Consider the following 288,358-nt stretch of genomic DNA (forward strand, 5'->3'; position numbering starts at 1 on the left):
TCTAATGGCATTTTTTTCTGCCATGACCTGGTTTAATCTTGTTTGGTTCTCCCATATGCAGTTCCCAACTGTGGCCAGACATTTTAAGAATACCAAGACTTCCAGACCATAACAACGGTAAGGGAAGGGCCATAGCTCAGTGGTAACACATCTGGCTTGCATGTAGAAGGTCTTAGGTTCAATCCTCAAAGCAGAGATTGGAAAAACTCCTGGACAGCCGCTGCCAGTTAGTGTACACAGTTCTGAGCTAGATGATTCAATGGTATACGACAGCTTCCTATGTTATGCCAAATTCAGATGACAAAAGAGAAATGGGTACCATCAACAGAGTGCTACATATCTACACAATTTTCCCCAGTGGTTTCATATATTGATTGATAGTTGGTTGAAGAACCACGGCTCAACAGTGGAGTGCATACTCAACTTACAGAAAGTTCCAAGTTCAATCCCCAGCATCTCTTGTTTTAAAGGACTAGGGAGCAGGTGATTTGAAAAACCTCTGCCTGAGGGCATGGAGAGAAGTTGTCAATCAGAACAGACAACACTCAGCCAGGAAAGCTTTAAGGAAGCTTCCTATGTTCCTGTGTAATGGAGCGGGGCTGACCTTCTTAGAAACACTAGTAGCCCAAGATCATTTGTTACTTGAGCCCAAGCCAAAATTATTATTAATTGCACTTATTAGGTGCTTTTCCTTTCCTTTCCTTTCCTTTCCTTTCCTTTCCTTTCCTTTCCTTTCCTTTCCTTTCCTTTCCTTTCCTTTCCCTTTCCTTTTCCTTTTCCTTTTCCTTTTTCCTTTCCTTTTTCCCTCCCTCCCTCCCTCCCTCCCTTTCTTTCTTTCTTTCTTTCTTTCTTTCTTTGCATGATTTTTGCATGATGGTGGAAAAAAGAAAGAAAAGAAGAAAAGAGGGCTTCCAATTCTCCATCTGTCAGTTACATAAAAAGAATTATTCAAAACTTTTGCTCCACGACAACATCCTACTATTCCACTTTCCACAAATCAGTATTTTTTCCAATCTTCAAACCCAAATATCATATGTTCATCTTCCTTTTTACACAGAAAGTCCAATTAATAATATTGTTAAATGTCAGCAATAGCTGACATTCTCCAATTAATTGTACCAGGGTTGCCTCCAGCCATTTCAGCAATCATGTCTCCATATTAAATAATGGCAAATCTTCCCCTTTCTGCATATATAGACAACTCCACATTTGTGCGCGTTCGGCATGTGCGCAACCACCGATGCACATGTCGTTTTTGGCCTTGTAAGGGGGTAGGGCAAAATGGGGTGGGGTTCCGCATGCTTCGCCAATGCATGTAGTGCTTCAGAACAGAACTCCCGCGCAAACAGGGAGTTGCCTGTATAAGAGTCTTTTTCTTTTCTTTACAAAAAAAAATAAACTCAAATTGACTTACAATATAATACAAATTTTAAAACCAATATAAAACTAAAATGAAATAAAAACTAAATAAGATTTGCATACATCAAAGGCAGCTGAACACATCCCATGGACCAAAGAAGGCCTCAATATCCAAAACAGTCAAAATTGAAGGCCAAAGGTATGGGTGGGAGAAAAATACACTTTTGCCTGGTGCCTAAAAGTATTATTATTACATTTCTATATCGCCCTTCATCTGAGGATCACAGGGCAGTTTACAATATAAAAACTTGAAAATACATAACATACTAAGAAACAAAAATAATCTCCACCCCCACACTCCATTTCAAAGGCCACGTTGTTGTTGTTTAGTCATTTAGTTGTGTCAGACTCTTCGTGACCCCATGGACCAGAGCACGCCAGGCACTCCTGTCTTCCACTGCCTCCCACAGTTTGGTCAAACTCATGCTGGTAGCTTCGAGAACACTATCCAACCATCTCGTCCTCTGTCGTCCCCTTCTCCTTGTGCCCTCCATCTTTCTTAACATCAGGGTCTTTTCCAGGGAGTCTTCTCATCTCATGAGGTGGCCAAAGTATTGGAGCCTCAGCTTCAGGATCTGTCCTTCCAGTGAGCACTCAGGGCTGATTTCCTTAAGAATGGATAGGTTTGATCTTCTTGCAGTCCATGGGACTCTCAAGAGTCTCCTCCAGCACCATAATTCAAAAGCATCAATTCTTCGGCGATCAGCCTTCTTTATGGTCCAGCTCTCACTTCCATACAAGGCCTGGTTGAAGAGGAATGTTTTTGCCTGTTGCCTAAAGATGTGTAATGAATGATCCTCCCTGGGGAGAGCATTCCATAAAATGTGGAGCCACTGCAGGAAAGGCTTGTTCTTGTGTTGCCATGAGAGATGTTGCCTCTCAACATCTCATGGAGGGGGCACATGAAGACAGTGATGATTCTCCCCCCACCCCAGCAACTGCTCCCATTCTACATACAGAAACTAACCAGTATAGATGGGGCAGAAATTCAATTCAGTAGACATTTAAAGTCACATCAAAAAAACCAATACAGACTTTCAGCAAAGTAAGCGGCTCACATCTATGCCAAACAACAAAGCTTTAATAATAAAGGAAATTGTAGCACAATATCATACTATCGGAGAGAAACTAAAACAACATGAGGCAAGAAGCAAGAATGACAGTTGGTCTTTTTAACTGAACTGAACTAAACGCCTGAAGGGAAGGGCCGATTCTGGAGCACAACACAAAAGCCCCACCAGATGCCAGACATTCTACTGTTCGAATTAGGCTCCAGTGTTTTTCTAACAAAACAAACTGGCGGCCAATGTAGGAAGGGCTGGGAAAGACTCCTTGGTCTGAAACCCTGGAGTGCTGCTGCCAGCATGTATAGACAATACTACACAAGATAGACCAAGAGTGAGTCCGCATAAGGCAGCTTCCCATGTGAAGTGTAGTTGGGTTTGAATATATGGCACTATGTACCAGGGTTGCCAGGTCAGAAGCATTCCAGACCCTAAGATTTCAGGGGCCAAACTTGAGACCTTATTTGCATATGTGGACCTGAGTGAAAACTATCTACAGTATCCCCCTGCTGGCCCAGGGTGAGAACTTCAGTACATAACACTGAGTGTTTGTGGAAAGTAACACTTTGCCTCAAAGATAAAGTCAGGGCCAGATGTAAGATACAGAATGCAGAATATACCTGAAAACATCTGTGCTGTTTGTTCAGAAGGGCTCAAACTCTAGAGCAAAGCCTTGAGAGTGAATCATATTCAACAGACAGCTTCAGAAAAGAATATCCAATATAGACAAAACATTTAGACAAGCTAAAGTGAAATTGCTGAGTCCCTGGAGTCAGTACACAGACAAGAGTAAATAAAAAGGCACACAGATAGAGTGAATAAAAAGTGCCGGTACTTACCATGAAGTTGTTACAGTAAGTGCCACACTCTTAACCAGGGCTTTTCTTTTATGAAAAAAGAAGTGCCAGTACTGTGTACCCCTAAGTACTCCCCAGAAAAGAAAAGAAAAAGCACTGCAGGCAAGCAATAAGCATTAGTATCATTTGAGGACACACTCCAGGCAGGCAAAATTTAGGGAGGGTGACAGCAGGGCTGGTGAGGGGGTGTGACCTGGGGAGCATCTTGAGGGCCAGATACAGAGACGTGAAGGATTGCATTTGGTCCCCAGACCTGAGCTTCCCATCCCTGTCTTACAGAATAGTGATATAAGTGACACCTGCCACAAAATGTTGCAAGGCATTCCCGGTGCCTAAGGGCTCTACCATTATAGACCAAGAAGAGCAGGAGGCAGAAGTCATCTTATTCCAAATTAAAGCCTTGGTCCATACAGTATTGTTTACTGTCTATTTCTATCCTGGACCTGTTGTTGTTCAATGTCTTTATAAATGACTTGAACAAAGGAGGGGACACTCATCAAATTTGCAGATGATACCAAACTGAGAGGGGTAGCTAATGCTGTAGAAGACAGAATCAGAATTCAAAATGACCTTAACAGATTGGAGAACAAGGCCCAAACTAATGAATTTCAATATAGACAAATGTAAAGTTCCTGCACTTGGGCAGGAAGAACCAGATGCACAAATATAGGATGGGGGAAACGTGGCTTACTAGCAGTACATGTGAAAACGATCTAGGAGTATGTAAAGGTAAAGGGACCCCTGACCATTAGGTCCAGTCGCAGACGACTCTGGGGTTGCAGCACTCATCTCACTTTATTGGCCAAGGGAGCCGGCGTACAGCTTCCGGGTCATGTGGCCAGCATGACTAAGCCGCTTCTGGTGAACCAGAGCAGCACACGGAAAAGCTGTTTACCTTCCCGCCAAAGCGGTACCTATTTATCTACTTACACTTTGATGTCCTTTTGAACTGCTAGGTTGGCAGGAGCAGGGACTGAGCAACGGGAGCTCACCCCATCATGGGGATTTGAACCACCGACCTTCTGATTGGCAAGTCCTAGGCTCTGTGGTTTAGCCCACAGTATCACCCGTGTCCTGCCCGCAAGGTTAGGGTTACCATATTTCAAGAAGTAAAAATCCAGACATTTTGCTGATTTTTGAAAATTCCCCCCAATGGTAATTTCCTGGTCCATCAGCTCTGCAAGCTGCCCTGACCCTCCTGCTTGTGGAAGGGACAGGGCAGTGGCATGAACAGGCAGAGCAGATGTGCAGGGAAGAAGATTCTTTGCGCATCAGCTCTCCAGAAGCCCTGTCTCTCCTGCTTGCATGCTCAGGGAAGCAGTTTCCCTGACCATCAGCTCTGCTAGCTGTCCTGTCTTTCCTGCTTAAGTGTGTTGAGCTGCATGCACCCGAGCCAAAGCCAGAGCTGTCTGAGCCCAAGCCAGTGTGGTGTAATGGTTAAGAGCGGTGGACTCATAATCTGGTGAACTGGGTTCGCTTCCCCGCTCCTCCACATGCAGCTGCTGGGTGACCTTGGGCTAGTCACATTTCTCTGAAGTCTCTCAGCACCACTCACCTCACAGAGTGTTTGTTGTGGGGGAGGAAGGGAAAGGAGATTGTGAGCCGCTTTGAGACTCCTTCGGGTAGTGATAAAGCGGGATATCAAATCCAAAATCCAAATCCAAGCCTGGACCCGAACCATCAGCACACAAACACAAAAAATCCCCATAACCCCAAAACCCTGACATTCACTTCTAAATTTTAAAATTCCCCAGTAGGCCCTCCCAAAAGAGGGCACGTCCGGGATTTCCCAGACATATGGCAACCCTAAAAAAAATAGCAGAGGTTTAGGAGAATAGTTTTCCTTCTCCTAGATGGGCCACCTTCCCAGGTTGACGAGCCCCATCTGCCCCTCACTTCCCTCTACAGCACGTGCAGAAGCTGCTTTCTTGAGCGTTGTACCCACTATTGATCTTGTTTGCTCAATCAGCCAGAGCCTGTCTCCACATGCCATAGGAGCCAACTCTTAGGGGCCATGGGGGCTTTGGTCCCCACAATAAAATATTTGTGGTGGCTGGGCCCCACAAAGTTGGTGGGCATTCCCATTCAAATGGTGTGCATATGTACTGCATCATGTGATTGATTTTGCAGGGCGGGGCTTACCTGGGCCTCCACAATATTTTATTCAAGTTGGCACTCCTGCCACATGCAGGGGAAGTCCCTAACTCACCAAGGGATTGAGACCCACCAGCTACCCTCATCTGGCTTAGCACAACATGTCCCCCATCAGAGGTACTACCCATTCCCTAACACCCCATGCACCCCAAATCCTTCAATTATCAGGTTGTTTTTCAAAAAAGTCATAAGATCCACAGCTTTGTCACTCTGGCTGAGGCCAATCCTTCAGAAAAACAAATCAATATTCCAATTATCACTGAGGTTAATCTGCACTCTGCAGGAAATTGGACTTACCGGTTGGTGACTAAGGATGGCTATAATGGCTCCAAGTACGCAAGACACTTCTGTGGCATCGTGGTTATGCATAATCTCAAAGCATCAGAAAACCTGAAACAACAGAAATGGAACTGAAGTCTCTGTTGATTAAGATACGCACAGAGGCAGTGGGGGCTGCTGCATTTGGGACAACGGTTCTCAACCTGTGGGTCCCCAGATGTTGTTGGACTACAACTCCCATCATCCCTGAGCTCTGGCCTTGCTAGCTAGAGGTGATGGGAGTTGTAGTTCAACAACATCTGGGGACCTACAGGTTGAGAAAGGCTGGTTTGGGAGAACCGGGCACTGCCCCACCAACCTCATCTTAGCCCCCACTACAAAAAAAGGGATACTCTTAACCTTATTTGCACAGTGGGTGGTATTTTTGGCAGTATTCTACTCCTTAGTCTCCTTAGTCTTAGTTTCCCTTTGTAAAGAGGAGAATAGGAGCAAACCAATAATTAGCTAGATCTGCCTATCATTGGCTGTGGCACTACCTACCGTTGGCCTCCATGCCTTCTTCCCTACCAGTCCCAGTGTGCACTAGATCTGGAGTTAGATCTAAGCTGCTGCGCTCGGGGCTTTAGCTATAGGGACCTGTGAAAATCACAGCCCCTTTAAGTATAACCCAGTTTCCCCCTTTCCTCTTAATGTTCAGCTTTAATTGTTGGGGGGGGGCCCACATTACTAGGACATTTGAATGCTCTAAATAATAAATGGATGTTGTTGGGACTTCAGCTTCCATGAATCCCAGTCAACATGGCCAGTGGTGAGGGATGATGAGAGTCGGGTTGCAGCAAATCCTTGGAAGGTCACAGGTTTCCCTGTCCTTGTGCTAAAACATAAATTAAATGCTAAGTAAAATAATAACAGCACCAGGCAACGTTTTGAAAGGCTATCACATGACCCAAGTTCATCTAATGGTCTACAAGCATTAAAGTTAGTAAACAGAAAAAAAACCCTGGTCAGACAGCCTCCATCAAGTTGATCAGGTATAATCCAACAGAAAATGCATTGCAGAACAGTAGTAAACATGACGTACATTGTCTATTTCCAGACACATTTATGAGATTTTGTTTTAAAGGTGAGATTGCTTTGCTGCCCTTTGGGTACACAATGAGCTACCCAGAGCTGCTCTATTCAACCAGTTGCGTGGGCTGAAACCAAGGAGACAGGGAATGCTCCATTACTACTGCTGATGACATAGTCAAGTGCAACAGAAAACAGCTAGGGGGAAATATGGATAATTAATAAAATCAGCAACGCCTACGAGCACTTAGGCCAAACTTTTCCAGAGTCAAGCAGCTAGACAGTATAGCTGTGGACCTCAGAAGCATCCACCCTCCATAGGCAGGGAGAACTGGCTGTGGCTCTACCCACCAGGAAGCCAAAAAACAAACTTCACATACTATTCTATAGGGGCAGCAAAACATATTGAGAAACCAGGGCCAGGATTAGGGATGGGGGAGAAGTTTTGTAAAGTTTGCATTTAAAATGTGAGCCTACCTAATTTGTTCTTTCTGACACAATAAGTGAATCAAAACACAGCCATCTTTAGGAATTCACAGACTCTCACCTAAGAGATCTACAGCAAACCTTTTTAGAACTAAAATACCCAGCAGATGAAGTTAGACAACAGATCAACAGAGCCAGACAGATACCCAGAGAGAACTTGCTGCAAGACAGACCCAAAAAAGAAAATAACAGAACACCTCTAGTCATCACATACAGCTCCCAAGTTAAAACAGTACAACGCATCATCAGAGATCTACAACCTCTCCTGGACAATGATAGTTCTCTTTCTCAAGCTCTGGGAGGAAGACCTTTCATTGCCTACAGACAGCCACCCAATCTTAAACAACTCCTAACCCACAATAATACTACAACCAGACGTAACACGGACACTGGCACCAGAGCCTGCAATAAACCCAGATGCCAACTTTGCTGCCACATACACCCGGACAACACCATTACTGGCCCCAACAACATCACACATACCATCTCGGGACTATTTAATTGCTCATCGTCTAACATTGTATATGCCATCAAATGCCAACAGTATCCTTCAGCTCTCTATATTGGACAAACAGGCCAAACCTTACGCCAAAGAATAAACGGACATAAATCGGACATCAAGAATCACAAGACAGAGAAACCAGTAGGAGAACACTTCAATCTCCCAGGACATTCTATACAAGATCTCAAAGTAGCTGTTTTACTACAAAGGAATTTCAGAAATAGACTGGAAAGAGAAGCTGCTGAATTGCAACTCATTACCAAACTTAAAACCATGGAGAGACCTGGTCTGAACAAAGACATTGGATTCTTATCTCATTATACATGACAAAGCCATTTTTCACCTTCTCACCCCTTGCTTTTTCCTGCAAGACCTATTGCAGTCGTTAAGAGTCGTCAACAGGATCATCACAGCTATCTGCCAATCACCCATTCCCACCACCCTTCTGAGTAATACCCCTCCCCACCTTCTCACTATATAGAAGGATCTGGCAACTTCTGTTTCAGTGTATCTGAAGAAGTGTGCATGCACACGAAAGCTCATACCAAGAACTAACTTAGTTGGTCTTTAAGGTGCTACTGGAAGGAAAAAAAATTTTTTGTTTTGACTAGGAATTCACAGTTCTCTGATTTTTGCAATGCAGTTGTCCAGCCAAGTAGTGTGCATAATGCATATACTAGGGTAAAAGTGTGCATAAAAGTGCAACAATTCATTTTCTTAGGCCACAAGATCCCCATCAGTACTCAGTTGATTACCATATTTTTTGCTCTAAAAGACTCACTTTTTCCCTCCTAAAAAGTAAGGGGAAATGTGTGTGCGTCTTATGGAGCGAATGCAGGCTGCACAGCGATCCCAGAAGCCAGAACAACAAGAGGGATTGCTGCTTTCGCTGCGCAGCGATCCCTCTTGCTGTTCTGGCTTCTGGGATTCAGAGTATTTTTTTTCTTGTTTTCTTCCACCAAAAACTAGCTGCGTCTTATGGTCTGGTGCGTCGTATAAAGCGAAAAATACGGTATATTACTGCTAACAGTAATGAAACCTAACATTTTTAATAGTTTGTGCCCGGAGGCTGCTTTGAAGTGTCCCTAGTTGTCATAAACATCTGTGCTGTAACAAGCATTTTTGTGGATGGGGGCTTTGCTCTGAGGCTCCTCACCCCCGATTGTGGATGCCTTTGCGTTTCATGCTTATGGCAACAAATGAAATTAAACAGTAATTTCATTGCTATTGCTATAGTTATTGCTGCTTCGATCAAAACAACCATCTGAAGGCAATTTGCACCGGAAATAATTCAAAAGCGGCTAAAAGCAGACACATCCAAAACAAGAATAAAACCATACAAAGTAGGCATTCATAGTAAAGGGCCCACTTATTCAGCTGACAAAGTCTTTCAGAGCAAACATGTCTTCAATTGTTCCCGAAAAGTGCAAATAGTAGGTCCTGTCATAGCCATCTCCTTTCTACCCCACCTTCAAGATCAAAAGCTCTTTTTAAGAAACGCTTCCTGTAACATGATGAGTTGAAAGCTATTTTGATCCAAGATTACTGCTTGGTGAGTATTTTGATGGAGAAAGATGGATAAGCCTTAGCTTGTTTTAAAAAAGGAGCCCTGGGAAATCGGCAAGTAAGCCTTACATAAGGTTGGTTTGTCTGCCCCCTCCAAAGCATCTTTGTCTACCACTTTTTCCACACAGGTCATTCAACAGGCAAGTGTCTTAAGCAGAGATAGTAGAAGGGCCAAAGGCATTGAAATTCTTTTGAGAATAGAGGGAGCACAAGAGGCTACTCTTCGGTCTGGGATGCAGTTAATGCATAATGCTGTGGCTAGACGGATGATTAGAACAGATTGACACCAACACATGACAGTGGTTTTAAAACACCTGTGCCCAGCGCAAAGTTGTTGGGGGATGCAAAATTACAATACCTGGTGCTGCCTCAATACAGCTGCACACTTCCATCGCTGGGCTCCATTGTAAACAGCTTCTCCATGCAGCATGCCCAACCTATGTCTCCATCCTGAAACACCTGCACAAGATGAGTCAAATCCAGTTTCTCAATTTCTATGCAGTGGCAGCCAATTAAACACCGCCTCCTGCACCAAAATTGCTCCCTTATCCTTCCTTAGGAACCCACCTGTGACACCTCTGTTGCTGCCACCAAGATGTTGCTCCTGAATGTCTCAATCAGAGACCACTAAGGCATCTCTAGGAGAGGAGCACCTCAAGCTGGGGCTTGCTGATGAAAACACATCTCAGAAGTATAGCTGCTCTTCATCTTGTTTCTGGAGGAGATTCTGCTCTTCACAGTTTAGGACCAAGAGGGATTTTTCAGTTGATGGCTGATCCACTGGCTGAGAGTCAAGAGCCCTTTAGCTCTTGACTTCCAGCTCACACCTCTGGGCAGTGGCTTCTAGCTACCCAAGGGCTGGGAGGAGCAAACAAGAAGCTCAGGAGACAGGCTGAAGACTTTTGGGCTGGGGTGCTGTTTGTGGGGTCTTGTGGAAAGGGGGTTGCTGCTGCTGGGTTTTTGTGTCTTTATTTTAGATCTTGTCGCGATATATGTGGAAATTGTTCAGTTTGGTTTGTATTTTTTAATTGTTTAATTATTGTTTATGACTACTTTTGTTGTGTTGCAGTTATGTGCTGTATTTTTATTATTATTAGATTTTCCACAATGATAACACAAACTTATGTGCTGTATTTTTGTTTAAGCCACCTTGAGCATGGTTTGAACTGTGGAAAGGCAGCATACAAATAAAATTATGTATGTACACATGCATGTATTTCCCTGGGCGTTTTACTCTGGGATTTAGTTTCCTGGGAATGAGGTTACTGGAGAATGAATGGCATAGAGCAATATTTCTATTTATTTATCTAAAAACATTTAAATTCTGCTTAATGTTTCATAAATCTGCAAGTGGCGTACAGGCAAAAAGCAAATATACCATTAAAACAAAGGGTTGTAACCAACTAGAGTAAACCTACTGAAACCAATGGAACTACATTAGTCATTCACATTAACTTCAATGGGTCTACTCTGAGTTGGAATAGCACTGGCTGCCACCCAAAAACACAACCTAAAACCCAGTAAACAAGCAATATAAAAATGCATAAAAGCAAATCAACAAGAAATCCAGAGATTCAAATACATACACTTTATTTTATACAGTTATGCAGGTTGAGTAGAAGTGGAAATGAACAGCATTAGGCCTGCAATGGATGTCTCAAAGTTCTCTCTAAAATAATCCTTTTAGAGAGCCCAATTTGTCTCTCTTTTCAATCAATCAAAAACAGCCACTGGCTGCTTGCTCTGTTCTCTCTAACATTAGTACCGTATTTGTTCCCTTTCAATGGCTAATTGGGGGAATAAGGATGAATCATTGCTGCTCATCACATGGGCCTTCCTGGGTCATGTTGGTTTCCATTGACTTTCAAATCAGCTGAAAGTCAAGGGCTGTACAAAATATTTTGTCTGTACTTTAGTGATATATTGCTGCAGGTCACCAAACCCACGCACAGAAATATTAGATTTAAGAACCATTCTGGGAACCGCCCAGACCAAACACTCACACATGCTTCCATTAAATATATATATACATACCAGGAACCGTTCTAGTGCCATTTCATAAACAACAGTCACAAAACAGGAGAAGGCAGAGAAGAGGACAATTAAAATGACCTTCCAAAAAAAGGTTGTGATGGCTACCAACTCAGATGGCTTTAAAAGGTTAGACAAATTCATGGAAGATAAAGTTACCAACCACAATAACTACGTCAGAGGCACTATCTTCCGAAGAACATTGAGGGGACCTAACACAATGTGCTGATGTTATGTACTGAAGTTCTCACCCTGGGGCAGCAAGGGATACTGTAGATAGTTATGCAAACAAGGGATCGAAAGTGACGTTCAGTGATTGGATAGTTTTAGAAAATTATTACCGTTACTTTGTACTGGAGCTCTATATAAACAGGCTGACTGAACCCTTCAGTTCAGTTCTGTTCTGGCCTGTGAATAAACAAGAGCTGTTTGAAGAATCGCTGTGTCGTCTGATATGTTCACCCACAATCTAACACTGCCAACGAGGGTGGGATGGATGGACAACAGAGCACAGCCAGATGCAGCCACCCTCTGAGCGGAGCTGAATCACTGAGCTGAAACACCGAGCGAAATCACTGAACAGAACCAATTCAGAGCTGACTGTTCTGCCTAGAGCACTGTGTTCCATCCATCGCATCCACATCGGCATCGGAACCATGGCTTCACTTGTGCCTCTACCACCTTTTGCGCCAGCCTCTGAATCATGGGACTCCTACCTCGCTCGGTTCGACTGCTACCTCCAAGCCAATGAGCTGACGGAAGTATCACAGGAGCTTAAGCGGGGCCTATTCCTCAGCCTCTGTGGGCCTGAGGTGTTCGAGACGGCCCGAGCATTGGTTGCGCCTGTAGCAGTCCAGGCAGCACCGTGGGACACGATTAAAGAGAAGCTCCGCAACCACTACGCGCCAAAGCCATCCAAGATTGCTGCCCGCCATGCGTTCTACCACCGGAACCAGGCAGAGGGGGAGTCAATTAACAACTACACCGCCGCCCTCCGACAGGCTGCAATGCACTGCGAGTTCCGAGACTTAGATGATGCCCTGATGGATCGAATCGTCTGCGGGGTCCGGGACATCCATCTGCAACGGCGTCTCCTCGCCAAGCCAGACCTCACGCTGCAGAAAGCTATTGAGGAGGCCGTGGCCTCGGAAGCTGCTGGACGCTCCGCCCAGGAGATCTGCAAGGCCAGCAGCCTGCATCTTGCTAGGAAGCCAGTTCCAGTGCATCATGAAGAGGCCAGCAGTGATGAGGCATCCTCCAGTGAAGACGATGACGTGCACCAGACAAAGCGGGAGCGCAGGAAGTTCCAAAAGAAGTTCAAGGGCCAATCGGAATGTGCCGGCTGTGGAGGCAGCCATTCCCGTGCCAAGTGTCGATTCAGAGATGCCATCTGTCGGACGTGTTCCAGAAGGGGCCACATCGCTAAGGTCTGCCGATCGGCTCTGTCTGACATCCCCCCTCCACTGACTTGCAAGTCCAAGTCTTCACTTCAGTCCGCCAAGGAAAGCTGTTTCGCTCTCACCAACTGCCACTGCCCATCTGGAACCACGATTGGCCAAACTGACTCGCCTATGCGACGCAAGTTGAACGTCACTGTGCTCATTGAAGGAGCTCCATATGACATGGAGATCGACACAGGGTCTGCCCTGTCCATCGTGTCTTGGAGCACCATCAAAAGACTGGTACCCAGAGTGTCCAAAAGGCAACTCGACTCTCACCACATACAACTGAGAGACTACCAGGGAAACGACATTCCTATGGTAGGCGTTGGCCGGTTCCGGATCACCTTCAAGGATTTTTCGGGCCTGCTCCGACTGGTGGTGGTCGAAGGTCAGCAGCCAAGCCTCCTAGGGCTAGACTGGTTTGATGCCCTCGGCCTGGAAGTCACCGGCATCAACTGCATCTCTAACGCAGAGACTGAGGGTCTGGTCAAAGACTTTGCTGAGGTTTTTGACGGCACTTTGGGTCAATATACAGGTACGCCCATCTCCTTTAGCCTTGATCCACAAGTCGCCCCCATCAAGCTAAAGCCACGCCGGGTTCCCTTTGCTCTCAAGGCTAAGGTGGACGAACAACTAGACAAGCTGATCGCCCAAGGAGTTTTGGAGCCAGTTGACCACTCCAAGTGGGAAACCCCCATCGTCACGCCTGTCAACCCGGACGGTTCGGTGAGAATCTGTGCCGACTACAAGTGCACGATCAATAAGGCACTTCAGCAGCACGCTTATCCGGTTCCTGTTGTCCAACACCTGCTGCATTCCCTGGGTGAGGGTAAGGTCTTCGCTAAGCTGGAGCTTGCCCAAGCCTATCAACAACTGCCCGTCGATGATGCCACCGCTGAAGCCCAGACGATCGTCACCCACCGAGGGGCATTCCGCTGCCGCCGTTTGCAGTTCGGGGTGAGTGTGGCTCCTGGCATCTTCCAAAGCTTTATGGAGTGTCTCCTGCAAGGGCTTCCGGGCGTGGTACCATATTTTGATGACGTCTTGGTGTCCGCAGACTCACACCAGCAGCTGTTCGAGCGCCTTCGCACAGTGCTGACCAGGTTCCAGGAGGCCGGGCTCAAGGTAAAGAGGGAGAAGTGCCAGATTGCCGTTCCACAGGTGGAGTTCCAGGGCTACCTGATCGATGCCTCTGGCCTTTACCCGACCACATCCAAGATCCGCGCTATCCAGCAGGCCCCCATCCCAAAGAACAAGACGGAGTTGCAGGCGTTCCTAGGACTGCTGAACTTTTATAACATGTTCCTGCCCCACAAAGCCACGGTGGCTGAGCCTCTTCACCGACTCCTCAGCACGAAGACACCTTGGTCCTGGGGTCTTCAGGAGATGGCAGCCTTCAACTCAGTCAAGGCTCTCCTTTCATCAGACAGTGTGCTGGTACAGTACAGTGAAGCCAGGCAGCTGGTCCTTGCCTGCGACGCCTCACCTTTTGGCATCGGCGCTGTCCTTAGTCACCGTTTTCCAGACGGAAGAGAAGCACCGCTCGCCTACTTTTCCAGGACGCTATCTCCGATGGAACGGAATTACAGCCAGCTCGACAAGGAGGCACTGGCACTTGTGGCTGGAGTAAAGAGGTTCCATGAATACCTCTATGGCAGGACTTTTGACCTCATCGCCGACCACAAGCCGCTCCTGGGCCTCCTCGCCGGTGATCAACCAACTCCACCAGTCCTCTCACCACGCATGCTGTGACGGACTGTTTTCCAGGCTGCCTACCACTACCAGCTCGTCCATCACCCGGGGAAATTGATGGGCCATGCCAACGCCCTCAGCCATTGCCCTCTTCCAGCATTTGTGGAAGACCCGGCTCCTGCTTTATCACTCCTCCTGATTGAGGATCTTCTGGCAGCGCCTGTATCGGCTACCACTGTGGCCTCTGCATCTGCCCAGGATTGCACCATCAGCCTTGTGCTCAACTGAGTGTGGAGGGGGTGGCCACAAGGGTCTTTTGCATCGGAATTCCAGCCATTCACAACCAGACAACACGAACTCTCAGCTCATCGTGGCTGTCTGCTGTGGGGAGACCGCGTCGTGATTCCCCAAAGACTCCGTCAACGCGTCCTTGAGGCTCTGCACATTGGCGACCCGGGAATTGTTAAAATGAAGGCGTTGGCTCGTTGTTCCGTCTGGTGGCCTAACATGGACGATGCCATCACTGCCTGGGTTTCTGCCTGTCAAGCGTGCCAAGAATTGAGGCCTGCGCAACCGGCAGCTAAGGGACACACCTGGGAGACGCCCAAGACACCCTGGTCGAGGGTGCACATCAATCTGGCCAGCCCCTTTCACAGCTGGACCTTTATGGTAGTGGTGGACGCCTATTCCAAATGGCTGGAGGTGGCCCTGATGCCCTCCACCACTACCGAGGCTGTCCTTCGGGTGCTGCGAGGCCTCTTTGCGACACATGGGTGTCCTGATGTCCTTGTCTCTGACAACGGACTGCAGTTCACGTCAGGCACTTTTGAGAGGTATCTTTTGGGACTGGGCATCCGCCATGCTCTAACGGCACCATTTCATCCATCCAGCAACGGGCAAGTGGAGAGAATGGTGCGTTCGGCAAAAGAGGCACTGGGGCGGCTGGACAGGGGAGACTGGCACGAGCGGGTCACCGAATACTTGTTCATGCAACACATCACCCCTCATGCGGCCACAGGGCGGAGTCCTGCCAAACTGCTTATGGGCCGCCGCCTCAGGTCCCCGCTCGACCAGCTGCACCTGGACTTTGCCATGGCTGAACCCCCAGGCTGTGCCAACGTGCCACGGTCATTTGTTCCAGGAAACCAGGTCTTTGCCCAGATCTTTGTGGGGGACATTCCTTGGGTGTCAGCCACAGTAGTGGGAGTCACTGGACCTCGCTCGTCCCAGGTGGCACTCGAAGACGGACGCTTGTGGCGCTGGCACATAGACCAGCTTAGGCGCAGGGTTGGGGACTTGGACACAACCGTGGTGCCCCCAACTGCGCTCGTGGCTCCGGAACAGGCACTTACAGATAGTGAGGCTCCACCTACACCTCTCTCGCAAACTGCGGCCATGGAGCTGAACCAAGCCACTTCAGAGGGTCTGCCGGACTTCCCACAGACTCAGACCACTGCCGTGCCTGACATTCCGCCAACTCCACTTGTGGAGGTTCCACCCACAGCAGCGGATCCAGGGGACTTGGTTTCAACGCCACCTAGGGTCGCGCCACAGCCTCAGCAAGAATTGGGCGGCCCCGCGGACTTGGATACCAGTCCCCAGCGGTCTGGCAGAGTTTCCAAGCACCCAACTTATTTAAAGGACTATGTTGTTGGACATGTAACACTGTTGGTCTAATGGAAGTATGTGAAATGTAACCGATATGCTTTTGTGCCTAATTGAACCATTACATGTATATAAGGAAACCATTATGATTGTAACTAACGCCCTATCTCGGTGGGGAGGGGTGTTATGTACTGAAGTTCTCACCCTGGGCCAGCAGGGGGATACTGTAGATAGTTATGCAAATAAGGGATCGAAAGTGACGTTCAGTGATTGGATAGTTTTAGAAAATTATTACAGTTACATTGTACTGGAGCTCTATATAAGCAGGCTGACTGAATCCTTCAGTTCAGTTCTGTTCTGGCCTGTGAATAAACAAGAGCTGTTTGAAGAATCGCTGTGTTGTCTGATATGTTCACCCACAACTTAACAGCTGACATCACACAACGTCCTGACATCACTCTGTGACCAACTCCTCGTTCAGCCTCAACAATGAGTGGCCCCCTAAAAAAAAAAAAAGATTGGGGGCCCAAAGAGCCTCTGCCTCCAGGAGCCAGTGCCTTTGGTCAGAGGTGTGGGTGGTATAACCAGCCTCATATAACCAACATGCTTAAGTCTAATTAATGCATAAAGGGATACACTGGTGGAGGAAGGAGGGTGCGGGGGGTGCGGTGCACACCGGGTGTCAGCTGTGAGGGCGGGTGACATTACTGCGCCACCCCCACCCCCCCGCCTCACTGCATGGGCGGCACCACCGGATGCTCACTGCACAGGCGGTGGGCCGCTAGGGACTATGCTGCCGTGGGCAGCTAGCGGCGTGTGTGTCCCCCCAATTCTCACCACATGGGCAGAAGGCAGTTAGGGATGCTCGCCATGCAGGTGGCTAGCCCCACCTCCCACCACTCCAGGTGCTGGGGCAGGTAGCTCCGCCCCTGAAGGAAGGAACACCAGGCTTAGCTATGTCCGCTTATTGTTGTACCTAGTGTACTCAGCTACGTGGCTCTCACAAGCCTCTATTGAGTTCTATACCAATAGTTTAAGAACTTTTATCACTTTGCAACTAGCTGAGTTTTACTGCCTGTGCAACTTTTCTGAAACATATGAACCTGACTTTTGAAGAGTATGTAAGTAAATCAATTTTTAAACTTACCAAATGTGGTCATTTTCCTATGCTGTGGGAAGAGGGAAACTTTGGAATGAAACGTTTTAGAGGGACATTTTGGAGGGGCACATATTTTAAAGATATAACAGCTTATATTTCCACACTTTACTTTGCTGAATATTTTGTGATTTAAATCCCTGCTGAAGTTCTCTCACCAAAGATTATTTGCCCCAAACTTGGAATTCTCCTTCCTCTCTCTCTCTCTCTCTCTCTCTCTCTCTCCCTTTTATGCCAATAAAAGAAACTATGCCATGGGTAGGCAAACTAAGACCCGGGGGCCGGATCCAGCCCAATCACATTCTAAATCCGGCCCACAGACGGTCCAGGAATCAGCGTGTTTTTACATGAGTAGAATGTGTCCTTTGATTTAAAATGCATCTCTCGGTTATTTGTGGGGCCTGCCTGGTGTTTTTACACGAGTAGAATGTGTGCTTTTATTTAAAATGCATCTCTGGATTATTTGTGGGGCATAGGAATTTGATCATTTTTTTTCCCAAAATATAGTCTGGCCCCCCACAAGGTCTGAGGGACTGTGGACCAACCCCCTGCTGAAAAAGCCCCCTACTGACCCCTGAACTATGCCTTTGAATACCAGTTTATGGGAACTGCAGGTGAGAAGAGTGCTGTTGCAATCAGGTCCTCCTTGCACACTTATCATAGGCATCTGGTTGGCCACTGCTAGAGCGGGATACTGGTCCAGATGGGCCTTGGGCCTGATCCAGCAGGGCTCTTCTTGTGTTCTTAAAATGGACAGGGGAAAGGCACATTGGGGTGTTCAAAATGCCATTTAAAAACAAAAAGCAAAAAGAACACCTTACCTCTTCATTCTAAAGAAATTAATCTTCCTCCTATACCTTTTCTTTCCACTCCCATTCGGTTTGTGTGGCCAGAGTCGTAGGGTGGAACTACCTGTTATCTCAGCAAAGTGTTTTCCCCAAACCAGTGGTTGGCTAAGATAGCATGAAAGCAGGTGTAGGGGTTGGGCACTGGAAAGGGTAATCCTGAAAGTAGCGGAATGGTGGAGTGATACTTAACTATTTCAAATTTCTCTTTCACTCTCTCTCACACACAGGGATAACATCCTTAGCACCCTTCTATGTGCCCTATCACCAGAAGTGTAACAGAGACACACACTTCTCTGTGGTGCTGAGATTGTGGAAGACGCTCTCTAGGAATATCTGCTTGGCCACTTCTGAGCTTCCACTTAAGCAGCAGGTTAGTAGGGCTGTGCTCCAACAGGCTTTAATCTTTGGTGGTTGTGGTACACAGGGGAGTCTGGTCTATTAGGACAAACAGGGCACTGCCCCCACCAACCTCAGCTGGCCCTCAGCCAGCCCCCTCCTACCTGCCTCCTTTTCTTACAAGCAGTCCAGGAAGTTGCACCAATTGTCAGCTCCCTGCTCCCTCTTGGAATTTGGCTCCCTGTTGGAAGCCAAGACCCAAATTTGGGGCAAGTACTCTTTGGAGAGAGAACCCCAGCAGAGATTTAGCATGGCAAAACATGTAGGAAAGAAAAGTGTGGAAATGTAAGCTAGGAAAGAAAAGTGTGGAAATGTAAGCTAGGAAACCTTGAAAATGTGCCTTTCCAGTGAATTCCAAAGTACAGTGGTACCTTGGTTTTTAAGCATCTTGGAAGTAAAACGTTTTGGTTTTTGAACGCTAAAAACCCAGAAGTAAATGCTTCCGTTTTCGACTGCACCTTGGAAGTTGAACGGCTTCCGCTGAGGTACCACTGTATTTTTCTCAATTTTGTAAATTTGCAGACCACCCTTTGCACCTTGGTTTTCGAATGTTTCAGAAGTCATATGGTGTTCCAGAATAGATTACATTCGAAAACCGAGGTACCACTGTATCCCACTTCCCTAGCACACAGACCGCACATGTGGTAAGTTGTAAAATAGGTTACTTAGAACTAACACTTCAAAGGTCAGATTCATGTGCTTTTTCATACCAAGTTGCACAGGCAGTAAAACATTTCTTGGTTACAAAATGCTAAAAGTTCCTAAATTATTGGTTTAGGTTTTCAGACTCCATTCTTGTCTAGCACATTATTTTGTGCTAGCTAGAGGCTGAGTAAAGTCATGTTTCTAGAGGGAGCAGCTCAGAGCTGCTCACACAACACATTCAAATGTAGACTGGGTACGACAAAAGGTTTGCTTGCCCATTTCCTCCCAAGCTGAGGGGAAGTGACAGGAGGGCTTACTCTATGGCATTATACCCTTCGTGCTTTAGACCCACGGTTCCCAATGTCGGGCACACGCACCACAGGGGGGCAATTTGATTTTTAATGGGGGGCAATTTGAGAATGATTTATTAACAGTTAATGGCCTTTTAGGCTTCCTCCATGTGAACAGTTCACTTTTTGAATAATAAGAATTATAGTTCATGAGGGGAGGGGGCATTAGGATTTTAGAGATGCTTAGGTGGGGCATGGCCAAAAAAAGGTTAGAAACCACTGCTTTAGACTCAAGCATGCTGGTTACCTTACACTCCCTGGTCTCAGTGTTACTTTTGTAGAACTTAGTACAGAGAATGGGTGGCTATGCCTGTCATTGACTCTGGCATCACCTACTTTTGGCATCCCTGCTTTCTGCCATATCAGGCACAATGGGCACCAGCCACCACTGTTATTTGCCTTCCTTTTCAATGTTTTATTGTGATTTTTAAGAAGTGGTTTTAAGGTTGCATTGAATTTAATTTTTTACTTGTTTTACTGACCACTTTGGATATGGTATGCAGAATAACAGAATGTAAACTCTCAGCTCTTCTTGCTAAGAGGGAACAGATAGTTATAAAATCTGCCACTGTGAAGCTTACAAAAATAAAGTACTAATCATAATCATAATCCTTCTTTTCCACAATCCTATATTTGGGTTCACAACATGTTACCAGGGAAATTATCCTGTGAGGGGAGTCCTTGTGCTGAATTTGTGATAGCACAATCAAGTCCTATAGAGGAGGCAACCCTTGGCTGCGTAGGAGGAAATCCTTATTTCAATAGTGCTATCTGCGATATTTGGCAAGAGGGAAGGAAACTAAGAGGTAGAAAACAATACTATATTTGAAGCAGAAGTACACAAGGTACCCTTTAGAAGTGAGTATGCCAATTTATTTATCGTGATGTGCTGTGTGAAAGACTCCTGCAATTCACACAATTATTTTGGTGATTGCTGGAATCATTCATAAAGACATTCAGCAATTACTTTGGCCAAGCAGTGATGACTCGCTAATTAAACCACACGGAAAACCCTTCATTTGTAAAAAGCACAAGGCCATTGCCTCTGATCACAATACCTGAGTCAAAAACAAAAACTACAAAGAAATTAAGCCTTTCATATGTGGGTTGTTATTGAGACTGAACAAGGCGGATTAAGGGCCTCTTTATGTGACCTAGTACTGGACATCCTATAGTCACAAAAAACGCTAACAACTGCCATGCTAGATCAGGCTGATGGTCCAACAGGTTCAGCACTTTTCTCTCTCTTAGTAACCCCAGTATAAGCTTTCAGTAGTGAAAGCAAGAGTCTTTGTCTACTACTGACTCCCACCCAGCAACTGCTATATAAAGGCCTGCTGCTTCTGAACATGGAGATTCTGTGAGGCCAGCTCCCAAACTGCAGCTAGGTGGGTCATATGCAGGATTAAGCTTGAAAAGTGATATTCAATCATGTGCCAGTCCTCTACATTGTGTATAAGGTGGCAAATGCACCCAGTTTGGTGGCCAAAGGGGACAGGGAAATCAGGATATATATCCAGCTGCAAGTATCATTCTCCCCTGACCCAGAAACCACTTGCTGCTCTCGTAATGCTGTCTGCAAAATTGGGAGTGTTGTATGACAAGATGACTAAACGGCTTTAGACATTGCAGACGCCAAGAGGATACGGATTTAATTTGCACATTTTATGTCCACGGTTCCACCTAGCATACAAAAAGGGAAACTGCTGTGAATTTCTGCTCTCATTGTCTTCTGGGTGACATTCTAGACTTTCCCACTGCTTCCTCCCAAGAACCCTGGGAACTGTAGCTAAAGATTCAAGGATTTGTAGCTTTGTGTAGGGTAGGCTACACTCTCCATGATTCTTTGAGAGAAGCCATGTGCTTTGAATGCACGGTGTGGATGTTACCCCAGTGCAATAAGCACTTTTTCAATAGGTACAACAGAGGCAATAAAAGAAAGATAACTTCCCCAAAGCTTTAGGTAGAAGTGACTGAAAACTATGGGACAGGGAGAAACTGATCCAGGAGCCCCTATGTATCACCCATCCACCCACAATGCGTGGTGAGCCAGAAGCATGGAAAGAGGATCACAATCCACTGAAAACCCAAGTGTGGGTGGAATACCCTGCAGGAGACACAGACAACAGGAATTCAGTGGAAAAAACCTGTTTCTCCTATGGCTACTGCAGAATGTCCCAAAACCTTGGGATGTGACAAAGCAATAACACCCCGGGGTGTGCCTTCAGTGGATCCAACTGGTAAATCCTCCCTACAGCACATGCCTGTCAAACTCCTCATCTGCTAAAGAGAAAGCATCCAATGTGGTGCCCCCCAGATGTTGTTGGACTACAAATACCATCAGTCCCAGCAAGTATGGTCAACAGACATGGGATGGGATGATGGGTGATAGGAGTTTTAGTCCACATCTGGAGGGTATCAATTGCCTAGTAGCCAGGGCCTCCCACTCATGGGGCAAAGTGAGGCAGATTTCTCCACAAGGCAGGTGTAGCAGCTGCTCCTCTGATGGATCTCCAGCTATGGCACTTTCTACATTGCATGGGAGGCTAAGGTTATGCAATCATGTAGCCAGCAGAAGAGACCTTCTGCACTGTTGAGAAACAGGGCTGAGCTGGGCATGCAGGGGAGATCCACTGGAGAGGGTCATTCTCAAAAGGCAGTCTGCTGTCCAGGGGAAGTGACTACTTCAAGCAGCCACAAGAGAACAGCTATCCACACTTTGCAAGATGCAGAACCTAGCAGCACCTCTTGAACTTGTGGATCCTCTTTTCATTGTTTCACCATTATAACCAAACCTCCTTCTCTTGCTCACCAAGGAGGTTGGAAGCAGCCGATTAGGCTAACACCCTAGTTTAGGGTGGTTGTTGTTTTAAAGAACTTGATATAATTTTCCATCAATACATTTATTCTGTATATACAATAAAACACCAAAAAATAATAATCAAAAAATCATAGAATGAGTGGGGCTTTTTATTGAGATAATCCCACAGCTGGAAAAATGAAACATCCTAAATTACATTAAGTGACTTCCTTTCCCCTCCCTGCTCCCCCCAAAAAAAAACCCCTAAGAAAAAAAAATCTTTACAAATTTACATTTTTTTACAATACAAAAAACTAATAGCTTGTTGCATATAAATATTACATTTGGTCTGCCAACGTCAAGTGGCATCAAAAATCCCTGAAGCATTTCATTTTAAAGGGACCTGAGATAGCAGATGTAAAGATATGAGCATAGAGCACCCTCTGAAAACAAGATGAAAGCAAAACAGTATTAGTTTAAATCAATTTGTGTGCACCTTTTTTCTGCAGGGGTGTTAACTGTGAAGTACTTTACACTGTCAAGAACACAATATACAGGCATTAAGAGCTTTTAGATGACACTAAGATTCCATGTGTCTGAAGCTCAGTTGTAAAGAGTAATATTCCTCAACAAAACCTGCTGTGAAGCTTTAACGAAAAGGCAAAATAGGCCAGAAACACAAACACACACACATATATCTGCCTTGGAAATGGAAACATGCTTTCTGAATACCACTTAATTGTTAAAAAAGAAAAAAAAAAGAAGTCTTGGCATGAGCTTGCCGATCAGCCTGGCAAAGGTTAAGACTACAGGTGTGTGTGTTTGTGTGTTTGGGGGGAGGAACAGACATATACTATAATCAAATACTGACAGCCACATTTCAAGCACTCCTACTCTCTTGCACACCACCTTGGGGAAGGAGGGAGGGGAAATAAGGAGGGCATGAAGTACAATCTTATAAAGACTGAGGCCTACTATTCTTAGTGTATACTTTAAATATTTGGATGGAGAATGCCAAAATGGTATGGCGGGTATGCAGCAGGATTATTATAAAGTACCCATTTTGTTTAAAAACACAGTCTGCTAATTACATACCCACATCCATGCATATACATGTATTCATAAAGCACCATCTGATATAATACTATAGGTTAAGGCTGTGACAGCGATTCTGCTGGAAAATAAGAGCACAATCCAGCAGAGAACTTTTCTGTACTTGCTCATTTAAAATAAAGAGGCTGTGCAAGGCAAACCTTATGAGCACTTCCTGTTCATTTTAACGGGCTTGCACAAGACCTGATAAACATGCAGGGATCTGTAACACATGTATTTTGTTGTGGGCCAACGTCTGATATACTGATATACATGTCAAAGTGTTGTTCTGTGTTTGAAGGGTCTTTAAAAAATGCTAGAAACATTGCAGATAATCACCATTGTGAAATTCTTTAAAAAATGTAAACATCTGATATACGGTAGTAATATTGGGGGGGGGGGAGATTCCTTGTAAATGTAGTCATTTAGAATACATCATTTTAAAGAACATAATGAAAACACCTAAGAGATTTCTAATAGAGCACCCTTAGGTGTTGAACAGTGCATTCTGCCCATAGATATTTAATTGTTCTTACAAATAGAAAAGTTATTATATTTTGTAGCATATATTATGAAACCAGTACACTAACTTTGCAATACAGAGAACTGCTTGCATTCAGTGTGTAAGTTAAGGTTGGTGAAATGTTCTTAGACTAAATCTAGTTTATCCTGCTTTGTGCCAATACATGATCAGCTGTGTTAGGTGAAGATAAATTACTCAGCTTAACCTTAGCCATGACCAACAGCTTTGTATGGTTTGGCTTAATGCTAAGAAATATTCTGCAACCAAGGGTTTCCAAGGCTGCCAAACAACAGAAGCAACATATGGTAGAGAATTAAGTTCCCTCCACAAAATGCAATAACACCTTAGGCTTTGATCAGGGGCGGGGGGGGGGGAGGTGGGGTATTGCTATTTTAGAATTTAAAGATTAAATGTGCAATGAGAAGGAATAGGTTTACTTGAACAAGAAGTCAAGGTGGTATGTGGGAACTTGAAGTCCTATTACTTTTTTTACTTTACTTTTGAAGTCCTATTACCTTTTGTTCCTATTACTAACAAACACATGGAAACTAGAAAATGATAGAATGCAAAAAAAACCCTCACAAACCCTTTGCTTCTTGATGGCAGATGAAAGTGTTTAGGAGAGAGAGACTTAAAATTCAGTTGATATAACCATTTAAGATGTTGCCCAAACTTCAAAAGTTCAGGAAAGCATTAAATGCATTTCAGATAAAGATTTCAGTATTGCTCTTGACTGGAACAGAAAGGTTTCAAATATCTTCTGTTAAAAATCCAAAGTTCTAACTCATCTTAAAGCAGGGAGGTTGAACCTGAAATCTGTGAAAATAGGTGTTCTGCATTTCCACATATACCATGCTGGTTATTGCTAAAGATGATTGGTTACTGTTTTGTTTAGAATACCACTTCCAAAATGCATGTGGCAAATTGTGAAGGCAGCCTCAGGCAAGCACTGAACAGCCTACAGTCAGGCATGATGGGCAATTCAGACAAAATGGAACAATTGTGTTTCACTGCAACAAAGTTTTCTGCAGTGAAACATAATCTAGTTTTGAATTTGAATGGCCAATTTATAGGATACAGCTTTGGCCTCCTTGCAGAATCCCTTAAAGCAATTCTGCTCAGCTGTTCAGTAGAATCCAGCACCATTTCCTTTCTAAATACTGTTCCTTTGGGAGGTTTATTGGTGAGCATAATTTGGCATAAATACAATGAAGATATTCAGTTATTGCCAGTTAGAATAACTGGGAGCAATACCAAGAAACATAATGAGTTCACAGGACAAGATCCTAAGGCTTGCACAGTAAGAAACAAACAAAATTAAGAAGGGGTGATTTGATGGTTTGTTCACTAAATTTCTACAATTTTGATCCTGAAACAGAATTGTAGACAGACCATTACACTGATTTAGTATGGCATTGTCTGGATTTTTTGAATCCCAAGCCTTTACAGTGAAAGTTCTTTTGTGGCGTTACACAAATCATGGGGAAGGCCAAGCCTCTGCATCTCCAAGAAGCTGCTTTCAATTGAGTGCATCTGATCCTCACTGAGGCTGCCAACAGCCTAGTGGGTTGATGTCCAGAAATTGAACATGTGGAGCATCCACAGGGCAAGTGGTACAAAGGAACCAGCAGTACCTGAAAGGAGCAGGAAAAGGTGCAAGGAAGAAAAGAATGGGGTAGGATGAAGTAGGGCCTTGGCAGTCGAAATCAGAGAGGTCCTGAGAGCTGTCTACTGAAGAATGGGTCCAATTTTGTTATTTCCAAGCCAATATTGCTACAGAGTCCTATACAATTTTAACTTTGGAAAGTAAACCCTGTCCAAATTAATTGTGTTTCAGGGTGGCCCACATCACCTGATTGATATCCTCAAACAACAGATGAATGGGTACAATAAGGAATCCTCAGTTGATAACTATCCCAACCACCAAACTAAATGAAACACCACCAGTTTATTCCTCACATGCACAAGAAACCTCCATTTCCTTTAGAACAGATGTTCTGTTGTTGCAGCACCATTGTAGCCTAGTTTCCTAGTAATGAACACATATCCTAAAAATACTTTCATCCTAGAAAAGTATTCTTGCTTTCCTATCATCTTCACAATACATAATTAGTCCTAAATAAAAGAGAACACTGAAGGCATTTCTCCCAAATTGTAATTGGTGTTTCAAAGAAGCACACACCACTCCTTAGGGCATAGGTCTCCACAGTAAATACCTGTAAACAAGTGAATACCTTCTCTGGGGGCAGGATTTCAGTTCTTTAAAATTAACACTATTTGTCCCCATTGTGGTTACAAGCAACCATGGTGACAGTATAGCCGGTCTATATAGTATAGCAGGAGATATGCTTGAGGTTTCCTTTTAAGCACACACCTGTCTCGTAGATCTGAAATACTACACTGAACAAAAAGATTCTATACTTGCACATCCTGAGGCACAGCCTGCACACTCTCAGAAGCAAACATGGAGCTCTTGTATTAAAGGATGCTCCAGGAACACTTCCAGGCTTTCATGGGCAGAAAGGATCTGAATCAGGACAACTGTGTGCCATACCTGACTCCTGGATTTGTATCCAGTGTGTATATAAATAAACGCTTGGTTTCTATATCACATAACTCAATAACATAATTCTCCTATTTTTGCCCTAATTGGCAAATGCCTTCCCATTTTTAAAATCTATTTTTTACACTAGATGATCCACAGCCACTTTTGTATGCATGTGTATATATGGATTTTCTTACACACGTTATATATAAATAATTATACTGTAATTCTGTGGAGATCCAGCAATGTTACTGACCAAGTGTGCCTAGCGAAAGAATTGCTTGCAGGCTAGATAGAAATAATGTTATGAAATTTCATTCATTATTTTATTTGGCTTTCTGTTTCTCTTTCATATGCTGTCAACCCTTCTATTTTATCTCTGGGATGGTGAATTACACAAAATAGAAAAATGAAACTCTTATTCAAGAGAAGGGGGAAAGCACATTTCTGAAATTCACTTGCTACAGTGATGAGGGACAAACATGGTTCCCCAAGCCTAGATTCCCCTTACACTGATGCACTGTTCAACACTGTTACAAGAAGAGCCCTGTGCAAATTATTTCTCGGTATCAAACCAGATGGCATCACACCCAATGAGAAACCCATACATGCCGAAATTCACACACAGATGTTCTGCATTTGTGGGGCTGTGTCCACTTCAACAGAAGGAGCTGATTAGCACGCACAAAAAAAAATTAAAGTGAGCCAATCATGCCCTTCCACCAAAGTGAATGGGGAAGCCGGGGGGAGGGAGAGGGGAGGAGCTCAGTGGCCTGGAGATCCTTTGCCAATTAGCAATCTCTTAATCAAGGGTGTTATGATTCCCTGCCCCGGGTAAGATTGAGATGGTTGTCCATACTAAGTGAGTCGGCAAAGTTACCATAGCATAAAAAAGTTATGTTGTAGTTGCAAGAATCAAATTAAAGCATGTAAAGCATCGTGAGTATGATTGTCAGGTTGAAACCTGACAAATGGCTATTTTGTCATTTAATGACGGACTGTGCTAATGCCACACAACCTACAGCAATCCCATAAATGAAGAAAAGGAAATGAATTCTAATGTTTCTATTATTTGCAATTCTGGAGGCAGCTAAGCTACTAGAAAAACAGTGGCTGCGAAGGAGAGAAAATATCAAAGCTGATGTTAACACCTTATTGGCAGTCTCAATTAATGCTATAACAATATGAGGGCATCAGAACGAATATAGAAGCAAGTTAACTTTTGCATTTGGCACCTGTGTGTCTAGATATTCATAGTTCTCAAGTATCTCATTGTATAATATTATTAATGCATGCATCTGTTAATGCATGTCAAAAGTTTGCTACGTATTTACAAGGCACCAAGCCCCACCCACCCCTCTTTCTCCCTCTCATTTTTAAAACATGAATTAAGAACCAATGAGAAAAGCATACCGAGATACCCAAGTATGAACATACTTCATGAAAGTTTGGCTTGGAAAGATTGAAATTATTCATATTCTGTGCACAATAGAGAAACTGTAAACATTTTATAGCTGCCTTTAAGATCGGTGAATTGTGCAAAAGTTATTACTGAATGTAAGGAATTCATGGCAGACAATTCAAAATCTCTGTAAGAAGGTGCTGTTTCTATAATGCACAAAACACACAAAACCAAAAAAGAAAAACAAGGGGAGACATCAAAATCATGATTCCATTGCCACTGTCCTCCTATGACAAACTCAAAGTGTAGTGTAGGAAAGTATTTCTGCAGATATAGAATGAACGGGCAAGGCTTCTTTTGGCCAAGAACATGTGGCAATCAGAAGTCTTTGAACATACATATGGGCAAAATGGAAAAAGCACCACAGAAAAATGTGAGCAGAGTCCCCACACAATTTGCGTTGTAGATTTTCTGGCAAAAATCCCTGCAGTAGAAGGCCTTAGATCGTCAAACACCATTGTTCACTTCCAGTTTCCCATTTGTCAATAATTCCATCCCATGAGATGGCTGACCCTGGCCTTTTCTGTCATTTTCCGCACCCTGCCTGACCTAGAAGTACCAAGGTTCAGGGGATCCTCAGTGTGCACAAAAGTGTCATTGTCTGAATCGTCATTATATAAAACGGTTCGCCTGCCCTCATTCCTAGTTTTAATCCGAGGCGGCCTGCTGAACCGCCCACCAAATGTGTTCTCACTGAAGCGTCCCCCCAAAAGATTCTCAAATTCATCATCGGCAATTCGTGGGCGCTTGGCTCTGGAGGCTCCTCTGGAGGCTCCTCTCCCTCTCCCTCTTCTTCCTCCCCTGCCTCCTCTTCTTCCTCTGCTACAGCCTCTTCCCCTCCGGCTGCCTCGCCCCCCTCTGCTCCACCTACCCCACCGGCCCCATCTCCCTCTCTTTCCTGTCCCTCTACCCTGCCAATTTCTCTGTCCACTGGAGATGTTCCTTCGGATTTTTCTTTTCGGTTTCACTTGCACAGATTTGCTGTAGTCATGGTCTCCATCTATGTAGTCCTGATCTGTTCTAGAGCTTGATTCAGAGTCAGAATCAGAGCCACATCCGCTTTCAGAACTTGAGCTTGATCGTGAATCTCCACTTTCTGAGGAGGATAAACCTGGCTTTCCTTTTTCTTCTCTCTTCTTCTTTTCACCAATGGGTTCGTCCTCTTCTGATGCACTTGAGAGCTTCCGCTTGACTGTTGCTCGGGGCTCTCTCCCATCACCATTTGTCAAGGGCTTATCAGAAGGCTGATCTACAGAAATTCAAACAAATGTATTTGTCAAGGATGCTGCTACAGAGCTAGATCTCAGTTTCCTGGAGAAAACAAAATATTTTTTTCCAGCCTGGAAGAAATATACTCATAGAACAAGCAGTCTTGTTTCAAAAATTCTCTGCCTACCAAGATGAAAGTGGATTGTTCATTACACCTGCTCAAAGGTAAGCAATATTAATCTGAAACAAAGAGTTGGTTTTTAAACAAATACATGATTAAGTGCATTGCTGAATCAAGAGGCAGACGCCTACCCATGAGACTGGTACTGGGCCTCTGCAAGGCTGAGCCCACCACCCAACAGATCACAGGGATATTGCAATGCTAGGGATGCTGAGCCACACTCGCAACAACAAATTTATTTACACCCCATCTTTTTCCCTGACAGGGACTCAAAGTGAGTTATAAAGAACAACCTCCTGCTTCTCCTCCTTTTTATCCTTGATTATGCCTGGCCTACATCCCCTGAAGGCCTTCATTTTGTAACCAATAACTAAACGCAAGTTTGCTACATAACACCTATCCAATGGACCCTGGAACTGCCCACCATTTCCCTAAGCCAGTCTGTCAGGTATCTCCTGCCAGTCCTCTTCAGATGCAAAAGGGGTACTTGACTGACTCTGAAGCTTATTGGTCAGAAGGAGTCAGGGGTCACTTGCCCAGGAGAGGGGACAGAGACTTTATGAGGCTGAGTTTCACTTGCAGCTTGTTCCCTCCACTGTCAGGGATTTGGCTGGACTTGCTATGAAGATAGATTTTTAAGTAAATTAGAACCATTGTATTGTAGTGGCTAGGCTAGGATTAGTTTAGTTTGAAAGCCACAGTACTCTGGCCTATTTTGTATTTTGTTGGACCTTCTGCTTGCTTTTCCTCTATCATTTATTCATAAGAAAGTTTTATAATTTGACCCCCAAAGTGTGTGATTGCCAAACCTCAGGGTTTCAGGATCCCCGTGTGCCTAGATTCTTGAAATTCATGCCACCTGATGTTTAGGATTGGAGTTGTAAGTAACCAGCCTACTCTTCTGAGGTCTGGGAGAGACTCACGAGAGTGCGAGGGCTGCCTTTAGACTCAGAGCCACTCACAAGGAAAGTCTGCAAAGTAATTGCTTTAGTGCATCCCAGATCCCCTCCCATCTGGACTGTCAAAGTAAGTGGAAGGGTGGTGGCAGCAACTACTAGTAGTTCTGCAGGGTTATTGTTGGGCAGTGAAGTGGGTGTGAGAAGCTTCTATTGGGCTTCCCACCCTTCACCACACTCCAAAACATGTGTGCTAGCTAATCAGTTTGTGGAAGCCAGGAAAATGACATCTCTGCAAAGAGAGGATTAAAATAAAAAACCTCAAAATTGCACAGCTGTTACAGACCACCACGAACCTTTCTAATGGTTTATTAGAGTGAGCAGGAAACCGACCCACTACCCTAAACTAGCCCCCACCTGTCTGCCTGCCTGCCTACTTTACAACCATCAGACAACGGTGGCCCTAGCTGTCAGCCCCTTCTCCTTTATCTCAGCATTGTCTTGTAGAACTCAGCAGAGAGGAGGATGAGGACAACTATAATTAACTGAGACAACTTGTTATAGGCTCTGGCTCCACCTGCTGCTGGCTTCCCTGCCTTCTACCAAAGCAGTCCCATTAAGCACAACCACCACTGTATTTATGTTAAAAATACCACACTTTGGGAGCTGGCCCATTAGGAATGCGCTTCCTCCCAGAGAGAACTCTGTCACCTTGGTGCCCTGTGGCTAGAGAAGGGAGAGACACAGGGTGACCTGGTCCACAATCTAACAGTACATTTGCTTCACAAAACACAAGAATCAGAATCACCCTGTAACCAAATAAAACCCTTGACTAGTGGCTTTCAACCTGTGTGCCATGGTTGTGTCACTTGATTGTCAGAGGTGCCACAGGCAACACTGGCCTCTGTCCCTCTTTCCTTCCCTTCCTCTTCTGATGCCCTCTCACATCCTTGCTTCCCAAAGGTTTGCACAGCTGTTTTTCTCAGCAGCCCTAACTGCAAGCTCCCCAGGTGAATGGTGCCTCTGGGGCTGGCCAGGTGGTCCTTCCCAGGCCCCTGTGAGGCAGTGGGAGGAGGTACATCTCTTGGGAGTGGGATTGGGAAGCTCAGAGACAAGAGGCGGCAGCTATGACTGCCCATAGGAGTTCCAAGGAAAAGGAAGAAGAGAGGAGGCTGAGGAACCCTCCACAAGGGAGAGGTGAGGGGCTGCCAGCTCTGCAGGCAAGGGGTGACATAACTGGGCCCCACAGAAATAATGTAGCTGGTCAAGGGAGCTGTGGACCCAAAAAGGTCGAAAACCTCTGACCTAGACACACACACCCAAAAGGAGGGGGGGAGAGAGAGGGAGAGGGAAAGATATATAGAGAGGGAATCTTTATTCCTCCAACTTCTCACCTTGTGTAACTGGTGTGGATTTATTTCTAACTAGCCTATTTTTCCCTGGTTCAGCATCATTTCCGCTATGATTTTTGGTGTTTGAGCCAGATGAAGAAGGATGACTGTCCATCTCTTCAGCAGCAACAGCAGAACCAGGTGGTTCCTCAGTAGTATCTGAAAATTTAAACATGATGTCACAAGTTTCGCAATGGATGGAAAATGTTCATGAATTTGAAAGTAGAAGTATTGCATTCATTTGCTTTAGTGGCATGTGAGTGCGTAGGCCTCAAATCCTTGATGAGTGCATTCAGTGAAATTTCTTTCAGTTATGATTGCACTGCTTAGTGCAATGTTAACAATCATACAAATAATTGGAAGTCACAGAAGACAGATTCCTTAAGACGCCAGGCCTTTACCTGGTGGGACTTAGGAGAGGCTTCTAGCACACTAACACATTTCTCTAATGTAGGGGTAGGAAACTCGTGACTCTTCAGAATGTGTTTGACTCTCATCACCCCTAGACAGCAAGGCCAATGGTCATATGCATGAATTTACAAACATAAATATACAATTTCCAAATCCCTTAGTGGGGGGATCACATACATTTGGAATGAAAGAAGCAAAGATGGAAGTTGGACAGAAATGGGCAGTAACAGATACTGTGACTTGGTACGTGCTGTTTCATCTACACATTTTTGCATGTAGGCAAACTATGAACATTCCTGAGGATGCTGGGGGGCAGAACAGACTGGAGAAGAGATCTGGCACTCTGTGGCAAAGGGCAAGGTATGCAGTATAATTAGGGGGGGGGGAATATCAGCATCAAAGGAACATAAAGGGCAGAACACTTTCCTCGGTGATATACAGATCAATTATAGGGTATGGGTAAGATGGTGTATCCTCTCTGTCTGCCTAGGCCTCTGGGACTCAACCGGTACAGGCAAAAGCAAAGGGTCCTTGTAGTGAAAGCAAGGTGGAGAAGTGGAGTGCAGAAGCAGAAAAGGCAATGAAAGGTTATTGCTTCCAAGTTCACTTACCATGAGATGAAACTGAAGAATTAGTCCTAGTTAAAGGCAGTGAGGTATTCAGGTTTGTTTTAGGCTGCATCGGTTGCTTTTGTTTTCCTTTGGGGCTATAAGCATGACAAAAAACAGCAATGCATTATTCTTAACAATGACCTCTGTGAAGTCTGAAAGGTCAGTTATGTCTACGTTGTGTCTTTCATTGCAACTCAGCATGCTTATAATTATATTGCATTTTCCCCACGAAAATCTGCTTTCACTAATTTTGTTGTGGTACATAAATTGCTGCAGAGGCTGGATGTTGAGGCGGAGTGGATGGTAGTAGCATAAAACAAATGTACTACTAAATTATTATTTATTTAAAACTTTTTTTATAGAATTGTAGAGTTGGAAAGGACCATGAGGGTCATCTAGTCCAACCCTCTGCAATGCAGGAATCTCAACTAGATCATACAGGACAGATGGCCATCCAACCTCTGCTTAAAACCCCCCAAGGAAGGAGAATCCACCAGTTATGTTCCACTGTTGAACAGCTGTTACTGTCAAAAAAGTTCTTCCTGATGTTTAGTCAAAATTCCTTTCTTGTAACCTAAATGCCACCGCCCTCCCAAGGAAGCTTACACAACTTTTAAAATGCATGAAAATATAATTACAAGACATGAGCAGCAGTTAAAAATGTTACAGAGTGCAGCATGGCTCGTCCAAAAGCAGACATGAATAAATGTGTTGTCAGAGGGTTTATTTATTTTAAAGGCAAGGTGATGGGGCTTTATGTATCTCCGCAGGGAGGAGGTTCCAAAAGTGTGGGCTACTACCCAGAAAGCTGTATGCCTAGTAGTCCACACACAGTCCGGTAAGCTCTCACTAAATGAACATCAATGTGAGATCATACATTTAGCAAGTATCAGAATTGTTACCTGGGTGACCTGCTGCTAGAGGAAGAACTGCTGCTGCTCCGCAGTTGTTTCCGGTACCGTAGCCGTGGCCTTCGCCTCTTCTGATATTGCACTGCTGACTTGTATTCAGAAATTATAGTTTTAATATGATTTTCAAATAAGGCAGATAGTCGGAGTGTCATACTGTAGATCTGGTAGGGGAGGAAAAGAGGGGCAGAATGATCACACTTGAGAGTGAATGTCTGTGTAGAAGACTTGCATGATTTAGGCTGAGGAGACCTGGATTCAAATCCCTGCTCAGTAACAAAGTTTGCTGGGTCTCTGGGCCAGTCACTACCTGTCAAAATGGGAGTCACAGTGCATAGCACCCCCAGCCTCCTTGGAGGATGGAAATGATTAAACACTCAGTTGCTTTGTAGAGGTGGCCATCTATTTTAAAAAGTTAAGCAAAACCCCTGTGAATTTAACATAGAGGAGCAATTCTTTAACATAGAGGGCCAGCAATTCTTCAATATTCAACATGAGATGAAGAGTGATGTTTGGAGAGGCAGGCTGTGCAGAAGCTAAAAATGAGGGGTACCAATAGCACTGCTGCTAGTCCAGCCAGTCCCTGCTCTCATGAGTTTCAGGATAGTTGGAGAAGCTCAGAACTTTCATACTTGGGATTCATACTTGGCATAAACCTTGGGATTCCCAACCAAGAAGATGAATGAGTATTGGATGTGGCACGATGGCACATTTATAAAATGGTTGGCAGAGTCAGCCAAGTCTATCTGCTGGCAGCACAGGGAACAAGTAGGAACTTCTTTTCCACTGATAGCATACATGCTCGAAGGCAGCTGCTTATTGGACAGTTACTATGAAACACATTCACACGATTACACACACAGCTTGAATCTAGAGCCTCTAGTAATCTTCCTTACATATATTAAAAATATTATTATTAATATAATCTGCCCTTTAATCTGAAGTTTCAGCAAGGTACACAATGTTTCACTAAAATACAACATAGCAAATACAATGCAAAACCCATAAAACTGATGACCCTCAAAAAGCAGCAATCCAGCAGCAGATATACTTAAAACTAAGCATAAGAAATTCATATTACTTGTGGTTATTATGATAAGAATGCTTTGTGCAAAATAACAAAGAACAGATCAAACATAAAATGAAGAAGAGTGACAATGCACCTTGTTAAATTATGCTATTACAGCTAAATGAACTGACAAAGCCAAGAGAAACAAAGCAAATATTTTAACTATTCATTAACCTTTTATTCGCCTATTGTGCGAAAAAACATAGGAAGCTGCCTTGTAGCTTATCAGGCTATTGGTTCATCTAATTGGCAATTCCCTCTTCCCTAGGCCCAGGCAGAGAAGTATTTCCCAGCCCTGCAGTCCAATATCCTCATTGCGTCAAAGTGTGTTGGAGACTAAACCTGGAATAGACTGCATACTAAGCATGTGCTCTGTCACTGAATTATGAGCCAAACCATCCCTGGGTCTACTCAGGCTGCTGTCTGAGGACTAATGGGGCTATTGATGGTCCCAAAATTATGCACAAGTCACGAGAAAAGAAAGACCAAGGCCTGGTACCCAAGTCAGCTTGTTTGTCAAACTAGCTGATTATTTCCTATACTGGTTGAGGGAGTTGGGTATGTTTAGCCTGGATAAGAGGAAACTGAAAGGATATGATGGCCATCTTCAGATATCTAAAGGATTGTGACATGGAAGCCTGTTTTCTCCTGCTCCAAAGGCTTGGACTATCTATCATGTAACCTGCATTAGGAAGCCTATCAGGGCAACAGTCTTTAGTAAAGGCCTGTATTTTGGGACTATTATACTTTATTTGCATGTGTCAGGCTGGAGACTTGTAGTCATAGGCACCACCACCACTTCTACATCTTACCCTTGATTTCTTATTAGGAGTGTATGCTTTGGAGTTGCAGAATATCAGACGAACATCTTTGTAGAACTCAAGGGGGTTCATGTAATTTCCTACTTCCAAAGTTTCTTTCACAGTGCTGAAGTCCATTGGAGTGTCCACTATATCACGATAATCCTACAAGCAACATTTATATGTGTTAAATGAGTAACACTGCCACATTACAGCAATATGGTTAGATATTGCACTTATGGAGTGAATGCATTTGCTGCTAGTCCACCTGCCAAATTTCTCAGTGCTCTACAAGCAGGAAGGGAGAAAAGAGAAATATTGTATGGGGGAGGGGAAAGGAAATATTTTTTACTATGTGGAATGTCCTTATGGGATATTACAGGAACTGATTTTAAAAAACAACAAAGACTAGAGATTTTAGTGCTAAAACTGGCAAAATTGAATTAGCAAACACAAGTACATCAGAGTTTTCCAAACTTTTCATGCTGGTGACACACATGTTATTATACCTACACACTGCAGCCAACACGCTAACATGTCACGACACACAGTTTGGAAAGCTCTGTAGTACATAGTCATACTTCAAATTAAGGAAGGGGCAGGCCTGTTTATTTTACTGTGCAAGTTGTACAAGCACAGCTTCCAGAAGAAATACAGGATTCAGATCCCAAGAACCTCAGGTTCTTTTCTTTTTTGTTTTTTAAAGCAAGCAACCACAGAGTTGGAAGTATGTGAGTAATGCCTAAGAAAACTCTGTGAATACCGAGAACATTGTGGTGCTATTATGGTGGGTAGAGTTTCAGTGCTTCACACAATTCTTTACTCCTCCCTCCTGAACTAAAGAAATGAAAGCAACTTACAGGGTAAGAAAAGAGATCAACAGGTTGTCGGAATGGCTCAGAATCTTCACGTTCATAGATGAGGCTTAATAGCTGTTTGCACTTATCTTTCCAGGCATCAGCACGTGGCTTGGAAGGCTGCTTTTTTATCTGCTGCTTTATCTGAACCTTTTAAAAGGGAAGCAACAGCAACATGTACATTTTATGACAAAATTCTCCTTCCATCTTGTTTAATTTATACTGATTCAGTTCCAATTTGACAGAGGCAGGTGAAAGGTAACTCAGAGATTCATTTTGTGTTGACAGATATATAGTTTAAAACTCTACATATAACTGGCTCTATACAAACTGGCTGAAGAAAGGTGCTGTCAGACACAGGTCAGTACGAAAGACACACGGCTCCATTGTCAGTGAAGTTAACTCTGCTCCTTCATCATTCAGCCCTTCCTCCCAGGCCTCTCCCTCTGACCTCCCTTCAGTATCCCTCCACTAGTCCCGACTCTGATCCTTCCTTCCCCTTGGAGGTTCCCCACTACTCCTCATCAGCCAGCCAGTCCCTGACAGGTAACTAAGCAGCACTCACAGTTCTTTTCCCAGATGAGGTTCCTGGACCATCCGAATCAGCATACGTTTCTGTCACCTCTTCTTCATTTGCGCTACTCAGGTCTTCAGCTTTCACTTTGTTATACATCTCCAGAATATCTGTGCAACTCTGATCCCTAAAGGATAATATGATTATCAGCATTGGAGCCAACAGAGAGTCACGGACTGCTGGGACTGTAAAAGCAACATCATCTTTGCCCAGACGGATTACAAATTAAGGGCTGATTTGTGTGTAATTGGCATATCATGCTTGCTGAACCCGCATGCCAGATACTATGCAACATAATAAACTTTGAGTTTATTAGCAGATGGTCAGATCATGTGGGAAGCAGGGCTTCTTCATGAAAAATTCCCACAGTCTTATCTCCATGGCGGGCAGGACAAAAGTGAAGGAAGAGGTGATGGGAGAAGAAATTATTTGGTAGCATAAAGAAAGGGATGTGCAACACAGATGCACACAATGCAACTGCAATAGTTCAGGAAACACCTTGCTGATCAGAGAAGTTTTAGGGAAAGTATTTGGAAACTGTGGAAATGGTAGTTGGCAAGAAAAGTGACAGCTCACCCAATGTAGTGAAGTAAGACATCCGTTACTATTTTGGCTGCTTTAACTATAGGACTATCGGGCTCATTGAAAGTCCTAGCGTTATGTTCAATATATCGTACCTCCCACATTAGTGCTGATATTCTCCTGAAAAAGGAAGAGAACAAATTTGTAAAATTAATAAAAGCAAATTAATAAAAACAAAAAGAAATATGTGCCATGCTCATTCTGTAACCTAAAATCATTTTTACAAAAGCCTGCATGTGCTTTTCATAAACAATGAAGTACCAATCTGGCAGAAGAACAAAATACAAGAAGCAGGGAAAACATCAACAATTCTTAAGAGCCAGGAAATGAAATCATGAGTGATTGGGAAACAGGGAAAAACCCACACATCCTGGTCTACATCAGAAATATAGTTAACAGGGGAGAATCTTAGATGCTGCAAGTAAGTTACGACTCTCTTGCAGCATTTTCCTGATTAAGCAAAGCTGGAGCTGGGGGGGGGGGATTCACTAATACTACAGCAGATACAATTTAGCAAAAGTTAGCAACTTTTTAAAAAAAAGGCAAGAGATACTCAACAATAGACAGTGGAAAGAAATAATCAATCTGACCTGTAAAATCTGTTTTCAAGTCTTCTCCTTATTGTGGTGAGGTCAGTTGGGTAAGCAACAACAGTGCAATATAGAGGATAGGCACTAAGGTCCACTGGGACAGCAAAAGGGTTGGATATATCTTTAAAAAGGTAGCAAAGAAAGCTGATTAAAGTCCACAAGCTATGCCGGTCAAATGGTGAAACTTAGAAGCATTATATTATATTATATTATATTATATTATATTATATTATATTGGATTGGATTGTATTGTATTGTATTATTAATGCTTTAAAAAAAAAACCTGCCCAATAAGGTAATACGATGATCAGTATAGTACTTAAAATTATTGTCGCCCTAACTATGTCATGGAAAGTTCACCACCTTGCAAACTGACAGCAACAGAATGTGTGCAAGAGCATGAGATGAAACCTGTAATGGATGCCCGATTACAATGAAACAGTGGTACCTCAGTTTAAGAACAGTCCTGTTTATGAACGATTCAGTTTACGAACTCCGCAAAACTGGAAGTAGTGCCTCCGTTTGCAAACTTTACCTTGGTCTAAGAACAGAATCCGAATGGTGGAAAGGCACCGGAAGTGGGAGGCCTCATTAGGGAAAGTGTGTCTCGGTTTAAGAATGGACTTCTGGAACAGATTAAGTTCGTAAACCGAGGTACCACTGTATATAATTAGGAAGAAGTGTCCATGGTTAGGAAGGGCATGGGCATGGGAAAAGACAGAGACATGCATGTTGGACAGAAAGAATCGGCTAGGGCAGTGAAATGAAAAGCAGGGACCTCAGGGAAGCATGGTGGATGGGGCAGAGGCTCAAGGTTAACAGAGACCAAAGAAGCAAAATTGGATGTTGGTGGGGGAAGAGAAGAAAAACTCTGAATGGAGCATTAAATAAATTATTATTAATAATTGTTGTTGTTACCGCCACCTGCCCTTCACCAGAAGGCCCTGCAGTGGGTCACAACAATTTAAAATCCACTATTAAAAATTGCTAAAACTAATTAGTTACAGGAATAGGGTGGGCTCTGAAAACACACATCTTAGGTGTGAAAGGCTAGGGGAGTGTGTCTTCAGCATTTACTGAAAGCTGTACAGTGAAGAAGCCCGAGACTTCTCTGGCTTCTTATACAGCAAAGGGGCCACCACAGAGAATGCCCTGAAAAACAGTACTGCAGTTGCCTAAAGAGAGCCCTGGGAAGCAAAGAAGCAGTGGTGCCAAAGTGCATGGGGTTACGATGAGGACATGAATTTGAACTAAACAGGTAAGAGAGATCTTCAGACACAAGTTCAGTTTGCTAGTATATCTGTTGCTGTACTTAAAAGCTGTATGCAAAGCAGTCAAACTACAGTGGTACCTCTGGTTAAGAACTTAATTTGTTCTGGAAGTCTGTTCTTAACCTGAAACTGTTCTTAACCTGAGGTACCACTTTAGCTAATGGGGCCTCCCACTGGTGCTGCGCCGCCGCCACAAGATTTCTGTTCTCATCCTGAGGCAAAGTTCTTAACCCGAAGTACTATTTCTGGGTTAGCGGAGTCTGTAACCTGAAGCGTCTGCAACCCGAGGTACCATTGTAGTGTGCGCCTGTTGTAAGGTCCTTAATACCAAATAAATGTTTACGTACTTCCTTCTGGATTTCTGTTTACCCAAATCCTAGTTTCATATCAGCTACATGCCTGGAATCACTTATCGACATAATTTTTCCACTCCAGCTGGTGATTACAAGAGTTCTGAAACTAAGAATAGTGCCCGAATTTGCTTTCCCCCACTCCCAATACCTTGTCCTCTTGAGATATGTCTTTTAGTTTGAAAGCGTGAGGACGAGAACTGTCTTATCATTAACATCTGCAAGCCACTGCAGGAACATTCTTTAACTGAAGAACATTCTTTAACTGAATTCTTTATCTCACTTTAACTTAAGAGTGAGATAATAATGCTTTAAAATAAGTAAATAGATATGCTAAGGGTGTTGCCATCTGTGTTTGTTGGTCCCTGGCATCATCTCCAAGTCTTCTTTTGAGGTCCACATACCTAAGGATAGAAGTTGATCAATACCGCGAAGAACCCGCACACATTCTTCATCTCGGGAATGGGATCCCCATTCACCTTCCTGTGGTTTGTACAGCAAAGATGCCAGCTCCTCTGTTGTCACAGGAACACCAGCCCCAACCTCCTCCGGATAAGCAGCTACAGAAAACCAGGGTCAGGGGGGAGGGAGACAGAGACAGAAAGACATACCCATTAGAGCCTCTGCCACTGTACTTATTCACAAATTATTGATACCCAATGAAGGGGATGGGGGAACATATTTACTTCCTTCTGGAATTGGCTCCATGTCCCAGGGGCTCATCTTTTCTCTTTCATTATTGTCCCAGCTGTTAGAACAAAAATTGTATTTAAAGACTTAAAACATACACAGATCTAGTGCAGAACAGTAGCAGTGGCTAGACAGCAGGATCTCCAAGACCAATTTCAGCGCCCAGAAATATTCATATGGGTGGAAGCAATCATTCAAGTAACTAGTCTGAAGCTGCTAAGGCATTTATTTCAACATTTATCACACTGTGACTACTTGTGAAGTGACTGAAAGCTGTATCCAACCACGTGTTGCATGCAGCATTCAGCCATAAAGAGAATTTAATTCTAAATCAAGTGCCGCAACAAGATATAGTCTACATTTTATTTATTTTAAAGCATTGATATAATGATTTTTTGCTTGAGAAGTCTCCAAATAGTTTTAACAAAAACAAGCAACTGAATACTAATCCAAGTGACACAACAAAAAAATTAAAAGTTTTAAATTCATACACATACAGACCACATCAATAAAAAGTTCTTTTTAAGTACTGTATATAAAAGGTAAAGGACCCCTGACAGTTAAGTCCAGTCGCGAACGACTCTGGGGTTGCGGCGCTCATCTCACTTTACTGGCCGAGGGAGCCGACATTTGTCTGCAGACAGTTTTTCTGGGTCATGTGGCCAGCATGACTAAGCCGCTTCTGGCGAAAACAAAGCAGCGTACGGAAATGGCGGAGCGGTACCTATTTATCTACAGTGGTACCTCGGGTTAAGAACTTCATTCGTTCTGGAGGTCCATTCTTAACCTGAGGTACCACTTTAGCTAATGGGGCCTCCCGCTGCCGCCACCCCACCGCCACGCAATCTCTGTTCTCATCCTGAAGCAAAGTTCTTAACCCGAAGTACTATTTCTGGGTTAGTGGAGTCTATAACCCAAAGCATCTGTAACCCGAGGAACCACTGTACATGTACTTTGACATGCTTTTGAACTGCTAGGTTGGCAGGAGCTGGGACCGAACAACAGGAGCTCACCATGTCGTGGAGATTCGAACCGCCGACCTTCTGATCGGCAAGCCCTAGGCTCAGTGGTTTAGACCACAGCACCACCCGCGTCCCTTTTAAGTACACACACACACACACACACACACACAGCAGAAGCATAAGACAGTCATTAAATGTCTTGCAAAATAAAGAAGTCCAAAAGTGGATTATATTGGTGGCTCTAAAGCCTAAGGTTAATGGAACCACCAATAAAAAGGTCCCATCTGTGACTGACAAAGTAGAAGACATTTGGAGAAAAGCTTCCAAATGAGAACACAATGTTTAAGCATGTTAAGAGGGGAGAAGGTCAGAAACTATAAATGCCCACCACCCTACATAGTTACAGCATAATGATGTAATAGGTTCCCTTATACCTGGGCCAGACAGCCCCAGATTGGCCAAAATCATCCCACCTAGAGCAACCCCTGGCTGTCAAAGGGAAGAGTGGTTAGGCACCAGAGAAGGAGAGGCAGGCAGCCTCTGCCTCACTGGCATACACAGCAAGCAAAAGCTTTGGGCTGTTTATCCCAAGGTCTCTCTTTGCACTAATGGAAACTATTTCTGCTCATGGAGTTAATGGAACCCAATTTTTGTCAATTTTTGTCATCTCTACCTCCTGTGCCATATCCCACACTTTCCCAGGAGGTCTCCCAACCCTTAAGAGCAGGTTTTTTGGCGATATGGAAGGCTGTAGGGGGTAGGAGAGATGAGGAAAAACTAGGTGCTCCACCCTGCGTAAACTGGACACAACCTATTGCTTTTTCGTAAGCGCTGTAACTGACTGCTAAGAAGTTGCTAAGCAGTATAATGCTGCTGGCTCTTTGCTGCTGAGATATAATGTTTCAAACGTCTAGTCTTGTTTTGTTGCTGCTAAGTCTGTACTATGATTTTATTTTGTTAGCTGCCTTGTGGATCCTTATGGTTCAAGAGACAGGTACAGATACTGTATGTACATCATTGTATCAATCAGCGAGCATGTTTGCTTAATTCACTTAGAAATACAGGTTACAGAACTCAGCTTTTCTTGCAGTGGTCTTTTAAAAAAATGCATCAAAGTACACACAGCCCCACTCATAGTCATTCTTACTGAACACTGTAGCACTGGAAGGAACTATCAGGATAATCGGACTGGAATGGTTGTTGACTCTCTACCGTTCCAAACCACCATGCATCATCTATTATGCTGCGGAATCTATCTCCTGCAACAGAAAAAGTTGGAATGAGCCAAGTGATATATGCAGAAAAAGCACAAAAATACTAATAGTGGTGTGCATTTTTTTTTTAGAGTGTTGTTTCTTTTTTCAGTTTTTCTCATTAAAACATATACACTGCAATTGAAATATAGTCATTTACAAAATGTGTAAGATTACATCAAATAACAAACAAAAACTAAAATCAGAAAACATTTCATATGTTTAATATGGAGCTAGCCAATGGTAAGCTAGCACTCACCAATCTGCCAGTTCCTTTCTTTGGCTTCATTGTAAAACTGATGCAGCACAAGGAAATCAATAACATCTGGCATATCATGGTACCTATGAAACAGAAGTGGAATAGCTCTTCAGAAGGAGGCAGTACTACCACAGACATGGCTTGAAGGTAATTATGATATTGATTCATATGTGTATTAGCAACTTCGTATTAATGTAACATTTTTATATGAAACTGTATTTTTGCAGCATTTTGTTTGTTACTGCTTCAGTTTTTTGTACATAGCTTAGAGATATTTTTAATATATTAAGCAGTACAGAAATTAAATAATCAATCAATCAAAGAAGCCCGGCTAAATATTGCAGGGTGGTGGTGCACATTTTCCACCTTTTTAATAACATTTAAATCATGTTCTGTGCTTCTCTGCCATGTGATCAAATACATTGTCCACGTCTTGATGGCACAGGAAAATGCTCAAAGTGATGAGCATGCTTCTTTTCCTAAATATTATTAGGGAGACAAGTTTTTGAATTAGTTTGTGGGGGGGGGGAGAATGTGAGTTGGTGATGGACAAGCGCCCATTTAGCCAGCCACTTACTTAATGGAAAATGATTCACCAGTCATTTTGCCTGAGGTTGGATAAAGAAAGGCAAGCTTCAAGCAGCAAAGCGTAGGTGGTCCAACTTCATACTTAATTCCCACAATCTTCACGAATTCTTGTTCCTGTTTGTCAAAACAGCACTGGAGGTCAAAGCTTAGTTGTGCATGTACATTTTATTTGAAGCACATACACAAAGGGGGTTGTTTTAAACAAGTGTGAATTCCCAAATTGACCATAAAAAACAAGCGTCTCCCCGCTGCCACTTTTCATTCTACATTGACCCATTTTTGATTCTGCATTAACTCATACATTCATGTCCACATTCTCATATGTATATTTATAACCTATCGCCTCCACACATCCATACTCCCTATTACTACTTTGCACGGGAGTTGGAGGGAGGAGGGGAGAAGCTCAAGAATATGATGGCAGGGGAGAAATTAAAGTTCACAAATGCAGATGTGCGGTTTCTGATAATGGCCTCTACACAATGTGAAGTTGAATGTGACCTTCAAGCCAAGTCCCACACTCCTGGATATCTGCTCTCTGATTGTGACACAGTGTAATCTGCACCAGGTGAGTTAATCAGATAGATGCTTCTGCACAGGATTATTTTGCCTCAAGTCTCCTAAGTCTCTGTTGTTGGCAGGATGTGTGACTCAGACAGGTAGAGTATATGATTTGCACGTGGAAGATCCCAGGTTCAATCTCTGGCATCTCCAGGTAAGGTTGGGAATGATTCCTGCCCCAAACCTTGGAGAGCTACTGCTGATTTGTGTAAGGCAATAGATTAGTCAATGGTCTAACTTGGTATTAGGCAGGTTCACTGGGTTTATTCAACCCAGTGATAAAAAACAACAATGTAACTCTGAAGCTCCCCTTACCCTGAGTTCTATTTTATTCCATGGTTGTTTCTGCATGTTTACACTGTAGATCTTTGCCTTTCGAACTGCACGCACATAAGCTTCATGCCCTTGCCTGAAATAGATTACCTGAAAGGAAGAAAATTAAATGACACTCTGATTCACAATACACCAAGCCTCAGCTTTCAGAACTTATCTTTAATTTGGAAATAAATATCCCAAAGTAAATAAATAATGCTCTGCTTGCTAGTTCCTAAACATGCATCATTTGTGCATGCCAGGAGACACAAGGGAAAAGAAGAGACCTCAAAGATGCAGAAAGATCAATGTATTAAGGTTCGATGTACGTATTTCAAGAAACAGGACTTCTGATTCTTTGGGGATTGCTAAAACAATCTTCTGTGCTACGTGACAGAGCAGACTTTGTCAACCTGATGTGGAATTTCCAGTAATTTTAAACTTGTCTTATTAAAACAATGTGTATAAAACTGTATTAAAATCTACATAATGAATTTTAAAAGATTTTTAAAATAATTATTCCCAAGAGGTCTGAAGCATTTAATCTGGGGATTATAGGGGCAGAGGTTCCAAAGGAAATAGTTATGTTGTTTATGTTTATGTATGCTCCTACCACAGCCAGAATCTTGTATGTGCAGAAATGGAAAGAAAAAGTCCCAATGAAAGAAGAATGGATTTTAAAGTAATGGACTATGTAGAGATGGCGAAGTTGACAGCAAATACAAGAGATCAAAAAGATGAGAATAAACTATAGCCAAATGAAATCACAAGCAGGATTTGAATAATAGGCAAGGGAAGGAGAATAAATAAACAACTGCAATATAAGTTATAATACAATAGAAAATAAATGGCAGCAGATAAAGGAATACAGCAGGTACATCTTGGAAGGATGGATGGGAAGTCAAAATGTAAGAAATTATTATACTGAAAGTGAATTGAATGTCAAATTTTGTGGGGGGGAACTAATAAAATTATTTTACAAGATATATAATAAAATGAAATAAATTGCATAAAATGATTGCCAAGTACTTGCTGTTATCTTATATAGGCCTGAGCGTAACAGAAAAGTTAAAAAGTGAAGTGGCAAGGAGATGAGACAAAACAAGATGGCTGGCTGAATCTAAGCAGAGAAGTATGAGGAAGACACCTTCCATCAGCCCCAGTGCTTCGTCCTTGTTGGGAGCTGATCGATTGGTCTGACGAGGTTGATGAAGCTCCTTTTGCACGTCAACTTACTACAGCTGAAATAAAGAAGTTCATTGCCGAACTCATTCAAGTTCCACTGTGGCCCCGTCATGCTCAGTCTATGGAGAGGTGTGTGCAACAAGTCACAGAGGCAGCAGGGCTACATCAGAGGCCAAGAAGCAAGTTGGCAGGTGATGTCCAAGAACGAAGCAAAGCAAGACCTGATGAAACTTGTTTAGGTTTCTTATAAACTGATGTCATTCTTTTCTAATGTTGCTTTATGTTGTACACTTAGTAGGATATGTTTTATGCAGAGAATTTAAAGTTTTTATAGCATTACCTGACATTTTCAGAAGGCAAAATTAAAATTAAGTTTGTTTTTCTAAAAGCAGTTTCTGTGCTACTTAATCAAATGTAGATTCACCCAGCTAAATGTTGTCCAATCACCAAAAAATATTAGCAGATTTTAATTCCTCACACCCCAAATTATATACAGTACCTCAGTTTTCGAACATAATCCATTCCGGAAGTCCGTTCGAGTTCCAAAACATTCAAAAACCGAAAACTGAAAGCGGAAGCCTCAAACCCAGCCAGATGGGCAGGGTATAAATAATAATTTATCATCATCATCATCATAATCAAAGTGGAAGCCTCAATACAGAAAACTCAAAACAGAAACTGCGTTTCCTGACCGACTTCCAAGGCGCGTTCAAAAACCGAGGCATTTACTTCTGGGTTTTCAGCATTCGAGTTCCAAAACGTTCGACTACGGAGGCATTTGAAAACCGAGGTACCACTGTATTTAGGACCCCTCACTGCAGAAATTTGCAAAAATTAGGTTTCACCCCCTAAAATGACATGCCCTACTCCAGTTAAATAAACAAATAGCTACCTCATCCCCCATTTGTGGAACGAAGGGGGAACGCCGCGGTATGGTATCCAGTATCCAATGTGGAGCAAACCATTCTTCAGTGGGCTCACCATCCATCGAAAGCCGTCCACTAGGTTTCTTAAAACAAAAACATTACAGAGTTTAAACACAAGTACCGTATTTTTTCGCTCCATAAAACACACTTTTTTCCTCCTAAAAAGTAAGGGGAAGTGTCTGTGCGTCTTATGGAGCGAATGTGTGGTTGATTGCTGGCTCCCTTTCTGGCCCCATCCCCTTGCCCAGGCCTCCAGTGTTGAATGTTCTGCAGCTGGAGGCTGTTTCTTTCCCCAGTTACATGTGACTGGCTGATTGGATTATCTGTCTGGAAACTCTAGAAACGGCTCCCTTTCCTTTCCTAAAGAAGCTGCTGAACTGTGAGTTGAACCCCATAAAAACAGGATTTTCCCCCTTTGCAACGTAAGCTCAATAACTTTGAGCTGATCTTCAAAAAAAGGGGCTTTTCCCCTTTGCAAAAGAAGCTGCACAACTTTGAGCTGATCCCCCCCAAAAAGGGGCTTTCCCCCTTTCAAATCTAGGTGTGTCTTATGGAGTGAAAAATACGGTAACTGGTTTACCTTTCCCAAAAAGGGGGGGGGGTAAAGTTTTACTCAGAAAAGCCTAAAGACCTTTTTCCTTGTCTGTTTGGGTTTTTTGCGTTTTTCTTCCTGTCCCTTCATATCTTTCATATTTTCATCTTCAGAACTGCTACACATTTTGCGAGTTGCCTGTCTTGTTTGTCTTTTCGGAGGTTGAAGGTTTATTCCGGCATCTGCAGTCCAGTCAGAATATTCACTGGATGAATCGCTGAAAGATTCACATAACAAAATTCTTAGAAAACCCATTTTGTTCCCAGTGGGACATATTTTCAGGGCCACAAAGGGAAGACCAGAGCTTGCTGGTTGGGGGTGGGGAGGGGGAATTACTGATTATACTGGATGAAAAGCAAAAGGAAATAAAAACCCAACAACAGCCAAGTTAGGGTTTAGAATATATATAAACTAATACTATATTTCACAAATACCTTTCAAATTAATATATACCTATTTTTATAATCACCAAAATATAAAAGGAAGAAATTGATGTGGCTCTAGGGTATATGAAATCATTTGTAAATGATGAGCTCCATATGAAAGCAAACATAAAATCCTTCATTCATGACTAATATCAAAAGTGGTTTTATCAGGAACTCGGTATCATGAATACATTTACACATCTCTACCTGGCAGATCTACTGATATTGAGGCCTATTCAATTTCTCAATAAGAGAAAAAGTAGTGTTTAATGAGTGCTGCCACTCTTCCTTCTCCCAAACCATGGAAGACCCTCAACTCTGTCTGTGCCATGTAGCATTGAGAAGAAAAATGGGGAGGGCAGCAAATCCACCTCTACCTAGCAGCGCTACTGCCCATGAGGCCTTTGAGCTTTATCAAGATAGAAAGAGGAGATAAACACCACCTGTTGGTTATTGCCACCTCCTTATTGTTTTTTGCTCTGGTGACCAAGGACATAAGTTTTTTGCTGTAGGTGCTTGTGGGCAACAATTTATATCAGTCAAGGCGAGAGCCTTGTATGGAGAGCGGGGGTCAAAGATGTTAAGCTATTCAAAAGCCACAGAGTGAGTGTCAGTTGGCACATAGTAGGGTCCTCTTTGTGTTAGAGGCAGAGAGGAAGTGAATGGGCTGCCATAAATGAAAACTGTAGATTTCAAGACCTAAGGGAAAACAAAGTTAAATAGATTCCCCTCCTTTAAGCTATTTTAAAAGTTGTTGTTGTTGTTCAGATCAACAAGGTAGACAAACCAGAGCAGAGAGAAGTTAGGGAAACCACTTTGTGGAGTGAACAAAAGGTAATATAGTTCTGTCTAGAACAGAGGACTCAGCCGACCCAAACTGGGAAGATCTGGGGAGCAGGATGGCTCCTCCCCCCAGGAAGAGGAGGCAGAAGACTTGAAGGTCCCTGCCTATCCAGGTGAGTGGGAGGAACCATCTTATTAACTGAATGTGCTCCAGTCCACTCTGGAAAACAACAGTATCAAATGCTGCTGAGAGTGCAAAGAAAACGAGCAGGATTGCACTCCCCACATCTCTCCCAGATCAAGAAGGATGACCGAGTCCATACCATGACCATGTCTGAATGCATCCAAGTAATTAGCTTCCTTCAAGCATGCCTAAAGCTGGACTGCAACCACCTTCTGAAGCACCTTGCCAAGTAAGGGGATATTTGTCACTGGGTGATAACTGTTTAACACTTCTAGGTCCTGTGAGGTATAACCCCCCTCCATTTACTTTTTACTGTATTTTCATACTACAACCAAAACAACAACAATATTGACAAGGCACAATATAGATAATGTTTACAGCTATGTCGAGTATATGATGGAGAAGTTGTCAGTTTGGAAATGAATATAAGACTTACCATTACAGCATAAAAGGAAGGAGATTACAACAGTGCCGTTGATTAATAATAAGTACATTTATTCTGAGACAGTGTGGTGAATGTTATTTAGTTGTTTTATTTATTTGTTAAATTATGTTATTTATAGTATAGAACTATACTTATTTATAGTATAGTTTTCAATAGTTATTTATAGTATAGAGTGTTATTTATTTCTTAAATTAAGGTAAGTATTCCATGTTACCTGACCCGATGGGGGTTATAACAAGTGTTCATTGGTGTGAATATATGCTATAAATGGCTACCAAACTATTTCAAATTCCTCCCCCCCTTTTGAAAGGACCTTAATCACCCAGCTGTGGTATGCTAGATGTTCTGAAAGTGCTACATCCCATATTCTATCAAGCCAACCCTTCATGGTGAATTCTCTTGATTTCCAGTGCCTCTCTATTTCTACGTTGGCCACTGCTAGTAATAGAGCTATTAATTTTGGATGTAATATATGAGGACCTTTTGAAAGTGGAATCATTAAAAAGGGCCAAAGAAGGGTCAGGCGTTTTCTGTTTCATAATATTCATAATAAATAGATATTTTATCGAATACAGTGATCCAAAAATCTTGCACAAAACAACACTCTCACCACAACCCATCCAACATTCTGGAGATTGATTCTATTCAATTTAACTGGGGTCCAATGCCATCTATGTATTGTTTTGAAGGTGGGTTCTTGAATTCTGCAGACATGGTTTTAAAAGGTAATCTAACCCATTTAGCATTCTACACTTCATCCTGTAACTCCAGTCCCATGTCAGTCCCAGACACTCCTTTCAAACATAACATGTTACCAGTCCATTCCAAAAGAAGTTCCTTATAAATACAAGATGTCACCACTTCTGAATTAGTGATCCCCTGTAAACCATGTTATTTTCAGGCCATGTGAGCGAGTCCCTAATTCAGACCTAAACTGCTGCTGAGCAAAAGCAAAAGAAATGGCCCTTCATCATAAGATACCAAAGCCATTTACAGAATAAAATATTTGAAACCTACTAGGACAGATGTCATCCAAAAGTTGATACAGCTCCTCTTTTCTTAGTACAGTAGTTTATTATTTTTATAGGTATTGCATATTCTATACTCTTGCTCCCCCTACTGGCAAATTTATAGTATTTTTCTATATCTTTTAAAGTTTTCATGCTCCAATATAGGTAGGTGTTAAAGGAAAACTGTAAAATGCCAATGATTTTGTCCAGCTTCCCCTGGACCTGCATGGTTGCTTTAAGAAAGGCATTATTTAGACCTGTAATCGTCATCTTATTAAGGTTTTGAAAAGGTAGTACTCTTAATCCAGAAGCGTCTATGCAAAGTTCTGCATCAACCCATGGAATAAACCGATCTCTGACCTGGTAGATGTTTCCAAGACTACATTTATCTAGCTATCTCTGCTGCCATCCTATCCAAGTAGGAGCTTGCATAGGATAGCAGCAAATGGCCAGACGCAGGATGCCCAGCAGGTCGCGTCCCAGCCCCAAAGTTAGGTAAGGAACACTTACCTAACAAAGACCAAGAGCAGTGAAGCTGTTAAGAAAACAAATATGACCCTGGACCAAAAAGCCCTTTATCAACCCTTGCCCCACCGCCAGCTGTAACAAGATGGGTGGCATCTAGCCAGGTAAGCCCACCTACCCTGTGGGAGGGGGGGGAGTGTAAAATTTTGGGATTCTGCAAGGGATTTTGGGATTTGTTTATGTGAGTCTGCTCTGTGCCTTTGTCTCTGCTTTGCATAGGGCTAGGAGATATATTGATAATATTGTCCAATACCAGTTTCCAGACCACAATGCAATGACCATTTGAAAATAATTGACAATACATGGCAAATCAGTGTGTGTGTGTTTGTCCGTGCACACACACACGAGCGCATGCACAGACATAACATGTGTTTGCCTGGTAGCAGTTGGCAGAAAGCTTGGTTTCATGAAGCCACTGCCAATGCTGAGTCACTCACTCTCCTCCCAGATGTCGCAAAAGAAAAAAACCAAACATATTGCCCTATGTCGTTCACACCTCTTTCCTCCCTTGCTCCCCTGTGTGTGTGTGTGTCTGACTTACCACACATCCAATCTTTACACTCCACACCCACCCAATTTCCATGCTCTTTTGCCCAGCCGCATGCCCAATCTTCACTCCCCCCACCAGCAGCTATCTCCAAAGACTGAGCCTTCACCCACCCTGCATAGTTCCATGTTTTAGACACTGTGATATATCACTAAATCACAATGTTTAGCTGGTGAGATATCATGATGTTGAAAACCAGATATGACCCGGCCCTACATAAGTACCTGAGTAACTTCTCCCCCTTGGTTCAAGCAAGCATACTGTGTCTTGTCCTATTTGAACCTCGGCTATGCTTTACAAGTTGTAAGACAGAAATAAGCCAAGGTTTATTACTGGTTTATTTCTGGCTTACTGCTTAGTGTGCATGAAACACATAAACCACACTTTACATTCATACAATATGACAAAGCATACTTGACTCATTTGAGCCAAGGTGGGGGGTGGGGAGAATTGGGAGAAACTATTGTAATTAAAAACATGGTTTAAAATGTGCAATTGAGGCTTTACTATAGAGACGTGTCACTCTAGACACACGTGTGTTTAATTCAGGGGGCCATCAAATATGTTATATGAATTTGTAAGTTATTTACTTTTTTCCTTTACATTTTTTACAGCTTGGCTGTTGATCTGCTGTGATTATCTTGTTCAGACTCTGCAGAGGATGAGACTAACAACAAGGGGAAGCAGGTAAACTGAAAGGAAGAAGTTAGCACTCACAAGTTTATTTGCTATCAGTTTAGCAGATAAAAATCTGCACTAATTTCTGTTACTTGTACAAAATTCTTGTTGTTGAGCAGCAAAATGTTCCTATGTAGAGCTGTGCACATCGTGCCCTCCCCACATTAGGTGGCCTTGTATCAAGCAGCACATTCATTGTGAAATATTCCCCTTTAAAACAGAGTAAGAGAAATTACCTAGAGCTGCTTTCACTTTGCCATGCAGTGACATTGTCGTCCACAGACGCATCACTTGTGCCACCTGTGTCATCTTCCTGAGAGGGGAAGAAAAGAGAAAGCTTTGTCCATTTGCTCTATCACTTTGCTACAGTCACAAATTTGCTAGCAGAAAGACGAGTTCCCTCTCACATTGCACACCTTCTCCTGTTACATGTAGGTCTAACAGACACGGTCAGTAACTAAACGGGGAAGGGCTGCAGCTCAGTGGTAAAGCATCTGTTTTGCATGCAGAAAGTCCCAACATCTTCAGGTAGGGCTGAGAGAGACTCCTGCCTGAAATCCTGGAGAGCTGTTGTTGCCAGTCAGTGTAGGCAACACTGAGCTAGATGGACCAATGGTCTCACTTAGTATACAGCAGCTTTTTATCTTCTCAAACTGACTGAAAGGAGTGCAAAGAAAACACCTGTGTCTGTCTTTTGTCACAAACTGTAAAATCCAAAGCTGAGCGTTAAGCAAAGCTTTAGTAACTGCTCTTGACATTAGATACAGCGGGTGAACAGAAATCTGCAAGGGAAAACATCTTCCTTGAACATCAAAGCTGCCATTATAGCACTCCAGAACTAGCAGAGTGCCAGACTCATAACAGCAGTCCTGTTAAGCCAGCATTTCTTCCTCCAGAATGTTTGCAGACCTGCAGATTGGACTCAAATAGCAATAAGGGGAGATAGCTGAATTAATAATTATACTTAGCATCTGTAAGCATCTTATAGATGTGTTATAAGGATTACAATTAGATAATGCAAGAGAAGAGCTATAATTCTTACAGCAACCCTATGAGGTCATACTATCACCCATATTCTCACACAAGCATGCTTTGCATAAAGCCACCCAGTAAGTTGATGATAAAGGCAAGATTTGAATTGGGCGTTCCTGTTTCATAGCATCTTAGCCACTATGCTACACAAACTCCCAACCATAACAATTTGAGGGTGATCTAAATAGCTGGTAGGGGTTTTCGTACTGGCAAAACCAACCTATTCACAGATCACTGCCAGCTCCTAATTGTCCAACTGAATTTGTCTTGAACTCATTTCCAGTCTTACTTCTGCTAATTGTGACAAAACTCTAACTCCAACATTTTGATCATATTTGGTAATGGTTTAAAGTCCACTTTTTATTTTAATGCTTTCCCCCACTAACTCGATTTAATATAATAACCAGACACCTGACCTCAGAAGAGCTTTCAGAGTCTTCCTGAGTATGTGAGCTTCTTCGTACACCTTGTGAATGATGATCAAAGGTGGAGCGTGTTTGGTAAGCATGCTGACGCTTGCGTTGGTTTCTTCGCAAAGATCGCCCACTGCCGGGTTGATAATCACACTTTCACAGTACCAGGGAAGAACAGAACACAGAAATTGAGATTACAGAGGAAAGTTTGCAGCATCGAACATCAAGATCGACCAAATCTATGCAATAATGTAGGGCTGGCTCATGCCTGTAATGCTGAACTATGGCTCTCTAACAGGTGAGCATTTTTATTCAAAACCTTGGTTGAAGTATTTGAAACATCCATTTTAGCCAGTAAAAGGGTCTGCTTCATTATTCCAGCCTTAAATGTTCATTGTGTAGATAAAGTTCTTTTCCTCACTGTACCCAAACCCCTAAGTGTTACAGGTGCATACTGCAGTATAAGCTATAATAAACCCACAACCAATGCAAATTAAACAACTGAGCTAAAAGCAGAAGTAGGGAACCTGTGGCCCTCCAAATGTCAGACTCCAACTCCCATCAGAGGCCAGAGGTGATGGGATATTTATTGGCAGGGAGGCCGTGAGTAGCACAGTGAACAGGACACCATCAGAATCCTTAACCTGCCTCATGTGTTCAACACAAGTTACAAACACTTTAGATCTGTACTTAGGCGGGGGTGGGGTGGGAAACAAGAAACTTGGGGGAGAGAGGCTGAATTCTTATAAACTATACAGTGGCACCTTGGTAGTCAAACAGCTTGGGTCCCGAACAAATCGGCTCCTGAACGCCGCAAACCTGGAAGCGAGTGTTCTGGTTTGCGAACATTTTTTGGAAAATGAACATCCGAAGCAGCTTCCGATTGAGTGCAGGAAACTCGCCTTAGTTTTTGAACCAAGCTGAGCCTTGGTTTTCAAACCGTTTCGGGAGTCAAATGGACTCCTGGAACAGATTAAATTCGAGAACCAAGATACCACTGTACATGGGGGGGGGGATCTGTTCTGATGCTGCCCTGAACACTTAGACAGGCAAAGATTGGGGGGGGGGAGAGCACAACTCTGCCCCTGCTGGCCCAAACTGTGGGTGAATGAGATTATATTTAAAACTGGTCTGATGTTTAACAGCAGTATCTTCAGGCTTGAGGGCTGGCTGACAGGACACTGGTTCCCCAGTTGGAGGAGGAAGAGCCAGCATGCAGCAATCAACAATTAAGCATTCAACACCCTCTGCATCTGCCCTGTCTCATGCCCTACACCATACCTCCCACTACCTGCAACCACTATAATTGGAGCCTCCTTGCTCTCCCTACCTAATCCCTTACTCTTAAAAAGGTAAAGGACCCCTGGCAGTTAAGTCCAGTCGTGAACGACTCTGGGGTTGCAGTGCTCATCTCGCTTTTCTGGCCAAGGGAGCCAACATTTGTCTGCAGATCATGTGGCCAGCATGACTAAGCCACTTCTGGCAAAAACAGAGCAGCACACAGAAACGCCATTTACCTTCCCGCTGGAAGCACTTTGATGTGCTTTCGAACTGCTAGGTTGGCAGGAGCTGGGACTGAGCAACGGGACCTCACCCCGTCACAGGGATTCAAACTGCCAACCTTCTGATCAGGAAGCCCTAGGCTCAGTGGTTTAGACCACAGTGCCACCCACGTCCCCAATCCCTTACTCTTACTCCCAATTTATTAATGTATATGAATATATATGGAGTTTATCCATTTATCTGTGTAGTCTGAGGACATGAACCCACTTGCATCATTCTTCCTAAGATGAGGAGGCCCAAATGAGATACCCTCCAGTTCCCTGGCTCTCTACTCAGAAGTCAAGTTTAAAGCTACGCTAAGCTTATTCATCATATTATGCACCACCAGCCTCATTCCCCTGCAATTTATGTGGAACTTTGCTCTTTTGCACAAGCTTCGATACTCCCTAAAATATCCTGGATGCCTGTGGTATTTCAGCCCTTCCTCCCAATAGCACTGCCCACCAAAGCATTAAGATCCTATATCTGTACTTGGCTAGCTAGCTCTTAGCATGGAATACACAGGATTTCTAAAAACAAGCAAAATTTCTCACCCTTTGTAAAGTATGGGAAGGCTTTCTCTTCTTTTCAAGAGTATACAGATGAATTTCTAATTCGCCTTTTGCAGCTCGGCATTCCTCTTGAACTCTTAAGAAGATGGTAAGTTTGGGTTAATCTTTGAACCTTTAAACATGTTCTTAGATTTTCATCACCCTGGCTTCCAAGCTTTTTTTTTTTTTTTTTTTCTGGGGGGGGGGGATTTAGAATTTTCCCCATCTATTGAAGCTAGTGTACTTCAATCTAGAATTCTATATGCACTCCTGCTATGTGTTAATTTCAACAGAGAGATTAGATCTGCATGCACAAAAGGAAGACGCAACAGCCACCACTTAATTGAATGGGGAAACTGTTCTGGATGAGAAAATTTGATGCGCAAACTGGAGCTTGCTCAGCCAGGATAGTTGGTGGATAAGTGTGGTCTTTATTTTGCACTTAAAGAACAGACGTCAGTGCAGGGCGGCTAAAAATGTAATCCTGTACAATTTCCTGTGGCAGGCCACACTGAGCACAGCAGAATTTATTCCTGAGTTCACATGTATAAGATTCCATGCGCAAAGCTACCATTTCTCAAAACTGCAAATTTAATGGGATAAGAGAAAAATATTATGCTTTTAGGGACTTTTTGAGCAAATCAAATGCTATTTGATTAGAGCAGTAGTGGGGAACCTTTCCCAACTAGTGAGCTGGATCCTGAGCTCCCCCACCCAGGGAAGGCCACTTTGACAGGTGAGGAGGACTGCCCACCCATCAATCACCTGCCATCAGCATGACACCAAGCAGTCAATTTTTTCCTTTGTAGCACAAACTGAGTTCAAGCTGTGCTGCAAGGAAAAACCCAATCCAAAGTCACCACTGATCAGCTGATAAGACACTGTTCAAGCCTGGCTTTTGGCTGATTCCAACCAGTTTGCTGTTACTCTCAAACAGCTGATCTGCAGCAACAGCAAGTCTCCCTTGTGAAAGAATAAGCAGGAGTGCACTTTAAGGCTCCAAATTGTTCACTGGCAGCTACATCACAAATGACATCAGGTGTGGGGCAAATGGGTGTGGTCTTGGAAAATGGCTTTGTGGGCCAAACTGGGACTTGTACTAGGTCTAATCAGGCCTGTGGGCTAGAGGTTCATCATCTCCAGATTAGAGGGATCCTTACAGCAGCATCTCTGGGAAGGGGTAATTTATGAAACAATGCCCCTTGCAATTCTACAAGGACACTGGAACCAAGGTGTATAGAGTGCTGTGTTTCTGTGGTGCTGCAACTGGTGTATTCATGTTCCAAGTCCAGCAAAAGCAAGGGAACACTAGAGAAAAGCAACACAGCTATGTAAACACTATACTTGGCGCCTTGTTGCTTAACCCACCAAACCACATCTCTCTGCTGCCTACGTCTGTCAATTTCAAGTATGAACTGGTGAAGAACCAGCCTTGACCTATGCATTTGTTACCTGGGCTGTTGTGACATACTCCCTCAGTGAAGATGGAATAATTAAAGCTTGGTCACTCCCTTTCTAAAACAACCAAGAATTCAGATATTCTCTGCATGTGGTAGTGTATAATATAAACCTGCAGCAAGGCCTCTTGATGCTGGGGAGTGCAGTGAAAACCTATTCCCCAAGCTAGGCAGAAATCAAAGCTGAGGCACAATGGAGACAAAAACTGTTTCTATTAACATACATTCAAAAAGGATAACGCTTGAAGGTTTCACTATTAAAGGCACAGTATTTATTTTCTCTCTGAAATGCCGTTTTAGGTTTAAACTTCACTTATAATTCTCTACAACAGAACTGTCTCTATTAAAAGTATCTCCTCCTACAATTACTATTTGCTTTCCCGCTTCCTAAAGTATCTCTATCCTCTTTCTCAGTCTATTTCCTCCACCTGAGGAAATTAAACAGGCTTATCCTGCCAGACAGACCCCTAAGCACACCTAGCTACCTTTGTAGCCAGGCTCTATCTGCCATCCTGATTGGCTGTTTCTCTCCCCTGCCATGACTGGCTAAGGGTTTCCAAGATGATGACCTACGGGTATGTCCGTCAGTTAAACCTCCTACTTTGGCTTAGGTTTAGAAAAGCTAAAGAAGGGAGTTGGTTGTGACAGCAAACAAACAAACAAACATACTCTGCTGATGTGTAAGATGGGTGAGTTCCTTAAAACGATTCCAGGAAGATCATGGCACACACATGCATAAAGACAAAACCTGAAATAATTATAAACATTGTTTTTACCTGCTAACCCCAGGATGCAGCTCGTTCACCACCACTCTCCTACTCCATGCCATGAGATCCCTCTCTGTGGCCATCTGACTTCTAGGAGCGTTGTGGTGCATCTGCCGAACACCTTCAATCTGACCACTCCGTCTGAGCCCAACATTTGGGGGGGAAGCTATATCCAAACTTGGACTTCTCAAAGCTACCAAAACAAACCAGAAGACTAATCAACTTCCCCTACCGTGTTTGTTGTATCAAAAGACCAATGAACACTGAATCCTTCTACACTTGTCTAGAAGAATAACAGGAGATGACTCTTACTATTAGCAGGCTGCAATCTGATTTGCAGAAGATTTGGAGTAGCTTCACTTCCATTAAGTCTTCTCTGATCTTGCTCTCGTTGTAGCTCCCTGATCATTCCATCAAGGATGCTCTCTTCTTGGTCATTAGTTTGCTGCCCAATCACCTGCTCCACAACTTCACCATCGCCTTTGCAAGAAAAAGAGCATCAAGTGAGCATTCCGAGATGTACAACAATACTTTATTAGAGTGAATGCCAAAGGTGTGCCATGGGAGACCCCGAAGCAGGTTACCATGTGCCCATCAAGAACCTTGTGCTAGTGAGCCCGCATGCTAGTACTGAACTGAACTATTTTTCCTTGACACACAGGTGAAAGAAGAGCCCCGTGCAACTCAGAAGACTGCATTCTCCATTTAAAGTAAGAATTAAAGGTAGGCACCGCTTGCTCATTAAAAAAAGTAACTGTCGTCTGGCTAGGTGTTTATGTATGCACAATATTCATCTTGCCTGCAGGTTTAGGATCCTATCCAACGCAGAGCCTGGAGGTCTCTTTGGAGGTCAAGGCTTGTGATCCTGCAGATAAACCTTACTCCATCTGGACTGGAAGAATCTCACAGTAGTTTGAAAACAACCTGAAGAACCCCATCTCAGGGACAACTCACTCGTCCCCCCATAATCCATCAAACCCTTCTTTCAGTTCCTGATTCCCACCCACCACCAGGTCTCAAGAGCAAATGCAGCAACAGACCTGACAGGAAGTCCAAGGGGCCAGAGGAGCACCTACTTGGCTCAAGTCTACGTGGAAGGGACTACTTGGGGGGAGGAAGGTGATCCTGCTGCAAACAATGAACTAGCAGAGCAACTGACAGTGATTATAAGTCTTCTCTGAACCTGTACTAGGTTAACATATCATCACTGTCATCATCTTATTTGTATGCCACCATTCCATTCCATAGTTAGAAACCATGACTCCAGCTCCAGCCTGGATCAGCACCAACTGGAAGCAGATCACACCTATGGATTCAATCTTTTACACCTTTGACCAGATCTCAAATTCATTTGTGTTGTGTATTTGTTGATTTTTCCAAGTCTCCCTTGTATTGTGTAATTTTCTGGCCTCACTATGCTAAAACGTTTTTGCAGGTGATTAAACCTATCTATAAAGGTTAAAACGTAATGCACCTGATGAAATGGTATCTGACCCACAAATATGATACAATAAGTCTGTAGGTCTTTAAGGTGCCACTAGACACTGTTTTTCATTTTTCTTTATTTTATTCTGAAACAGACTAACACAGCTCCCACTCTGGAATTTGTTCCTAAAGGTATTATTGTCACACTTGTCCTAGGACAGTGCTATTCAAAGTGGTAGTCCCTGGACTACTGCCAGTCCATGGGCCATCAGCTGCTAGTCCATGATGAGTTTCCTGCCCTCCTTACTGAATGTGTGGGTCTCTTGCACCAAGCAGCAGATCCTGCCGCCACTGCCACCTCTCTTTCTCCTTTTCACTGCTTCCCACCAGCTTGAGCAGAAGTGAGTCTTTCATGGAGCACTAGGCCTTGCAGTCTTCCAGGCCTGACTGCCTGACTGGGCAGGTATGATGACAGTGACAGCTATTCTCTGACCAGTCAAGAGAGGGGTGAATGAGAAAGGGGGAAAGACCTTCATCAGATCACCCAATAAGAGTTGTGGGGAGAGGAAAATATTATTTTGACTTCTTGGGGGGAGGGATTGGACTGCAGTCCCGTGTGAGTTCACTTGAGCCCTGTTTAAGGAAGCACCTACAAGCTGTTCTAATCTGAATCACAGGAACAGGAGTGTTTGCAGTGGTGGAGCTACATTTTTGGGGTCCTGAGGCCTGAAATGTTGTGGGGGCCCTTCGCAACCAGCAACAAACCACTTCCTCAATAGGGTTTTTCCACAACTGATCAATTAAAAAAAAATTAACTACTACATCTCAGATTTTGATTTAAATTGCTGTACTGAATTATCTCACATGTACAAGTCACTGGTGTGAATAAAAATTTCCTTTGCCTTTTAGTTTCCAAGCTACCTTGTTCCTAAAGGTATTATCCCAGAAACTCCAGCGGGTACAGAATGCTGCAGCGAGGCTCCTCACGGGGTCTCTGCCATGGGAGCATATTCACCCAGTGCTTTTCAAGCTGCACTGGCTCCCGGTGGAGTACAGGGTCAGATTTAAGGTGCTGCTTTTGATCTTTAAAGCCCTTCACGGCCTGGGACCCTCGTACCTACGGGACCGCCTCTCCTGGTATGCCCCATGGAGAGCCTCAAGGTCCATAAATAACAACACCCTAGTGGTCCCAGGCCCTAAGGAAGTTAGATTGGCCTCAACCAGAGCCAGGGCCTTTTCAACTCTGGCTCCGGCCTGGTGGAACGCTCTGCCTCATGAGACCAGGGCCCTGCAGGATCTGATTTCTTTCCGCAGGGCCTGTAAGACAGAGTTGTTCCGCCTGGCCTTTGGCTTGGAGCCAATTTGATTCCCTCCCTCCCTCTCTTTCTTTTTTCTTTTCCTTCTCCTCCTGCAATCAGGCTACATTTTAATATTTTAATGTTCCATTATTTTAATGTTTATTTTATTTTTGTTTTTAAGTTGTAATCATTCATCTTGTTTTTATTATTGCTTGTAAGCCGCTCTGAGCCCGGCCTTGGCTGGGGAGGGCGGGGTATAAATAAAAAATTATTATTATTATTATTATTATTATTATTATTACCTTAACACTCCACCTTTATAACATCTGAACTAATGACTCTCAAACTTCAGGATTGTTGAAATATATATAACAAAAAATTAATCAATTTGAGTTGTGTGACTCAAATTGGGTCTATTTTAAGCAATATGGGCTAAAGTCAGTATTAGGGCCCCTCTAAGACTAGGGGCCCTGAAGCTTAAGCTTCATTAGTTTCATAGTAGAGGACGCCCCCGAGTGTAGATGCATGTAAACGGATCAGGATCCTGCCTCATGAGAGCCTTTTCTTTGGGAAACACTCAGCTGAATCCTGAACATCTCTGCACATTCATTCACAGAAGCTCCACTGCATTGGCTTACTCCCAAATACAAGGAGTGTGCATGACACCTTTCTTCCCCACTGCTAATCTTTGCAAGCATATCTATCAGATAAACAAGACCAGAATATTTTTCAAAATTACTTTTTTAAAACACACATCTACACACTTTCCCAGATTTATTTATTTTTTATTCCTTTTCAATAGCTGGTAGTTAGATGTTGTGGGTCACCATGGATGGGGTAATGCAATACAGATTTATCACAAATAATTCTAATTGTATCTGTATTGGATCAGTTCTCTAAATCTACACTCTGGTGTTAACTTCATTTCTATTGGAGTCTGTATGGAAAGTGACCACGCCCCCTTACTTCTGTCTACATGCGACCCAGTAAATAAGATCTTGAAGCCTGGTAACTCAGATCAGGCCTCTGATAGTATTTTGAAAAGGATTAGATAGTCCCCACAATTCGAAGGGACCAAATTCCTGGACTCAAGACAAAATGTTACACTTGAGAACAACCCTTAGTAACTCACATTCTATTAAGGTAGTAATAACAGCTTACTCCCAAGTAATAGACAACTGTGGTACAATAGCTAAGCCTGCATCTGTTACCCTCTCTAATCCCTCCCCTTGGTTTGACCAGGTATGCTATACAGAGAAAAGATTGCTCAGAATATCGTTCAGAGACCTTTGCAAAAAGGGTGATGATAAAACAAAAAAAACCTATTTTACTCGTAGGAAGTTATATAATGAACTTATTGCTAAGTAGAAGAAAATATACCATCAGAATAAATGGACACACTTAATAAATGCAGTAAAAGTGAATGATCATAAAACCTTCTGGCAAATAACCTCTGGCTACCAGAATACTATTTTTTAATTGTACCTACCATTCCCTCCCAAACCTGGGTGGACTACTATTTTAAAATACTCAAAATCTCACCCTGCATTCTTCCAAATGCTGATGAGCCTGTCCTCTTTACTATACCAAACTTGCCCCCAGTAAGCTCAGACAAAATTATGGAACTTATTGCAGAGCTAAAACCCCGTAAGGCCCCTGGCTCTGATGGGATTTCTGCTGAGGTTTTGAAAAAAAGTATGCACATTGGTGGACATCACCACTTGCTAACCTTTTAACTCTTAAAGATGAATATGGAATTATACCATAATCGTGGTTAACTTCTGTAATCATCCCAATTTATAAAAAAAGGTGATCCTGAACAGCCGTGTAATTATCACCCTATTGGTCTCCTGTCCACTATAAGTAAACTCTAAACATTTAGAGCGCTATCTGTTGGATTGGATTAAAAGGAATAGAATTATTGGTCCTTAACATTTGTAAATCAGATTTACAAAATAGAAATCAACTATTGATCACTGTCTCTCACTTGCCTTTCTAGCGGATAAGTATATGAAATCCGAAAGGGGAAATTTATATGTATTCTTGCCCCACATTTATTTAATCTATTTTTGAATGATATGAAACAACATCTACTCGTTGTGAATGGCAACCCTCCTAGGTTAGGATCTAAGGCAGTTCCTATGCAGTGGTACAAACAGTCCTGCTTACGAACACATCGGGTTACAAACTCCACAAACCCAGAAGTAGGTGTCCCGGGTTGCGAACTTTGCCCCGGGATACGAACGCAATCCGCTTCCGGGGCCACAGGAGGCCTATGTAGGGAATGTGCGCCTCGGGTTAAGAACGCTTCAGGTTAAGAATGGACTTTCCAGAACGAATTAAGCTCGTAACCCGAGGTACCACTGTACATTTATATGCAATGACACTGTCCTCATCTCCTGCAGGTGGCACTGTGGTCTAAACCACTGAGCCTCTTGGGCTTGCCGATCAGAAAGTCGGCAGTTCAAATCCTCATGACGGGGTGAGCGCCCGTTGCTTGTCCCAGCTCCTGCCAACCTAGCAGTTTGAAAGTATGCCAGTGTAAGTAGATAAATCGGTACCACTGCGGCAGGAAGGTAAACAGCATTTCCATGTGCTCTGGTTTGCATCACGGTGTTCCATTGCACCAGAAGCAATTTAGTCATGCTGGCCACATTACCCGGAAAGCTGTCTGTGAACAAACACCAGCTCCCTCGGCCTGAAGAAAGATGAGCGCCGCACCCCACAGATGCCTTTGACTGGACTTAACCATCCAGGGGTCCTTTACTCCCTCTCTTTTTTTTAACCTCTCCTGCACCAGAGTTCTAAAAGTTCTAAAAGCGTACTTTCATTACTGTCAAGGAAATCACCTATCGATTGATTATTGCTAAAGAGTTGGCATCCATCTAAATTGTGTATTGGTAATCAAGAAATCAAACAAGTTAAAAGCTTTAAATACTTAGGGATCACCTTTTACAATCTAAAATGGGTGACCATTTGTGCTCTGCAGCACAAACTAAACAATTCTATTTTCTTGATGGTAAACAGAATGTGCCTGCAGCAGTTAGGCATATAGAGCAAAAACTGTATTGCAACTCCTTTATGGGATTTCCTTATGGATAACTGACTTTAACAACCAAGTCGAGGGTGTAGAGGCATTCTTCTTCTGACAAATTCTAGGGGCTCCAAAATGTGTCTCCTATCTGGCTATATGTTCAAAGTTAGGCCAGCATCTCCTAGAATCCAGGGGCTGAATTATGACTTTCAAATACTGGCTAAAAATTCATTTCAATACAGACCCGGAATGCTTACTAACTTCTTTATTGAGAGACACACATAATTCTACATCGTTTTCTGATATTACCCTCAAACACAGGCAAATAGGGATTGCAATAGATTCCCTTCTTCTATTGGATGGCTCACAAATCTTCTCTCTCATCAAGCAGAGGCTGCCAGATCATGAAATCCAAAAACTCCACCCCTCCCAGCCTTTTGTATGTTCACCTGCTTACTTAGGATTGCAGCCCAACCATGGAGTAATACTTAATTACTTTTCCAATTTAGAAACTCCATCGCATCACAGAGCTTTTATGCTAGCTTGTCTAAATGCATTCCCCTCATCTGTATTGTTTGGAAGGTTTCAAAAAATAGCTACAGCTACAACTTTATTTTGACAATTTTTGTTGTTGCTTAACATGGTTTCTAAATGATGAACAATAAGGTCACAAAAAGAATGCATTAGAGACAAAATCTGGTAAAGTAAACCATAAAATCAGAAGAAAAAAAACTTATTTAAATAATATCTGATGAAATAAGGTGTTACTCACCAAAAAGTCTTCACTTAAAGTAAGCCCAAAATTGCATTCAGAAAGATTTACAGTGGCAAGCCCAACCATGTCTACAAGGAAGTAAATCTTACTGAATTTAAAGGGGCTGGCTTGTACATAAGTGGGTTTAAGACTGCATCTTTACTTATGAGTAAACAAAAAAAACAAAACACCTTTGACATTAAATTCAGAGGAAAGACTGCTGGTCTGCCTCATCAGGAGACCTATGTTATTACTAATATTTTAATAGATTATTTTTAATGTATGGTTTTCTCCCATGCAAGACAGAGAGGGACCCTTCTTTCTTGAGTTAACCCATATCCCAGCCTTACCCCAACCTGATGCCATCAAGATGCTTTGGATTGCAATTCCCATCTGTTCCAGCCAGCATATATTGATAATCCAAACCATCTGAAGGCCAGCAGGATGAAGACTGCCATACCCAAAAACAGAAACTTCTTAATAGGCATACTACATTCTAAGAAACTTCATAATAGGCAAGAAACACCTCTTCATTTCAGATTCTGTGATTTAAATATGGTGTACCGTTTGCCACATATCCCAGCTGAGGAATGAGTTGCTCATCGTTACAATTTTCCCGCCCTGGCACCAGTCGCTGGTATTTTGTGGGGTGAGGATTTCCATCCACATCAACTAAGAACGGGGGAGGCATGAGATGTGGCGCCTGTTGAGTTTGTTCATCTAGGACATAGTTATTCGCATCACGGATCAGAGGGCGGTAGTCTGTGTGGAAGAACATCTGGTCCGGGATCTACATCGGACACAAACGTAGAAATCAGTACAAATACACAAACATTTCTTAATTCTTCTCATACAATGCACACTCTGTTAACTGTCTTTCTGGCTAGAAATTATCTGTCAAATGGTAATTCTCACCTTGGTCCCATCGGACTATTCCGACTATTTTAGAGGAGCAAACCTGCATGTGAACTATTTCTATGCACCACAAAAGCTTAGAATTAAGTGTCTTTTCTATGTGGTTTTCTTTTTTTTTTTAAAGCAAGCACAGTTCTCACCCTTAGGACAACAAAGAAAAGCTTTAATGAAACATGAGGGTGGTATCCTTCAGAAACCACAGATATGAGGTCCTAAGTGGTCAACTTCAGGAGGAGGAGTTTAACAAACTTCTTTTTATAACCAATTCACTGCAAACTGTGTAATTTTCCAGTTTTCTTCCAAATTCAACTCAAGGTTCTGGTTTTGACTCAGAACCTTTATGGAGTGCACATCTCGCTAACACACTTTCACATCCTTAAATATTTTTAGGGCAGTCCTGCTCAAAATTTCCACCATAAATGGGTAGGTTAAACTTCCTAGTGGGCAGAGCAGTTTTTTTAAATAGTGCCCCTAACCTGTGAAATACACTGCCCAGGAGGAACGCCCTTGGCCAAAACTTGCTTTCTTAATCATTTTGAGTAATATTATTATTAATAATCTTATTATTTATACCCCACCCATCTAGCTGGGTTTCCTCAGCCACTCTGGGCGACTTCCAGCAAAATTTAAGAAAATAATAAAATGTCACACATTAAAAACTTTCTGATACAGGGGTTGCTTTTAGATGTCTTCTAAACGTTGTGTAATTCTTTATCTCCATGACATCTAATGGGAGGGTGTTCCACAAGGTGGGTGCCACTGCTGAGATGGCCCTCTACCTGGTACTTCACTTCTCGCTGTGAGGGAACCACCAGAAGACCATTGGCGATGGAACCTCAGTGAACGATGGGGGTGGAGACGCTCCTTCAGGTATACATGGCCAAAGCCGTTTGCGGCTTCAAAGGTCAGTACCAACACTCTGAACTGTGCTTGTAAACATACTAGGAGTCACTAGCTGGTTTTTTAATTATATTTTTTCTTTAGAAATTCTTCTTTATTGTGAGTGCAAAGAAGCTGCTGCTTAAGACAAAGGATGAGCATGTGCACACACACTTCTCATTTTCTTAGCCTTTAAAAACATCTGTATCCTTTTCACACCATTATTAGCAGTTTATAAATCAAGGACTCAGTTCCTCCAGACATTATCAGTTAATCAGTCCTCAAACCAGCAGCTATACAATAAACCCCACAGAGTAGGATTACTCTAGAGTAATTAGTTCCAGTCTGAATGTCTCCCACAGAAGAACAGCACACACAATCCATTTGCAAAGCTAGGCACTTTTAACATCCCATTAACTTTAAGATTTAAACACATTCTTACATTTTCCTTGCAATTCACAGGACTTTAAAAGTGATTCATTCTGGCTGGATGATGTCAAATACTGCTAAACACAGAAGGACATTAAGAGTCCACCAACTCACCTTTTCATAACTCTTATTGCATCCAAATCCAAACAATAGTAGGTGCCCATGGGAATCTGTACAGGCAAAGTGCTGACCATCAGGGGAAAATTTACAGTCAAACACTGCACCATGGCCTTGGCCCTCAATCTGTAAAACACACACAACACCCATTTGGATCTGCTTAACTTTTCTGGACAAATTTATAAGCTGAATTTTCCTTTCTTTTAGGGGTGTGTACTGACAACAAGATTTGGTTCTGACCCTGATTCAGCACTTCAAAAAAAAACAACCATTCTCAGCTCAAAGCGTTCCAGACACTGCCCAGTTCTGCCCAGGTTCAAGTTCACTTTGGAGTAAAAAAAAGGGCTTTGTCATCTTCCATTCAATTACATTGCCTGCAGATTTCATTCACAATTTTTGGCAGAAAATTGATGAAATTTGTAAGCAGAGCACCTCTTGCCAAATCTCAAGAGGTTAGCTGCAACAGTTCCTACAAGAATAGCATTCAAAGTTTGAGGGAGGGTAAAAAAGAAATAATGAAGATGATGCTAGCAATTACTATGACAACAACTAAAGGCATACTATGGCTTGGCTGGAAATAAGAATCACTTGACACACAATAAGTACATGCAAAAGCACACACAAAGGGACCCGAAGAATGTAAGACTGACAATGGATGAATAAAATCACTTGAGACAAACAGACCACTTAACTCAAAGAAACAGACCAGAACTGAGGGGGAGGGGAGGGTCCACTGACTAAAAGGAACAGGTGAGCAAGCACAGGAGTCAATGTAATCAGGAGCAAATTTGTATCAATGGGAAAGAAAAAGAACTAGGATCTGAAAGTAAAGGGCAGGGAAAGGGAAGGACTGGGCTAAACTTAGGTTAAAAAACACCCCTTTGCTCTGAGTGTGCCACTAGAACTCTTAACAACATCCCTCCCACAAAGCACTTGGTTTTTGCCAGCACCTGGCAAAACATTTCCCACTGATTACAAATCAGACCTGCTGATCACAACAGAGTTCTCCCCCACCCTGCGTGGTTTTGTTATATTGTAAGCTTAAGGGACACGGGTGGCACTGTGGTATAAACCACTCAGCCTCTTGAGCTTGCCGATCAGAAGGTCAGCAGTTTGAATCCCTGGGACGGGGTGAGCTCCCGTTGCTCGGTCCCTGCTCCTGCCAACCTAGCAGTTCGAAAGCACGCCAAAAAGTGCAAGTAGACAAATAGGTACCGCTCCGGCGGGGAAAGTAAACAGCGTTTCCGTGAGCTGCTCTGGTTTTGGTGTTCCGTTGCACCAGAAGCGGCTAAGTCATGCTGGCCACATGACCTGGAAAAACAGTCTGTGGACAAACGCCGGCTCCCTTGGCCTGTAAAGCGAGATGAGAGCCACAACCCCAGTGTCGTTTGCGACTGGACTTAACTGTCAGGGGTCCTTTACCTTTACCATTAAGCTTATAGAAACTTTACTTCTATTTTCAGCAAGATGTATTTTCACCAAGGACAGCAAGGGTGGGTTCTCTCTGCTTTGGTATGAGGTGCTTTATAAAGATCCTGCACCAACGCAGATAAACACACAGTAATTCTCAGATCTGTGACTCTTAATCATAGGGTCATGAGCTCAAGCCCCATGTTAGGCAAAAGGTTTTCTGTACTGCAGGGGGTTGGACTAGATGACCCTAGGGTCCCTTCCAACTCTACAAGTCTATGATTCTAAGATCTGACCACTCATTCTGCCCATCATACAGTACCATGTTAAAGTAATTGCGCATTTTTGCTCCTTTCTCGAGGTCCCAAATGAAAATATTCCCATCATGGCCTGCAGAAAGCATGATCCTTTGGTCAAATGGGTGAGCTTCCAAAACAAACACTTCATCATCATGGCCCTGCAACAAATGCAAAGAAAGTAATATTTTAAGAAGTAGTTACTGTCCCATATAAGCTTCATGTTACATTCCCCCCTCCCCTGCTCGTCACATACACACAGGTGACCAGTGCCTCAATCTTATGAAGGTGGTCTGCATGTTTCTGTGGTCTACCACCTCTTACTGAAGGCTTTGATGACAGAACATTCTTTCATTACAAAAAGGTGTGTCACCCAGACCATCAGATGCTTGTGAAGTTTAAAGAATCCTACGTGTCCACTATGCTGTTGCTGAACTAATCCCTGGTTTGGGTTTTTTTATGATAGTATTGATCTTTTGTTAGTTGTTTGCAATTGTGTATTTTATATTGTGCTTTGTAAACCACTTTGCAATTTTTATGAAAACTGGTATATAAATGGAAAAATGAACACCCCTAATAGACACAAAACTAGCATGTCAGAAGGGTTTTAACACAGAAAACTACAATGTCAGGAATTGAGAGAGAATGGAGGCATATCCACACTGACCTCCTGTTTAAAGACAAGGCAATTGTTTTAAAAAGTGGGTAGCTGGAAATGCAAGCAACTCTGCTCATATTGGAGCAGTTCCAATTTGAAGTGGGGACAGGCTCCACAGATATTTGCTGCTGGGGACTGAAGGGCACATCAGCCTCCTGAGTGCAAGTGATAGCTCTACACCAGGAATGTCTAACAGGTCGATTGGGATCCATTGATCAATCCCCAGAGCTTCAGGTCGATCACGGGCTCCTTTTCCTTTGCTTTTGCCTAAGAGCATCCGCCCCCTCACCCCACTCTCCATTTTCGCTGGAAAGGAAGACGGAGTTTTCACTGTGAGGCAGATTGTTTTCATAGCGATCTTTTGGTGAGCAACTAATCCCCTTTCCCCGTTACTTTTGCCAGAACCCCCCCCCCACAAAAAAAACGGAACTGTCCTCCCTAAAAAAAGTCAACAATTTTGATCTGAACCCCTCCCCCAAAAAGGGGTAGATCACTGTCACTTTTTTTCCTGTGAGTAGATCGCAGTCTCTTAGGAGTTGGACGTTCCTGCTCTACACAACCTAGAAGACAATTGTCCCACTTGCCTGCCCACTGCTCCCAGTTCACCCTACTCCCACAGGTCAGGATTTTGTTATTGGGAATAGTCACACAGGAACAAATCAGGCTGCTCTATTGTTCAGCTTAACAATGGAGAATCTTACTGAGAATACTTGAACACAAGAGCAGCTTGCTTTTTTGGCCAAGCAAGAATTCACCTATCCCTGCTCTTCCTGGGATCAGACAGAGTAATATACATGCCTGTCACAGCATTTTCCAACCCTGTGGGAATTTTTTGAACACAACAGGTATCTGGAAGGATCTGATATTCTCTCATATATGAAACTTTCATACTGGGGGGGGGGGGCGGGTTTTAGTCCCACTTATATTATGAAAATTCTAATTGTATTATGAAACACAAGTAATCCCCTCCTGAACAATAAGTGATATCTTTTATTCATTCAATTGTAAACACGCTAACATTTTCTCAGAAGTGCCTCAGAAGGGTTCCTTCATTGAAGTTTTGGTAAAAAAATATAAATATATTTATAATTTCATTAGTTAATTGATCAGTTAGAAGGCAGATGGATAGTAAACAACAGGAAAATCTTATTTGATTGATTAACCAACCAACCAGCCAGCCAACCATCAATTGGTTAGAATGCAGGAAAAATGATAACAGCTTTCTCCTCCCATTAGGAAAACGATACTAATTTGATCAATTATTTTGTTTTCTGTATATTTGTTTTGATGTGTTTCTGATAAAAGATCACAAGTCCTTGGTCCGCACCACTCTTGGACTCATCTGATGCTGTTTGCAAGTTTCTCAGCTGTTCTCCACAAGCATGATCAGAATCTTAATTCTTAAAGATGCCAAAGCATAGTGCCAGACCCCAGTTCAGTGGCACACAACAGAGAGAGCACTAAATGCAGATCCTCTTAAAAAGCTAATCGACTGAAGGTCTAACTTACAGTTAGGTTGTGAAGAAGCTGCCCAGTAGTAGAGTTCCACACTTTCAAAAGGAAATTGTTGACTGCTGTAATAACAGTAGTATCATAACGATCCCAAGCTACCATAGTCACCTTCAACTTGGACACCTTGTCTTCCCCAGACACTTGGCTATTTCTGAGAAAATGTAGACGTTAAAGAAGAATCTAGTCAAATGAAACTTTTAAGTACCAACTTAGAACCAAACTAAATGTGACACTGGGAAATCTTTGATCAGATTGTTTTTTGAAGATGTTAAAAGCAGCCATGGGATACATTTGGGCTGTGATCCTAGGAACTTACCCCTCCCCATACACCTTTTGTGCAGCTGCCCCAGAGAAATAAACTACAGGTTCCAAAAAGGTTACTAGTCCCGCCCACCTGTTGAAGTGGCCTGCCAGGTGGGAGTGAGGAGCTGAAGATTCGACCCACATGCTACATCCTGTTTCCCACCCCTTTCTTTAAACAAACAAACCCTTCCAGTTATACATCATACTTGGCCTTAATTTCCAGATGTCAGAAACCGATTATCATCACTAAACCATTGTCAGTAAAAAGCTGGCCAGATCAAAACAATACAGTCAAACCACGGCTCCCAAATGCCTCCATTTTGAAACGTTTTGGCTCCCGAAGGCCGAAAACCCAGAAGTAAATGCTTCGGTTTTCTAGCGCTTTTCAGAAGCCGAAAGTCCGACACGGCTTCTGCTTGAGTGCAGGAAGCTGTTGCAGCCAATCTAAAGCTGCGCCTCAGTTGTCAAACATTTTGGAAGCCAAATGGACTTCCGGAATGGATTACGTTCAATAACCGAGGTTTAACTGTACATGCAAACAGTAGTATAAAGGAATTTATTTATTTAAACCTAACATTTTTCAGCCGCGAGAGAATACATGTAGCAAATGCAAGTTCTGTGGGCATTACACATTCAAATTTTTCTGAATCTTTAGAGGAAACAAGAAATGTAGCATAAGTAGCTTATAAAATAACCAAATGCTCTCTGAAAAGATCTGCCTTTTATATTCCTGTTTGGTTTAATGCTCAACACAGACTACAAGGTTCCTTTCTGCGGAAACTCTGTCAGATTCTAATGCAAAAAAGAGCTCCCTTCTAGTGCAACTCACTGTGTCTCAACCAGGTACAGTTAGTTCAGAAAGTAGGCCAGTGCTCCCCTCTAGAGAAATGCATGTGCCCAGTAAGATGTACTGTAGCTTTACAAATTTTTAACAGCAAGCCCCATGCGCCACATGTAACATGATGATGGGAAGCAACCAGACGGGTGCAGCTTAACGCTACTATGAATACCATGACAAAACTTTCCATAGGTAACAAGATGGTTTGGTTTCCCCAGAAACCCTGAGTTACACAAAAGCCACAACAGGAAAATGGCTAGAAGGGAGAGGTGCTGAAACAGGTGAAGAAAACGAACATTTCTGGATTTCAACCACAGAAATAAATATTACTGTGTTTTGAACATTTGAATTCCTTTGTCTATTGAGGTTAAATTATAAACATTTTTCTGCCTTTTACCCAGTCATCTTAGTCGCCATCTCCAACACTATACTCTTCCATTCTTGCTGCTGATATTGCCAAATTCTGGCTGTTCCATCTCTGCTTCCACTGACAAATCTTAGTCTGTATTTTCGAGTAAAATGGAAAAGGAAAAAAGTTACATGTGTAGGGCTCTGAAGCCCCTCTGCTTTGCTCTCCAACCTGCTTTTCCCCTACCCAGTTCAGAATTTGGTCTACCGGCACCTGAACTCCTGTATAATAATATTTCCACTTTATTTTTTTTAAGGGCCACTATCTTGTGATTGTGGGACGCGGGTGGCGCTGTGGGTAAAAGCCTCAGCACCTAGGGCTTGCCGATCGAAAGGTCGGCGGTTCGAATCCCCGCGGCGGGGTGCGCTCCCGTTGTTCGGTCCCAGCGCCTGCCAACCTAGCAGTTCGAAAGCACCTCCGGGTGCAAGTAGATAAATAGGGACCGCTTACTGGCGGGAAGGTAAACGGCGTTTCCGTGTGCTGCGCTGGCTCGCCAGATGCAGCTTTGTCACGCTGGCCACGTGACCCGGAAGTGTCTCCGGACAGCGCTGGCCCCTGGCCTCTTAAGTGAGATGGGCGCACAACCCCAGAGTCTGTCAAGACTGGCCCGTACGGGCAGGGGTACCTTTACCTTTACCTATCTTGTGATTGACCCTGCACTGGTACCCACAAACACACTTAACACAAAATGCAGCACAAGGGGGCAAGGTATGCATGTGCCTTTGATTCAGGGTAGCTTCACATGCACGTTCTAAATGACAGCAACATCTAGAAACAGCTTTCATGGCTGAACAAGCCAACCCTAGAACTCTCCTAACTCTTCAAAATGCAATGCTTTATCCCATGTGGTCAGTTCACATGCTCACCAACCAGATATTAAACATTTAGTAAGCATCGGAACAAAACTCAACTGAACTGGCTTCTAGTTGCTTATCAGATGTTTTTATATAGTGGCTAATTAACAGGTAATATTTTCATTAATTTCCTTTAATTAAAGTCACTTAGTGAATATAAGTGGGATATAAAGGTTTAAAAAAGTATGATACTGAATAGCTATCCACCACACTTCACAAGGCAATTCAGAACACTTTGTCCCAGCTGAGATGTCACAGCCTAACCACAGTTTGGCTACTCATGCCATTTTTCAGCTTTGCCTCTTCAACCCATTATATGACCCAGTTAACTATTTCCTAGTTGCAGCAAACCATAGTACGCTGCTCAATCCAAGCCAAAATTGGAAGTGCAATTTAGACTGCCGTTTTCAGTTCTGCTTTGAATCAGAAGTCCAAACAGATAGAAAGTTGCCATTGATCAGTTTAAGATAAATCCCTTATTTTAATTTAGAAAATGTATATACTGCTTGACTGTAGTAAAGCAGTTTACAAGACGTTTGTAAATGACTGTTTATATTTCACAAGTAGCGTAAGAAATTAAAAAAATATTATGGAAAATCAAATACAGCAATAACATCATGGGAGAAGAACAAAAGAAATGCTTACCTGCCTCCACTGTTGCAGAACTGAACAGCAACTACTTTGTCCTTAAAAAAATAGAAAATAATTGTTTTCATCAATACTTTTCTCTACAGTCAGCTTATGTACAACCCTGCTCTCCTCCATCCACATGTTTCTAGAGTGTCCAAAACATCTTAGCAGCAAGTGTCAACAAAACATGCATCAGCCCTTTATCTGACTCACCTGTCTTTTGCCCCAGTGTATGGCCAGCAGCATGTACTTAATTCTATGAAGTCACAGGCCAGTGTTAACTGAACAACAAGAAGGCCAGCCCTATGCCCATCGGTTCCTGAAGATCATAATGTATCTTGTGTACCTATTGCTCCCTGAGGTCACTGGCATACCACTTTCAGCCAGCATGTTTCATTTGGATACCATGCATGCAGAAATTAATACCAGTAAGTATTGGCACTCTATGGAGGGGCACCTTCCTATTTGCTATCCCAAAACACTGGTGCTTTGATCACCCACCACTCCACATAACCATGACATTGGCTCAGAGCACCATGTACTTTGGTCATGGCATCCCATGGCCTTGCTGCTTCTGTCAAAAACCAAACAGACACATATCACTTTCCTTTACAGCAAAATATATTTGACAGAAAAAAAAACTACACACTGCAATATTTTTGCCAAAACTAATTCCACCATTATAAGTGCACTGTATTAATCTTAACACCATTTCTGCTTATTGCAGAAGGTCCTGGTCAATTAGCATGAAAGTTTTGTTACCCAACCATAGATTAGTCTCAAAACAGCAGTCTTTGCACGCACAAAACTTCATGGAAAGCACCATGCTCCCTAGGCTGCAAAGGCTCCCTTGTTTGTTTCAAAAGAGAAGCAATTTTTCTTGAATGTGCCGTGAAGCAGCCTCTTCCACAGAAGATAACAAAGATGTTTTCCAGACAAGAACTTTTATCAGGGTAAGCCTGTGTTAAAATGCACAACCTAAACTTCTGAGCAGGGCTTTTTTTTAAAAAAAAAATGCAAGTGTGATTTCCTGCTTCATTCTTACCGTATGAGATTCTAACACAGCAGTTTTCTCTGGAGTCTCAGAACCCAAGTAATATATTCTTATCACATGGTCAGTGCTCCCTGTTACAACAAACATACCACCTAAAAAGCAGGAGTTGGGCAGGAGATAAAGACAAGAAGAAAAAAATCAAGAAACCTTACATTTTTCATCAGCAAATCATGATTGTTGTTCAAATGGTATTGCCAGATTTGAAAAGTAACATTTCAAGAGAGCAAAATGTGAACCATGTGATGCATTTTTCCTTCAGGAGCTGTGAATTCTGAAAGTGTTTTATTATTCAAAGAACACTGACATCTATATTTGGCAAACTAAACAGATAAAATGCACACAATTATCCAAAACATTACCATAGAATTACTGCACCATGGAATGTCAGACTAGACCCTGCACCGCCCCCTCAATTTGGCACAATACAAGATCATGCTAAAGGTCCACTAAAATGGCATTAAGAACCTCAAGTGCTTTGCTGAAGTACTTTTTATAAAGAACCTAAACAGCAAGGAATGTGTAACAGTAATTCACTTTATTTCAGGTTTCAAGAGAAATACTCAAGGGTGGAAATCCTAGTAAGACAAACTGCCTACAAAGTAAAGCTGCTAGCAAAATCAACCTGTACTAGAACTCAATATAGATTTAATGACATAGTGTTGTGAAAAGTTAATGCTTGTGCCTGAAGCTGAAAGTTCCATCAATTATATTTTCCAAGAGCAACCAATGTCCTAGATCCCAATCATTTCCTAGATATTTTTGTCAATTAATACTGGCTCTGGTTAGAATCTTCCTGAAGTCTGAATTTTCCTGAAAAAATTAGTTGTGTTTTCTGAACTAGTTAGCTCTTTCAAAAACAAGCACCAACTTTTTTTTTTGCAGAAAACCATTCCCTACGTGGTTTCTGTTCCTGAAATATATATACATACCAGAGCTGAAAGAAGAACAAGATATTTGAACTCCAGGCCTTGACCTCTCAGCAAATTTGATTGGACGATCCCTGAAATGTAAATATGAAGCACTTTAATTACTATACCTTAAGTGGTGCAAAGGTTATTATATAAACCTGTTAAGAAAACAATTTATATTTGTACAATATGAGCTGCTAGAACTGCAGCAGTCCATAGAATACGATCCCGGTTACTAACATGCAGAGAAAGTAACATCCCCGCAACGTTAACAGCCTGAAAAATAAAAATTGGTAAGGTGTTTGTCTGCAGCCTGTCAAAACTAAACCAAACCTGGATAAAGTTCGTGAATACAGATATACAGAATCAGTTAAGTTATAGTTTTCCTAGAAAGGGTTGATCTGCTGCTTTTTCCCAAAGGCTATGAATCTACTAGAGCCACTCGACAAAAAGAAAAGCCCCTTTTAAAAAAGCTATTTTAAAAAATCCCAATTCAACTAAATACAAAAATTGGTGTGCTACAAGTTTGAATGGAGGGGAACCTCAGAAATGCTGGCTAAATGTCTGCCAGCCCTCTCTATCGAGCTATTCCTAATGTTCTTTTACACATGGAGAGGGTAGAAACATCTGACCTGTGGCTGGGATGTAGCCTACTGCATAAAGAGTTACATGTGTACTTCCACCCACTTTGCCTCTGGTCACACCCATTTCTTCCTCTGGTGCTGCCCGTCGCCGGCATGTGGGGCCCCCAGAAGATTGCTCAGGAGAGAATGCAGCTTTCAGGCTGGAAAAGGTTCCTCACCACTGGCTTAGGGAAAGACCAGTGAGCAAATTATGCCAACAGTACCCATCAGATTACAGTCTACCTCTGCACCCCCACCTGAAACTACCAATGTCTCAACTGTGGGACAAAATCTCCTGGCTGAGTCAGAAGACTGAGGTTGCAATCCTTTACCCAATTTCCTGGGAGTACTTTTTAGTAGAAATGTATAGAATTGCAGTGTTAGGAATACTCTTCAAGAGGGCAATTTCCTATTCACTGTGCTTGTAGGGAGATTCAGAGGCTCTACCAAAGGACTGAAGATTTCAATGAGGATACACAATGGTAAGAATCTACAAAGTTTTGTTAAAACATTTGACTTAGCAAAAAATTAATTCATCTCTTTTCATGGCCATATCAAACTGCAGCCTAGAATTCCATTCTTTTACATAAAATTCTAAAAAGGGGGAGGTTCTGGGAGCTTAATCTGAAGAGACAGCATGGACAGAGCCATGCCAAAGTTCAGGGGGGTGATGCAATCCCTGATGGCATTAGATAGTCCTGCTTTGCAGGAGTGTAAAAATTTAGGCAAATCAATCAATAGAATAAATCTCTAGGTTGGGAAATATCTCTGCCTCAGCTTCCACTCAGTTTAGCATTGGAATGGAAACTTTTTCCAGCCCAAGGGTCACATTGCCTCAGGGACAACCTTCTAGGGACAGCATGCCAGCATTGAGCAGGTCCAAAGACAGAAGTGGGCAGTGCAACAGGCGTGACTCTTAGCATGGTATAGCTAAGTCTGTGTTCCCATCATGCAAAAGTCACAAGTTTTACATACACGCACCTCCACTGCGGCAATCAAAAAGCATCATCACAGCTCAATTTCATATTTGTCAAGCAAAAGCACTGAAGGAGGCCACAGAGCATGGCTGGTGACCCCAAGAGAGTCTTAAGGACCAGACAAAAAGGCCAAGAGAGCTGCAACTGTCCCCTGGGTCTAAGGTTGCACATCCCTCATTTAGACCATATTGAACAAAATAGAACAACGGTTCAGCTCAATGAAAAGGAGCTTCTAGGAAATACAGGATTGCCGTAGTTCTGAATTCTCCATCCAAAACATCAAGACTCAAAAGTAATGTGCCATTGAGGCCTTTTTTGTGGCCTTTCACAACATTTGATGCCACGCCCCCCACTGCAGTGGGCTTGGGGAAGGAGGTGTGAGGGTTCTGACAGGATCCTAGAGTCCTCTTGCCTCCTTCCCAAAGCCTAGTTAGCACTCTTCCAGCTTTGAGAAGGAGGTGGGAGGGCTCTAGGAACCCACCCGAACCTTGCACCTAGCTTAGCCAGCTTTGGAAAAGCAACGCAAGGGCTGGAGGGGTGACAGATTTTTGGGCTCACTTCCCCCCAGTGGAACAATAGTGTGCTGCCCGTGTTGAATTACTCTTGCAGCCCCCTTGATAGAAAACTTGGACAGCCCTGGTTTAAACCCTACAATGCTCTACAGTGACCCAAGGTACATATGGTGAAGTTTATAGCACAGCAGAAGCTAAGTCATATTGTGGCACACCACCAAGCTGACCTAAGAAAACACTGATGTGTCCAAAAGCAGAAAACTGAGCTAAAATAATAAATCTAATGAAATATACGTACTTAAATTTCATTGTATCTGAATGCCACTGCCAGAAGCAGATAGTTCCATCAGCACCTGTAGAAGTGAGGTATCGAGTTGTTCCTTTTCTTGATGGAGAAAACTAAAGATTTTAGAAAAAGATATTGTAAATTGGTTTTAGGATTTTCCCTCATTCTTCCAGCTTAAAAACAAAAACAAAACTATTTTACTGGGCATATGAAACACACTCACTGAATAAATATTGTTCTGGACTGCTTTTGACCATGAAAAAGTAAGCAAAAAATAATAAGGCTAATCAATAAAATAGGCGCATCTCAAAATTGTTTGAGAGTGTGGAGAAAGATATATATGTTGTTTCTGAGGAAAAGGAAGGAGGAGATGTATGTTGCAGATGACAAAGGAGAGCCAGAGGCCTGACATGATGGCTACAAAGGAAATTAAGTACTGGATGATGAAAATCTGTTTTGAATTGAAGATTGAAGAATGGAGAGATCTCCTTATGTGGAGATCTGAAGACCTATGGATTACAAACTTGATTAAGGTGAAAGTTGGAGCTTTTGGGACATTTGGACTTAAAAGGAGTAAGAAACAAGATTCAGGCTCCACTTTTAAGTATGGAGGTCTGGCTGGAAGAAATATGGACCCTATCGGGACAGAGCTTCTCCGAGATCTGGAGTTTAATATTAAGGACTACCAAAAAAACCGGCAGAGAGGAATTGAGAGAGAATTAAGAGCCTCGGACGTGAGGTCTCCAGGCTGATAGTAGACTAAGACTGATGGACATTTGTTGGGGATTGAAACCGGGAAAGGGTGGGGTGGGGTTTGGGAATCCAAAGGGTGCAGAATAATAATCTGTTTTTTTTTATTTTGTTTTGTTATTAGTATGAAAATTGGGGAATTCGTGGAAGGGAATTTGGGTCGACTTTAGAAAAAAGTTTTAAGAATGAGCACTGATGTTTAAATACTGATGCTTATAAGTTAAAATTGTTTTTTTTAAAAAAATGAATTAAATATAAAAAGGTCAAAAATTGGGGACAAGAACTTGTTGAATTAACAATTTGAATTGGAATATAAGAAGGGGAGGTGTGGGGAAGTCAGGGAAATATGTTATTGAAAATAAGGATTGTAAACTTTATGTGTTTTTAACTTTTTTGTTTTTTCTTTTTGATTTTTTAATGTATAAAGGTGGAAAAACTCAATAAATATCTTTTAAAAAAATAAATAAAAGTACAATTTATTGCACTGGCCCTTCTCAGGTTCCCATTTGAAAGCAATGGAGTTTTGAAAAATAAAAATTATAATTTTTTTTTTAAAAAAACACAAAATTGTTTGATGGATGGAAATTTCAAATTTGAGGTGGATTTAACATGCATTTGGCCAAGCAAATGTAGTCTTGTAACTCAGTGCTAAACAAAAGCAAAGAAAAAAACAACAGTGTTCATCTACTTTACCTGTATAGAGGTTATTGAAGCTGTGTGGCCAAGCAGCACTGCAACTGGTGCACAGGTTCGAAGACACCAGACTCTGACTACTTTGTCACAGCTGCCTGCAGCAAGGAGGGTGTTTTCATAATTAACACCCATGTCAGAAATTTCAGCCGAATGTCCTCGGAGTGTTGAGAGCAAACGTCCATCATCTGTAGCCCAAATTTTCACCAAGCAATCATCCGAACCCTAATGTTTCACACAAAAAAACAATATCCAAAGTATAACATGCAGAAGTGCCACTGTTTTCACTATGACCCTAGAGACGTATGTATCCCTTCTTTTTGCTAATTGCCTGAGTGCCATTAGGTTTGGTAGTAGTAGTAGTTTATCCCTGGCCTTCCCCCAAGGAGTGCAAAAAGCATAAACAATTTCCTGCACCCACCCACCCTTTATCCTCACAACAATCCTGTGATCACAATAGTGAATGTGTTTTGGTCTTGGGTCAACCCCGTTGCTTGATCATTTCTTAGCACTGCTGCCACTGGAAAATGACCTTAATCCAACAATTAAGCATAATTATATTGTATAGTTTATGGCTCATATGGTCATTGCTCAACAATGGAAATCATGTATAATGCTATTTAGAGATAGTATTCAATAATGTCTGGGATATAGCCCTGTCTTAATGTCTTAATGTACACAACACAGACAAGTGATGAGTGTTGCAGTGAAGAAAGACTGGTTCAAGAGGGTGGATGGACTATACTGAAGCATAATAATCACATAAAATGTAATGATTCTTTTAAGGTAATTAATTCATTTTCTGTTATCTATTCTGAGTCATAAATAAATAAATATTAAATACCTTCATTGGCATTTAAAATCACTGGAATAATTAAAAGGACAAGGGTGAAGCTGTCGAAGGTCATAAGGTCACACTGAGTGTCTGAGTCTATACTAATTATTCTACAATCTGCAAATGGGTTCTGTTATATTTACTCAAAGCTGCTGTTTTGTTTTCTTGAAGTCAATAAAAAATATTTTTAAAAACCAGCCTGTGATGTTGTGATCACCCTGTGATGTTGGACTGAGAGAATGAAATTGACCCAAGGTCCACTAGTGATTAGGGATTAGAACTCAGATCTCTCTGATGACTTAGTCCAATACTCTAACCACTACAACAGAATGCTTTCATGCCCTGTTTGAGAGTGCCCCAGAGTCATGTTTTGACTGTTGTGAGAAGCAAAACAAAGATGGATCTCGAGTCTGGTCCATCCTAACTTGGAGGGCTTCATGCTGTCCTGCAAAGAAAATGCTACAGTTGTATGAAGGACTAGCAGCTTCTGTAACATTCCTGTAAGTTGTTTGTGAGCTATAAAAGAAAAGTAGCAAACATGAAACCAAAGACATTACATGACATTCCTCTTGGAAAAACTGGGGTTTCTAGATGATTGACTATAAGCAAAATATAAAACCTTTTCATTTTCTTTTTAAAGGACACATGCATTCTTTCTTTTCCTTTTCTTTTTTAATAAAGATCACATAGTCTTCAACTGGTTGGTTGGGAGCCACTGCCACAGAGGTATGGAACCTCCGAACATGAGTTTAATTGGGTCGTCAGGTCTCATCATTTGTCCTAAAGACCATTTCAGCCAAGCCCATTTCAGCAAAATACCCAATATCATATAGATATGACAGCAGGTGTGGGCAGGTAACTGCAGGACTTGGATAAAAGGGTGCCTGCAAAGCCCCCTGCACAGGGCTGTTGGTGCTTGGGAAGCGCAGTACAGGCATTTTTGCAGAAGTTTTATTTCAAACCACGTAGGCAAAAATGGGCCACCAAGTGATTTACGGCTTTACAACTGGGTTGTCCCATCCAATTGCCAAGCTTGACCCACAAGTGTGTGTGGAGATAAAGATCCAGCCCCCTGGTCAGATCCAGTTCCCCATGTCCAGATTTAAGGTAGATCACAACAGAAGCATTACCTACCACTATACAGATATATGCTAAAATATATGAGGGGTAAATAAGAAATGAAGCCTCAGATGTGCTTGATTTAAAGGTGGTTCCTAGGTCCGAAAAGGGTATTTTGAGAGAGCAAAACAAACAAACAAAGTCAAGCAATGTTTTGAAATATTGCAGTTTTCTTCAACTCACTGTGAAAATTCGCCGCCCAGTGCGATCAAAGGCTACACAATACACAGAGGACAGATGCCCAAGAATTCTCTTGTGCATCTTGATGTGCTGGTAGAAGGACGAGGGGAACAAATGGCTGAAACGCCCATATCCAGTTGTTTGCCTGGCACAGATTATATTTACTAAAAGCGAGGGAGAAGGGAAAAACACAGTTATCCCAATGACTTAAACTGCTGTAAATCTACTTATCCACCAATAAAACAGAGGTTCGCATGGCAACCATTAGAGCAGTATCAGGTGTAACAACAGGTCTGGCCTACTTATGGCTAATATTAGTTGAAAACATGTAAGGCCATCTCGGAAGAAGTCATGGTGGGTGCAAGGGGACTACAGAAGCACCACCCTCCCATTGAAAAGCCCCTACACAGAATAAGGGCTGTTACAATGTGTTGGCATCAGTAGTACAGGCCTGGCAGTGCCAGATTTATGGTCTGCAGGGCCCTGTCTTCGGTCCTCTATATTCTTGTGCTCAAAGGTGATTTCACGAAAACATGCTGGGTATTTCACTACAGTGGTACCTTGGGTTAAGAACTTAATTCGTTCTGGAGGTCTGTTCTTAACCTGAAACTGTTCTTAACCTGAAGCACCACTTTAGCTAATGGGGCCTCCTCCTGCTGCTGCGCCGCCGCACGATTTTTCTTCTCATCCTGAAGCAACGTTCTTAACCCGAGGTAATATTTCTGGGTTAGCGGAGTGTGTAACCTGAAGCGTATGTAACCCGAGGTACCACTGTATTTTATTAAACATATTTAATGCCATTTTGAACACTGCCTCTTTTTTCTGCTCTTGCTTATTTTGTTAAGCCTCCTGTTACTGCCATTTAAAGCTGTTCCTTTCAAAGTTTCTGGTTTTTTAAATAAGCACTTTTATTTTTGAGCCAAGCTTCACATTCCGTCACTGTTATACACATACATATCCAAAGTTGGGTTTTGAGATTTTTTTCTGTTTATAAACAAAATTTTTTATTTTTACTAACATTTCGGGTTTTATTTTTATTTTTGCTCAGTAGAATCATTAAGTGTTATCTACTCCCAGCATAATATCTTTAAAAGAGGTCATCTAGATGGTGAGTCAGTGGGTGCTGTTTGCTCACAATCAGGATTTCATTTACTGCCATAATTCAGCATCTACAAATTTCTTCCCAGGGTAGATTTTAAATTAAACAAATTCCCCCAGACAAACATGTCTACGGAATGAATAGTCCTGCCTTTACAGCAAGAGACTAGATAGGTGTATTTTTGTCCTTTCCATTTTTTTATAAAACAATTTTTTCTTACAGGCAAAATAAGTGCATATTTCAGTGCATTCTACATGTACCATGGCAGGAATTGCTGATGATACTAATAATGTTCTAGCTGGAAAAAAATCACTTGCCCCATTATATTAATGCTCTTTCTATGATGCCATAAATCTAAGTTAACTTTTGGGCTAAAGAAAAATTTCCAATTTAAAAAGCCACTCCAAAAATAATAAACATGCACTTAAACACTAAGTTGTTCCTTACCCACATTTGGTGGTTTCGAATAGTTTGAAGGTACTTCAGGGGGCCTTCCTCTGTGGAGAGCTGCAAATGCTGATACTTTCCAAGCTGTGTGCCTACAATCTGTGTGAATAAGATTCAAAGCTGGTAAAAAACTTGAGCTGAATGCTTGAGCTCTACAACCAATACTGCTTTGTTTTGCCAGAACTATGAAAGCCGTGACTTCTCTGAGCTCGTTCTCATTCCTCCCTTCTCTGCAAAGCTATTTCTGGGAAATGCTTGTACTTATTCAGAAAAAAGCTTTCATGAGACGCAATGTTGCCTGTTTCAACGTTTCATTTCAACTAATTACTTTCTTTCTGCCTATTTGCCCATTTATTTTCAATGTTAACCAGAAGTACAATTTATGTAAAAAAACACAGAATAACATGTTATTTTCACTGCTTGCTTTATGTATGGTAAGTTTTTTTATATAAAGTTAAGCCACTTTCAGGGCCTCTGTAAAATGGTACTAGAGGTTTTAAAATATGACAAAGGAAAAATGCCACATATCTTACCTTTGGCTGCCCTTAGTAATGACTGCCGTCCCACTCCCAGCAAAGTCTGCACCCCAAGCACACTCTGTGGGATCTCCTTATCCAATAAAGGTCCAATGCGTTCACAGATTTTGAGAAGATAGTTTGGAGGGATGTGAGCATTGGCTGCCACCTAAATAATTTTTTTTAAAGATAATTAATGTAAGAGCTTTTCTTCTATTTCCCCAACATATCAGCATTTTTCAGTTTATTGAGTGCCAAGCTGTTTCATATTTATCTGATTACAAAGTAGAGGGAAATGTCCTCTATGCCATGCCTAGCACAGAGTACCTCAAAATACAATGCAGTAAAAGATGAAAGGAAGCAGCACATCTGCACCAGCAGTGGTGCTGGTACAGCCTTTATATTCACTGCAATTGGGGAGGCACTTTTTTCCAAAGTGCTTAACTTCCCAAGACTGTTAGGAATTATTGTTGTTGTTGTTTAGTCATTTAGTTGTGTCAAACTCTTTGTGACCCCATGGACAAGAGCACGCCAGGCACTCCTGTCTTCACTGTTAGGAATTTTTTAATTTTTTCATTAAAAAAATAAGCTAGAAAGCTTAAAAGCAAAAACAAACAAACAAACAAACCCAAAACTGTGCCCAGTTCCTAAACTGCTGTGAATAGCAGTCTCCTTTGAACTAATGCTCTCAACCACACCATTCTCAGGTGAAGAAGCTGCAGACACAGAGGACATCATGGAACAGAAGGAGGGTTTGCTCTCAGAATCGGTCTCAAATATCCCTATCTCCTTGGGAGTTCCAGTATCAGAGAAGCCTGTGATGCCAGTGCCTCTCTGCTTGCATTCCTCAGACTTCAAGGAATCTAATTTGGAGGCCACCTAGAACTTTGGCCTACCTCATGCCTTTTAAGAGTTGAGACTCTGTTCATGGAGCAAGGAATATTGCTCAGAGGAAGCTGCAATCCTCTTTAAGGCTGACTGGGTTTTTTGCTTGTTGGAGCAACATTCAAGCCTGCCCTGTCCAACCGCCACTCAGAACTGCCCAACTTGCTTGTTGCCTTTTGAATTTTGATCCCTGCTTTGCCTATTCTTACTTAAATTGACTGACCCTCTGCTTGTGTGTCCACCAACCTTTCCTTGACCTGACTTTGCTTCCTAGTTTTAGAACCAGTGCTGGCAGTATGTGGCCTGTTGTTCCTAGACTCTGTGCCAAGCACTAAGGCCACACTTGGGCAAGAACCCAATTCCACAGCTGGTACCGCTGCCTAGGACACAACACAGTAATTGAGCTAATACAGTAAGCCTGCAACTTATGCACATTAAACTTGTGTACATTCTGGTTTACACACATGGCAAAAAAGGAGGCAGAAAGGGGCAGGGTGCTAGGGAAAATGGCACTGGCAATCCCAGCCCCCACTGAACCCAACTATACACGATTCTGGCTTTAGGCACGATCTGCAGAATACAACCACATAAGCTGAATTACTATACAAGATTCTATGAATGTGCAGCAACTCCTAATAAAGCTTCAACCCTCCTCCCCCAACAAGTCTCTGACTATGTCTTGATTCAGGCAGTGTACCAAACTGCAACTTGTGCTTCCAAATGAATAGGCAAATAGGAATTTGGCAGCTGCTTATCTGCTTTCATAGAAATCTGCCTCACACCAGATCAGACCATTTGTCCATCTAACCCTGCGGTCTGGTGCACACTTAAAAAGCCATGATTATCAAGGTCAAAACCGCGCCAGAACATACTGCCTGGTTGCTCCTGCTTCACTCCTCCCCTGGTGATCATAAAGCCATGGTTTGTTCTTGGCTTGCTGATCATAGTTTCTTGGGGAGAAAGAAACCACAATCCTGGTTCAGCTGTAACTACAAGTCAAGGCTTCATGGCTTGTTCCTTCTGTCTGTGTCAGTGGAGAAGCCAAGTGGGAGTACACTGGCAGCAGGCACGAGCAGTACTGCTCAATCCTGCAAAGCCATTGGCCACGGCTTATCATTATGTGTGAACTAAGCTTCTGAATAGCAGTGACTATTTCTTCTTGGGCAGAAATCCTTTCCCAGCTCTGCTACATGAGCTTCTTTTTAACCAGAGATGACAGAGACTGAACCCAGAAGCTCATTAAATTCAAAGTACATGTCACCAAACTTTCACTTTTAATCTGCTCAGAAGTCCCATTTCTATGGTATAATCAACTCAGAAGATGTAACAATGTTCATAACTATGGTATCAGGTCAAACAATAATTAAACCAAAACACAATTTGATATTACATAAATTTATATCAAGGAACCAGCTAGTTGAGAATATCTGAACCATATTTAAAAGATTACAAGTGTTCCCCCTCTTCCACTGCACACACCAAACTAAATTGCATTTAAATGTCACTGTTAATACTAGCCAGGGCTTGAGACAGGTTTTGAAGAAGTGGTATCTGCATATAATTTCAACTGTTTAAAAACTTTTTTTTTTTACCATACCTAACACCAGTAAGTAGCATTTCTGTTTAAGCTGTAAAGTAAATGAAGTGTGGAAAGACAGTATATATAGTGTCTGCCAATAATTATAAACTTTACAGCCCTCAATTCCCCTGTGAGGATACCCTGAGTAGACACAACATGGAGGAAGTCAATCTCTACTACTGAACAGATTTTTTTTATGATGGTGAACTAAACATTGAGTTACACATATAATTCTTCTCTGTGTTGACAAAATAGAAAAGGGAGCTAATTCTTACTTATAGCTATTTCACATAAAAATGGTTGCTTTTGCCTCTATGTGATCCTTCCTCAGGTAGGGAATTATGTGGGAAAATGTACTTTGCTGAAATATCCATGATTTTGGAAACTCCAAGAAATGCAACAATAAGGGTAATCACACAAGCACAATGAAACAGGATTATTATAAGAGTCATAGAGGAAATATGCAACCAACATACTAATAATAATGTAATAATAATGTCCGCTTCATGGATCACTGCCTTGCCGTGGCGAAGGGGCTTGAATAACTCAGAGAAGCTATGAGCTATGCCGTGCAGGGCCACCCAAGATGGACAGATCATAGTGGAGAGTTTCGACCAAATGTGATCCACCTGGAGCAGGAACCGGCAAGCCACTCCAGTATCCCTGCAAGAAAACTCCATGGACAAAGACAACAGGCATATAGTGCCTGGCATGCTCTGGTCCATCGGGTCACGAAGAGTCGGACACGACTAAATGACTAAACAACAACAATAATAATGCAATAATAATAATGTATTTCTTATACCCTGCCCATCTGACTCTGTTGCCCCAGTCAACAGGAAAAACAACAACGGCAAGAACACCAAACATTAAAAGCTTCCTAAAACAGAGCTGCCTTCAGATGTCTACCAAAAATTATATAGTTCTTTAACTCTTTGAAATCTGCTGAGGACATTCCACAGGGCAGGTGTGACAACTGAAAGTTTCCCTGTAGTTTCACTTCTCACAGTGAACAGACTGACAGAAGGCCCTTGGAGCTGGAACTCAGTGTCTAGGCTGAATGATGGGGATGGAGATCCTCCTTCAAGGACAGGCAACGGCTGATTCATGCACGTCCGATTGGTGCATGATCCCACACGAGTGCACGGTGCCAAACCCAATGTGACCCTAAAATGTCACTAAAAGAGCGGAACAGGGAAAGCAATGGGTTGGGGTAGAACGCTTTACACGGGCCCTGCCAGCATAAGCAGGGCTCCATGCAAAACATGGATTGTCTGTATACAAGGCTGGAGTCCTGTGCTACTTTCAGCACACAAAAACCAGTAGAAAATATTACCATGATATGCAGAATTTAAAATAAACCTAAGCTGACTGGCTGCAGGAGCTTCCTATGTGAAGTCTCTTCCTATTTATTGTTAATTCACCAAAGAACGAAGGGTGGAATACATAGATCTCCCATTTTCCCCTTCACAATACCCCTATGAGGAAGCTTAGGGTGAGAGAGTGCTGCTTGCCCAGGTAGGAATTTAAACCAACTAAGTCAGGAATGGAGAACCCTTTTCGGTCTGAGGGCTGCATTTTTTCCTGGGCAACCTTCTGAGGACCACATGCCAGCAGTGGGCAGGTTCACAGGCAAAAGTGGGTGCAGCAATGAATATAAGCTAAATTCTACGCACACTCCTCCATATCCTCCATCCAGGCAAGTGAAAGTCATCATCGTTCAAGGCAAAAACACTCAAGGAGGATGTGAAGCAGGGCCTGTGAGGGATGTGGCCTGAGGATAGCCCCAAGAGCCAAAGAGGACTAGAGGGCGGCATTTGGCCCAAAGGCCTGAGGTTCTCAACCCCTACTCTAAGGCAAACATTCTCTAGCAACTTTGCCACACCAGCTCTCTTGCAGACAAGGGAGGGGACAGGGATAACAGATCAGAACAGCAACCTGCCTAAGGTTACCAAGTAAATCCTGCGGGTAAGCTAAAATTTGAACTACACACTTCACAGCTTACAAACTGCATTAAACCAGATCTCAGCAAGTATCTAGCAATTTATATCCCACCTTCCCAATAGTAACAAATGCCCAAAGTAGCTTATAATACCGTGTTCCTTAAAATCCAAAAGCTACTTAAAAAGCCACAGTAAATAAGGAACAGCAGTAAAACCCAGGGCTTATAAATGTTGCAAGTGTGCTGAATCAGTGGGCACATTTGCTCAACCAAATCTTAGATTAATAGCAAGCAGTGGACAGCTGCTCACAGCCCCTTTCTTGTGCCCAGATGACTAGACCCCATTCTCTGCCTCACTGATGTGGTCCAAAAGAAAGCAGAGCACTACGTTTGGTACCAGCTTGGCTGCAGGAGTTGCCAGAAGGAGGTTATAAGGCGCCATCCAACCATATTTGTGCAGGATTTACTGCTTTTCTTCTCCCAAAGAAGAAGTTTAGGTTCAGATTTTCCTTCTCCTAGATGGGCTATCATATTTTTCGCCCTATAGGACGCACTTTTTCCCCTCCAAAAATGAAGGGGGAATGTGTGTGCGTCCTATGGGGCGAATGCAGGCTTTCGCTGAAGCCTGGAGAGCGAGAGGGGGCGGTGCGCACCGACCGCTCTCCAGGCTTCAGGAAGCTATCCGCAAGCCTTGGGAGCCCGCGGGAGTTCCTGCCGGGCTCCCACGGCTTGCGGAGAGCTGCCTGCATCCCGAAGCCTGGGGCGCGCTGAGCTTCGGGCAGATATCCACAAGCCTGGGGAGACCAGCGCGACTTCCCGCCGAGCTCCCTAGGCTTGCGGATAGCAGCCTGTTCTGGGGGCTGGGGTCGGGGGAAGCTTGGGCTACCCCCGCCCCAGCCCCGCGCCTGGGGGGGAAATAATTTTTTCCCCTTTATTTTCCCCCCAAAAAACTAGGTGCGCCCTATGGGCCAGTGCGCCCTATGGGGCGAAAAATACAGTACTTTCCCAGATTGACATCTGCCCCACACTTCTGTCTACAGCATGTACAGAAACCACCTTCTTGATCGTTGGACTTACTATTGGTCCCCTCCGCTCAATCCGCCACAGCCTGTCTTTGAATACAAGGGAAGTCTCTAACTCACCAAAGGTTTGAGAGAACCATTGGCTACCCTCACCTGGTTTAGCTAGTCAGTCGAAGCAGTTTCCCAGGTGTAGCCAGTTTTGCATGCTGACAGCTTCTAGGAACCACATGTGAGAGCTGAGTGCAGGGTGGAGACCAAAGAAGACAAACTACCCCCCAAGAAGCACAAAGTGTTCCCCACCAGAGGTACTACTGCACATAAAATCATTATAATAAAAAACATCAGAGCACTAGCCCTTTCCTTAAAAACAGTGAGTTCCCAAGGATTTCTTTAACTTTTTAAGTTATAATGTAAATTTGTGGCTCATGGCAAGAAATTTTTCGAAAAAATGCTGCTTGTTAAGTAACACTGCCACAGCGAAACACATTTAAATCAAAGGTTGGGAAAATACTACATAGTAGCACAGTTTTCAAAGAAAGATTTTTATGCAGGCAAAATGATTTCCAGTTGTTAAAAACAACAACAATAAATCCCCAGAGCACTAAAGCTGACAGATTCCTTACCCAAGGTATTTCTTATATCTTGTTGATTTTTTTTATTGGCATATCTGAACTGACATATTCACAAGGAGAGATAATTTGCAAAAAATCTCATGTTTAAGTCTCTGTTCCTCTTTTTAAAGAACCATCTACACAGATAGAACACTGATACCTGAACAAATAAAACTATCTGGCATAGAAATAACTTTTTTGATTTTTCAATATCTGGCCTGAAAAACAATATAAACTTCAAAGGTATAGAATAAAATAACTCAAAGGTATAGAATAAAATTCCAGACATGTATGGAAATCAGATGCCTAAAATGGCATCTGGGGGGAATATTTTTCCAGGGCTTTTTTGTGGGGCGCAAAGCGAGGGCTCCAGCTGCCCATGATGCCACTGCTGTTGGTGCTGACCACTGCTTCCCTTGCTTGGCCATGCATGGCCGCCCTGTCAGAGAACAGCTTCTCCGAGATACGGGTGGAGTGCTAGGTAGCAGCGGTGCTTCGGCATGTGGCGGCGGTGCAGTGTCCTAAGCACAGCGGGCTCTTGCTGCGACCACAGTGCCAGCACCTGGCATGCCTTTCCCAGGCATCCCTTCCAAAGTCTGCCTGCCCAGCCACAAGGTGTGAGCACTCCTGCCCAATGGTTCCCACCATTTCCTGCAGGTAAAGGGGAGGAAACGTGGGCTAGTTTGTGTGAAAGAGAGAGTGTGTGCACTATACAGTTGCGGCTCTTTGGGCGTTTTTCTAAAAAGAAAGACGGGAAGCCTAGTATGCTCTCTCCGCCCCCCCCCCCCAGGTTAAGTTAGATCAGGGATAGCCGACATGGTACTTTCCGGACATTTTGGATTAAAAACCATTAGCCCAAGCCATCATGGCTGATGGTTAGGCATCATGGGAATTATAAGTCCAAAACATCTGGAAGTCACCATGTTGACTACCAGTAGATGAGCAGTAGATAATCCTACCCCCAACATTCTAAAAAAGCAGGAGAGATGTAGAGTTCTAGTGCCAAAAGAATACCTGTATTCTACTAGTCAATAAGAAGGTTGTTTGTCTAGTTAAGTATCACATGTCTATGCACAAGTTACTCCCCTCAGAAAGTTCAATTCTCCCAACTTCGCAAACAAGGACTTAAGATGAACCCTGCTGCATCAGGGAAAGTACTGTTCCAACAGGGATTTAGTTGTCCACTATAAGAACAAGAAGTTCTTGGCTATGGCCTGATCCATCATTGCTCTTCTTATCAGGCCAAAGGTCCATCAAGTCCACCACACTGCTTGGTACACTGGTCAACCTGACCCATCTAGGGAGCTCACAAATTGGAGAATAAAGCAAATAATGTGACACACACAGCCAATTCAATCAACTGGTATTCAGAATAATACTGCTTCTGAAGCTCCAAGTTTGTTTCATCTGTGTTGGCTACAAACTATTAATCTGTCAAAAAGCTATCAAAGCCCTTTTAAAGATAATTTAAGATAGCGGCCATAATCATATATTATGACAGGGAATCCTATAAATTAATTACATCAGTGTAACCTATACAAGTGATCCCTCTTTTTATTATTATTCTTTTGTCCTGATGGAATTGTCATAGATAACTGCCTAGCTGACCAGAGGCAGAATGGGACAGGCAGGAGAATAAAAACCAAATTAACCAAGGTCAGAACAAAAGATAGCTGGGTTCTGGTGGCTCAGTACATTTAATGCAGTGCTGCAAATCAATAGTTACCTTAACCATTTGCAAAGTGAACAACTAAATAGCGCAATTTGTTTTCACCCTTGGTATGAAGCCCTGAAAGGGTAGACCAGAGGCCAATTAATCTGTAAATAAAAAGCCACTTGATTCTAGCAAACAGGTATGATTGGACAGACATTTGGAATCCTGGGTATGTCAAGATAAGGAAGAAACAAAACAATGAAGCTGCTTTGTTTTGTAAAAATAGCTGCCAGTAAAGAGAATGGGGAAAATATTCATGCTTCTTAAACAGGATTTGTTGTTATGCAGTTGGTGGTCCAACCCCTTTAGCAAGAGGGCTACTCTGATTACACTATAGTTCATAAGCAGAACCCAGGGGTCCTACCTTGAATAAAATATTGGGGATCCCAAGTAAGCCTTGCCCCCACATAATCAAATGATGCAGTGCATGGACACCATCTGAATGACAATGCCTATCAATATTTTTTATGGGGTGGCTAGGAATTGGCTCCTATGGCAGAACCCCATCACCACTAATAGCTTTGGGGCAGCTTTGCCTCTAGTCTTCTGAGCTAGAGGAAAAGCTGAAACCATGCAATTTTTACTCAGAGTACACCCACTGAAATTAGAGGACCGAAGTTTGTCACATTCATTAATTTTAATAAGTCTACTCTGAGCAGGGCTCACATAGCTGGACTTTACCACTGTCCGGCCTTTCTGGCACTTGTAGCTAATGAATTATATGGCATCATGACCATCTAGACTTTTTGCTATAATTTACATATTAAGACACATATACTCTTTATTTGCATTATGAAGGAAATAATATCAACCTCCTTTACCTGGTGCCTGCAAAAGCAACTGAGACAATGTATGCATGTAAAACATTTTTTACACTGGAAATGTGCTACAAAAATATTTAATCCACGATCCTATCTGCACTTGCTCTGCAGTCTTCCTCCAGAGATACCTTTGGTCTCTTTTCAGGGCAAGTTAATTATTTCAGCCTTGTTTGTCTTCTGCTGGTCTGTGAGAATTATATTTTATCTTGCTGTTTTGATTTTATTTACAAAATTGCCTTTTACTACATATTTTAAATTTAGAACACTACTTGGAGAGGGACTTCAGTCTGAAAAGCAGTTGAGACTTATTAGAACATATCTGCACAGTGCATTGCACATCGTATTATTATTGTGCTTCTTTGCATATATACTCCAGACTACACTAGTAGCAAACTTGTTTAATTCCCAAATGGCAATGTATTAGGGGCTTTATCTAAAGCAAGAGCATCTGCTCCAGTTTAGATAGTTACAAAAAAGTAATAGTAGCTCAGTGAAAAGCATCTGCTTGCCTGCAGAAAGTCTCTTGTTCAATCGTTGCATCTCCAGACAGGGCTGATAATGTTCCCTGTCTGAAATCCTGGAGAGTCACCAACAGTCACTGTATACAATACTGAGCATGATGGATCAATTGTCTAAGGTTATAAAGCAGCTAACTAGGATCCCAAGTATGAAAATGACTATGCTGATGTTGTGCTTGTTTGTCAAAATAACAATATTTGCCCTAAGGCTCAAGGCCAGTTCTGACACTATCCTTTGCATCTTCAGAATGGGTCAGGAGTAGTTTGGTAGATGCCTTTTAAGTAGAACTGCAGATTTAGAAGAATCATATCTAGTCAAAAGGCCTGCCAGTATGCAGGGAATCCCGTACTAGCTTTGCATATAAGTCCACAAAGACAATAACATAAACACCCCAGAGCAAGGAGACTCGGGTCTGATAATCTACTCATCCAGGCAAATGGTCAACTCCAAGTCTAACACATCTCCAATAAATTATCATCCAGCTTTTTCTTGGTAAGTTTAAAGCACATCTATATATGCACACAATAAACTTAATAACTTTAATTATATGATAGGCAGTTCTCAGTACCTTCAGATTGCAGCTCTCAGGATTACCTGGGCAAGGCAAAACAAAAACAAAAACACAACCTTATGGGGTAAAAAAGGTTGTTTAAAAGATATTGCCTCCGTTTAAGGAAAATATAACTTGAAGAGAGTGCCTTAGCTACGGGGGGACTAGCATGGTTTTTTGCCCCAGGTGAAGCCTCCAAACAGGCACCATTGAGGCTCACTGCCTGTGTGTGTGTGAACGCAAATGTGCATGGAGGTGCCAAACGGGATCTTTGACCTAGGTGAAAAACAGCCTAGTTTCATCCCTCCTTGAACACCTTCTACTGGTCTATTACTATAGTCACATAAATTAAAACTAGGCATGGCTCTGTGAAGTCAGAGATCCAAAAACTAGATCTGTCAACCTCTAGCAACTCATATTCACAACCATTTTTCTTCCACTATAGAATGTACAAATGTGCTGAATGCACGATCATTTCTAATTATAACCACCAGTATTGGTTGAGTATATTGTTCACTTGCAGCAATAGAATAGGAGCACCTTTCCTTACAGAAAGATTCTGCCATGTAAAATAGGTGTCACAAGTACTGGTAGCAATTACTATAGTATTTGTTTGTGTAAATATACCAGCCAAGTATTAACAACCATACTCCTATCTAAGTAATATTTCATACCTATAAAGCTTGATCATTGACTCACAATCAAAAGAAGGTTTCCTGAAATGAATGTCAGAAATATTTAAGTACCTTGAAAAGTCAGTGAAGACGTGAGATGAAATATGTTGCTAAAGACCAGCAGCCCATCCTTATTAGCTTCCAAAAAATAAAATATTAGGTATAGGTTAAGAACTAAGGATGAGGAACCCGTATCACCCCAGGTGTTGTTAGAATAAAACTCCCATTATTCCTGATCACTGGCCATGCTAGTGGGCCGTTCCCCATACATGAACTAAGGGATGGAATTAGCCCCAGTGAGCAGCTTCAGATCATCATTTGTAATATATTACAATCTGAAGTGAAGTACCCACTAAACAGTTGAACATGCCCAGTGGCCAATATCAGGGGTCCTCAAAATGTCATAGGTAGACAGTGGTCAATGAGATTCATTCAGCTAGTCCACAATATGGCCACATTAAATATGCATATTTTATTGCTTCCTTTTCCTGATATTTTATTGTATTACAACATGAATTCTATGGAATGTAAATTATAATAAAATACAATCTATAAGAAACAAAAAAGCAATAAAAAATAACAACATCATACAGCATCTAGCACAGTGCATTAGTAAAAGGCTAAAAGGGAAAGGAGCAAAATTTTCAGAACTACTTGTATTCTGCAAAAAAACATAAACCTATGGAATCAAGGTGGACAGAAAACACATCAGTAGTGTTTAGATCAGAGGAGTAACAATAGTCTTCCTTTCCTCAGGCGCCTCTAAATTAAACAGGAGTACCAGACATAAGTGATAGGAGTTTATAACTCAAAAAAGTAGTGAGCAATTACACTAACTGCTACAGTACCAGCAGAAGCAACCATACAATGTTGACTTTAACATCATATTCCACATAATGATCGCCACACACAGTAACTGGCATACTCTAGCATTTGATGACATAGCCCATTTTAGAATCAAAACCAGAAATGTATTTTAAAAATATGTAATATTTTATACTCAGTAAATCAGTTCGCACTAATACACTTCTCACAACTCATAACTTGATTTGCCACATTATCATCTCACCAGAACAAATTGTAAAAACGAAATGAATCCAAGGATTGCTCAAGGATTGCCTTCCAATAAACTTTCAGCCCTTCTCCCTATTTACATTCCCCTTTTGGTCAGCAAGAATTACCATTCCTTTATTTCTCAAGCAAATATGAATGTTTCTGATGTTTAAAGCAATGTACTTCCATACTGATCTTCACCATTCATAAGCAAAACTTAACATATAATGACTCACTCTATAATTTGTTTACATTCTACATTTTGATATAAAGTGTAAAATAAATATCTATCAGCAAATGCTCTGTTTCCACATAATATGGCTATGCAGTGAGAGTGTAGTATTTTTCTTTCGAATGCTGCAAAAAAAAACACCCTTCTGTTCAGTTCCTATCTTTAAAGCTGCAACCAATCAGCAGGCAACTCTCATTTGCAAACACGGAACTCCAGCTTGGTATGTGCAGAATCATTGGCCTGAGCTTTGTACGTGCCCTCAGATAACCCTCCCCGTTCCCCGATTCACACAAAAAATAAACCAGGAACCCCTTCCCAAGTGACTAATATTAACATTACTTTTCCTTTCTCCCTCGGCTGGAGTAGAAAAGAAGGAGAAAGGCAATAACTCTGCCATATCGTCCATAGCTGAAGCAACCCCGACCCCACCTGCAAGTTTAAAAGCCAGCCTTCACTCACCAAATCCTCAAAACTTCTTCGATGCTCTTTGCCTTGCCAATCCAGGCGCTTTGGGATCAACTGAGTGGGGCGGGGGAGGAGGTGCAAGGAAGAGATACAGGTCTTGCAATTAAAAGCGAGTCCGAAATGGAGAAAACAAATGATTCCCTTATCTCCCAACAACTCCCCCACTGATTCTTACAGCTGCATGCCATGTCACTTACACTCACCAGATGGGTGTAAAGAAAAAAACTTCTGAAGATAAAGGAAAATAGGTTTACATGTAAAAGCTGTCCTACTTAGTGTGGGAGAGAGCCCTTTACATTTCATGCAGCTTCTCCTTTGTTGGCCTGGAACAGTTCTTCAGAAAAGAAAGCCTATCTGGCCGTTCCACAAAGCCTCTACTAGCTCCTTGACCAAAATATACCCACTCTCTCACTCATTTGCCACCCCAGGGCGTCCCACAAGCAAGCACTACAGGGGGAAATAATGCTCCTTTCCTGAGCAGATAAAAACTGCATGTCCTGTGTTGTCACATTTGGGGTGGGATGGGGGAAGGGTGGAGGAAGAAACCAGGACTGATAGTAGCAACACCTCCCTCTTTCTTTCTTTCTCTTTTTAAGAGCCAAATGAAAGGTCACCAAAAGCAAGCACGGTTTCTTTAAATTGAGAAAGCTGCTCGGTGAATAAATATAATTTAAAAACAAAATAAGAGGGGGTGGAGACGAAAGGTGTGCAATTAATACCTATCCCAACAAGTTCTTCACGGATAGCAAGATTTGTGGGAAGGGGTTACGAACCAGGAGGGCATTTGCACGGCTACTGAAGCGAGGATTGGGGTCAAGGGCTGAAGAGGAGGCATATATTAACTCGGCATTAATCAATCCCTCACACACACCCAAAAAAACCCCCCCACTCAGACCACATGCTGGGACATTACCTGGTGTTCCTCCAGCTCCTCCACCAGCACCTGAGGAAAAAGACATACAGATACACAAAGAGCGTGAGGGGAGGCAATAGAGGTCCCTTCCCCACAACCCCGACTTAAAAAAAAAAAAAAACCCCAGCTCCATTCTAGAACAAGACCGCCGCCGCCCCCCGACCGACCACCACAACCACGCTAGCTTTTGCCCACAAACCCTTCACACCTGGGCAGATTGCTTGCACGGTCCGGACTGGAGAAAGCGGGCAATTAGGTAGTACAGCTCTGAGGAGGAAAAGAAGAAGAAGCCAGGTTAAAGCAGGGCGAGGGAAGCCCAAGGAGGCAGCCTCCGCCTCAGCCCCCGCGGCACCCGAGACTCACCGGCTTCCAGCTGGGTCGGGGCGGCCGCCGCCATCCCTCCTGTTTCCTCAGAAGAAGGCCCGTCAGGAAGGAGCATCGGGGGAGAAGGGAAAGGCGCCGGAGGCGCCGCCGTCGCTGCCGCTGTTGGGGATGGTCCCTGTCCCAGGAAAGGGCGGGCGAGCTGCCTGCCTGAGGAGCGGCTCCTGTTACGACCGCCCGGAACAGCCCCAGCGGCTGGGTATATATGCTGCCGCTGCCGCACGCCGCCTCATTAGCGCCTCGCCGGCTCCATATAGCCCCCGCCGCGGAGGAGGGACCGAGCCCGTGCCGGCCCTCAGACTGGCTGCTCGCCTGAAGGGGAATGGAGGAGGACGGAGAGAGGGGAGAGACAGCGGCGGCTCCGTAATTACGGGGTGGGGGGTGGGGGATAGAGAGAGAGAAGGGAAGCAGGCGGGAAGGCTGTTCAGTAGCCGAGGGAGCCTCCGGCCGCATGGGGGCGGTGGAACGGGCTGGCCTGTGGGAGGCGGCCGAGGCGGCGGTCGGAAGAGGCAGGGAAGGCGGAAAAGGGGAAGGGGGCTTGGGCCTAGCGGAGCCTGAGGCCTGCGCACCCCGAGGGCCTTGGGCTGCCCCCCGATTCTGCCCCTCGGCTTCTGCGGCTTGATCTTTGCCCCAGATTGGGAAGAGGTGGCCATGGTCGTCGGCTGTCAGTTTCAGAAATGTCGGCTGCTCGCTTGCTGCGTTTAATTTGTTGATTTTATCCATATGCAAAATAAAATAAAAGGTTATTATTTAAAACCCCATCCATTGTTGTTGTTGCTTTCAGGAGTGCAGGGATGCGTTTCCGAGCTCCCGATCTTCCTGCCCGACAATTATCCTCACGCAGCAGCCTCTTGAGGTAGGTTAGGCTGAAAGAAAGCCTCCCTAGCCCAGTGAGCGTCCTGGTGGAATGGGGGATTTGAACTTGGACCCCCCCCCCCCAAATTCGGTCTTGGCAGGGCATGTATGGAGATGTGACGATCACTTGTCAGAGCTGTCAACATTTCGTGCAAGGGAGTTCAAAAAGCACACATTATTATTAACACACTAGGTGTAAAGGTAAAAGGACCCATGGATGGTTCAGTCCAGTCAAAGGTGACGGGTTGCAGTGCTCATCTCGCTTTCAGGCTGAGGGAGCTGCCATTTGTCCACAGACAGCTTTCTGGGTCATGTGGCCAGCATGACTAAACCGCTTCTGGCACAACAGAACACCATGACAGAAACCAGAGGGCACGGAAACACTGTTTACCTTCCCGCTACAGTGGTATCTATCTACTTGCATTGGCATGCTTTCAAACTACTAGTGGCAGGAGCTGGGACAGAGCAATGGGAGCTCACCCCGTCGCGAGGATTCGAACTGCCAGCGTGCCAGTCGGCAAGCCCAAGAGGCTCAGTGGTTTAGACCACAGTGCCAACACACTACAGTCATACCTCGGGTTACAGACTCTTCAGGTTGTGTTGTTTCGGGTTACAGACGCACTGAAACCCGGATGTACCGGAATGGGTTACTTCTGGGTTTCGGCGGTCGCGCATGCGGAGAAGCACTGAATCGCAACCCGCACATGCGTAGACACAGCGCTGCAGGTTGCGAATGTGCCTCCTGCACGGATCACGTTCGCAGCCTGAGCATCCACTGTATGTTGTTGGCATCCACCTATCTTTAGAGACAATGGGAGTGAAATCAAACTGTTGCGTTAGTTGCAGTGAAGCAACATTTTCAGGGCGCAAGCCTGGGCAGTGTGTGTGGAAGTCCTGAGCTGCCCAGATGACAAGACGCACACCCTCGGCCTTGCTAATGTGGTTCAAAGGAAAGACCGGTATGTTTGGCACCAGTTTGGGTGCAGGAGCCTTAGGAACTCCACGCATGTGTAGGGCTTACTCCTTAGCCTTTTCTCCCAAAGATGTCCCATGAGGCAGCAGAGGTTTAGGATCAGAGTTTTCCTTCTCCAAGATGCATGGGTGTAGCCAGGATTTTTGTTATGGGGGCATAACCTCAGATTTGTAATGATTTGTATTTATTGATTTGGGGAGCAGCTCCCCGCCCCCCCCCCGCTATGCCCATGCCTAGATGGGCTACCTTCCCAGGTTGACAGGCCCCATCCGTCACTCACTTGCCACTACAGCACATGTAGAAACCACCTTGTTGACAGTCCACTCAATCCACCAGAGCCTCTCTTCACATGCAGGGGAAGTCCCTAACCAAGGGTTTGAGAGCTATTGGCTAGCCTCACCTGCCTTAGCCAGCCAGTCAAAGCAGTTTCATGGGGTGTAGTCACTGTTGCATGCTGACAGCATCTAGGAACCACAGGTGAAAGCTGAGTACACATTGGAGACCAAACTACCCAAGAAGGAACACAATGTGTCCCCCACCAGAGGTACCAACCCACCCCATACACCCCCTTTTACACTATAGGCATTGCATTATTGAGATATGAGTGGGCTTTATTTTGGGAAATACTAGTTCCTGTGTGTGCATTGGGTTTGTATGTGTGTCTGCTGATGCACAAATAAATGATATGACTAACATTGGCTAGGCAGTTAGACCCCTTGCTTAAGAAATGTTCTAATTTCAAGCAGAAGGGTGGTTTTGTTGCGTTTTGAGGGGTCTGTTATAAATATTCAGAGAACACTGTTTCTTCATGGCAAAAATTCTGAAGTGGGGTTTCTTAGATTTCCATTTCCAGAAATATTTTTAGTGTAGTAGTTGCTATTATATTAGTTTAAGAGCAAACGAGGATTGGAGGTGCTGCCTTGATTGAAGTATAGTCTTGCAAATTGGGGGGAGGGCATGGGCATAGCAGCGATTTTTGTTAGAGGGGCAGGCTTTTGTTGGGGAGCAGAACCTCAAATTTGTGTTGATTTTTATTGATATTGATTGATTTGTGGGGCAGCTGCCCCTTCTTGGTTATGCCCATGGGGTGGGGTGTTAGTCTGAATACCTGGGCACTCCTAATTCCTGGATCAGCCAGGCCAGCCTGATAATCACCTGGGAGATCAGCCAGTAATAAAGACAAGGGGAAGATAATGGGCCATTAAGAAAAACAAATGGGAGGGGTCCATCCCTCAACCCAGAGTTCATTTGGAAGACAAAAGAGAATTTTGAAGTAGAGTTTTAAGCATTGCGCCTGGAATTTTTGCATGATGTGAGTTGAGTAGGGAGGTTGGGCTGAGAGGTAAAGTGGGAGTCTGTAAAACACAACAAGTTGGAGAAGGAGAGTCAGAGCCATGGCTGAGGTCAGTTTGAAGCCAAGGTTGCAGCTATGGGAGAAGCAGGACCTTCTTATTTGTTCTTTGCTTCTAATTTCCCCCACCCATTCCTTTATTTTGAATATTTTCTTCTTTCGCTGCTTTTTAACTTTCCTTCTTTAAATTTGAAAACTTCCAGCAAATTTCCAGCAAAAATATGACGTTGTTCTGATTCATGTCAAATATGGCAGCATCCACTTTGCTCCTCAGGGTGCCACCCCCATTTTTTTTGCCCACTGTTGAAAGGTAGACACTACTTCTCTACCAGGTGGCATATCAAAATATGCACCATCCCATCAAGTTAACAGCTGAATATTTTTAATTTGCAAAGTAACAACAAAGCTGATTTGTGGTGAATGTGGAATAGTAGGAAAGGAGGTATCAAGAAATACCAAAAGAAGAAGGAAGTGGGTTTAGAAAGAAGGAAGTTAAAGTAAGGGAGTATTCATTCAAAGGATTACATTTTTTTTATAACCCCCCACACACCCCAATTCCTTCTCATAATCTAGAATATTTCATCAGTTGGTTTGCCACATACCTCCTGTGCACGGTGATCATATTGCTAAATATGTCAGACCCTCCAAGGGTCCCTGTTTTCCAGGGACGTCCCTGATTTAGAGAAGCTGTCCTAGTTTCTGATTTGATCCTGGAATGTCCCGCTTCTCCTTAGGATGTCTGTACTGTATTATCATTGGAGAAATGTTGGAAGGTATGATAGATGTCCCCCTTTTCAAGAGAGAAATGTTGGAGGGTATGGAGTTATCCAACCCCCGAGCTGCCTGAAGGCAATCTTGTATAGTTTTTTAATGTCTGATGTTTTATTATGTTTTTAAATGTGTTGGAAGCTGCCCAGAGTGATGAGGCAATCCAATAAGATGTGTGGGGTATACATAGTAGAAATATGGAACGGGGCGCCCCTATTTTCATCAGAGAAATGTTGGAAGGCATGTTATGACTATTATTTCTCCTTTTTTCATGCTTCATACACTAACAAATTAGCTAGTATCTGTTATTATGTTGGTTTTTCATTATATTTCCAGTTTACTTATAGCATTGTTCTGATTATTAAGGTTTCGTGTAACCCCCCCCCCACATAAATCTTGGGACCAATAATACAGAAATGCTGTGAAGCAGTTGTTTCTGAAGAAGACGCTAATAGCAAATTGCTTATTCTAAGACATTCAGTAATTTCAAAATATTAGCCATATCCCCATGAGCTAGGTTTGATGCTCTAGCTCAGGCATGCCCAACAGGTAGATCGTGATCTACCGGTAGATCACTGGACGTCTGCAGTAGATCACTGGTAGATCATCGGCTCCCTCCAAAGAAGCTGAACAACTGTGGCTCCCCTAAAAAAAGCTCTGACCTGAACCCCAAAAAAGGGGGTAGATCGCTGCTAGTTTTTAACTGAGTAGATCACAGTCTCTTGGGAGTTGGCCACCCCTGCTCTAGCTGTACAAGTTGTGCATTTTATACTCAATAGGTTGCATGGCATCCTTTTTTTAATTGATACCTACTCTACAGACCGCCCCCAGCCCCCCTGACAGCCCCGTTTTGTGTGGCAGCCCCTCTTTTTGTACAAGTGCCCCGGGGTTCGGGCGTTCTGGGTTTTTTTTTCGGCTGCGGCAGCTGCATTGGGAAGGAGACATGGGAGCTCCTTCCGAAAGCCGAGTTAGTGGTTCCTAAGCTTTGTGATGAAGACGCGTAGGACTCTAGGACCCTGCTGCCTGAAGCCAGGCAAGTCCATCCTATCTCAGCGTACGCTTCCATAGAAGGATCATCGGGATCTCTGCCATCCCTTCCCTTCCTAGCTTGGAAAGGCACCCTCGCCATAGGAAATCTCTAGGAAGCGGCATCCTCAGTGACTTCTTTCCTCTACGACCCCTCCAACGGTGCCGCTTCTTTCTTTTTCTTTGACTCCATCGGGGATTCTTACTGTGTCTCCTCCATCACCTTCACCGGTTCCCAAGAGCGCTTGTCTTGCGCGCGCGCGCGCACACACAGGCTTAAGCAAATTGATGTTTATTTTATTTTATTTTTATTTTTATTTCTCCACCACCACCATATCGCTCAATGTAAAGGGCTTGCGGCTTGTTCTTTGTTTTCCGCTCCAGAAACTAAAAGGGGATGGGGGAGGGGAGGCCAAAATCCTCTTGCAAATCCAGCCCTCCAAAAATAATCCCCCCATTTGGCTACCTGAGCCATTCATGGATGGAGCAAGGGTGGATGTGCTTGCCAATTGATTTTTGTGGTGCTTTACTTCAGTGCCTGCTGTTGGGGGGAGGTGCACGGACAATTTGCAGTTATTTTTTGTTTTTCTGCCTGCCTGTTGAAGCCCATCCCCAGTCATATTTGCAAATTTACTTTGAAGTAAGTAACCTTAACTGGAGTTAAGGTTTTGCTCCCAGGCAAATGTGCAGGACTGGGCTTCAGGGCTGCATTCCGAATATTTTGCATGCTCACATGAGAGTAAACCATTGATCTCAAGAATCTTCGCAGTAAAAGCATACAGAATTGGGCTGCTGATCTTTTTGGCCCTGGCCCTGCTCCCTCTTTCGGCTCCTGCGGAAAGGTGACTTTGAGATGCCTTCCCTCTTTCAGCCTAACTGGCAAATATATATAGAATATATGCATTTGGAAATTAAGATGCAGATTATGTTGATGACTGGGCTGCTGTCAGTGCAAATTACAATTGCTGGGTTTAGATATGTTGTGATGTATTTTAAGTATTGCTTTTAACCAGCTTGTTTTTGTTGTTCTTTATTTTATAACTGATTTTTGAAATGTTATAAGCCGCATTGAATCCCAATTTGGCAGGATATAAATATATCGCATAATTAATAAAATAAAATAATATGAGAGGCAGTGGGTTGGAATCCATGTACATTACTTTTGAGTTTCTTGGAGGATAAACATACAAATTTAGTAATAAGAACATAATTTGGCATCTCACTTATATTAGTGTGGCTCAATATTAAGAGTACATATTTTTAAATGTGTGGTTTTTAAAGAACAAAATAAATAAGAAATATTTCTACACTAAATTATAGAGGAGTAGTGAGCAGAGCTTCATACACACAGAGCTGCATATACGTGAAAATGTAATTCCAATAGGGACAAATGTAAGGTTCTACACTTAGGAAGAAGAAGAAGAAGAAGAGTTTGGATTTGATATCCCGCCTTTCACTCCCTTTAAGGAGTCTCAAAGCGGCTCACATTCTCCTTTCCCTTCCTCCCCCACAACAAACACTCTGTGAGGTGAGTGGGGCTGAGAGACTTCAGAGAAGTGTGACTGGCCCAAGGTCACCCAGCAGTTGCATGTGGAGGAGCGGAGACTCGAACCCGGTTCTCCAGATTACAAGACTACCGCTCTTAACCACTACACCACACTGGCTCTCGACAGGAAGCCTAGGCAGGAAGAACCAACTAAACAAACATTAAGGTGTTTGTTTGGCTTAAAAGAAATACGCGTTAAAAGGATCTAGAGCAGTGGTTCCCAATTAGAGGTCCAGGAGCCCTTGGGGGTCCTTGGAATGCACCCAGGGGGTCCATGGCCCCATCCCTTGCCTCCCCCCAACAAATTTTTGTCATTTTTGCATGGTAATATCACAAATTTTATGGTCTAAAACAACAATATACTGGCCAAAATTGATTTTGAAATCACACTGCAATAACAATTTTGACCCTGCAATATGCAGGAATATATCACTCCTCATGCAAGGGAGGACAGATGATTTCAAGGCACCACCAATAGGATGATAAACAGGGCAGCTGATCACCCTCGGTTCAAGGCACCATGGCACTATCTTCCCCTGGCACTGAGGTGGAGCAGCTTTTCTCATCCAGCAGGAAAGCAGCAGCAGCCACAGTGGAGGTACATCTTCAGTGGCTGCCCCACTGATGCATACCCCCCATCCCAATCCCTTCCTACTCAACCCATGCAGTGGAGGTGACTCTGCCTCCTTTCCTCCCTCCACCCATCCAATCTCTGCAGCTTCTTCCCTCATCCCCACGCCTGATCTCCAATTTCAGACATTGTGACATATCGAAATATTGTGATGTTTAATTGCTGATATATCACGAAGTTGAAAACCAGATATCACTCAGCCCTGGTCTGTTTTTTAGTGTACCTAAAATCCTTTGGTTATTAAGAGCTAACCCACATTTTGTTCAAAAAATTGCTTTGCAGAGGTAACTACCATGGAGTTATCAAATTTTTCATTTTTTAAAAAAGATATTTATTGAGTTTTTCCACCTTTATACATCAAAAAATCAAAAAGAAAAAAACAAAAAAGTTAAAAACACATAAAGTTTACAATCCTTATTTTCAATAACATATTTCCCTGACTTCTCCACACCTCCCCTTCTTATATTCCAATTCAAATTGTTAATTCAACAAGTTCTTGTCCCCAATTTTTGACCTTTTTATATTTAATTCATTTAAAAAACAACAACCAATTTTAACTTATAAACATCAGTATTTAAACATCAGTGCTCATTCTTAAAACTTTTTTCTAAAGTCGACCCAAATTCCCTTCCACGAATTCCCCAATTTTCATACTAATAACAAAACAAAATAAAAAAAAGATTATTATTCTGCACCCTTTGGATTCCCAAATCTCAAAAGTAGGGGATATGTGGCTTGACTTCTGAAAAATAAGGGGTCCTCAGTAATTAGCTAATTGGGAACCACTGATCTAGAGGTCTTAGTAGACCACAAGCTGAACCTGAGTCAACAATGTGATGCAGCAGCAAAAAAACAAAAAACGCTGTTCTAGGCGGCATCAACAAAAGTATAGTGTCCAGATCAAGGGAAGTAATAGTCCCACTCTATTCTGCCTTGGTCAGACCACACCTGGAATACTGTGTCCAATTCTGTGCACCACAATTTAAGAAGGATGTTGATAAGCTGGAACGTGTGCAGAGGAGGGCAACCAAAATGATCAAGGATCTGGAAACACAACCTTATGAGGAACAATTGAGGGAATCTGGTATGTTTAGTCTGGAAAAGAGGAGACTGAGAGGAGATAGGATAGCCATCTTCAAATTAGTGTTTGAAATTAGCTGGGTCCCAGGCAACCAAGTGAAGATGCCTGGGCTCCAGGACAGCACCATATAGTGGTGAACAACGTTATAGTTACCGTATTTTTTGCACCATAACACTCACTTTTTTCCTCCTAAAAAGTAAGGGGAAATGTCTGTGCGTGTTATGGAGGGAATGCCTACGGGTGGCATGCCTACGGATTTTCCTCCTCTAAAAACTACATGCGTGTTATGGTCGGGTGCGTGTTATAGAGCGAAAAATACGGTAATTGTTGTAGCTTGTCTTCACTTACCGCACTCCACTGCCCTGCTCACAGTTGCGAAGAATATTCTTACTTTATGAATGGTTTGTGTCACCATTAAGAAAAAGAGGTAGGTATAGGCCAATATATATGTGGACTGTTCCTGGGTAAAGTGACTTTCCTTCTTTAAGTTCTCAAAAGTTCTTAACCTAACTCAAGGTTGTCATCTGAACTAGCCAGATGTTTAACTGACAATCAATCACAGTCAGTCAATCCTTTGCAAAAATAAGACTTCACAGCTGTCTTGCCCCAAAATGGCAACCAGACATTCCATTTCGGTGACTGTAACCTTGGTATAAGGAGCCATTTGGTGCTTACCGGTAGTTTATATATCTGAGTTTCTAACACTGCTTCAAATATCTATCACATGGAAGATGGAGCCAGTTTGTTTTCTCCTGCTCTGGAGGGGGAAGGCATTCATCCAAATGAATATCTTCAAGTGAGAAGAAAGGAGACTTACACCAAACATCAGGAATAACTTTCTGGCAGTAAGAGCTGTTCCCTTGACGGTGGACTCTATTTCCTTGGAGGTTTTTAAGCAGAGGTTGGATGGCCATTTGTCATGGATGCTTTTGATGAGACTTCTGCATTGCAAGTAGTTGGAGTACATAACCCTCAGGATCTCTTCCAATTCTACAATTATATCAGTAGCCTGCTCCAGAGTAATTTGGAGCAGAGCTTTCAGGGAGGAGGTCCCTGTTTTGTGGGAAAATAGTATTGCTCTTGATATACAGTGGCCAGCCACTCTTTGTACTTAATGGAAACAGTGGGACTTCTTCTTTTTTCTTCCAACAAGCTTTACTGGCTGGATGAAAACAGATCTCTTCCTCATTTGTTCATTTTGTATTGTTTAAAAATTGTTTTTGTATTGTTTTGTACTGTTTTTAAAGTAGCTATTTTTATGGTATAGTTGTAAATCATAGAATTGCAAGGGATCCCGAGGGTCATCTAGTCCAACTTCCTGCTATGCAGGAAGGTAAACTAAATCTTACATGGCAGGAGGCCATCCAACACATGTAAAACACAATTCAGTAATTACTGCTAGTAGTAGAGTAATATTATGAAGCTGCTTATATACAGAGTTCAGCCATTGGCCCATTGAGTCTAGGACAATGTATGTCATGTAGAGTATCTCTGGCTGTGCTAACAGGCAACTGCTCTCTGACACTTTTTCAGTGGGTGAAGCGGGAAGTCGTGGCAAACCCCACCCTGTGCACTCCGGGGGGTGGGGAGAGAGAATGTGTCGTAGTTCTGTCACTCTTAAAAATGACTCTGTGTGTTCATACCCTCCAACATTCCTCAGATGAATGCTGGAGGGTATGACTCTAGGATCTCAAAAGGGATGAAGGGCAGGATATAAATCTATACCGTTAACAAATGAATATCCTTATATCCCATATTTAGCCTTTTATCTTAGTTGATAATGCCTCTTGCTTACATGGATGGAGGTGTGTGTGTGTGTGTGTGTGTGTGTGTAGGAACCTGTGACTTGTGTGTGGCTGGAATTGAACCTATTATAGAAAGGTAAGAGTCACATTTGCCGTTCCACCCATTTTTGCCTCTGGATTGCCTATCACTGCCATGTGTCCCCATCCCTGGTCAAGATTCAGTATGATGTAGGGGTCAGCAACCTTTTTCAGCCGTGAGCCGGTCCACCGTCTCTCAAACCATGTGGTGGGCCGGACTATATTTGGGGGGGGGCAGGAATGAGCTAATTCCTATGCCCGACAAATAACCCAGAGATGCATTTTAAATAAAAGCACACATTCTACTCATGTACAAACACCAGGCAGGCCCCACAAATAACCCAGAGATGCATTTTAAATAAAAGGGCACATGCTACATGAAGGCCAGATTCAGAAGGCGATTGGGCCTCATCTGGCCCATGGGCCTTAGGTTGCCTACCCCTGATGTACAGTCACTACATCATGTATGGGCACATGCCAGCTGACTGGCACTGTCAGAGCTAAAGGCTGCGTGAAATTCTCTCCATTAAGGAAGGTAAACGGCGTTTCCGTGCACTGCTCTGGTTTGCCAGAAGCGGCTTAGTCATGCTGGCCACATGACCCGGAAGCTGTATGCTGGCTCCCTCGGCCAATAAAGCAAAATGAGCGCCGCAACCCCTAATGGTCAGGGGTCCCTTTACCTTTATATGCCCTACTATAATAATAGCAATAAGCAATAAGCAATGACATAACATGCTGACAAAGAGACAGAGCTTGTGAACCAGGAGCTTCCCTGGTTCAGATCTCACCCTATCTCTCACCTTTAACTTCCCATCTTCTATATGAAGTTTATGATTCTAGATAACTATCGATTTGTTTTTATCAGTATTTGACCTGTGAGTTCCTTGCACTCAATGAGGGTCGCACTCCAAAAATGTTGCCTTGTTGAGAAATAGTTGTATTCTTGAAACATTTTAAGGCTACCATGACAGTGAGACATGGGAGGGGTAATGTGGCTGGGAGAAGTGGAGTAGGAGAGATGGAAGTTAACAAATGGGTGATGGTGGGTGCAAATGGTTGTTTAGCCAGGGGGTAGGGCAGATGTAGAAAGTGAATGCCATTTAAGAAGGTCTACCTGGCCTAGATGGGCACATATTGGGTAGGGGGTACAGTGAGCAGACTTGCTCTCCCTCCATGCTGTCCTGGTCTTCCCTTAGTTCTTAATATAGTGCTTTGTAAAAGTACTTTATATGCGCATCTATAGCAGTGACCAGAGGAGGAATGACCCCCTGGGAGGAGCACAGAAAGAAGAAATGCCGTGGTGCATCTGCAGCAGCACAATTGGATGCCTATCTGCACCAGCTGCAACAAAACATGTCTCTCCTATATCTGTCTCTACAGCAACAGCAAGCAACCTTCTAGCAGTTTGCCCTCATCCCCAAAGGCACACTCCTCCATTGTCTCCTGAGACAGATGGATGACAACCAACCACCTCTTGTAATTCTTAAACAGCCATGCAAAACAGGTAAGTCAGTGTTCTCGTCTCCATGTTTCAGAAGGCAACATGGAAACTTGTGAAACTGGTGCTCTTTGGAAGTTTTGGTCTACAATTCCCATCTGCACGTGCAGGCTAGGACTCATGAGAGTTGTAGTCCAAAACATCTGGAGGGCACTAGATTAACAAAGGGCTAACCCAGCAACAAAGGTCTGTATAGTTAAAGCTATGGTTTTCCCAGTAATGATGTATGGAAGTGAGAGCTGGACCATAAAGAAGGCTGATTGCCAAAGAATTGATGCTTTTGAATTATGGTGCTGGAGGAGACTCTTGAGAGTCCCATGGACTGCAAGAAGATCAAACCTATCCATTATGAAGGAAATCAGCCCTGAGTGCTCACTGGAAGGACAGATCCTGAAGCTGAGGCTCCAATACTTTGGCCACTTCATGAGAAGAGAAGACTCCCTGGAAAAGACCCCGATGTTGGGAAAGATTGAGGGCACAAGGAGAAGGGGACAACAGAGGACAAGATGGTTGGACAGAGTGCTCGAAGCTACAAACATGAGTCTGACCAAACTGCGGGAGGCAGTGTAAGACAGAAGTGCCTGGCGTGCTCTGGTCCATGGGTTCACGAAGAGTCGGGCACGACTAAACAACGAAACAACAGCAACATCCTTGAATCTTGTATATTTTACGGGCTTAGTGGACGGCCAGCTGAAATCGCACAAATTAAATGCACACCGAGTGGAGAGCTTAAAAGCTCTTTCCACACTGGATTTTCCTTGGTTACTAGGCTCTAGGAAGCTTCCACGAGAGCCTCTCAGAACTCAGTAAGCAAGGCAGAAAGCTTAAAAGCTCTCTGCTTTGCATGGTGCTTTGTGCACCGGCTTCAGAAAGGTAGGGATGGTCGTGCAGGGGTGGTTCCAGCGTTGTTCTGACTGTATGCAATTTCAGCTTTACATGCAATTGCCTGGAACGTAATCTCCATGCATGCTTATCTTTGCCTTGTGTTTTTCCTCTCTATTTCTGAGAAGGGAGCATACAGTTCCCAAAGAATTATGGGAACTGTATTTTGTTAAGAGTGGTGGGAATTGTAGTTCTGAAAGGGGTGTGCTACAGTTCCCAGGATGCTTTTTTTTATAAAGCCAGGCGCTTTGAATGTGCCTTTAATGTATGGGGCCTAAACAACAACAACAACCTAGCAACATTGTGACCAGAGTCTTAGCCCCTTCTTCTGTCCATTTCTCCTTTAGCTTCATATTCTTCCTCTTCCATTACCCCAGAGCTACACAATGCTCAGTGATGTAACTGCCGTTACTATCTCCTAAATTCTTGTCCTGGGGTTTCTCTTTTCCACCGCAGCTATTTGCTTTGTTTTAAATCTGATGGCAATTCATTACCATCCTGCTTTATATAAATACTTCCCCTAGATGGAGCTCCATAACCAACAATTGCTTTTAGTACTACTGTATAGCGCAAGGCTGAATTCAAAAGACTGCTTATTCAAGAAGGCCTTTCTTCTCTGTACTATCTGTTCTGTTTCCAATTCAGTCTGCTTATGCAGAAACAAATGCTGGGGAGTCCATAAAATACAGATTTATTACTGTAAATTATAAAAGCTGTTCATACGATTGGTGGGGAAACAATTTCATATAAGGCACAGTATAATCTGTTCTGCTGTGGACTGATTTATAATCTCATAGCTGCTAGGCAGCTGTTATGTTCTATGTCCTGGTGTTCTACAGGATGGTACACACTTTATAGCTGCAATATATTTGATTCTTATAAATCAGACAATTCTCTATCAACTGTAATTATATGTGTTTTATGAATGATACATATTATACAATATGTAACTAAGTACGGATAAAATATGGAAAAATAATGTAAAAGATAATGGCGATTCAGTGATGTAGAAATGGATACTGTCTTTTCTTTTTTTTCTTTAGAATTCTTCACTTTTTTACCTTTTTTTTTAGAACCCCACCCCGAGACCATTCCATTGTAACTACCCAACCTCCCATAATTTCAACACCTCTTGACTACTTTCCGTTTTAACAGAACAAATTCTACAAATCACCCTCCATATCTCCTCAAAAACATTTCTCCTACATATTCCCCTTCTTACCTTAATGACACATGTTAATTTATCATTAATAGCTATATCCTGCATCTCTTTATACCATTCTTCCATTTTATATTCTGCTTGCCCCTTCCTAGCTATAATAATTCATGCAGCTGTCAATAAATTAGACTACTTCTCCAGGTTAGTGACCTGGCCCTGAACCCTGGCTTAACTGTTATTCAAACCCACCTTCTTTCATGCAACATGTATTTTCCATACATAAAATTATCCATGTACCCCCACATGTAGTCTCTTGCAAGAGGTATTTTTCTCCCTCACCCTTTTAGGAATTGAGCTGTTGGTTTTCTTCAGCTTACTCTTTTTGAACTTCTCAACTTCAGAGAGGTCATGTTTGTCCCACATCTTGGCCACAGGAAAACAAGACACCTCAAGGACTGTAGGCTCTCAGCTGTTCAAGCTACCTGGGCTTTGCACTATCTGCTAGTCCAGTACTTTCCCAACTTTTCATGTCGGTGACACACCTTTTTAGACATGCATCATTTTGCAACATGGTAATTCAGTTTTACTAGCAAAATGGAGGTTAAACTAACCCCTTTCCAGCCCCAGGAGGAGTGTGGGGAGCATTCACACAATACACGTACACACTGCAACAGACACACTAACGTGTCACAATACACAGTTTGGAAATCTCTGTGCTAGTTGGTTCACTTAAAAATCAACATTCTTTTCCATCTCTACTCTTAGGTGTTTTTAACATACAGTAATCAACTGTTTTTGAGTACTTCATCAGGTTTAATTTAAACAAGCTTTCTATTTAAAGCTATTAAAATAAAACATCTTCTCTTGTAAACAAGCCTGATGCCTTTTGTTATGCTATTATTGCTTGGTCAATACAAAGGGTGTTGGCAAGAAAAACCAACATGCTGTCGCCTATCCCAGTATTCCTTCAGCAGTTAGACCTATCCCACACTCTGAGGAACTCCCAATTCCAGTTTTTAAGGGGTTTGTCTCTTCTGAAGATGAAGGAAGTGAACCTGGTGAGGAGCACAACTGGATCATCTGTGTGGATCTCAAAATGGTCAGCAGAAAGGCTTTACCAAGTACCTGAATAACAATTGTAGATATCACCGGGAAACAAAAATAGAAGTCACTTTGATCCTTGGGTTCTTGCCAAACCATGGGAACCCCAAAAGGCATACTCTTCCGTTTTCCTTTTGTCCAGTTTCTAAGCATTTCCTCACAATTGTGATAAACAATATGCAGGGCCCATTTCTTGTCTTGGTCGCCATGGGGAATTCCAAAATAGCTTTTATAAGCACACCTCACAAACACTGTTATATTGCGTCTTTGACGAGGAAGTGTGTAGCAGCCACATAAATAACAAAAGGGATCAGGCTTGTTTACACATTTTTATCTACTTGAAGAAGCCATGGTCCATTCTGAAAAATACAGATATTTAGCTTACAAAACTATAAAAATAAATAAAAACTTAGTTTGCAAAACAATAATTACCATGTGGTTAGGGTAGTTCAACGTGTCCACTTATCCCCAGTGTAAACATGACATATCGGCAAAAGTCGGAAATTGCAAAATAACTATAGCATGTACATGGAAATCAATTTCAGATTTGAAATCAGCATTGAAAGAACATATAAGAACAGCTGAAAAATCACATGCAATAGAAAATGGGGAAAAAAATGTTCCCCAGTATACTGTGTATCCCAAGGGAATACATTTTTTTTGCATACCTCCAACTGTACATAGATATACATGTCATTTTCAATGCTGTACATGTCATGCTCAATGCTATATAAGTCACTTACATTTATACTCATATTGTACTACTTTGGCTATGTGTTTAATAAAATATTGAATTCTTGCATTGTGAAAAACAAAGATTATGGTGAAAAGTGAAAAATATGAATTGCAAAAAAACCTAGAGCTTACAGAACAAAACCAACTTCAGATCAGCACGTCGAAATTAGGTTAGAACAACTGCAGGTGTCAATACAACAAAAATTTTGTTCCCCAGTAATTGACTATATTTCAGATGGTTTTCTGGGACAGGAATGTATTTCTATATTGAGACTCAAAGCATGACTGCAGCTGCTAATAAACAGGGAAGGATATTACAATTGCTGTACTCTGTGATCTTTTTTACAGTTTGTCTTCCTGGTGTAAAGACCTGAATTTGCTTCGGTGTCTGATTTATGTACAGTTTAGGAGTGATGAAAGGGAAGCTTGAAGTATGTGTTTTATTCTCTCCTCTTAAGAGAGAATAGGTGGCTTGCTGCTTTTGGTGGTGGAATTCTTCAACCAAGCCTTTGGCTAACTAACATCCTATATCCTTTTAAATGTCTTTGTGGGATGGGGGGGGGAGGTTATTGATTTGTTTTGTTCTTGTTTTTATTATGTATTTGAGTTTTTTATCTAGTCATTTTACGCTGTGAACCGCCCTGAGATCTACAGATGAAGGTCAGTATACAATTTTTTTAAAAAATAAATTTGTATTAATTTTCCAACAAAATTATACAATTTTATCCAAATTTTAACAAATTAAATCTTTTTGGACTTCCTTCAGCTTCTCTGGTAATCATCCATAGTTATTCTTTAGTACGCATTCCCTTCATTGTATTGCCATTTATCTTCCCTCCTCCTTCTATTTCTTTTTGACAATACATCTTAACTTTTACAGTGCTTCTTGAAACCTCAAATTTAATAAATAAAATAAAGCCTCACCAGTTCAGAGAGAGATCCATGTCCAAATTAGGCAGCCAGGTAAGTTTTCTGCCACTGATTTTGTGTGGACATCTGTACTGATGAAACTGTGCTTTTCTTTCTTTATTTATTTTTGCCACCCATTCTAATGTGTCATAAAGATGGGCAACCTATGGCCCTTCAAGGCATTCATTGTGAGAACCCGTATGTGTGCCCAAGCCACCCCTGCCACAGAATTCCTCCAGTCTTTACCATCACCAATTTGTTCTGCTGTCGGTGGAGGGCATGGCTGCAATAGGCATTAAGCAACTGGAGTTGTTTTCTCCAGTTGCTTTAGGTTGCTTAATTGTTGCTTTATTTTTTACTTTAATTTTTAAAAATCTGAAGAAATTTTTAAAGAAAGTGTGTGTGCACACACGCGCATGCACACACACACATGCAGTGCTTTGTTTTGAGTTCATGACAGCATATTCTCTAACTTTGCCACAGAAAATGTTGTTAGGATGCTGCAGCTGCATCTGTTGAGCTGTCAGTTCATGAACTGCAGGAAAAGGTTGAAGCAACAACAAACATGTAGCTTGGAGATGAGAAAACTGAGTGGGGTCACGATGGCATTCATCAAATAATTGAAGGGCCCTTGATTATAAGAGGGAAATGGCTTGTCCTTTGCTTCCACAGGATTAGTTCTAATGGGCTTGAGTTAGGTAGATTTCAGTGGAACTTCAGAAGCAGTCTCTTAATGGAAAGAGAAGTTCAATAATGAAACCAATTACCAGAGCACACCGCTCTCAGGGTTGATTTATATGAACAACTCAACATAATTGTTTGCTCTGAAACTATCATGATTCAGTCTCTGCATTGTAGATAGAATTTGCTGATCCGGAGGCATAAGTGCAGAAAGCTTTTTCTTTTATATTTTTCCATTCCAACCTCCACATGCGTCTCATAAATATTTTTACCCATCTCTTGTAATTCCTTCTCCCATTCTCCTTTCATACTCAACTCATTATGCCTTGCTCCTTTTCATTCCTCCTTCCAGGTCCCTTTTACATTCACCTCTTCATCACTGGTCAGCTGCTGGATTCTGCCTTTTTAGCTGGAAAAGAAAGAACCTAGTCATCTGACTTAATTTACTAGGGTTCTTTACTTTAGCAACTGAAATAAATCAGCCTATTAACATCATCAGTAGCAGATGTAGACTGTGCTGCGGAAACCAGAAACTTGCCCACACACCACTCTTCCATCTGCTGTATTCTTCTAAATTCATATTCTCATTACTTGTGAAGAGCTCTCATTTTATCCTAAGTTTTGTCATACTTAAATAGAAAATCGAAGCACATCAATACTGCAGTGGTAAGTGTCATTTTTCCTAGTTGTGATTAGTACATGTTTACTATACATTCATATTACTTTGTGGAGGACAGACCTCTGTTTGAAAGGCTATCCAGTCTAAATCCGGTTTAAAGATAAAGAACTATAAGAGCAGGAGGGGCCTTGAAGATAAAAAAAGATAAAGTGGCCCATCAAGCTGGAGAAGGAGACTGGTCAGGTGCTGAAGGTCACTGGGCCCAGTCTTCCCCACTATGGTGAGATGTAAAAGGTAAAAAAAGATAAAGGACCCCCGGACGGTTAAGTCCAGTCAAAGGCGACTATGTGGTTGCAGCGCTCATCTTGCTTTCAGGCTGAGGGAGCCGGCGTTTGTCCACAGACAACTTTCTGGGTCATGTGGCCAGCATGACTAAACCACTTCTGGCACAACGGAACACTGTGATGGAAACCAGAGTGTATGGAAATGTCGTTTACCTTCCCGCCTCAGTGATACCTATTTATCTACTTGCACTGGCATGCTTTCAAAATGCTAGGTTGGCAGGAGCTGGGACAGAGCAACGGGAGCTCACTCCATTGCAGGAATTTGAACCGCCAACCTGATTGGCAAGCCCAAGAGGCTCAATGGTTTAGACCACAGCATGCATGTTTATTTAAATTATAAGTAAATATTTCTTAACTGGAATCTATACATATGCATTAGCAGATGCAAACTTTATGTGAAAAAGTCTTCTGTCATTCTTTTTGGTGATGAATCTAAGTCAGCCAAGTCAGTTAACTTCAGTGGGCACACTATGTGAGTGGACACCACTCATGTATTCATGTCAGCCGTAGTGATGGCACTGAGGATTCAGCTTTTGGCCCAAGATGAACAGATCAAAAAGCAATATGCCACAGGCAGACTGCTGACTGAAGTGGGCTCTCATGTCTGAGAAGGATCCAGTGTAGTTCAGCTGAAACCGTGCCACCTCCACATCAGGGGCTCCCCCCCCCCCTGCAGTTCAGCTTGATTAGCCAAACTGTTGCTTATAACTTTGGCAGATGTAAAAAAGAAGGGGTGTTTTGGGGATGCACATCGTCCTGATAAAAAGGTGAAGGGACCCCTGACCATTAGGTCCAGTCGCAGACGACTGGGGTTGCGGTGCTCATCTCGCTTTATTGACCGAGGGAGCCGGTGTACAGCTTCCAGGTCATGTGGCCAGCATGACTAAGCCGCCTCTGGCGAAGCAGAGGAGCGCACGGAAATTCTGTTTACCTTCCCGCCGGAGCAGTACCTGTTTATCTACTTGCACTTTGATGTGCTTTCGAACTGCTAGGTTGGCAGGAGCAGGGACCGAGCAACGGGAGCTCACCCCGTTGCGGGGATTCGAACCGCCGACCTTCTGATTGGCAAGTCCTGATACTGTACCTTAAATTACCAGGAGCCAACACAGCCCCCTCTAAAAGCTTTAAATAGATGTGAATGGGAGCCTCCCTCAGGGATGCGGAAAGCTACTGGTATCCTATGGAGCTTTCCTCCTCTCCATATACTTGACTAGGATAGATGGGGCAGTCCACTGGTTGGCTGCTTTTTCAATCTCCCCACTCCACCCCTATTTCCCTTTTGGGGGGTGGGGATGGGTTTCAAGCTAAATGATATTTAATTGGCCCTGTTTGTGGCAGCCTAGAACACATACACACTATCCCTTGTGTGACACAGTCCTATTTGGCTTCTGAGAATGCGTCTTGTGCTATTTGTCTGACAGTCACCTTCAGCTTTCATTCCTTCCAAATCCATTCTTTTAAATGATTCTTGTTCCTATTAAAAATGGCAGAGGGAAGGATTCGAAGTGTAAACCTCCTCACAGAACTTGACAGTGGATGGAATGAACTTGGCACAAAGGCTGAAAGTTAACAGTAAGCAGAAGTCTAATGAAGTTAAATATTATAACAGTGCCAAATGAGATGCAATGGTGTTTTTTAAAAAATAAAAAACCCTAACTTTAGAATTCAGGCGCCCCCTGAAAGCCATATCCTTTCCACATGCTTCTCATTTAATTCAGCCTTGTGCCTCTATTTTCTGTTCTGCACAAAATAAAACCCAAGCTGGTAAAATGTACAGCTGTCGGTCATTTCCCCTGTGAATGCTAGAGTTTTGATTAGACTACTCAAAATGGAAGTGTTATTTCAAGGTACTGGCACTATCAGACATGCTGGGGGTTGAAGGCAGAAAGCTCTTCTTCACTAAATGTGAAATATGTGAAATATTCGTATTATATATAGCCCCAGATACTCAACCAGAGGGAACAGGATGCAAGCCACAAGCACTCCATCCCATTTGTCTGCAAATAAATAAATTGCTGGTACTCTAAATCAGCTAGTAGAGGAAAAGCACTCATTTCTCTTACCATCAGTTTAATTGCACACTTCTTTTGGACTAATTAGGACCACGCTCATTCTGAGGTCAGAAATGGAACAAACATTTCTGAGCCTGACCCATGTCATTCTTTTTCTAATACCATCTGCCATTACTATGACAGTGTGCTTTGCTTTTCATGCTTCACTACAGTAACTAGAAGATATGCAGGGTAATGGGGCTATTTCTTCCCCTTAGGTCTTTTTTACAGGAAATCAAGAGAGAAAGGATAAAACTGCTTTATTCTGTTCCTTCCCTTTGCCCTCCTCCAGAAGCTCTTTAGCATACAGTTCTTAACAATTTACAGAGAAAATTGCCCTGGAAGAATGAAACAAAAAAATGTTTTATTTAAAAATAATTATGATACTAACCCAAATCCCCATCTCACCGTACAAGCAGCTGCAAAGGCTTTCTGTTCCAAATGGGTGATGTAATGGGTTCTTTGTCAGCCAATGCTATAATAATGAATGAAAACCCTAGATCCTAAGCTCAGCCAAGACTCTGATGAAACTCTTAATGTTTCTGGTGCAAAGAGATGGGACAAAATGGATTCAAGCTTGATACGGTGCAATGCTGATCTTAAGGTTAAAATAAAACGGGTTGAAACAAGGAACTGAAATGTTGTTATGAGAGAGCTGTGCAACCTGCTAGGCCTTTTCCTATTATTCATTCAAGCAGGAGAATTGGATGTGCAGTAGTACGTATACAGTCACACCCCAAACCTGTTTATGCAAATGCAGTGCTTTTAACCTGTCCTTTCAGTGCATATCTAGCCTAATGTAGTTCCTTGTTCTGCTCTATTTACTTGATATGTTTAATTTCATTTAGCCAATAATTAGGATTTATTTATTTGCTCGCTTGCTTACTTTCTATACATCCCTTTATCCAAGGATCAATGGGCTGTTTACAATATAAAAACACAAAAATACATAAAGTAGTAACAAACAATAACAATAATACCTCCACCCCCTCTCTCTCTCACACAGTTTAAAAGGCCATAGATTGTTTAATTAGCCAAAGGTCTGGGAGAAGAGGCATGTTTTTGCCAGGTGCCTAAAGATATGCAATGAAGGTACCAAGTGAGCCTCCCTGGGCAGATCATTCCACAAACAGCCACCACAGAAAAGGCCCATCTCATGTTGCCACCCAGAATATGAAGAAGGGCCTGAGATGATGGCCACAGGCTCCAAGATAGGTTCTTGAGGTATTGCAGTCCTCAGCTGTTTAAAGCCTTATAGGTCACTTTGTATTGGGCCCAGAATGTAATTGGCAGCCTGTGCAGCCAGTTAAGCCAGGATTGGCATTATATATTCAAACTGTTTTGCCCTAATGAGCAATATAGCTGCTGAAATCTGCACCAGCAGAAGTTTCCCAGCTGTCTTCAGAGTATAACACATTGTAGTAATCTAACCTAGAGGTTACCAGAGCATAATCAACAGAAGCTAGGCTATCCCTTTGGCACAGCTGGACCAGCTGCCAAAGCTGACGGAAGGCAATCTGTGCCACCAAGGCCACAGCAAAAGTACCCCCAAGCTACATACCCACGTCTTCAGAGGAAGTATGACCCCATCAAGAACAGGCAACCTCCCATCCATCTGGTCTAGGGAACCTCAATCTTATCTGGATTGGGATTCAGTTTGTTGGCTCTTCTCTAGTCCATTACTGAGGCAACACAACAGTCTAACACAGTGGTTCACAGTTAAGTGGTTCCCACTGGCTACCATCACCTAGCCAGTGGATCTCAAACCATCTCCCTAACTCACCAAGGATTTAAGACCCACTAGCTACCCTCACCTGGTTTAGCCAGCCAGTTGAAGCTATTCCTGGGGTATAGTTGCTCTTGCAAACTGACAGCTTCTAGGAGCCACAAGTGAGAGCTAAGTGCAAACTGGGGGCCAAAGGTGGACAAACTATTTCAGTAGGAGCACAATGCGTCCCCCACCAGAGGTACCACCCCATCCCTAACAACCTATACACATCAAACCATACAATGAAAACCATAAAAAGTTTTTTAAAAAACAGGCATCAGTTAACCATTGTGTAACAATATATTGTTAATTGGCTGCATAGGCCTGGCAGAATATTAAAGATTTCAGCAGGTGTTTAAAAATTGGCATGGAAGGTAGTGTTGTGGGGGACTGGGCCAATGGCACTAATGACTCATTTCATGTTACCAGTTAAGCCTTGACAACCTGGGGGATGACCAACGACACTCTCAGTGATCAAGCTGGGATATAAGGTTTGAGGCAATTACTGAGCCTATGTTGTTCAGGGCTTTGTAAATTAATACAAGAACCTTGAACCTGGCTGGGTAGTAACTGGGCAACCCATGCAGCTGTTTCAGCAATTGTGTCAATGCCAGCAGTCTGGCCACCACATTCTGCACCAGCTGGAGCTTCTGAACCAGGCTCAAGGGCTTACAAGGACTTAATTAAACAGAAAAATGACCAATAGTATTAAGTAACACTAATATAACAGCAGTAAATGAAACCATTATTAAATGCAGTGCCATATGATAACCCAAAATCACTTCAAAAAGCCAAGAAACAATTACAGAGGTACCTCTGGTTACGTACTTAATTCGTTCCAGAGGTCCATTCTTAACCTGAAACTGTTCTTCACCTGAAGCACCACTTTAGCTAATGGGGCCTCCAGCTGCTGCTGCGCTGCCACTGCGCAATTTCTGTTCTCATCCTGAAGCAAAGTTCTTAACCCGAAGTACTATTTCTGGGTTAGCGGATTCTGTAACCTGAAGCGTATGTAACCTGAAGCGTTTGCAACCCGAGGTACCACTGTATGTTAAGCCATAGAAGGTCCTACTGCTATCCCTGGCATTAATTATCCTAATAGTTCTGTTTGCCCATCTTAAGGCTATTGTCATTGCTCTGCATTTCCTTTATTTGGAACGTATTGAGTTCCACAATCACATTACTATCTGGCTTATGCCACTGTGATCCTTCCTCTGCACACAGGAAAGTAGTGTGTTAGGAAGGGTTCCTGACATGCTAGTTTACTGGGCTTCTTCTAGATGTGCAAGCTATTCTTGGGTTGTTGTTTTTTAATATGTAAGAACACATGATTCTGCAGTTCTTGGGAATCTTTGGTACATAAGGATAGCTTCTGATTTAACATTTTCCCCTCCACTGTAGGATAAAGCTAGAGGAATTCACATAAAAACAGTAAACATAAAGTTCAGTTTGGTTTTGATGATTGGGTAAACTTGATAGCCCTGGCCTTGTTGTACAAAAAGCACTATACAAATTGTGAACGACAACATTTCATTTCAAGCAATGGCTTGCTGAAAATGCACTAGGTGTGATACAGGCTCTAGAAAAATGATTCCTTTTCAATTTCACTATCACATGCACCAAAAACCATACAAATGCCTGGTACAATTAATAAAGTTTTGGCTTCTGAACACTACTGCTCTTTGTTTTTCAAAACTAAGCACAGTAACTATTGTCTTCCCTGGTAACCTTTTGCATCTATTCAGCTTGCCTTATACTTAGTGCCATGTAAAATGTTATTGCTAGTCATAGGGTCATCAGATGTGCTGATGTTTCTGAGGGCGCTGGGATGAATAAATGATAGGAGTCTTCGTAGATTATCTTCACAGGGGCAGCAGCTGTCTGCTCAGAAACAGATGGTTAGAATGATCTGAACAAGCCTGATCTTGCCTTCTCAAAGTAAAGCAGATTTGAGGTTGTGTGTGCTTTTTGCATGCTGTTGATACCAAAAGTCACTCATCCTGCATTAATCTGCAGGCTTGTTTATGTGAATATGCATACATTTGGAAACTGTAAATGCAAAGATCAGCTGTTACAGCTTCATTTCAGAAACGTAATACGAAAGAGAATAACATAGCCCAACACATACATATAAGTTCTTCAATTTGATTAAAAAATGTTATTTTCCTAAAGTGACATAGAATTAAAAATCATGCAAAGGTGCAACATCTGTTTTGTTATGGGGTGGGAAAGCACTCTTAATGTAGCATCCCCTTAGGTCTAGTTTAAAGGCAACATGTTTCTTAAGAAGAAGGTTCTCATACAGCATCAGCTAAATGATGGTGATGATTGTTGAAAATGTTACATTAGTAGGCTGCCCTGCTCCTTTAATAATAATAATAATAATAATAATAATAATAATTATTATTATTATTATTATTATTATTATTATTATTATTATTATTATTTATTTATACCCTGCACATCTGGCTGGGTTTCCCCAGCCACTCTGGGCAGCTTCCAACAGAACACTAAAGTACAATAACCTATTAAACATTAAAAGCTTCCCTAAACAGGGCTGCCTTCAGATGTCTTCTAAAAGTTTGGCAGTTATTTTTCTCTTTGACATCTGGTGGGAGGGCATTCCACAGAGTGGGTGCCATTACCAAGAAGGCCCTCTGCCTGGTTCCCTGTAACTTGGCTTCTCGTAGCGAGGGAACCGCCAGAATGATGGAGGTGGAGACGCTCCTTCAGGTATACTGGACCAAGGCCGTTTAGGGCTTTAAAGGTTAGCACCAACACACTGAATTGTGCTCGGAAACGAACTGGGAGCCAGTGTAGGTCTTTCAAGACCGGTGTTTTATGGTCTCAGCAGCCGCTCCCAGTCACCAGTCTAGCTGCCGCATTCTGGATTAGTTGTAGTTTCTGGGTCACCTTCAAAGGTAGTCCCACGTAGAGTGCATTGCAGTAGCCCAAGTGGGAGATAACTAGAGCATGTACCACTCTGGCTAGACAGTCCGCAGGCAGGTAGGGTCTCAGCCTGCGAACCAGATGGAGCTGGTAAACAGCTGCCCTGGACACAGAATTGACCTTCACCTCCATGGACAGCTGTGAGTCCAGAAAGACTCCCAGGCTGCGCATCTGGTCCTTCATGGGCACAGTTACCCCATTCAGGACCAGGGAGTCATCCACACCCACCCACCTCCTGTCCCCCCAAAACAGTACTTCTGTCTTGTCAGGATTCGACCACAATCTGTTATCCGCCATCCACCCTCCAATGGCTTCCAGACCCTCACACAGGACCTTTTCCCTGGACTTCATTTTAAAATCAGCAGCCCCACTTGAGGCACTGCCCACTGCTCACATGACATGTGTCAACTTGCACCATCTTGGTCCTGGTTCTGAATTCATGAAGTGTATTGTACGAATTCAGCTAAACATGGCATAACTAAATAAAACTTTTCTCTAAAATTGGGGTCAGGGAGGGAGGGGAACATAGTTATGATCTGGGGGATGGGAAAATGGGAATTGTAATTCTGTTAGTGGTCAACTACATTTTGATGGAAAGAATGCTTCAAAGGTAAGCACAACTGTACAAAATAAATCCTATCGCCAAAATAAATTGAAATAAGTAAGTGCAACTATAGTGATATTGGAAGGGGCATGTAGTTGAGGCAGCAATTGAGTCCGGTATCAAGAAAACAAATGATGAAGTTGCGGCTGTAGTGGAGGCTTGGGGCAGGTTGTGTTGACACTAAATAAATTACAGGAAATTTTAAAGGTCCACACCGCTCTGACCACCTATCGGCTCCTCAGTCGCTGCCAATGGCCGCCAATCACACTCCCGCTTGCTGCGACAAGGGCAGCTGTCTATTGGCTGCTGCAGTGGCAAGCAAGAGGGCTAATGGCGGTGATCAGGCAGCTGAGACGCAAGCGGTTTTGTGCTGCGTTCTGGCAGGTGAGTGATTTTCGGGATCCCCCCCCCAAACAATCAAGCAGCATCTAGTGAACACTGTGGCAATCCATGGCCTAATTTTTTAAAAACTAAAACTAAATTTAACTTGGAAGTCTGATAGGTATAGTGAAAGGAGACTTGCATTTGTCCTCTTCTGCCCTCTTTTCCACAAAACAGAGAAGCCAAGTTCCAGATTGAAGCCACCCCAAAGACTACTGTGCATTCATAACCATTAAAGTGGGAGGGTGGGAGATGAGCAGATTATGCCCACAATGGCAGGTTCCAGCATAGCTGAACTATCCAAAGATCAGTTTGAGCCAGACCTGTATTCAAGCACTGCTCAGTTGCCACAAGCACCCAGGAATTGCAGGTAGGCAAATAAGGTCAAGGGACAGAGTAGGTTCCGGTCTTTTCTAAATTGGTTACGCTACCACCAGATTAATGAATTGTATAAATTAGATAAGAAAAGTGGTTTTGCTTCTGAAAAATCTAAGTTGGAGACGGAGCTGTTGGATTCTAAAGCTAAAAATCTGTCTAAAATGTATAAGTTACTGTTGGAGTGGCATACAAAGGATGAACAAGTTAAATCAGTAATGATAGATTGGGCAAGAGATGTAGGACATAACATAATGTTTGAGGATTGGGAAAGATTGTGGAAGAAAGGGGTGAAGTTCACTGCATGTACAATGTTAAAGGAGAATATAATGAAAATGATGTATAGATGGTATTTGACCCCTGTTAAACTAGCAAAGATTTATCATAACTGTGATAACTTATGTTGGAAATGTAAAGAAAAAGAAGGAACCTTTTATCACATGTGGTGGACCTGCCCAAAGGTGAAAGACTTCTGGGAAAAGATTTATAATGAACTGAAAAAAATGTTGAAATATACATTTATAAAGAAACCAGAGGTCTTTCTTCTTGGAATAACAGGTTTGGAATTGCCCAAGAAAGATGTCAAATTATTTTTGTATGGCACAACTGCTGCTCGAATACTACTAGCTAAGAAGTGGAAAACATAAGAACTATCAACTGTGGAAGAATGGCAGATGAAGATGATGGACTTTTGGGAGCTAGCTGACCTGACCGGAAGAGTCCGCAACCAGAATGAGGAGGAGTATCAGGAAGAATGGACAAAATTTAATGACTACTTAGTTAAATACATCAAGTTAAATTAATTGGGGAAAGCTTGCAATTACCAGTTAGGCTTAGGATTTAAATAAGTAATATGAGGATTTATTATATAGAAAGACTGAGGTTAAATGATTAAGTTAAGATTTTAAGAACTTTGATTTGGAAAACCGTTAAAATGATATCCATTGAAATTCAACTGGGGGATACGAGGGAGTCACTTAGCAATGTTAAGAAGATCAGTTTTAATAAGGATATGATTTATGTTTGTCTGTTTATGTCTGTTAGTGTGTTTTTTAATTTTGTGAAAATTAATTGAAAAAAATGAAAAAAAGAACACACAAAACCTTTTATAGCATTTACCTTAGGTGCTGCTGCCAGTTGCGGCTCAGCCTCTTGTTTTGCTCTGGCAGCCACTTTCTGCAAGGGAAGAACAGACATGGGTAAGAAACACCATGAAAGGAACACAGTTGTCCTAGTTCTTCAGGTTATTCTAACAGGCTCAAAATGCCTGTGGCTTTCACTTCCAAAACAACAACAACCAAGTTTCAACCTCCTTGGTTTCAAATATATGATTGCACGTTGGTGGTGTCTTGTAAAATCTCAGAAGCCAGTGATGGGTTTAGGAATATTTTTCTTATCAGTGGCCACAAACCGTTTTTTGCCTCTCCTTTAACTAGCAGAAGCAGAATAAAGTATTTTAAACAAGCAACATTCAATTTTGCATGTGTAATATAAAGCTTGGAATCCAGACTCGCAAAGGGCTCCAGAGACAGTGCAAGACCTTCCCAGAGCCCAGAAAGCAAGTCTACGAGCTTTTAAGCTCTCCACCTTGTGTGTGTTTGATTTGTGATATCAGCTGGCTCGTGGCCAAGCGTGCAAAGCTGTGGTTGTGCAAATTAAATGCGTGCAACCAAATTTATTGTAATGTATGATGTTGGTCTGTTGTTTTTGTTTTGCTTTGGTTCTTGTCTGTTTTTTGTAAGTTTTGGCGGTTTTAAATTTGGAGCTTTAAGTACATTATGTTGGTATGGGAAATTGTCGTGTGATGGGCCAATGGCCGTAATAAAGTTCAATACAATACAATAGTAAATGCGTGCAATCTGCTATCCAACTGTACATTTTCCTGCTGTGGTTCTGTCTCCCTGGCGCCACTAGAGGGTGTCAGGAAGCACACAGAACAGTGACATCAGCTGAAGTGAGCATTGTGAAGGGAGTGATATCAGCCCTGTATTCTTTATGAAGCATGTTTCTGACTGAGGGACACCTGTTGAGTTGGCTGAGGTGAGTTTTGAAGCAAAAGAACTGCAAGTTCACAGCTTATATTCTTAACCATACTTTGCATTTGCTCTCATGAGACACCCTATGAGGAATAGCTCTTTGCTTTGTAGATGCCATTTATGCAGTGGAATAAAATAAAAAGGGAGAGCTACTCACAGCAGCTATTCTCATCGATCTTCTTAGTGGCTGCAGAAAAGAAAATAATTTGCTAAAAAAAAAACTTTCACAGAAATATAATATAGAAAATTAAAGCTTCCATAGGTTTGGGCTTTACTATAGTGCAGAGGGCAAAGGTTACAATATAGCACTAACTGCATGCTGAGTCTGTGGACTGGTTCACATATAATTATTTTAGTCGAATGTACTATGGTTTGCTGAATGAAGATCCCCTTTTTGTATGCCATAATGCAAAACCTGTTTTCCAATATGCATGAATCAGAAAACTGTGGTTTAATCTCCGACTACAAATCAGCTCATGAAACCAGGAAACTTAACGAACCTCGTAATTTTTATGTTACAGTTGTGAAAGAAGAGCACATGGATACAGTGCTAAATCTCAGTCCAATTACACATAGTTTACTGGACTGAGACTGCTATATGAGAAATAAATCATTTACCTGGTGCAGATGTAATCAATGGGAAGCAGTGATTTCCCAGAATGAGAATAAGCTGCAGCAAGCTTCGGGCCTACACATATAGACATTCTTCTGTCCCTTACATCTGTGAGTAGTAACTGATTTTGACTTAAAACTAACCACAATTCTTTGTGACATCTGAGCTCAGTATTTAAACTATAGTTTGGGAATGAATGAATTATCCTGTATTTACACTCTGCAACATATTCCAATAACCATGCACAATGGCATGGTAGATGTCGCTCTAGCCCAAGGGTCAGCCAACTATGGTCTGGGGGCTGGATGCAGCCCAGCAAGCTCATGAATCCGGCCCGTAGACCCTGCCGCCCGCTCAGTCAGTCCTTGCTGAGCTAAACTTGTGCGGCGTTTCCTTGAAAATAAACCGTGGACTCTTCACCACTTGGGGACTGACTTCCACAACACTGCACGGTTCATACTGGCTGCAGGCAGCTTTTGCAGCCAATCCGAAGCCTCGCCGCCTGCGCACTGAGATAAAGCTGGTGTGGCCATGGACGCAGAGGCTGTTGGGCAGGCGGTGGGTCTGGGCCGCACCGTGAGCATCGTGATGGGCACATCACAGGGTTTCAGCCAGAGCTTGGTGTGCCTGCTGGCCCCGTGCCTGGCTTGCTGCTGGTGGTGCACTGGACGGCTGTGCTGGAGCAGATGGAGGGCAAGCTGCGCATCGCCTTTCCGGCGCTCTGCATGTGCAGCCTGCCCGCTGACCTGGACGATTGGCCACAGTGTGTGGTCACGCCGCCTGGGAGCTCTGCGGGGACGGGCTGATGGAGTGGCTGCTGCTCGTCAACAACGCCAGTGAGCGGGCAGCTCCGAGACACGCTCCTGAGCATGTGCAGAGTGCGTTCCTCTTCCAGGTCCAGAGGCAGCTGTGGGACCGGCTTGCAGAGTATTTATATTTTAAAAAATATAGTCCGGCCCCCCACAAGGTCTGAGGGACAGTGGACCGGCCCCCTGCTGAAAAAGTTTGGTGACCCCTGCTGTAGCCTAATTCTCTATTTCTATTTTGCTGAAGAGCAGTGAAAAGGGCTGAGAAAAGGCAGCAACGGACTACAGCAGTGGGCTTTCACAAGTAGCTCCCCCTTGTGGAGTACCGCCCACTCCAGACTCCATGGCTGCTAAATATTGCTGGGGAAATTGGTGTGAAAGTCTAGTCCCACATTAACCCCACTCCTGTGTATCACCTATATAAAACTAAAAAGGGGAAATCTGTGTCACAATGTCAAGCTTTTGGAAGAGGCCCTTGAGAAGAGGCTCAGATATAAAATAAGAGGGTGTGAATTTTTTATAACCATATGGTATTAAAAAAACATACCTGCATTGCCTCGTCTTCTGTACTGATCTATTTTCAAAAACAAACACTTGTTTTCATTTTATTTTAATAAAAAGCAGAAGACTTTGGGACTAGTCATATTCTCAAAACTATAATGACCTCTTAGACACGGAGCTGATAGCCTGTCTTTGAGTGTTTAGTCCAAAAGTAACAAGCCATGCCAGCTCCAATTTAGTCTGCACACAGTATGAAAAAATAGAAAAAAGGAGACACAAGACCAGAATCAATCAGACTTGTGGCAAATCTGATCACAGATACAACCCACCCCACTTATTCTGCCATTTAGTCAGGCAGGCTAGACTTCTCTATCCCTTCCTGCGAGCGTGGGCGGCAGAAGCAACAACAAGAACAACAATTCCTGTCCTTATTAGATACTGCACGAACCAAATCAATAAAACAGATCTGTTGCTTTCCCTCGCAACTGCATTTCAGACGCAGGTCAGGTCTTCCCTGTTCTCAGATCATCTCAAACTCCGGGACTACAGTTCCCACAATACATCGGGAAGCAGATTTTTCTTTCTGCACGTCATTACGTCAAATGCGTCCCAGCCTTTTATTCTTTTTTTTAAAAAATAGGAGAATTCCCGCCAAATTACCTGCAAGAAGGTTGTGGCGAGCTTTTTGCAAGGGCACATTCAGCGTTATCTCGCGCTCGACGCAGCAGAGACAAGCTCCAGAGAGGCACAAACGTGTTTGCAAAACTGGCGCTAATGTTTTACATATGCAGGCAAAGCGTCGCCCGAATGACAGTCCCCTGCAAACTACAAGCCACCCCGCTCACAGCTCTATACAGTATCTATATCATAGCTGTCAACTTTTCCCTTTTCTTGCGAGGAATCCTATTTGGAATAAGGGAATTTCCCTTACAAAAAGGAAAACGTTGACATCTATGATCTATATACCTAATTGCACAAATGAATCAAAATACAAGCGGCTTAACTAGCTACTGATGTTTTAAGCGCCTTTCTGCACAGAAACAGCGCCGCCTAATGGCTCCCAATCACCACTGCACAACCATCTGGTATAATATGACAAGAAGTTGGAAGAAGTTCCCTGAAAGTTACCCAACGAAAGCGGGCTGGCTATATGCGCGTGAACTTGCGAGGTTGTTAGCAGAAGAACAGCAACATGGCTGCCCAGACACCTTTTTTCTGCAAAGAGTGGCGGTCGGGGGCTGGGGAGAAAGGGTGCGTGCGGGGATAAGAAGCTGGGTGTCCCTGCGGCAAAGATCTGCTCGAGAACGATGAAGAAGACAAAAGAGAGGGTAGTTGGGAGAGAATGTGCCTTATTCAAAAAACTATCCAATTGCTAAGCTGCTACGAAGTTTTCTTTTTTCATTTAAACTAATAATTAGCCCTTATATTTCTCTTCCTTGGACAGACATCACTGAAGTTCTGTAGTTGCTCCAGCAGGTGTCTCTGTTTAGTTGCAGAATAATGAATGCTTCATGCACATGCAAAGTCACAAATACTCCTTTCAACCCCTTCAGATATTTGATATTGTGTTTTTTAAAAAATAAATACATGTGCAACATCATTTCCAGCCCTTCTTTCACTATCTAAATAGCCAACACACTGTTTCTTCTATTGATCAACAGGATCACAAGATAATTCTTTTCTACAACTGCATGCACATGAGCTGCAGTGACAGCCCGTGCCCCTGCTCCAACAAAAATCACCCACCTATAGTGCAAATATTCATGCAATGAAAGTCAGCTGAAAAACATACCTGTCCAAAGGATCTGAATGGCTTTGAAAGCTAAAGGGGTGCTTCACCACAGCATATAAGGCAGTCAAGTACAGGAACACACAAGGCTTCTATCTGCTTTTCCAACAAACAGAATGCAGTAAATTCCAATGAGTGTACAATTTGTGAAATCTCTCCCATTTTTGCAGCAGACAGATTGCTCCGTATAGTTAAAGCTATGGTTTTTCCAGTAGTGATGTATGGAAGTGAGAGCTGGACCATAAAGAAGGCTGATCGCCAAAGAATTGATGCTTTTGAATTATGGTGCTGGAGGAGACTCTTGAGAGTCCCATGGACTGCAAGAAGATCAAACCCCTCCATTCTGTAGGAAATCAGCCCTGAGTGCTCCCTGGAAGGACAAATCCTGAAGCTGAGACTCCAAGACTTTGGCCACCTCATGAGAAGAGAAGACTCCCTGGAAAAGACCCTGATGTTGGGAAAGATGGGGGGCACAAAGAGAAGGGGACGACAGAGGACAAGATGGTTGGACAGTGTTCTCGAAGCTATGAACATGAGTTTGACCAAGCTGCAGGAGGCAGTGGAAGACAGGAGTGCCTGGCATGCTCTGGTCCATGGGGTCACAAAGAGTTGGACACGACTAAACGACTAAACAACAACAACAGATTGCTCAAATGGCCTGAATAGTGATAGTAATTGCACATATGATGTCCTGTATGCAACGGAAGTGGGAGAGCCAGTGTCCTGTGTTGGACCTTATAAGACCCAGGAGACCAGGGTTCAAATCCCTGCTGAGCCATGAAACTCACTGGGTGATGAGCCAGTTACTCACTCCTTGCCTAACTTCAGGGCCTTGCAGAGCCAGGCAGAGGCCCGGGCCAGGTAGATAATGTGCCCTCCTTTTTTTTTTACCCTGGGGATAACTGAAGTCTTATAAATAAGTATATAAATAATTTTCACAAAAGTTATGCTGACAAATAATTTTATTTCAAGGCTTGAACCTTATCTGCATATAAAGACAAAATGGAAAATATAGATATACAATAATGCTTTTTAAAAATACATAGGGAAAAGGATTATTTTAAGGATTTACATTTAAAAATGCTTTCCTAGCTTTCTTTTCTGCAAATTCTTGAATTACGCAGGAAAAATCAAGCAACTTCGCCTTATCGTGGTTTATGTTTATCATTGCTAAACCATTTAGGTGTTCTTGAGCCATTGTTGATCGAAAGAAAGACTTAATTCGTTTTAATATATTGAAACTTCTCTACAGGCCACTGTAGCTGGTAATGATAAGAAAATGCGTAATGCAATTAGAAGATTTGGAAAAATGTTTTCCAAATTCAAGTTTAGTATTTGATCGGCAATTTCTTTCGGTGACGGAGAATTAAGTTTGAAATTCATATCGAAAGTTTGTTTAAGGAGGAGCACTTCACTCTGAATTTCATCACGGGAAATATGGTTCGAGTATCACAAGTGAAACCGAGTGCATTTTTGTATCAGTTCGTCATTACTGAAGTATTGTAACTTCCACAAAAAATCGAAAAGTTCACATATTTCCCTAACAGCAGAAAATTGCCGTGTCAGTCCAACAATAACAAAGTCAATTATTTTGAAGAATACATTCACTCTGAAGTCTTTCTCAGCATCCTCTTGAGTTAGACATCCCCTGCGAGTAATAAAAGTATCTGAAACACCTATTTTGACTGATACATGTTGACATTCTTGAAGTATGTTATTCCATTTCTCTCTAAAATTCAAAATGTCTGTACGCAGTTGATCTATGTTGTCCCTTTCAACATCCAATGTGGCATTGCGTGATTCTATTACCAAGTTTACCTCATGTATCATTGTGAGAAGTTTGCTCCAAATACTTGACATTACAACATATTCAAAAGTGTTCAAGTATTTTTTTATTCCCCAAAGATCAGCTTTACATTCTGCAGTTAATTTTTTTAATTCACTGATCTCAGATACTGCAGTTTGAATACCATCAAAATGGTTTGCAATTGGTTTTACACTACCAATTCTTGCTGACCATCTTGTTTTTGAGACTGAATGAAGTGAGGCAGGAACATTTTTCTTCAGTACCTCCCAACATGAAGGGCTTGCACTGAAGACATTGAACATTTTCTGAATGGTTCCAAAGAAGGTAATAGCTTTGTTACAGGCTTCAGCTCAATCGGTACCAATGAGATTCAGAATATGATTGGCACAACTAGAGAAAATACAGTTCTCATTCTTTCCATTTAGGATAGCCTGTACACCTGCGTACTTTCCAGCCATGTTAGACCTATTGTCATATGCTTGACCCACACAGTCTTGAAAGTTCAAATTGAGCCTCTCTAAGACGTCTAATATTTCAGTGGCAATTTCTTCTCCAGTCTTTATGGAAAATTCATGAAAACCAAGAAAGCACTCTTCAGTTACAAAACTTTTAGCTTCCCTCCTCACATATCTGATGATGAATGATAACTGTTCTTGATGAGAGCAATCAGGGGTTGCATCAACTGCAATCGCAAAATACTTAGCTTCTTGTATTTCTTGAATGATACTCCTCTGGACGAATGAGCCACAAATTTCAATAAACTCATTTTGAATTCTATTTGATAGGTAGTGTACTTGGAGTTTTACACCATTCTCCTGTGCATTTCGTACTTCTGCAACATGTTTCGCTAATAATGAATCGTATTTACTATTAATCGTATTTACTATTACTATTAACTAAACCCAAAAAGTTACCATTATGACTATCACCAAGTCGTTCAGAAGAACCAAGGAAAGGGAGACCTTTCTCTGATAAAAACAGGATAATGTTGAGGGTGCGTTGAAGTATTTTCTTCCAGCCTTGAGCTGGTCAAAAACATAATTGTCAACTGCAGAACCACACAGAGCAGCTCTACTTGACATTTCCCACACAATATAGTTTTCTTTATGTAAGTTAGAATTTTCATGGCTAGGAATGTGATCCTTTAATTTTCTCCATTCTTTCTCTGTACTCCATCCTGGATGATCTGTTAATGCACTCACATTAGTCGTAACTCACCCCTTAGAGAACAAAAAACAAGGTACACAATAGAGCGATTGCTTAACTTGGCTCCAACACAACCAGTCTCGTTTATGTTTTTCGCCATTTTTCATTATTACAGTAAAAAGACGACTTGGAAATGAATTATTGTCCTTATCACTCGGAACATTCATTGGTACCTCAAAGTCCTGAACTTTTAAAAGTCTCTCAGTATCATTTCTATCCCTCTTATTAATTAATCCAATATCGATTTGTGGCTGTGAGGCAGGGATTATTTCAACTGAAGATTCTGTATTATTATCTTCAGATTGTTGAGGAGGTGCTTGTAGTTCCACAGCTCGCTCTGTTGATTGATCGCCAGTTTCTTCAACAGCATTAACCTCTATAACAGAAGGTCCTGATTCAGCAAGATGATTAACAGGGTTGACTTGTTGTTGACTTCTGACTACGAATGCAGTAATAGATTTTGATTGTTTTACAGCTTCATCTTGTTGTTTAGCGCGTTTTCTCTTTGATGCACCACTTTCAAACTTCCTCCCTGTGGTACTCATGTCTACGCTGTATGGAACTGATCTGTAAAAATATATATATAACGTATTTTTTAATAGTGTCTTATAATTTTAAATACATTTTACAATAAATACATTATTCATTTTAAAATGTATTATACAATTTTTAATAGTTCAATAATGTATTTAAAAATCTATTTTTAAGTAGACAAATTTGACTATTAATTATAATTAAATTATAATTAAAACTTCTCCGTCTTCTTATTCTACTCTTAAAAAAGATGTACGCTTGTGAGAAAGCCACTATTGCTCATAAGCCACTATTTCTTTAAAAAACATGGTTTCCACCAAATTTTATCCTCATTGAGCTATATGTACTCCTTGGTTGTAAGTAATATTCCTGGCCTAGTCAACAAACTTTTAAACAAATGGCCACATCTTCATCAATTTTTCATCATTTTCAAAATAAATTTAGCGATAAGAAAGCCAAAACACTTATCTTTAAGGTACGTGTGGTTTTAATTTTTGGCAAAAAAGATTTCAAACAAAAACTCACCAACTTTTAACAGCATGAAAAACATGGTCCACCATCACATTTGCGGCACGCTGGCTGCTGGAGCCTTGGTCGCCTCCACCCACCTGGCGCCCATTCCGTGCTCCTCTGCGGAGCCAATCGCAGGCCCCGCCCCGGACGCCAGGGAAGCTTTTTTCTCTCACTGCCAGCAATGGCCCCAGGGAATCCACCCACCGCCGCCACTGCCTTTGCACCTCTGCGTTCGCCCCAGTGCATCCCCTGCGATTGTGAATATGCTGACTGAGGCCCCCTTTGGAATCGGAGGCCCGGGCCAAGTGGCCCATATGGCCCCCCTCCATCTGGGCCTGCCTAACCTACCTCACAAGGTAATTGTCAGGATAAAATGGAGAGGTGGAGACCTGTATATATGCCACCCTGAACTCATTGAAGGAAAGCTGGTATATAAATGTAGTACAGTGGTACCTCGGGTTAAGTACTTAATTCGTTCCAGATGTCTGTTCTTAACCTGAAACTGTTCTTAACCTGAAGCACCACTTTAGCTAATGGGGCCTCCTGCTGCCGCCGCGCCGCCAGAGCATGATTTCTGTTCTCATCCTGAAGCAAAGTTCTTAACCTGAAGCACTATTTCTGGGTTAGCGGAGTCTGTAACCTGAAGCATATGTAACCTGAAGCGTATGTAACCTGAGGTACCACTGTAACTAAAGAAGTAGTTGTGAAAGCCAACAGGTCCATACCACCAATGCATTTAAGGCTTACACAATAGAGGGTGGGAGAGACAGTGTGAGCTGGCCACATGCTGCACACTGCTTTAGCATTGCTTGCAACAAAAACTCTGAAGAACAGCTGCTACTTGTTGCTAGGAATGGAGGAGAAATTTGTTGGGATTTTTCTTCTACGTGCAGCTTCAGACGAAGTCAATTAAGAGTTGGGCGAAAGCCAAGGATGACTGAGCAGAAACGGTTAATTCTGCCTAGAGATATGAGGCCTTAGATACAGCTCTACCATTGGTTGAGGTCTCACACAGGCATGATGACTTATGACCTAACTGACTGGAAAAGGTTGTTGGTCAGTGTGGAGTCTGAGAGTCGTTTGGATCTGTTTTCTGTTTTTGTATATAGTAACTTGTAGAGTCTGCTGTAAATAATAAACACCTCTAAGTAAACACCTCTAAGTAAACAAGTTACTGGTAGCAACGTCTGGTTCCTTGCTTCGTCCATCCTGCCTGCAGCTGATTGCTTTCTAGAACTCTGCATATGCTCTGCTAAGGTCTGGCTAAGGTCCTGCAACAGGTCAAAGTTGCAAAACTCCAATAAGATTAGATTCTGGGCACATTTAAGGATGAATCTATCATATTCTCATTTTCCAAAACAACATCACTGAAACCTGGTGGGATAAGTCCCACGATTGGAATGTAATAATGGAGGGATACAATCTATTTCAGAGAAACAGACCAGACAAGAAAGGAGGAGGAGTGGTGTTATATGTCAGGGATGTGTATACCTGTGAAGAGATCCAAGATTTAGAACCTCAAAGCCAAAGTGAGAGCATTTGGGTCAAAATTAAGGGAGAGAAGAATAACAGTGACCTCATTGTGGGAGTTTACTATAGATCCCCAAGCCAAACGGAGGACATAGATGATGCCTTCCTGGAACAGATGGCCAAGCATGCAAAAGGAAGGGAGATAGTAGTAATGGGGGACTTCAATTACCCGGATATTTGTTGGATGTCAAACTCAGCCAAGAGCATAAGGTCAAACAGATTCCTCACTGGCCTTGCAGACAACTTCATTGTCCAGAAAGTGGGAGAAGCTACAAGGGGAACAGCCATTTTAGATCTGGTCCTAACCAATGTTGATGACCTGGTTAGTGGGGTAGAAGTGGAAGGATCATTAGGCACGAGTGATCATGCTCTTCTGAAGTTTACTATACAGCGGAAAGGAGCAGCCAAGCATACTAGGACTCAATTTCTCGACTTTAAGAAAGCCGACTTCATAAAACTTAGGGAAGTGCTGGGTGAGATCCCATGGACAGTAATACTAAAAGGAAAGGGAGTTCATGATGGCTGGGAGTTTGTTAAGAGGGAGATAGTAAAAGCACAACTTCAGGCAATACCAATGAGACGGAAACATGGAAGGTGCCTAAAGAAGCCAGGGTGGCTATCTAAAGAACTTTTAACTGAGTTAAGATTAAAAAAGGATGTGTACAAAAAATGGAAAAGGGGGGAAACCACCAAAGAGGAATTCAAACAAATAGCCAGCACGTGTAGACACAAAGTCAGAAAAGCTAAAGCACAGAATGAACTCAGGCTTGCTAGAGAGGTTAAAAGCAACAAAAAAGGCTTTTATGGGTATGTTCGTAGCAAAAGGAAGAACAAAGAAACAGTGGGGTCACTCAGAGGAGAAGATGGTGAAATGCAAACAGGGGACACAGAAAGGGCTGAACTCCTCAATGCCTTCTTTGCCTCAGTCTTCTCCGATAAAGAAAACAATGCCCGACCTGAAGAATTTGGAGCAAATGATTCAGCAGAGGAAACACAGCCCAGAATAACTAAGGAGATAGTACAAGAATACTTGGCTAGTCTAGATGTATTCAAGTCTCCAGGGCCAGATGAACTGCATCCAAGAGTATTAAAAGAACTGGCAGATGTGATTTCAGAACCACTGGCAGTCATCTTTGAGAATTCCTGGAGAACAGGCGAAGTCCCGGCAGACTGGAGGAGGGCAAATGTTGTCCCTATTTTCAAAAAGGGGAAAAGAGAGGACCCAAATAATTACCGCCCAGTCAGTCTGACATCAATACCAGGGAAGATTCTGGAGCAGATCATTAAGCAAACAGTCTGTGAGCACCTGGAAAGGAATGCTGTGATCACCAATAGTCAGCATGGATTTCTGAAAAATAAGTCATGTCAGACTAACCTGATCTCGTTTTTTGACAGAATTACAAGCCTGGTAGATGAAGGGAACGCAGTGGATGTAGCCTACCTTGATTTCAGCAAGGCATTTGACAAGGTGCCCCATGATATTCTTGTAAAGAAGCTGGTAAAATGCGGTCTTGACTATGCTACCACTCAGTGGATTTGTAACTGGCTGACTGACCGAACCCAAAGGGTGCTCATCAATGGTTCCTCTTCATCCTGGAGAAGAGTGACTAGTGGGGTGCCACAGGGTTCAGTCTTGGGCCCGGTCTTATTCAACATCTTTATCAACGACTTGGATGATGGACTCAAGGGCATCCTGATCAAATTTGCAGATGACACCAAACTGGGAGGGGTGGCTAACACCCCAGAGGACAGGAACACACTTCAAAACGACCTTGACAGATTAGAGAACTGGGCCAAAACAAACAAGATGAATTTTAACAGGGAGAAATGTAAAGTATTGCACTTGGGCAAAAAAAATGAGAGGCACAAATACAAGATGGGTGACACCTGGCTTGAGAGCACTACATGTGAAAAGGATCTAGGAGTCTTGGTTGACCACAAACTTGACATGAGCCAACAGTGTGACGCGGCAGCTAAAAAAGCCAATGCAATTCTGGGCTGCATCAATAGGAGTATAGCATCTAGATCAAGGGAAGTAATAGTGCCACTGTATTCTGCTCTGGTCAGACCTCACCTGGAGTACTGTGTCCAGTTCTGGGCACCACAGTTCAAGAAGGACATTGACAAACTGGAACGTGTCCAGAGGAGGGCAACCAAAATGGTCAAAGGCCTGGAAACGATGCCTTATGAGGAACGGCTAAGGGAGCTCGGCATGTTTAGCCTGGAGAAGAGGAGGTTAAGGGGTGATATGATAGCCATGTTCAAATATATAAAAGGATGTCACATAGAGGAGGGAGAAAGGTTGTTTTCTGCTGCTCCAGAGAAGCGGACACGGAGCAATGGATCCAAACTACAAGAAAGAAGATTCCACCTAAACATTAGGAAGAACTTCCTGACAGTAAGAGCTGTTCGACAGTGGAATTTGCTGCCAAGGAGTGTGGTGGAGTCTCCTTCTTTGGAGGTCTTTAAGCAGAGGCTTGACAACCATATGTCAGGAGTGCTCTGATGGTGTTTCCTGCTTGGCAGGGGGTTGGACTCGATGGCCCTTGTGGTCTCTTCCAACTCTATGATTCTATGATTCTATGATTCTATGATTCTATGAAAACTAAAATACAGTCTTCCTTGAAAATTCTCACTTCTTTGAATTCTATGTTGCTCAGCCAAACAATGTCTGCAAAAATGCACGGATTGGGGAAAATTTGGTATAAAAATAAACACGGTGAAAGTAACATACAAAACTGCATTAAATTAGGACAAATCGCTTGCAAAAATATGTACAATAGTCATAACTGCATACAAAAATGTGTTTAATAGAAAAAAAATTGCACTAAAATGTTGAAGAACGTTTTGGTGTGGAGGGCACAAACCAACCACATCAGCTTACAACCAAGCCTGACCTGTACCCAATGCATAGTATCACCGTCCAAGCCAGCATTAACATTTGTAGAATCACTTCCAATGGCCTGCAGGCTTTTATCAATGCCCTTCTTTAGGAAATCTGCAAGTTGAATAGCAATAACTTTGGCTGGTTTGTCTTTCTTTGAGCCTTTTTCTGGAGTGAAATGGTAAAGATACCTTCCACCTGGCACACTGCACACAGAATAATGCTTCCCTGTGATGGTGATGTGGAGCTGCTTATCTGAATTGTCTGCTTTCAGCATAAATTTAGTTGTATCTTCACAGCCGTCAAAGAAGATGCAGTCAATATCAGCCTTCTGAAAAAGACCATCAAATTCCCAATCCAGAGATATCATAACTTTTTATTGGACCCTCTTGACTTTATTGTGATCAGCGACAAGTCTCTGGTCTTCTCCAGTGATCAAGCCAGCATCCATAAAGGCAGCAGTGGTGATGGCAGCTGTAGCACGCAGGCCAACTCCATATCCGATGCTCTGCATAGCAACATTGTGTATTTCTGATGTTTTGTACTCTTTTTATTAGAAGTGGAAGGCTTTCTTAATGTCAATGCATAACTTCCATAATTTCCATCTTGGGCATTAGCTATTTGTTCTACACGTTCAACAGCAGATAATATTATTTCATTTGATTGTAGTGAAAGATGCTTAACTAGATATGCTTTGGTAGATTTGTGCGCTTCATCAATAAAAGTGTTCAAGGACACTTCGAGATAACCTGGTATGTTTGCAGGAGTCTGGACAACATTAGCCATTTAATTTATTCTGATTTATTTGTGTGTAGATTAGGCAGTGTTCCATCAAAGCAAGTGTCATCTCACACCTTTCAGTGCGTTTTCCTACCACTTTCCTTATTGTAAAGCTTCTGATCTTTCAGGGAAGAGGACTTATTTTGCACAAGATTTTCTAATCAACTGTGATTGTACAACCTGAATTTGCCAGTATAAAAGTTAATTCCACTCAAAAATGGCAGCTATCTGGCAGCAACCCTCAATCATAGAATCATAGAGTTGGAAGAGACCACAAGGGCCATCGAGTCCAACCCCCTGCCAAGCAGGAAACACCATCAGAGCACTCCTGACATATGGTTGTCAAGCCTCTGCTTAAAGACCTCCAAAGAAGGAGACTCCACCACACTCCTTGGCAGCAAATTCCACTGTCAAACAGCTCTTACTGTCAGGAAGTTCTTCTTAATGTTTAGGTGGAATCTTCTTTCTTGTTGTTTGGATCCATTGCTCCGTGTCCGCTTCTCTGGAGCAGCAGAAAACAACCTTTCTCCCTCCTCTATGTGACATCCTTTTATATCCTCCCTAAGAATTTCTCTCTAGATAAGGCATCTGCTTTCCGCTTGGAAGCCATTTCAGTCTTTGCTATAATCAACCCATTTATTACTGGCTTCCATCTTTTTTTATGCAATGAGTAACTTTACTTTCCATTTAAGAATATTTTATATATAATGAATATATTACAAGAAGCATCCAAATGCTAATAATAAAAAAATGCACAGCATTGCCATAATTATTAGCAATAGGTCACCCATGAAAAAGATGAATTGCATGTGAGGGGTAATTAGGGAAGGGATTAAGCTGCCAATATCATAGCACTTTTATACAAACATATCATACAACTACACTTGAAATACTGTGTACATTTCTTGGGCACCACATCTCAATATTGTAGAGATATTGTAGAGCTGGGAAAGGTGGAAAAGGGGGCACAGCAAAATGATCAAGGGCTGGCATAACTGCTATGAAAGGGGCTATTTGGGGCTAGTTTGCAGGGGGGGGTGATAAGCAGGGAGGCATGACAGAGGTGACACAATGACGCACGGTGCAGAGAAAGTGGGCAGGGGAGAAATTTTCCTCCCTCATAATATTAGAACCCTGCGCCAATGAAGTTGAATTGTGGGAGATCCAGGTCAGGCAAAAGGAAATACTTCATACAGCACATAGTTAAACTCTGACATTTGTTACTGCAAGGTGTGTGATGGTCACTGACCTAAAATGAATTGAAAGGGAGTTTAGACAGATTCACGGCCTAGGACCCTCGTACCTAAGGGACCGCCTCTCCCGATATGCCCCACGGAGGACCTTAAAGTCCATAAATAGCAACACCCTAGTGGTCCCGGGCCCTAAGGAAGTTAGATTAGCCTCAACCAGAGCCAGGGCCTTTTCGACACAGGCTCCGGCCTGGTGGAACGCTCTGCCTCATGAGACCAGGGCCCTGCAGGATCTGATTTCTTTCCGCAGGGCCTGTAAGACAGAGTTGTTCTGCCTGGCCTTTGGCTTGGAGCCAATTTGATTCCCTTCCCTCTTTCTTTTTCCTTTCTCCTCCTGTGAAGAGGCTGCATTTTAATATTTTAATGTTTCAATATTTTAATTGTTGTATTTTAATCTTGTTTTTAAGTTGTATTCATTCAACTTGTTTTTATTATTGCTTGTTAACCGCCCTGAGCCCGGCCTTGGCTGGGGAGGGTGGGGTATAAATAAAAATTATTATTATTATTATTATTATTATTATTATTATTATTATTATTAGGCTGTCAAAAATCTGCTAGTCATGGTGGCTATTTATTTGCTGCATCAAGGATTAGAAGCACCATCAAGGGTCAGAGGCAGGATGAGGGCAGCTGACTTCACATAATGTTTGTGCACTTCCAATCTTCTTCTGGTTGGTCCACTGTGTGAAGCAGGATGCTGACCTAGACAAGCCAGGGCTATCCTAAATATCATCAGGTCTAATAATACCCTGAAAGTTTATGATATTTAGGTTAAAGGCAGCAACGCTTGCCACTGGACAATGAATGTATTGTGCTAAACAAGGCTGGGCTTAGTTTTTAAGAACTGAATTATCTAAAAAATAGTAGCAACATAAATTGGAGGTTTTAAATTTAAACTGGGTTTTAGAATTTCAGTTGTATTAAGTGCCCCCATTAAACCTGATTTATATTCACATAAAGATGCAATATAAGCGTAAGAAAGTCTGCAACTGAATCTATGGCCCTCTGCCAGCTACATCATTAGTGTGCTTTTCCATGTTAAAAAAAAGTGAACCAAGGCAAAAAAAATGTGACGCTTGAGGTCAAGCATTATAAACATAACACGTGGTGATTTATTGTGTAAACTCTGAGTAAGACTTTGTCAACTAAACAGCTTGGAAACTTCCTTCCCTTCTCATGAAGAAACGATGTTCCACCCACTAACAACTAATCCTTGCTTCAGGAAAGTTTTGGGAATTTGAGTCTTTTTGGTGTCGTGTTTGGGGACTGAAATCCTTAATTACACAATTGTTCCCCTAAACTGATATACGGTAAGTTCTGCAGCACATAATGTAGGTGTTGGCCAGAGGTTTTGGATTTCTTCCCTTTCCCTTTTGTTTTGTTTCTGTTCTGCTCCTTTCCTTTTCTTCTTCACTCATATTATTCAATACAAACTTTATCCCAGAGTCAAAGGTACTAAGTGTTTAACTTCAGGGATTGCCAATTCCTAATCTCTTAGCAAGTTATTCCGATTAGGGAAGTGATAAGATGGAGGTTTGGGTGGTTGTACAAATAGAAATTTTAACTATGCTAGGCCAAAAGAGCAGCTGCACTGCAAGGTTCTGATCACTAGCTTTGCAAATCTGGAGCACAGTGACCTTAAGGCAGAACCCACCCGTTCCAAAATGTGCAGGACCAGCCCTGTGTCAACATGTGGCATCTTTGGGCAGCTGATGTAGCCCCAGTATCTGGGGAGGACGCGCTGCTGATGCATCCAGATCCCAGGTTCAAAGCCCAGCATCTCCAGGTTGGGCTGGGGGAAAACCCTGCCTCAAATCCTAGAATGTTCCTGCCTGTCAGTGTAAGCAAGACTGAGCTAAACGGACTAAGGTAAAAAGGGACGTGGTTGGCACTATGGTCTAAACCACTGAGCCTCTTGGGCTTGCCAAGAGGGGTCAGCAAGGCTTACCTTGCCTGAGCTGGTTCACTGCCGCGGAGCCCCCTCTGTGGGCTGGATCGCGGGTGCGTGTGAGAGTGCGTGGCCATGATTTCCGGCATCTGCGTCGATGCAGTTTCCGGTGCTGCAGAAGCGAATCTGTGCACTGCGCCAGTTTAGCGCCAAGCATGGGGACTCACCAAGCAGGTGGCTCGGTTCGGGGGCGTGTGGGCCGGTAAAGCAATCCCTGTGGGCCGCTTGTGGCCCATGGGCCTTAGGTTGCTGACCCCTGGATTGGAAGGTCAGTGGTTTGAATCCCCACAACGGAGTGAGCTCCCGTTGCTCTGTCCCAGCTTCTGCCAACCTAGCAGTTTGAAAGCATACCAACGTGAGTAGATAAATAGGTACTGCTGCGGTGGGAAGCTAAATGGCATTTCCATGCACTCTGGTTTCCATCACAGTCCTCTATGTGCCAGAAATGGTTTAGTCATGCTGGCCACATGACCCAGAAAACTGTCTGTGGACAAACGCCAGCTCCCTTGGCTTGAAAGTAGAGATGAGCGCCACACCCCATAGTCGCCTTTGACTAGACTTAACCGTCCAGGGGTCCTTTACCTTTTACCTTACATGGACTAATGACCTATCTCAAGCCTACTTGGATATCTAAAATGTTGCTGTGTGTGTGTTTTAACTTGTTTTAAGTTTATTCTTAACTTTTTGGACGATTTCAATTGTTGTTTTTAACAGCTTTTTACCAATAATTTTACTGCTCTGTTACTTTTGTAAACTGATTTGAAGGTTAAAAACAAACAAACCATAAAGCAGTATATGCATTTTATGAAATTAAATTAAATTAAATTAATTATGTTATTGAATGAGGCACTTTTAGATATTTTATATTGTATATTGTTTTACATTTTCTGATTGTGATTGTTTTCATCTGTTTTATCTTAAGCCACTCTGAGAACATTAGGAGAGCCTACTGGAAATGGAATAAGAAGGAGAAGGAGAAGGAGAAGGAGAAGGAGAAGGAGGAGGAGGAGGAGGAGGAGGAGGAGGAGGAGGAGAAGAAGAAGAAGAAGAAGAAGAAGAAGAAGAAGAAGAAGAAGAAGAAGAAGAGGCTGATAGTGGAAAGCGAGATGCACGATGTCATATCATTACAGCACCTATTATGAACAAAATGGGGCCACAAAGACAATGATCTATTACAGCCTTTCAGCCTCATCATAGCTCATTGTGCCCTTGGCCAACCATATCTCTTAGCTCAGATACATCCAATAGGGATAATGGAGGTGAACAATCTGTGCTATAAAACACCAAGACCCTGGTTTAAATCTGCCATGAGACACTTTCTCTTTGCTTCAGCTCCTCTTTTGCATCAGGGCAGTAATAATACTCACCCAGCTTTCTAGGCCATTGTAAGTGCTTTTTGATCAGTTTCTTGAGTGCTGCTCTCTGGCCCATCAGGAGTAGACTTGACTTGCAATGGCCTCCACAGTCACTTATGGACTCACTGTTAAAACTGTGTTCATGGAAGACAATCTTACTTGGCTATGAGTGATCGCCAAAGAAGAAGAAAGAAGGTACCAGGAACAGGGCCTTCTTGGTGATGGCTCAACATTTGTTTAATTTCCTCCCACAGGAAATGCACATGACCACATTGTAGTTAAGCCATGCTCTTAAGCCTTTTAAAAATTTTGATACAAACTAGAAAACGCTTGTTTGACTGTCTTTTTTTTTTGCGTTCTCATTTTGTATTGTTATGTCGAGCACTGCCCTGTGTTCTTTGGATGAAAAGTCTGTACAAATTTAATAATAATAATAATAATAATAATAATAATAATAATAATAATACAGCTCTTTTAAAATGAGGTTTAATACTGTTATTTTATAAATCAGAATGTTTTGTTATACAGTACATTTCTTGCACACTGTCTTGCAGGTGTGCCCTTTATTCAGGCATTTTAAAACTATATTTAAACAAAGCATTTGAAACCAAGAGCCAAGCATTATTACCTTAGACCAGCCTTTCTCAACCTTGGTTCCCCAGATGTTGTTGGACTACAACTCCCATCATCGCGGACTGCTGGTCCTGCTAGCTAGGGATGATGGGAGTTGTAGTCTAACGACATATGGGAACCCAAGATTGAAAAAGGTTGCCTTAGACCTAATAATGCGAACTTTCCCGATTGTAAGCGCCCCGAAGCAGGGGCATCTCTTGCGTTAAGTCGGTTTCACGTTGATCGGTGCGATTTTTGAACGCAAGCCATTTCATTTTAACAAATGCCTCGGAGCGGCTTTGAAGGTTCTGGGGCTTGAGGATTGTGGCAGAAAGTGAACAAAATACCTTTACCCCTAAATCAACAGCAACGCGTTCCCCGCCCCCCATGAATGACCCAGGCCCAGCAGATCCGGCGCGGGAAATAAGCGAGCCTTCGCAGTTCTGCTGCGGATTGTATCACCCCTGCAATTTCCCCCACTTCCTTTCGATTCTGCGATACAAACATGCTCTCTCTCTCAGCTTCTTCCGGGGTTTGGATGATCGGCGAGCGGGTCCCATGCGTAGCAATAGCAGCAGCTGCCGCTCGTAGCAGGAGGCGGGGCATTCCGTGTTTCCACACTGCACGGCGCTGCGCCTCTTCGCCTGCGCGCTTTCTCTCTCTCCCCATCCTCCTGCGCTCGCTTTTGGCTGAGACACTGTTCCTGGCCTCCTGCGCTCGTTCTGCCATCGCAAAGAAGCGCCTGCGCCCTTCTTCAGGATGGTGATCGTAGTCTTCATCGCTTCTTCATCAGGTTCCACAGCGGTAAGGAGAAGCCAGCGGCTCCTGCTCCCCTCCCTCGCCCAAAAGCTGTTCTCCTTCCTAACTTTCCCCCACCCCTTTGTACTGAAGGAAAGTTGCAGCTGCAGGCTCCTTCCCTTCCCTCGCTCCCGTTTCCCCCTACAGTACTGCGATCTCTTACATTCAGGGCATTTCCCCATTTTCCTTCCTTATTTCTTTTATTTCCTCTGCTCGCTTACAAAAAATATAGGCTGGGTGGCTTTTGCAAATTGTAGCAAGCAATTTGGGACAATCTTTAGCAGGGTTTATTTTATCTGCCATTTTATGATGGGGTGGGGGGTGGGGCAACCCTATGTATTATCGGCATCTTCAAGGCTGACATGAGCATGATCCTAAGCAATTTTACTCGGAGGCAAGCTCCGTTGTGCTCAGTGCAACTTCCTGCCTTGCAAGTGTGCGTGCAAAGGGCTTGCAGTCTCAGCTTCTCATACTATGAAAGCTGATGCCACAGTAAGGCAACTATCTCTGTGCTTGATTACCTGGTGGGTAATTTCCCACTGAAAACAACTGGATTGATTCATGAGAAAACATGCAGTAGGATTGTTTTTCTCTTCAGTTGCCACAAAACTGGACAGTGCAATCGTTATGTACATGTTTATAGATATCTCAGAAGTAAGTTCCATTAATTTTATTTTGTCTTGCTCCCAGGTAAATGGGTATGCAGCTGCTGTCTACAGCTGCCAAAGCAACACATGGATCCTCTTCTGGAATTTAATTCCCATTGACTTTAATAAGATTTGCTTCCAGTGAAGCATACTTGGATAGTGCTCGTTAGTCTTCAAAGTTCTTTGCAAATACCCTTGAGGAAGGAGTACTCTAATCTGTACTGATTACTTTGCATGCTCCAGTACTGAATCCTAGTATTCAAGACTGCTTCTGCTTGCTTAGGGTGGTCCTTTCAGTCCCCAACATTTAACTTTTTTTTTTATTGTATTGATTTGTCACAGATATATGTACAAACACGTAACCATGTAAGTACTGTACTTGTCTGAGATAACTTGTTTGCAACCTAGCAAGTTTTTCACTAATAACTTTAGGAAAAGCTTAAAAGTGGAGTAAACAGGGTAGACTTCTGCTGCATTTGGTGATTCATGGGTCGCAGCAGCAAGTCATCTTTTGCTTACCTAGAAAGGGCTTAAACTGCACCTTCAGACCTTCTGCCTACAAAACTGTTTAGCTGGAATGCATGAAGGCATAATGTGAGTGCATCTTAGCATGTACAGAGTGCCTTTCCTTTACATTCGAGTAGCAACCACCAACTTCCATGTTCCTGGGGTTAGGCGAAACTGTACCTAGGGAAGGAATGGGTTTCAGTTCTCATTCTTTTCCCTTTTTGGCAAAAGCACTTTTATTTCATGGAGATTATCCAGGAGGTAAGCATCCGTTTAATCCACTTAACGCCACTCTTCAGGCTTGTCCTGCTGTTCAGAATACAAAGGCTCAGATTTCCCCCTCTAGTATAGAAATTAAGCATTAACTTCCCCCATGTTCCTTTCCTTTTTTCGTTTCTTCCCTTTTCAGTATCCAGTTCCACAATCTTGGATGCTTATGTTTTTATTACATTTCTATATGACCTCCCTTCAAAGGGTGTGTGTGCATGTGTGTGCGTGCATGTGTAAATCTTGTTATTCTCCAGACATGGCTTGTGTAACTTCAGAAATAAAGCTAAATCAGGGGCCTGATTGTCAGGTGTGTAAATCAGGTGTAGCGGCTTCGTTTGGACAAGGAATTGGAGGGTCCTTTAAGAAGTAAATTTGGTACCAATATAATTTAGAACACAATATACCGTATATACTCGAGTATAAGCCGTCTTTTTCAGAACATTTTTTATGCTGAAAAAGCTTATCTTCTTTCGCTGCCGCCACCACCAGGTTTCTGGTGTGGTGAACTGCCTTATACTTGAGTCAATAAGTTTCCCCAGTTTTTTGTGCTAAAATTAGGTGCCTCGGCTTATATTCAGGTCGGTTTATACTCAAGTATATACGGTACCTCGGTTCTAAGCTCTGCTTGGCCACTAAGTTCAATGGGTAGCTTTGTATAGTACCAGTCTCTGCCAACCTCACAGGGTTGTTAGGAGGATAAAGTGGGGAAATCCCATATATGTCCCCAGTCCCACTCTTTGAAGGAAGGATGGAATGCAAATAATATGACAAAGAACCTGAATATAACTATGATAAAATAAAGCCTGCAACAAAATGTTGCAGTGTGGAATGAGTCTGATTAGGATGTTCCATTTCATCCTTTCTCTGTTTACTGAAGATGTTTGTACTAGCTCAAACCTTGGGGTTCCCTGAACCTGCTTATAACCTCCCATTAGTGCATGGATTCTGCTATTTCGGGCGCATAAGGACCCAGCGCTTGGAAAATTTAGAACATTGTTAGTGTATGATTATAACTCTTGGGCTCCAGGACAAGCTGGCTTTTAAAAAGAAAGAAATTCCCAACTTGAAATATACTTGTGGCAGATCTGCCATGTGAGTGGCCCATTCTAACCACAAAGCACAATTTTGTATGCCAGTGAAGGCTTTCTTGAAGTGCATCCTAGGAGCTGCTTTGTAAAAAAAAGTCAGACTGTTGGTTCATCTTGCCCAGTAGCGTCAACTTCTGTGATAGACAGCAATTAAGGTGCTTCCCATATTATTTTCCACTGACCTTTTAAACAATAGAAGCTGTGGACTGAATTTTGTGCTGTCACTGGACAATGGCCTAATCAATGCAGATCCACAGAGATTTGAACTCAAGAGTGCTGATTTTGGAATCCAGAGTTTACTAGCCTTTGCATCATGGAACCAACAACATTTGAGAGTGCTGTGCAGTGGAGGTAATCCATGGTCTGGCTTGTCACTGCATCTGAAACCTGGCTGATGGGTTCTTTCTCACAAACAAGCCATGATCCGTAAGCCCAGAGCAAACCTTGGTCACAGCTCATTGTCCTCTTGGAGAAAAATAATAAAAGAGCCTGGGTTTGGACTTAATGCTAAGCCAAACAGTGGCTTAACTCTCACCAGGGGTGCAGGGGAAGCTCACTTTTGAACCACAGTAGTTAAGTTTAATGTGGTGTGTGAGCCAGACCTTGCAAAAATTAAGGTGCAGCCTTTATGTAGCAAGACAGAATCCAGTATACACTGGAACTTCAGGCAGTTCAGTTTCTTGTGGATAATATTGCAGAATAACTGACGAAATGACTGTACAGTTATATGGGGGGGGGGGAGCCTGTGCATGTGGCAAACACTCATAAGGAAGTGGTGAAATAGTTGCACCAGTTTTTACAGCACTTCCGAGGTGGATTTGGATTGTTTCTTTATTCTTGCATTGTGACTTCAGATGTTTACCAAGCAGCAGGATCCACCTTCTTCTAAATCTAAAGAAGCCCATCAGCAGAGTGACTTGGAGACCACCCACCCAGCTGTGTTGGAACAGCTGAATCTCTGATCAACTCCTGCCTAAATGGTTAGAACATTTAAATGCTGGTAATGCAGTTCTTCTTACTGCCTGCTCCCACCCTGCTGAGTTTTGATGTGAAAGATCACTCAGTCAGCTCCTTCCTACTATGCACAATTCTGATTGCCCCACTTAAAAAATAATATTGTAGACTGGAAACAGTGTTAGAAAATAGCGAGACGCCAGGCGCATTTTGTACTTGGCTATTGACCATTTGCAACCAAGTGAAGATGTCTGAGTGCCACCGTTTCCATCATCTGGAGGTCCTGTAGTATTCTATCAGTTATATTTTATCTGCACAATCAGAATTAATTTCTGGAACCAAACTGCTTTTTCTGTGCAGTTAGAGCAAGAGTAGTCGAGAATAGGCCAATATGTTTGTGGACTGTCCCTGGATCAAGGGACTTTTTAAGTTCTCAAAAGTTCTTAACCTAGCTCAAGGTTGTCATCTGAACTAGCCAGATGTTTAACTGATAATCAATAACAGTTAGTTCATTATTTGAAAAATAAGACTTCAGAGCTGTCTTACTCCAAAATGTCAACTAGACATTCCATTTTGGCAACTCTAACCTTGGTTTAAGGAACCATTTGGTGCCTATATTGTGACTGGAAAAGTGCAGAAAGGGAAATGTAGGGACGCTACAAGATTTGGTGCTTTTTAGTTAACGGGGAAAAATGAGTACAGTGGTTTTAGAACAGCTTAGTTTATAAACAACTTGGAAATAAAACGCTGCAAACCCAGAAGTTGGTGTTCCAGTTTGTGAACTTTGCCACCGGCCCAATAATACATGGGGGACGCGGGTGGTGCTGTGGGTTAAACCACAGAGCCTAGGGCTTGCTGATCAGAAAGTTGAGTTCCCATTGCTCGGTCCCAGCTCCTGCCCACCTAGCAGTCCGAAAGCACGTAGTGCAAGTAGATAAATAGGTACCGCTCTGGCGGGAAGTTAAATGGTGTCTCTGTGCGCTGCTCTGGTTCGCCAGAAGTGGCTTAGTCATGCTGGCCACATGACCCGGAAGCTGTATGCCAGCTCCCTTGGCCAGAAAAGCGAGATGAGCGCCGCAACCCCAGAGTCGGTCACAACTGGACCTAATGGTCAGGGGTCCCTTTACCTTTAATAATACATGGAGACATAAAATGAAGCTGGATGTTGGAAAATTCAGGACAAGCAAAAGAAACTTCTTCTCACAGCACCCAGTTTAACTATGGGATTTGCTCCCACATGATGTAGGGATGGCCACCAAGATGGATGGATTTGAAAGAGGATTAGACAAATTCGTAAGAAGATAAGGTTGTCAGTGGCTACTAGCTATGATGACTCTGAATACCAGCTGCTGTGAACTGCCAGTGCGGAGAATGATTTTGCACTCAGATCCTGTTTGTGGTCTTCCTATTGACATCTGGTTGACACAGGACCGGCCTAAGACATTTTGGCACCTGAGGTGAACCACAAAATGGCATCTCTCTCCTTGCCATGGAAAAAGAAGTGAGGGAAGATCTACATCAGGAACAAGGGGGTGGGATTTTGACATCAGGATATGCTGCCTGGTGAATCCTGCTGCCTGAGTCAGTTGCCTCACCTTGTCTCATGGGTGGGCCGGCCCTGAATATAGATCTACATCAGGATCTGCTGCACTTGTGCCCCTTGAGTCAGTCGCCTCACTTTGCCTCGCCGGTTTGCTGGCCCTGTGCAAGGCTATAAGTGTCATTGCTAAAATGTTGCTTTTAGCAAGAAGGAGCTTACGGTGTAGGTATTTTTCTTATGGTGACTATTGTTGCTAACACTTGGTCTCAAAAATCATAGCAGAGATTAGTTTTGTTAGGGAAAATTCACACTAAAATGTTGACATCTTGGTGCAAGAATGTCTTAAAATGTATGATGTGGATGTGACCAAAGAAATCTTTGAAACTTTGCAAAACTTTTTGAGTTTTGCAATGCAGTTCTCCAGCCACGTAATGCATTAAAAAGTGCATATACTGTGGTAAAGTGCATAAGCATGACTGTATTGGTGAATTAGTGAAAATTGTGTTGTATTAAGGAAATGTGATTGCAAAAATGTGTATATTGGGAGAAATTTATACTAAAATGAGAACTTTCCATGAAAACTTTTTTTTTTATAATTAACAGTTGATGTTGAAATGCAGAGAACTGAACTTAAGAATGGGAAAACAAGAAACGGAAGAGAAACAGAGTTGTCAGATTATCCCATCCCTAAATGAGTGTTGCAATCCAGAAATATCTTCAGGGCCACAGGTTCCTCATTCCTGGTCTACAACACCAACCATGTTTGTGGTTGCATGTGGATAACACCAATAATAAAACGAATTGAAAAACAAATCCAAAGAAAATGGCTCCTTCCATTGCCATTTGGAAATGCTTGGTGAATCAGTCAAATTTTGATCTTAGGTGGCAGCCTAAGATCGGGGTCTTTCCTTATGGAGAGCCTCATAAATTCAGTTCCCCACGGTGACTGCTCCTGCCCCAGATCGCTAATGTAAAGTTTTCCTCTGTACAAAGTACAGTACAGAGGAATTTGTTGATTTTGCCATTTCTGCGAATTGGGAGAATTGAGCTGATTCTGAACCCAATGTCAGTGGTTTGTAAAGGTGCCTTATTAATTGAACAAGCTAAATGTAAGAGTAACCCCAGGAAGTTTCAATGTTTAGTTTAATTTTCATTGCCTTTTAAACAGTGTGTATATTCATGTTGCGTGTATGTGTTAATAAGACATTGTATTATATTTGCAGTGGCCTGTGGCCAGTGTGGGGAACTTTGACCTTCCAGATGTTGCTAAACTGCATATTCCATCATCCCTGACCATTAGTCATGCTTGCTAGGGGATGGCAGTTGTAGTTCAGCAACACCTGGAGGCCCAAAGGTACTTCACTCCTGAATTGGAACTGCTTTTGCTTTTTCCAAGAGCCCAGTTTAAAGCGAAAGAGAAACCCACCCCTCTCCCAAATTCTATGCTATATGCAGAGGTCTCTGGAGTGGGGAGGCTCTTTTTGCCTAGTTAATGCTGGAATTTGGATAAGTTGCGTGAGTCTCTGTCATTGCTTCTGAGATCTCTCCCAACACAAAGTGCAAACTTGGATGGATTCCTGCTTTTGCTTTCTTTGTCTAAAACCCATCAAGAAATGAGAGCAAAGACTCTGCCCTGTGTGCTCGTCAAAGGACTTTAATGGAGGGGTTGGTTCCATAAATAATGAGTGACCATCAAGCTATATCAAACTTTATGGGCTCCTGGACCCAATTCTCTTTTGAATTTGGAAGGAAAACTTGTACACATTTTGAATAAGCAAGATGGGACCACTTGAATAGAGTTTATGGTATAAAAAGAGCATGGGAACAGCATGTGTTTTTTTTTAAAAAAAAACCTTTCCTCTTATGCAGCCTGCTGATAATGCACTTCATATATAGGTCATGCAGCTTAGGCTTTTATATAGGCTATTATGTTACCCACTCCTCAGGGGGGTAGACTTCACACAACAAAAGGGATCCCACAGCAGAGAGTACTTACTTTTAACAGCTCAAGACACTGACAGTTGCTTTGAGTGCTATAGCAAGTGTGTGCTAGCATCCATGTGCATGGACTCTGCCATGGGCAATTGGTGGTGCTTATTTGTAATAATCATAAAGGATATGACGTAGGGTATATATCTGTGCGCTGCTCTGGTTTGCCAGAAGCAGCTTAGTCATGCTGGCCACATGACCCGGAAGTTGTACGCCGGCTCCCTCGGCCAGTAAAGCGAGATGAGCGCCGCAACCCCAGAGTCATCCACAACTGGACCTAACAATCAGGGGTTCTTTTACCTTTATATAGGAATCTATAGCCTGGGCAACCTTTCATATGTGAGTCCCATTGCATACTACAAAGCCAGGTGCCTCTAATCAACTGCATGCAGCTGATGATGTTTGTTTGTAATGACGAACATTAGTCTTTCAGTACAAACAAAATGCCACCTCTAACGACTGGACAACACACAAAGAATACGTTTTCCGAATAGCGAGGCATGGTGTAAACCAAATAAACAAATGTGACCCAATTGAGGATAAATGAGCACATTTTGGGGGTGGGGGGTAGTTATTGTCTAGTTCAGGCATGACCTGCCTTTTTGTGCCTGTGGACACATTTGGAAATTTGAGAACATTCCGTGGACAGCAGTCACATAATGACTGTCATGGGAAGGGTGGTGGTATTGAGCACTGTATGGGTGTGACAAAACAAAGAAATGGCCGCTATTGGATTTTGGCATAATGCAAAATGATTGCTACATCTATAATAGTGGGGAAATCCAAGCACAAAATGGTGCAGCCATGACACAGCTGTCCCATCAATAGGAATAAAAGGTCACCAGTGCAGTCACTCACAGAGTGAAGTTCTTTGCACCTCTGCTCTGGATAGGGAGGGTAGGCACTCAGTCTTGGCACCAAGTGCCACGTGGGCATTTTTAAGGAGATGTGGTCAATGTAGGAGAGGCTGAGGCAGTACAAAGCACTGATTCTTGTGCCCTGTGGATTTAGAGGGGATATAGACCTTTCAGGGTTTCACCGAAGTACCAGCAACAACATTTCCCCTCAGTTAGCAGCCTCTAGTGTACTTTCTGCTCCTTTGAACATGGTATTTACTATTGGTAGTGATCTCTCCCCCTGCCCCCATACAGTGGTACCTCTGGTTAAGAACTTAATTCGTTCTGGAGGTCCGTTCTTAACCTGAAACTGTTCTTAACCTAAGGTACCACTTTAGCTAATGGGGCCTCCTGCTGCCGCCACGCCGCCGCCATGCAATTTCTGTTCTCATCCTGAAGCAAAGTTCTTAACCCGAGGTACTATTTCTGGGTTAGCAGAGTCTGTAACCTGAAGCGTCTGTAACCCGAGGTACCACTGTACTTTAAAAATATTCTCTGGAAGTAGTCCTGATATTCTGACTGGATGAATGTTTTGCCCAGTGAAATGACCCAGCAGAACAATGACTTAACAAAAAATAAAAACCCTAACAAATGATTAGCTAAGGCATTTGGCACAGATTCCAGTTTTCCTTCTGGGAGGCAAACTGCCAGACACACCTTTTAAGTATGATTTCTGTTCCTTCCCCTTCCTTCTGTTGGGTGTGGTCTCCCATGTTTTCTCAGTCCTTTTCAAGGCATGGCTTAGGGTCCAGAAGAGCCATTTTAAAACACACACCAATAAATATTTACAGACTTAAACCCATAATCTTTATTGTTCCTGAGATGCAGAGGGGCAATATAATGTGATCAGTCTGGTACTAAATCTCATTTGACAAACTCACTCAGGCTTAAGGGCTAATGCCACAACATTCAGAGTTCTGTTTCCCATGCACAGCAGGTGAGGCTGTTCACCACATTGGGTTTCCAGGGAAGATTAAGAATGATAAAGGCAAGTTAGAGACATTTCCTTTCTGGAGAAGCAACCTCCCCTTCCCCCGCCCCTGGTCAAGGGTCACAGTACTCAGGACTGGTCAAGTTATTTATTTCTATGCACCCCACCTTTTCAATTAAGGAATTCAAAACAGCAAATACAACCTCTTTTCTCCAAATATTTTTTTACCATTGCAACAACCCTGCAAGGTACCTTGAGCCAAGTAATAGCAGCTGACCCAAGGCTAGCTAGTGAGCTTTGTGGCTGAGTGGGAATTTGAACCTGAGAAATCCCACAGGTACCTCTCAATGCAAGTAAAAAATTTAAATCAGTAACCTTTTGTTGCCCTTTCATGGTACTCAAAACCACCAGCTGCACTGGCTTCCTCACTCTGCCCAACGATAGGAATAGCTCCCTCCCCTACTTCACTTGATACATATACAGTATATATATTTCTGGTCATTAGCAGGATAATGCAAATGACCAAACTGGGGTGGGTAAAGCGGAGAGATAGAGAGACAGAAATAGTTGTTCCAGGTAGTTCCAGGCATACCAAGGTAAATTCCCACTTGGTAAATAACTTTGTTGATGGCAAGCAGGGCAATGTTAACAATGGCTAAACAATGAAGCTATTGTTTTGTCATAGATTTGTTTAAACTGTGTGATAGTCCCTGCTAATCCTTTAATTAGTGTGATGGCTAATTAAGTCAGACACTGTGTGCTGGACAGACATCCTTAATTCTGTGAAATCAACATGGGTTCAAAGGTAATGGAGTCAGCCTAATTTCCTTTGAGGTGAGAGCCTGGGGGTACTGAGCACAACAAAGCATCAAATAACTAGGTGTGAGAATACAGATGAGCAGGGCCTCTCTCCTAAAACCAGGGCTTAGGATAGCAAGGTGAGAACAGGTGAGATGTGGCTTTTCTTGGGCTGGGGTTGGGGTTGGGGAGGCAAGCTGCCTTTGGAAGAAGCTGGCACTGCTTGGGACGAGATGCTTGGAACCACCCTCCGACAGGAGGCTATGGTTGTAAATGTGCGTAAACAAACCATATATCATAAAGACACCATAAAGACTGTATCCCCTTGTCCAAAAGTGAACACAGACTCTTGGTTAAGGCACACCTGCAACCCTTGGAATCTCGCACTGCTTGGTGATTGAGGTGGAGCATAGTAGTATTGGGCTAGGGAAAGTAAGACAGCAGATGCTGGGAACCTTGCAGAATGGCTGAGACCTGGCTCAAGGCTTGGTGTGAAGGGCGATGTCTGTTTCCTCAGGTCCAGAAGTCTGGTGCCCCTTCCTGCCTCAATCAGCCCTTGATCTGCCTGGCCCATTGTCTTCTCTGCTCCTGCTATGGCCCTAGGACTGGGATGGGGAATCTCTTGTCCGGGAGCCAGATTTGGCCCTCCAGGTGTCTTTGTCTGACCCTTGGGACTGTCCCCAGACTACACCACTCACTGGCCCCGATTTGCACCCTGAGTGTTTTTGTCGGCTAGAATGTGTTTCTAGGGGCAGTACAAGGGTCAGCTAGAAGCCCAGGTAGATGGTGTGGGGACCTCCATTCCTGGGGTAGGGAAACCCAGATCCCATGGTTTCAGAGTTATTGGCAGAGTCTTCTGGCCAGATCTTGCTCCACATCATGTTTGAGGTCTGGGCAGAGCTGAACCATGGTGGGCCACAGCTTCATTCACCCTAGATCTGCAAATACAGTACAGACGAGCCTCTTCTGTTGTGTTATGGTTCTGAAATCCTTTCATGACAAGGGTTAAGGACCTTTTGGTTCTGAAACTTGGGCCACATCTGCACCATACATTTAAAGCACTGCAATACCTTTTTAACATTTAGTCCCTCTTTGCCTGGAACTCTGGAAATGGCAGCTCTGTGAGGGGAATAAGAGACTTCTAACAACTCTTGGCACCCTTACAAAACTACATTTCCCTGGATGCTTTGGGGGAAGCTGTAACCATTATAGTGATATCACTGTGTTGTAAATGTAAGACTTTTTAGATCTCCACCTCTGATGTTGTGGTTAGATATTAGAGGTTCTTGACATTGCTGCTTATTTCTTCCTTCTACTGCTGCTGTTTAGTTTGAATTTGGGTGCTAATTTGGGTGCTATTATTTAAGCTTCAAGAGCTACCATTTAATGAAAATGTACATGCATTGTTTAAATCTGCCTTAAGCATTTTCTTAAAGAAAGCTCAGGAAAGGTGGGCTAATCATGAGATTTTGGTAATACTGGGCAGCATTACTACCTATTACTGAGATACAGCTGTGCCTGAACAATATCTATAAATGTGGGCTAGGTCAGTATATTTTTTTATGAAAGGCATTCATTGTTCCAGTGACAGCACAGAAATGCACAGCAACCAGCCTTTGGGGAAACACAGTTATTTTAATATCTCTGACAAGTTTCCTGGCAGACCTAAGCAAACAGCTGAGTTAAAATCCCAGCTTTTAGATCCCTTAAAATGCCATTTTCTATATCTGTTGTTGCAAGATCTTGATTTCTGTGTAACGACAGTTGTACAACACTACTCAGGACAGTGTGGAAATGGATATATGTGCTTCCACAAAACTATTAAGAAACTTTCTTTTAATTTCAATTGTCTTATCAGGTTCTGGGAGTCTTAAAAATATATATACAACCCTCAATGAATTTTTACTACATGATAACCGTCTCTCTCCCATTGCATTCCCTCATTCTAAAGTTTCCCGGGTTCACTGGAAAATCCCAGTAGCAAGTAGGCTACAAATGTGGAAACCTGTGGCCCTCCAGATGTTGTTGGATTTAAGCTCCCATCAGCATCAGCTAGGGTGGCAAATGATTGCAGTTGATGGGAGTTGTCCTCTAGCAACATCTGGAGTGCCACAAGTTCCACAGGCCTGCCAAGAGGGGAAAGGTTAAATCAAGGGTTCATAGTCTAACCATACTTTCCATAAGTTGCCTTGTCTGAGAGTTACACCTAGGTCCCCAGCAGTCAAAGTTCTGCACTACCAGTTGCTCCTTTGGGACAGCTCCGACCTTCATTTTTAAATGTTAAGGCTCTAGATCAGGTGTTGGCAGCAGCCCATAAGGGTCGTTTAACCAGCCCACGAGCTGCCCCCAAACCGAGTTTCCTGCTCGGCGAGTCCCCACCCGCTGCGCTAAACCAGCGTGGCGTGGGGACTCACTTCTGCGGTGCCAAAAATCGCACATGCGATCCGGCCCACGGAGAGATCTCCACTGGAGTGAACTGGCCCAGGCGAGGTAAACCTTGCCAACCCCTGCTCTAGGTGGATGCCGTGACTTTTTAAAAATGTGATAACCAAATGGCCTGGGCCAAGCCAGAATACCAGAACACAATGGGGATGTAGTAGACAATGTGAAGGCAAACTTATAGCTGTGTTCATATTCCTTTGCTGAACTTTTAAAGTAGTGGATGGATAACCCATCATGTTCAGCGAATGCCCTCCAGCAATTGTTGAGGTTTTATGTGGTGTTTATTTTGGACTAGGCAAAAAGCCATTTCCAAGCATGTAAAAGTCAAACATGGTTTGGCTGATTTCAGAGATTGCCAAAGGGCAGACTCTCTTCACATTGAAAAGCAGTAATTGGGGTTATGGCTATGATGATTTGGGAGGTGCTCAGTGCTTTAAAAAGAAGCAGGAGGTCTCTGGAAGGCATCCTTTTGAAATCTGATAATGTTTTGCCACATTGCATTGAAGACAGAAGTTAGTTGTTTTGACCCAAGTGTATTCTTGTTTTATTTCTTCTTTTTTAAAGTGCTTTGTTTCCAAGCATATGTTTTAAGGAGAGGAACAATGGCATGTCTGATGCTGGGTTCTGCAGCGGCAACATGCAAACTCAAAAGGCACATACACACACACACACACACACACACACAAAAGATTAATCAGGTTTTCTAGATCTTCTGATTTCAAAGTCAGGCATAAAGTTAGCAATTCAGCTTGAAATTGGGGGCGGGGGAATGGAAATGGGTAAGATGACCAAGCAGGGCACTTGGCTCCACCTAACTAGATAGAAAGCATTATTGAAGGTAGAACTATGGCATATAGAGAGGAACCGGCATGGCTTCTGCAAGCAGTGGCAGACTTGGGTACTATGGTGCAAAATTTGGCATTCCTCCACCCCACTCCAGTCCTTGCGCTACTTTCCCAAAGGTGGGTAAGGAGGTACCTGACTTTGTGAAGGAGACACAAAGACTCTGGCAATGACCTAGAGCCCTCCCATCTCCTTCCCAAAGCTGGGAAAGTGCTAGCTAGGCTTTGGAACAGAGGGAGAAGGACTCTAGGACCCTGTCAGAGCCTCACGTCTCCTACCCATAGCCCAGCACCTAGCTCACCCTGCTTTGAGATGGCATCCCCTTGGACCAGTGTACAACCCTAAATCTGCTCCAGCTGTAAGGCTAGGTTCTGCCTAACTAACAAGTGTTTCTCAAACTTGGGTTCCCAGCTTTTGTTGGAGTACAGGCATAACCTTCCATCATCCGTTGCTAGCTGGACCAGTGGTCAGGGATGGTGGGAATTGTAGTCATAACAATAGCTGGAGACTCAAGTTTGAGAAACACTGAACACTTCTTTTGAGTGTTGACAAGCCTATAAGTAGAGGTGATCCAGTCAACACTGTGTATTTAAACTTTGAAAAAGCTGTTGATTAATCACCGCCCTGAAAGACTCCTGATAAGCTTAGCAGTCATTGAGTGGGTTGGTGGGGAAGAACAGGTCCTCTTATACATCAGTAATTTTAACCACTAACTTGTTTAAGAAAAAGTAGATAGTAGGGATCAATGGGCAGTTCTCACAGTGGAGGCTTTTAAGAAGTGAGGTCCCTCAAGGATTCATATTGGGACCAGCGCTTTTTAAGTTGTTCATAAATTAGTTTGGGTTGAGCTGCTTGGCAGCAAAGTTTACTGATGACACTCAGTTGTACAGGAGGTAAGAACAGAAGGGCCTTGCAAAGAGCTCTGAAAGAATCTTTTAAAAGTGCATGAATGGTAATTAAATTAGCAAATGTTATTCAATGCAAGCAAGTGCAAAGTGACACATATTATTGCAGAAAATAAAATCCACGTATACGCCTATGGAGTCTGAACCGGTGATGAGTGACTAGGAATAAGATCTTGGATTCATAGTTAGCTTGATGAAGATTGTGACCCAGTGTGCGGCAGCTGCGAAAAAGGTGAAGCCCAGGTAAGGAATAATTAGGAAACGGATTGATAATAAAACTGCCAGTATTACAATGTTGTTAAACAAATGTTGGACACGCCTGGAATACTGTGTATAGTTTGGGTTTGCTTCATCTCAGAAAGCATATTGTGCAGCTGGATAAGGTCCAGACAAGAGCAACTAAAACAAACACAGAATAAAGAATTATCCATGGTTTGGAGAAAGTGGATAGAGAAGGTTTTTCTTGCCCCTCTCACAACGAGAGTCATCTAATAAAGTTGAATGTTGGGAGAGTCAGGACAGACAGAAGAACGTATTTGTATGGGTTGCGTGGTGGAATTTTCTACCACAGGCCCAGGTTGGCAAGGGCCACCAACTTGGATGGCTTTAAAGGGAGTATATTCATGGAGGACAGGCATCCCCAAACTCTGCCCTCCAGCCGTTTTGGGACTACAATTCCCATCATCCCTGACCACTGGTCCTGTTAGCTAGGGATGATGGGAGTTGTAGTCCCAAAACAGCTGGCAGGCCGAGTTTGGAGATGCCTGATGGAGGTCAAGGACTATCAGTGACTACTAGTCATGACTTCTATATATTAGCTCCAGTATCAGAGGTGGTAGACCAGTTGCTGAGAATTACAAGTGGGGAAGAGTGTTGTTGCATTGATGTCCTCCTCATTAATTTCCCACAGGCCTCTGCTTGGCCACCAGTGATGCCAGAGTACTGTACCTGAGCCTCCAGTCTGAGCCCACAAGGATGTTACATTATTGCATTAACATCTGGAGGGCACCAGGTTGCAGAAGGCTGTTCTGTGTAAACCTCTGGGTAGGAGAGCCTGAGGGCAACAGAGGATGGCAGTTTGGTTGATGACTTATTTGTGAGATTCTAGAAGCAATTATCTGGATGCCTTAGAAATAGAATTCTGAACTAGGTGAATTTTGCCAGGAAGCTGACACCAGACATCATCAGCACAGGACCTGTAAGTTAAATCTCATTTAAAAGTAGGTATTGTGAGAGGGTAAGTTGCTCCCCTCCCCCCCAACTTAGCAGGTAGAATAATCATGGATTCGGGACTTTTTTAGCTGTGTGGGTTTTGGGGTTGTTGTGGTTTTTGTTTTTTGCCTTGTGCTGGGTGGTCTTGGACAAATTGTTGCCTGTCCATTTTGATTATCTTTAGTAAAAACAAAAACAAAAAAATCGGAACAGTGATCTACCTTACAGAGTTGTTGCTAAGACAAATAGACTGTGAAAATGCTTTTGCAATTCTTAAAAAATGTGCAGTAGACTGCTGGTTTCTTTTGTGAAACTAGTCCTTTATTGAGGCTGAAGAACATGCATAAGACTTTCTGAACAGTTTAACAAACTTTGGAATATTTGGACAGTGTATGTTTGGAGGCAGTTAATACGTCTAATTTGATCGGGAAATATTTTGTTCTTGTACATGAACTTTTATAAAGGACTCTATGCATTAAGCTGCGTTGTATAATGAACGATCATTTGAAGTGCTTTTTAAAAACATACAAACATTCCCACAAGCAAGCTTTCATACTATGGCTATTGCTGCAGAATAATTATTAGTTTTAAGTATATCTGTCTAAAGTGCAACTTTCACTTAGATTAATAAAGCTACCCTTCACATTCCTTTGAATACCTTGCAGAAGTCTTCAAAATAACTCCTAATTCTGCTCTCCTAGTTCATTTATTATTATTCCTCCCATTTTGCCCTTTCCACTGTCTATTGTACTACATGCACTAAGTAAGCTTGCTAGGATAAAATCTGGACAGCCGAAACGCTCAGTTTAATTTTGCAGAGCTTGTGTTGGCTCCCACCTACCCGAAGGAATACTGGCTTCCTCATGTTAAATACATATGCAGCTTGAAACGGTGTCAAGTGAGAGGCCCATCTGACAATCTCTGTCTCCCAGGAGTAAAACCAGCTGCTTTTAGTTTACTTTCTTGTCAAGTTATCGGAAGCAATGTGATCTTCTAGGTTTTTGCATCAGAACACAACTCTGCTGTTCTTCCCCCACACTTTTCTTTTTCTAAGACAATAAGAGGTTGTGTTCGTATCATACCAAATTAACTCTTTGACGTTAGGTAGTGTATATTTTTGTTTGTGTTTTTTAAAACACAAAAATATGTTTTTCTGACATGAACGGTTCTTTGCTTTCCTTAAGAATAAAACTAAAATATGCACATTTTAGCAGTATAATTATTGAATACAAAACTGAAGCCTGAATACATCTATCTGCAGATAAACAAATGTTTTATAAATATTAAATGCACACTGTTCAGCGAAATTCAGCATTATTCAATGCAAGCTGCTCATTCATTCCAATTTAATTTGTAATCTAATCACAGCACTAAAAAGAAATTACTCAAACCAAGCACATTTTGTAGACAACTTGATCTTGGATATATTTAAGTCTTTATCTTCCCCAATAGCTTATATGGATCTATTGTCTCCTTCCTGTATCCTTTCATTCCAGTTGATATGAAATATGTTCCACTTTTCTCTAAATCTATCATCTTGCTACCTGACTTCCCTAATCCTTATTATATTTGTAATTTGATCATCTGAATACTGTTGAATAGTGGGTAGACATGGCAGACGACACAGCGATTTCTCCAAAGCAGCTCTTTATTTTGTAAGCTGGAACAGAAACTGAACAGCAAACAGCTCAGCCGGCCTGCTTTTATAGGCAGCCAGCTGTCAACATTGTAGCAACAACAACCCAGGGTTTCCCGCCTAAAATAACTGACGTGGACCTGAGTGAAAACTATCTACAGTATCCCCCTGCTGGCCCAGGGTGAGAACTTCAGTACATAACAAATACAATACAATACAAAAGCACTGTGATACTTCTTTAAACAGTCATATCTCCACCCAAAGAATCCTTGGAACTGTTTTGTTTTTGCTGCTGCTACTGCTGTTAATTTATACCCTGCCTTTTTCCTGACGTCACTCAAGGCGGCTTACTGATAAAAACAAGAATCTTTAAAAACACAGAAAAACCAATCATTAAATTACAATTAAATACTGATAGAATTGAAACTATATTCATATATAAAATTTGTTTAAAACATGCCAGTAAGTACAGGTGGAGACCATTTTAGGCTTGTCAAATTGTGACATGCTATTGCCGCCATGTGGGTCCTTTTGGACCCAGAAGAAGGCAGAACGGTGTGGGGAGGGGTGGACCGGGATGGGGGATGCTTATATATGCATGGGGGCCAGGAACGGAACCCTTGTGTGAAATGGTCACTGCCTGTACAATAAAACCAGTACAGCAGCAGTGCTTTAATTCAAAGCAGTCAGTTCCTAAAAGCCAGTTGGAACAAGAAAATCTTCACCTCCGGCGGAAGAACAACAAGGAGGGAGTCAGTCTAGCTGCTCTAGGGAGGGAGTTCAAAGTTCGGGAGCACCCACCAAGAAGGCTCTTGGTAGTTTGTTAAGGGTGCTGAGAGTTGCTGGAAGGCAACCCACCCCCAATTCCCCTGGTAGAGCCACTGTTACCAGGGTGCTTTAACAAGCAATCTTCTCTTCCCAGGGAACCGATGTATATGCCGTGATTTATAGGAAGTAGACCTATTAAAACTAATGAACATGATTAAGGTAGTTCATTAATTTTGTGACTCTGTTTTTAGTTGAATGCCACCCGCTGTCTCCATGGAAATTTCCCACATGTATTTAGCTCCTCAGAGAATAGCTCCTTCAAACTGGCCTGTTGAAATTCCAGCATGCCTCAGCATGTGGAAATAGGTACCCAGTATGTCCGTATCATTTAAATCGCCAGAAACAAAATAGCTGGGTGAGGAGCAAATGCTCAGGTGAGGAGCAAATGGATGTAGAGGCAAAGTGACAGAGACTCCCCTCGAAATGCCACAACAGATAAGACAGACTCTGCCCTCTCCCCCAAATGCACTAGCAAACATCCATGCCAGCAGTGACTGCAGATGTAGAAGACATTTTTTTTTATTGACGGATTCTCTATGATAAAACAGAAACCCATATTATTATTATGTTTAAATGCCGCGCACTGGTATTTGGTTGAGAATTATGTCATGTGGACAACGCAAAAAAAAATTATGTGCCAAAGTAACACTGATTCTGCAATAAATCTCTGTCTGGAAGCACCCCAAGTAGTTTTATGCAAGAAGAGCCTGTTCCATCACCTGGTGACTGCACGATGCACCTGATACCATCTCCCCTTGATTAGACCTCTGGCCTTTTTGCAGCCTGGTAGATACTCTTCCACCAGTTCTCCCACTGGACCCTCCTCTGGCTTAGCTCATGAGGGGAGAGGGAGAGTGAAGGCAAAGATTCTGGATCCTTTGAAGCAATGTACAGGCTTGTCCAATGCCCAAGGTGAAACGTCTGGGCAAGCTGGGCTGCTTAACATGGTTCTTCAAGTGTACTGGGGTTTCCTGCAGGTCCAAAGCCTCTTTTTTGGATGAAGTTCTCCAAGCGTCTGGGTCTGAGGGAAGCACTGTAGCTTAGCAGTGGCTTTGTTACAGAAGGTCCCAGATCCCGGTTCTGTACTATCCTATCTGTGGTGGGATGAGAACTTTACAGAGGCTGATTCTCATGTAGCTTAAATGTGCCATTGCCATTTGTGATATTACCTGTATGTGCCTTCAAGGCACACACATGAAGGAAATGGCTTGGTGACCTTGAAGCTAGTCCACTGCTTGCATCATCAGTCCTAAATGTATCCAGTCTTAGCAATTCACACTTGGTGAGATGTGTTTAGTTTTCACTAAAAAAAAGTTCACCATCTGAAACCCTTACATCTTTTCTAGTTATTTTTTTGAGATTTTTTTTTTTTTTGGTATTTTTTTATTCTCTCAGCACAACTCCTACCTGAACATTTTGGTGCATTGCATATGCATTTTCAAAGCCACCATCAAACACATATACTGTATGCATGTGCTTTTTTGATTGTCCACCAGTTGCCCAGAATGTTTTGTCGCCAGCTGCACAAGCTTTTGCAGGTGACATGACTTCATGTGTGATTCTTGGCTCAAAAAAGCCCCTTTGCCTGAGACAGCAGAAGCAGCAAGAGTTCAGCAGTAATTACCCACTTCTAAAAATAGTCATGTTTTATCAGACCTCATGCAATGCAGAGCAACAGGGAAAGCGCTTGGAGCTCTTTGCTGCAAATGTCCTGATGGTGCTTGAATGCCCTATGGTCTGAAGAGATGTCAGCACCAGCTGAGGGTACTCAGCACCCTATTAGCAGGATTGCTAGAAGTCTTTGGGAGACTGAGGAGTGAGGTCCACTTGGCCGTTTTCTTAAAGTGGTGTGGTAGTAAATGCTGGCACTCTGTGACAACCATAGCCACGGCCCTTCATGAATTTTGTTTGGCCAGTGCATACTATGGCTTGAACACCAAGCTAGAGTTTTTTGCACATTTTGAGCATTTTCCGCTCAAATCCTGCTTTGCTTAACATCTAGTCTGATGAAGAATACTGGTGAACTCAAAAGCTTTTTCACTGTTCTGTGTCATTTTGCTTGGGACTTTGGAAATCCTTCTCCACGCCCTCCCTTTTATCCATGCATACCATGCCAATCTACCTCTTTTTCTGCCTAGCTTCCTTGATGGGTTTCTCTCAGAATAAAGCCTATTTATTTGGCATGTAGAAGATTAGCAAATAGCACCCCAGGATCTGGCCTTGTTGCCCTGTTGTTAAATAATTATCAGAACCTCATCCCTACCTGCCTCTGCACCACTGAGTGGCATTGTCTCAATTTGGACATCACACTAAACCATGGATTGCAATAATCATAACTTAGAACCCAGACTATAGTTTCAGCTTCCAAATGTACAACACAAACCACAGTTTAGAAATTCTTGCCTGCTTTTGTTTTCCAAACAATGTGTGCTGCTTCTCACAGGCTATTCCACAGAGCTCCAAACCATAGTAAGTTGGTTCAAATGGAGCCTTAAGCCAAGCTGTGACTTAGCCCAAAAGCCCTGGCTCCTGGGGCAGAGATTGACATCTCTTTGCTTCTCTTCAGCCCTGTTGCTGCTGCTAGTGGAGCAAGACAAACCATAAACCCAAGTTCAGATGACAGGCTAAACCAAATCATGGCTTAGCACAGCAGCAGTGGGAGGATTGGGGGAGGAGCACTGTGACCATGATCTCCTCTTGAGGAACCTACGATACTTGTTTGTGCATTCTCCTGAAGACATAGTTTGGTTTAGCATTAGGTGTGAACTGGCTCTATGTCTTTCCTTCTGCACATTCAAGAGAGAGAAAACTTGGCCACAAGCTTTTAAATAGTTTTCTTTTGCAGATTAATAAACTAAAGCATTAAATGATTGATAGATTTGGTGAGGAGGTTAATCTGTAGGGTTGATAATTGAAGAGCACCGTTGTTCTACTTTTGAATCAGTTCTGACTCTGGTTTGCTACTGAAATAGAAAGTGAAAAAAGTCAAAGCCAAGATGGCATTTTGCTTCCAGCAATGAGTGCTGTCTCTTGATTTATTGCAAATTTACCTCTTGTTTCTCTCAGTGGAATGTTGTGAAGGTTTGTGCAACCTGAGTATCTGGAAATGGCAGTGGCAGAGGGAAAAAAACAGCTTGTGTTTATTAATGTTCTTTTTAAGGAAGAAGAGTGAGCTGTAATATTCCAGGGTGTTATGTTTATGTAGCCTTCAGGAAACTCTAAATCGAAATACTCTAAATCTTGTGGCACCGTTTGGCACTTAAAGGTTGCCAAACTTCTTGTGAGATGAGCACAATATGCAACTGGTGAAGTAGTCTGTAGCTAACAAAATTTTCTGCAGCAGTAAACCTGGTAGTCTTTCAGGCAGGAGTGGGGAGCCTGTGACATGCCCCCCCCCCCCGATAGTGTTGGACTCCAACTGCCACAATTCCTAGTCAGCATAACCAGTAACAGGGGATGTTGGGAATTATAGTTAAGCAACATTCAGAGGGGCTCAGTTTCACCAGCCCTTGCTTTATGATCTTGTTCACACTACAGTGGTACCTTGGGTTAAGAACTTAATTCGTTCTGGAGGTCCATTCTTAACCTGAAACTGTTCTTAACCTGAGGTACCACTTTAGCTAATGGGGCCTCCCGCTGCCACGGCACGATTTCTGTTCTCATCCTGAAGCAAAATTCTTAACCCAAGGTACTATTTCTGGGTTAGTGGAGCCTGTAACCTGAAGCGTCTGTAACCTGTAACCTGAAGCGTCTGTAACCCGAGGTACCACTGTATAGCTAAACAATGACTTGTCTATAACCATCAGGTTATGCATTTACCTTGTTTGAGCCATCTCTTCCAGCAGCTCTAGCTGAAGGGTTGGTTGCTTTACCAAAAAATCCCTAAGGGCAAATTGGGTATATTCATGTCCTCCACAAGCTATGTCTGAACCCAAGCCCTTTATGTTTCATTGAAGACAAAAGGAGGCAACTGTCTCAGCTGAATGACTTTGTAGGCTTATTCCTTGGTTGATCTTTTTTTGGTTCAATGGGCTAACATGGCTAGTCTTCTGGAGGATTTGTTTGTATGCCCCACATCATTTTTACAGGATCAGTTTCTTTGTAAGGAGGAAGTTTTGGAGATTTGTGCTATGTTTATCTCATTTGATTTACAAATATACAAGCTGATGGGAAGGAAGGAGCAGGCATGCACCCGGGCCAGCAAAAATTTCCAAAAGCTCAGCCCTCTAGATCTCTCTTTCTGGCCTTTGGGATTCTTACCAGGTCACTCTCGTACCCAGCCACCCCTCCTTTCTCTGGGTCACACTCTCACTAGCCCTGCTTTGCATCCTTCTTGTGTGCCTTTGCCAGGCAGGATGGGTCTTTGAACTCTGAAACTGCTTCTTGCTTCCCTGGAAGAGAGATGGGTTTGTGAGTGTTTATAGGCTACTGTAGGAATCCAAGCCTCCGATACAAAGCTAAAATTTGCATGTGTTACTCTGCTCACTTCTGTCTCTGGCCCTGCACACTATAAGCACGTGGCCCCCAGAAGATTTCCCATAAGTGAAAGGGGCCTTGGCTTGATAAAGGTTCCCTACTTTTCCAGAAAGTGGAAAAAAGTTGCCTTTTCAAAAAGTGAAAAGCCGAAAAGCCCAGCTAGACTCAAGCAGCCACATCAAATTCCAGTTGCTTCAGAGTTTCCTTTTATTTCGTTTACAGTAATGCTAGGAAATTCTGTGCCCTTTAGAAATAAAAGTTCTTGGCTTTGTTTGTTTGTGGCATGCAGGTTAACTTCTTGGCTGGTTTTGTGTTCGTTTTAGACTCTGAAAGCACAACTGTTGTTCTCAGCTGGGCACTTTCGCAGGGTGCTCTTTCAAATTGGAATGGTATGCGCATTCCTGGTGTTCTCTGGAATGTCAAAGCGACATGCAGTTAGGACCTCCAGACTGGCTTAGTTCCCTGTGGATAAATTAATTTGACTTGGCAGCAGCCCATCTCTCCCTTGTTATCGCTCCACTGAAAAGCGGCTCTCTTCTTCTGAGTTTTATCAACAGCAGTTCAGGCAATTTGAATGGACAGATCCTGTGGGCTGGCACCAAGGGTGCCCTGTACAACTTAGTGGTATGCCAGAAACAATGAGTGTCATTCCTGGTTGTTGTTTTTTAAAAATACACCTTTTGGTACTGCTCATATTGAAAACTAACTCTCTCCAAGGAAATCTTGGGAATTGTAGTTCTGTGAGGGCGCTGAGGGGGCTTACCGTCAGTTAAGTAATGAACCCATATATTTGTTTCCAGAGTGTGGGTTTTCTTTTGCTGCAGGATGTGAGATGGTTGGGGTCAGGAAGACATTCTCCTTTGAGTAACATAGGATCTGTACTAGCTGTCTATAGGCTACAAAGTCAAATTCTTCCTCTTAATTCACAGTCTGGGACCAGCTTACCTTGCACCATGTATCCCTAGCCAATCTTTGTCTTCAGCCAGAGAGGCACTATTGATGATGATGATGATGATGATGATGATGATGATGATGATGATAATAATAATAATAATTAATAATAATAATTTTTATTTATACCCCGCCCTCCCCAGCCAAGGCCAGGCTCAGGGCGGCTAACAAGCAATAATAAAAACAAGTTAAATGAATACAACTTAAAAACAAAATTAAAATACAGCATTAAAATATTGAAACATTAAAATATTAAAATGTAGCCTCATCGCAGGGGGAGAAAGGAAAATAAAAAAGAAAGAGAGGGAGGGAGGGAATGAAATTGGCTCCAAGCCAAAGGCCAGGCGGAACAACTCTGTCTTACAGGCCCTGCGGAAAGAAATCAGATTCTGCAGGGCCCTGGTCTCATGAGGCAGAGCGTTCCACCAGGCCGGAGCCAGAGTTGAAAAGGGTGCCTTGCTCCTGCAAGAAACAGGATGTTTAGTGCATCTGTGCCTTGGTTGGGGAATTCGTTGCCTAATTAATACAATATCAAGCCAGCACTTTGTTTCAAATGCCTGCTTCTGATGTGTCTTGCTCAATCCGTCAGCTATTTGTGAATCGTTGCCCAGAGGTTAAATTACTTTTGTGTTGTTTTTATGGATGTGTGATAATTAGCGCCAAGATACTTTGTTTGTGGTATTTAGGTATATAAAGCAAGCAGAACAAAGGATAACTTGTAGCTGGGACAGGTTGAGCTAGCCCTAGGCAGAGTAGGCCCAGCAGAGACCTGGATGCACTTGATCCTGAACCCTGCCCCGCTGATCTGAAATGAGGGCAAAGCTGGGGCGAATTTATTTGTTCTGGCTTCTCAGTCTGCAGCTCTCCTAAGCGTTCCTCAGGAAACAGGGCTGCTGATAGGCCTACCCAAAATAGCTTAATTGTGCTTCCTGGCTTTTCAGACCCTTTTGTTACTGCACACTTCTGTGACTCTTACCTGAGCTATGGGCACATCCTTTTAGGGCAGATGGGGTGCCAGCCTGCCGTCTTATATCCAGTCTAAGAGACAGTACTGGTTGCCAGCTTATTATTCCCCCTTATCCTCAGTGTCACCCTCAGTAGGTAGGAGCATGGAGACTCCCCCTACTGCTGGGCTCCTTGCCTTTTGCCCTACCTGGCGCTGTGGCACGCGGGTGGCACTGTGGGTTAAACCACAGAGCCTAGGACTTGCCAAACAGAAGGTTGACGGTTCGAATCCCCGCGATGGGGTGAGCTCCCGTTGCTCGGTCCCTGCTCCTGCCAACCTAGCAGTTCGAAAGCACGTCAAAGTGCAAGTAGATAAATAGGTACTGCTCCGGCGCGAAGGTAAATGGCGTTTCCGTGCGCTGCTCTGGTTCGCCAGAAGCTGCTTAGTCATGCTGGCCACGTGACCCGGAAGCTGTACACTGGCTCCCTCAGCCAATAAAGTGAGATGAGCACCGCAACCCCAGAGTCATCCACAACTGGACCTAATGGTCAGCGGTCCCTTTACCTTTACCCACCATTATTCCCGAGTTCACTGTGTGACATAAATTTCTTTTTCCATTCTGTCTTGCTGTTGGTCTGACAGTGTTCAAGAATCATTCTGTCTTGTGCCTGCTCTATAGCTGATTGGCACTCTAGAAGCGATCCTGTGGAGACTTAAAGCCCTCCCCTCCCCTACTCCACTGGAAGGACATTTTGCCAAATACACATTTTAAAAAGGCAGACAGCAAGTTGAACTAGGTTGTTGTGTGGGTTTTCCCCGTGCTCTAGAGAGTGATCTCATTTTAGCATGTTTATTACTCTTGCGTTTAGTAAGCAAAGCTTTAAAAAAACCAACCTTTGAAATTGTCAAGCATTCCAAATATTTTATTTGTAATTGCCATCTATTTGTTGTTACTAATGAGCTTAGGATACAGAAAGCCCTGGAAAATAATTCAGAAAATTTTCAGCTCTGTACCGCTGGCTTGCTGCTTTATTAATTAGAGAAGAGTGTGAGCTAGAGTACTGACTACACAGTGTTTCTGTAAAACACAGAGCAGTTCCTGGCTTGAGACAAGCTTATTCCAGAGAGCAGAATCATTTCTGGATTGTTTAATTAATTTTGAAAGTATCCACGGTGTGACTGGCCATCCACACAGACCCTTGTCAAAAGGTGTGGTTTTCGTTTCTGTTTTCTCTTTAAAAGTCTGTTTCAATTTTCTCCTCTATGTCTGTTCTTTGACAGTACAAGTTACATCCCCTTGCTTGCATGACCCTGTACATTCGTATTTCCTTTCTGCAAAAAAACCTAAAAAAAACAACGATGAGGATTAGTTAAGGCAGCCTTGCAGTATAGCACCACCTTGATAGCCATAGGTGACAAGGAATTGTGTGCAGGTATGTTAGGAGGCTGGTGAAGGTTGGCTTAGACAATATTGTCTCTTGGGCTTGCTCTGCACATGCAGCAGAATGAGGTGGTAGAATGGCTGTAGCCCTGTCAACAAATACCTCCTAGCAGAGAGAAAACTAGGACATCAGAGAGGTCATTCTAGCCAAGCCCTTTGCCTGTTGTGCTGGTTTTCTATTTGCAAGGAAGGAGCTGTAATGCCAAGGCAACATTCAGACTTGCAGTCTCAATTAGTCTAGTCCATTTCCCCATCCTGTTCTGCTGCATGTGTAGACCATGCCTCTGCCTTCATCCTTCATGTCACTGCAGTGTACGTAGCTGAATGAGCATCCTACCAGAAGCTTCAGACGTGAGAATCAACTTGTATTTCTCCCTCTTGCTTCCCCTTTCAGCCTCTATACTCCAGCATGCCAAGGAGCTTAGCTACCATATTTGGAGCTTGTCTGCCTATCTTCTGACCTCACATCTGCTCAGTGGAGGATTTGGGTGTTTTTACTTGTCCAAATATGGGAAAGCTGCTTGAAGAGTCCAGCATCTGGCCTGAATCGGAAGTAACACAGTGTTTGTAGTGCTGCTTTTCTTAACAGTAGTCTCATTAGCTTAAAGCCAGCCTCTTTTTAAGCTTATTTTCTAGTGACAGGAGTTATCTGGAGATGGACAGATGTGCTGCCTGAATCCTACAGTTTCATTATACCAACATAGGAATCTGTCTTTATACTGAGTAAGACCACTGGTCCATCTAGCCCAGTATTGTTTACACTGACGGGCAGCAGCTCTCCTGTCCCTACCTGGAGATTCCAGAGACTGAATCTGGGATCTTTTGCATGCAGAGTAGATGATCAACTACTGAGCTTTTGGCCCTTTCTGTAAAGGAGTGTGTCCTCCATTGTCTCTCAAGACAGATGGATGCCAACAACCCAGGATATTATCCAGTCACGAGTGAATAAATAATGTAGGTTACATTTGGGTGAGAAATGGTAGTAACCATGGTTATATGCTCCTGTAGGCCAGGAGTAGTTCACTTTGTTTATTTGTAGAAACCTGCCTGTGCATTATGATTGGCCTTAGAGAACCTCCTTGTAGTCCCACCCATAACAGCAATTTGGTTGCTGGTCACCAGCTTAGCTTGGTATGCCAAATGTGCCCTTTCCTGGACAGGGATAGCTTGGCTACTGGGATTCATGCACTGATAACTTCACATTTGGACTGCTGTAATGCCTTCTTGTGGGGGCTTCACTTGAGTCTGGTCCATAAGGTGTAGCTGGTGAGAACCTTGTGGCCATGATGTTGATTGTAGCACCCAGTCGTGTACATTATTGCACCTGTGCTGAGGGAACTTCATTGCCTGACAATCAGTTACAGTGACATGTTCAATATATTGTTACTAATATATAAAGCCCTGAACGGCTTGAGACCAGGTTGCCTGAAAGACTGCCTTTCCTTCTGTATAGACTTGCAAAATCACTAAGATTGCCTGGGGAGATTTTACTCATGGTAAACACTACAGAGTATTACAGGGCGGTAAACAAAAAATGGGCATTTCCTACCATTGCCCCTGCACTGTGAGGCACTTCCTTCCGTTGCACATGAAACATCATCCATCAGTTGCTTCAGAATGTCTTGTAAAGACATACCTCTCTCTCTCCCCCCCCCCCCAGCTTACCCCTGATCCATGAGATTTGATCTTGTTATTACTAATTTTCTATTCCCGCCTGATTCCTATATATATATTTTGTTCCAGATTAAAAAGCAACAGCAGGACGTGTGTGGCTTTTTGGAAGTCAACAAGATAGAGTATGAGGAGAAGGACATCGCGGCCAATGAAGAGAACCGCAAATGGATGCGGGAGAACATCCCCGAAAACTGCCGGCCGACCACTGGGAATCCTTTGCCTCCACGAATCTTCAATGACGGCCGGTACCTTGGGGTGAGAACCAGGCCTCTCTTACCTGCCTTTTGGAAGGATACAGGGGGAAATTCTCCTGTGCAAGCCCTGAAATTAGGGCTGAGAAGAAATCCTCCATCCTAGTCCAAAAGTGAACATCCAATTTTCAGGAGCCAAATTTCAGTTTGGGGGGGGTGGTGGCAGGGGATATTTTGACAGGGGGCAGCAGTTTCTTTTTCTTGTCCTCATTTTTTGTACTTTGTATTAAAAGTTTGGCGAAGGGCTGTAGCTCTGTCGTAGAGCATTTGCTTTGCACACAGAAAGCCCCAGGTTCACTCCCTGGAGTCTCTAGGTAGTCAGTGTAAACAATGCTGAGCTACATGGACCAATGATCTGTCTCAGCATAAAACAGCTTCATATATAAATGGTTACAAATATAACACTTACAAACAGGTTAAAAAGCATGTCAATCTCCCTAGACCCCCAAAGGTTTTCTGATTAAATTTAAAACCATGTCTTCTTCTTTGGCGATCACTCGTAGCCAAGTAAGATTCTTCCATGTCTTCCATGAACACGGTCTTAACAGTGAGTCCCTAAGTGACTGTGAAGGCCAATTCTGGATCCACATGTCCTTCCACAGTGGGGACATAGGTTTCCAGGTGGGAGTTGATCACGGTGAGGATTTGCCAAGCATGCCTTCCTCTTAGCACGTTTCTCCCTTTCGTCCTGAGTTTGAGTGTCTTCAAAGCCCATGACACCTTTGGTAAAGCCCATTTGGAGTGCTTGCAGTCCAGTGTTTCTCAATTGTTGGTGTTTATAGCACATTTTTAAAGATTTGCCTTGAGAAAGTCTTTAAACCTCTTTTGTTATCCACCGGTATTTCGCTTTCCATTCTTAAGTTGGGATAGAGTACAGTGGTACCTCGGGCTACATACACTTCAGTTTACATACGCTTCAGGTTACAGACTCCACTAACCCAGAAATAGTACCTCAGGTTAAAAACTTTGCTTCAGGATGAGAACAGAAATCGTGTTCTGGCAGCAGGAGGCCCCATTAGCTAAAGTGGTGCTTCAGGTTAAGAACAGTTTCAGGTTCAGAACGGACCTCCGGAACGAATGAAGTACTTAACCTGAGGTACCACTGTAGTTGCTTTGGAAGACGATAATCAGGCATCTGAACAACATGACCAGTCCAACGAAGTTGATGTTGAAGAATCATTGCTTTGACACTGGTGATCTTTGCTTCATCCAGTACACTGGCATTAGTTTGCCTGTCTTCCCAAAGGATGTGTAAAAATTTTCAGAGACACTGTTGATGGAATCTTTTGAGGAGTCAGAACCTTTTGAGGAGTTAAAACCATGTAATAAGTTGCCCAGTGTGTAAAAACCATGCAGTATGCTCATATTCTAACCCCCTTCTCCTGTTTTCTTGTGGCTGATCTGGAGCTTTCTGTGTTATTCCCCTGGTACTCATAAGACGAGACTCTGCTTTAGGTGCCTGGCCTTTATGACTTGAAGACATGCAAAATGTTTTGCCCTTAATGGCAGCTCCTTGGCTAACTTCACTTTGGTTCTCCCGTCTGACCTGCCCGAGATCTGTGACCTTTGGTGGGAGAGGTTTTGCATTAAAGAGCTAGGCTGATTACATCACAGGGGGAATTGAAAAACCTCCCGCTGGCTCCGTTAAACACTAGTATTTTCTCAACTGCAGTTGCAAAATTACTGGTTTCCTCTGTCACACTTGGCAGTATAGAGTCAACCTGACTGAATCCAGCAATGTGTTCTGTGTCGCTGGTGATGGTTAATTAATAATAATAATTGAAAGGAAATGGTGTATCTGGGTGGTCTATTTTTCATTATCCTTTCCCTTCCAGGGGTCAGAACACCAGCTGTCACTTAAAAACAGCAACTCTACCTTACCAAAATACATTATACTGTATTTGCTTAAGAAGTGTATACGCTTGAACTTTCCCTGGTGCAAATTGGATCCAGTCCCGCTAAAATGTGGAAATGTGTAGCTTCCCCTTTTGCCTTTGGCTTCCTGTTTGAGTTAACTTAGATTTCCATCATTCAAGACACAGAAAGCTTTGGGATTTACCAGTGTCATCCTGTGCAATGCCTACTCAGAAATAATTTCCATTCACTCCAGGCAAATCTGTACAGGATTGCAGCATCAATCTCCTCCCATGTTTTTAATTCAAATTTTTCATTTTTAAATAGGATGCTGATTATTAAAGAGTACTGCTTCAAAAGATAGTGATTTGATGGTTTGGGTTTGGGTTTTTGTTTTTGTTTTTTAAAAGATTTATACACTGCCTAATTTTTTTTAAAAATCCAATCCTCTAACTGGTTTGCAGTTTTAAAAACTGGCAGTTTAAAAAACAAATATTGGGTAGATTTCAGAAGATGTTGAAAACAGTACAGTGAAGCTGGCTACCCAGAGAATAGGGGAGTGTGCCACACTAAAAGACTGATTCATTACAAGCACAGAAAAGTTACAGAAAGATGCATGGCCTCTCATTTCTGAATTACAACTTGATAGCAAGAAATGAGATGCTCACTGTTGGCATCTTCCAGGGTGTCAGTTGGGCAGTGGGGGGGAACATCTGTGTCTTCTGCAAGTATCAGATGTTGTGCCTCTTGGCCTAGCGGGCAATTATCCAGTCCTTTAGAACCTGGAGGAGGAAGAAGCAGAGTAGGAGTTTAAAGATGCATGTATTGCTGTTGCCATGGATACTGAGACCTACTGTCTTGGCACCATGTTCAAGCTATACATTGTTAATGTTAGAAATTTTGGAGCTTAATGCGGTATTTGGGAGCTAGACGATTGCCAGACATTCTAATTCCCAGCCTGAACTAGATATGACAACTTTTCAAGCAAGCTCTTCTCATGAAGGGTGGGTAAGAAATAGAATATAATTACTATCACACACACACACTTTAAAACCTGTCCTGCCTTTATATACGCTCAAGGTAGTTTATAAAAATGCAACTTAGCAATTAAAGGGGGGGGATTCTAAAAAACAGTAAGATATCATCTTCACTTTATTTGTATGATGTCTTTCCACACAAAAAATATGCTTTTATCAATGAAGCTTTTATCAATGAAAACAGCAATACAACATAAAATCAACAATTGCGAGAACAATTTCATATTAACACCAATAATAAAAGAGTAGCGTATATGTTACAATAAAAAACTGTTCAATCACATTCAAAAAACCACACCCCAAGTTTTTAAAAAAATCTTGGCTAGGTTACATTTGCATAGGCTGTATACAGATATAACTTTCTCCTGAGGCTAATTGAAACTAGCAATCCTATGATGTCAAAATACATCAATAAATCCAACTCATTGTCACACCAAACAGGGGTGCCAACTTGAATAAAATATGGGGGGGTCCCTTGGTAAGCCCCACCCCGTATAATCAATCACATGACGCAGTGCATGGGTGCCATTTAATTGGCAATGCCCATCAACTTGGGGGGGGGCAGCACACTCAAATATTTTATTTGGGGCGGGGGTTGAAGATCCCTTGGCCCCTGGGAGTTGGATCCTATGATTCCAAAGCCTTTCCAAAGACATGTGAGCTTTGTACCAATTTCTGAATGCCAGACGTATATAACTAAGTTGCCTAAGGGGAGAGCATTCAGCCACTATGGGGCCATCACCCCAAAGGCCCTCATTTGAGCAATGGGTGGCATTGCTTCCTGTATTGGGGGAACATGGAATTAAGTCTATGAAAATGAGGTTAATAGGCAGGCAGGCAGGTTCCAACAAACTTCCTGGAGGCATCTGGCTGTGATGAGAACAGAAAACTGAACTAGTTAGGCCTTTGGTCTGTTCTTACAAGATCTCAGGGTGTGGTCCAAAAAGTTAGTTGATATAACTTGCTGAAGCTGAGTGGGTTGGGATCTAGTCAGTGTCCAAATTGGGAGACTGACTTGGGAATCCATATATATTGCCTTGAGTTCCAAGGAAGAAATTTAGAGGGGAAATATTAAAAGCACCAACATGTTCTAAGCACTGCACATATGTTAAAAGATAAGACAACTTCTTGAAGGCATGATAAGAAAGAAATAAAGAAGAAGGAATGAGGTGGGAAAAGGAAAGCTAGCGGCTTCTCCTTTATTGGCCAGTAAGAGCCAGGCTTGCTTGGCTCTTGCTTAAAGGTAAAGGGACCCCTGACCATTAGGTCCAGTCGTGACTGACTCTGGGGTTGCGGTGCTCATCTCGCTTTATTGGCTGAGGGAGCCGGCGTACAGCTTCCGGGTCATGTGGCCAGCATGACTAAGCCGCTTCTGGCGAACCAGAGCAGCGCACAGAAACGGTGTTTACCTTCCCACCTGAGCGGTACCTATTTATCCACTTGCCCTTTGACGTGCTTTCGAACTGCTAGGTTGGCAGGAGCAGGGACCGAGCAACGGGAGCTCACCCCGTCGCGGGGATTCGAACTGCCGACCTTCTGATCGGCAAGTCCTAGGCTCTGTGGTTTAACCCACAGTGCCACCCGCGTCCCTTTTGGTCTCTTGCTTAACATGATGCTTTTTCCAGGAGGCATGGAGTGCAGGTCCCAGCGGCCTTTGGGGCCCTGGCTGATGCCTCAGGCCAGAGTATGCCTCGTTTTTGTTTTGTGGTCCTAGGGCAACTGGCAGTGGGAGTAGAGTGTTCTTTCTTGAAAGAAGTGGGGAAGCAACTCAATAAACCCCACCTACAAATGCAGCTAATGAAGAACAAGATACAGTCTCCTTCATAACCTAATCTTAGAGAACACTTCTCCCTGCATGAGCCCCCACCTACCAGATTTCAAAGACTAGCCTAGGGTTCACCAGCCTCTTTAGATTTTGCGGTGAGCGCCTTCTGATTACTCCCCAGATCAGCCCCTCCCTGAGAGAGTTTGAGGTGGGGGGAGAGAATAAGCACTTACGCAAACATTTTGGTTTTCCTAAGTGTAAACATTGGAACCAGTAGAATTAATCTGAGTCTTGAAAAGGATGTAGAGTTGAAAAAGGAAGTGGGAAGGAGTGTCGCTTTTCCAACTTCTTGAACTTTTCAATAACCATCTTCACAACCAAGGGGGCATTGTGTGAGAATGGTTTTTGCAAGTGCCAGGGAAAGACTTCAATGGGCTCTACTGTGCCCAAGGGTGCCATGTTGGTGACCCTTGGGTGAGCCATTCTAACTGGATTGTTGTTGCTGGAATGTTGATTCTCTTTCTGCTTTTTTTTAATCTGAAAGAACTATGACGATTTCTTCGAAGCTAGAGAGAATAATGCGGTATACGCCTTTTTAGGCTTGACTGCCCCACCTGGTTCCAAGGTATGTATAATTTCATCTTAATGCCTGCTTTTTTCCCCAGACAGGTATTTGCATAAATATTTGCACTTCTTTAGTAAAACAAAAGCTATGTGCTTTTGCCGAAAGCATCTATGGAGGATCACTATCCAGATAATGACTGGAGCATTGGGGGCACCTAACCCTCTGCACCATTATCCCACTGAAAATCATCCCACCTCCAACACACACACTCACACACATTGTTGTTGTTGTTTAGTCGTTTAGTCGTGTCCGACTCTTCGTGACCCCATGGACCAGAGCACGCCAGGCACCTCTGTCCTCCACTACCTCCCGCAGTTTGGTCAGACTCATGTTTGTGGCTTCGAGAACACTATCCAACCATCTCATCCTCTGTCGCCCCCTTCTCCTTGTGCCCTCCATCTTTCCCAGCATCAGTGTCTTCTCCAGGGAGTCTTCTCTTCTCATGAGGTGGCCAAAGTACTGGAGCCTCAGCTTCACAATCTGTCCTTCCAGTGAGCACTCAGGGCTGATTTCATTAAGAATGGATGCGTTTGATCTTCTTGCAGTCCATGGGACTCTCAAGAGTCTTCTCCAGCACCATAATTCAAAAGCATCAATTCTTCGGCGATCAGCCTTCTTTATGGTCCAGCTCTCACTTCCATACATCACTACTGGGAAAACCATGGCTTTAACTATACGGACCTTTGTTGGCAAGGTGACGTCTCTACTTCTCAAGATGCTGTCTAGGCCTGTCATTGCCCTTCTCCCAAGAAGCAGGCGTCTTTTAATTTCGTGGCTGCTGTCACCATCTGCAGTGATCATGGAGCCCAAGAATGTAAAATCTCTCACTGCCTCCATTTCTTCCCCTTCTATTTGCCAGGAGGTGATGGGACCAGTGGCCATGATCTTCGTTTTTTTGATGTTGAGCCTCAGACCATATTTTGCGCTCTCCTCTTTCACCCTCATTAAAAGGTTCCTTAATTCCTCCTCACTTTCTGCCATCAAGGTTGTGTCATCTGCATATCTGAGGTTGTTAATATTTCTTCCGGCAATCTTAATTCCAGCTTGGGATTCATCCAGCCCAGCCTTTCGCATGATGTATTCTGCGTATAAATTAAATAAGCAGGGAGACAAAATACAGGGTATTTAGCAGCGTGTATGTGTGTGAGTCTGTATTTTGACTCACACACATACACGCTGCTAATTGCCCCAATGGTGCTGTGTATTGCTGGTATACCCTTGATGGGGCAGTATTACAGGGAGGAAAGGGTTGAAACCCCCCCTCCCTCTCCCTCTCCCTCTCTCTCTCTCCCTCTCCGCCCCACCCACCTTAGCCCTGATCCAGGTTGGCTGCTTTTTCTGGCAGAAAGTAGACTGCTTAAATCCTGTGCTTACCGTAATGTGTAGGAAAGAGAGGAGGTGGGTAGGGAAACAATCCACAAGAGGGGACAGGAGAGGGAGTCCTTAAGAATCAGAACTTGTTGCTGAAGCGTTTGTTGTAAAGGTGAATGTTAGCCGTGAAATATCTGAACATTCTTGGAACTGTGCTGTCTCTTTGTAATAGACTTTTGCCTTAGGTAGTTTACAGACTTGTTTTGCGTAGCTGTCTAGGTTAGTTAAGCACTGGATTCCTGTGAGAGGTCTTGAAATGGGAAAATTCTTTTCTGATTTCAATCAGATGAGATAGGACTAGCTTGCCTGCTAGCATTCTTCTATGTAAACATGTTTGAAGAGTAATTGATTCGCTATCAAGTGTTCACAGTGCTACATTTTCTCTCCAGCCCACCTTTTGATCTGATAAGTTGGTTCTTAAGGTTACTGTTCTTAAGGTTATTAGCTGTCATGCTTATTGACTCTTTGAATTTAAAAGGGGGAGGATTTAAAAATATTTAGCATTTGTATTGTGAACCATTGTTTTTTGTGTATGTGTGTGTGTTTTGGTTATATCTCTCGCACACAGAGACACACACACACCAGTTTCTCTGAAAAGAAACTGTGGGGGATATACCTTGACTTTTCAAAACCTAGCTGCTGAATTGCTGATTGCAAGATTTGAGTATACACAAAAAATGTTCATGTGATGTCCTTGCAAACACACCTGAGAGCCAGAATTGGCCCTGCTAAGTACATACTGTATGTGCTGAAAACCTGGGTGGTTGTTTTTTAAACACACACACACACACACACACACACACACACTTGTTTAAAACATACCCAAAGCAACAACTTAGTGCAAAATAAAAAATCAAGGTTTCTAAAATGGAAACATCTAGAAATGTGCTGGTTTAAAAACTCATCACCAACAACAGCAAAAAATGGAGTTCACAATCCAGGAAACACATAGGAATGTAGCTGTTGAGCATCTCTAAGTAGGACATTCTAGGTTTGCTGTTTCACAAATTAGAATGCAACTTAAGACTTTTGACAGATGTAGGATAAAGAGACATTGGAACAGATTCTTCCAGGGGTGCTGGTTCCTATTGGGACTAGTAGAGCGGTAGGAAGGTAGATAGAGCTAGAACCAATGATAGCCAGAGCCCACTAATTTTAGCTTGGTACCCATCCTCCTCCTTCCTGCTGAGCTCTGCAAGTGGAAGACCAAGACTAAGGAGGAAGAAGATGGCAGGCAGGACCACCCCTGGCTTGGCCTGTAAGTAAGAAGGACTGCAGTTGGTGGGGTAGTATCCTGTCTACCCTAATAGATCAGCCTCTATTCAGATATGCTCTGAGCCCACCTTGAAACATGAACTTTCAGGCATTTAAGTGACTTGGGCGGTGATCCTAACCCCACATCTCTGGGCGTAAGCCCAATTGAATTCAGTGGGACTTGCTTCTGAGCAGATATGGTTAGGATTGCATGGCTGAGTACTAGTTGAAGCCCTGCCATCTTGCCCTTTCCCACTGGGTCCATGGCCTCCTACTGCCAGCCACTCCCTGCCCGCTGTTGTTGCAGAAGGCAGAAGCAGCAATGAGCGACACAACCAGTGTGAAAGGGGCAAGACTATGCAGTCCCAGCCGGTGTTTGAGCTGGTCTGCCTTTTATGTCCTATGCTAGCACACAGTGTCTCCTTGGGCCTGCGAGAGATAAGCTGAGATCAGTGGGAATGCTGCCATTTACACAATGTGGCTTTGTTATTTGCCCAAGTAGCGCCACAATTTTTCCTTTCTTGTCTGTCATCAAAACAAACACACGTGTCCAAGTTGCCATTGTTTTGTTTTAATAGTAATAACACCCTTGCATTTTGTTTATTTATGACGTTGTTGTTGTTGTTGTTCTAGGAGGCAGAAGCCCTGGCGAAGCAAGAAGCGTGAATATTTTCCCTTGTGCCTAAAGCCTTAAATGTTCTGCGAAGGGAAATTTCAACAGCTTTTTGATACAGTAGCAAAAATATCTATGCTTCAAGAATTCCGCCCCACCCCCACCCCCTATGCTGATTGCTGCACACGGCATCCCCACTATACATGAATATAAAATGGAAAACGCCAAGTGAAAACTCAAACTTGCCATGAAGACAAAGGGTGTCATTAAAGGAAGTGTTTAGAAATAATGAATTTCCCCCCACTTGTTCACCCAAGTGGTGCAATCTGCTTTTTGGCAATAGTGTAATTTTTTATTTTATTTTTTGTAAACTTAAAAAAACACCCCACCTTATTTTACTATTAGTAATGCAAATCTGTAGTTATACTTGTAGATCCAACCGCTGAAACAGCAGCAAATAATTCTGTTAATCAACGCCAGTGCCTCAAAAACATTACTGAAAAATAATGTTGGTGTTTCTTTAAATGTGATTTTTGAAATACAAAAAGTTAATGTGTAGTGTAGTATAGTAATAGTTGTAGTTGCTTGCTGAGGTTAGGGTATTTCTTCATTTGTAGGATGCATTTTGAAATTTTCAGCACACAGCTTAGACCTTTATTAAAAATGCCTTATAATTTTCATTGGAGTGACCAATGTGAGGAATTCTCACAAACTCGAGGTTTGATTACATTATATCTGCTTTTCAAGGACCTGAAAATGCCTACTTGTGTAAGATTTTAGTGCAGTCATGGTGAAATGTACATAACAAACCATATTACAAATAAGCCAAAAAAACACAAGAAATAAACCTGCTCTGGTCATCATCTTCTGTAAAATTTGAAGCCTTTCATGCGACGTTTTGCAAAAAAAAAAAAAAAATCCATTCCACTTTGCTCGTGTATGTATTAGAACTTGAAAAGCATAATCAAGTTATTGCTATTTGGAATAATAGTCATTCTGAGTAAATCTTCGCTGCTTTGTAGGAAGAGAGATACTGAGAAAAAATGCCACCTCTACAGATTTGTCAGCATGGATTTGCAATGCCATGAATCTGCTTTCAGCAATCTTTGCTCATCGTGTTGATTTTCATTTAGTGCAATATTGAGCTTTTATCATGCAACAGGCAATAACCTCACTCAGAAAGCATTCTGGGGGACTGATTCATCGAGGCCTCTAAGTTGGAAAGTAACCTTGAAGACTGTGTGCCAAAGCTCTGATCCAGTGATATCTTGCCAAACACCTTTTGTCTACTGGCCACAATTTATCTCTTGTCCCCTTGTATATTGAACAAAGATGCTTTCTAATCTGTTGATTTTGACCTTAATAGTCTACTTGCTCCTTGTTACCAAGTATTTTCTTTTCAAGGGTTTCCCCCCACTCCCTTTAATTGGTGTGTTTATGAATGGGATTCATACCATTTTGCAGGACTGTCTACTGTATGCAAGCGCTCTGAGAATCAGGCTTCCTTTTTAGACATAGTGTAGCTTGTCACCATCTTATCATTTGTTAGACCTGGGTGATGAGCTTGAGGAGTAAAGTCTCCATACTCCAGAATATTTTGAGAAGACAGTGAAGTTTAAAAGAGAAAGCAGTTATGTGACTTCCTTCGCTGACCTGTTTTTCCCCCCAATAGAAAATGTTGGATGCAATGTTTGAAGAAATGGGTGCAGTCCAAAAGCAGCTGCTGCCTTATTTTACAAGCTCTGTAATGTAAAAGAGTTGGAAGCACAGCAGTTTATGGAGTAGCTTTCAATATTTGCTTTAGCCCAAATGCTGTTTCTGAGCAGGTTTCTTAGTATGAGCTCTGTTTGGATTGGAAAATATGTTTCTTTCTCCCCTCTTCTGCCTGGATTCTCCTTTCTGTGTCCTTTGGGATGTGATTATTGTAGCTTGCAGTGACATCTGAATCAGAAAACTATGGGTTATTGCTTGCTTGCAAACTATGGGTTGCAAACTTACTTCAGTCCGTAGTCTCAGATCGTTGCTTAGAGGGTCTTGCTGTCCATTCTTTTCCTAATTATTCATACCAATGAAACAAGAAACCAGGACCACTTCCAGACAACTGCAGTTGGGATTCAGTTGCATGTCAGCAAATTTAGGCTACACCTTTAATGTGGATTTGGCACTCCTGAACAATAAATCTACTTCCCCCACTCCAAATGATTTTCTTTCGAAAGGATGTGATTGGAAAATTGTAGCATAACAGATGTTTGACATGATGTAATGTAACCTTCCCCCCCCCCCCAAAAAAATACAGAATGAATGCTTGACAACAGTGCACACCATATAACTTGTCCACAAGCTTTGTGCAAACAAATGAGGTAGAATGCCCAATAAGTCACTTGCCTGGAAGTGACCTAGGAAATGGAAGTGCGACCAGTGCACAAGATAGAAGGAGGGCTACAGAAATCCATAGCATGTTCTTCATTCTCTGGGACTTAATCAGGGGATGAGGAACCTCAGGCCTGGGAAGCAAATGTACCTTATCTGTGGGACTCTTCTCAAGTCACATCAGCCCGCTTTATACCTATTTAGTGTTTTTGCCAGGATATAATGTGCCCTTAAGCTCTGATCGTGCTTCTTGCTTTCCTAGATGAAAGATACAGAGGGATATGTAAGCAAATTGTTGTTCCACTTTTGCTTCTGTCATCACCCACCACTGGCATGCGGCCCCCAGAAGGTTGTCTAGAAGGTCATGTGGCCCTTTGGCTGAAGAAGGTTCCCCAATCCAGATTAATCATTCATGTTTCAACCAGATTAGAGATATATAGGCAGCAATTTTAATAACTGAAGCAGGTGGCCTACGCCCATGGGGACCTGATTCACACATTGTATTTGCCCATGTGTGCCCAAAGTGATGTAGGACTGCAGAAAGTAGGGTGAACCAATGGTTTGTTTTCATGTTTTGCCATACAGTAGGAAGCCATCCCTTTTTGCCTGTCTCTTTCTTTGTCCTCCAGTGAGTTAGCATCTGGAGACGCTCCAGCTCTAACTGCACTCTGTAGTAAATTGAGTCAAGGGTGGGATAGGATAATTCCTGTTGGAAGGACAAAAGCATGAACACATTGCATCGGAAAGAACAGTGGTGGCCTATTGAAGTTGTGGTCCATATATTGAGCTTGAACAGATGCATATTTTTAAGTTTCTTGCATGCATTTTAGAAACTTTGGACTATGTTGTGGATGTTGTTTTTCAGTTGCTCACTTTTACAAGTGGGATAAAAAATTGCTTTCCTTAAAAACGTGGCTGTTTTAGGACATGTAAATATAACTCGCACGGAGTCAGCACTGGGAAAATAGTGCTTCTAAATTGGAATGTAAGTCCCCACTTCTCTCTGTGTTGAATGGTGTGCAATGGTACAAGATCTTGAGTTCATGAGTCCCCTTAACACCTTCACTCTCCTTCCCTGGAATGTGGCTTCTTCCAAACACAGTATGGGAGGGTGGGAACAAATATTCTTACGTGAATCATCATAACTTGGCAGTCTTGGGGGTATGACAGCAGGGAATATCACAGCCAATTTCAGGAAGCAATTTTGACATTTCCTTTTTATTGTCATTTCTACAACCACTAAGGCAACGGAACATCTTAAATTGTCATATTGACTCATGCCATAGTATTGCAATAAAGCAATTCCAAACAGCCTGCAAATTTAGAATTGTTTGTGTTTTGTTTTGTTTTGTTAAAAAAGAATTCGCAAACCCATAGAATTCCTGCAAAAACAGCACCTGTGAATGTTGGGTTAATGTATTCATAGAATATTGAGACTTTTCCAGTAAGAGGCAATGACTAGTAGTTGGTACCATCATATTATAATGGAATTCTCTGTCTTAGGGTACAGCTACGATTGTGTCTTAAATGAATTTAACTGCCAATTAGATAAATTCACAGAAGGCAGACCTATCCATGCCTGTTACAGTTAGCTACATTTTAGCTACAGTTGCTAAAATGGAACCTCCAGTTGATCTCTTTAGTATCAGTGGCTAAGATCCGAAGTTGGGCAGGATAGCTGCCTACACTTGCTGGAAGCTTCCAACCAATCACTATTTGGAAACTAGCTGCTAGAAGAGGTCTTATGTTCATATCAAAGGTCAAAGTAAGTACAAGCTTTCATCTGTGCTGTGAGCCGAACCTTGCTGCTGCTGCTGCTGTTGCTTCTAGGATTCAGTTTTGTTCAGTCACAGCCATTGTGCCCAGTTTTGATCTTGGTTCTACTGTGAATCCCAGTTCAGGACAACTTTATCATGTGTTCTGGGAAGAAAATGTTCAATTCTTAATGTTAGTGTGCCATTTATTATCCCTGGACTGCTTTGCAGGTTCAGGTAGCAAGCAATGATTCCAGGAGATATGGTGAAAAATCTATAACAAGCATTATTGCTAGCTTGTTAAAGAAAAAAAGATTGTGTAGTTCAGGCTGCCTTGATGGCAATCTTAGGGCACAATAATCCAGCAAGAGGCTTATTCTCATTGAGGTATACCCCTTTAGGTGATTCATTGTTGTCCCATTCTAAAATGGTAGTACTACTACTACAGTGGAACCTTGGTTTTCAAACATAATCCATTCTGGAAGACTGTTCAAGGTCTGAAATGTTCGAAAACCAAGGACTGACAGCTATCTTGCACTCAACAGAAGCCGCGTCGCATGTTCAACTTCCGAGGTTTGTTTGAAAACCGAAATGTTCGACTTCCGAGATGTTTGAAAACCAAGGTACTACTGTACTACTATATAATTCATTCTGTGACTATAGGCCATAACTACATCATGCAAAAAGAAAATTCCCTGTTTACATGGAGGGTGTGGTTTGTTTGTATGGAACGACATTCAGTCATGCATGGCACACCTGCATCTTGAAAAAGTAGGCAACCCCAGATGTACATTCAGCAGCACCGTGAGAACTAAGCCAACATCTCCTTTATAAGCATTTGCCTTTAAACTGCTTTTTGAGACTTGGTAAAATTGAATTCTTGTGCTTTATATTTAAAACCTGAGATAATGTACTCTTTCCTCAAGTAAGGACTTTCTTGTTTTTATTAATAATAATCAGGCTTGTCATTTTTAATTATCTTGGGGTTTTTTTTAAGGGTTTTTTTTTAATTAATGACTGCCTTTCCTGTTTTTAATGGGTTTTTAAAAAAAATCCTTCTGTCCTCTTCTGTGTTCTTTCTGGGTCCTGGATTAGGAAATCAAATCACAGGATGTTCTGGTTCTCTCTTAATATATATATATATTTTCACAATTGCTGATTTCTTTGAAGGGTATTTTGTCTTTCTGCTAAGTTAGTCTTAATAATGGTAATCAACACACAGCAATGAAAATCGATTTCAAAAAAATCTGTAGTAACAGATGTACTTCTGCATCTTTCCGTTCACTCTGTTTTGTTACAGTAGTATGAATTTCATAATAAAGATTTCTACCTGACACACACACATACACAAGCTTTACTAGTGTCTTGTTTATTTGTAATATCTAACATGCTTCCATGTTAGAGAGACTGTGGCCTTCAGCTTTTCCCTTTCCCTTTGCTCCAGCCTACAACAGCAGATCCCACTTCTACTGTGTTCTCTTATATTTATTCATATATTCTAAAAGCAAACAGAAATGAAGCCCAAATGGGCCACTGAAAAACAAGAGGAAAATATTGGCAAGTACTGAAAAACCCTGAGATCTGCTAAAGTATCCACCAAAAGAGTCACAAAATCTTGGCTGATGGAGGGGTAGATGATGTTGGGAGGAGAATGGCTTGCAGTAGCTCTGCACAAGTGCACAAGGGAGTTCTGGTTTAGGAAGTGATGATGAACAGCAGCATTTGGGTCCAAACTACATATGACATTAGGGACGCGGGTGGCGCTGTGGGTTAAACCACAGAGCCTAGGACTTGCCGATTAGAAGGTCAGCGTTTCGAATCCCCACGATGGGGTGAGCTCCCGTTGCTCGGTCCCTGCTTCTGCCAACCTAGCAGTTCGAAAGCACGTCAAAGTGCAAGTAGATAAATAGGTACCGCTCTGGCGGGAAGGTAAACGGCGTTTCCGTGTGCTGCTCTGGTTCGCCAGAAGCGGCTTAGTCATGCTGGCCACATGACCCAGAAGCTGTATGCTCGCTCCCTTGGCCAATAAAGCGAGATGAGTGCCGCAACCCCAGAGTCGGTCACGACTAGACCTAATGGTCAGGGATCCCTTTACCTTTACCTTTACCTATGACATTGCATACATATTTTTGCATTCAATACGCATTAAAAAATAAATAAATCACAAAGCAGCCCCAGGGTAGTGATGATAATTACTAGGATCATAATAGTTGAGGAGGAGAGATTTGACCCTTTCATAGGCACAAAGCTTTCTTATACCAAGTCACACAAATGGTCCATCAAGTTCAGCATTGCCTACACTGGCCAGCAGTGGCTCTTCAAAGTTTCATGCAGGGAACATTCCCACCTGGAGATGGAACCAGGGACCTTCTCCATGCAAGCGAACCCACACCTGCAGCCTACTTTCCTCTATCGAAAATGAAATGCCAAAGGAGGAAGGACACATACCCAGACCCCTTTCCATCTGAACCCCAAACCATCCTGAAGCTCTTGTCTTAATTCTGTGGGCTGTATCGTGTTGTGTATCATTCAATCTTCCATAAAATAATGGTTCTTTCAGTTTGTTTGAAATAGTTCTACGAACTGCCACATTGGGCATACTGTATTTGAATAGTTAAAACTATGAAATTCGCTCACACAAGAAGCAGCAATGTTTATCAATTTGGTTGGCTTTAAAAGACAATTAGACACATTCATGGAGGTTAAGGCTATCATGGCTACTGAGCATGGTAGCTGTGCTCTGCCTCCATAGTCGGAGGCAGGATGCTTCTGAATACTGTTTCTGGAAAGCACAGGAGATTGCATTCAGATCCTGCTTGTGGGCTTCCCAAAGGTATCAGATTGACTACTGAGAAGAGGATGCTGAACTATAAAGGCCACTAGCCTGATCCAGTGGGCTCCTATGTTCTTAATGGGCATGAGACATTAATGGACTATTACCCATAAGACAAATGATTGTTAACAGATCGGCTGATTTTGTATACACTTTGACTGCCGTTTTAATTTAATATTCCATCCAGATGTGCAATATTTTCCAGTACCTATACTCAAAAGTTTTTTCATAGCTAAAACCAATGTGTTTCCAGTGACCTTCTGAAGAAGGTACTGCTGAACGTTGTTTCACAGAGAAGACGGCATGGCACTTGAAGCAAACGTTATTCAAAAAGCTGATTTGTCATTTGTGCAACTAAGGTATTTATATCTTGGAATTTTTTTGACACGCAGAATTCACAAATTTCATCTAAGTCAAAAACTGGACAATATTTTAATATCTATGTAGAAACACATCTCAGATGGAAATCCCTTCTCTTGCAACATTGTCTACCCTTCCTATCTTCAGGAACTTCCTAACTTCTTCATTTTCAGTTGCTTCATACAGCATCTCAAAATCCTAAAAATAAATGCAAACAGCCCATTATATAGATTCAAGAAACCAACAAATCTGCTGTTTGGTATGCGTAATGGTTACAGCCACCTTACCCAAGATGGTGTCCTCCAGATGTTGCTGGACTACAACTCCCATCGTTGCTAACCATTGTCTGGAACTTACGGGATCTGTAGTCCCAAAACAGCTGGAGAACATCAGGTTGGAAAAGGCTCGGACCTGAGAGACTTGGATTCAAATCTCCGGTCAATTATAAGACTTGCTGGAGCAGTCACTATCTCTCAACCCAACTTGCTCTCCAGGATTGTTGTAAGAATCATTGATGGAAGGCAATGGTGCTCGGACATTTGAGGAAGTTTGGGCTAAATATGCAATAGACAATAGTTCAAATGGATAAAATATAATTGTGGGTTAGCTACTGTGAGAACAGAGTGCAGGACTACATGGAGCTTTGGCCTGATCCAGCAGGTTGTCTCTTATGTATCTTAGCTGCTTTGTGTGTGTGTCTTTGTGTTTGTGTAGAGTCTGATCTCTTACCCCACAATACTCCTCTCCATTAAATATTTGAGGTGGAATCGCATCTGGCTTCCCAGCTTTGTCCCTCATCTCTTGCAGCAAACTTTCACTGATGGACACATCCACTAACTGGTACTTCATACGGTTTCCATCCAGAATGCGAATGACATCAGACTGCCTTTGCTTCACCTAGGCAGAAACAAACATTCCTGTTGAAGATGGTAGCCCAGAATCATGGTGCCTCTCTTACATGAAGGACAATCACCCCCTACCCCATATAGACCTCTAGGACCAGTTAGAATCTATTTTCAAAGTTCAGAGACACATTTCAGCCACAAACAAAAGCGCTCAAGGAGGGTGAGGAGTAGAGCAGGTGGGGGAGTGTGGCCTGAGGAGAGGGGAAAGTGGACTGGGGGATGTGCTGAGAGCCAACTTAGATCATCCAGGGAAACATTTATGATGATGCCACAACCTACAGGATATCTTAGAATGGTGACTTGTTAATGGTTGTTTTCCATTGTTGCTTTGGAATGCCCTTCCCTGTGCCATTTGTGAAGCATTGTCAATTATTTGCTTCAGTTTCGTAAAGACTTTTTGCCCAGTTTTCCATTGATCCCTAAAACTGGATCCTCGATATCATTTGACTTTGTTTTTAATGATGCTGTTTTAGTGTTTTATGTTAAGTTAAGCGGTGCTTCCTCACAGGTAAGTGGGGTTAGCATGACAGTCTCAGCTAGAAGTGCAAGGTACGGTAGCTTTGTCATCATCATAATTATGCATGCCGCTATCTAAGGAAGAGCTTCACATTTGCTGAAGGGACTTTCCCTCCCTGTATTGTTTTTTCTCCTTCTGTCACAGGTGAGGCAGTCTCTCTGTGTGTACATTCCTCCAGCAATGTCAGATTGGAGCTGGGTGGTGGTGGTGGTAAATCAGGTCAGACAGTTAGAAGAAAACATACTGCATAATATTTGGATTTTCTAATGGAGTAGTCAACTATTTGCATGTTGACACAAAGCACTGGGGTTCCAGGGACATAGCAAAGTGTGGTGTTCTGAATCAAATGCTCTGAAAAAGTGTAGAACAACCCTCCCTTAGAGGCAGGTCTGGTGCTCTCATAAGGTCAACTAGGCAGCAGCCAAGGATGTAGACAGAAGTGGGTGTATAGTACTGACCTTCGATGGGCACAGTTTTATACAGATCAGTTTTTATATCTTATACATTTCTGAAACCATTTTGCTTTTTTGTTTTTGAGGAAAGTTTCTCAAAGTTCAAAATTTATAAAACTCAACAATATTGGCAAAAGAGACTAGTTTGCTTGGCAGCTATATCAATCGAACAGGTCAAAACTTTGGCACTTGACCTGGAGGAATCAGTGACAAAATTTCCAAAGGCAGGCAAAGTTAGATTTTGAGGTGCCTGAAACAAACTTTTAAAAGACATAAATTTCAACATCACAGTTCACAAGGGTATTCAAAATGATTTGTGTGCTAAAACACTTCCTTTCATTTTTGAGGAATATAATCAAAGAAGGTTGTATGGCTTATTCCTGCAATCTAAAATGTAGCAGTTTCAAGTTTTCATATATTTTTTTCCTACAAGGTGTCTGTTTTTGAAAATTGAAGTTAGCATTTTTTAATTTGGGGGGCAGGGGAAGGCAGCGCACCCAAGTAGTTAGCCTTGCCCAAGGCGTGAAATAGCCTGGCACCAGCACCACTTAGAAGAGAACAAGGTTTGTGCATATAGCCAAAAGTCAAAGTAGCTGAGAGTAAGGAATGGGCTCCTGTTTTTCCAAAAGGTGCATCTGAGCATGTGCAGAGTGCCTTCCGAGTAGACGTGCCATGGGGTTCCACTAAGTCAGCCCACACCTGTGCCACGAGCCCCTCCTATTATTCCGCGCCAGATGATGGACCCACCTACCCAACCCTCCGTTTGGTGGCTCTATCGCTGCATCCCGGAGCAGTCTCTACCTCTCGTCTAAACCATCTCCTCTCACCTCCCTGGAGCCTGTGACACTGGTGTAATAGACCCGAATAGTGCCCATGCTCACACCGGCTAAGGGCCCCGATCCTCGTTCATCCACCTCCTCCGCCCACTTTAATTTTATCTGCTCCGTCCTGGATAAAACTCTCCCTACCGCCCGCCCGCCCGAGCCACAATCTTCGCAGTTGCCATGGAAACGCAGCATCTCCTGCGCTGCCTGGATTTTATCCCTCTGCCCCGTTCTCCGCCTGTAGGCTTACCGTACTTTCGGATTGGTCTGCTGGAGCTGCCACTCAAAGAAAGGCAAGCCCTCACAACGAAAGGCCTATACGCTCCCACGTCCTTCCGCCTCCTGGTGGTTGCTCTCTGGCGCCCCCAAGCGCGGCTTGCGAGGAACGGCAGGAGTTTTTTTGTTGTCTGGAGGAAAAGGTTGCGGGAGGGCGCGGGACAACGGTGCTTTATACCTTGGCCCGCTGCAGTAACCATTCCTTGCTCTGGTGATGGCCTCACTGCAGAAGGGGTGGGCAATCTGGTGCCCTTCACGGGTGCTGGATTTTCATCAGCGCCAGCCTGGTATGGCCAGCAGTTGGGGATGATCAGTGAACTGTAGTCCCAAAACTGCCAGAGGGCACCAAGGTCGAAGGGACCCAGGGTCATCTAATCCAACCCCCTTTTGCAATGCAGGAACCTTAACTGAAGCATCCATTGCAGATGGCTATCCAACTTCTGCTTTGAAGTCTCCAGTGAAGTTGGAACTTGTAATGAATTGGGGAACAGCCACAGCTCTGTGGTAGACCATCCGCTTTGCATGCAGAAGGTCCATAGCTGTCCAGCGCTGTTTCCCGCTGCTTCCCGCTGCTATCCCAGATTGTAAGATATCCTGTAGACTGTCCACGGGACAGGTGAGGCTGCTGATCCCTTATTTTCATATCTGAAAGTTGACAGCTATGAGAAGGTCCCTCCAGGCAAGGCTGGGAAAAGACTCCTTCCTGACACGTGGGAGAAAGCTGCTGCCAGTCCGTGTAGACAGTTCTTAGCTTGATGAGCCAATTGTCTGGCTACCACTGATACAAATAAGGCAGCTAGCTCCCTGTGTCCCTGCTGCCCGAAGGAAGAAAAGACTTATCGCCTTTTCTACATGGAACATGTAAGCCCTGGACACTGGGGCACAAAACTGGTATCGCCTCAAACTCTTGCCTTGTGGTCCGTTTGCCAGAAAGGCTGGCCATTGCTATTCTGCCTTGCCAGGAGTGGAAAAGGTGGAAAACTGAAACAAGCAGGCCCATTCCTACTAGAATTGGTCCATGAAACTGCTGTTGACTTTATTTAAGTTATTTATATTAATAAGGCACCTCATTCCACTCCTCTTTCCCTGCCCTGATTCAGCAAGGCTGAGAATTGGGGCTGGTGGTTAGATGACCAGATGCCTGCCTTAAAGATGTGGGGAAGGGGGAAGATTTGTGATGAGCAGCTTCAAGGCTTGGTAGGAGCTGTTGGAGCTGACTTGGAGCTGACATTCACCTCCTAAAGTCAACGAGATCTAATGTTTTGATTGTTGACACAGACCAGCTTCAAATCCTTATTCAGCTGTCACCTTGGATCAGTCACCAACCCACCTGACAAGGTTGTTAAGAAGATAAGTGGTGGTAGAACCATGCATGCCAGCCTGGCATATTTGCAAGGGCTGCCCCTTGTCTTATAATTAACAAGTGGAACCTGAAGCAAAATGTGGGGTGCTCCTGTTCAGAATTCTTCCTAGCCTGTCATGTCATCTTCTTAGGATGCTCCATTTCACCCTCACTCAATTTCCTGTTCCCACCCTCTCAATAGTCAGCATTCCTTGTTCCCTGAGCATGCTCAGTCCTCATTAGATTCTTTGGGGTTCCCCCCCAATTAAAGTTTTTTGTACTTCTTAGAGTTCTCCAAAACCTGTAGATACCTCGTGTGTGTGTGTGTGTGTGAGAGAGAGAGAGACCGATACCCTTTTGGACTATGAAGTATCCACATGCAAATGGTTTTCCTTTTATGAGGGTATAAAGTTAAATTAGGGACGCGGGTGGCGCTGTGGGTTCAACCACAGAGCCTAGGGCTTGCCGATCAGAAGGTCGGCAGTTCAAATCCCCATGCCGGGGTGAGCTCCCATTGCTCGGTCCCTGCTCCTGCCAACCTAGCAGTTCGAAAGTATGTCAAAGTGCAAATAGATAAATAGGTACCGCTCCAGCGGGAAGGTACGGTAAGTGGCGTTTCTGTGCGCTGCTCTGGTTCGCCAGAAGTGGCTTAGTCATGCTGGCCACATGACCCAGAAGCTGTACGCCGGCTCCCTTGGCCAATAAAGCGAGATGAGCGCCGCAACCCCAGAGTCGGCCACGACTGGACCTAACGGCCAGGGGTCCCTTTACCTAAAGTTAAATTAAATAATTTATTTGTTAAGTATTATCTATATCAGGAAGGAATAAAGCAAGGCAGATGGTTATGAACATTCATTTTCTACAAGGCATAGATTATGTGTCTTCTTCTTCATCATCATCTTCATCATCATCATCAACTTCCTAAAACTGCTGTGAGCCAAATAATGACAATGACCATTTATGCAATTATAGATGAGAATGTAATAATCTATTGTGGGAATACAGGAAGTGGCCTAGTCAAGAATCTAGTAAGACAAAAAGGAAGGAGAAAAGTTTCTGTGTTGCAAGGAGCTTGGAAGGGGAAATGAGCCAACTGTTTGAGGGGTTCTAAATGTTACTGGGTTTGTGCACTCCCATGGAAAAAAATGTTTACTAGCCTTCACTGTATACATTGAGTATCTCTAACCAATAGGCCTCCCAGTTCTGCAAGACACATTGGGTACTCTCCAGTCAAAATTAAACATTTTTAAGTCTTAATGGTTTCAGTGAGGTAGATCTAAGCACATGTTGGAATATCCCATTGAAATCTAGAAATATTATATATTGTAAGTATATTAGCTGTGGCTTAATTTGCTTAAAATGCTTCAACTCTTCTTTTCTGGCTCTGAGCAATTTATTTCTTAATGCAGGTGAACCCCTACACAGGCCATTCTTTCGTGATTAGGCTTCACAATATAATATAAATTTAATGAATAATAAAAAATAATAATTAGGAAATGCTTCTGATTGTGATAATTAGTTACTTAATGTATTTTAGATCACCCTTCAACTGAAGTTCCCTGGCAAGCATGAAGTTTACATTAACATACAGAATAAAATAGCAATAAAAACATAAAACTACAATAATATAAAATTAGGCAGGGCAACACACAGCAACAGTTGTATTATAAGGCTCCAGTTCCTAACAAAGTTGTATTATGAACCCCTAAAGTCCAGGGAGAATGGATATGTTTTTAATTGATAGCAAAAAAAGATTTATCCTCAATGATACCTATCTCCACTGGGAGAAAATTCTACCTGTCTTGAATGAGTGCATCTGTCACATGACAGTCAGTATGTGTTCAGACATTTAATAAAATAACATTAGCATTCATTGATAGCCGTAAATCTCCCTCCCTTTTGCAAATTATACTTTTCAGCTAATGGGGTTGAGGGACCAAAATTGTGTAAAGAAGCTTGCATCTGGAGAAAGAAAGAGAGAGAAAGAGAGAAGGCAAGTGAGCTGTGATTTATTTTACTTAAAGGGATTCCCTTTGGAATGCAGTTGCTGTCTTTGGAGAAAAGATGACGAGTTGTCTGCTTTTAGGAGCCTGCTTGCTTCCAGTTGGTTTTGTTTGTATATCTGTAAATATACAGCTATTATATAATAAATGCCCAGTATTCATTCTCTCTCTCATCCAACTAATCTGAATTCTCCAATGTAATACCCGCCCCCGGATGTCTCACCTTTCATGGAAGTTGAGGGTACTTAGCATTGGTGCCAACAGTGGAAAGGAGAAGAAAGTAAGACAATATCTGTGGAATCAGGCCGGAGACCCACCATCATCCAGCATCCTGTTTTAAGAGTGGTTAATCAGATGTCTGTAGGAAATCTGAAAGCAGAACCCAAGTGCAACAACATCCCCCCCCATTTGATTCCCAGCCACTGGTATTGAGAGGCATACCACCTCCAGTGATGAAGGTAGAACATAGCCATTGTTGCTAGTAACTACGGATAGTCTTATCCACTATGTAAGATCTCTTTCCTTAGGTGAGTGAATCCAGGTGAAGAAGAAGAAGAGTTTGGATTTGATGTCCCGCTTTATCACTACCCGAAGGAGTCTCAAAGCAGCTAACATTCTCCTTTCCCTTCTTCCCCCACAACAAACACTCTGTGAGGTGAGTGGGGCTGAGAGACTTCAAAGAAGTGTGACTAGCCCAAGGTCACACAGCAGCTGCATGTGGAGGAGTGGGGAATCGCACCTGGTTCACCAGATCACGAGTCTACAGCTCTTAACCACTACACCACACTGGCTCTCAAACAACTGGTGGAGCAAACAACAGCACTCAAAAGAGAAATCATATTCCAGCAAAGCCCAAGAGCTTTAGCGGGAATTAGAATAATCACAGTGCTAGTTCAAGAGAAGCCCAAAAGAGGGTCATTGGAAAGTAAGGTGAGATCCTTCCTGAGGAAGCTTCTGCAAGGGATAAAAACTGACCCAGAATCCCAGCTACAATTGGGGTTGGTAAAGAATCAAGTGTGGATGGACACCTGGCTATCTTGGACTCTATAAAGTCTTTCAGTTAGTATCTGGAATCAAAAGGATTTGGCTAACCCAAAACAGAAAAACAGACAGTAAAAAGATATCAGGAAAAGAAACTGCAAGTAGTAACAGTCAACGCTGAAAGTGGGTAACTTGGGGTGGGACCAGCTGCAATCTGGTGAGGGAAAACCTCTTACTATGCAAACTGATGCATTCAGAAGACAGTCTCCATGTGTTCAGGGGAGCTTACTACCAGACCCAGTGCAGGGTTACAGACTTATAGACTGTTTTATCCTGTGTTCACATTGTAAAGACCTTCATAGGAGGAAGCCAGCCATTGCAGTTTGTTTAGCCTGGAGATGCAGCTTTTTCAGAGGTATGCAAAATAGAGGTATAGAATGGGAGACACTCTTGTTGACTGTGCACTAGCTGCATTTCAGGACTAGCCCAGGTAGTACTGGAGAACATATTCCCCAGACAAGAGACAAACGTATTGGCGACAGCCAGTACTATATAATATGCAATAGTGGGTCACTTGGTGAGGCTCATTTCAGAAGTCATGGGAGAATACTGTTGTAATGGAGCATTTAGTTGATCTGAAAAGGAAACAGCTCCCTGGGAGTGAACAACATCTAGAAAATGAGGGAAGCATTACCTTGCGAAAATGAGCCTTGGTTAGAAGGAAATGTGAGAGCCTCATAATCAGAATGGAAACTGCAACTCTATTACTACATAACTGTGATTAAATCACATTGATAACCAAGTTTTAAAATAGCTTCAAGCCAGTCATCTTGATTTAGGAACACACGTGATCCAAGTTCCTCCTTTTCTACATCCTCAGGATGATACAGGAAACTGGCAATATTGAAGCGTACTAACAATGCCCTTGCCCACATCCTAAACAAATAGTACAGTGGTACCTCGGGTTACATACGCTTCAGGTTACATACACTTCAGGTTACAGACTCCACTAACCCAGAAATAGTGCTTCAGGTTAAGAACTTTGCTTCAGGATGAGAACAGAAATCGTGCTCCGGTGGCGTGGCAGCAGCAGGAGGCCCCATTAGCTAAAGTGGTGCTTCAGGTTAAGAACACTTTCAGGTTAACGAACGAATTAAGTACTTAACCCGAGGTACCACTGTATTCACTGCCAGGATGAGTTTTTGCTGCATAATGTGGAGCCCAAATCTTTCCACCTACACAAGCAAAAATCTTGCTGTACTGTTCAGATACCATTTTGCACCTTCATCTATTCTGCTGCCCCCTCCACTCCACACCAGTCATGCTTGCTGTTTTCCCCTGCTTCATGGTAGGCAGTGGAGCCTGGTCCTTTTAGGGCAGATAGGGCACTGCCCTGTCCCTCTCAACCTGCCTTCAGGAGGTGGTTCTGCACTCCACCTTCCTCCTCCTTCGTCTCAGTGCTGCCTTCATAGAACCCAACATTGGCTCTTTGGCTCTGGCTCCACCTACTCTTGGCCTCTCTGCCTTCCAGCCTACCAACCCCAGTGTGCACCAACCATAATTATTGGTAGCGCTGCTGCAGAAACATACCAAGTAAACTCATTCTCCATTTGCTGATTCTTATGTAATAAAAACAGCAGCACCTACTGTTCACAGGCTTACTACAGGAGTCATAAGATTTGCAGCAGGCCTTTTTTCTTTTTGGAAGGAGGAACCCCACCCCCGCATCCCAACCAAACCGCCCAGACTGAGCATACTCAGTGGGCATTGAATTGACTGTTGAGAGGAAGAAAATGGAAAAGGGAGCAGGGAATGGAGTTTCCTGGAAAAGGATTAGAAACCTGAAAAGGAGCATTGTATGCAGCAACATTTTATTGCCGATCCCACCTGCAAAGACGATAGACAAATCCCACTCTCTTTCCCTGTCACAATAATCCTTCTAGTCACAGCATATACAAGCAACACACCCCAGCAGCAATTCCCACTTTGCATATAAGAAACACATTGTACTGAGAAGAGTGAAATGTAACTATTGTTTCAGTAGTCTTCTGTATTCTGCACAGGGCAAAGACAAACTGGGCAAAAATCTAATATCAGAAACAGCAATGCTCAGAAACAAGTGGAAGAATGTGACTTCAAAGAGAGACTCCAGCATGTAAAGGCTGAATTCATCGAGAAGTACAGTTCTGTCATCTGTGGCCTACATCAGGAAAACAAGTTTTTATTCTACTACAGGTATTAATTGGCTAGTTAGAATGCATGAACATCCACACTGCTTTGTGACTGACCACTGTCTTTATTTCGCAAACACATAAGCTTTAATTTTAGTCAAAACTTTGTGCATAACCTGTGGACAATTCAGTATAAACTTGTCTATGGGCCCCTCCAGACATCCTTTTCGTTGCACATTCATGATGTTTTGTGCTCATGATGCTAATGGGTCAGTCATAAGCAATCCTGTTTTCAGTACTGTTTGTGCTTGCAAGAGTTTTCACTGCTTCGTTTCCAATCAGTGCATATCTTGTAACCTGCTGAAATCTGGTAACTTTTTATACACATGTGCTTTATTTTAGTTCTGTTTTTGTTGTGTAGGCCTTGGCAATAATGTGGTAAAAATAACATACAGTATTCCTCAATAATGAGGAAGCATCACAGAACAAACCAAAGCAGAACGTGTTCACAACTAATGCATGATTAGTGTGCCAAAAACATGTTGCAGAATATACCCACAAAAAAGCACCCGTGTGGACAGGCCCTGAGACTGACTTTAATTGTCATAATCTGCAGTTCTTGCAGTTCATATTCCTCTGACATCACTGCTTATTCTCTCTCTCTGCTGACTTAGGCTTCCTTGCATCTGACAAATTAGACCTAGTTCACTAAAGCTTCTGTCACAATAGATCTATTGGTGCTCAAGGTGCCGCAAGACCCTTTGACGTATTTGCAGGAACAAACTAGGCACAGCTACCCCTCTGAAAACAGGAACTGAAGACATTGAGAAATAAAAGATTCTACATCAGAATCCATTGAAGTTGGAAGTGGCTGAGTAAACTACCAAGGTTTTCGGTCACTGAGTTTGTACACAGTTCACAGCCCCATAGAAAACATCCATGCAGACCCTGTAACAGAGAGAAATGAGATTTTAGACATTTGTGGTAAAGAACAAAAATGAAGGAATGTAAAGAAATCTGCAGATATGAAATAGAACTAACCCCCCCTTTTTCTTGCTGAACTATGTTTAAGAACAAGTTCAGCTAAGTCATCTGATTCAGGTTATATTTTTAAACTAGGTTTTGAAGTTACACAAAGATGCACTGATGCTCCAAAAGTTGGATTTATTAAGGAAAAGCTTGGAACTAAAGATCAATAAAAATAAGGAAAAAGGCAAGCAAGAAAAGATGAAATATGAAGTTGTCCTCCAAGCTCTGGTGCCTGGGTAAAAATCTAATAAGCAAGTCTTCCATTATTGTAATGAATTCTGCAGATGGGATATTTATTAATAACTTATTATGAAGAAGATTGTGCATATACCATATGTATAGAAATGTTAACAAACATTTTCCTTACTAACTGTAGGTTTTTCAAATACGCAATTTCATTGTGTAATTTATATTTAGTTATTAGTAGTTTTATGCAGTTCTCTAAAAACAAACATCCATTTATATCAGAAGTGGCTGTACATTGGGTATTTACCGGTACATTCAATTGGCTACAGTGGAACCTCGGGTTGTGAACGTGATCCGTGTGGGAGGCACATTTGCAACCTGCAATATTCGCAACCTGCAGTGCCGCATCTGCGCATGCGTGGGTCACAATTTGATGCTTCTGCGCATGCGCAAAGTGTGATTTAGCATTTTTGTGCATGCGCAAGCACCGAAACCCGGAAGTAACCCGTTCCGGTACTTCCGGGTTTGGCACGGTGCACAACCCGAAATCGCATAACCTGAAGCGTCTGTAACCCAAGGTACCACTGTATTTACATAGCAACTTGGGAGGTGGGGAGGGGAGAGAGGCGATAACTTCACTAAAATGCTACAATGGCACATTTAACACAGTAGATATACTTTGGACCTTTATGTGTCCATATTGAATACCCACAGTTAAGAACTACAGTGGTACCTTGGTTCTCAAACGCCTTGGTACTCAACTGCCGAAAACCCGGAAGTACTGTAAGTATTCCGGTTTTTGAATGATTTTCAGAAGCCGAATGTCCGATGCGGCTGTCGGCTGTTGTTTCCAGGGCACCTGCACCAATCAGAATGTTTTCAAACATTTTGGAAGTCAAGTTTGGCGCTTTTGTTTTTGCTATTTATTTTGCATTTTTGTTTTTGAGGCTTTTTCGGTTAATTTGTTTTTGTGACTGTGTGGAACCCAGTTCAGCTACTGATTGATTGGCTGATTGATTGATTGTGTGACTGTGGAAATGGATAAAAGCCCCCCCCCCCCATCCAAACGATGACTATCAGCAGTGCAGGTAAGATTTTTTTATTTAATCATCTACAATACTGTCTTATTTATTTTATAGTACAGTATATTGATTATTGCTTTCATTTTATGGATCAATGGTCTCATTAGATAGTAAAATTCATGTCAAATTGCTGTTTTAGGGGTTGTTTTTAAAAGTCTGGAACGGATTAATTCGTTTTGTATTGCTTTCTATGGGAAAGCGCACCTTGGTTTTGGAATGCTTTGGTTTTGGAACGGACTTCCAGAACGGATTAAGTTTGAGAACCAAGGTACCACTGTACTGCACATTGGGCTTTCAGGTCCAGCTTCTTGTAGAGCAGAGCAATGAACTAAGTTCACTTTCGTTATTGTCTGGTTCCCATTTCCATGGACTTACGAAATTACTCAAGTAGCAACCGTCACTTGGAGAATATGAGTTTTGTTTGGCTTGTTGCCTAATACTCCTTTGCTTTAAAAAATAATAATCATATCCTCTTTGGGGTATGTTGTCACTGGAGGTTAGATCACATATTTTTCCACGAGGGTTGCATTCTGTACTATAAGAAAAGGGGAACAGGATAGCTCACTAGACAGTTAGTACTCAGAGGATCTTTGAAGAAGGTAGAGACTAAGGAATCCTCTGCCTCCAGCTTTGCTTCTGTTTACATTACTGATTTTACAGAGCATGTAATTCTCGCCATCCTGCAAAGGTATGTTGTGTACTTTTATCACTATTTATTCTATTATTATTATTTTTAAAAACCAAACATTTCTTGTACTTACAGTGCAACACTTCTGTTCAGAAGAATGTCCCAATTTTTCCAATGGATTTTACTCTCTGCCCATTTGATTTAGTTTCGTAATTTCATCTGCTAAACTGTGTTTATATTTGTACTTTTGTACACTAATTGCAGTGGCAAATGGCTGATGCATATGTGTGTGTGCATGTTTTTTCCTGACAAGTGTGTTTAGGACGGCAGCTTTCAACATCTCAAGGTTGCGATTCTATGCTCATTTCTAATTTTGAGCATAAGTGCTGCTTCATTATTTTTAATAATCAGTTACACATATTCATTTGTAGATGTGTAACTGTATCGCGGGTGGCGCTGTGGGTTAAACTACAGAGCCTAGGACTTGCAAATCAGAAGGTTGGTGGTTTGAATCCCCGTGATGGGGTGAACTCCCGTTGCTCAGTCCCTCCTCCTGCCAACCTAGCTGTTCAAAAGCACATCAAAGTACAAGTAGATAAATAGGTACTACTCCGGCGGAAAGGTAAACGGCATTTCCGTGCGCTGCTCTGGTTCACCAGAAGCGGCTTAGTCATGCTGGCCACATGACCTGGAAGCTGTATGCCGGCTCCCTCGGCCTATAGAGCGAGATGAGCACCGCAACCCCAGAGTCGGCCACGACTGGACCTAATGGTCAGGGGTCCCTTTACCTTTACCTTTAACTGTATCGCAGGAATATGAATTGGTTTGATTTGCAGCTAAGATTCAGTTTGGAGCTAAGATTGCTGCTTCTTAAGTTCATCAACGAGAATCTTTTTTTCCCATTGGCTTTGTATGCATATTTTAAAATGTATACATACTTTCAAAGAATTCTGTGAACTGTAGTTTGTTATGTGTGCTAAGAGATGTTGGGAGACCCCTAGTCGCCTCACAGAGCTACAATTCCCAGAGTTCCCTGGCAGTGGGATTGATAGTTAACCCTCTCTGGGAATTGTCGTTCTGTGAGGGGAACAGTTGTGCTTTAACAAACTCCCAGTTCCCTTAACAAACCACAGTTCCCAGGATTCTTTGGGGGAAGCCATGACCGTTTAATGTGGCAAGATACTGATTTAAATGTATAGTGCAGATGGGGCTGAAAAGTATTTTGATTTATGGATGAGAAACTGGGCAGAATCTGATGTTTCATTTATTTATTTAGTTGCTTATATTTTTATATCTCACCTTTCTTCCATTCCTTTCTTGAGAAGCCCAAGTTCAGGTCCTGCCATAGCCCACAGTGTGGTTTGGGCAAACTGAATATTTCTGGCCTCACTTTCTACAGCTGATTTCTTTTTAAGGGAACTATTGTGACTTACCTTGCAGGGCTGTGGTAAAGGTGAATAAGACAAGACAGCAGATGTGATATTTGCACTGATGGTTTCCCCCTAGTTTGCTTCACTGTTTTTAAGGTTTACACTTGACCAACAGTAAGGTAAATGTAAAGGGACCCCTGACCATTAGGTCCAGTCGTGACCGACTCTGGGGTTGCGGCGCTCATCTCACTTTATTGGCCGAGGGAGCCGGCGTACAGCTTCTGGGTCATGTGGCCAGCATGACTAAGCCGCTTCTGGCGAACCAGAGCGGCGCACGGAAACGCCGTTTACCTTCCCGCCGGAGCGGTACCTATTTATCTACTTGCACTTTGACGTGCTTTCAAACTGCTATGTTGGCAGGAGCAGGGACTGAGCAACGGGAGCTCACCCCATCGTGGGGATTCGAACCGCCGACCTTCTGATCGGCAAGTCCTAGGCTCTGTGGTTGAACCCACAGCGCCACCTGCGTCCCTTTGACCAACAGTAGCTGGGTATAAAGGCGGTAATCCTTTATCTACTTTAATGGGAGTAAGCCCCATTGAACTCAGTGGGACTTACTTCTGAGTGCAAATGTATAGGGTCACACTGTAAACTATTGTAAGATCCAGTTGAAGTCTACTGCTGTTTCCCCTGGGCTGTTAAGAAGATCCCAGGGAAAATTCTGGAGGATATCTGTCAATTATCCTGGGCAGAAAGAGTTGGGGAAAAGCAATGTTCTCCAACCTGGCATCCTGCCCCAAAATTTTTGGACAGCAGCTATTGTTAGCCCAATCCAGCACGGCCAGTGCTTAGCTTAGAGGTAATGTGAGTCAGAGCCCAGAAGCATTTAGGAAGCAAGTGAGTTAGGGAAAGCTGCTGTAGAGCATTTTGCTGCTTGAGTTCACCTGTGTGCTGCAGGACTGGGGAAAATGTTTGTTTATTTTATATTCTTTATTGAAAAATAAAAAGTACATAATCACATGTACAGAGAGTAAGATAAGACACAAAGAAGAAGAAGAAATAGTACCCATGTAAAAACAAAACAAGAAAGAAATTGTATACATTACAAAAAAAAATGTTATTGTAGTTAACCAGACCTTAACCTAATATGGTATTTATAAAAATGAATTCTAAGTATCATTAAATTTGTCCATGGCAAGTCTATGTTTGTTTGCAACTTGTTCATGCGTAGTGAGTTTGCACATACCTTTAATCCAATCGTGGAAAGGAACCACATTTTAGTTTTTTCCAGTTCACCAATACCTGTCTTTTTGCTGCAGTAAGGGTGCAGAGAATCCATTCATATTGTCCCTTTGTTAGATTCCATGTATTGGGTATATAATTCAAAAGGATATTTTCCTCTGCAAATTCGTGTTGATTGTCTCTATTACCTTCCACCAAAATTTTATCAATATAGGACATTGTACAAACATATGTTTTAGAGAAGCATTATCCCTGTCACATCTCCTGGAGCTACCAGTATATGTCTTAGATAGTTCTTTCATAAACAAGCGTAATGGAGTCGAGCCCAGTAAGTTCTAAACGTTATTTTTTGTTGTATGAGTCTTAATTTCCAAAATGACTTCATCTGCCCCTCACTTTTTTTTAAAGGAATATTATCTACACTACGAATTCGTGAGTCTGCCTCAATTCTCAGCCAGAATGCTAGCAGAAAGCATCCTCATCAACGTTGCCTTCCAAGAGGAATGGCCAGACAAGACCCACCAATCCCAGACACTAAGAGAAGTTGGAGAAGACCCCTGGCAAAAGCAGTTTAAAGATACAGATGCAAACAGAGACTTTTGTACAGAATCCAAGAATGAGTCTGCAGAGAAGGTGGCATTGATGTGCTGCGACAGTGAAAGAGGCCAAGAAGTTCCCCAGCAGAATTTTCTACAAAAGCCACCGGCAAGAAGATGCAACAATATCCCCCAGTCAACTCCTCAGTGCATACCAAGACAAGAGCAACACTGTGAAAACGAGCTGGATTTGTATAGATCTTGGTCGGGCCAAAGCCTTTACCAGAACTATCCTGATCTGCATATCGGAGGAGATCACATAGCTGACCATACGTGTGATTCAGGTTGCATCATGGACCAGACCTATGATGGACTGTCTGCTGGCCCTGTTTTGTTCTCAAAAGATATCCCGTTAGGACATTCACCTCTAAATGAACCTGTGTTGAAATGCAAGTCTGTCAAGTTCTGGCATGGAGAAGAGGTTGGGGAGAAAAGCATGACTTTCCACAAGCAGCCTCTTTCAAACTCCATACTCAACAACTACATGGAGGCAGAAGTCCAGGAACTCTATAAGCAGTTTTTGGAAGAAAAGCTGACCAGGTGCAGTTCCTTAACTCACTTCCTGACATCGAATATGCTGGTGAATAACATCAGTGAGGTGAACCTCCAGCTGCCTCATGAAAAACATGGTGAAGCATCCAAAGCAACACAAACTCTTTTCCATTCCTTAGCTCGGCTTGGTTTGCAAAACACTGGCAGTGGAAACAGCAGTGAATTTAGCACTCCAAATCTACAAATCTCAACACCACATTGCAGAAGGAAGCCCTCTGTGATGTAGTATGCATCATGACAGAAATACATGGTAGAACTGTTGATTTGTAAATACTGTTTGGTTTAAACAAATTAGCCTTTAAGGTAGCAGAGGGCTCTTGCAACAAAACCAGCAACAGGCTGACAATCACTGCCTGTTCGGTGCTGAATCTCCAACCATTGTACCCTGGCCATTGAAGATGAGCTTGTGATACAAGCAGAAACTAGTTACACTACTGGAGTTTTCAAACAAAACCTCTGCATAGCCTATTAATGGTTGATTGTGAGCTGCTATGGAATTTCAGTGCTATTAAACATCTGCTTTATACCATTTATTGTTATCCAACTGAGATTTCTTATAAAACCCAGCTTCTGACATTCTCTGTTTGCATGTTGTTTCTGTCTATGATAGTGATTTATAAAGGGCCCTTCCAGACATCCTTTTTTGCCCTTTCATGATGGTACCAGGGCAGTTATATGCAACCCTACTTTTAATATTGTAAAAGTTTTGCGTAGGGCATACTGCTTTGTTTCCAACTGGTGCATATCTTGTAACTTTCTGCTGAAATCCTGTAAATTTTTTTATACCGCAAATGGCCCAGTTTATTCTTTGTCCTGCTTTTCTTAGGCTATAGTGCAAGAATGCCCCTCCAGATAGAGGAAAGATCACAGAACAGCTTATAAAGTGGAATGAGGTGTTGATGGTCCAGTATAAATCTACCATTAGTCACTGTTGTATCACTGACATGTTTCAGAATGGATCCTTAAGAAATAGTAGTCTTTAGGAGCCCTTGTAATGTGCATGGTGTTTTGAAGAATACAAGAAAGCAGGGTTCTGCCCTGAAGTACCTACAATCTAAAATTCAACATAGGAAAGACAACAAAAAGTAGGGGAAGGCAATGGAGGCAGGGGTAAATGTGAAGAGTATTGGTTCACTTCAGTTACGGATACAGTGGTACCTCAGGTTACAGATGCTTCAGGTTACAGACGCTTCAGGTTACAGACTCCACTAACCCAGAACTCCTCTCCCTCAATGGTAATAAAATGGTGATAAAAACCAGAGCTGGCACTTCAAACAGAACACGAGTCAGAGCTGGACAGGGGGAGGGCTGTTTGCATTTTCTATTCTCTTTTCTAAAATATAACACTTCGGTAGAAAAGGGAGGTGGTTTATTTTACTCTTCATTTTCACCAATGAATAAAAGTTATCTTTTGATAGAGAAGACATTTTCATCAGCAGTATAGCACAGTGGTACCTCGGGTTACATGCGCTTCAAGTTACAGATGCTTCAGGTTACAGACTCTGCTAACCCAGAAATAATGCTTCAGGTTAAGAACTTTGCTTCAGGATGAGAACAGAAATTGTGCTCCGACGGCATGGCGGCAAGAGGCCCCATTAGCTAAAGTGGTGCTTCAGGTTAAGAATAGTTTCAGGTTAAGTACGGACCTCCGGAACAAATTAAGTACTTAACCTGAGGTACCACTGTACTCACATCATTATAGACTGAGAGGCTGTGCTACAGGAAGACTCATTCAAATAAAGCTACTTCTAGATGTAAATGTTTTACTAAGGATACCCCAGCAGGTTGATTGGGTGAGTTTCCCAGGGGGTTTTAAGGATGGCAGATAGGACACCCTTCTACTCACAGATCTTTCTCTGTCCTCTGCAAACCTCTCCTCCTGCAGCTGCTTGGTGTGTGGCAGGGATGTGATTGCAGTCCAGTAGGTTTTAAAAACAGTCTTGCTTAGGGCATCTGGATTTGAGGGAGATGATTCTAGGTGGACTTTGGAAGCGGTCATTGCTGCCAGTTTTCACTTCATTTGTGTTATGGAAAGTCATAATGGAACTTTCCCAAGAAGCCCCAAAGTGCTTACATATAAATAAATCCGAATTGTTCTACTGAAATACACACACTTCCCCTTCAGGACATGTTCAAATATATATTTATGGAACAATTGAACTGCTTAAGGTCTTGTGATCTGTACAGAAAAGCAGAGGAACAGAAACAAACCAGGACTTCTTCTTTCCATAGCTGATTTTGACGTGCCATATTCTTGTCACTGTGGAAATCCTTTTTATAGAGCTTTTCTGCTCTTGAAATGCAAACCTTTTTCTCCATTCGGCAGTATTTAGTGAGGATGTAATCTTTCTGGGCACTGTGACAAAACAGCTGCTTGGAAGTGTTGTAGGTTAGTGATAGCAGAGGTGAATTTAGGGCAGCACGACCACGGCACTGTGCTGAGGGAGAGCCTTCCTGTCTCCTTCCCAATGCCCTGTAAGCGCTTGCTCAGCTTTAGGGAGAAGACAGGAGGACCAGAGCCTCTGCTCCTCATTCCCCAAACCTGGCACCTTGCTTACCTGGTAGGGCTAGGCGATATCTGGTTTTCAACTTCGCAATATATCACCAGCTAAGCATTGTGATATACCAATATATTACAACGTCTGAAATAAGGTTGGAGACATTGGCTGGCTCCACGGTTTCCCCCGCATTGTGATTTTGGCATAACACACACACATCATGATTCACAATATATTGCCAGGTCAAAAATTATGAAACAGATATTATGATATGGACTTCAAAATGATATTGGCCAGCCCTATTATCTGGTTTTGGGAAGGTGGTACAAGAGGTAAGATAAAGGTAAAGGGACCCCTGACCATTAGGTCCAGTCGTGACTGACTCTGGGGTTGCGGTGCTCATCTCGCTTTATTTGCCGAGGGAGCCGGCGTACAGCTTCCGGGTCATGTGGCCAGCATGACTAAGCTGCTTCTGGCGAACCAGAGCAGCGCATGGAAACGCCGTTTACCTTCCCACCAGAGCGGTACCTATTTATCTACTTGCACTTTGACGTGCTTTAGGGGTGTGTAAAATTTTGGTTTTGCACACGGTGCCATATTGCTAAGGTCTTCCACTGGTGCTAGAGCATTTGCTTTGCAATTGCCTGAGGTTCATTCCTCTGCATTTCCTGATGGGGTGGAAATGTCCCCTGTCCAAAATCCTAGAGAGCAGCTGTCAGTCACTGTAGACTATACTGAGTTAGATGGACATTACTGGACTTGGTATAATGCAGCTTCCTATATTCCTAGCTGGTATTCTGATTGTGCATCTAACAAATTGATCTTTGGCTGGATGATGCATTTCTGGCCATATGTTTTAAAGAGGAGGACCATAGATCCTTATAAAGTTTTTAGCACAGGTTTGGGAGAATTTTAACAAACATACAGTTCAAGAACTGCAAAGTTGAATAATTCCTGATCTTAATGGATGAAAGAATGTTGAGCATGTTAAAGAGAGAATGGAAGTTCCATAAGGACTGATTCAATAACCAAGAAACCACTTTTAAGGGTCACAAGTTATAGAAGAAAAGTAGGTTAAAAAAAGTTTTATTAATTTCTTCACTCGAAATATTGATTAAATGGACTTTAGCGGGTAGATGATACAAAATATACCCCTACCTCAGAGTAAGCCTCAATAAACCCATTGACCCTTGTTTCCTTCTAGATTGCCAGTCTGGCTGAGATTTATTTACATACCGTATTTTTTGCACCATAACACTCACTTTTTTCCTCCTAGAAAGTAAGGGGAAATGTCTGTGCGTGTTATGGAGCGAATGCCTACGGGCGGCAGGGGGCATCTGCTACAGTCGTGAGCAGAGGATCCATGGTTCCCCTTCCTTCCCTCCTCCATGGTTACAAAGCATGGATCCACATGGATCCTCAGGATTTTTGCATTGGGCTACTCCAAACTCACTGTCAGATCACATGTCTGTGGCCACAGCATGAACCACAAAAATCATATATCCACTATTTTGTTTAGAATATTTTTTTTCTTGTTTTCCTCCTCTAAAAACTACGTGCGTGTTATGGTCTGGTGCGTGTTAAAAGCCTCAGCGCCTAGGGCTTGCCGATTGAAAGGTTGGCGGTTCAAATCCCTGCGGCGGGGTGCGCTCCCGTTGCTCGGTCCCAGCGCCTGCCAACCTAGCAGTTTGAAAGCACCCCCGGGTGCAAGTAGATAAATAGGGACGGCGTTTCTGTGTGCTGCGCTGGCTCGGCAGATGCAGCATTGTCACGCTGGCCACGTGACCTGGAAGTGTCTCCGGACAGCGCTGGCCCCCGGCCTCTTAAGTGAGATGGACGCACAACCCTAGAGTCTGTCAAGACTGGCCCGTACGGGCAGGGGTACCTTTACCTTTACCTTTTATACCAGCTGCACTGGCTCCCAGTGGAGTACAGGATCAGGTTTAAGGTGCTGGTTTTAACCTTTAAAGCCCTATACAGCCTAGGACCCTCATACCTACAGGACCTTCTCTCCTGGTATGTCCCATGGAGGACCTTACAGTCTTCAAACAAAAACATCTTGGAGGTCCTGGGCCACAGGGAGGTTAGGCTGGCCTCAACCAGAGACAGGACCTTTTTGGCTGTGGCTCCGATCTGCTGGAACGCTCTGCCACAAGAGACTAGGGCCCTGCAGGACTTGACATCTTTCCGCAGGGCCTGCAAGACAGAGCTGTTCCACCAAGCCTTTGGCCAGGGCACAGCCTGACTCCCTCCTTTGGCAACCTGCACAGAACTCTAGCCCAATGGTTGCCATCAATTTGATTTGAATTAATTTTATAATGAAATGATTTTAGAATGTTGTATTACTTTACTGTTGTTAGCCACTCTGAGCCCGGCTTCGGCTGGGGAGGGTGGGATATAAATAAAATTATTATTATTATTATTATTATTATTATTATTATTATTATTATCAGTTGCTACATTAAGCCAACCTGCTTATGCAGGTTGCCAGTATTTCACCCCTTAGCACTGAGATTTTCAGAGTATACTCCATGGAAGGGGGAAACTGTGGAACAGTCAAAAACATCTATACTTGGCCATGCCTTGTTTTGTTTTTTAAATGACACAGTGCAAGGCCATTTTGATCAGGGATAGATTATCGAACAAGCTAACAAAGCTCTTGCCTAGGACTTGTGATTAGCAGTGCTTTTTTTCTAAAAAAATGTCTAGGGGTGACTCAAGAAAATCACCATTTTATAGTTCAAATTGGAAAAAATAAATACAGTAAATGGGCAAAAGTACAAAGATTCACAAAATGTTTAGGGGTATGCGTACCCCTGCGTCCCCCCAGAAAAAAGCATAATAACTGCACCAGGCTGGTGCTGGTGGTGCTGCTAAAATGTATTATGTATGTGCTTGATTTGCTTAGCAAAAAAGTTCCTTAAGTGAGTTGTTCTGTTGCCCAGTAAATTTCAAGTGGTCTGCAATTTTAAATAAAAATAAAAATTGGAGAACCACCATTCTAAGCACACTCTTGTGAACAACCCCATTTATTTTGCAGAAGCAGATGTGGTTTTGAAACACAAGAGGGCAGCCAACGACAATCCAAAAGAAATTCCATCCCCTTTTATTTCAGTGTTTTTTTCTCCCACAAGGAAGGCAATATACATAACAGCTAGGATCTAAATTCCATTAGTTCCAGTCCTGCCCAGAGCTTGGAGAGTTCATTTTAAAAAGGACCTACTTCTAGTCCAAGTCCAATATGTCCAAAAAGGAATTCTAGTACACATTCAGCTATTGATCTGCCCTGAATTTTCCAATATTCAATTTCATTTGCTGGTCCTGAGTTCTGTCACAAGAGAGAAAAAACCTTCAGTTTCTCCACCACATGCACAAGCTGTTCTGCAACCTCTGAACGATAGTTTGTGCGTGTGATTGTGTGTGTCTTCTAAACAAACAGACCAGAGCACCACGCTGCTACCAGCAATGAGATTATACAAAGACCCTTCTTCGATCAGTGCAAAGGTCCATCAAATTTCCAACAGTGGCCAGTCAGATACCTCTCTGGGAAGCTCACATACAATGGCACAACAATCTCCTCCATTGTTTGTCCCCAGGTTCTAGCAACCAGGGTCTGCGTCTGATCCTGGAAGCTCCATTTACCTGTAAGGGCCAATCGCCAGTGTGGGGCAGTGGTTATGAGTGTTGTACAAGGACAGTGTAAGCCCAGGTTTGAAACCCTGCTTAGCCATGAAGCTTACTTGCTGACTTCGAGTCAGTTTCTCTGCCTAACCTGCCTCAAAGCGTTGTTAGAAAGGATGAAATTGTGGGAAGGAGCACAAAAACCATGCTTCAGCTTTTTGGAGCAGTAGGAGGATTTTAAGGGCCACATTCCCTTCTGGACAACCTTCTGGGGGCCACATGCCAGTGGTGGGTGGGAGCAGAAGCTAAAATAGGCAAGGGTCTCTGTCTTCCATCCAGGCAACCAAGAAGCATGATCAAGATTCAGGGTCACATTCCAGCAGAGCAAAAGCCAGTGAAATTTGGTGCGATATTGGACTAGGGCCTGGGAGACTAGGGTTCAATCCCAACTTGACAAAGAAGCTCATAGGGTGACCTTGGGTTAGTAACACTGCCTCTCAGCATACCTCACAGGGTTGTTGTTGGGATTAAACTAGGAGAGGGAGAACCATGTGCACCACCTTGAGCTCCTTGGGAAAAACGGTGGGAAATAAATGCAATAATAAACAAACAGATAAAATTAGTAAATAAAAAGGTGCAAAGCAATGAGGGCTGGGGCTGGGGAGAGTGCATGTGGCCTACAAACAACCCCCAAGGGCCAGATAGAGAGACTTGGTAGACCACATTCAGTGCCCAGGCGTGAGATTCCCCATCCCTGTATCAGATAACGATATAAAGGTAAAGGTAAAGGTACGGGCCAGTCGTGACCGACTCTAGGGTTGTGCGCCCATCTCACTTAAGAGGCGGGGCCCAGCGCTGTCCAGAGACACTTCTGGGTCACGTGGCAAGCGTGATGAAGCTGCTCTGGCGAGCCAGCACCAGCGCAGCGCACAGAAACGCCGTTTACCTTCCCGCTATAAAGCGGTACCTATTTATCTACTTGCACTTAGGGGTGCTTTCGAACTGCCAGGTGGGCAGACGCTGGGACCGAAAGACGGGAGCGCACCCCGCTGCGGGGATTCGAACCGCCGACCATACGATCGGCAAGTCCTAGGCACTGAGGTTTTACCCACAGCGCCACCCGCGTCCCCATTGATAACGATATAGATAATGGTAATAAAAATAATAGCTGTCAATAGACTTGTGCTCCATCAATACATCTAATTCCTTTCAAAGCTGCCTAAATCAGCGGTCATCTGGTGGCGTGGCAGTGAACTCATTTAGATAATTATGTGCTGTGCAACTGACACTGGGACTCTCTTTACACAGGAGCTCAGGCACATCCTATAAGATGCAAGTGAGGGACTCGTTTGCATACCTAATTGTATTTATATTAAACAGACCGACTGAGTGCACAAACATTGGTAAACAGTGCTGACAATGAGCTCTCTGATTAAAATTACATGGTGCAGTATGGAATGTTTACATTTTCTGTGACAGCACATAACATCCCCGAATAAGTGCCTTGAAGAACGGATGCAAATCAAGCTCTGAGTGTTGTTTGTTACCATCTTAGAGGCAGGAGTGTGTAGGCTGTGGGGGAAACCAGACTCAGAGAGAGGAAGCTTGACATCACAGGGAGAAGTCCCTAACCAGGGCTACGCAGTGGGGAAGACAAGGATTTGGCAATCTTCCTTTTAATGATGTGTGTTGGTTTGATTGGCAGTAGCTGAGAATAGAGAATCTGAGCCTGGCTGAGACGAAACACTGCCACTCCAACTAACTGTGCTTACTTTAAACAGCTACGAACATTGAACTCAAGTGTTCCTTCTCCTCTTGCATGCCTGGGTTGAGCAGAGGCTTTCTGGTTTGTTAAATCGGCTTCCTGTGGCATTGATGCTGGGGAACTGTGGTTTAAGCACTGACCCAATGCCAAGCTTTTAAAGATTAGGTGGGGTGACCTCACTCATGGGACTCTCACACCCTACAAATCTGCTTCTCTCACACACGTATGCCTCATCTGGGTGGGCACACCTGATCCCACTTGGGCAACAGGTAGCTAGTCAAAGCCCATCCCTCATGAGGCTATGTGCTCTGCAGGTGAGAAGGCCAGCAAATCTGCTTCCTGTGCTCTGGCACCTAGATAAAAGAGAGGACTTCTCCCCTTCATCCCTGGGAGCCCTCCCCTGGCGCCTCCTTGCATCTGTGGTTGCCAGGTCCTGCCGTAGGCAAGGGGTACATGACACCCAGGTCCACCACTTCTTGAACAGCTATTTTTTTGGGGGGTCTGTTGTTACGCTGTATGCGTTGCTCTTGATTTTTTGTTTTAGAAGTTTTCATGTTCAAGATCAGTGTTGGCTACCAGGGATGATCTTTGTGCTGGAAAGGTGAAAATGTCAGCTCATTGGCAAAGTTCCCTCTCATTGACCTCTAGCCACAGACATCTCTGGCAGCTGTGTGGGGTGGTGGTGACTATTTTATTCCCCCCACCCCACCCCAGTGCTCAGAAACGCCTGACATGGCAACACTCTGGAGTACTCTAGGAAATTTGAATAGCCTCCGATTGCTACCAAGCGAGACCACACTGAGGTGCTGAGTAGTGCAGATCTCATGGCTGATGGGCCATGGCAGGGTGCAGTACACATCTCAGTACCAGTTGCTGGGTGGAGTCACAGGTGGAGAGAGTTGCTGTTGCTCTCTGATGCTGTTCACATGTTTCCCAGAAGATCAGCGCTAGCCCAAGACATTTTGGCACCTGAGGCAAATCACAAAATGGCGCTCCCCTGCCAGGTAAAAAGGAGTGAGCGAAGATCTACATCAGGAACAATGGGAGAATAAAGATCTACATCAGAAACAAGGGTGGGAGGAGACCAGCAGTGCCTCCTATTTGCCAAGAGGCCGTAGAGGAGGTATGGGGGAGGGCTGCCAAGGCAGCAGCAGATCTGGCCTCTAAGGAGCATGCTGCAGTGGTTGTTGCCACCATGGCAGCAGCAGCAGCAGAGGGTGATGCTTTCCTTGGAGGCTGGATCTCTTGCCCTATGGATCCTGCCACCTGAGGCGGTCACCTCACTTTGCCTCTTGGCCCTGCAGAAGAGGCATCTTGGTTGGCCACTGCAAGAAGTTGAATTAGATGGGCCTTTGGCAGGGCTCTTCTGCAGGGCTCTTCATGTGTTCTTACGAGGATTAGACAGATTCTCAAAGGATAAGACTATCCCTAGCAAGTAGCAGGAATGGCTTTCTACCTTTGCTGCTGCAGGGAGTATGCCTCTGAAAATCAGTTGCTGGGGATCACAAGAGGGGAGAGTGGGGTTACATTTAGGCACTGCTTTTTGGCTTCCCACAGACATCTGGTCTGCTGTTGTGAGATGGGCCTGATCCAGCCGGCTGTTCTGGAGAAAAGGGTGCCAGGTGTGGACACTGGCCTGAAAGGCAGGAAACAAATAGGTTGAACAAACAAATAAATGTTACTTGGACTAATGTACTACTTGTGGCTTAGAGTAGTTTTAATCTGAGCTGTAAACTGTCTCTCCTGTCTCTGTTTCAATGAAAGGCTGGCTTTTTGCTGCCTTGCATGACCTGCGTTGATTTGATTCACTGCATATTGTAATTTTAACATTGTTGTGTTTGGAAGAGAATGTTATGTGGCTGCATACAAATGTCATTTAAAAACAAATAAGATTAAAAAGTGAGGGTTATTTTTGGAAAGGCATCCACATCAATCTTAATAGCAACAGGAGCAACACTAACAATGATCTGTTTGTTACTCCTCTCCTCTGTTTTTCTTTCTCTATTGATAGTATTGTTACTATTGTTACTATTGCTAGCTAATATACTATTTCCTTCTCTTTTATTTGCTATTGTTGACAGTATACTTTGTAGATGCATTTATAAATAATACAATTACATGTTTAATTAACAACAACAACACTTCTATATGATAATTCATATTTTGTCCTGGTTTACAGCTTCCCTGTTCTACCCTTTTATGCACCACATTGATCAAATGGCTATTGATTAAAAATAAATGGCTCCAGACCATTACACAGCTTTTCCTTTTAGCCCTCCTTCCTTCTGGAGAATCCAGTTCATCCTTTTGGAGGAAAGAAAAATACGGGAGGAAACATAGCTCACAAATATGTTATACTAGCAGCTGAGCCCTTTATCACTCCACCCCCCACCCCCTGCCATTCCCCCCCCATTAACCCCCAGAGTTTCCCTTCCCACCCCATGCAGCCACTAAGCTTGCTTTCCACTTTCCCAACCCCATTTCCGAAGCCACTTCTCTCTTCTGTTCTGCAGCCCCACTCTGAACCCGTTTTCACCTTCACCCCCATGTCCTTGCCTCTCCTCTCCTTGTGTGCAGCCCCCATGGCTACCTCCTGCACCTTGTTCCTCCCCCATTGCATCACAACTATTAAGCTGCCTTTTCACCACCAGCACAATTATGATGCCCCCACCCCTCCTATTCCTCAGGCCCTTTCATGCACCAGTCTTTATCATCAGCCCCATTCACAGTTTTTATCATCAGCCTCTTTTTTTTAAACCTCTGTTGCTGAACCCACATTTTCCCCTTGACACCCTTTGCCCCTCCTCCCCCACCTTCCTCCTTTTCTCAGCTCTCTGTTGCACACAGACCATTATCCAGTATCCATCCCTCCTCCTCCTCTCTCTCCTTTTTCTGCAGCCGATTGAGGTGGCTGCCTCACTCTGCATAACGCTCCGCCCAGCCCAGATAGCCCACCACCACCACCAGTGTTCATTCAATAAAGAATCGTCTAGGCAAGAGTGCCCGTGACTAATGCATCTCTATAAAAAGCTGTAGGGGAAAAGGTTGTTTGGCTCTTTGATGGCCAAGGTGTTGCTGACTGTAATACTGTAATCCTTCAGGAGGACTTCTCCTTGCACCCTTGCTGTGTGCTAAAAATGGCATCAGAAAGGGGGTTATGTTTTGCTGGTGTTGACAAGCAGTTTTGGACCCCCCTCCCCTCTCTTGATTTGAATTAGAAGAGAAATAAATAGATCACTAATTTGCCCTTAGTTCAGGTCTGGTGTCATTTAGGAAGCTGGAGCCAAAGTGGGCCATTGATTTTCACCCAGCTGTATTAGCCTTGGGCTTCCACGTTTTAATTAGCAGTGCCCTTTCGAATTCCAGCCATAACATCACTGACTCCAGTGCACCAAGTAGAGCCCTGTGCACTACGTAGGGCTTCACATCATTAATATACCTGATAACATCAGCAATTGTGTAGGGTGGCCCTGTGTCCTTTGTACGGGGACTTTCTGTATATGAAGGATCAGGAAAGGGTCTGGCAGTACCATATAAAGGCTAGCAAATGGATCGTGGTATGAACTTTTGTGGGTCCTTGCCCACTTCATCAGAAGCATGAAGTATTAAACCTGAGTTTCATACACACAGGGCTCATCCAAACTTCCCTCTGTGCAGTGTTTCTAGGCTCAGGCTTTAAAGCGCTGTGTCCAAGCACTTTTTGCTTTGCCCTGGTGCTTTCCGCCTGAAAAGCTGCTTTTTACTGCTGCAAACAGCAATCTGCAGAAAACCCAAATTGTTGTTTGTTCCTATTCAGCATTAAAGAGTTGCTCTTTGCGTGGAAAGTGCTGGGGCAACAACGACAAAAGCTCTTAGACACAGCACTTTAAAGCGCCTAGAAAGTATGGGACAAAAGGTATGTGTGGATACACCCCCCCACTGCGTTACTTCCTGCTTCTGGGGAAGTGGGCAGTTAGTCTACAAAAGCTTATGGCAGGATCAATATTTCAAACAATAACAGAAATGAAATATCGAGGTGCATATGCAGAAGGTTGGAAGATGGGAGGAATGAATGTACATTGCTTCATTTACTTCAAAGTATAAGCTGGCCTTGTTGCATTTGGGACTCTCTCTGCGCACTTCCTGTTATGTACTGAAGTTCTCACCCTGGGCCAGCAGGGGGATACTGTAGATAGTTTTCACTCAGGTCCACATATGCAAATAAGGAATGGAAAGTGATGTTCAGTGATTGGATAGTTACAGAAAGTTGTTACTGTTGCGTTGTTGTGGAGCTCTATATAAACAGGTTGGCTGAAACCTTCAGTTCAGTTCTGTTCTGGGTCTGTGAATAAACAAGAGCTGTTTGAAGAATCGCTGTGTCGTCTGAAATGTTCACCCACAACTTAACACTTCCCTCCCTGATGTTGCCACTGCATGAAAATCAACAGCTTGTTCTCTGCCACCCCAACAGGGCAGGACGAGGGGATGCTTGTAACATCTCTGGGAGGCTTGTTAATGCCTTTGCTCCCACTGCACCTTCTGCATCTGTCACCAGCGCCAGGGTCTATGAGAGGCATCAGCAGCCACCCTGGGAGGAAGTGCTTGGCCTGTGTGGGAGGAACACTGAGCTACTCCAATAGTCAGTTCTAGGCCAGGAGACTCTGCTGCACAATGTATATGGTGAAGTATGATAGGCTCCACCTGCCCACCTGAAAATTTTCTTTTGAACTCCTAAGAGAGCCAGTGTGGTGTAGTGGTTAAGAGCAACAGACTTGTAATCTGGGGAACCGGGTTCACGTCTCCGCTCCTCCACATGCAGCTGCTGGGTGACCTTGGGCTAGTCACACTTCTTGAAGTCTCTAAGCCCTACTCACCTCACAGAGTGTTTGTTGTGGGGGAGGAAGGGAAAGGAGAATGTTAGCTGCTTTGATACTTCTTCGGGTAGTGATAAAGCAGGATATCAAATCCAAACTCTTCTTCTTCTAAGCAGAGAGCCAGACACACATTGATGGCTCAGTTCAGGAATTCAGATCCACATGCTGAGTTACTAAACCTGTGCTTTTTTCAGGGAAGCCCTACTTTGACCACATTGCCCCTAAACTGACCCCTTTCCCCAGGAACATATTGCCTTGCTTGGACTATGACAAGGATCTTATGGGAACACACACACAAATATGTATATATGCAGGTATTTGTGTATGTATAGATAAATATCTTGGATCTGCTGCGATGGCTGTTGTCTGATTGTCTTATTGTGTTTTAAATGTATTGTAAGCGGTGTTGAGAACTTTAGGTAGTAGGCAGCATGTATAGATCCTCTTAAATGAACAAACAAATTGACTTCAGTGATAGGAAAGTAGATTTCAATTGAACTTTAGGAAAAATGAATGATTAGTAAGAGCAGTTTCACAACAGAACCAATTTTTGGGAGCCAGGAACGGACTTTGGTCATCTTTGGTAATATGGTGCTCTCAGTGAGGCCAAAACTGGGCGCCCCAAAATGGTTTTTCTCAGTTATGAATCTTTTTGATTGTGCACCCTCTGGGCTCAGCACCCAGTGCAAGGGAACCGCCTATACTGTCTGGCGTTGCTGGAACTTCCCCTCAGGTGGTTGGGCTAGAAGGCCTATGAGGCCTCCTTCAACACAGTGACTAGTGATGACTGGTAGGGTGGAAGGCAAGGAGGCCAAGAGTAGGTGTATCCAGAGCCAGTGACGGACAGAGACAGCTAATTCACATTTTGTCCCCATCCTCCTCTTTCCTGATGAGTTCTGTAAGGGCCACACTAAGAAAGAGGAGGAGGAAGCTGACAGGCAACACTACTCACTGAACTGGTTGAAAACAGGAAGCAGGTAGGAGCTAGCTGAGCATAGATTGAGGTTAGTGGGATAGTGTCCCATGTGCCCCAATGGACCACCCTCTATGAATTGGTTCACATCAGGCTGGCCTGCTTTGCAACCTGGGTTTATATGCCTTCTTTGGCTTGTTTCTGTTTTGCAAAATTAGAAGGATTGCTTAGGTTAGGCAGCATAGTTTAGAATGTCTTGATCTGGCTAAGTGGAAAATGCATTTTCCAAGTGACGTAGGTAGTTGCTGCTGGTTCTCTTTCTCCCCTCACTCCCTGCTCCAGCAGTGGCTCTTCCCCTTGCACACCCATCCATATAATTTACAGCATGCAGCAGGGTGCATTAAGTAGAGCAGCCTCCAGAACGCTCAGGCAGAAGCAGCAAAAGAGCTGGGCGCCAGCCAGCCAGCCAGCCAGCCAGATGCTTGCCAGCCAGCCAGCTTGGCACTTCCCCTGACAGTGAGAACTCCAACTGGCAGATGGAGGCTCTGATCCTTGGACGGGAGGCCATGCCAGGACTTTGGCTTCTGGGATCCTCTGCCTCTGTCCTCCTCTCTCTGCCAGTAGCTGCTGCCTTCCAGAGTTCCACGATGATGGAGTCTCTTGAGGATATGGATTTGGAGACAAGCCAAGCGAATGAGTCTAAAGCCCACCCAGTCTTCTTCTCTCTAGACTATCAGCATGTCCAAGTGCCCTTTGAGATTACCCTGTGGATCATGTTGGCTTCCTTGGCTAAAATAGGTATGTTTCTCCAGGCAGGGTTTGGTGGGCTGGGTAGTAGAGCATCTGCTTTGCATGCAAAAGTTCCCAGGTTGAGGATACAGATTTAGAAGAAAAGACAAGCAAATGCATCTAAAGCCCATCTAGTCTTCTTCTCTCTGGACTATCATCCAGGTAGGGAAGTGAGAGACTCATACCTGCAACCCTGGAGAGCCACTGGAAGTCAGCGTTGACAATACGAAGCTAGACAGACCAGCTTTCTGTGTTAGTCCCAGGGAGTGGGTTGGGATGGTGGATAAATTTGGTTTGATTTGCACTGTAATCTGAACATACCTAATACAAGCTCCCCAAAAGTATATGTGAGTTGAAATGCAACTGCACTTCAAAATTCCCTGTATTTTGTGATGTGGTTCTTCAGCCAGATAATGCGAACAAACGTGCATAATGTTAGGGGGAAGTGTTGCAGAAAAATGCACATGATAGTGAAAGTACAAAAATGCATTGTATTAGGCATAACTGCTTGCAACAAGATGTATATTAGGATAAATTCACACTAATATGTTGGTGAATTTTCATGAGGATTTAACAAAAAGGTTTGCAAACTGATGCGGAAATGTGGAAAGCAGAATTTAAGATTGGAAAAATGGAATAATTTTTTTAGAAAATTCATCTCTAGGGGTGAGGTATACTTTACGAGTGTTTATTGGGCACCTTACCACTTGCAGGTCCGTTTTAAAATGCATGTGGAGACTTTTGTTTAACAGCAATGCCAAATGCCAAAACTGTACACCAGCGTCCTGTGAAATAATCAAGAAAGTTCAAAGAAATCAGACCACGTCCAAATCTTTATAGAGGCGTTCAATGAGTTATTTTTAGCAATATAAACTGTGACATAACATAATGCATGGTTTAAATTGTAAACAGTGCTTTTTTGCTAGGGGAAAAAGGTGCTGCCAGGAAAAAAAGCACTGATTGTAACACTTTGAAGCTCTTATTTTGTCTGTACAGGGACTCTGCAACAGGCCTCTCTGATTGCTATCTGTCTATAAAAAAAATCCAACCTCCTCCAATCCATTTGTTTCCTTCAAGAACAATAAAACAGCTGAATCTTTCCAATGAGACAGTAAGAATCCCCCCATTAATGTATTATTCAGATGCACAAATTAGCCGGCTGCATTGTGCAGCAGTATGGATGGAGGGCTTTAGAAGGCTGCATTGATGTTTTCCGTTCATTTGAAGTATGAATGATTCACGTACATTTAAATTGAATTCTCCACAACTAATAAAGCTGTCTCTGATTACAGGCACTCAAAAGCTTTTTGGAACTGCAGACAATAAACCCTGAGTATATATATATTTTTTAAAAAGTTAAATGTCTTTCTCAAAGATTATGTTGAGTTGACCACATCATATATTTTGCTTGGAAAAGTATTTAATGAGCAGCTGTTGAAATCTAAATACCTCTAGCTATTTTTAAAGGTAGGGCTAGATCCGAAAATGCTTGGGATGCAGGATTCTCCCCCCACCCCATTGTGCGTCCCTTAATTTTGAGGTGGCTAAGGGATGTTTGTGAATGTCCTTTCTTTCATTCTATATAGCTTGGGCCTTGGTTAGCGAAAAGATCTTATGTCCCTTTGCAAACCTACCTGAATGCTAAGATTCTTGGGTTAGCACATTCTCTCAATCCCATCCACCGCATGGTTGGCGGTGCCACAAGAAAAAAGCCTTTTCTCTGGCTGCTCCCATATTGTGGAATTCCCTTCCAAGAGAGGTTAGACTGGCTCCCCCCTTGTTGTCTTTCCACCTGCAAGCTAAGACCTTCCTATTCTGACAGGCATTTGAAAACTAAGGTGCAGACAATGCTGACCACTAGGCTGCTGTCAGGACAAAGCGTAATTTAATTGCTGGTTAATTAATAATGATGGTCCTATATGTGTTTCAATGCATTTTAACAATTGTTTTTAACAACCTTGTTTTTATTACTTTGTATTTTATAATGATGTTTTTTTTAAATGTTGCAAGCTGCCTTGAATCCCAGCTTGGGAGAAAGGCAGGATAGAATACATTAAATAATAATAAATACATTCTAAAAACTATTTAGTTAATGACTGCACTCTGCAGGAACACCGCCCCCTGCCCCCCCCCGCTTTCTGCAATTCAGTTAAAGCTCTGAAGAAGACATCACGAGGTATCTCCTTCTTAGGGGTTTTTTTAGATCAGGAAAAGTGGGCAGCTAGGGAGACTGCAGAATACTGGAGAAATGCTTACTAGAAAGAAACACCTAGACAGTGTGTATACACACCCAGAGGCATAGCAAACCCAGGTGGTACCCAGTGCGGATTTTTTTTTGTCACGCCCCCCCCCCCCCAAATTGACAGCTCAGTGGAGGCTTGGGAGTCATGGGTGGGTGCCAAATGTCACCCCCTCAGCGAAGGGACCTGGGGTGGTCCTCTCCCCCTTCCTACACCTCTGCGCCCCCACCCCCACGACTCCCAAGTACCCTGAGCCATCAGGGAAACGGGGGAGCGATGCCGCTTTGCCAGGGTGCACAGCTCATCCTCTCAGGAGCCACGGCTCCCGTGCATCCCCCTCCCTCCGATATGATACGATACAATAATCTTTATTATCATTGTCCCATACAGAACAACGAAATTGAAAAATCTACATAAAACATTCAAAACCCAACAAGCCTGCTATCCCAGCTATCCCAACCTGGTTAGCCCCCTAAAAACTCTGATACCCCATTTTTAAATACAATATACTCTCATAGAGACTCCTTACACTGCGTTTAAAACCAAAATCGCATTTGGGTAGAAACCCCCCTCCCAGCCTCCCTCCCTCCCTGGCTCGCTGTAAAGCTGCAAAGTAGGAGCCGCTTACGGAGAGCCAGGGAGGGGGGGCTGCCAGCTCACTGTAAGTGGCTCCTGCCGGTGGTGGAGGGATCCCCCCGCCAACAGTACAGTGCATGTGTGACATTGCAACACACAGTTCATGTGTGTGACACCGCGCATGCGCTGTACATAGCGTTTTGTCACCGGCGCTGCCTGAGTGCTGTACGGACAGTGGTGGGATCCTCTGCTTGCGGCTGCAGCGGCAACAGAGGGATCCCACTGCCATCCGTACGGTGGTCGGGTGGCGCCAGTGGCAGACCGCTATCCACAGCTCATGTGCGGCATCGCTATGTACAGCACATGCGTGCGACACCACACATGCGTTGTACATAGTGGTTTGCTGCCGGTGCCGCTCGAACGTCGTACAGATGGACAGTGGTGGGATCCTCTGCTCGTGGCTGCAGCCACGAATGGAGGATCCTCGACATGCGGCTGCGGCGGTGCAATGGCTGCTCGTGCCGACACACCCAGGCCAGGGTGGCAGGGCAAGCACCCCCACGGGGTGCCTTCTTGTAACCCCACAGACATGGAACCTGGGGTGCACTGCCCCCCCCGCCCCAACCCTGCGACGCCACTGTACAGACCTATTTACCCTGCATCTACTGTGCTCCCACTGCTTGTTTGAAAAGAAGTGTGCACATAATTTTAGCCACAGTCCATCTACCATAGACAGCCACACTGCCCCCAGCCACCTTTATGATAAACTAAGCTTAAAAAATGCACATCCATTGAAATGAAACAAATCAAAAGTCCCTTGAAACGACACAAAAATGAAAGTCTCTGAATAATCCCTACCAGCATTTTAGTGCACATTTTTCCTAATAATCACAAATAACCACATTTTTACTCATGTGCACCTTTCCCCCCAAGCAATTTTCTCCACTTTACTGTATGTGTTATGTTCACCAATATCTTCATTTTTATGCACCGTCTCCCCTAACATGCATTTTTGTAAATGTCATTTGAAGAACTGCATCACAAAATTGGACAAGTGCAAATTTTGAAGGATAGTATTTGATTTCCCATATTGTTTTGGAAAGTGGGAATTTGATAGGTTCAGCTTTAATGCATACTAGTTCTGACTCCAGCCCACCAGGTGATTAGTTTCTGCTTCCTGACCCACAATTCACACGACACTTGACTTGTTGGAGACACAAGCACATAAGCTGAAATGACCACAAAGCAACAGATGCTTCTGATTTCCCACTAATGTTGCCTCTTGACCTTTGCAGGTTTCCATTTGTTTGAGAAACTACCTTCTGTTGTCCCTGAAAGCTGCTTATTGATTTTCGTGGGGCTTATCATGGGAGGGATCATTTATGGCTTAAACGACAAATCCCCTCCAGTCATGGACAGTGACATCTTCTTCCTCTACCTCCTGCCACCCATTGTCCTGGATGCTGGCTATTTCATGCCCAGTCGCCCCTTCTTTGAGAACATTGGGACAATCCTCCTATATGCTGTTGTGGGGACGATATGGAACGTCTTTGGAATTGGATTCTCGCTCTATGGGATATGCCAAGTGGACACCTTCCAGCTACGTGATATATCTTTGCTTCATAACCTCTTGTTCAGTAGCTTGATTGCAGCTGTTGACCCTGTTGCTGTGCTCTCTGTGTTCGAAGAGATACATGTCAATGAGAAGCTTCACATTTTGGTATTTGGAGAATCTCTTCTCAATGATGCTGTGACAGTTGTAAGTACGTCTTCTTGAGACCTTGATGAGCATCGAAGTGCTGTTTCTAGGGTAGGGACGGGAAACCTCTGGGCCATGTTCCAAATGTGGCCCCCCAGGCCTTTCTATCTGGCCCTCAAATCTCTTCCCAAGTCTGACCCCTCTCCCCAGTCACATCAATTCTCTACAGGCCACATCCTTCACCAGACCTGCATTGTACATTGGACATTTTTGCCTGCCTAGATTGTTTCCTTGAATTCTGATGATGCTTCTTGCTTGCTTGGATGGATGGAACTTTTGTTGGTTGCTAGGAAAAATAGGTATATAAAAGGATAATTCCCTGGATTCCAATATCCAGGTTTGGGGCAAATACTCTTTGATGAGAGAACCCCAGCAGAGATTTAAAATCACAAAATATACAACAAAGTAAAGTGTTAGACCTTTAAAATATGCCCTTCTAAGTACCTTCCAAAGTTCCCCTCTTCCCCAACATAGAAAAACACCACACATTTGGTAAGTTATTTTTTTATATATACTTACAAATTATTCAAAGGTTAGGTTCATGTGCTTTTCCATATGTCAGTCAGAAAACACAGGCAGTAACACTTGAGTTACTGTGCTGAAAGTTCTTAAATTATTGGTATAGAAACACAATAAAGGCATATTAGAGCCATGCAGTCTGAGTTTGGAGCAACCAGCTCAGACCTCTTTACATGCTGAGCTTCTCAACAACAGGCCTGATTACCTTCCTCCCAAGGTGAGGGGGAGTGACCTAGCTAAGCTTGGCAGGACAGCTTACTCTATGGCATTAACCCCATTCATGTATTAATTAGACATGCTGGAAACCCAGCCAGATGGCTGGGGTAGAAATAAGAAATTATTATTATTATTATTATTATTATTATTAATGAGGCTGGTTATCCCACAATTATGTGTTGGTCGTTCATTGATGGCATGTGATGCACAACCTTATTGAGGGCTGAGAGTCGGAATGGAGTAGTGGTTGCAGTAGAACTTGGGAGGCAAATGTTTGAACCCTTGCTCAGCAATGGAACTCACTGATTGGCCTTGGTCTCAGTCATTGTGCCTCATCCTAACTGAGTAGTGTGGTGGCAAATACAGAAGTGCAGAGTCACTTCATGATAGTCAGAGCCACACACCCCAGAGCCATGCCCCTTTCTAAAATTATACCGCCCCTAGGACTTATAAAGTCTTATAATTATACAATAATAATAATAATTAGAGAATGCATTGCAGTGATCAATGCAGATCTCCATGTGTTGTCTTTCAGCCAGACCTACTATTTTCTCTGTACATAGATGAGTAAATGATTTGAAGTGCTCCAATATCTTCTTTCAGAATGACTTGTGTTTTCCTTGAAGTTCCATTGCACAAAGTATTTATTGAAACTGAAGCACCTTGTGTTTTCAGTCTTCATAAATTCATAGCTTTGAAGCACAGAGAACAACTCCTTGGTGCTCTTCCCACATGCCTTCTCCAGAGTGACCCTGGGAGCCAATCCTCAATGGCCGACTAACTTCATTTTACTCTGATGGACTCAAAACAGCCCAAAGAGTGAGAAGACTTCTTTCCAGTGGTTAAAAACCTCCCCATTTAAGCTGATTGGGCAACTCTAAGATGCTGGAGACAGGGACCTTGTTGGGACCCTGCTTCAGAAATAGTAATGGGTCTTTGATGACCTTCCTCCTGCACTGCACAATCCTAGACCACTACACCTCTGTCCTAGCCTACCTCTTAGATTTGTTGGGAGGATAAAAGCTGCTTGGAGGAGGAACAGGATTGGATATGTGGATATCTGGATATGGTCAATGCCTAGATGGGAGTCCTCTGGGAATGTCTGTATGCTCCATGCTGGGTTCTGCCATCCAGAAATGCAAAAGATAAATGCAACACACCTATGGTTTCAGTAATCCTGCTTAGACCAAAGGTGAAAGGACCAGAATAATAAGGAAAAATGGAGAAGATTAATTTGCCACATGTTCCACCACATGGGGATCCCACCTTGTAAAGATCTCTCTCCCTTCATCTCTACCCACTAAAACCTTTCTGTTTTGTTCATTTCTGTCTTCTTCTTAGGTCTTGTATAAGCTGTTCAGGTCCTTCTGTGAAATGCCGTCAATTAAAACAGCGGATGTGTTCGCAGGAATTGGGAAGTTTTTTGTGGTCGGAATCGGCGGGGTCCTGGTGGGCCTCCTGTTTGGCATGATAGCCGCCTTTACTACACGATTCACCAAAAATATTCGTGTGATTGAGCCCCTTTTTGTCTTCCTCTACAGTTACCTGTCCTATCTCACAGCAGAAATGTTCCACCTGTCCGGTATTGTGGCGTAAGTAGATTGAGGGACTTCAGAGTATTTCAGGCTTGCATGGCTCAGTGTTGAACCAAACTGGGCCTAAAGTCCAAGCTTTCAGAAATATCGGCATTGTGGTTAGGATTATGAGGGTGGTGGCAGTGGAAATCAGTGTGGTAAACAGAAAGTTTTGAGACATTAGCCCAGGGACAAAAACCTATTTGTTGTGGCTATATGAACAGGCAGAAATTGGGATGTGATTTCTTTCAAATGTAGTCTGTCAGGGCTTATCCACACTTACCTTTCCTCTGCGCTTTCCAGCTTGTGCTCTAAAGCTCCATGTCTGAGCACCCCTTTAATTGCTCCAGAGCTGACCTTATGAAAACCTGCTCTTTAAAGCTGAACTGAAGAAAATGCCAATCTGTGGAAAAACCAAATAGCTGTTTGCTCTGATTCAGCTTCAGAGAGCAAGTTTTTGCAGGGACATGTCTGGAGCAAAAATTAAAGGGGCACTCAGACACAGAGCTTTAAAGTGCAGGCCTTAAAATGCCTGAAAAGAGGTGGATAACCCCTCAGTCCATGTATTGCATTATGATTTGTGGTTTGGAAAGGGAAAGGAATGGGAAGAGCCATTGTTTTGTGGTAGATCATCTGCCTTGCATGCAGAAGACTCCAGGTTCAATATCCAGCATTTCTAGGTAGGGCTGGAAACCCTTGTATGAAATCAAACCACACAGGCAAAGGCACAGAGCTTTGCAAGGCTCCGTTGATCAGCTGACTGTTGGCCCTTGCAAAGCCCTATGCCTTTGTGAGCCTTTGCAATCATAGCAGAACATGCAAAGGAACAAGACTTTGCAAGTGGCAATCGGCTGATTGTTGGCACTTGTAAAGCCCTCCTGTGTGGCTTGGTGGCTTTCTGTGGGCTGGAGATTCCCCACTGCTGCCTGAAGTGGAAAAGTGTGCGGAACTTTCTTTTATTTTCTCTTTCAGAATTATTGCATGCGCAATGGGCATGAAACGTTATGTGGAGGCCAACATTTCTCTGAAGTCCCACACGACCATTAAATACTTCATGAAGATGTGGAGCAGTGTTAGTGACACCCTCATCTTCATCTTCCTAGGAGTCTCCACCATCGGTGACAATCATGAGTGGAGTTGGTCGTACATTTGCTTCACAGTCATTTTCTGTCTCCTTTGGAGAGCACTAGGTATAGAGCCCTTGAAAGATGGTATAAGTGCATGCATGGATCTGATCACAATTGCACAGTGTTTACATACACATCTCCGTATCTACCCATCACCAGTGCTATTTGTTCTGCTGGGAAGAAGAATGCAAGCATAGTGCATATATATGTGTATATGTTCGTATTTTTAACAGTTAATAGCAGCTTTTGGGGAGATGCTTAGACTGGAAAAGTGGTAGAGGAGGAAAGGATTAAATATCCTCTCCACCAGCACTGGTGTTCCTTCTCCCAATAAAGAAAAAGAATGTCCAGAGGCAGGTCTCTAAGGCCCCAAGACAGGGCCTAGGGGCAGCAGATGACTTCCTCCAGCAAGCACTCAAGTGCCACTGGGCCCTTTCATAGTCATCAGCTGGGGAGCCTCCTGTGGCTCCACTTCCTTTCTGAGAAATGCAGAGCCTTAAAGTTGCAGTCCAGCATGTTGCGCCTGTCCGAAGATTTTTTCACTGGGTATGTTTTCTGTGTCGGCAAGCAGGGTTGGTGGAGTGTGTGGCTTTTAGGAATGAGACTGATATCCCCCTGATGGATTTGGAGGTCCAGGTTCAGGGCTTTCATGCCTGAGGATTGTCCATTAGTGTTAGGCCTGTACTCTGTGTTGAGTCTTGTGCCTTTTTGGTCTCCATCACTAGCCTCTTGTCCCCTGTGTCACTGCTGGAGTCATTACAGAGCATTGGGATTCATCTTTACTAGGGATGCTGGAGAATTCCAATGGAAATAGGAGTAGAAACTGCTGATGTTTTCTTATTTGTCCCATGTCCAGAACATAGTGTCAACTTTTAGATTTGAGAATAAGGGACCAGCAGCCTCACCTGTCCCGGGGACAGTCTACGGGATATCTAACAATCCAGGATAGCAGCAGGAAGCAGTGGGAAACGGCACTGGAATAAGGGAATTTCCCACCAAAAAAGGGAAGGTTGACAGCTATGGTCCAGAACGGACTGTTGTTGCTTTCATTCCGCAAACAATATGTAATTGATTTCCTCCCACCATTTGGATTGTGTTTCCTTTGCACTGAAATTCATGGGATGGAATAATACGATGACGATGCTGTTAATTCCACCAGTTCCATATCTTATGTAATGTAGTTTTCAGCAGAAGACAAACTGCAGTGAAACATAAGCAACTCTGCATGTGATGAGTACAGAGTAGATGATGCCTAGACTTCACAATTACCAGTTTAATTCCCTTTCACTCCTGATAACTTTCCAACTTACTTCATCTGTTTTAGGAGTTCTTGTCCTGACTTTCATCATAAACAGATCACATGTCAACACCGTTACACCCAAGGACCAGTTCATTATTGCCTATGGGGGGCTTAGAGGAGCCATCTGTTTCTCCCTGGTTTTCTTGCTCCCGGACTATCCGAGAAAGAAGCTCTTCATTGCAGCAACTACTGTTGTGATCCTCTTCACTGTGTTTGTACAGGTAAAATGAAGGCTGTCACTGTAATTCTCCTCTGAGTAGATTTGTTAACTACTATTGTAGTTTACTCGTAGACTTGTAAACTACTATTCTGAAGACGTCCTTAAATTTTCCCACAGATCTGATTCTGGACACTCTCTCAACATACACGATTATTTATTTAGAGCAATTCAAAAACTGCTTAATGAAAATGAAATCAAATCTCTAAGTGGCGTGCTTAAAATAATGTAAAATAGTAATCAACAAAGCAAGCAAAATCAACCCAGTTTAAAACTGAAAACTACTGTATTTTTCGCCCTATAAGACGCACCATATCATAAGACGCACTTAGTTTTTGGAGGAGGAAAACAAGAAAAAAATATTCTGAATCTCAGAAAGCAGCAATCCCTCTTGTTGTTCTGGCTTCTGGAATAGCTGTGCAGCTTGCATTCGCTCCATAAGACACATTTCCCCTTACTTTTTAGGAGGGAAAAAGTGAGTCTTATAGAGCAAAAAAATACGGTAAATTATAAGTCATGTTAGGCTTGCTGGAATAAAAAGGAGACAACTGTTGTGAAGGAGTCAACACTGGAGGCACAGGGCATTTTTAGTCAGCTCTATGCACATGTGTGCTTGCATGGGCTGCTGGCATCAGTTGGCATTGCTGCTTCGTCAGCAGCTGTGCATATTATTGTGTGCTACCCAATTCTCCTGCCAGTGAAAGACTCCAGGGGTTCCTATGCTTAGGCAAGGACTGAGGTGCCCCCTGCCTCTTTCCAAAAGCCAACAGCAAAGGTGGGCTGCTTTTGCCTCTCATCTCAGCCGATCCACAGGCGAGGAAATTGACTAGCTTGAGAGAATGCCTGAAAACGTGCAAATTGTACCAGCTGGTGCACATTTGAAATGATTGCACTCTGCTTCCCCATATTACCTGCGGCTTTTCAAGAGATAGCCTAGGGTTGCCGTATTTCAAAAAGGAAGACCCCAATTATTATTATTTTTACAAAAACACCAATAAAACATCAATTCTGCCTTTGAAATGTATGGCAGCCCTAGGTTTGTCACTCCTACAGCAGAGGATATTGAGAGTTTTGCCAGAATTAAATTTCTGGTTTCTGTTGACAGACATACTTGTAAACTCATGAGCAGGATTCAATGATTCTAAGAAACTTTGCTCAACTTGTGTCTTTTTGTGGCATCATGTGCCCTTAATGGGGTGGAGGGGGGTGGGTGGAGGGGGGGAACAGCATACAGTATACTGTAAAACAGATATAATGCATATATTTGCCTTGCACTGCCATCTTGTGGCTAAACTACATCCTTAATTATAGCACATCTGGGACCTAAATATATTTTAAAATATCTAACTTGAAACAGGAAAGTTGGAACTGCATGCTGGATAGTTTCCCCCCCCAATAGCTTTACTGAGTTTTTAAATATATATATTTTATTTTACTAAAATACAAAATCAAGTGTAAAGCAAACTAGTAACAGAGAACAGGTATGATATTCTGAAGCAGAAACAAAAAGGGGGCCATAGACATCAGAAATGCATTCCGGACTTTTGATATAATAGAAATTCTATCATATGGTGCTGTTGCTGTTATATAGACTTGTTATAAATCCAAACAACACCACCACCATTAACATGGATATCCCTTATGGGATGAGCTGCATTTCCAGTTAAGCTTAAGTTTTTGAAGCTATGCACATATTCCTATTTTATTGTACTTTATTCTACTAAGTTTCAATAATGACAGGCAGGTACAGAACAAAGAAATGAAGAAAAAGGTTTTATAAAACAAACAAACAAACAAACAAACAAACAAATAAATAAATAAGATTAGTTGTCACAACTGTCAGTAAAGAAATATAGGATACAACTATGTAATTTAAACATAGGGATGTGTGGCGTACAATTACAAAGGGTTCCATGGCCTAAAGCAAAACTATTTTAAAAAATTCACTTCAAAAAAGAATGCAAAAGCTGTACTAAAACCAGACAGGCACCCAGAGCTGTGGTACCTGATGCTCCTGAGCCAAAGTGTTTGTATATAATATAAAATTAAAGCAATTGGTAAATAAGTGATCTCAAACACTTTGGCCTATGGACACTGAGTTTACGTCAGATCCCCCCCCCCCAAGAAGTGCGATTTGCCAAATCTTGGAATACCAATAGAATGTAGGGTTTCCATTTATTATGTTCACAAGCAAAGAGTCATCACTGTATGGCCCATTGTACAGTGATTTATTACACGTGACGTTTATGTGAATTCGAATTTAACATGAAGGTTTCAAACAGCATAAAAAAATCCTTCCAGTAGCACCAACAAACTAAGTTTGTTATTGGTTTGAGCTTTCGTGTGCATGCACACTTCTTCGTATATCAAACAGCATTAGCTAGGCTGGGCTGGGCTGGGCTGGCGGTGGTGGTCATTGGGATTTCAGCAGGCAGGAATCCACCCAGCACTCATGGGAAATTGTTAATTTTATCAGGACAAGTTATTTGTTATTTACCGTTGTAACAATTGTTTTCTCAAAATTTGCTTTCTCAAAATAAATAAAAACAGTAAAAGAAAAATAGTGGCAGCCCATTTTAACTGATGAGGGTGCAAATTAAGGATAGACATGTTTATTTTTTTGAAGCTATTTTAGTTCTGGCATATTATACTAAACTAAGAAAGCAGGAAGAAAATATGAAGGTTGGCCTTACCTTCTGACTACGAGTGATCGATTTTGTTTGTTAAATATTCTGCCTCCTTCAGCATCTCAAAAGGGGCACCTGAGGTTTGTAAAGACAAAATGTAATTCTGCTTTAATAAATTCATTTTATCATATTGAGAGGGGAACCCCCAAAAGCTCTCCTTCCCTGCTGTGATTCTAGGGGGGAAAAACCTCCTTCTTTAGCTGGTATTTAACTGGGTAAGAGCAGGGTTTTCTTCCCAGTGCAAATAGCTCCTCAGGACTACAGCAGGAGTGAGAAGTGTTAAACCCCATCTCTGTACCTGCTACATTGCCAATAAAGTTCATCATCCCAGACGGTTCAGTTTACATTACTGAATCCTGCATGTTAAATGTAAAGACGCATTCGTGTTGCATCTAGATTTGGCCCACAGTTTCATTCCTTGTTGAACCTCATGATCTCCTTTAGTGGGCAAACCCCCAAAAGATGAATAGAAAGCCATTAAGTGGAACCTGCAACAAAACGTTGTAGTGTTAAATTCTCCTGCTTGGTGTGCCTGCCAACCAGCCATGCCTCCTTACTCAATGCTCCATTCCAAATCCCCAAACCCCGGGTTTTCTGCCCTCCTTCCCCAAAGTCAGCTGCATTCTATAACCAAGCATGGTCAGCCCTCATTTGCCTGTTTTTGTGTTTCTTCCACACTTTAGGACTCCATTCCCCACCACAAGATCTTCTATATTATTTGTAAACATTGTAGTTTTCAGAGCCCAGACAGGATCCTCTTCTAGATGGTGTCAGTTGGCTCCATAAGCAACAGCACACACACCTGAACTTCAAACAGAGAGAATGATGTGCCCTGTGATTGATACAGATTTTGAATGAAATCTGCAAATTCTCTCTCTCTCTCTCTCTCTCTCTCTCTCTCTCTCTCTCATTCTTGTACTCTACGGCAGGGCATGACCATCCGTCCTCTTGTTGACTTGCTAGACGTCACCAGAGAGCAAGAAAGTGCTCCCACCGTGGGAGAACAAATTCATATTCGGGTAAGTTCTCCTCTCTGGGAAAGCAAGGATGTTTGGAAGAGGGCTAGTGGCTACCAGTCATGATGGCTGAGTACTCTCCCCACTCCTGGAGACAGTATGCGTCTGGATATTTATGAATGGGTCGCATAAGTTGGGAAAGAGTGCTGTTGTGCCCGTGTTCCAGGTATCAGTCTTCCACTGTGAGAACCAGAACCTGGACTAGATAGGTGTTTAGTCTGCTCCAGCAAGGCTTTATGTATTTATACCACCTTGAGCTCCTTGAAAGAAAGTATAATAGTAAATGTAAGTGTAATAGTAATTTTTATTTATTTATTGCATTTTTATCCCACCCTTCCCCCAGAAGGAGCTCAAGGTGGAGTACATGGTTCTCAGCCTCCTAATTTAATCCCCAAATCAACCATGTGAAATGGGTTAGGCTGAGAGGCAGGGATAGGACCTGCCCAAGTTTTTGGTGCCTGAGGTGAACCCCAAAATGGTGGCCCCCAACCTCCAGGGAAGAAGGGCCGAGTTAATATCTACATGAGGAACAAGGGGTGGGACGGGACTAAAAATTAACATCAGGATATGCTGCCCCTGTGGATCCTGCCACCTGGGGGGGGGGGGTTGCCTCACCTGGAGATGCCAGGGATCGAACCTGGGACATTCCTCATGCATAGCAGCTGCTGTTCCATTGGAGCGCTTCCTGGCATTTCCTGAGGGTGGGTTGGGGACCCAGCATACATGGCATAGTGTGTTGTAAACATCCTATTCTGGAATGTCATACCATAATCACCAGTTAAGACCTTGAATTAAGATTCTGAATTTACTTTGAATGTGACACATACTCAGCTGCCATGTATGCTGGGTCCCCAACCCACCCTCAGGAAATGCCAGGAAGGCACTCTAACTGACATAGTAGGGACGCGGGTGGCACTGTGGGTAAAACCTCAGTGCCTAGGGCTTGCCGATCGCATGGTCGGCAGTTCGAATCCCCGCGGCGGGGTGAGCTCCTGTCTTTCGGTCCCAGCTCCTGCCCACCTAGCAGTTCGAAAGGACCCTTAAGTGCAAGTAGATAAATAGGTACCGCTTTATAGTGGGAAGGTAAACAGCGTTTCCGTGTGCTGCGCTGGTGCTGGCTTGCCAGAGCAGCTTCGTCACGCTGGCCACGTGACCCGGAAGTGTCTTCGGACAGCGCTGGCCCCCGGCCTCTTAAGCGAGATGGGCGCGCAACCCCAGAGTCGGACACGACTGGCCCGTACGGGCAGGGGTACCTTTACCTTTACCTTTAACTGACATAGTGCTTTTTGTTTTGTGGTTTCCCTCTCCCACCACCAGTTTTTTATATATTTAATAAGTGCACAAAATTGAGCATTTTAAGGAAAGGCAGTTGAGAAGATATCTACCAGTGGAGGATTAAATGGGAAGCTATATAGGCAAATTTCCTTTTTTAAAAATTGCAGTTGTCTCCTTTGCCAAAAATGTGGTGTTGTTTTATCTGTGGGCAGATGTTTTCTTGCTGTCTCTTACAGTGCATACTTTATGCAATAGCAACACAGTTTATGTAGCAAAATCCTCTCTCTCTCATTTAGTTCTTGGATCATTTGTTGGCTGGCATAGAAGATATATCAGGACACTGGGGACAGTATTATTGGAAAGACAAGTAAGGATTTGATAACAATACAAGTCTCTACATGTGTAAGTGTAAGAAATAAAACTCACAAGCCTGATTTCTGTTTTCACAAAGTCCCTGCTAGGGGTGGCTCAGCACTGCTTGATGGCTGCACCACAAAATGGGGCAGCTTTTCCCTTTTCTTCCTCTTTTTCTTTCAACATGAAACACAAGACCCGATTGTTTGGAAGATAAGTTTCTTTACAAAAGAAAAGAGTTTCCCCATTGCCAGGTGTTGCTCACCCTCTGAGCATTAGAACAATTTTCACAGTGGCACCATCAAAGAGTCAGTAAAGAAGATTCTTCAAAGCCAAGATGGTTATTGCAGATGGGTTTCTGCCACACTTTCATGATAAAATACCAATTTCCTTCACTGGGTTTAGGAGAACTAATTCCTTTTAAACAAGGGAGGAGGACTGCATGCATGGGGGTCAAATATGTCCCTCCAGGTCTCTCTCTGTTTGACCCCATGTGAACCTCCCGTGGTCACACCTTATTTTCAGCCACACCCTCTTTCCTAGGCCATGCCCCTCACCAGCCCTACTTAATCACAGAATCACAGTTTTATAGAGTTGGAAGGGACCATGAGGGACATCTAGCCCATCCCTCTGTATGCAGGAATCTTTTGCCTAATGTGAGACTTGAACCCACAACCCTGAGATTAAGAGCCTGAGCTGTATTTCAGGTCCACCTCCCTGAGTGTTTTTGCTGGGATGTGTCATTGAATTCTGGTAACACTTCTTACTGGCCTGAATGGAGGGTAGAGAGGGATGTATGGACAAAGAAATTAGCCTTCTGCACATAGGTGAAATTCTCATTTCTTGCTCTGTCCACTCTTTGTCTCTGGTCCCACCCAACACTGGCATGTGGCCCTTGGAAGGTTGCCCAAAAAGGAATGCAGCTTGCCAGCCTGTGCTGCTCCTTGCCACTTTGGTTTCTTGAGCCTGGGAGGGAAGGGCTTGGGTTCAGGTGGCAACCAACTGTTCCTTCAGCACCTTCTGCAGCAGGCATGGCCAAACTTGGCCCTCCAGCTGTTTTGGGACTACAGTTCCCATCATCCCTGACCACTGGTCCTGTTAGCTAGGGATGGTGGGAGTTGTAGTCCCAAAACATCTGGAGGACCAAGTTTGGCCATGCATGTTCTAGAGTAACTAACTCGCCTGCCAAAGACCTCCGGGCCTTGGGCATTCCCAGGTACACCTCCTATCCATAAGCTTTACTTACAGAACTTGCTCCAAAACAGACACAAAACAATCACATCCAAATAGCTGCATAAAATCATGTGGTTATGCCACCATATACTTGATTTCCAATTACTTAGCTTTCCCGACAGACTTCCATCTTCCTCAGTGTGGGTCTGTCTTATCTTTTTGTTAATCTGCTTCTTTGGTCATTTCCCCATTTCCTCTGTTATCTATATGCTGTACTTAGAATCTGTCTTGTAATTTGCGAAATTTAATCAAAGCATGTCCAGATTTTGACTTGGGGACAATGCTTTTAAAAAAATATTCTCTATAAGTTTCCCACTCCTTTTTGAACTTTTGGTTTGGCTGTCTCCTAATTGTCTCTGTCATTTTAGCCAATTCTAGATATTCCAATAATTTATCCTGCCATTCCTCTTTTGTTGGTACTGATTCTCCTTTCCATTTTTGGGCAATCAGTATTCTCGCTGCTGTTGTAGCATATAGATTCAGATATTCTCCTTTTTTCATTTGGAATATCTAAATCTAAAATGCCCAAGAGGAAGGCTTCTGGTTTCTTTATAAAATTTTGCTTAAACATTTTTTTCAATTCCTCATAAATAATATCCCAGAAATTCTAATTTTTTTGTAGCCCCACCACATATGAAACAATGTCCCTTCTGCATGTTTACACCTCCAACAAGTATTAGATCTCATTTTATACATTTTGGCCAGTTTGCTGGGAGTTATATACCACCTATAGAACATCTTCAAGAAATTTTCCTTTAGTGTGTAACAGGCCGTAAATTTCCATTCTTTGTTCCATAATCTTTCCCAAGCTGACAATTGGGTATTCTTACCAAAATATTTTGCCCACTTAATCATTACATCTTTCACCTCTTCATCTTTCACCTCCCACTCTAAAAGAAGCTTGTACATTCTAGATATTACTCTTTTCTTATTTTGTGTTCTTTATCTAATTTTGATTCTTCTATTGCAAAACCCTTTTTCCTGTCTTAAAAACTTCATTTAATTGGTAATATTATAGCCAGTCCATTAGGTGGTGTCTGATTTTTTTGAATTTTTTCATTTTCAATTGCTTATCTTCTTCTTCTAATAGGCCTTTGTACATGGCCCAGTTTGTTTCCATATTTTTTCTTTTCACTGCAATGGCCTCCAGAAGGGATAGCCACCAGGGAGTTTTTGGTTCCAATAAATCTTTATACTTCCCCCATACCTTATATAGTGGCTTCCTTATGATATGATTCAGGAAGCCTCTATGAGTTTTAACTTTTTCATATCCCAGATAGGCATGCCAGTGATTCTAACACCATAATAAACAGAAGAGGTGACAATGGGCAACCTTGCTTAGTCCCTTTCATTATTTTAAAACCTTTTGTTATTTCATTATTTATAATCAATTTCGTTCTCTGATTTTGATATAGTGTCTCTATGCCTCAGACGCTTAATTATTGTACATCGTTAGTGCACATAGAAAGAGTGCAGGAACAGGGCTTTCAGAAGTATTTTAGCGACCCGAATTCCAGTTCCTTCATGGTAATCTTCGCTGAGATCATTGTATGGACAGAAATAAAGCTTAATTCTCTCTCTCTCTCCCTCCCTCCCAAATTCCCTGGACAGATTGGAATACTTCAATAGCAAATATCTCCAGAAATTTTTGCTCCGGGAATATGTGCAGCCAAAATCGAGCATTGTGCTCCTATATGAGAAGCTGGAGAGGAAACATGCCATTGAGCTAGCTGAAGCAGGGCAGCTCATTTGCGGTCCAACCCATAGCTCATTGCTGTAAGTGGATTTTAACAACAACAACAACAACAACAACTTATCCATCTCAGGAACATAGCAACCTGCCTTATCCCAAGTCAGATCACGGGCTCACCTAGCCAAGTTCCCTCTAATTATTTTTATTTGTTTATTTTATTTATTACTTTTATACCCCACCTTTATCTTCCAAGGATCTCAAGGTCGTGTACATGGTTCCCCCCCCTTCCCATTTCATCCTCCCAACATCCCTGTGAGCTAGGTTAGGCTAAGAGATGGTGACTGGCCCAAGGTCACCCAGTGAGTTTCAGGGCTGAGTGGTTGTTGGACAACAGCTCATGGCACCCTTGACCACTGGCCATACTGGATGGGGCTGACCGGAGGTCAGTAACATCTGAAGGGCTGCAGGTTGGTCTACTTGGATTGCCAGCAGCTCTCCAGGGTCTAGGGCAGAGGTCCCTTTCCTAGCACTGCCCATACCCCAGACCATTTTCCTATCAACTTGTTGCCATATACAGAGTATTTAATCTTCATGTGTGCCAGGCTATTACTCTGCACTTTCCTCAAGCTGGGATTGTAGCCATTGCTTCCTTCCTTGCATATTATAAGCAGGTACTGGGGGAGAAGGTATGGATGGATGGAAAGAAAGACCACTCTGTTTCCAGTTCATGCTGCTCTGCACATCAGTGGTAGAACCTCTGTTTTGCATTAAGAAGGTCCCAAGTTCAACCCCTGGTTTCTCCATGTAAGCCTGGAAAAAACTCCTATCTGAAATCCTGGAGAGCTGTTGCCAGTCAGTATAGACAAGATGGACCAATGGTCTGACTTAGTATAAGGCAACTTCCCATGTTCCAGTGTCCTGTTTCTGCATTAAAGGGTGATTGCAAATAAATAACTCTGGAGAGAAATTCATATTTAAATGCCTACTTCTAAATGCGTTTTCTCTCAAAACACTGCATTAAAAAATGTACTTTGATATGTGTTTTGAGTTGAGAACTGTGCTGCAGTGTTTGGCAAAGTACAAATGCCAATAGACAGCTATGTTGCAACCCACACAAGAGTCCCAGAGGTACAAATCAGATTGGTTTGTGCTTAAATTGAGAAAGATCGAATGCCTCAAGCATCCCTTTCGTGTGAAATGTTGGGGAGAGAACACTGTTTGGATGTAGATAATATGTCTTGTATGCAGATGAGCCTAGGTTCAATCCTGCAGTTAAAAGGAACAAGCAGCTTATTATTTTGTTAGCAGGTGTCATGAGCTCCATGCCCTCTGGACACTTCAGTAGAAGTAACCTGAGTTTTGAAAAAAATACACAGAGCTGAAGAAGGATTGTGAAGGGGTGTTGCTTTTCCAGCTTCCTCCTTCAGCTCTGTGCACTTCTCAAGGGAATAGAAGGCATGCATACCACTTCATGATGTGGGGAAAGGAATTCCAGAGGCTTTGTGGGCACCAGAGGAGAACTTCCAAGCATAGCATCACACCCACAGGAGCTACACTTGGAGACTCACAGGTGCTCAACAACTCTGACTTGGTACAAAGTACCTTCCTGTGCAATCTTTAAAGAAAACCTGTTTCAGTAGCAAGGCTGCATATACACACCATGCATTTAAATGCAGGCTAAACCACAGAGACTAGGGCTTGCCAATCAGAAGGTCAGCGGTTCGAATCCCCACGACGGGGTGAGCTCCCATTGCTCGGTCCCTGTTCCTGCCAACCTAGCAGTTCGAAAGCACGTCAAAGTGCAAGTAGATAAATAGGTACCGCTCTGGCGGGAAGGTAAACGGCATTTCTGTGCGCTGCTCTGGTTTGCCAGAAGCGGCTTAGTCATGCTGGCCACATGACCCGGAAGCTGTACGCCGGCTCCCTCGGCCAGTAAAGCGAGATGAGCACTGCAACTCCAGAGTCAGCCACGACTGGACCTAATGGTCAGGGGTCACTTTACCTTTATTTCCCCCAAAGAATCCTGGGAATTGTACTTTAATAAATGGTGTAGTTCCTGCAGGATTCTGTAGGGGGAAAGAATACACTTTAAATGTAATTTAAAGGGGTATGTGCAGAAAGACAAGAGTCTCTCTGTGTCCTACAAAGCATGCTGCAGCAGTAGAACGGAACTCGCTCTCTCCTTCCAGCTTTAATGTCCATTTTGAAGGTCAGTAACTGGTTGTCCTCTTACCTCATATAAAGCATCTTTATAATATTCTATTTCTCTCTTCCCCGCCCACTGTAGCAACAATGACAAACACCCCACCACAGTCAATGACTCGGACAGTCTCAATCTAGATGTGGTGGATGATATCCAGAAGATATTGGAAAGGAACCTGTACAAAACAAGGAGAACCGTGAGCTTTTTTTCTTTAATTGATAGCAATAGCTGTGTAAACAAAAATGTGGCTGGGTCTGTCTGAGCCACCAATGCTAATTTCCTACAATTGCCTTAAAGTGACATTCATTTTCCCCCAATGTTGCATTGTTTGAGGGTACTGTGAGAAACTTAATGGCGGTTCAGATAATGCGACCATAGGCTAATGACGCCGCGGCTGCTGCTGCTCACTTCAGCTCAGTGGTAGTTAGTGCCCATTGGGACTGGTAGGGTAGAATTCAGGGAGGCCAACGGTAGGTGGCACCAGAGCCACTGATAGGCGGAGCCAATGAATTCCAGTTTTCTCCCCATCCTCCTCCCTGCTGAGTTCTCCAAGGGTAACACTGAGACCTGGAAGGAGAAAGGGGTCACAGGCAGTGTTGCCACCCCCTGGAGAGGTTGTAAGTAAGAAGGCAGACAGGTGGGGACTGGTAGAGGGCAAACTAAGGTTTTGGGGTGTGTGTGCTCCATTCACACTAATGAACCAGCATCTACTGCTGCCACTATCACAAGCACAGTTGCTGACCACTGTGGTGCACCAGCATAGAATCATAGATCTGGAAGGGACCACAAGAGTCATCTAGTCCAACCCCCTGCAGTGCAGGAATCTTTTGGAACCTCCCTTGGAAGTGACTTGCAGAAAAGGGTCTCTGAAAATAGCCTAAGGGTCCTGGCAGGCATGCCTTGAACTTCTTGGAGACGTAAAGCAGGATATAAATATAACATATAATAAATGAACCAATCTACAATGGACAGATGAGTCGGCTCCGCTGGGTAAAGAAGAAAGAAAGAAGCGTTAGCAATTAACATGTCTTGCTTGCATTGTGTATTACCAGGTGCCAGCATACAACAGGCACACTCTGCCTGGAGAAACAGAACCAGTGGAGCAAGCAAAGGAGATCTTGATTCTCAGACACAAGAGCTGGCAGATCCACATGAACAGAAGTGACTCAGATCGCTTGAGCAAAGAGGTACAAGCCAGGGTGGGCGCTGGGGGTGGGTGGAGCATTGAAACAGATTCAAATTAAGTAAGCTTTAAGGGACGCGGGTGGCGCTGTGGGTTAAACCACAGAGCCTGAGACTTGCCGATCAGAAGGTTGGCAGTTCAAATCCCCGCAACGGGGTGAGCTCCCGTTGCTCAGTCCCTGCTCCTGCCAACCTAGCAGTTCGAAAGCACGTCAAAATGCAAGTAGATAAATAGGTACCACTCTGGTGGGAAGGTGAACGGCGTTTCTGTACGCTGCTCTGGTTTGCCAGAAGTGGCTTAGTCCTGCTGGCCACATGACCCAGAAGCTGTACACCGGCTCCCTCGGCCAATAAAGCCAGATGAGTGCCGCAACCCCAGAGTCGGCTACGACTGGACCTAATGGTCAGAGGTCCCTTTACCTTTTTAAAGTAAGCTTTTATTCCAGTTACAGTTCTCAGTCTTCCTGACCTTATGGCAGGGGTGGGGGAACCTTTTTCATCCTGGGAGGGCCACATGCCCTGATGGACAACCTTACAGGGGCTGCATGGCAGTGGTGCACAGCACCAGAGGTAAAAGTAACTAGAGTAGCAAGTGTTCGTCTTACCTTTGTACAATGCAGCTATGCAAAAGTCAAGAGTTTTCTGCCTGTACTCCATCCTCCACACAGGCAAGCTAAAGCCATTGTTGCAGTTCAGGGACACATTTGAGCTTAGCAAAGGCACTTATGGAGGGCGTGGAGAAGGGCCATTGAGGGGTGCAGATTGGGGTTAGGTAGTGTAGACTGGGAAGAGTCCTGAGGGCCACAGAGAGACACAGGCATAAAGCTCTCCAGCAGAGATTTAAAATAGTAGTAACAAAAACATGTGGCGAAGTAAAGTGACTTCCAAAGCATCCCCTTAAAAGGTTTCTTTCCAAAGTGTCCCTCTTTCATCAGCATAGGAAAAGACCACAGGAAAGTTAAAAAAACAGTTTACTTACAAGCTTCTCAAAAGGTCAGATTAATATGCTTCAGAAAATTGCACAGGCATTAAACTTGGCTTAGTTGCAAAGTGGTGACAGTTCCTGATTATTGGTATAGGAACCCAAGAGTGACTTGTGTGAGCCTTGCGGCAAACCAGCACAAACCACCTCACCAGTAGTCTGCAGTCATACAAACCAGACACAGGTTTATTCATTTGGTGACAAGTCTCAGGAGAATGTAGCACAATATTTCGGTGTGGCTAACTCTCCATGATAACTCTTCAGTGACAACCAGGCCCTGTTTCACATGGGGTGCTAGTCTTCTTCTCACCACAAGATGGAGCCATTACAATTATTATGTTTACAAGAAGAAGAAAAACACACAGAAAGAATCTTGGGAAAACCATAGGGAAATAATTGTTAATTGTGAATTAATGAACTTAATGGTTAGGAGGGTCATATGTAGTTTTTTAAAAAAGTTGGGAGAATGGAATGAAATATCTCATTTTGGTTTGTGTTTGTGAATTATTTATTGTGAATTATTGTGAAGTTGTTATCTTGGTCATTTCTGGTTGTACTGTGATTTTACATTATTGTAAGCTGCCCTGAATGGTGCATGGACACGGAACAGATAAAGAAACAATACTTATTTTATATAAAAAATTTAAAAGGACTGGCCAACTTATAAAAATGTGTGTGTGTGTGGACTTAAGCTTAAGGGGGTGGACAGACGGTGAAACTACTACATTTTATGGGACCCCTTAAACTTGATTGATTTTGGAAAGAACCAAGGCTTTGGGAGTAGAACATCTGCTTTTCATGCAGGGGGTCTGAAATTCAGTCTCTGGCACCTCCAGATTGGGCTGGGAGAGACCCCCTTTCTAAAATTGTTATGGGCTACTGCCAGTCAGTGTGGACAGTATTGAGTTAGATGGACCAATGTCCTGACTCAGTACAAGGCAGCTTCCTGTGTTCCTTGTACACCAGAGTCTGGTTCAAAAGACAGATAGACAGGCAGAATTAAAGAACAGGGTGCTTCTGTGCACATTTTGAGTCTGGGAATTTGCTGTCGGAGTCTGAAGGGAACTTGCACTCCTTTCTGTCACGTCCACTCCCAGTTACACCAAGTCTTCTAAATTTCACATGTCCCCTCCATACATCATTTTGATTGCCCTGTTGCACACCACCCCAATCTCTGTGTGGTGGGAGATTCCAGGGGTTCCAGGCATTCGGCTTCCTCGGAATGAGAGACAGCAGACACCGCTGTGTCTTTAGGATATATGGCCTATTGACACATATGTGCAATGAGCATATATGTAACCTGCTGGAGGGGCTCACAGCATTAACACTCCAATAAGGAGTGTTCCTCCATAGCCACAGCCTTGAATTTGAACAGGAATCAAGCATCTCTCTCCCTCTCAGGTTTCTGTCTGCCTTCTGCTTCTAGTCCAGCTCTCTCTCACACACTTGAACTCCCACCTTTTCCCTTCTAACTACCTATCAGTTTCCTGCCCACCTAGCAGTTCAAAAGCACATCAAAGTGCAAGTAGATAAATAGGTACCACTCCGGCGGGAAGGTAAACGCCGTTTCTGTGCGCTGCTCTGGTTTGCCAGAAGCGGCTTAGTCATGCTGGCCACATGACCCGGAAGCTGTACGCCGGCTCCCTTGGCCAGTAAAGCGAGATGAGCACTGCAACCCCAGAGTCAGTCACGACTGGACCTAATGGTCAGGGGTCCCTTTACCTTTACCTTACCTACCAGTTGAGGAAGCCCCCCCCCCATTTCACCAGAGCCACAGAGCCAGTTCCTTTGTTACCCTATCAACCCATACTTTAGGTCATTACCAAGAAGCCGGCCAGCTATTCCAACAATTTAATCCTTGCTGTATCCAGGAATTAGGAGAGTCTCAGGCATGCAGTCTACCCTCCCCTGCCCCCAAACTCACAAATAGTACATTCATGATTATTTGTGCTCATGATGCACTTGGAGCAGTTATGCTTTCAGTACTGTACTGTTTTCACCTGCAAAAGTTGTGGGGTGGGGTGCATGTACCACTTTGTACCCATTTAGTGTAAGTCTCATAACTTCCTGCTGAAATACTCTTAACTTTTAAACACTGGTACCTCGGGATGCGAATGGGATCCGTTCTGGAGCCCCATTCGCATCCAGAAGCAAATGTAACTAGCACATCTGCACATGCACGTGTCACTTTTCGCCACTTCTGCGCATGTGCGTGACGTCATTTTGAGCATCTGCACATGCGCAAGCGGTGAAACCCAGAAGTAACCCGCTCCGTTACTTCTGGGTTGCCGTGGAGCGCAACTTGAACGTGCTCAACATGAAGCATATTCAACCCAAGGTATGACTGTACTGCAAATTTTCCATTTATTTATTTTTTGTCCCACTTTGGTTGTGCTGTCGTGCAAGAATGCCTTTCCAAACAACAATAATGTTCTCACTTTGGGAAGCATTGCAGAACAACCAGTGCTTTTTTTCTAGAAAAATGTTCAGGGGTACTCTCATTTTGACTCAAATAAAAAACCATCATTTTATAGTTCAAATTGGGTAAAATAAATACTGTAAATGGACAAAAGTACAAAGATTCACAAAATGTTGAGGGGTACGTGTACCCCTGCATCCCCCCAGAAAAAAGCACAGAGAACAACCAATAAAGGCCTATGGGAAGCCTTATACCAGGCCTTAAACCCTTGGTTCATCTAGGTCAGTATTGTCTACACTGACTGGTAGAAGCTCTCCAGGGCTTCAGGCAGGGAACCATTCTCAGCTCTACCTGGAGATGTCAGGGACTGAACCTTCTGCATGCAGAGCAGGTGTTCCACCACTGAACAAAGGCTTCATGTTTCTTTTTTTCCTACTAGGAAAAAACATATATTACGCACCAAAACTGTCTTCCCCCTCCCCAGGAAAGTTTGCAGAAGCTGTGTGGTCTTTAGGTCAGGAAAATGACAGAAAACAATCTCTCTCCCAGTGCCACTTCTTTGACCAACACCAGAGTCTCCCTCCTCCTTTAAATTACCGTTTATCTATAGAAAACCCTCAACAACAGTAAAGCCCAGGAGATCTAATGACTCACCTTCTGCATTATATCTGCTTTTGGGTCCTAACTTGAATAATTCATTTTTTTATTGCTAAAACTATTACCATCACACAAAACCAATTCCATCTATACATACAAATTTAATGAAATCATACAAATAACATAGGACAGGTTTATTTTATATCCTATTTCTGATATTCAGAGGACACTGCTTCTGCTTAGGTTACCAAAATGGCAGGGTCCATGAACAAAAGGGAGGCATCAGCAGGATTGTGGGAACTCCAGCATTTGCTGAAGGACATAAAAAGGTATCTAGGAAGAAGAAGGGGTGGTGGTGTGTAGAACCCAAGTACATATCCTCCAAGTGTCCCGATTTTCCAGGGACAGTCCCGGAATTATGAAAGCAATCCCTGGAATGTCCCTATTCCCTTTGCCACAGAACTCGAACATAAGGATGAGACAGTGGAGTAATGTGTGCGTTGTTGTTTTTAAAAAGAATCACATAATCAAGCAAACAGTTTGCAGGCCATTAACTATGTCAAACTGCATCAAATGAATCCAAATGCTAGAAATCTCCAACATTGCAAACCAGTTGCTTTAAAAAAAAATATCCAACAAATAAAATACATTTCACCATAAACTTCAGGTTTGATTATTTTGCCCATTGAAAACACTGAGGCATAGGAAGGTCCCCTTACACGGAATCAGACTACTGGTCCATCTAGTATTGTCAACTCTGTAGGGTTTCAGCTCTGCTTGCAGATGCCAGGGATGGAACTTGTGTGCACAGCAATGGTTCTATCACTGAGCTTTGGCTGTTTCTCAGTAGATCTACACTGAATATATGAAGCTGCTTTTTTGGGTCCCACCAGTGGCCCTCTAGCTTTGTATTGTCTATGCCGACTTGTAGTGACTCTCCAAAGTTTTGGGCAGGGATCTCTCACAGTCCTGCTAGGAGATGCTGGGAATTGAACATAGCACCTTTTGCATGCAAAACATGCGCTCTACCACTGAGCTATGGTCCTTCCCCAAACTGGAGCTTAAAGAAAGAAGGGGGAGAATGACCAATTCTTGAACATCCTTTCAACCCTTGATGACCTTTTCAGCTTGAAGAGACACACGCACATGCACACACACACACACATACACATACACAGTGAGAGTGTGCTGCTCAGAAACAATCAAAATAGGATTTGGAAGGCTTAAGCCCTGCGTGGTGCCTTGCATGTGTTTTATTTTTTGCAATTGTATCTCCATAAAAGGCCTTTTGGGACCTCATTTGGATGACCTTCTCAGGAGTCATTCAACTTCTGTACAACCATGAATCCTATTGTAATTACAATTGCAGAGACATTGAAAAACAATGGGCAAAGAGCACAGGGTCCCTTCTTACAAGTGAAAAGAAACAAAAGCAACATGGAAAAAAAATGAATTGGGAAGTATCCAGACTTATTTGGCAGCCCTTACTCTGGGGCCTAGCTGCCAGATCACACGTCCATCAGAGGCTTACACTCTGCTTTAGAAACATAGCAGGCATATTCAGGCTTTCAATGTGGGAACAATAGTTCTTGAGGAATGCAGATTAGTGCTTTAGCAAAAGGACATGGCACTCATTTGCACGAGTCTCTCGACTCGCAAGCCCTCCACTGGCTTCTCATCACAGAGCCAAGGAACACCTCTGCAAAGACAGGCCAAGTTTCTGTTCGATTTTGTGTGGATTGGCAAATCTGCTGCTTTCCAGATTAGGTTGGACAACTGTGTCCAAGGTAGATTGGACTTTGTGCATCACCTTAAAAAATGTATGATCTGTAAACATCACTCCTCGTAAACTGTGAGTCTTGTGTATGTTTAGAAGTCCTTTTCTTATCTTGGCGAAAAAGGAAAATAAATGGAAACAGGCTGGGTGGGAGAGTAACAGATGGCTGTTTGTATGATCCAACTTAATGGTAATCTTCAGGCAAATGTAGAATACTGGAGTTGGAAGGGGCCTCCAGATGTTTCTTGGACTTTGCTCCCATCAGCCCTATGGAGGGACACAGGTTCCCCATCCTTGCCATGGATAATCAAGCTCCCCAACCTACCGGAAGCTGGAACCTAATCCAAAGCCATCCATGTGTACCCTTACTTCCAGCCATGGACATACTTGGCTACTGTATTTTGCTGTTTACGGGGCTGCCTTTGGAAACACACTGAAACTTCAGTGCATACCTCTGCTAAGATTCTGGATGGGGCAAAGTGTTTGGATGATGTACCCATGTTGTCATGCCTGACACATTGGCAGAGGCATACCTAGAGTCCCTTGCACTCTTGGCAAGAAGCTGTATTGGCATTACCTCCCCGCCCCCCATCACCTTTGTGTCACGTTTGATCTTGCCACAACGGCAGCAGTTCGTTGCCACACATTTTTGCCATACACTGTTAGTCTGATAGCTGATTTTTGTGTGTGTCGCCCTTGGCTTGTGTCTCCAGCAGGGGCTGGTTTTGCTAACCCCTAGGTATGCCTCTGCACATTGGCTTTTGGTCCAATGCAGGTTCAGTCACTGAGGTGATTTTCTAGAGTTCTAAAATGTGTGAGGTGCCAGCCTCCATGGGAATAACAGGCTCACTCCTGAGACAGTCCGTGTGTCTTGCATTGAAATTAATAATGCTAAATTTATTGTTGTGGACACCCATCTGTCTCGAGAGACAACAGAGTATGCCTCTGGGGGTGACGTCAAACTGCTGTGTTAGCAGCACCAAAGTGACTTCCCTGGGATGCACACACATTTAATACATCTAGAAGAGTTTTAACATCACCAGGAAAAGCAGTATCAGCAGAATAAAACAATATACACATAAAGCATATAAAACAAGCAATAAAAAACAATGTTTTAAAGCCTGCAACAGTATGTCCCCAGCGTACATTTCAATTAAAAGGTGTTTGGATTTTTTGAAAGGGGTTTCTTCATGCAAATACAGACCTTCCAAGGACCCCCATTTTCCAGGAACAGTCCTGCATTTACAGAAACCATTCTGGTTTCTGATTTGATCCCAGAATGTCCTGCTTTTCCTTTGGACGTCCCTGTTTTCATCAGAGAAATGTGGAGGGTATGGAGTTGTGAGACCCCCAAGCCAAGGAGATAAGTAACTATACAACCTTTAGAAGACATCTGAAGGCAGCCCTGTATAGGATTTTTTTAAAATGTTTCATGGGTGGCATATGATGATGACGATGGAATAGGATGTCCCTATTTTCATTGGAGTAATGTTGAAGGGTATGCAAATATGTGCTCTTTCATATTGCTGGCATGTTCCCTTGGAGTCTTCTGTGGGGCATGGTTAACAGGAAGGCATGAAACTGTATAGGTAGATGCACAACAGACCCATTCAAGCATATTACACTGGGGATGTGGAACCTGTGGCCCTTCAGATGTTGCCAAACTACACTCCCACCATCCCTTATTATTGGTCACACCGGTTGGGACTGGTGGGAAAAGGAGTCCCCTAACACAGGACGAGCTTATCCATCCCTATATTCAGCCTATTCTCTTAAACTTTGAATGTTTTTTCCAATGTTCAGTTCCAATAATTTTGGGTCTATTATTTCTAAATGGTTAAAGGATCAGACTGTGAATTATGTTCTTTCTTCATTGCAGAAAGATGATTCTTATTCATCAGAAGGGGCTGATGGGACTAACCCCAAACCCAAGTTGTGCAGGTCCCTTACTGGTAAGTTGGAAAACTCTGAGCCTAATTATCCCAACACTAGTCCAGTTTGAGCTCCACATGTTTTCTGAGTGAGAAGATTTCAGATTCATTGATAGGCCTTCATGCTGACCCTGACCCTTCTCCTAGCCACCAGATGCTTTTTGGTAAGTGACAGGAAAATCGTTCTTGCTGAAAATGAAAAAGGGCAGTTGCTGGAAACTTCAGGTGGGAAGAGTGCTGTTGTTGCTTGGGTCTTACTTGTGGGTTTCCCAAAGGCATCTTGTTGGAGGCTGTGTGAGCTACATCGCCTTCTTGATCCAGCAGGCCCTTCTCAGGTTCTTATGTTCAGATGCTGGTGTGTGAGTTTGGCAATGCAATGGTGTTTTGATGTTGTTTCACCTCCTTTGCCTAATAACAGTATAATTGCAACAGGTTTTTATACATGTGTAATGGTTTTGTACTACTACTTAGAAGCCTACTTTGGCATTAAGTAGTAGTAGTAGTAATGTTTCTAATTAGGCACATATCTTTCCTTCTTTCCTACAGCCAGGCATTCTAGAAAAGCTCCGAGTGTGAAATCTAACAGATCAAAGTCAGTTGGTTTTATTATACCTCTGCAGCCAAGTACAACCCGCTGGGTTAATGACGAAGAAACTGGGAAAAGGCCAATTTCAGAGGAGAAGTAACACCATGTCTTGGCTTCCCCCCCTGCACTCCTTTTGTACCTGTATTCTTTTCCTGACTTTGTAGAAAACAATAGAAAGTGCTTGAAATGCACTCCTGTGTTATCACATTTCCTCTTTCAGTACAGTGGAACTGGTTTGTGATCATGTTAAACACTGTATTTATTTAATTAATTTTATTTAGGCAATGTATATACTGCTTAATTACAGTCATCTCTATGCAATGTACAAAGAGTGCACTACATTGGTGGGAGGTGTGGATCAGCTAAAGCTATAAAATCAATTAAGATGCCTGCTGGAATAAAAAAAGTTTTCAGGAGGTCCTGGAAGCTCAACAGAGATGGGGCCTGTCTCAAATGGAAGGGAGCTCCATAAAATAAAAGAAGCATGTTCAAACTTATACAGTTTCATGAGGAATTCTCAAAAATCTTAAAAAGAATCCATATGATCATTTTATTTTATTTAACAACATTTAAGATTACAGATTAGGGACGCGGGTGGCGCTGTGGGTTAAACTACAGAGCCTAGGACTTGCCGATCAAAAGCAGTTCGAATCCCCGCGACGGGGTGAGCTCCCGTTGTTTGGTCCCTGCTCCTGCCAACCTAGCAGTTCGAAAGCACGTCAAAGTGCAAGTAGATAAATAGGTACCGCTCCGGCGGGAAGGTAAACGGTGTTTCCGTGCGCTGCTCTGGTTCGCCAGAAGTGGCTTAGTCAAGCTGGCCACATGACCCAGAAGCTGTACGCTGGCTCCCTCAGCCAGTAAAGTGAGATGAGCGCCGCAACCCCAGAGTCGGCCACGACTGGACCTAATGGTCAGGGGTCCCTTTACATTTACCTTTAAGATTACAGATTAAGATAGACACCAATTTTACATGTCTGAGTAGCCTTGCAGAAAGATAAAAGATTTTAGCAGGCACCTCCCCAAAAATTACAGCAAAGACTCCTGGCTAATTTCAATGGGCTATTTATTTTTTTGTTTACCAACCTTTACCAGTCATACAACATGAGTGAATTTTACAGTGATTGCTTGAGACAGTACATTCAGGAAAAAGAAACTGTGTGGCACAACCCTTTCAGAACAATACCCTTTCAGAAGCAGGGGGTAGGTGGGTGGGTTTCCTGCCACAAAAGAGTTCTGTGTTGCAACCCTATGCACGTCTACTTGGAAGTACCTTCTGTTGAGTTCAGTGGGCCTCATTGTCACAGGTGTATGCATAAGAATTGCACCTGTAATCTAGTGTTTTAGTTGCCTATGCCCAGGGAGCTTTCTATGAGATGGAGCAATAAAACGTCTGATCACACCTCTTGCTTTCTGAAATAGAATGGCCAGAAAATGGCAGAACTGTGTCTGCTTCTTTTCCTGAGCATATAGACTGACTCTTACAGGCCAGATTCTTTGGAAAAGAGCACTTTAGCAGTGCACTATCTTGACGGCAGCGACCATTTAATGTAAACTCGCTTTAAATGAAAAATATATATTAAACATTTCTGTATTTTGCTGTGTATCTAACTAGCTATCATCAGAAATAAAAATGCAGTGTGTGTAAGAGAGAAGGTTTGCATCTATGTGGAGTACAATAGTGTTGTCATAATATTTTTACTGTCACTACAATTACTTTCATAACTATTGTTCCTTCTGATTAGGATACGTGTGGGGGGGGGATACCATCCCATTATATTGCTGAGTCCACTGAAGCTGTAAATCAGGAATGGGGTACCTATGGTCCTCCAGAGTTCATCAGATTCCAGCTCCAATCAACTCCAGCGAGCACAGAAAATGGCCAGAGATGAGAGGAGCTGTAGTCCACCTATGTAGGGCCACAGGTTCCTTATCTCAGCTGTAGATGATGACTTGTGGGCTGGATGATGCTATGGATAGATTCACAACTTGGTAGAGCAACCATACCCAACATATGCTCATGACAGGCTCTGTAGAAACCTGGAGAGAGGTCTCAAGTGGAATGGCCCTGTGCAGTTGAACATTTATATAAATAATTTAGATGCTGCTGCAGATGGTTCATCAAATCTGCGGATGGAACAAAAACTGGGCAGAACAGAACACTGGACTGAAACCAACAAGATGAAATTCAGCAGAGATGTAAAGTTCTGCATTTAGGTACTCAAAACAATTGGAAAAAAAGGACAGAGGAGGTCTGGTTTGGCAGTAGCATACAAGAAAACGATCTAGGTGACTTAGTAGATCACAATGTGCACATGGGCCAGCAGTGTGATGCAGCTGCTTTTTTTTTAAAAAAAGCAAATACAACCTTAGACTGCATTAAGGAAGCCCAGTGTCCAGATCACATGGTTCCATCCTCTTCTACACTGGTCAGGGCACATCTGGAATAACTAGGGTTGCCATATGTTCGGAATTTCCTGGACATAGCTGGGATTCGGTCATCAGCGACAGCATCCTGGCAGAAATTGATTAAATGTCTGGGAAACTGTCAGAAGAGTAGATTTTGGTGACTTTCCTTAGAAATAGCTCAAAAGCTATTTCAAAAAGTGTCCAGATTTTCACTTTTTGAAATATGGCAACCCTAGGAATAGTATGCCCAGTTCTGGGTGTCATATAACATGTTATATTACATATGTCCATAAGAGGGTGAATCAGCGAGGGAGCTGGAAACTGATTCCTATGATGAATGCTTGAAGAACTGGGGTATGTTTAGTCCAGGGAAGAGAAGATTAAGGGGAGACATGATTGCCTTCTATTATTATTATTATTATTATTATTATTATTATTATTATTATTACTGCAATTTATAGACCACCCTTTATCAAAAGGCAGCACAGGATGGAGCAGGGGAGAAGAGTGTGAGGGGGCACTGTTCAACATGGCAGTCCTTCAGATATTTGAAGACAATTATGTATTCTTGAACGATGATATTGCCTTCTAGTTGACTGGAAGACATATTTGTGTGCTGTAAAACCTCTGACTTCTGCATGGCTGGAAAGTAGGCTATTGCACTGAGGTAAGAGTCATAGTCACTGACCCACCCATTTTTGCTACTGGCCACTCCTCTTTACCTGCGACCCCACCCACCACTGGCACGTGACTCACCCACCCCAAAGCAAAATGTCTCGTGCTGGCCCTGAGTTTCCCCCTGCAACTCTGGGTCCCTCACACCGAAAGCAACATCGATTCCATCTCAGAATGATCTCTTTTGATATCCAGCATTTCGAAATCCCACAGTTAAGTGGAAAATGCTTTAAAAGTTGGGATCTCAATGCATGGCAAATTAATTCGCTGTGGAGTTTCAGGCTTATGAAAAGTGTTTAAATTCACTGTGTCATTGAGTACTGCATGCCTGTGTGGAAATAAATTGTTGCCATTTGATCCACACACATTTCACTCACACAGCTCCAAAATCCTCTCTCTTCTTCTTTCACTGGAATAGCAATGACATCTTTTAGCTGTGTACCTTTTAGCTTTTTTTTTAAAAAAAGCAAGCATGTATATGCTGCATTCAATCTGAAGATTGAATGCAGCATATACATGCTTGCAAATACTTGTAAGCCACATGCATTAGTGGGCTGGGGTTGGCTCCAGCTCCCTGTTGAGCACAATTTCCCTGGCATGCAGTCGTACCTTGGCTCCCAAACGCCTTGGGAGTCAAATGTTCTGGCTCTTGAACGATCAAAAACTGGAAGGGAGTGTTCCGGTTTTTGAACCTTCTTTTGGAAGCCAAACATCCAGCAGGGCTTCCATGGCTTCTGATTGGCCTGAAGGAGCTTCCTGCAGCCAATCAGAAGCCAAGCTTTGGAAGTCGAACGTTTTGGAAGTCGAATGGACTTCCAGAACAGATTCTGTTTGACTTCTGAAGTACGACTGTATGATTCTGTGTAAAGTGGCCCTTCTAGTTGGTTGACTTTTAAAAGCAGAAAATAAATAGGTGTTCACTTGGGAACACTTAATGCAATGGCAGTAAAGTCTTCTTCGTCTCTTACTTGTGCAAAGGCCTCTCATGTGTAGACAGAGAAGCTGTGCTACAAGGATCCCACACCAGCACCATAAAACCAAGGTGTGTGTGTGGGGAGGGACCAAAACACCTTTCTTCTTCAGTCAGGGTCAACTCTACTATTAGCAAACTGTTAGTTATTTAATTCCATTGCCAGTGGGGAGTGGCAAGGAGAGGCCTTTATGGAATCTTTTGCTTTAGGGAGATTTGCTTTCGTATTGGTCTGTTTTCCTTGGAGCAGGAGATTTTGAGCCGATGCGTTTTTTGCCCACAGGAGCCCCAGACTTAATTTTGTTTCTGAGTAATTTGGTTCGTGGAAGAGCCATTGCTCAGTACTGGAGCATCTGCCTGCCTGGAACCCTGAATAGGAGAATTCCACACAGCAACATCTTGGACTCCCAACATTTTGTTGCAGGTTCCATTTTCTCTATTTTTATGAGAGAAATTGGTTGCAATATGTGCAGGTGACAGCATGCAGCTCTTTTTCGGACAGAATGTCAGTTACCTTGATGCAGATTGAAAGTTCAGAGTATACACACATGGGTGTGCTTTAATGCCTTAGCTGCTTGGTAGACCCAAGTCATCAGCTTTTCATAGCTCTCTCCTTAGTGCCCTGTGAAATGAACACCAGTCATGAAATGATGCTGATCTGTGTCTTAAAATAGAACCCCTTCTCTTCATTCTCCACTCCCTGCTCCTCTCTCTCTCTCTCTCTCTCTCTCTCTCTCTCTCTCTGCCTCCCTTCCTCTCCCTCTCCCCAAAACAAGAACATTATCTTCCTCCTTTGCTGGGTTTTGAGCTGCCCACCCCCTCCTGCTTTGTCTTTCTATCATGAAGATCAAAATAGCTGCCTTTTTAGCAGGGATCATCGGAGTCCTTGGGGTCCTTCTCTTTCTTGTAGCCTTTGGGACAGATTATTGGCTCCTGGCGACGGAGACGTGCGGAGGATTCATACCTGAGAACGGCACCTATCACACTGAGGAGGTAAACCTGGCGAAATAGTTTGTGAAGAACCTTCTGTAGCTTTAATGCACCATTACCAGGGGAAAAGAGAATGCTCTTGGAAAGGAGAGGAAAATGAGATTGAGAGTTTTGATCTCAAATAAGAAACTCTCGTGCATGCTCTCTCTTCACCTGACATATTCAGATTAAATTAATTCTTAAACAACCAGACTATCATCAGTGACTGTCATCTGCAAAGAAAATACAATGTTTTCCTTAGAATTATGTGCCCCCCCCCACTTACATGCAGATCTAATGGATGAATTAGTGCAGTAAAACCCATATAATGACTCGGCTAATGTTTATTTAACCTGGTGTCACCCCTGCTAAAAAACAAGGACATATTGTAGCCAATATTATACTCCAGTTCTGGTAACTGGCTAAGCCTAAGGTCCTATTCACCCTTACCTGGGAGTAATCTGATTGTACATACTGGGCCTTACTTTCAAAGTAAATATGCATAATATTAGAGGGCAAAAAGCAGCCAGGCTTGTAAAATTCTGGCCAAATAGCAAACCTTGACTGTGTGAATGTAGGAAATGTCCTTGGGGATTCTCTCAACTCCATCCATTGTGTCTCCAGTTTCTTTCACATGTTACTCACTTTCCCAAGTGGAGGAAGAAGCAGGGGAGAGGTCCAGTTCAAAACATGCTTTTATCCAGTGTATTTGTTCCAACTGCTGGAATGAGATATTATTAACCCCACACCCAGATTCTTTTAAAACATTGGCTGGGATCCAAAGAACCAGGCTGCTTGTTCTGTGCCCACCAACCAGACTTTTAAGGCTTATGTTTTCCTATGGTTTCCCCCACCTCTCCTTCTGCATGACAATCCCCTTTTGAAACTGAAGGACCTTCAGAAACAGTTTGACTTTGTGACAAGGCTTAGGGAAATGGACTGCTGCTTAAAAAAATGAGAAAACAGCACTCACACACCTGCAAAACACACTGTGAATGTTTCCAGTTCTTGGGTGTACATAAAGTAGTCATTTGGGTTTTGGAGAATGATGTCCAAAAGTTGCGTTTAAATTAATAAACAACAACACATTGGCTAGCTATTATGCTCTGTCTTTGTATATATAAGCAGTGATTGGTATATTAGGGATTCAAGCTCAATTTTAACACTATCTGCCTATTAATACCGTGTTTAAAAATATAACCTATCTAACAAGAGTTGTTGTGATGATAAAATGAAGTGGGCAGTACCCCATACAGTATCTCACAAGAAAAGTGGGATACAAATGTAAATTAATAAATGCTTCTGTGCTAAATGGAATGCAATAATTTTCATAGAACTCCTGGAATTTCATTTTTAAAAAATAGGTTGGGACGGGAAATTGGACAAAAGGAATTCTTACGTTTCACCATGAAGGTTTCTTTTGGCGGTGCTGGTTCTTTGGTGAAGACTACAAGGAGACCATATGGAACTTCTGGTTTAGTGAGTACAAGTGGAATCGGCAACACAGTGTTGCAGTATATAGTAGCTACCTAACAAGAGTGCTTCTGTTGAGGTTGTAGCCAAGAAGGCATTGATTTTCATCCTGCCCTGTATTAATCACATGTGTCACTGTTTCCATTCCACTGCAGTTCACCTTCCACCAAAAATGACATTATTCAACTCACAGTCCACTGTGGCAAAATTATGTAACATACATTGTGATTACATTGTTCTACTCCATTCATTTCACTGCAGAGGAAGCTTAGTACAAATGGTGGGAGAGCTGTAATCAATTATGTGTCATTTGCGGACTGAAAGCAGCAGTCGTATTTGTCGGATTGGTTTGCCATCCAGCCAACAGCTTTGGTTTAAGCATAGTAACCTTGAGACTGCATTATTGAACTGCATTCTATGTGGGGCTGCCCTTGTGCCTGGTCTGGAAGCTCCAGCTGGTGTAGAACACAATAGTTGGTCTGCTGATGGGGGCAGGTGACTGATAGCATCTGCTAAGACACCTGCACTGGCTGCCCATATGCAACCAGCCAGGTTCAAGGCTTTTGTGTTGATATACAAAGCACTGAATAACTTGGACAAAGCATACTTTGAGCCCTTGAGCCCTTATATCCAGGTTTAATCACCAAGAAAGCTGTTGTCCCCCATGTAACAGAAGCCTGACTGGCCTCAGCTGCAAGTTGGACATTGAGTGTCAATGGTCACATGCTGTGGACCAGTCTTCCAGCAGGGATTATTAGGCAGTCACCCTCACATCTGTCTTTCAGGTGCCTCTTGAAGTCTTTTTAATTACAGCAGGCCATTGCAGATGTTTTAATTAGCCAATTGCTTTTATTTGAATTGCTTTTAACTGTGTGTTTTTTATTTTATTATGATTCCCTGACCTGATAGTTTATGGTTTGGGAGTAGATAAATATGTTTAATAAATAAGCATGATAGTTATCTAGGACTTTTGTGTATGCTCTTCCACATTCCTGATTCTAGAAACTCACCAGCATTTTATTCTGACTTCTGATCCCAAGCATATTTACTTGGAAGCAGACCTCACTTGGCCCCACAATGCCAAGTATGTGTGCACAGAACTGCCAACTGAGTCTTCTAATAGCCTTCCTTATATTGTACTTCTAGCGTTCATCGATAAAGTATAGATAGTTCTGGATTGCCACGTTAATGTAATAATGGAGGCCATCCAAGCCTAATTATTATAATACGTTGTATAACATGATATTACCTTAAGTCAAATGATCAAATTAAACATCACTTGAAGCCCATTCCCATAGCGCAAGATATTCTTGATAACCAGGAGATCTTTTATTACTTTTTGTGTCTGCATTAATGAGACCGATCGCAGCAAATTCATTTTGCCGCTTTTTGCAGATGCAATAATTAATGCAGTTGAAATTTCATTAGTCACTTAGCACGAACGAATGTCCATTTATTATAAAGTGCCCCCCATTTTGTGGGAAGCATTTTTAAGTAAAGTGGATAATCATTAATTAATTTGTTGAACATTCATCCTATTACCGTTCATCATGATAAGCCTTGGTGACATTAATATTGATGGGACACCTCTGTAGTAATGGCCCCTCTACTTCCTCGGAAGTATGCCATCCTTAGGCACTGCAGCACTCAAAAATGGTAACTATTCCTAGGTCAATTCCCAGGCAATGCAGGATGAATTCAATCAATAGGTGAAGTGCTACCTGAAAGTGGTGGTGGGGAGATAATAGATTATGATAGCTTCTACCACATCAAGCTTAGAACAAAGTAGGAAATGCAACAAAGGTCACACCCACGCAATACACATTTAACACACATTTAAAGTATATAAAGGACCCCTGACCATTAGGTCCAGTCGTGGCCGACTCTGGGGTTGCGGTGCTCATCTCGCTTTATTGGCCGAGGCAGCCGGCATACAGCTTCCGGGTCATGTGGCCAGCATGACTAAGCCACTTCTGGCGAACCAGAGCAGCGCACGGAAACACCGTTTACCTTCCCGCTGGAGCGGTACCTATTTATCTACTTGCACTTTGACGTGCTTTCAAACTGCTAGGTTGGCAGGAGCAGGGACCGAGCAACGGGAGCTCACCCTGTCGTGGGGATTCGAATCGCCAACCTTCTGATCGGCAAGTCCTAGGCTCTGTGGTTTAACCCACAGCTTCTCCCAAAGAATCCTGAGCACTGTAGTTTGTTAAGGGTGCTGGTAGTTGTAGCTCTGTGAGGGGGAAAACTATATTTCCTAAGATTCTATGAGGGAAGCTATATGCTTTAAATGTGCATTGAATGTGCTTTAAATGCTTGGTGTGGATGTGGCCCAAAGGTGTAGTGTGGAATGCATCTGCTTGGGGTTGAGGACCCTCCTTTCCATTCCCACTTCCCCCTGATTTTCTATCTCCTCCCATCAGTCAGTATTCTGATGGGATACTGAACATGCTCAACCCTCATTGGGTTGCTTGGGAATCTCCCATGCTGTGCCTCCCCTAAAGATTTTTTGTACTTTTGTAAAAACGGAGATTTTCCCAAGCTTGTTGCTACCCTCTACTTGCGTGTGGATGGTGCCATGTTGGCGGCAATGAGACAAACAGCCTTGACATTGTAAACAGAGAGAATAATGATTTCCTAAAGAAACAGCCATGTAAATATATATATAGTAATGAGGATTTTCATTGGGATTTCTTCCCACTAAATAGTGCCATTCACCACTCAGAGAGATACTATTGACAAAAACTCAACCACCCTTGCAGTTACTTTTGTGTTAATGTCAGACAGATAGAATCTGATATTTCCATTGTGCAGTGATGTTAGACTACGTGTTTGCGTAGCTGGTTGTACAATGGACAGTAGAAAAGAATAAGTTCTACAGTGTCTAGCCCCCAAAAATGCATTTTTTTGTTTACTTGCCGAAGATCCAGGACAAACTGCCACCTTCCGGAAATTCCCCCTGGACATCACTTCCACCTTTGAAATCCTGGTAATGTCTGGGAAATCCCGGATGTACGGCAGCCCTAATTAAAAGCAAGACAGCTCCTGCCTGCAGGCTTACAATCTAAAAAACAAACAAAAAGCCTCACAAGGGGAAAGGGCAGAGTGGGTAGGAAATAAGCAAACATGGGACCAATTCTTAAACAGTTGCTCTGATAACTGCCAGCTTGCATATTTTAGATGTTCTTGCATTACAGATGCATGATTAGAACCCTTGTAGACCTGATTACCGTGGCTGTTAAACCACAGAGGCAGCAGACAACTGTCCTGTTTTCTATTTTTTTCTTCCAGCGAGTCAAGCACATCCAAAACATTGCATGCATGGCTACCTGTTTCCTATGCCTATTGCACTTGGACCTCATCCTCACCCCTCCTACGATGCAACTGCAGGTATGCACATGTTAAATTTAACCCCATAGACTGAATGTCTACTGTTATCCTAGCACCTCAGGTACAGTGGTTAAGAATGGTGGACTTGTAATCTGGTGAACCGGGTTCGCTTCCCTGCTCCTCCACATGCAGCTGCTGGGTGACCTTGGGCCAGTCACACTTCTCTGAAGTCTCTCAACCTCACTCACCTCACAGAGTGTTTGTTGTGGGGGAGGAAGGGAAAGGAGATTGTTAGCCGCTTTGAGGGGAGTGAAAGGCGGGATATCAAGTCCAAACTCCTCCTCCTCCCCTTCTTCTATTGCATGTATAGACCCAACTTGACTTCTAAGTAAACAGGGAAGGGCTATAGTAGCACAGGGGTAAAGCACATGTTTTGCATGGAAAAGGTTCAAAGCCCCTTATCTCAAAGAAATGGCTGAGAAAGATTCCTGTGTGAAACCCTGAATTGTTGATTCATTGTTCTGCTGGGAAGAGGGCTTAACCTTTTGCCTTTGCACTGTAGTCCTAATGAGCAATGGAACACCAGTCTTATATTGAGTCAGATTATTGGCTCATATCTCAATATTGCCTACACTGACTGGTAGCATGGTAGCATCTGTCTAGTGTTGGGACATTCCCAGCCTTACCTGGAGATGGAGAGGACTGATCCAGGGACTTTCTGCAATCAAAGTAGATGCTTTTACTACTGAGCTACAGCAGAGGTAGCCAACACAGTGCCTTCCAGATGTTGCTGGACTACAGTTCACATTATCCCCAGCCAACATAGCAAGTTGTTAAGGATGATGGGAATTGTAGTCCAACATCACCTGTAGGGTGCCATGGACTCTGGCTGTGGCCCTTTCTCTGCATACCATGGTTGCAATTGTAATCTTCTCCTCCACCCCCCCATGAAATATGATCATACATTTATCATGTTTGTAAACATAGAAGGGACATGGCTATTCATCACGTGTTCTGTGTATAACATGATACCTACCACATGATGCACCCTGGTCATGCTTGCGAGTTAGGGTGCAGAGATCAGCTGAGTCCATTGCAGCAACTCCACAAAACTGACAAGAACCTGATTCTCAATTACTGATGATAATCCTGGGATTTGTTTCATTCTCTCTCCCCCTTCCCTCCCGACTTTCCCCAAATTGTTTGCTGGAGAAACTTGGAACAAATTGGTTTGCTACAAGCCTCTCCTGAAAGGAGATCCGATTATGTGAGTTTACTCAGCGTTCCCCTCTACTTTCTTCTTTCCGATTGCGCAGTGTACAGGGGCTTCTGGACAGCGTTCATTGTGCTGGCTGTCACCGCCAGCCTTGTAGGAGGATTTCTCTTGGTGTGTGGTGTGCCTTTTGTCAGTGCACGGTTCTATAAAGTAGGAGGCGGATTCTTCATCACGGCTGGTAAGCTGCCAATTCATGATAATTGGATATATGGGTGTCTGGGATGCTGAGGCTAATTCCCACTTGGTGTAGCCTGTGTGTGTGTGCGCATGCGCATGCGCATAAGAGAGAAAGAGAGAGATTGAGAATGAATTTGAATGTGTGCAAAAATTTTTTAAAAAATCACATGGGTGTTCTCATAATAAATTACACAGTATTTCATAAAGAGAAAGGTGCATGTATTGATCACTGGTTAGTTTCTCTTTCCTTCTTTCTGGCACAGTAGTTGGAGTGTTGGATTTCATAGAATCACAGAATTGTAGAATTGAAAGGGACCCTGAGGATCATCTAGTCCAATCCCCTGCAATGTAGCTGTCCCAAAGGGGGATCGAACCGGCATCCTTGGCATTATCAGTATGTTCTATCCAACTGAGCTACCCAGGATTTGGATCCTGAGACCCAGATTTGAATCCCAGCAGGTCCACAAAACTCACCGAGTCCGCTAATTCCTCCTTCTTGTTTGTGGGTGTGTGGTGCTACCTTCGCTGTATAAGGGCCACCAGCACTCAGAGAACGAAGGTCATTATGACGTTGTTATGAGTTTTGAGTCGGGTGGAGAATAGGCTGTATGCTGAGGCCCTTCTAACCCCTGGATCCAACAAGTGTTAAAATACCGGTATAAGCCATGCTAGATTCCCAATGCGGTGATTGTCTGGGTAATGGTCCATTAAGGGGAACAAAGGAAATGAGCTGTGTGTGAGACAAACACACAGATAGAAAGACAAAGCCAGAATTGAGAGAAACTGAAATTGACAGATTTGGTTATTCCTACTTCTGAATAATTGAGGTGACATCCATCTATCGCTGTTCATTGCTGTTAATAGATGTGGCCTTCATACATCATTGGACTACAGTTTCCATCATTTTTGACAATTGACTATGCAGGCTGGGGTTGATAGGGGTTGGAGTCCAATGACAGATGCAACTAGAGCCCCTCTCCCACCAGCCCCAGCCTGCATTGTTAATGGTCAGGAATGATGGGAATTGTAGTTCAACAACATTGGGAGGGCCACAGGTCCCACAGTGCTGATTCCTCATTCCTTTTTAAGGCATCTAAGGTAGTAGACACCACTACATTTAGTGTTCGGATGTTGCAATAAGTTAATTATACACTGTGTGAAAAGTACTTTATTTTGTCTGTTCCAAACCTCTAGCCAATCCATTTCATCTGGAGACTCTTGAATTTTATACACTTATATTTGATTCTCCACATAATGCATATGTGATTTATACCCTGCTCCTTCAATAAAATTCCCAGGGCAGCTAAACATAACTTCCAATCCAATAAAACAAATGTACAAAGTACAATTAATACATCTAGTAAATAATTTAATCCAAACTGGTTCTTATGATTGTTCCAGTAATATTATTATATTACTATTATTAATTATATTATTTAATTATATTATTAATTATTATATTATATTAAATAATAATAATAATAATAATAATAATAATAATAATAATAATAATAATATTTTATTTATATCCCGCCCTCCCCAGCCGAAGCCGGGCTCAGGGCGGCTAGCAACAATAAAACAATACAAAAGTACAACACAAACAACACTCTAAAATAATTCATTATAAAATTAATTAATTAATTAAATTAATTAAATTAATTAGTCAAAGGTCTTCGTACGAGATAATCTGGACCATCATCTGAATCTCTGAATAGAGTTCTGTAATGTTTATCTACACTGGCTGCTGCTTCTGTTGTTATTGTGTATCCTCTGTTAGTCATACTCAGAGCGGATCGATTGAAATTAATGAACGTGGCTAATCCAGGGGACGTTAATTTCAGTGGCTCAACTCTGAGTGGATTTGTAGCTGGATACACACCCAATAATAATTCAATGTATGAATTGCTTGACAAATAAGGAGTCTCAAGGTGACTTACAAATTTAAAGACATAAAACATCATAAAAAGAGGAAAACAAAAACGAATTACAACAGAAGTTATAAAATAAACTATAAAATAAACTGAGTGGGGGGTTATTGGGTTGTTTTTGTTTTTACTTTTATTTTGTGTTTGTGCATTGTGACTTTATGCTGTAACTACCCTGAGACCTGCGGGTATAGGGCGGTATACAAATTTAATAAATAATAATAACTAATAAAATAAGCAGCAGCAAAAGCTCTGACAGCACGATACACAATCAATGAACTGCAAAATCATTTTATACACCATCCACTCTAAGAATAAAATAAGAATCCATTGCCATCTTATAACATTCAATAACATCAACAGTATTTCTTTCACAGCCTTAGGATTTGGAATGACAACAGAAGGGGGAAACTGTCATTGTCATCTGATATGGATGGCAGATCATCCTTAATTAACTTACGTGTCCTGGAGATCTTTCCTTCGAGAAAAGTGAAAGTGATTGTAATTTATAGGGAGGGGGAATTTGCCTTGGGATTAAGTTCTGAGGTAGGAAATGCGGATTCTGCCTACACCCTAAAGTAGAGACTTTCTCTGCTCCTAAATAATAATCTGATTGATTGATTGAAAATACTTCATCCTCCAGTTGCCACCCTATTTGCATTTTTTGGGGGGGAATTAGGACAGGAAAATTCATGGTGGTGGTGGGAACAAAATCCACTAGCACTATCAGATAAACTTTCAAATACACACTAGCCATCTTTCTTTTTTACATAGAAGACCCTGTCATGACAGTGTTTCAGGACTGAGGTCACCAACATACTACCTTTAAGCCCTCAGACTTGCCAAGGCCCCTACCCCCTAATTCTGATTTTGGGAGGGGGGTGTTGCCTGAGGTTTTGGTCTTTGTTTTGTTTTGAGTTAGGTATAGGTTGCTTATTACAGATAGGAATTCTGAGCACTGCCACTATTATAATGTGCCTGTGACAGTTCCTAAAATTTTCAAGTGTGTCCGCAGGCCACAAATGCTTGGGGACCACTGATGAAGGGTGTTTTTAGGTGTTTTTTTTTTTAAAAAAAGTAAACTTAGTGTTGTTGCCCCTAGTTGCTCCACTCACCAACCTTGCAATGTAATGTTAGAATGAACTTGTTAAGTGCTATTGAGGCTTTTTATGTCTCCTGTGCCTTCTCAGCTTTTGGCCTGTTTTATTGTGGTTCACTGTGGTAGCTGAATTACCACCGAACAGCTTCTTTATCATGTAGTGACCGTGTGTGACAATAGACTCTAGAAGGCTATTGGAAGTTTCTTGCAAGTGGTCTCTCTTTTTATGCATTTAACACCGCAATTGTAAACGCACCTGAAAGTTGGAGGCATCCATCTGCCCTAAGAGACAATGGAGTACACACCTCTAGAGGTGAAGTCTAATGGCTGCATTAGCAGCACCTAAGTGTCCTCCCTGGGGTGCAAGCCTGGACAGTGTTTATAAAGGTCCTGGGCTTCCCAGACCACAAGATTCCCCTCTCAGCCTCGCGGATGTGGAGCAAAGGAAAGCAGAGCAACACAATTGTCACCAGCTGGGCTGCAGAAGTTGCTGGGAGGAGGTGTACGAGGCACCATCCAACCATTTCAGGGACTTCACTCCAGATTTGGGTAGGGTTACTCTTTAGCCTATTCTTCTTCTGAGGATATCCTGCAAGCCAGCAGAGGTTTAGGATCAGACCTGAAGTGTATGTCTGCATATGGTGATCAGGAAATGACCCTGTGTTATACCTCTAGAGATGAGGAAATCCACCAATGTTAGTTTCTCTCAGTTTCTCATTTTTTCCCAATCTTAAATACAGTTCTCCACATCTTCACATCATTTTGTGTGCTTAAAAAAAGCAACCCACCAGCATTTTAGTGCAATTTTTTCACTTAATGTACGCTATGAAAGCAATCTTGCCTAATATACACATTTTTCTAAAGCACTTCCCCTTAATATAATGCACTTTATTGTATGTTACTTTTGCATTAGGTAGGTTCACAAATAAATGCAAACTGAATCATATTTCTTCCCTATCCCTAAATGTCCCCCAGTGACTAAAACATGGGCAAGGTATAGGGATTTCAAAGCCAGAAGAAGGGGAATGTGTCTTGAAACCTAGCAGGATCTCAGGTTCAAAGTGACAGAAGTTGGTAGGACTGCATGCTGTGCCAGCAGAGACCTTTTTCAATTACAAACTGGGCTTCAGTAGGGAAAGATTTGATCATCTCATTATATTCTTTCTTTCTAAGAATGGCAGGCAATTATTGACCGTGTTTTAGAGCATCTGCCTGGTAACCTGCCAGCTACCTTAACAAAATCTTTCTAGGTGGTTTTTTCCGGAGGCACCCTTTCAAAATGAACCAGCTCATCTACACTTGTAGGCTGAGAAGATTATTCAGCAGATGGACCTGGAAGCTTTTTGATATTTATTGCTATCTTCTCATGGAGACCTTTATCCCTACCAAGCTACTGGCTGTGTTGCCAACTGCTTTATCAGATAATGAAACACATTTTCTGTGAGAACTGCTTTGCCATGAGGTGTTCTTAACCATGTTTGACATGTGACAGTTAACTTGAGAGAGGCTTTCTTTGCAAATTCATGTAACAGTTTCCAGTGGGGTAGCCTTGCAGCAGCAAAAACCAACCAAGTATACTTTAAAGACTAACAGATTTATTGGATTAGAGCTGGAATTTAGGCCATGAATATGTATGTCATATCACAGGGGTGGGAAAACTCAAATGTGGTCCTTCAAATCTCCCCAGTTGGCCCCCGCAACTCTTCCTGGGCCACACCCCTCATTGACCCTGCTTCACACAGAGAATGTTTGCTCTGGGTGGAATGCATACTTTAACTACAGTATTTCCTCTCTCTCGGAGACTAGAGAGGGGTGTGTGAGTGTGTGTCGAAACTAGCCTACTGTACACAGACAAAACTTATAACAATTGCTCCATCAACCTTCACATCTAGTCCTGCCCAGAACTGGCAAGTGGCCCTTGGAAGATTGCTCAGAAGGCAAAGCAGCCCTCAGGGTGAAAAAGATCCCCCTCACCTGCTTAAATCCCCGCTTCTACACAATACTATGGATGGAGCATGAGTCCTGCCCTCTTTTCCACCTGGACACTCTACATGCACCTGAAAGACCTCCTATCATATGAAAGGATCAAAAATAATACTGCCAATATCAGAATTCCTTTACGCAAATCTATGGTGCAGCAACACTTGGAATACTCTGAACATTCTCCATCAGAATAGATATACTGGAGCTAGCAAGGGTGCAGAAAAGGGCAGCCAAAATAATCAAGAGCCTGGAGACACTCCCCAGGGTGGGTGTGGATTGGACAGATTCATGGTGGCTAAGGCTATTAAGTCATGATGATGCCTATGTTCTAATGCCACTGTTAGAAGCCACATGCCTCTGAAAACCAATTAATGGGAACCATTAATTAATGGAAATCAGTAACAGCAACGTGAGGAGAGTTGCCATTGCAGTCATATTCTGCTGGTGGACTTCCCATAGTCATCTGATTGGCTGCCGTAGAACAAGATGCTGGACCAGATAGACCTTTGACTTGATCTAGTTGTATCTGATGAGTGTAACAAGTGGCCTGGCTTACAGGGATTCTTCCCAGTCCTTGATGGAGTTCCATCAGACCTTTTAAAGAAAGAAAATAATAGAGAGAAGGAAGGTGGGGGAGATAGCCAACACTTTATATTACAAATTGTTCTCTCAAAGTTAATAGTTCCATATTGTGGCTGCTATAAGCTGCTCATATATCATATGCATTTGCACTTATGAATTGCCAAGAAAGATATCAGCATCTCATTATTTTTTCTTAGTTTTTTGGATGTTTTTGCTAGGCAAGGAGGTGAGAAAAAGGGAGGGCTTGAAAGTTCACTTTCCCTGTAATTAGCAAATTATAGACAGGCTTCGGAAGTTCTAAAGAGAGTCTGGAGTTCATCCACTTGTCTCTACAATTAGCCAACAAGGTTTCACAATGCTATGAAGCGAGAAAGGATGGCACAGAGTTTAGTGAACAATTTACTTGAAATTAAGTTGCTACCATCCTTTGACGGAGAAGGAGGAGTTAGGAAGGCTTGCAGTCAGCCCCATGACAATTGTTGCAAGAATTTAAAGGCGAAAGGTGTCATAGCACGGTTCAACGCCCTTGCAATTAGCCCCTCCCCAGAAGATACCATAGACCTAAATCAACATTGAAATGGAAACTCTCAATTAATCGCAGGCCCTAATGCATGGAGGCAGAGAGCGTTTAAAGAAAGGAAGGGATCAGTTCTGTCAATATATGCAGCCAGCCAATGCCACAAAGCAAAGCTGAACAAATGCATACAATTGTGCTATGAGTAAAACTAAAGACTAGATCAGTCCCAACACAGGATTCCAGGAGCTGTTATCTGGCCTTGAAACCAAAGGTGCCTTCAAAAATGTGTGTGTGTGTGAGTGTGTGTGTGTGTGTGTGTGAGTGTGTGTGTGTGTGTGTGTGAGAGAGAGAGAGAGAGAGAGAGAGAGAGAGAGGGCGGGGGGCTGCTTCCCATCCTTCATATTCTGCTCATTCCCACTATACCTTACTTCTGCCAATGCAAACATCTCCCACCAGTCCTACCCCATGGAAATAAGCAATTAGAGCAGGGGCGTCTAATCTTTTATTTTGGCTTAAGAGCCCCATCAAGAATTGGCAAACCCTTCAAGGGCCACATTATGCTAGTTGTGGGCAAGGCCAAAGTGGACAAGGGCCATTTCCTTGCATGTGTTCATGCACACACTCACCACATATGCAGCACACATACAGACCTCTCACATACCAGCATTTTAATGCAAATATCCCCTGGTATGCAAGTTTCCTTAATATATACATTTTTGCAAGCAATTCCCCCTTAGATGATATGCATTTTTGCATATTATTTCCCTCTCAGATAATGCATTTTCTCCTAATAGACACCTTTTGGCACACATTATTTGGTTAGAGAACTGCACTGCAGAGAAGCGCAAATTTTGAAGGATAAAAGCATTTTGGTTAGCATATTTTTTTCATGAAATTTGAATTAAAGAGTTAAAGAGTTTTGTTTTAAAATGCAAACTGAACTGAATGTATCTCCCATCCCTATGTACCTTCAGTTCCTCGGTACCCATCTCCTATGTGGCAAACCTGCCCTTTTAGGCCACCCTGAACTTTCCACCTTATGAGGAAGAGACAGCACAAAACAATATATATATTTAAAGTTTTTATAAACTTTTGCACTTGTTTGGATTGTATAAAAATATTACCCTCCCTGTGTCCTGATCTGGAGAAGTCCAGTAAATAAACAGTCTTTCCCCAAACATTGGAAGAGGGTATGTAACATAATCACTGTGAAGTGTATCTTGGAAATCTGAAACCAATGGCTAAGAAACAAGTTCAGCAACATGCGGAGAGTGATAATGGCACCTCATGCAAATCTAGGAATTCGTGACTTTTGCAGCTCAAGAGAATAGAAACAAGGTAATCTTTTATGCAATTTGGTCTCACTTCCTAGAATTATATCAATAGCTTTGCATAGCATGCATAAAACATGTGACAAAACATTGAAACAGATCCTCCCTCCTAAAAGCTTGCTGCTGAAATCCTGTAACTTTCCATACCACAGATGTTCCAGGGGATTGCTTTGTTTCTTTGTCTTGATTTTGTTGTGCTATAGAGCAATATTGCCCCTCCAGACACCAATAATGTGGTAACATCAGGGAAGCATTGTAGAACAAACTAATAGTGCAGAATGGTGTGTGGATGGTCTAGCATAGGTCCACCACTGATGCATGATTACTGCACCAATGACATGTTGCAGAATACAACCGCAACCCTGCCCTCACAAAACACCTGTCTTCAGGGGCCCTGTTTGTAAGCTACTTTGGGATTCATTCGAGTAGGAAGTGCCATAGAAACACCAATCAAACCAACCAAGCCTCTCTCTTCTTCTCCTCTCTCAGGTGCTTTATTTGCCCTGCTCATATTCATGTTTGCAATGTGGAAGGAATTTGCTGCCGATCTCCCGAAGTACATACTTCTAGAAAGAAGCGAAAGATGCCTCAACGATATTCCTGTGAACGTTTATTATGGGTGGTCATTCATGTTTGCAGCGGCGGGAGTCCCCTTAGTGTTTATTTCTGGAATCCTTTTCTACCTTGTCGGTTACAGTATCCCAAAGGAGCTGGAATAAGGAAGGGCTGGGCCTCTGTGGGAGATGTGCAGGAGGGGAATGATCTGATGCTATCTTGGCATTGGGGAAAGCGTTTGTAGAAATATTTGTGTCATTTAAGTGTTTGATGGCAAAGCACTCTAAAACAATGGTGGTGGATCACTTTAGCACAGAGGTAGGGAACCTCAGGCCCGGCGACCAAATGTCTGGACCTCGGGACACCCTTCACAGCCACAGCTCCTTCACTAGCTCTTCTTAGCACCCTTCTTGTGTGCTTTTGTGCCTGGCTGGAAAGTGTCTATGAATTCTGATAATGCCTCTTGCTTGTGTTACGGAGGATAAAGGTGTGTGTGTGTGTGTGTGTGTGTGTGTGTGTGTTTAGAAACTAGCCTACTGGACAAAGGTAAAGTTTATATTTGTTGCTTTGCCCACTTTTGCAACTGGCTCCACCTGCCACTGGCATGTGGTTCCTAGAAGGTTGTCCATTGTGGTCCTTGGACAGAAATAGGTTCTCCACCTCTGCCTTAGTGGGAAATATGTCATTTGCTGCCTCGTAGGGCATGTCATTTTTGGGGGTGAAACTTAATTTTTGAAAATTTCTTCAGCAAGGGGTCCTATATATATATATATATATATATTATTTTGGGTGTGAGGAATTCAAACATGCCATTATTTTTGTGACTGGACAACATTTAGCTTGGTAAATCCAGGTTTGATTAAAAAAAACTTCTTGGAAAACCAAAGAATTTTAATTTCTGAAAATGTGGGCAATGCTATAAAAAAGTTAGTTTCTCTGCACAAAGCATATCCAACTAAGCATACAACATTACCTTGTACTCATACAGCAATATTAGAAAGTAATGACATCAGTTCATAAGAAATTTAAACAGCAAGTTTCATCAAGTCTTGCTTGCCTTCGTCCTTGGCCACCAGCCACTTCTTGGCCTCTGATGTAGCCCTGCTGCCTCTGTGACTTGTTGCACACACCTCTCTATAGACTGAGCATAACAGGGCCATTGTGGAACTTTCATGGGCTCAGCAATAAACTTATTCACTGCCATCGTAGTAAGATGACATGTCAAAGGAGGTTCATATACCACATCAGACAAATTGATCAGCTCAAACAGGGACAAAGCACTGGGGTTCATGGAAGGCATCTTCCTCAGACATACAAAAGGTTCTCTCAGTGCCCCTCAAGTCAACAATCTTTTGGATACCAGTTCTCCTCTTCTCACTGTCATCTGAGTTCAAGGGTGTCTGGATTATTATTTTGCTGAATGCATACCATGCTGAGCACTGAATCGTTGTCAAAGCCTGTTTGCTGTTGTTAACCATATTGAATGGCTCTCTGGATCAATATCAAGAAGGTCCAGATCCATTTCATGTATTTCTATCATTATGGCCTGTGTGATCTAATACCCATACACTTGATCAGTAGAGAGATTAGTTACAATATTGTCACTCAGTGAAGTAAGAGGCTCTCCAATTGAGAGTTTGGTGACTGAAGGACTACTGTATTTTTCCGTCTATAAGACACCTCCATGTATAAGATGCTCCCTATTTTGGAGGACTCAAATTTAAGAAAATGGAGGGAGATGGCCCCGTGTATACCCCCCCTAATTTTTGACATTATTTTTAAGGGAAAAAACCAAGTCTTCTACACAGAAAAATATGGCAATTTCACGTTATGTAGCAGTGTCTAGCATCTTGCCAATGTCAACTGATCACTTGCTGTTAGACAGGATCTTTCCATCCAGTGCTATGATCAAGTGTTGCAGGGGGAACTCGTTGATGTGGAGGGCATAAATCAACCAGATCAACTGTTATGGACTGGCTGGATCGAGAGAAGTGGTGGGAGGCACCAACTGGGGAACACCCAAAGGAACCCCCAAGGAAAGAAGGTTCAGAGCCAGGGGATTAGTGGTGGGATGACAATGAGTGGTCAGAAGGTGAAGAGGGAGAAGTCTGGGAGAAGGAGGTGTTGGAAGCTGAAGAGGTAGCAGGATTTATTTAGTGAGAAGGAAGTGTCTGGTAGAGAGCAGTCCAGAACCAGAGGCAGCGATGAGTCAGGCTTGTGAGAAAGCCAAGCTGTCTCCCCCTCCCCATGTCTTCCAGAACCAGAAGAGGCTGGGCAAAGGGAGACAAAACATTGGAATCTCAGATTGCTTGGGAAGGACCTGGCAGAGGAAGAGACTTCGAGATCTGTGGGACAGTGGGGGCCTTCAGTCCTCGCAACAGCCTCATTGGGGCAAGATCTCCTCTAGGCCTGACCTCCTGAGCTGTTTTGTTTCTTTGAATAAAGAGAATTAACTTCACTGACACCATGTGAGTTATTGCGGACGTCCTCCTGAAACCTACCCTGACTTCAGCTTACAACCAAGCTTGACCTCTACTTGATTCATGGTACCATCCTCCCAGCCAGTGTTAACTTTTGTAGAATCACCTGCAGTGGCTTGCAGGCTCTGATCAATGCCGTTCTTCTTTAGGAAATCTACAAGATTATTAGTTTGTTTTTCCCTCTTTGAGCTTTTGTCTGGAGTGAAGTGGTAGAGATATCTTCCATCAGGCTCACTGCACACTGAATAATGCTTTCCTGTGATGATGTGGAACTGCTTTCAGCATAACTTTAGTTGTATCTTCACAGCTGTCAAAGAAGATGCAGTCAATATCACCTTCTGAAAAAGACTGTCAAATTCTTCAACCAGGGATTTCATAACCTTTTATTGGCCCCTCTTGACTTTATTGTGATCAACGGTAAGTCTCTGGTCTTCTCCAGTGATCAAGCCAGCATCCATAAAGGCAGCAGTGGTGATGGCAGCTGTAGCACACAGGCCGACTCCATATCCAATGCTCTGCATAGCAACATTGTGTACTTCTGATGTTTTGTACTCTTTTTATTAGAAGTGGAAGGTGTACTTGATTTTTTTGCAACTGGGTCAGCAAAATGCAGTGCAGAGGAAAAAAATTACACTTGCAATTGAGGATGTCAAAAAGCTTGTCGAGTTTTGAAGTGAAAGCCTCTTTGACATCTAGCATTTCTCTACCAAGAGATATGTTTTTGGCTTGCTCCCAGGTCTCTTGAATCTTCTTTAAGACTGTGACTCGTGAATCTACAATGGGGGTGGCAAAAGAACTGTTTGCTTGTTCCCACTTTAGGGCGAATGTCTTTTGCAAGACTGGCTGCTGGGTAGTTTCTGACATCCCCATCACTTTGTTCTCTTAGCAGTAGCCCGTATGTCATGACGCCTTGCAGAGTTGGGAGTTCAGAGGGCAACAACTCTCTGCCAGTTCCAATTAGGTTGCTCATATGCACGAACGTCCCCAGTCTTGTTCTCTGTTTAGAAGTCATTGTAGGTCAATTCCCAATGGTTGGGATGGTAGTAGTAGCAGCACTGATGGACAAGTAATATAACTGCAAGTACTTAGCAATCATTTTTAATTATTTTCAGGCAATTTTCCACACATTTCCCCCCACAATATTTTTTTAATAAGGCAAGTTTAAAATTATTAGAAATGCAAAAAACACACACACGTCAGTATTGTTATGTAGTTATATACCAAGCAAAATGAAATCATATTTATTTACCCAAAATATGCTTTGGATTCCCAAGTCATGTTACAACTTTTTAGCACCCCTCATTTGGGGAATATGAAAGTCCAAAAATTCAACATGCCCTAATACCTCAACATTTGCCAACCTGCTGTCCACCTCCCTCTTGTTTCGGTCCACAGCTTCTACTACCTCTAGCCATCATTGGGTGGGTGTAAGGAGAGGGAGGAGAACTCTCCAAAATATTAGGAAGGGGGTTGCCACTTGCCATATGTATCCATATGACATGGCCAAGGGTTTCTGGTTCTTCATTTGGTTGTTTGTTTGTTGAAGCCTCCCCAGATTGGCTCCCTGTGCAGCCTCCACACCAGCTACATTTCCAGGAACCCAATGGGAGCAACACCTTTTCCTATCACATCTCGTTGATCCCAAGGCATCCTAGCTTCCTCCACAAAATGATTTGCTCATTTGAGAGCCATGAAATATAAATAGGCTTGAAACTGGTATGCATTTGTAATGTAGACCTAGTGATGTCTGGACCTGCCAATTATAATTTCTATCATTTTTCAATCTCAAGTTAAGTTCTCCACATTTGTATACCAGTTTGTATTCCCCCCCATATTAAAAATTACTCCTGAAAATTAACCATAATTTTAACGCCGATTTTTCCTAATATACACATGTCTCTATGTAATTTTGTGTAATATACCCATTTTTGCAAATGGGTTATCCCTGAGGATAATGCGTTTTTGTATGCTGTATTAGTATATACATTTTTATGCATGCTTTACCCTCAGTATATGCATTTCTGTACATATTACTTGGCTGCAGATCTGCCCTGCAAATTTCAGATAAGGGCAGGTGTCAGAGTATGGCTGTGCTTCAGTTTGCTCATTTTTTTGGGAAAGTGCAGTTTAAGCAGGTTTTCCTTTAAGTGACAACTGAATAAAATCCACCACCAACCATCCCTACTGGAGGCAGAAGAAACTGTGTAAGGCCCTAAAGCCTTTTCCCATTCACTAATATTCCAGAGGTACCCCAGAGAGCTAATAAAATCCCCATCTATTGCTCTAAGAATTTCACTGGGCTTTGCCCAAATGTGAGAGTTTACCCTCACTTCCACATTTATAGGAGCTAAAGATTAGCTTTTAAACAACTGAAGGAGAGAAATATTTATCAAATTATGCAAGTCCTTAGGGTTGCCATATTTCAAAAAGAGAAAATCTGGGCACAAAAGTTGCTGAACTTGATTTCCCCAGACATTCCAGCGATTTCTGCATGGACACTGTTTGTGAGGGCTAAATACCAGCTATGTCAGGGAAATTCCGGGCATATGCAACCCTACCTGCCAGATCCTGGTTTTGCACAACAAATCCAGGGCCCACCCCCTCCATCCCAACCCAGTGTCCCCCATGGAAATCCCACACCCAGAACAGCATCCCCAATCATGTAAATCGAGCCACTTAGTCCATGCATGTATTGCTGGGTGCATGTGGGATGGGTCCTTCCACTGAAACAAATAGGGAACAGCACATTTAGCAAGATCCCTCTGCAAGCTGGAATAGTCACCAGCATCTTCAGATGCTTACCTGGTCTGGAGAACCTGTTACAGCAGTGGACTAATAGGAGCACACCACTCCTCATCACGGTCATAAAATAACATGTGATACACGATAAATTTATGTGCATGCCTGTGTGCACAGAGGCTTAAACTGTTCAAATCTTAAAGCTCAAAACAGCAGAGAAATATTGAGTGACATGGATCTCCAGATTTTGGGAGCCCTTGGTAAAGCTGCCCTCTGAGAGACGCCCCCTAGTGGCTAAATTGTTGCAAATCAAGGTTTATAATCTTTGTCCCTAAATTTAAGCAACGATGAAGCATGAGTGCATTCGTGTGTGTGTGCAATTGTCCTCAATGGGATGCAGTTTGCACTTAAGTGAGCCTGGTGAAATGCTGGCTGTCTCTTCAATATTTATATTAACCACAGTTATAAATATTCAGCGTTAAGTCCCAATTGACCTTATTTCTTGTTGAATGCAATCAAATCTGGCTGACATCATGTATACTATTAGCTCTATTTGTAAATGCTAATTAAATATATATGTTTTTAAAAGGAAAAAAATACTTCAACTGACATAAAAGGGTGACTGTTAACATGTCTTTTAAATATTTTAACGTAGCGTTATGCTGAGAAGATGAAACAGGGGAACTATGTTGGTTTTAGAACATGTATTTTGTTTGCATTTATATTTTGGGCAAAATAATTCTTAGATTCTTTGCAAACCTTGATGAAGACATTGAATCCCAAACTTGAGTGGACCCGCTGACTTCAGAAGGCTTGGCAGTCACCATACAATTAAATGTACTGTTTGTGTATTAAGTTACCTTTGTATTCTGTTGCACAGAACCTTCAGTTCTGTCAAAGCCTGCTAAGCTTAACACTGTATGCAATCTGGTTTGTACTGCAGAGTTTTAAATGATGACTGCCCCTGCTCAGTTCAATATGAGAAGCTGCCATATCAGGTATTTGACTCACCTAGCTCAGTACTGTCTGCACTGGCTTGCAGCAGCTCTCTAGGGTTTCAGGTTGGAACACTGAGCCAGGTTGAAGCTCCTTGTATTAACTTACAAAATCCAGGACAACTTAGGTTCAGGGTACCCTAGGGACCACCTGAACCCTTATATCCCATCCCAGCCATTGAGGTAAACAGCAGGAATTTTGTTGGATGTCCCCATAGCTGGTGAGGTTTGCTTGACATCAACATGAAAACCAAGCCTTTCATAGGGTTGCCATACTTCCTCCTTTTCCAGGATATGCCCTCTTTTTCATGGGTAGAGTCGCCATACTGATCCATAGTAGAAGTTGGCAAATGCGTCTTCTTTTTTGCTCTTCAAAATATGGCAACCTTACTTTAGAGTCAGTGGTGGCTACCAGCTTGGATGGCTTTAGAAGAGAATTATACAAATTAATGGAGAGTAAGGCTACCAATAGGGACGTGGGTGGCACTGTGGGTTAAACCACAGAGCCTAGGACTTGCCAATCAGAGCACCGGCAGTTCAAATCACCAGGACGGGGTGAGCTCCCATTGCTCGGTCCCAGCTCCTGCCCACCTAGCAGTCCGAAAGCACGTAGTGCAAGTAGATAAATAGGTACCGCTCTGGCGGGAAGTTAAATGGTGTCTCTGTGCGCTGCTCTGGTTCACCAGAAGCAGCTTAGTTATGCTGGCCACATGACCCAGAAGCTGTATGCCAGCTCCCTCGGCAAATAAAGCGAGATGAGCGCCGCAACCCCAGAGTCGGCCACGACTGGACCTAATGGTCGGGGGACCCTTTACCTTTACCTTTTAAAGGCTACCAATAACTATTAACCCTGATGGCTATCTTCTGTCTCTTTTGTCAGAGGCAATATGCCTCTGAGTGCCAGTTGCTGCAAACTGGCTATTGTACAGAGTGCTGTTGTACTAAGGTCCTGCTTGCAGGTTTCCCACGAGCACCTGGTTCACCCCTCTGAAAACAGGAAAGTGACTGATGTAGTGGCATTCAAATATTACCTGGGATTTCCAAGGCAACCCCCCCCCCCATGTTTCTTCATGTTTCTAAACTACTATCCTTCCAGTCTTAAACTGCAACTGATACGTTATGGGAAAAGTAGCAACAGGTAAGGTGGGCTCTGAGAGCTCAAAACTCTAAAGCTCTCTAATATGAAGGATTATTTTGTTAAAAAAAAAAAGAACTAAAACAGAGTTGAGGATCCTATGGAGACACTTTTGGGCTACACCTCCTGTCAGCTCTGACCACTGGCTATGCTTTTATTTCACACTTCCCTGAAGCAAAAGGAAAGTCACACCTGTCTCCTTTCCAGCCCGCAGATAGGTATTTTCATTTCTTAATCTGAAGCATTTTACCATTATGACCTTTAGGATTACGCTGGTTCCCCCTCAGATCCCTGAGTGATAATTTTGCTTTATAAATTCTCTTTTTGGATATATTTTTTTGTCATTTTAATAACCCATCTGATGTCAGGACGGACACTTATGGGTCACACAGAATAAAAGATGAGAATCCAGGAGCAGAGGAAGATTTACAGTCATTTGCCTTTCATCGATCCCATAAAACAACCCGAGCAGGTACAAATGATGATCTCGTAAGAGTCGCCTGGGCAGGAGCATGAGAACGGAATGTGAAATCCATCAGACTTATTGATACCTGCAAAGCAGAGGATCCCCGAAGTTGTGAATATGGAAGTGAATTTTATATTAGAAAATGAAATATTTATTAACTTTCTCCATCTGCTCTTTTTTTTAAAAAAAGTTTCATGTCATCAAGTCATTTGTGAAATATATTTAATTTAACCACCCATTCATGCCGTAGGGGAAAGGTTTTGCTTTGAGGCTCCCAGGATCTGTTCAAGAACTTATTTGGAACTGCATTTAAAATAGTCCCCCTTGCTCGGCACATCAGCAAGCTGTGAAAATGGATCCATGGCACACATTAGAAGATGCTCAGAATTTCCTTGTGGCTTTACACAATGTAGGGGATGTTGAATGTGGGCAAATTTCAGACAAAGGTTTTTTTTAAAAAACAACAACAATGCATGCCTCACTTCATGAAACAAATGCAAAGTTGCTTATGAATAAAATGATTGATATATATATATATATATATAAATCACAATTAAAAACAAACCAACTTCAAGTTACTAAAACCAATTAATAAAAAAGGAGAATCAACCAGTTCAGCATAAATACAAGTGGGCAAAACTTTAGCCTATGTTAAAGTCTCAGCAGAATCAAAAATGTCTCAGCAGCTCAAATGAAACTGAGAAAGGGGGCCAACCCAGCCCCTTTGGTTTTTCTCAGTATCTCATTTATACAGTTTTATTATTATAATAATAATAATAATAATAATAATAATAATAATAATAATAATTTATTATTTATACCCCGCCCATCTGGCTGGGTTTCCCCAGCCACTCTGGGCGGCTTCCAACAAAAGACTAAAATACAATAACCTATTAAACATTAAAAGCTTCCCTAAACAGGGCTGCCTTTAGATGTCTTCTAAAAGTTTGGTAGTTATTTTTCTCTTTGACATCTGATGGGAGGGCATTCTACAGGGCGGGCACCACTACCGAGAAGGCCCTCTGCCTGGTTCTCTGTAACATGGCTTCTCGCAGTGAGGGAACTGCCAGAAGGTCCTCGGAACTGGTCATCAGTGTCCGGGCAGAATGATGGAGGTGGAGACGCTCCTTCAGGTATACTGGGCCGAGGCCGTTTTAAATTCAGTTCTCCACATTTCCACATCATATATCTATATATCTAGATACTGACACATTTATATAAAATTCATAAGCATTTCAGTGCGAATTTATCCTAATATACACATTTTTGTATGCAATTTTTCCAAATATAATGCATTTTTAAAATACTGTTTTCATTAACATATGCATCTTTATGTGCATTCTTGTTCACATTACTTGGCTGGAGAACTGCAATGCAAAATTCAGAGAAATATTAATTTCAAAGGACAGTGGACAGTGATCCAAATAATGTAGTTTTTTTGGCAGAAGATGAACTGCAGTGGAAGAGAAACAGTGCTGCATGCAATGAATGCAGACACGGCAGAGTGGAAAGCTGTGCCTTCATATATCCCAACTTTATAGTCTCTTGGACACTCTTCCAGGGCCCATAGGATTACTCCCTAAGTGACCTAGCTGGAAAAGCAGATTCCTATTATGGATGAATAGTGAGGCTTGAAGGAACAGGAAAGTGGCAAGATGGATTACGGTACTACTGGATTCAGAGTTCATTTTCTGTATGCTGGAGTCAACTTTGTCAAAGTCAGTGGCACCTCGCCAGTATCACAAGCTGGTGCATGACAGGTCGGAATTGGTTCTAATAAATACACCTTTTCAAAAATGCATAATTAAAACAGTGATTTGATCTCCCTCTAATGAATTTTAGTCAAGGTTCTCTTCAAGGATACTTTTCTACCATTAGCATTTGACATTAGTAAGCAATGAATAATTCCATTTTTTTCTTGCCAACAGCTGGGACACTTCCTGCTTTATTTGCTATCCACTCAACAGTCTGCAAGAAATGCTAATGAGCCCTGAGTGTAAAAAATAAAAAATTCCATCCACTTGATCACAGGCAGGAACCAAGGTAAAAAAGAGAAAGGCTTGAGAGCTTTCAAATTAGGACATTTGGGTAAAGGCAACTTGAAAAGCTTTAAACAAGGGGTGGAAAGCTCAGGCTAGGGGGGCAAATGCAGCCCCTATGACTCTCTATCCAAACTGTGGTCTGCAGTCTTCATGCAGATGGATGTGGATCTGCAGCACATTCATCATATCAAATATTTCACACATATATTTTTTATTATATTTTATTCCTTCTTTTATTTCTAATACAGTGGTTCCTCGGGTTACATACGCTTCAGGTTACATACGCTTCAGGTTACAGACTCCGCTAACCCAGAAATAGTGCTTCAGGTTAAGAACTTTGCTTCAGGATGAGAACAGAAATCGTGCTCTGGTGGTGTGGCGGCAGCAGGAGGCCCCATTAGCTAAAGTGGTGCTTCAGGTTAAGAACAGTTTCAGGTTAAGAACGGACCTCCAGAACGAATTAAGTACTTAACCTGAGGTACCACTGTACTGAATTCTGGGGAATTCAAATTGTGATACAATGAAGCACAACCAATAAGAAATAAAAAAGCAGGAAAAATGCAATTAAAAACTGCACAGCATCTATTGTTTACAGTGCATTATAATCACCATAATAGGCAGAGAAATCATTAAGCGGTTCACCAGTGCCAGCAACCATTTTCACGTAATTTTGAGAGTGGGTGGATGGGAGAGTTTGCAAACCAGTGCACTAGGCCATTCCCCAACCCCCCAGGCCACACCTCTAACTAGCCCTGTCCTGCAGCTTCCTTGAGTGTTTCTATCTGGCTAGAGAATTGAGAGAGATTTCTGTGCAGCTGGAAAGTAGCCTACAGTGCAAAAGTAAAGAGTCTCATGAGTTTCTCCAGCCACTTTTTGCCTCTCTGCCCACCCACCATTGGAATGTGGCCCTCGGAAAGTTTGAAATGTGGCCCCTGGGCTGGGAAAGGTGTCCTAACTACTGGAAGACATTGGTCCTGTAAAACCATGTCAGTGTCCCTTCTCAGGGGTGGAGGGAGGTGGTCTTTTTTCCTTAAAAAACTTTATCCTCATTTTGGCACCATTTTGAAGTTCCAGTCATTTCACCTGAATCATTTTTGCCCTTGCCTATTAACAATATTTGGCATTTGTTTGTGCACACATACAAGAGAGAGAGAAAGGGCTAGAGAGATAGCAGTTCAGATGATATGGATGTGAAAACAAGTGTTCTTGCATGCTGTTAAGTGTCCCAATTTTATCAGTCATTTTTGGAGGTCATACAAATGTCTCCATTTCCAAATGCAGATGGAACAGTTCTTGCAACATGGCCCGAAGCCGGGGAAAATATAGTCATTCAGGCGCAATGCAGTTAAGCCAGAGTGAATGGATATAAGCCAAGGATGTTCTATCGACTTCATCGGAATAAAATCAGATACAATCAAAGCCCTCGTACTTAACTGGGTTTGTAGATCAGATGGGAAATCGGCAATTAGATGCTAATTTGGCTGCCAGTAAATTTCACATCTGATTACAGCTTTTTACGCTGAGGCTTAGTTTGCTTAAGCCCCACCCATCCACAATAGAGAACACTTTCCCTCTGTTATGTGGCCTGATTAAAATGATCTCTCATGGAAAGTGGCCGTGTAAATAAATGGCCCAGAGATTAACAACAATCTTCTGCTCTGATATTCATTTCATTTACAAGGATTCTGTTGGTGCTTTTGCAAGAGAAAGATGGCTTGGTGTACAGGAAGGCTTATGGCAACAAATCTAAATATGCTGACTTGGAAAAATGTATTATAGACTTCCTTAGACTTCCTTAGACTTCCTGCTAATAAATTGGATGGCAAGGTAAATAATAAAATGATGACTTTTCTTCCCCACAGCTGACAAGCAAGTTCCTACCTTACACTCTACCTACAAAAGCCTTTGCTAAAGCTTTCTGACATTTTTTTTTGGGGGGGGTATACAAGCAATCGGGACGCGGGTGGCGCTGTGCCCAATCCCCGCGACGGGGTGAGCTCCCGTTGCTCAGTCCCTGCTCCTGCCAACCTAGCAGTTCAAAAGCACGTCAAAGTGCAAGTAGATAAATAGGTACTGCTCTGGCGGGAAGGTAAACGGTGTGTCGGTGCGCTGCTTTGGTTCGCCAGAAGTGGCTTAGTCATGCTGGCCACATGACCCGGAAGCTGTACGCTGGCTCCCTCAGCCAATAAAGTGAGATGAGCGCCGCAACCCCAGAGTCGGGCCCGACTAGACCTAATGGTCAGGGGTCGCTTTACCTTTATTATACAAGCAATCAGAATTAATCATGCAGGGGGAAAAACCCTGATGTATTTTTTGGTTCATTTGCATCATTTGTACTCAGAGCAAGGAAGTAGGAAACACCAGGATTTAACCACGTTTTACTCAGCATAGACCCATTGAAATTAATGCTCATAATAACCTCAGTGAGTAAAATTCAGTTGAATTCCACCCATTGAGCTATGATGACATATTAGAAATGGTAGCCATCAGAGTTGAACCACTCAGCTATGATCTTTCTCTAAACCATGGCAAATGCTATTAAAACAAATAATTCCACCCTGCAATGTAACATTGAATATATTGATTTATTTAACATCCACATCTTTCCTCTGGGGAGCTCAAGGTGGTATATACACTGTTCTTTCCTTGCATTTCATCCTACAACAACCCTGTGAGGTAAGTAAGGGAAAGAGGCAGGTGATTAGACTTAGGCCAGCCTGTACATTTCATGGTTTAGTAGGGATTTAAACTGGGGTCTCTCCAGTGCTTGCCCAACACTTTAACTACAACTACCACCACACAGGTTATCATCCAAAGAAGACTTTTCAACCTCCTTGAATCCCCTGAGCTGAAATCTCTCCTGCTCTGCCTGGCCTAAAATTGCTAAGAATTGCATAGGCCTAAGTATGTTATGGTTTATTTGTACACAGTTTTTGACCCAAAGGACTCCAAAGCAGCAAACAGCATATGAACAGGAAAAAAGATGCAGCAAAAGGAGAATCAGTGAATCAAAACAATATAAAACAACAAAATAATGAAATACCAACCAATAACACTGGATATGCATTTGTGAATTGCATGCTCTCACTATACACACAATTCATTTGCATTCCATCTCTCACTTAGAAGCCAAATTATTTCACATTCATCCCCCCCCAGCTGCTCCAAGGAGCAAGTCAATCAATTTCCCATTGGGAGTACCCTTACCACATACCACACAATTATTTTTTGGCATGTGCCCCTTTGGCACTACCCCACCTGGGCATTAATGGTGGTCTCAAAAGAAATATGCTTCCCCATGGGAAATCAGCCACAACTGAGTTCCTTCTCTTCATGAATGGGGCTAACTTCTGGCTCCTCCAACAAGCTGCTGTTCTCCAGATGCAGCAGAAAAGGGAGTTAGGTTGTACCTACCCCTTAGTCCAGGGTTTTCCAAACTTGGGTCTCCAGCTGTATTTGGACTACAGTTCCCACCATCCCTGACCACTGGTCCTGCTGGCTAGGGATGATGGGAGTTGTAGTCCAAAAACAGCTGGAGACCCAAGTTTGGGAAAACCTGCATTAGCCAGTAATAGCCCTGCTTCTGCTATTTCCTTTTGGAGCCAACAGTGGCCTTTGAATAAAAATGCTTCCTCTGTAGAAGTAGTGCCCCATAAATTGTCTGAGTTTACACTGAACTAAAAGTAAAGGTAAAAGACCCCTGACAGTTAAGTCCAGTCGCGAACGACTCTGGGGATGCAGCGCTCATCTCGCTTTAGTGGCCGAGGGAACTGGCGTTTGTCCGCAGACAGTTTCCAGGTCATGTGGCCAGCACTTCCGGCAAAACCGGAACAGCGCACAGAAACGCCGTTTACCTTCCTGCTGGAGCGGTACCTATTTATTTACTTGCACTTTGACGTGCTTTCGAACTACTACTTTGTTAAATAACAAGAGCCAGTGTGGTGTGGCTGCAGCCTTCGGACCAACCTCAGAAAGGTACAATGCCACCAAGTGAAATTTCTTACTTTTTCTTTTGAGATTTCTGCACTGCCCTTCACCAGAAATGGTGACAGGGAAGTTTGCAAAAATAAGGTAACATGACAAAGTAATACATAGCAAATTAATACACTAGGATAATTTTCACAAACTGCATGGTTATTTATTCTTTAGGTATTTTCAAAAGTGCATTTGGAATTCTTACTTAAGAGAAGCGAAAATAGAGTTTTGAAAAGACCAGCAAAATCCAAGTCTGTGCATTTAGATACATTCTAACTAATTCTCCTCCTTGAGGGTTGCGAGGTTTTTTGTGTTTTTTTTAAGGGGGTGGGAACTGATCCCATGATCCCACCACCTACAAGGCCTCAGAAGCTACAGGGCCTTCTTTGAGGTCTCTGCCTGGGAGCACATTTCTTGCAGCAGTGGCTCTTCCTAATCCTGAGGATTCGACCTCAAATATTTAAAAGCCATTGGCTTTGCCATGTAAAACTGCCTCAGCCTAAGCCACAAACACTTCAAAAGACATCAAAGACAAGAATTACCCACAGCTCAGTCTGAAGATGAGGCTGAGAGTGCTGGAGTCAGCTGATGCCAACAGTTTCAGGATCTTAGAGCATGAAGCACTTTTCATTCATTTTAAATTAATTAAAGTGAGAAAACATGGAAGAAGAAAAAATAGATTCCTTTTTCTTTTAAATCTTCTTTCTCTTGAAAATGCCAATTTGAGATTAAAATAACCCCACGCTGTTTAAATAGACTTTTTTTTTTTAACCACGAAAAATATTTAGAGTTTTTAAAGTGGCGACAAACCCACTGCTTGCAGCCATTTCAACAAGGGAAGTTTGCAATCTTCCTTTCAAGCAGAGGTGTAGAGGGGGCCCCCTGGAAACTGAGGACCATATTCCTCATGACCTAGATCAGAGGCAAAAGCTGGTGGGAAACAAATGTGTGTTGTGTGTTGGCCTCTGTCTGTTTCAAGAGACAATGGATTGTGCCTCTGGGGTTGAAGTGTCAGCAGCAGTGAAGTGACTTCCCTGGCGTGTTAACCTGGGCAGTGTGTATGGAGGTCCTTGCCTGCCCAGATGACAAGACTCCCCTCTCAGCCTTGCTGATGTGGTCCAAAAGACAACAGTGCATTACATTTGGCACCAGCTTGACTGCAGGAGTTGCTGGAAGGAGGTGTACAACCATCTTAGGGATCCCACTCTGTATTTGTGCAGGATTTACTCCTTAGCCTTTTCCTCTCCCAAAGATATCCCACAAGGTAGCAGAGGCTTAGGATCAGAGTTTTCCTTGTCGTAGATGGGGCAGCTTTGCAGGCTGACGAGCCCCCCTTACCCCTCAATTTCCTCACTACATGCAGAATCACTTATGAATTGTTACACCTCCTACTAGTCTCGTCTGCTCCAGGCGCACCAGGATCTGTCCAACATTGTGGGTGTTGGGTGCATCCTCCTTAAAACCCCAGTTCTCTGAGTTCTACTGCTTATGTAGTCAAAGACAACTGAGGTTGGGCATGGGATGCTGGCTGGCTGTTGAGGCTGGTAGTGGGAAAAACAGGAAACTATTGGAAAGCGAAAACAGAATGGAGTGTTCACAGCTGATTGGCAGGAACCCTGAACAGCGGAACCACTCCATGCTGCAATATTTTGTTGCATGGCCCATTTGTTAATCTCTTTCTTTACTTTTTTGGGGGTGGGTGGGTTATTTATTTATATTTATATTTATTTTTATTGAATTTGCATACCAACCTTCATCCGAAGATCACAGGGCAATTCACAACATAAAAGTACAAATTGAGAACATAAAGGCCGTATTGCTGCTATAAAAATGAATGTATTGCCAAGAATGTTGTTTTTGTTTCAATCATTGCAAATTTTGGACAAAATGGACTGTTTCAAGAAGTGGCAGAGAGATATCTCTAGATTTGTCTGGCAGGGCAAGAAGCCCAGAATAAAATTTAAAATACTAACCGATGCAAAAGAAAGAGGTGGATTTGCCCTACCAGACCTCAAACTTTACTATGAATCAGCAGCATTTTGCTGGCTGAAAGAATGGCTGCTTCTTGAGAACACAGACATTTTGGATTTAGAAGGTTTTAATAATGTATTTGGGTGGCATGCATATTTGTGGTATGATAAAGTCAAAGCACATAAAGCATTTAAAAACCATATTGTCAGGAAAGCATTGTACAATGTTTGGATAAGATATAAAGATTTACTTGAAAATAAACCCCCAAGGTGGTTATCACCGATGCAAGCAAAGGCTCAGAGAAAGCTCAATATGGAGGCCAAATGGCCGAAATATTGGGAGATCTTGGAACAAGAAGGAGATAAATTGAAATTGCAGTGTTTTGAGAAATTAAAAGAAATTAAAAGAAATTAAAAGTGCGAGATTGGCTTCATTATTATCAAATAAGGGAGGCTTACAATTTGGACAAGAAAATTGGCTTCCAGGTGGAAAAATCAAAATTGGAAACAGAACTGCTAGATCCCAAAACTAAGATACTATCAAGAATGTATAACTTGCTGTTAAAATGGAATACTCAGGATGAAACGGTGAAATCTGCTATGATAAAATGGGCACAAGATGTTGGACATAACATTATGTTTGCTGACTAGGAAGTTATGGACCACAGGTATGAAGTTTACGGCATGTAATGCCTTAAGAGAGAATATTATGAAAATGATATACAGGTGGTACATGACACCAGTCAAGCTTGCAAAAATTTATCATTTGCCCGATAATAAATGTTGGAAATGTAAAGAAAATGAAGGTACATTTTTTCACCTCTGGTGGACGTGCCCAAAGATTAAGGCTTTCTGGGAGATGATCTATAATGAAATGAAAAAGGTATTTAAATATACCTTCCTGAAGAAACCAGAGGCCTTTCTCCTGGGCATGGTCGGGTAATTGGTGTTAAAGAAGGATAGAACTTTTTTTATGTATGCTACAACAGCAGCAAGAATACTTATTGCAAAGTATTGGAAGACATAAGAGTTACCCACCCTGGAAGAGTGGCAGATGAAGGTCATGGACTATATGGAACTGGCGGAAATGACTGACAGAATCCAAGACCAGGGAGAAGAGACGGCGGAAGAAGATTGGAAGAAATTTAAAGATTACTTATATAAATATTGCAAAATCAATGAATGTTAGAATGATGTCGGAATGAAGTTAAGTGGTTTTAGCGGTAATGTCATAAAGGAGTATGTAAAAATGGTCTGTTATTAGGTGAGAATGCAAAGTTACAATACATTAAGGTAAAGGACTAAGATAAAAACAAGAAGGGAAAGGATTTGCTGAATTAACTAACTGAACTGGAATACAAAAAAGGGAGGTGTGAGGAGGTCAGGGAAACAAGCAAATGAAAGACAAGACATGAAAAGATTGATATGTTTTTAACTGCTTTATTTTTCTATTTTTCTGTACTTTGTATTTTTCTTTTTTTTCTTTTTTTTGTACTTTGTAACTCTTTTTGAAACCTTAATAAATATCTTTTTTAAAAAAACAAAAAAACAAAAACAAAATGAGAACATAAAATACATAATAATAACCCCCACAAAAAACAATAGCCCCACCTCCCACAAGCACATTTAGTAGGCTACAGAATGTTTAATCAGCCAAAGGCCTGGTTAAAAAGACACGTTTTCACCTGGCACCTAGTGAAGGGGCCAGGCGAGCCTCCCTAGGGAAAGCATTCCAAAAACAGAGAGCCATTTCTTGTGTTGCTGCCCTCCTGGACTTTCATGGTTGGGGCACACGAAGAAGGGCCTCAGTGAAAGAAAAGGGTTCCAGACACACCTTGCAGAGTCCCTTCAGATTTGCCATGTACTCAGAGAAAAAGAGGGGAAAGTACTACAATTCATCAGGGCTCAGTAGAGTTGCTTTTCATTGTGCAATATGGAATAGATTAGGGTTTCTCAGTACGACGTTCATTCATAGAGTACCTCAAAGCACTTTATCCCCCCTCAAAGAAAAGGAGCAAAAAACCTGGGTAGTTCAGTAACTCTGCAAGCCAACAGCGCATACATTATAAACTGAACAATGGACCACACACAAAGTCCAAGTCCTAATACACTGCAAGAGAAATTGTTAAATTGCACTCTGGTTGGCTCCTATGGGTTTCAAACAGAGCCATTTAGTTTCCACTCACACCTTAACCTTACTGTACCTCCTTTCTTGCAGCTCAGCTTGCACACCTGTCAATTAAAGAATCTGCATCAAAATAAATCAATGCAGGGCGTCATACTGAAAATCAAAAGCCAGGGTCACATTCACAAGCCAAAGAAGGTTAGGAAAAAGATTATTGAAGAGTGGGCCAATCTCTCCCCTCTCCGTTCCTAATATCTGCGGTAGTTCAGTGATGCTGATTATTAGGAGATACAGGGTATAGAAAGGGATGGACATTTTCACATAGAGAATGATTAAATTATGAGGAAGGACCATAGCGCAGAGGCAAAGCACATGATTTGCATGCACAAAGCCTTCATATCAATTTCCTGGAATCTTTTGAGGGAAAGATCACGTAGAAGGTGATGGAGACCTTTCTGAGATCTTGGAGAGCTGCTACAAGTCAAAATAAGCAGAGTAACACAATTTGGGAGAGAGTTGTTGCTTCACTCAGGTCCTGTTTGCAGGTTTCCTGTAGGCGTCTGGTTGGTTGCGATGAAAACAGGATGCTGGGTTGGATGGGTTTTTGGGATGATACAACAGGGATTTCCTGATATTGACCAAATGATGGGCTATATATAACCTATGCATGGACAATTCATAGAGTCACAGAATCATAGAATCATAGAATTGGAAGGTACCATGAGGATCATCTAGTCCAGGGGTAGTCAACCTTTTTATACCTACCACCCACTAATGCATCTTTCTTGATGGTAAAATTTCCTTACTGCCCACCAGTGCTTGATGGAAGGTGGATTCAGCTTGTGCCGTAGAACCCCCTACCGCCCACCTAGAATCCTGTAACACCCACTAGTGGGTGGTAGGGACCAGGTTGACCACCCCTGATCTAGTCAACCCCCCTGCAATGCAGGAATATGCAGCTGTCCCATATGGGGCTCAAACCTGCAACCTTGGTGTTAACAGCACCATGCTCTAACCAAATGAGCTACTCACCTGCCAAAGTCCATTTTTCTTGGCTTCCAATTTTTTCAACATTAAGTTCAGTTCATGCTACCTGTATTTCTATATCCGTTTATGGATTTTTTTAAAAAAGAAAAAAGTCTCCAATAACATTTCTACTTTTTGTGTGTGCATTTCTCCTAAATACACATTTTGACTGGAAATTTGCCTCCCATGTGCATTTTTGTGGGGGAGAAATCAGCAACATAAAGCATTTTTTTAAAAATGTTGCTTTCACTAATATACCCATTTGTTGTGTGCACTTTCCCTAAACACATATGCATTTTAGTATGTGAATTTTTGTACATGAATTTTGAATGGTAGTTGCATATTGATTTGGAGAGGGCAAATGAGACAGGTTCACTTTTAAGAGGCAAGTTGTATTCATTTCTCCCCTTACCTGACTGAACTTGACATGAGACAGCTTTCTGTATTCCTGTGGAACTCACTCTCACCAGATGTAACAATGGTTGTAATGTTCTCTGTTTAATAATAAGCAGAGGAGTTGAAGAAGCAATAGTTTTATTAAAGAACTGTGTATATCAAGGCCTTCTTTAATTTAACTACTTTCTCACTATGGCTTCTAGCTTTACCTTCGGTTTAGGCCCAGGGAAGCCAAGTATGGGGGGGCTGTGGGAGCCAAGCCCCCCCCCAAATTCTAAATCAGAGGGCCACCCCAACTTCTGTGGTGGCAGTGGTTGCACACCACTGGGTGTGCACAGATGACGTCAGCATCCATGTGCAACATCAGCATGGCCCAGGGCATGCATGCATTGCACACTGATGCCATGAGGCCCTGGGCCCCCTCTTTCTTGGGGGCAAGGCAACACATTTCCTTGGGCCTGACATCCTAAACAAGATATGGGTTGGGTTCTTAAAGGTATAATCAAATCTATCCTTACAGTGATCACCAGCCCAGATGGCTTTAGAAAGACAATTAGATAAACTGATGGAGGAGAGTTCTATAAGCAGTTAGCCATTGTGGGATCTCCAGGCTGAAAGGCAGCATGCCACAGAATACCAGTTGCTGTGGGTGGTGGCGAGGCAACCACAGGGAAAGGCTACTGCTTCCTTGCCCTGGGTTTGTGGGCTTCCCAGAGGCATCTGATTGGTTACTTTAGGAAGTAAGTTGTAGGAGTACATTGGCCTTTGATCTGATTCATCAGGACTCCTTCAATATTCTTAAAAAGTGCACGTGAATGTTCCTCATCCTCTTGGTGATTCAACGATTTGGTGTTTTACCATGGCATCCACTCTGCATCTGGCATAGTTTTCTCCTACCAAAATCAGGGACATGTGCTCAGCAAGGGTGAGTTGTTGTAATAGGCCTCTCCTTGCCTGAAGTCTAGGGTGAGGAGAGAAGGCGCACAATTTCAGGTCCCATGAAGGTACACAATAGTTGAACAGGCGCCCTGCTCTTTCACACAAACGCTTGTTTGTTCATAAGATTTCTTACTTGCGTGTCACTATAACATTCCAGGGTGTTATGGCAATAGAACAGATGAAACTTTACAATAAAAAAAACCCCAAACAAAATTACTGCAGACAGAACAGAACCTTATAAATTCGGCAAAATAGATTGGTCCCACAAAACAAAATGCCTTCACTTTCAAAGGCAACCCCAATATCATTGGATGGAAGAATATTAACTGCTTTTAGAAGTTTTCAATTTTAGTTGTTTTTAAAATGATTATAGACTGTTTTAGAATGCTTTTGCTTTGCTTGCATTTTTAAACTGTGCTTTTGTGGAGATATAAATTCAAGAAATGCAAACAAACAAACAAATAAAGACCAGGGTAAAAAGAGTTCATACCTGTGCTCGGTGTACTGTAATGTGTGAACAAGTCTAGGGCAAAAATACTTTGTTTACCAGCCTCACAAATTACCTCAAGCAAAACCTATATGCAAATTTCCCAATCTTACAGTGTAATCGCCATGTCACCCTGCTCTGCCTTTATTTACAGCTGTCCCTTGCCTCAATTAAACCCATAACGAAAGCCCATCACAAAAGCTGACTCATGCCTTCCCCTTTTCATGCTGCAGCATCATAAGCAAAACATGCCACTAACTGTTGAAGGATGGTGTGATTTCTAATTACAGATAATACAGCTAATCAGGACCAATCAACACTTTATGATCTTGACTTAATATTTTATCATAATCTTAATTATAATTGCATTCGCCACGAATCGTGCGAAATGCTAGGTGTAATTTGCATTCCCAGCATGCTTCAACTCACGTGTGTGTGTGTGTTTAAGAAATATATATTCCCTATTGTGCGTGATATATATTTTCACACACAATAGGGAATATATATTTCTTAAACACGCACACACATGTGAGTTGAAGCATGCTGGGAATGCAAATATATATATTCCCTATTGTGCGTGATAGGGACGCGGGTGGCGCTGTGGGTAAAAGCCTCAGCGCCTAGGACTTGCCGATCGAAAGGTCGGCGGTTCGAATCCCCGCGGCGGGGTGCGCTCCCGTTGCTCGGTCCCAGCGCCTGCCAACCTAGCAGTTCGAAAGCACCCCCGGGTGCAAGTAGATAAATAGGGACCGCTTACTGGCGGGAAGGTAAATGGCGTTTCCGTGTGCTGCGCTGGCTCGCCAGATGCAGCTTTGTCACGCTGGCCACGTGACCCGGAAGTGTCTCCGGACAGCGCTGGCCCCCGGCCTCTTAAGTGAGATGGGCGCACAACCCTGGAGTCTGTCAAGACTGGCCCGTACGGGCAGGGGTACCTTTACCTTTTATTGTGCGTGATAAACGATAGGTATGGCAAAGGCAAATTGTTTAGAGGCTGTAGCAAATCTCCACAGAAGATTGTTTTTACAGAGACTCTGCTTCTAACACCAGGGGGCGCACCTGGCTCTTAACGTTTCTTATCAGAACAAACCTATCTACATACTGTCCTTACCGGGTTCATTTTTTTTACAGTGCTGTTTGTTTAAGGTGGAAGAGGAAGGCAGAGAAATGTTAGTTTGTGTACATATTATTAAAATTGAGTTTTATATCATGCACAAGTACCTTGCAGCTACAAACAAGCGATGGTCGTTTAATTAAAAACATATTTTCCCCCCAATTTAAGACGAATAGGAATGCAATTCCCTGAATTCTGAAGTATGTTTCATTCTATTACGCCTTGTTATTCATATTGCAAAACTTAGTCAAAAAAGAAAAGAAAAGAAAAAGAGCCTATCCAGGAACTTTATGCATTAGAGAACAACCCAGATGGAGCATTCTAACTTGTGGAAGGCCACTTTGTAGCAGGGTTGTCAAAAGTGGAGTGTATTCCATGGAATCACAGAATTGGAAGGCGACTCGGGGGTCAACCCCCTGCAATGCAGGACTTTTTCACTCAACCTGGGGCTTGAACCCACAATCCTGAGATTGAGTTGTGCTTTACCGACTGAACCATCCAGCCTAGCCTATCTTAACAGGAACAGG

General features: G+C 42.9%; 6 protein-coding genes across 7 annotated transcripts; 4 read left to right on the forward strand and 2 right to left on the reverse strand.

Moving 5' to 3' along the window:
* Positions 1 to 26,067: 26,067 nt before the first annotated feature.
* Positions 26,068 to 96,589, reverse strand: BRWD3 (bromodomain and WD repeat domain containing 3). Its single transcript, XM_053374499.1, has 39 exons — positions 96,469 to 96,589; positions 96,314 to 96,372; positions 96,106 to 96,135; positions 95,187 to 95,246; positions 83,144 to 83,294; positions 82,611 to 82,709; positions 81,068 to 81,228; positions 78,934 to 79,155; positions 77,503 to 77,603; positions 75,114 to 75,184; positions 74,176 to 74,276; positions 73,146 to 73,186; positions 71,635 to 71,739; positions 70,094 to 70,247; positions 67,953 to 68,087; positions 66,218 to 66,346; positions 64,445 to 64,670; positions 57,682 to 57,849; positions 57,379 to 57,562; positions 55,149 to 55,242; positions 53,056 to 53,205; positions 51,844 to 51,920; positions 47,050 to 47,227; positions 46,385 to 46,501; positions 44,311 to 44,418; positions 43,424 to 43,548; positions 42,847 to 42,929; positions 42,482 to 42,593; positions 40,369 to 40,430; positions 40,087 to 40,242; positions 38,062 to 38,182; positions 37,466 to 37,591; positions 36,881 to 37,016; positions 36,319 to 36,465; positions 35,471 to 35,623; positions 33,584 to 33,753; positions 32,682 to 32,776; positions 31,663 to 31,818; positions 26,068 to 29,231 (listed from the first exon to the last, which is right to left on the reverse strand). The coding sequence occupies exons 1-39, from the start codon at positions 96,542 to 96,544 to the stop codon at positions 28,465 to 28,467; spliced, it is 5,406 nt and encodes a 1,801-aa protein (XP_053230474.1). The 5' UTR covers positions 96,545 to 96,589; the 3' UTR covers positions 26,068 to 28,464.
* On the forward strand, positions 96,549 to 179,932 carry SH3BGRL (SH3 domain binding glutamate rich protein like). 2 transcript variants are annotated; one of them, XM_053374500.1, is made up of 5 exons: positions 96,549 to 96,849; positions 97,271 to 97,342; positions 170,602 to 170,787; positions 175,984 to 176,064; positions 179,323 to 179,932. In XM_053374500.1, the coding sequence occupies exons 1-5, from the start codon at positions 96,598 to 96,600 to the stop codon at positions 179,353 to 179,355; spliced, it is 624 nt and encodes a 207-aa protein (XP_053230475.1). In that variant the 5' UTR covers positions 96,549 to 96,597; the 3' UTR covers positions 179,356 to 179,932. The 2 variants fall into 2 exon arrangements, with proteins under 2 accessions (XP_053230475.1, XP_053230477.1); XM_053374502.1 differs by lacking the exons at positions 96,549 to 96,849; positions 97,271 to 97,342 and adding an exon at positions 143,343 to 143,564.
* A 6,467-nt stretch (positions 179,933 to 186,399) lies between these two features.
* On the reverse strand, positions 186,400 to 189,455 carry LOC128406806 (SH3 domain-binding glutamic acid-rich-like protein 3). The gene is made up of 3 exons (XM_053374503.1): positions 189,321 to 189,455; positions 187,349 to 187,516; positions 186,400 to 186,817 (listed from the first exon to the last, which is right to left on the reverse strand). The coding sequence occupies exons 1-3, from the start codon at positions 189,366 to 189,368 to the stop codon at positions 186,716 to 186,718; spliced, it is 318 nt and encodes a 105-aa protein (XP_053230478.1). The 5' UTR covers positions 189,369 to 189,455; the 3' UTR covers positions 186,400 to 186,715.
* Positions 189,456 to 198,406: 8,951 nt separating this feature from the next.
* On the forward strand, positions 198,407 to 203,306 carry LOC128406727 (TLR adapter interacting with SLC15A4 on the lysosome-like). Its single transcript, XM_053374338.1, has 2 exons — positions 198,407 to 199,075; positions 202,036 to 203,306. The coding sequence occupies exon 2, from the start codon at positions 202,087 to 202,089 to the stop codon at positions 202,999 to 203,001; it is 915 nt and encodes a 304-aa protein (XP_053230313.1). The 5' UTR covers positions 198,407 to 199,075; positions 202,036 to 202,086; the 3' UTR covers positions 203,002 to 203,306.
* A 13,766-nt stretch (positions 203,307 to 217,072) lies between these two features.
* On the forward strand, positions 217,073 to 235,087 carry LOC128406965 (sodium/hydrogen exchanger 2-like). The gene is made up of 8 exons (XM_053374863.1): positions 217,073 to 217,223; positions 221,326 to 221,789; positions 223,866 to 224,116; positions 225,071 to 225,288; positions 226,550 to 226,746; positions 230,359 to 230,448; positions 232,017 to 232,087; positions 234,919 to 235,087. The coding sequence occupies exons 1-8, from the start codon at positions 217,073 to 217,075 to the stop codon at positions 235,085 to 235,087; spliced, it is 1,611 nt and encodes a 536-aa protein (XP_053230838.1).
* Positions 235,088 to 251,456: 16,369 nt separating this feature from the next.
* Positions 251,457 to 266,694, forward strand: LOC128406690 (transmembrane protein 182-like). Its single transcript, XM_053374256.1, has 5 exons — positions 251,457 to 251,721; positions 253,062 to 253,176; positions 256,462 to 256,560; positions 257,817 to 257,954; positions 265,880 to 266,694. The coding sequence occupies exons 1-5, from the start codon at positions 251,569 to 251,571 to the stop codon at positions 266,107 to 266,109; spliced, it is 735 nt and encodes a 244-aa protein (XP_053230231.1). The 5' UTR covers positions 251,457 to 251,568; the 3' UTR covers positions 266,110 to 266,694.
* The last annotated feature ends 21,664 nt before the right edge of the window (positions 266,695 to 288,358 follow it).

Source organism: Podarcis raffonei, chromosome Z (genome assembly GCF_027172205.1).
Source record: "Podarcis raffonei isolate rPodRaf1 chromosome Z, rPodRaf1.pri, whole genome shotgun sequence".
Taxonomy (NCBI): Eukaryota; Metazoa; Chordata; class Lepidosauria; order Squamata; family Lacertidae; genus Podarcis; species Podarcis raffonei.

Coding starts and splice junctions, on each gene's coding strand:
- BRWD3 (XM_053374499.1), bottom strand. CDS start 96,544: ATGCTCCTTCCTGACGGGCCTTCTTCTGAGGAAACAGGAGGGATGGCG. Junction 79,156..81,067: donor CTGGGCGGCGAATTTTCACA/GTGAGTTGAAGA, acceptor GTGAAACATTAG/GGTTCGGATGATTGCTTGGT. Junction 44,419..46,384: donor TTCCACAAATGGGGGATGAG/GTAGCTATTTGT, acceptor TCTTCCTTTCAG/GTAATCTATTTCAGGCAAGG.
- SH3BGRL (XM_053374500.1), top strand. CDS start 96,598: ATGGTCCCTGTCCCAGGAAAGGGCGGGCGAGCTGCCTGCCTGAGGAGC. Junction 96,850..97,270: donor GGAGAGACAGCGGCGGCTCC/GTAATTACGGGG, acceptor TGTTGCTTTCAG/GAGTGCAGGGATGCGTTTCC. Junction 97,343..170,601: donor TCACGCAGCAGCCTCTTGAG/GTAGGTTAGGCT, acceptor ATTTTGTTCCAG/ATTAAAAAGCAACAGCAGGA.
- LOC128406806 (XM_053374503.1), bottom strand. CDS start 189,368: ATGGGCACTATTCGGGTCTATTACACCAGTGTCACAGGCTCCAGGGAG. Junction 187,517..189,320: donor GTGTCACAGGCTCCAGGGAG/GTGAGAGGAGAT, acceptor GTTTCTGCCTAG/GTGAAGCAAAGGCAGTCTGA. Junction 186,818..187,348: donor ATGGAGAGGAGTATTGTGGG/GTAAGAGATCAG, acceptor ATTTATTTTTAG/GATTTTGAGATGCTGTATGA.
- LOC128406727 (XM_053374338.1), top strand. CDS start 202,087: ATGCTAGCAGAAAGCATCCTCATCAACGTTGCCTTCCAAGAGGAATGG.
- LOC128406965 (XM_053374863.1), top strand. CDS start 217,073: ATGATGGAGTCTCTTGAGGATATGGATTTGGAGACAAGCCAAGCGAAT. Junction 217,224..221,325: donor GGCTTCCTTGGCTAAAATAG/GTATGTTTCTCC, acceptor TGACCTTTGCAG/GTTTCCATTTGTTTGAGAAA. Junction 224,117..225,070: donor CACCTGTCCGGTATTGTGGC/GTAAGTAGATTG, acceptor TTTCTCTTTCAG/AATTATTGCATGCGCAATGG.
- LOC128406690 (XM_053374256.1), top strand. CDS start 251,569: ATGAAGATCAAAATAGCTGCCTTTTTAGCAGGGATCATCGGAGTCCTT. Junction 253,177..256,461: donor CATATGGAACTTCTGGTTTA/GTGAGTACAAGT, acceptor TTTTTCTTCCAG/CGAGTCAAGCACATCCAAAA. Junction 257,955..265,879: donor CGGATTCTTCATCACGGCTG/GTAAGCTGCCAA, acceptor CTCCTCTCTCAG/GTGCTTTATTTGCCCTGCTC.